The sequence below is a fragment of the Strix aluco genome, chromosome 9, assembly GCF_031877795.1.
Source record: "Strix aluco isolate bStrAlu1 chromosome 9, bStrAlu1.hap1, whole genome shotgun sequence".
NCBI classification, from domain to species: domain Eukaryota; kingdom Metazoa; phylum Chordata; class Aves; order Strigiformes; family Strigidae; genus Strix; species Strix aluco.
The window spans coordinates 29029805-29316474 of NC_133939.1; the positions used below are offsets into that span (position 1 = coordinate 29029805).

The 286670-nt window shown below is 43.0% G+C and overlaps 7 protein-coding genes, 3 long non-coding RNA genes and 1 other non-coding gene across 23 annotated transcripts; 6 read left to right on the forward strand and 5 right to left on the reverse strand.

Moving 5' to 3' along the window:
- Positions 1-7090: 7090 nt before the first annotated feature.
- On the forward strand, positions 7091-36014 carry KPNA4 (karyopherin subunit alpha 4). The gene is made up of 17 exons (XM_074834339.1): positions 7091-7444; positions 16981-17025; positions 17889-17978; positions 18063-18092; positions 18177-18229; positions 20556-20651; positions 20778-20863; positions 24110-24196; positions 25269-25438; positions 25533-25577; positions 26887-27018; positions 27225-27353; positions 28964-29068; positions 30702-30773; positions 31523-31685; positions 32888-32982; positions 34089-36014. The coding sequence occupies exons 1-17, from the start codon at positions 7376-7378 to the stop codon at positions 34185-34187; spliced, it is 1566 nt and encodes a 521-aa protein (XP_074690440.1). The 5' UTR covers positions 7091-7375; the 3' UTR covers positions 34188-36014.
- LOC141927515 (small Cajal body-specific RNA 7) lies at positions 27693-28010 on the forward strand. The gene has a single exon (XR_012624473.1).
- Positions 36015-38703: 2689 nt separating the features above from the next.
- On the reverse strand, positions 38704-43646 carry LOC141927251 (uncharacterized). Of its 2 annotated transcripts, none has more exons than XR_012624345.1 (4): positions 43226-43646; positions 41560-42038; positions 40724-40816; positions 38704-40557 (listed from the first exon to the last, which is right to left on the reverse strand). It is a non-coding gene; the product is annotated as an uncharacterized LOC141927251 (long non-coding RNA). The 2 variants fall into 2 exon arrangements; XR_012624344.1 differs by lacking the exon at positions 43226-43646 and adding an exon at positions 42212-42287.
- Positions 43647-43894: 248 nt separating this feature from the next.
- On the forward strand, positions 43895-52234 carry TRIM59 (tripartite motif containing 59). 3 transcript variants are annotated; one of them, XM_074834349.1, is made up of 3 exons: positions 43895-44052; positions 45392-45522; positions 49015-52234. In XM_074834349.1, exon 3 carries the CDS (start codon positions 49018-49020, stop codon positions 50239-50241), a length of 1224 nt encoding a protein of 407 aa, XP_074690450.1. In that variant the 5' UTR covers positions 43895-44052; positions 45392-45522; positions 49015-49017; the 3' UTR covers positions 50242-52234. The 3 variants fall into 3 exon arrangements, with proteins under 3 accessions (XP_074690450.1, XP_074690451.1, XP_074690449.1); XM_074834350.1 differs by lacking the exon at positions 45392-45522 and having other exon boundaries at positions 49015-50264; positions 51207-52234; XM_074834348.1 differs by lacking the exon at positions 45392-45522.
- Positions 52235-53893: 1659 nt separating this feature from the next.
- Positions 53894-94739, reverse strand: SMC4 (structural maintenance of chromosomes 4). Of its 3 annotated transcripts, none has more exons than XM_074834343.1 (24): positions 94576-94739; positions 92285-92480; positions 90965-91140; positions 90172-90363; positions 88202-88378; positions 74474-74638; positions 73263-73390; positions 72522-72662; positions 71461-71611; positions 70449-70613; positions 69421-69654; positions 68639-68824; positions 67044-67205; positions 66261-66486; positions 66083-66162; positions 64251-64403; positions 63978-64104; positions 62334-62523; positions 61266-61410; positions 60024-60197; positions 58241-58423; positions 57155-57387; positions 56310-56493; positions 53894-54391 (listed from the first exon to the last, which is right to left on the reverse strand). In XM_074834343.1, the coding sequence occupies exons 2-24, from the start codon at positions 92439-92441 to the stop codon at positions 54203-54205; spliced, it is 3918 nt and encodes a 1305-aa protein (XP_074690444.1). In that variant the 5' UTR covers positions 92442-92480; positions 94576-94739; the 3' UTR covers positions 53894-54202. The 3 variants fall into 3 exon arrangements, with proteins under 3 accessions (XP_074690444.1, XP_074690441.1, XP_074690442.1); XM_074834340.1 differs by having other exon boundaries at positions 90965-91143; XM_074834341.1 differs by lacking the exon at positions 94576-94739 and adding an exon at positions 93074-93266 and having other exon boundaries at positions 90965-91143.
- A 516-nt stretch (positions 94740-95255) lies between these two features.
- IFT80 (intraflagellar transport 80) lies at positions 95256-150709 on the forward strand. Of its 4 annotated transcripts, none has more exons than XM_074834344.1 (22): positions 95256-95437; positions 96374-96501; positions 97784-97861; positions 98601-98826; positions 107344-107454; positions 109777-109845; positions 117004-117113; positions 117676-117765; positions 118778-118915; positions 129410-129589; positions 132157-132275; positions 133140-133214; positions 134769-134932; positions 139361-139425; positions 140229-140364; positions 141052-141199; positions 141966-142137; positions 142581-142598; positions 145052-145141; positions 145239-145411; positions 146505-146628; positions 149464-150709. In XM_074834344.1, exons 3-22 carry the CDS (start codon positions 97829-97831, stop codon positions 149575-149577), a joined length of 2355 nt encoding a protein of 784 aa, XP_074690445.1. In that variant the 5' UTR covers positions 95256-95437; positions 96374-96501; positions 97784-97828; the 3' UTR covers positions 149578-150709. The 4 variants fall into 4 exon arrangements, with proteins under 4 accessions (XP_074690445.1, XP_074690447.1, XP_074690446.1 ...); XM_074834345.1 differs by lacking the exon at positions 95256-95437 and adding an exon at positions 95450-95605; XM_074834346.1 differs by lacking the exon at positions 142581-142598 and having other exon boundaries at positions 95287-95437.
- Positions 150710-150907: 198 nt separating this feature from the next.
- Positions 150908-155971, forward strand: LOC141927421 (uncharacterized). Its single transcript, XR_012624387.1, has 3 exons — positions 150908-151596; positions 153418-153564; positions 155255-155971. It is a non-coding gene; the product is annotated as an uncharacterized LOC141927421 (long non-coding RNA).
- A 16863-nt stretch (positions 155972-172834) lies between these two features.
- On the forward strand, positions 172835-185927 carry LOC141927255 (caspase recruitment domain-containing protein 8-like). Of its 2 annotated transcripts, XM_074834351.1 has the most exons (16): positions 172835-172926; positions 176072-176103; positions 176385-176438; positions 177009-177059; positions 177542-177571; positions 178466-178513; positions 178608-178651; positions 178770-178819; positions 179575-179795; positions 179883-180133; positions 181375-181509; positions 181807-181945; positions 182414-182467; positions 182578-182661; positions 183766-184035; positions 184837-185927. In XM_074834351.1, the coding sequence occupies exons 1-16, from the start codon at positions 172898-172900 to the stop codon at positions 184854-184856; spliced, it is 1512 nt and encodes a 503-aa protein (XP_074690452.1). In that variant the 5' UTR covers positions 172835-172897; the 3' UTR covers positions 184857-185927. The 2 variants fall into 2 exon arrangements, with proteins under 2 accessions (XP_074690452.1, XP_074690453.1); XM_074834352.1 differs by lacking the exon at positions 177542-177571.
- A 1668-nt stretch (positions 185928-187595) lies between these two features.
- Positions 187596-190490, reverse strand: IL12A (interleukin 12A). Its single transcript, XM_074833274.1, has 5 exons — positions 190245-190490; positions 188972-189079; positions 188812-188853; positions 188604-188708; positions 187596-187763 (listed from the first exon to the last, which is right to left on the reverse strand). The coding sequence occupies exons 1-5, from the start codon at positions 190488-190490 to the stop codon at positions 187596-187598; spliced, it is 669 nt and encodes a 222-aa protein (XP_074689375.1).
- A 15456-nt stretch (positions 190491-205946) lies between these two features.
- SCHIP1 (schwannomin interacting protein 1) lies at positions 205947-246142 on the reverse strand. Of its 4 annotated transcripts, none has more exons than XM_074834353.1 (7): positions 245596-246142; positions 213935-214053; positions 210853-210970; positions 210014-210211; positions 209288-209411; positions 207983-208076; positions 205947-206578 (listed from the first exon to the last, which is right to left on the reverse strand). In XM_074834353.1, exons 1-7 carry the CDS (start codon positions 246103-246105, stop codon positions 206527-206529), a joined length of 1215 nt encoding a protein of 404 aa, XP_074690454.1. In that variant the 5' UTR covers positions 246106-246142; the 3' UTR covers positions 205947-206526. The 4 variants fall into 4 exon arrangements, with proteins under 4 accessions (XP_074690454.1, XP_074690456.1, XP_074690458.1 ...); XM_074834355.1 differs by lacking the exon at positions 245596-246142 and adding an exon at positions 224455-224635; XM_074834357.1 differs by lacking the exon at positions 245596-246142 and adding an exon at positions 224039-224198.
- Positions 242039-245404, reverse strand: LOC141927422 (uncharacterized). The gene is made up of 2 exons (XR_012624388.1): positions 244172-245404; positions 242039-244081 (listed from the first exon to the last, which is right to left on the reverse strand). It is a non-coding gene; the product is annotated as an uncharacterized LOC141927422 (long non-coding RNA).
- Positions 246143-286670: the final 40528 nt, after the last annotated feature.

Below are 286670 nucleotides of genomic sequence, written 5' to 3' on the forward strand. Positions count from 1 at the left end.
CTTGGAGACGCTCTGTGTAAAATGAAAACAAATACCTGTGTTTGCATACCAGATGAAAGATTATCATAAAATATCCCACCAGCAGTCCAGTGGTCTACTTTTTGTTAATACTAGCTATTCCATTTTTATAAATTCCAGGATTAATGAGAATTTTTCTATGTGCAACACAAATCTTCCCAGCTTTACATAATGTTTTGTTTCTGATACTAGGGAGATAGGTTTACATGCTGTGAAAAGCCATTTACAGTAACTCATTTTACCTAAATGTATGTTTAGGGCAAAATATATTAGCAAAAGATTTCAGATCAATTTACATTATTACTTGAAGGAGATTTTCAAGTGTCCAAGTTTCAGCTGGGATAAAGTTAATTTTCTTCCTAGTAGCTGGTACAGCGCTGGGTTTTGGATTTAGTGGGAGAATAATGTTGATAACATGCTGATGGTTTAGTTGTAGTGTTTATCCTAAGTCAAGGATTTTCCAGTTTCCGTGCTCTGCCAGTGAGCAGGTGCACAAGGAGCTGGGAGGAGCATGGCCAGGAGAGCTGACCCCAAGTAGCCAAAGGGCTATTCCATACCATAGGATGTCATGCCCAGTATAGAAACTGGGGACAGTTGGCTGGGGGGCGGATGGCTGCTGGGGCATCGCTCAGTAGGTGGTAAGCAATTGCACTGGGCATCACTTGTCTTCCTCAGGTTTTAATTCTCTGTCTCTTTTTTATTATATTCCTTTTCATTACAATTATTAATATTATATTTTACTATTATTATTATATTTTATTTTCATTATTAAACCATTCTTATCTCAACCTCCAAGCTTTACTTTTTTGTCGATTCTCCTCCCCATCCTCTGGTGGGGGAGGAATGAGCACGCAGCTGTGTGGTACTTAGATGCTGGCTGGGGTTAGACCACGACATCAAAATAACTTGATAATTACACATTTCTAATTGCATAATCAAGCGCAAAGTTCACAAATTATAAACATGTTACCTGTTTGAAAACTATTTGCAAGACAAATCTATCTAGCTGTGTATACATATATGGAAGGGCCAACAGTGGCTAAAAGCCATTTCAAACATACATATTTTGCCCTTTTTCTTTTTTTTTTCTTCTTCAGACGTCCAAGTGATCTCTGAAATCAGAGTGGCCTCCCTCTGATGTAGCTGCTTGGCAAGCCAGAATTTTTGTATCACTGAGTACAATGTCCATGCAGCATACCCTCTGTGTCAGAAACTTTGAAAAGTGACAAAATTGACTCCTTGCATCAACTGGAAACTTGTATTGTGGAGAAAAATTCCTCCTTGCCAAATGATATCTCCTTTCTAGCACCTATACATTGCCAGACAGCTCAAATCCTACACAAATTATAACCACCTCCAGCTACTCTATGTTCAGGTGCCAGGAGCCAATAATTTAGAACCACTCTTTAATGAGAGGTTAAGGCAGCACTCAGTATCTTTCCTGTTATTGCTTGAAGGATCAGAAGGTGAGCAGAACCAATTCACATCTTTGTATTTGCTTTACTATTATTTTCCAATCTGAGAAATATGGAAAAATATCAAAAGCTACAGAGCTTTGTATGGTAATATCATGTGAAGTTTGAACATTATCATACCAAGAGAATTTGTATTATATGCATAATTTATTATGTTGTAGGCACCAACATCTAGCCAAACATATCCTTCTAGGAGAAACTAATTTAAAATCAAAATATCTGGTTGGTTTGTGGTTTTTTTTTTAAAGACAGCCCAATGCCACAAGATCAAGAATTCAGAAGGGAACTGGTCTATTCTTCAAAATTGGCCTTCTGACTGTTGGGAGATTTGCACTGCAGATCTGAGGTAAAATCGAACCAATACAAGAACAGCATGGTAATTGTTCCTCTGAGAGCTAAACAGATTAATTAGACTACAGTTAAACAAAATGCACTTGATTAATCTCTGATTATGTCTTCACTGAAGTCACACTATAAATTATTCCTCAGATGATACCAGATCAAAACTACAGATCAAAGACCACTGAAGGATAGTCTTCCTCCGAACATACATAATTTAGTAAGAGCGAAACATGGTCTTGTATTTCATACGAAGGTACAGAGTAAGAAAACGATGGACACCAGAAGGGTATGTTAGATCTGATGATGCAGCAATGTGATTTTAAGACAGGTCTGGATTTGAAGGAAGATTCTCCAAGGTGATTCTCAGTTATTTTGAAATGGTTACTCATAAAATAACATGATTATTGCTCAGACCCTTGTCTCTGTCAATCTTTTTCCAAGAACACAGAGGGAAGGTCAACAGAGAGATGACTTCGTTAAAAGGTCATTGTTACTCGTTAGGGCATTGAGTCAGTTCTGGTCGCTGGGGAATGTGCTGGCTTTCTGATTCCATCTTTCCCAAACCTCGTGCTACGTCATCAGTCAGCGGTAAGCGTGGCGGCCGTGGGAAGTGGTAGAGGTGGGATGAGTGTGTTGTTACCGTACATTATATTAATAAAAAAAATTAATAAAAAAAATACCATCTCAAAAGAACCCCCCTAAGACTTAGTTTGATGTTTTAGAAGGCAGGCATTCTTTACTGCAGCGCTGGATGCACGGGGGATCATTCCACCTAACGTGCGTGCCGAAAGACAAAAGCACGCTTATTACATACAATAAAAGAAATGAGCATTCATGTAATTTCCAAGAAGTACACACCTAGTTCCAGAGGATCTAATGCATATGTTAATACATCGCGCAAGCATACTAAAATCTGGGGAAGGGTCTCTGAGGGGCTTCCATGGGGGTTTTCGGTGGTCTGTGGTGGTCCCTAGTGGTTGTTGAAGAGGTGTCTCTTAGTGTCCTTCCCATGAACTCCGAGTTGTGTTTTTTCTTTTCCTATAAGGCCTTGTCTTGGCTCATTGCTCTATCTGTAGTTTCCCAGCTTTCTTATTTTTGATTACCACAGGTGTCTGCTGGTGTCTCTGCCCTCCTCAGCCCATCATAGTTGCAAAAATTATGTCCTTGGGTGCATTCTTGTCTGAGGCCCCTTACAGCAATTAGAACCAACTGCTTGCAGGCATCAGTGTGTACGTTTGGGTTAGCAAAGACATGGAAGACGTAGCTATGAGAAGAGCAGTGGTGGGACAAAATGGTTTTTCTTTCATTTCGTAAACTTCTGGGTTGAGTCTTAGATGCCATTTAGTTTTTTACCTTCATACCCTGACTAGTTACAATCACGAGACACAGTCAGGAATGTAACATGCTAGTACCAGTGTACTAGAGCCCAATTTCATTATTAATAACCATTTTCTGCTGAGACAGAGCCTCAGTTGTGCTTTAGGAGGTTGATTCACAAAAAAACCCTTTTTGGGGCCGCAAAATTTTAAAACTCATTTGGCAAAACTATTTCTCAGGGAGACCACAATTATTCCTCAAAGGAATAAGTGACACTACAACTAACAGTCAAATTACAGATAGATCTGTAAAACACCTTTTAATTTTGAGACCAATGACTTATGCTATTATGTAATAGTAATTTTTCAATACTTTTATTTATATTTTTGTTAAAATCTCACATTTCCTTCCATCAGTGCATAACTTCCTCAGAAGGAGCTGAAGTTTAAATGTACAACTAGATGAGCCAGTCAGAATAATAGATTCATAGTGCTGCATCCTGAATTTTCACATCATTTGTAATAGTTATTTTTAGGTATCTCTTTCTGGATTTCATACCCTTATTACATAAAAAGCTGTGGTTCGGCAAAAAGTATTAGAGCCAGTGTAATACTATTTCCATCACATCAGCTGTGTGATTACAATAGGTATGTGCAGCTAGGGCGATTTCAAAGATGACAGAGAATAAAAAATACGAAGGATTTTGCACGTCCCCATGAAACATACAACACAAGCTTTAATCACAAAAGGAAGCAGTGTTAAAATATGCCTGAAAATCAAATCAAAAGTAGGGAGTTTTCCTTCAGTTCATTCAAACCATTCAGATGTAAATACAGGGTTATAAAATAAACTCAACGTAACAAAAGCCATAGCAAATAGAAGAGATTTCCAATTTGGTAACGCAAAATATTTTACCTACTGATCATTTCCTTAAACAATGAGTGCAGAAGCTAAAAGCAATGAGAAATGACCTGCCAGTTCTGTTCAACTGATTTAAAATTCAACATGCTGATAGAATTTCTTGTTTCTAAGACTTCACACATTTCTACTTGTTAACTATTTTAATATTTTTCTTGTTTCTTTACTAAAGGCTTCCTTCTGAAATGACAGCATTGATTTGAAATACATTAATTTTGAAACAGTGAGGTATGATATTGGGGTGGTTGTACTTTTATAATATCCTGTTTTCTAAAGGCAGCTGTGTTGTGATACCAACCAAAATGAGTAAAAGCACTAGCTAAAGAGATGCTCTTTTTCTCTAAGTACTCTTTTAAAATATTGTCAAATGGACAAACTGCATTACTTTTTAAAAAGTAAATAGCTGTGCCAAGAAAATGTGTTTTTTGTATATCCAGACTGCAATGTGAAGGGGTTGCTGTACCTACACTGGCTTTGAACAAAACGGTTTACATATTGGTAGACAAGTAGCTATGCCTACATGGAACACCATCAGGACCAATTAACCCTGACTAATTTACCCTTCTCATATTGCTGTGACATTGCTGCTACATTTATGCAATAGATGTGGCTGTGGTGACTCAGACTTCTGTCACTTTTAGCCTTCATGAGAACTCTATCTAGAAAGGAGCCTCATGCTCTGCGAAATCTCCTGGAGATGAAACACACAGCAGCTCGTAAAGATCTGAAAGATCATCATGGTTGTGTTTTCACAAAGAACTAAGTCAAGTTTTGTAAGTCTCTGAGCGGCTTACACTTGGGAGACTGCATCTCCCATCGTAGCTTTGACTTTTCTCAGTAAGTATCACGGAAAATCATAAAGCTGTTGATGAAGCAAGAGCACTATCAACATGCAGGACTTAACAGAGAGGAATCCTCACAACCCCTGACTTAACTTTTCCAATCGTTAAGCGTGAGTACAAACTCCATGCTGGATCAGGGCAGTGTACATTCCCGTGAGTGCTTCTAGGTATGCGCAGAGGTACTATTTTCTGGAAAAAATTTACCATCCCCTCTACTCTGCAAGTGTATCTATCTCTTTCAATACTCCTTACTTTGTTTCAATAAATACTAACTAGGGTAGCTTAAACAGTCTGGATAGCAGCTTTTTTTCCTCATATTGTGGAAGACCGGAAGGATCAAGTATTACTCTGAGCGTATTTTCCTCACAATTTAAATTTGAGTCCCAAATGTCACAGACATTACCAAGTGAGCTTTGAGAAAACAAACAAACAAACAAACTGGATATTTTGTAAGTAAACCACTTTGTTTTTCTGGCAATTGTTGCTCTCTACCTTTTCAGAAACTTTCTGTAGTCTAATCACCTGCATCACAGAAAAGCAATAGAAGTGTGAGATTTCTTTTGTATTTCTGAAGAGTCACTGTCAAGAGGCAATAGTTTATCAGGTGTGAATTCCTGATATGTAATTTTTTATAGTTAGGATATACCTGGATAAAGGCAGTGACATTCTCTGATTGCCACGGTATTTGGCGTAAATAAAATCTCGACCTATGTTCAAACAAAGCACATCTATGGAATTTTCATGGCATCAATTCCCTTTGCTGGTATGTTCAATGCAAATTCAGGGATGACATTTTGCAACTCACCACAGTTTGCATAACACGCAGGTAATGTTGCTTGTTATAAAGCACCCTGGAAGGAAGCTTTAAGTCCCAGAAGGGAGTTTACAAACACTGATATAACACTGATGACTATACTCAAACGTGAGAAGCCAATCTGGTGAAAGCTCATAATTAGTTTGGAAACAGCGTCCACCTACATCACCTGACAATGAGTTACAGCAATTACTTGCCAAAACCCACTGCCACTAAACCTGTCATAATCAGACATTGGCCTGTAAAAAATTCTGAGATAGCAGAGTCCAAATGATGACAGCAACGTATTTTGGACCCAAATAAGCCATTTTGGCCTCTTTTTATCATGCTAAGAAACTAGAAAGATCCCCAAAATCTGATCTTCCTAAAAAAATACTTTTGCACCCAATGCTGATCCCTATCAGAAATATTCCCACTATTTCTTGCTTGTGAACTTGGTCCACAGTTGCTGTGCAGCATAAATGAGAATATTGCCCAATACAGCAGAATCCTGCAGAATCTGCGTACACATGGTGTTAATTCTTGGGGAGCGCTTACCCGTGTCTCCAAAGAGGCTGTCAAAATACCTGCTGCTGTATCCTGTGCCCTACTTAATTTTCTTTCCAAAATCGGTTGTGCTTAGGGCCAAAGTCGAGTAAAGAAAAGTGGTTTGGATTAAAATCTGGACCGTGCCAAACTTGACAGCTGCAGCGACTCCTTTTACTCAGTCTTTACCAAGTACTTTTCTGAAACTTCACCGGCGTGACAGCGGCAAGGTGCCGGGCCGCCGCCTCTCTCCTCTCCCCTCAGGTGGCGCGGGGGCCGGGCACGTCCTTTCCGCGCCGCCCCGGAGCAGCCCGGGCACCTGCCGCCCTGCGGCCGCAGGTAGAACAGATTTAAAAAAACAAAAAAACAAAAAACCCGAAAAAAAAACCCGTTATTTTATTTTTTTTAACTGGCAGTCAAGCGGCGCGGGGCGAGGCGATGCCTCCGGTCCCCTGAGGGGAGCGAACGCAAAGTGGAGTGTGATGCGAAGCATAACCCGTTGTTGACTTTCGGCTGAGAAAACAGCGGGCACAAGTACCCCGGAGGGCGGGGAGGACACGGCCGCCCGCCGCTCCTCCTCCTCCCGGCCCGGAAAAAACCGCCACCCAAAATGGCGGCGGCGGCTGAGGGGACCGGCCGAAACACCTCGAAGGGGCCGCTCCCCTCCCCCGCCCGGCCCCGCGCGCCGTCACCGCGCGCGTCACAGCCCCGCGCAGCTCCCTCCCTCTGCCTCCCCTCTCCTATTGGCCGCCGGGCTCGGGCCCCGCAGCCAATCGGCGGGCTCGGCCGGCCGGCCCAGAGCGAGGCTGCCCCTCTTTCCCCTCCCCTCCCCCGCTCGCGCCGTTCCTCGTTACCGGCACGTTCGGCCGCCGGCAGCCGGGGGCAGCGCCGGCCCCAGCAGCACCGGCGCCTCCTCGCCTCGCTTCTCGCCGCCTTCCTCCTCGCCTCGCCGACGCGGGCCGCGGCCCACCCGGCGTCGAGGCGTGAGTGGGCTCGGCGGCCGCAGCGGCGCCGGGAAGGGGGGGGCCCCGGCGGGCTCGGGCAGGGGCACGGGCCCGGGAGGAGGCGGAGGAGCCGCGCTCCCTCCCACCTTCCCCCCGCACCCCGCTCCCCTCGCCCCCGCCATGGCCGACAACGAGAAACTGGACAACCAGCGGCTGAAGAACTTCAAGAACAAAGGCCGCGACCTGGAGGTAACCGCCGCGGCGCCTCGCGGGAGGGGCCGGCCGGCCATGGCGGCGGGAGGGGGCCGCCGCCGCCGTGTGGCGTCTTTCCTAATCCGCCGGCGAGGGGCCCACGGCGGGGCCGCGGCCTGCGCTGCCCGCCCCGCCGAGAGGCGGGAGCGCCGCTCCCCGCCGCCCAGTGAGGGAAGGAAGGGAAGGGAGGAGGAGGAGGAAGAAGAAGAAGGAGAAGAAGAAGAAGGGGGAGGCCGCGCGGTGGGGCCGGGCGCGGCCGGGCCTTTGGGCGCCGCGCGGAGGCGGGAGCGCCGCGCCTGAGGGGGGGCAACGGCCGCCGCCGCCTGCCCGGCCCCGGGGGCTCCCGCCGCCTCCCGGCCGCAGCAGTTGAGGGGTGGGGAGGGGGGGCGGTTGCCCCGCGGGGCAGGCCGGCCCCGGCCTCGCGTTGAGGGCGGTTATTTGGGGTAGTTCAGTACAGCCGGTTGCTTGATTTGAGGGGGGGGGCGCCTCGGTATTTTGCCGCCTACGACAGCAGTCGTCTTTTCCGATGCCTCTGCTGTAATTTCTCGTACTTAATAATCACTCTTCGCGCTGAGTAGCCCCTAAAAGCCTGAGTCAGGGATTACGGCCCAGCTGGGTGTTATGCTGTGTGCCTCTGTAAGATTCTCGAGTGAATAAATGAATTAATTATTGCCTACGCTTTATAGTAAAGATTATTATTTAAAAAACCAAACCCACTTTTTTTTTTTTAACAGGGCGATTGTTACTATTTTACTGTTCAGTTAGTTGAGTGTGGGAACAGCTGTGGCTTGTAGAATGGAGCCTCTAAACTTTTTGGTGTCTGGATTGCTACATATATTATTTGAGCTGTGAAGGTGTTTCCTCAACACAGCAGAGGAGAAAATTTAACTTAGGGTTTCCTTAGTAAATATTCAAATTTTAAAATTAGGTATCAATCCTCACCCATAAACACTTGGCCAGCAGTGCTCACTGGGTAAACCTGAGCATCGTAATGCTGTCAGTATAGGATTTTGATCAAGAACTGGGCTTTGGCAGTCTCATTTCTGTCTTTCACTAGCCTCAATATACGTCCTTATGATTAGCATAATACTCTAATCTTTCATGTAAAGACAATTATACAGGACTTCTTTTTCAAAAGTAAAAGATGCAATTTATGTTGCTGTCGTTCATTAAAACATCTGCCAAGTTTCCCGTTTGGGTAATCTGGAAGTCAATAACACCTTGATTTTTTAAGTTGTCCAAGTATATCAATAAAACGGTTTATTATTCAGTTATGTATAAAGTTTGATGCCAAAAATGTTGGATGTGGGAATAATTACTGCTGTGATTGCTCTGTTTACTAATAGGGTTGTTAGCTTTTTAGTAACTACTTGCCTTAGATGTTAATTTGTTTTTTGTATAAATTGTTCTGTTATCAGTCAATAGACAACTGTACAAGAAAGCCATCTTTAGGAAGGCGCACAGTAAAGCATATGCTATCATAACAAAAAATGAAATTAATGGGAAAATACAGGTTGGAATTCATCTGCGTTTTCTCTCCTTTGGTGCCTACGTACTGAGTTTTAAGGTAAGTTGGCTAAAGCAGGGAAGGTTCAAGATGAACACATGCAAGCAAAAAGAACACGTGTGTGTGTATCAGGAAGCAGGTAATCTCTTCAGTATTTTTTTGAATTTGCTGATGCACTTAAATGGCCTTTGCACAGTGAAAAAAACCCACTGCTCGGCCATGTTAAATTTTAGATATTGACATCTATCCAACAAATCCTGGAACATATGCTTGGTACCTAAAATAACTACCGTGGATGGCTATTTTTCATACAATAGCTCAGGCTTATGGCTATCATTCTTGCTCATTAACTGCTTACACATCACATTTTTCATTAGTGTGAGAGATGTTGGTAATGTCCACTTATAGCCAAGTATCCTATGGTAGCAACAGTTGCTAATGAGTATTCAGTTAGGTCATAACACCTGTATTCCTGTGTTGCTTTTAGCAGAAAGCTGTTGATTTACTTCACATAGGAAGCCACCGTTTGATCTTTATCTCTTTCCCTCCTCCTACCACCTTCACTCCTCTCCTTTTTTATCTCTGCTGAAACTGTGTTTAGCCATTGGTTTCTTTTACAAAATGGTGATCTTTTTTTTTTCCTTTTCCATGACAGTTTACATCCATTTGCCATCAGCAGACAAAGAATAAATCACTCTAGTTTTGGTGAATCCCAAATTAATAGATACTTCTAGAGCTTGTGAAGAGTTGCCATGTTGCAAATTACAAACTTTTTAAAAGTGGTACATAGATGATGCCATGTTGCTCAAATCAGTCCACTGACAGTTATATAGGTAGCGGTTGCTGTCATGTTGTACTCAGCTTCCAGGTCTTACATCATCACAGAAGGTTATTGTATATTTTACAAAAGACAGGGAATTCCCTGCATTTTGTCATCTCCTAAAGTGCTAAGCGTATGTTTAGCTTCTTGGATACTTAATGAGTTAAAGTTGGACTTTGATTTTTCCAGTCCATATCAATGTGTTTCTAAATATGCAAATTCTGGCCTTGAAGGGGGGGGGGTGGGGGAAGAAAAACCAAAACACACACACTTGTTTTACATAAGATGCTTAGTAAAATTCCTTCATATGCTTAAGTATTGGGTAAACATGCATGCCTGGACATGTTATGTTGTAAACAATTGCTGCCATGTGTGTTAAGATGACAGATTGGTGGCAACACTGGGAATAGAGGGATTCATTGTGACCAGAAATATAAAATACTTCCTTGTCTTTTTTTTTTGTTATTTATAGTGCTCAGTATAATAGACTTTTTAATATTGGAAGAGTTTGTGCTGCGAGAGCAGCAATTTGTAGCTAATCTAAGGCAGTATCTCTCATGTTGAAGATTTCTAGCCTCGTATGTGCAGCATTCTGTTAAGGTCTTCCAAGATTTAAGTGTTAGCATTGGGGGGTGGGGGGGGGGAAATTAGTATTGTTACAGCACAAAAAAAGCTAGCCTTACAGAACTGCAGAAGTGGTCACACTTTTAACATCCAGAACCAAAATCTTAAACAGGTGCTTATCTAGACTCTTACACAAAATTATGCCAATGTGTATCTACTAGGAAAGCTACTTAAGGTAACTTTTTTTTTCATCTTGTGTCTTCAGTGAGAAATAGGTTTTACTTGGGCTTTTTTTTCTTGAATAAGAAAGGATGAGCTGTTTTTTCTGTTTATTGTGGGTATGGCTGTGATGATACCCAATTTTCTTTCCAACATTTATTTTTCATTGTAGTACCATAGACCTTGGAATCAAATACTTGACCTTTACTATACAAAGGCCAAGATAAGTGCAAATTGTTCTTTGTGTCTGCAATAGATGTAGTTTTATCAACAGTTTGCGTTTGAGTAACTGCTGTTCAGGACTGCATGTCAGAGGTCTTGAGTATAGCCTTGCTTTCTGGGAAGGTTTGAAGAGAAGGTTTGGGTGGGTTTTTTTTGTTTGCTTCATTTTGTTTTACCAGGCGATTCAACATTTCGTTTTCTGTTGGTGACTGTTGCCTGCTGCAGCATTCAAATTTGACTGACATTTAGGTTTTCTGAAATGAAATAAAAAATACTTCATGCATATTATTTCTCTGGAAATACTGGAAGAAGCTGATGAGTTTCTGCTGGCCTTTTCTTCCCCGACTTGCCTGTGTTGCTGGGCGAGAGATTAAGAATTGCTTTAATAGTGCCAGCACAGGAGAAGTGTCAAATAGATACTTCTGCTCTGTAATTGAGAGACGCATGATGTGAAATGGTGATAATATTGTAATGCAGAGTACTTCAAAACTAATTTTGGAGCAGCCATTGAATCTAGATGTTTTAAGATCAGCAATGTCAAGATTTTAAGAGTTGCCAGTAGTGTTCATTGGCCTTGTAATGTTAGCAGTATATCTGAGAACACCAAGGAAGCTGCAGGGGATTGAAGGAAAGGTAATGTTATGAGATGTACTGGATATCACGGGTAGTTAGAAGCTTTTCAACCTTTTCTATATCTCACACAAAGTAGTTTGCTTGGGATTCAAATATGGAGGAGAGCAGGAATTTCATTGAGTTAGTTAAAAATAGGTTCCTTTAAGCTGACTTGTAGTTCTGCAGTGAAGCTGATACATTTTGTCATTTAAAAACTGTGCTTAGATATTTATTTGTATAAGCCATTTTATTTGGCATGCCCAACTTCTCCAGGAAAAACTAGAATGACAGCATGTGCAATGTCATATTGATTTTTATTTATTTGTAACCGAGTCCCGTTATAATTCTGAAGGGGGAATAGTTGCAGAGATGTGTGTTCTGGTGGTATCTTGTAGAGATTGTCTTGGCTTTAAAATCCCATAGCATTTTTATCAGTGATCTTGGGAGTAGACTTTATTGCTCCAGTTTGCTAATGAGCTAGGATTAGTATAGGGGGGAAATGAGGGGTAAGAGGAAGGCCTAAATCACTTGATTAAACACCATGTGAAGAGTATGGATTTTTACCATATTCAAATGTGAGCTTGCATATATTTCTGAAGGGTTCTTGCCTTGTTTTGTAGTCCAGTACCTTTTATACCTGTGAAGGACAAGACAGTTTCTTAGTCATTGCTGTGGTCACTGCACTGAATGTTCTGGGTTGTAAACTAGTCTTCTGCAACTGTGGTCTGCAGCCTGGGTACTTTGAGTCTAGTGAGTAAGCAGGCTGTGCACAGGGCCATAGTAAGTGGTGTTTTAAAAAGAAAAGAATTGAAAATTTTGGAGGTAAATAGTAGTCTGTTTCTGCACATACATGTACCCCCTTTGGGGTTTTTTTGTTTGTGTTTTGGGGGTTGTTTGGTTTGGTTTGGTTTTGGTTGTGTTTTGAACCATAGACCAGACTAGTGTTAGCATGGAGTAGCAACTTTCTAGGAAGGAAAGATGGCTCAAGGAGCTCTGCTTTAAAGAAACTGTTGCCTTTTCAGTTCCACAACAGAAACAATGTGCCTTCAAGAACCATTCACTAGACGAGAGGAATAGGTGAAGTTCTACCATTATTTGTATGCTGTCTGACCTTCCTGTTGTAGGTGCATAAACAGAGCTACTGGAGTGAAATATTTCATATTAGCAAAAAAAAACCCAACCCCAAACCACTCCATGATCAGTAAAGACAGGCTATGTGTGTGATAGGGTCTGAGTTTCTTGAGAAGCAGTGATTCAGAGAAAGAAGTGGAAGAGGGGTCAGGATACATCAGCTGAGCACAAGCTCCACGTATATGCTGGCGTACTTGGAAAGGGCCAATAGATCTGAGCTGTTCCGGAGTGTAGAACATTTCTTGTTTCTGGTGTTGTTTTGAAAAACCCTAGAATGTATCAGGATCCTGCAGGCATCAGCTAACACAAGATTTTAATGGTAAGCTGAAGGGCTCAGTAATGACTAATGGTCAGAAAATAGCCCTTAGATAAAACTTAAGCTAAATATAATTGAAAAAAGGAGGATGGAGGGGTAGCAATCATAGGCTGACAGAAATAGATTTGATCATTTGATTTTTGATGTAGCGAATGAAAAACAGGATCCAATGACTGAAAGAGCCACATGAATTCATACTGAAGCGTTGCATGCTTTTAAACTGGAATGCTTTCCAAGGACCGGTCTGAATTCTGTTTCTAGAAACTTTTAAGTTGAGATGGGTTTCCTATTCACATCTGTGTTAGTGCAGGCTGAGAACTGATTTGGAGAAGTCTTAATCGAGTCATATCTTACACAAAACAGAAGGGAGAATCTAGTTTTACAATGCCACTTGCCAAGAAACTGTTATACCCAGGTTTCTGCCATTGGAGCTGTTTTCCAGAAGACAACACAAGCTGATCTTGAGTCTGTGTGTCATTTTAGCTTCTCTAAACTATCTATTCCATTTCTAGGCTGAGGTGATGATGAACCCCTTGACAGAGCTAACTTCAGTTCTTATTTGTTGTGCATTTTCTCTTCCTAGGAGGAAGAGCCGTGACAGGTTGACCTGTAATCACTAGTTTGTCAACCAACTACTGTTTACACAGAAAATTATTTTAGTGGAGCCCTATTTTGGTAAATTGTTCTTAGGAGTGACTTCATTGGTTGCTTGTCTTTCATGTGAAGGCTTTTGTGAGTCCAACGTACGCAGGTCCTCTTCAGAAGCAGGCAGGAATTAAAACCAAGGGCCTGTCACCTTATGTCTGGAGGAAGAACAGTTGTCTTGCTCCAGCAGAGTGTTGATGGAGTTTGAGGATTTTTTAAAGTCTGATCAACCGCATATATGATTTTTTTCAAGTAAAAAAACTTCTGAATGACACATCTTTTTTTCTTGGAGGATTTGTTTTGGTCTTGCTCAATTCTCCCTGTATCTGTCACACACATGCACACATATGTGCTTGTCCTGAAGGTGTGTTACTGCCTGAGTTGGAATACATCTTCTGGGCTCACTAGTAATTGTAACTATCACTTTTTAATATTCATTACAGCTTAATGTCCCTTTATAGTTGGTGTTCTAGCAACTCAGGTCTTTTCCTCCTTGAAAATGTACATTGGGTCTTGCTCAGCAATGGATTTTCTGTGACCAGTAACATCATTATTGAAGTCTGGCAAGAAGAATCCTTTTTGCAGTACAGCTTTTTGATAGGTATGTTTATTTTGTTAGGTTGCAGTAAAAGTTGTGGATGGGGAAGATGTTTAATTAACAGTCTAGTGAGATCACTGGGGGCTTGGTACAATTCTGGAGTCTTCTTATCGGAGATTTTCCTCGTTTTATTTTCTTTGTGAATATGCCAGGTTAGTAGACTTTGGAGGAACTACACTGAGCACTACGTTACAGGCTGAGAGCAAGAGCATGTAGTGATAAGTCAGTTGTAAAGTTGCAGCATCTTTCCAAAGCCTCTAAATGGTGGGTGGTATCCAGTAGTGCCTCAACTTCTCCAGGAAGACAGTGGCACTTTGAGCACAGATAAATGACTATTGAGAGCTTCTTGCCTTCAACTCTGTTCTTCAGAGTTGCTGTTCATCAATCAGGTGGGATATGTGTCTTTGCTGGTGAATCCTAGGCTGCACTTTATTGGGCTCGAGTTACCCAACGCCAACCTGTGGTCTGTGCGGCTGCGGGGGGGGGGGGGGGGCTCGGCTCCCCAGCATTGGTGTGATGCACGCTGATGATGCCAGGAGTCTGTATTCGTGTGTTTAACAAATGCAGGTTTAGGAAGATAGCTGCTGGAGAAACTTTTCTCCTTGCAACTTAGACACTTGAGTTGGAGCTACTACAGAACAATTAAAACTTCATTTATATATCTAAGACGGGTATTACATTAATTCAGAGCGTAGCTATTGGGCCAGAAAAGTGTTAATAAAGATTTATTATTAGAATATATGTTTTTCCAGTCTTCAGAGGTTGCACCTTTGAGATTCTCACTATCAGTTGAAGAATTCTAAGAAATATTTGAAAAGTTTATCTACCTATGGAGAGTAAGTCCATAGCACTGGAATAAAAGTTTATCTGTGTACTGGTAGTGTTCAGTAGTAACTGTTGACCTCATGTAGCAGACATGACTTTTTATAGGTTGAAAACTGAAAAAGCCATGAATCTAAGCTGCATTAGACTCAGCTGTTCTAATTTTGATTGACCAATTGAATTAACATTCTTGAAAGATGCACATATTTCCTGGAAACTTGCTTTGGTGCTTTTTAGTGTGGGACAGTTTGTACTTGCTTATTATGGCTCTTATCTCATCGTTCCAGGTGCTGCAGCTGCATTAGGTGTGCTTGTATTCTTGGCCTTTTATATAGGGGGAAGCTATCGTTTTGTTGGGTATGTTGGGGTTTTTTTTCCCCTCACCTGCCTGTTTTTTTTTCTCATGATGAAGCTGCATTTGGGTCCTCAGGTGATAAAAGTTCTTCCTCCAAAGCAGTGGGGAACCATCTCTTCTTTTCCACTTGCATCTTTTCCTGTCCTTTTTCTTGTAACTCCCTCCTCTGAGAAGGTAAACTGTCTTGGTTGGAGCTGGAAATTTGATTTTGATGAAATGCACATTTCTTTCGATAAAAATAATTATGCTCCTGGAAGTCAAGCTTTTCATCCTTATCTTCAGAGCTGCTTCTTACTGCTGTTCAGAAGCTCTCTTAGCTGTTCCTTTTCCTGTATTCTGTGTTAATGCAGTCCCTTATGGTCCAGGATTTCAAGCTTTGGGCTTGTGAATGGTTAAGTCACAATAAAAATGCAGTTGTTTTCAACTTTGCTATTCTCATTCATTGCAAAGTTCAAAATGTAGAATAAAATCACTATAGACTGATTTTTGTTCTATTTTCACTTTCTATTTGCACTGTAGTAACACAAGCAATAGTAAACCAATTTTAGTGTATTTATAGTTGCTTTTTTTCTCAGTACTCTCAATGGCAGCTGTGGAGAAAATGACAGAAAAAAATTGCTCTTACAGTGCCAAGGGTTTTATGTGGTTTTCATTTATGAATAATATTTTTGTAACTCAGCTTTGCTTACTAGGTCTCTTAATTTGAACTTGTTTATAAAGCTATTCCACAGGCACAAAGCTAGTACAGTAATAGAAATGTGTGAAATATGTAAATTTACTTTGCTACGTGTTTCTCCCGGATACCTTTGTGGAGGTTTGGGGTGAGTGAGAGCTCCTGTAGAACTGTTCCCACCTTTTGTGTCTGGAAGGGCACACTTAACGGTGCTGCCCTTGTTTGAGAAGCCTGGCAGGCATCATTCAAAAAAGGGGCTGGTGTTGTCCAGATCTGTGTATTCTGAAGAATTATATTATTGACATTCTTCTTGCTTGAGCAGTTGTACTTTGGTTAGGTGAAGCGCTACCTGCACAGTCTGAATGTCAGCCTCTGTTTTTTCAGTGTAGCTGGATGGTGACGTTTACCTGTTAGTAATGGACTGTTCTCCCCACCGGTTTCTGGCTGATGGGCTCATGGTCGTGTAGCCCAGGCAGCCAAGTGTCTCTGCCTGGGGAATTTTTCAGTTCCCCCACTACTCTGAGGAAGCAAGAGTTGAGGGTTATTACTTAGGAGTTGTGCTTGATTTTTGTCATTACAGTTTTCAAGTTTGCCAAAATGCCTTTTCATAAAAGTGATGGTTTTGGCTCATACTCTCTCTACGTGTGTATGTTAAAGCCTTGAATAGAGAAAAGGTTATAAATGTTGGACAAACTTAGTATGCTTTCTGTTAGTTCACCACGGTGTTTACCATGCTTTTGGTGCTACTGTTTTATGCGCAACTCCTTTAAACATGCCCTTTCTTAAAGATGCTTGTTTATTCCCTTACTCCATAAACCCATTTTTCAACATGCAGACCTAGTAGAGACTGTTTTACTATGAAATATTACAGGCAGAAATAATATAGTTACCACCATTCCCTGTTGGATTTCTACTTTTATAATGAAAACTAAATCCTGTGTGTACAAGTACTGTGTAAAGTGCATGAACTTAAGTAGTTGTGAAAGAATTTTTTAGATTACTTGGTCTAGATTCACAATATAATGTCCTTTGATCTTGATTCTTTTCAGACTATGAGAAGACAAAGAAATGAAGTTGTTGTGGAGTTGAGAAAGGTGAGATGCCCTAGCATTGTTCTTACCAAATGGGATTTGACTATGTTGGTATTTCAGTAAAATTCAAGAGTTTTTGTTAAAGGATTAAAAAAAAAAATAGTTACTGCTGTGTGTTTTTTCTGTAGTCCACCAAGAACATGATTGTTAAGCTATCTATTTGTCTTTACTAATTCTGTCAAGGTATTTTGGTTTAGAAGTAAGTTCTGAAGTTACCATACCTGGTACTAGAAGTTCCATAATTTTTGTCCTGAAAAACAGAATTTTATTTGTAATCTATTGAAGGGAATAATTCTTGCTTCTCCAGCTAGGTTTTTAATCTTAGAAATTTATAAAGAGCCTATTTTTTTTTCCCTGTGAAAATCAGGTGTTCCCGCTACTCTTTAGACAGAAAGCCATTTTCTTTCCCAAAACAGTAATTCAAAACACAAGAGTGGAAGAGTATATGTGTGAGGATAACACTATTTAGAATTGTTGGAAAACTAGCTCTTGAGGAAAATAATCCTATTTGAACTATTTTACTTCTGGGATGAACAAAAAACTAGCCTCTGGGGATTGCCTTGTCCTGTTATAAATAATGACAGATTGTAATGTCAGTGCTGATAGCTGTGTGCACATGAAACTTCCAGCAAAAGTAGTTCCTGCTGTAGATAAAGTTGGATGGAGGATTTTTCTAGGAAGAAGTCATTTCCAAAATGTGCTTCTCTGTGCAGCCCTTTCCAACTTCTTGAATGTTGGAAATTTTTACAGTATGAATGAAAGCATGTTTATGATGCTTGTTTAAAACAGAAGCTTCTATTCCCTTAACACCCCCTATACCCCTTAAATCAACATTTTAAAGGTATTAAATAATTTTTCTCTTTAAGAATAAAAGAGATGAACATCTTCTAAAGAGGAGAAATGTTCCACATGAAGATATCTGTGAAGATTCTGATATAGATGGTGACTTTAGAGTGGTAAGAATTAACTTAACTCAAGCATGTCTTTTTATGTACTTAAAATGTTTGTAGTTTCTAACTACTTTTTTCTCTGTTTTCTAGCAAAATGCTTCTCTGGAGGCAATAGTACAGGTAAAAAAAAACTTTAATTGTTTGAACATTCTTCATGTCATGGTGACAAATATGTGAAAAGTCTAAGTTCTCTTTTATTTTTAGAATGCTTCAAGTGACAACCAGGGTATACAGTTAAGTGCTGTGCAGGCTGCAAGGTAAGAATATACTATGTGTATATAAAAACATACTATACTATTTTTATTCTTAGTTTATCATGCTCTTAAATTCAGAAAATGTGTTCTGGCTTAACTAGAAAAAGGATGTAATTTACTGATTTTAAAAAATGAAACTTTGATAAATAGAACTTCACAAAAAGGATCAAAATACCAAGGTCTTTGAAGTAGTCAGGATTTTCATTATGTATAAATACATACCAGGATTTGTCTTAGTGCAATAATTGATGCTTCTCACGAGTAGAGTGAAATATATAATTAGCAGGGCTATAAAGTTTTAGCTTTAAACAGAGAAAGAACTGATGTAATCCTTTTTCTAGTTTTGTCATGGATTAGGCCACTAAAACCACTTTGCGCTTTAAGAGGAATTCTGTGTAGCTGTATGTATTTAAGAAGTGATCCTAAAACACTATTGTGAACTTTGCTTGCATAAATCTAGTATTTGACTCCTGTTTCATGAACTACTGGGTGTTTTTTTTGTTGTTGTACCAGAAAGCTACAACTCTGTATTTGTTTACCCTCTGTGATCGAGGGGCTTGTTTCCCGTGGAAGGGAAGACTTCCAGATCAAAGAGAAGTCAGGTGAATTGGAAGTCACTTTGACTTTTGGGAGTTAATGTGTTTGAAACTGATAGTGAAAAGAACAACTTTTGGGCAACTTGTCTTCATTAAAAAGTTTCATTAACTCAGGGTAGCATCATGTAGAACGCCCTGTTTACTACAGCTGATCTAAACCTGGTTAGACTAAAGTACACTGAATTAAGCCTGACTGAAAATAAAATGGGGATTTCTTACCATTGTAACTACTTTTTAAAATTGGAAATATAAATTAAAGCAGTGCAGTTTACATTATTGGAAGGGCATTAAAGTATATTTTAAAGATGAAAACAAATGCTTTTCAGTCTTGATTGAATCTGCACCATCCTTTGAGCTGAAGCTGGCACAGGAAGGGAGAAATCTTGCCCAAACCAAACCCCCAAAACATATGACTGGAATATGAGGAATAGAAAAATGATCAGAAGTGCTTAAGAAAAAGCAAAACCCAAACCAAACAAAAAACACCGAACCCCCTCAAAACCCGGAGTTTTATTTGATTCTTGTAGAGTTCTCTACCTGTTTGAGCAGGTGGCTTGCGAATAGACTGCCCTATGATTTTGTCACTGAACAAAAATCAGTATTAAGATTCTGTAAGTACACTTTTGTTCCTTAATTTTTATAAGCTTGTAGGTGTAAATTGTCTCCACTTCTAAAAGGAATCTGCTTTACTTGGTTGGAAGCTGAAAATGCACATCTGATTATTACAAGAGTCTTCATAATCTGTTCAGATCCTCCCTATTGCAATCGCTTAGTTTTCTGAGGTATTTTGTTTTGCCGTTATGGCTTTTCTTCATCTCCTCTTTCCCCATGTTGGCCCCTTTAACACACCACTGATACCTTTCAGGGTAAAACAGCAGTGGAAAGTTGAGTTACTGTGTTCTGTCAAGTCTTTCATGTATTTATGAATAGGCTAGTATGTGAAGAGGTGACTATATATATAATCTCTCTTCCCACTGCTAATAAAACGTTGGCGTGGAGGCCCAAGTTGTCCTCTCCAAGGAGCTTCCTTCATTCTCCTTAATTCCTTTGCAGGAAAGTGAAATGAAAGGGATTAAAAATTGTAACAAATTTGTACACTTCTGTTCTTTGCAGTAGTACTTTGTGAATCCTTGCTCTCTAATATTATATCCTTAGTAAGAAACAAGTTTCTGCCTTTCCTGTCAAAGCAGCCGGGATCTGTTTCTCTCTCTTGTTGGGTGGAGGAGGAAGAAGCTGCAGGAGGGTGTAACTGAGTAACTGTGGTGATCCTTATTTTACTGACTGGTAATAAACTTCAAAAGTAGTCAGATAAAACATGGCAACTGAGACGGGCAGTGAAAGTAATGGCTTGAGGTTTTCAGTACTTTGGTTTTTCAGTAGTTCAATAATTTCAATTTTGAGGATTATTTTCACTTAGTGGAGAAAACAAATCCAGCATGGTCTTTCAGAGTATGACACATACACACACACACACATACCCTGGGGAAAAACTTCCCAGCCCAGAAGGTAATGCAGCACTGGGACAGTTTGTCAGGGAGGTGGTTGGATCTCTGTGCTTGGAGGTTTCTGAAACTCGACTACAGGAAGCCATTACTGACCTGATCTAGTGTCAGCAATAATCCTGCTTTGAGCAGAAGGTTGGACTAAGCAGCCTCCAGAGATTCTTTCCAGTCATGAGTTCTCATTCAGTGAGTTGTTTATTAAGTCTTGTATTTTCTCCTTTTCCTAAACAGAAAGCTGCTTTCCAGTGATCGCAATCCACCAATTGACGATCTAATAAAATCAGGAATATTACCTATTTTAGTGCACTGTCTTGAAAGAGATGACAAGTGAGTATTTCTAAAACTCAAAATGTTTAATTGTTGCAAGTGTTCTTGGTATTTAGCTAACGTGCCTATGGTGTCTGTTTTGAAAACTCACGTTACAATCATTTATTGGTTTTTCTTTCTTTGCAGTCCTTCTTTACAGTTTGAAGCTGCATGGGCTTTGACAAACATTGCCTCTGGAACCTCTGAACAAACACAGGCTGTAGTTCAATCTAGTAAGTCCAACAATATTTAATCATTGATAAAGCACGCATGGTAGTTTCCACAAAAACAAGATTATCTGAATGATGCTGTAAAGAGCACCCACACTCCTGTTCCTCTCTCTCTCTCACATGTTCACCAATCAACATGTTAGGGTTGGTCCTTTCATGCGATAGCCAGGATGGTTGAAATTGAGTTGTCAGTCGCAGGCATGTCACTGAAGGACCTGCCCATGAAGTCTCCTACCAGATGTTCTACCTCTTCTCTGGCAAGCAGCATCAGTTGAAGTGCACACCTGCTTTTGTTCTTCATTTTCTCAGATTTTAAATTCAGTTGGGTTTCCTAATGGTGAATAATCTCTCCTGGAAACTCACGCTATTCTAGCAGAGTTGATATCTGCTGGTTTCCAGTTTTCCAACTTAAAAAAAATCCCAACAAGTAACTTGAAACAAAACCAAACAAAAGAAACTCTAAAAAAACTCCCATGGAGGGATTTCCTGTCTTATTGTGAAGAGGGAGGAAAAGATGCGGACCCAGTCCAGAGGGTGCCTGACATCGAACTCTTCCAAAATCAAGTTGAAGAAAACAGGCTGTCCTTCATATTTTGAGGAATCTGAAGCATGGAGAGGAATTGTTGTTGGACTTGGAATCTGAGTTGCCAAGCAAAGCAGACTTTCTTGTGTACTCTAAACATGTCCTACTTCTGTTGGTAAAGCAGAACTAAGTAGAGGTGTCTGCAGCTTTTTGAACTGAGTAAATGAAACAGCAGAGCTTCTTGAGACCCGTGGAAGAATCAAACATACAGTAAAACAAGTTTTTGCCTAAAATTTAAGGGAAAAATCCACAAAATTTACATTATGTGAGATACCAGTAGCTTTAATGGTTGGTATCAGTGTCGTATTGCAGTGCATGCTGCTGATACCATTAAACATGATGTGCTTTCAACACTGAAAAGATACAGAATTATGCTTCGTCTTTTTGCGTGTGTTTTTCCCATCACAACCATCGTATACTGACTTCTAGAACTACTTAGAACTTTTATTGAATATAGTAAGTACAGTGTCTTAAGATGTGTGGTGGTGATTCGGTGTTGAAATGTCAATGTTGGTTGCATGTATTCCATGACTGACTTCACTTCAGTGATCAAAGAATCTTTTTTGCTGTTAGTGCTAAGCAGTTACAGGCTTCTCACAAACTGTATGTTACTGGCTTTACATTTTGGGGGGGAAAAAAAAGAAACAACATAAAGTTCTTAACACCATCTTCTCTGTTCAGTGGCTGGGTGTGTTTCAAAAATCTTTAAGTGGAAAAATACATTAATTCTCCTCAGCAGATGTGAAGGAATTTAAGGCAGGTGACTTCAGCTTAAATGATTTTATTTTTTTAATCGAATGTGTGCTTTGAGATTGCATTGGTTGCAAGATCACTTGCCCTTTGCTTTTACAGACTGTGTTAAGAGCCTGTTAACTTGGATATAGCTTGGATTTGACTGTTATAGTACGTATCTTTGCTAATACTTTTAACTTTCCTTTTTCCTCATCCTCATTTTCCTTGCGCAGTTGCATCCTCAGTTTTCTTTTGGAAATCTAATTCATATATAATCTGTCCCACACCTCTGATCTAGCACACTTTATTTAAACCTAGCTTATCGATGGATTGAAGATGAGTGCCAAATACAGTAATTAATTCTCTTGGTGGTAATCTCTGATTTAGCTAGGTCTGCATGTATGCACTATATTAGCCAATTTAATAGCTATAACATGAAAATATGGTTTACTTCTTGTAATGATTTATTTCAGTGAAAAAGATGATCTGTTGTAAGCTTTCCAAAAGTACTTATTAATATACTTGCTGGGGATGTTTTTTCTCCTTGCATACTGGCATTGTAAAATACCTTTACTTTGTAGGAAATAAGAAATTTGTTGTGGTTTGTTATTTCTCTAGCAAAAAATATTTTACATGGAGAAAGAGTCTTAACTAAAAGCACCAGCCTCTCTTAAAATACGTGTTCTAAAGTAAATGAGTGTTTCTTACAGACTAAACTGTCATTAGCAAATTATGTAAGCAAGCACCTTGGTGCTGGGGATGAAATAAGGATCAGTTACCTGAATGGGTTTGAAACCTTGACTTAGCTTTAGTTCTAAATATTGGGAGGATTTTCCTGTCTGATACCAGCATAGGGTAGAAAACTAGCTGCCTTGATAACAACTGTGGAGTTGTGTGCTGCCTTTTGAATCCATTTCTTACCGCTCAGTTTTACTTTTATTTTTTTGTCACATAGTGGCAGCATTTGAAACGATCTCGTCTGCAGTGTTCAGTTAGGGTCTCAAATTGAGTAGAATCAAATTTAGTGATATAAAAGGAGACTTCACCTTGAGAAATGCACCTGTATGAGCTTTCGGGAGACCAAGATGACTAAAGCTGCAGAAACAGCTACACACATACCTTCATAATGGTCATCAAAAGATGGGGAACGGAGAATTGGAAGTCTTAGGGAGCAGCAGAGAGCCTTGGCGATTGGTAGCACATCTGTATCAGCAGCAGGGGTTCTTCTGGTGCAGTTTACCTCTGTGTCTGCTTGTGTGTGCTCCATCAACCAGGCTTCCTCTTGGTGGAGCCCCAGGGGAAGTTGGGCACTAAAGCCTTGTCTGGAGCTCCGCACTGGCAGCGCCTACAGAAAGAAGATCCCTTGGTTAAGGCTCTGCCTGTGCTAGGGCCAGCCACTGGCACTACTCCTAAAGATGTGATGGGGCGTGTAGGGTACTGTGAATCAGTAAGACTGAAACAAATTAAACCCCTCTTAAACATCTACCCTACTGACTGGTAACGTAGTATCTACTGACTCTTAAGTTGGCCAATTTGAATGGCTCAGGTTGGGCTTAATTACTAATTTGCAGTTGGGTCTGATAGATATCTTAGCACGGAATTTCTAAATGTGTAAATATAACTAAATCTGGAGTCCTGACAAGCTTCAGTAAACTTGTGAGACTTACAAACAAATTAAATGTCAGGTTATTTTAAGAGTTGTTCTCATAATATTCTGAAGTGCAGGCTCTATAAGAAAGTGCAACAAAGGAAGAATTGTTACAGTGTGTGTTATTTCATCATCCTCTGGGAAGTTTGTAAAGTTTTGACTGATACTTAACCAGGAGAAAAATTTCTCGTGCAGTACTGAAATTTTATTTAAGAGCTAATTATGTGGACTGTTTTTTGAGATGTATTTCTTAACAACTGTGTGGGGTTTTGTCCGTATCTTTCAGATGCTGTGCCACTTTTTCTGAGACTGCTGCATTCGCCTCATCAAAATGTTTGTGAGCAAGCTGTGTGGGCTTTAGGAAATATCATAGGTTTGTGTTACTCCTGCTGCTAAATACTTCTAAGTTCCTTTTGGTTTTGAATGAATAGACTAGGTAGGATTTTTTTGTATTAGAACTTGGAGATGCTCAACTATGAGACAAAAGGCAGCTGTTAGACTGGCAATTACCCTGTTCTTATTCATGTTTTCTCCATTGTGTATCGGTGGTGTGCACCCAAAACCACATGGCTACACACTTTTATTCCCAGTACAGGAAAAAGAATTACTGGCAGACAGACTTGCAGATTATTAAAATAAAAACTGTTTTGCATTGAGTTCTGAAATTTTGCCTGAGCTTACGTACACCATGTTGAATTCTAGATAAGTCACGATCATTCGAGCTTTCATTTGGTTTTGAACTTGTCTTGTGCAAGCGTTGGCTTTGCACTTTACAGCCCTGACTGTGTGTGTGTACTGCTTGAGGACTAATACTGGTTCTGACATACTGAGATTTCTGCAATATGATATTTTAGAAATGCCTGGTCCTTCTTAAGAAGCAAACCAACAAAATGCACAATGTTGTAGCTGCCTGGAGCTTAGTGATGTGTGCGCAGTACAAGTCAGATACTGCTTTTGAGGCAGCTGGGCAGTGATGAAGACTGAGTGTTTCTCTGGTACAAAGATGACAATATCTGTTTTCAGGCAGTTTTGAACTACTCTTGGAATTTTTTAGTATTGATTATAAACTTTGTGAAGGGATCTTCAGAAATTTGTTGGGCTATCAACTATTCCTGGTGGTTTTGCATTGCCTCCACCCCTTTTGCTCTTGCCCACTGCCACCCCAGCCTGTACATCTGTTATAAATTGTGCAACACTTTTCTGTGAAGAATGTAGCTGTTTTTTTAAGTAGTTCAAAGTAAAGCAATTAGGCAGCCACAGGTCCTATTAAGGCTTTATGTATGATAGATGTATCTATATAGATATGTGTATATATTCATCTTTCCAAGGCACATATTCTTAACTTTGTGCGCATTTTAAATAACTAAAGTTTTAAACGTGCAGAAGTTAGACTTTTTGTGAATGGCATGGGATGATCTTTGTCTTCATAACTCTGTCTCAAACAGGTGATGGACCCCAGTGTAGAGATTATGTTATTAGTCTTGGAGTAGTGAAACCACTGCTGTCCTTCATCAGCCCATCTATTCCCATAACTTTCTTAAGAAATGTTACTTGGGTCATGGTCAACTTGTGCCGTCACAAAGATCCTCCTCCACCGATGGAAACCATTCAGGAGGTGACTGAATTACTCACTGTTCAGTGTAACTAAACTGCAGTTGGGTATCTGTCTGCCTTAAAAATAACTGTCAGCTGCCTCTTTTCCTCCTTAGATCCTTCCAGCGCTCTGTGTTTTAATTCACCACACAGATGTAAATGTAAGTAACACCACTTAGAGCCAGTTTTATGTTCTGGTAATAGCTTTTTAGCTGAAGTATCAAGCTTGTAATAACTCTTTTCTTTAAAAAAAAAAAAAGTGTGATGTTCTCTTTCATTATGGAAAACTTCTTTTGATATCTTTAACTGCTTATTTTTAAGTATTAGTTACGATTTTTGCCTGGTATTTCTCTGTATCTTTGCAAGTGCTTATTTGCATGTGCTTTCCTTACGCTTAAAAATAAAACGCAGTTGTATTTCTGTGAACATTTACAGATAAATACAGGATTTTCTTGACTAGCACTTGAGGCTGTAATGAAAATCAGTGTAAACGAAAGAAAAAATTATTGTCTGTTGCATATGTAAAACGTTAGCTTTAGATGTAACTTCTGAGGTGTTAAGTATGAACATCAGGTTATTTTAATAGTGAAGTAAATGAGTGAGAATTCACTGAAATTATGAAAGGTCAGCTTTTTGCCTAAACATATGTTAGAATTCTTTAATTCTTTGCTTCCTAGTGAAGTTGCAGCTCAGTTGTCTGGCAACAGTGCTTTACCAAAATATGTTTATGTATTAACTAAAGTTTGCGTAGTAATTATACCAGTGAATTTCCCATATATAAGTAAGTGAAATTAAGCTTATTTGAATTTCTTGAAATGGCTATATTTGTGAATCAGTCAAGAGTTGTCAGCTGAAACAATGCTCTTTTTTACTAAGTGGTCACTTGAAATGTTCAGATTTACTGCTATTTAAATTGGCTTTTCTGTGTGTGAACACACGTGTGTACACACACAGAGGAAATTCAGTCTTAAGTGCTGTCGCACCAGATGTTAAAAAAATTCAGAGTTTTTCTTAAATTTTATGGTGGAATGCCAAGAAGAAAGTAATTTGATGCCATGTGATGTAGAGTTCATTGGTTTGAGAGTGCCAAATGCCCGTAGTTTAATATTTGCTAGGGCTTGATCTTCCTTCGGGAGGGGTGTGTGTGTGTGTGTGTTTCATATCTCGCATTGTCTACCACGAAAAGAGCAGATAGAATTGAGTTGCTTTTATTATATCCTTCAGAATTTAAGCTGTAGTTAGCAGTTTAGCTGTTTTTTAATTTCTGTGTATTCTTTGGAGCTAGAACAGGTTGAACAGCGTTTGTATTTTAGACTTCTGTAGAGTGGAATGTATGAAGCTTGTAAAACAAAGTGGGTTTTTGCTGTATTAGATCAATTCTGGCTTCACAATGAGAATTGGTTTATGTTGGTTTTTAATAAGCTTTGTGGTAATTCTGTGCTAATTACAAATAAATGTTTTTACTGTCAGATATTGGTAGATACAGTCTGGGCACTCTCATATCTAACGGATGCTGGCAATGAACAGATCCAGATGGTGATAGACTCTGGAATAGTCCCTCATTTGGTTCCTCTCCTCAGTCATCAAGAAGTTAAAGTGCAAGTAAGTTTGGATAACTTGAAGGAAGTGTTGCTTAAAATGTAACATTAGAGAAAAATCACTGTTATAGTTCATGTTGAGGTTTAAAGACTACCTTTTTCTGTATGGTACAGCATTTGCATAAAACCTTTTGCTTTTTTAACTATTTGAAAGTATGTGCTCAACGAGAAAAATTAAAAGAACTCTTTAAAGAAAGTGTTTTGTTTCAGACTGCTGCACTGAGAGCTGTAGGAAACATTGTCACTGGTACCGATGAACAGACACAGGTAGTTCTGAATTGTGAAGCTCTTTCACATTTTCCAGCACTTCTGACACATCCCAAAGAAAAAATTAATAAGGTGAGTAACTGCAGAGATTGCACCTGATTTATAACCTTTTTCATATTTGTCTTAGCTGTTCCGGATTCCACATAATGTAATGTGTTAGAGGTTTGAGTAATTGAGTACTTAACACCAGTTTATGGTAAGAGCAGGTAGGATGCTGAAATTTTTCTTGAAGTTAACATCCGTAGAAAAATCTCTAAGGAGCTGCAAACTTGTACTTGATAAGAATGTTGTTTCCTGATTCTTCTAATTGAATTTTTATGAAATTAAAGCTTTATCTTGTAATTCAGGCTGTTGACTTAAAAGTTACAGTTCTTGATATGCCAAATGTCACTTTAATTAAACTGACTCTCTTGGAAGTGATGAAATAGAGATAATTGGATGTCTTTTTGAATGGAGTATGTGTGATAAATGGAATTTAAACTGAGTCAAGATGGGGGGGGGGGGTGGGGAATGTGTGTGTGCGCGCATGTATAGAAAAGGCTTTGAACGGGGGCACTGATAATGCAGTGCTGATTCCGGAGTGCATCTGAGGCATGTTGTTAACTTCCAGGGTGCCACTTTACAACATTGCCGATGATTAAAGCCCAAAACAAGCCCACCAAGACAAGCCTAAGCATCCTTAATCTCTAACAGGTTCATGAATGAAAGTGATCCTGTGATCTGATCCAAGAGACTCAGCTGAATGAAATGTGAGGATTCCTCACCAAAAAGTTGTCATGCCAGATAAATAGAGAGGAGAGGGGAATTGGGGAGGAGTGATTGAGGGTTTTTAGAAAGGGAGAAATTAGTCAACTGTAGGATTAAAACAAGGTGATACTCTGAATATGCTAAAAATTTTATGTTAAACTGTTCATTATTTCTTGACTAATTCCTCCTTAAAAAGGGGGTGGAGGGTTCTTGATCCTTTTTAATCAGATAATCCAGATACGGTCTTTGGCTTAGTTCAATATTTCAGCTGTTTAGGACTGGGAGGGTCTACTGGGGAAAAGATCTTGCACGCTTCCCTCAGCACCTGCTGTTGGTTATTGCTGGAAGGAGAGTCCTGGACTTACAGATCATAATGGGTCATGTAACTTTACAGTATTCTTGAAAAGCAAGTATTTAAGTAATAGGTGTTGCATTTTCTTGATGATTGATGCTAAGAGGAGAAACACGAAGCAGGTAAAGAACATACTGTCTTCTGCTGCTCTTGTGGCTGGAAAATATGATGCTGTGGAGCTCATCTGCCATCAGCTGAAAACTGCTTTTGCATTCATTCTCAGTAATGGTATCAGTTAGGAGTGCTCATTTGTAGCCTTGTAACTTTTTTGTCACAAATAATTTTTCCTTTTAATCTGTGGATCTGGAGTGTTTGGATGTAACTTGGTAACAATGAAAGACTGAAGAGTCTTGTGGAGTCTCTTAAGGCGAGATGATCCGCTGTGTTGCCTGTACCTGTAGCCCACTTCCTAGGAATTCAGCTACATACAATCAAACTGATACAATACTTGATTGTGTGTAAGATTGGCTAGTGTATAAATTGCGGATCTGAAAATGTGCCTGTGTAAAATCTTGCTGGAGTGAAAATAAAATATGATATAGAAGACTGAATTAATAATTTCTCATCTCCTTTTATTTTGCAGGAAGCAGTGTGGTTCCTGTCTAACATCACTGCAGGAAATCAGCAGCAAGTTCAGGCAGTAATAGATGCAAACCTTGTTCCAATGATAATACATCTTCTAGATAAGGTTAGAAAACAAAAAGGATTTAACAGTTTGTTTCCTGAATTGGGGAAAGTGACAATTCCTTGCTTCATATTTTACATCATACTGTAAACGTGGGGGGCAGGGGTGAACTTATGCCCTTGAGCATTTTTTGTACGTTGCAAGATAAAATACATTACTGTTGATATTCTTTTGTGAAGTGCTGTGAGATGATGAGTGCCAGATGTATTGGGGAAAGGAAGCAGATCAGGGGATCTTGGGTCCTTCGAAATCTCATTTAAATTGTTTTTCTCACTTTGTAAACAATGGGGATAGAATTCTTTATTCTCACATGTGGCCTGAAGAGGTCTGGATGGGAACAGCATTGAGTTAGTTCCCAGCATTTTGCCAAAGCTTAAGGACTTCATCCTTTTTTTTCCCACATTATCTGGAAACATAAGGAAGTGCTCAGCAGTGGCATTTATTAACCTGTTTGTGTCACTGCATTTATCTAGTCTGAGAGTAATCCAAGTACTGATCCTGCAATACTGGATAATGGACTGGGGTTGTCCCTTTTTTTTTTAAACAAGTAAAACTGCATCAACAAAAAATAGGTGGCCATGAAAAATAATCGTAGCTTTTGTGTGGCCAGTTGTTCCCAAGAAAAACAACATGCTGTACGCATGTATGGATGTGTGCTTCTTTTCAGGAATAGATGAAGCTTGTTGAGATGAGAGCTTTTCCTACCTTTTTTATTAAAGTCAAGTAGTTGCTCACAAACACTTCTGAATGCTTTTCCCATGCTTTTCCACACAGTCTCTCATTGCTTGTTGAATACTAGAGGTCAAATGCTAATGGGTCATCATTTGGGACTTCAAATACCTGCATTCCTTTTCAGTTGTTGGGTGCTAGTGTCTTGTAAAACATTAATTTCCAAACCATATTGTCCTCCCAAGGTTCTGCCTTGCGAGAAGGATGGATAGCTAAAAGCATGATTTTAGACAGGAACAGTACAATGGGTCTGTGTTTCAAGCACTTTCTACTTTTTGCTTTATTCACTCCTTGTTTGTTCTTCCCTGAAGCGTGGAAGGAAGCCAGAAATACCAACCTTACGATGTGTTCAGCCACGACAAAGATGCAATATCTTGCTTCAGTGTAGAGGCTGGGGTTGAGACTGAGGGAATACTTGTCTCTTTTCCTAAGTAACACACATAGCTGTTCACAGATAGTTCTGTTAACTGCCAATTTGTTGATTGCTGAGAAAAGAGTTGGAGATGGTTCACTTTAAATTTAGTGAGCAGACTTGAGCTGACTAACTTCAGAGGCAGACACAGTTACAGTACGTACAGTGGTTTATCAAAATTGACACTTCCTCCTTATCTCTTGCTGTAATGTGACAGCTGTTGATAAGGAATGTGAGTGTGGAGTACTACAGTTTTTATTTGATGCAAACAAATTTCCCTTCCTCTGGAAGATTGATTTAAAAACATAGTTGCAGGGAAGGGAAGAACACTGAACAGACTCTGACATCTACAGGATTTGTTAGTCACCTTCCCTGCTTACCAAAAACTGATATGGTGGTGCCATGCAGAATAGACTGTAACAAATGCAGGCTTTTACTAGAATACTACAGAACAAAAACTGGAATGATTATTTCTATTTATTGGTTGTATTTTAGGGTGACTTTGGTACTCAGAAAGAAGCTGCTTGGGCAATAAGCAACTTAACGATCAGCGGAAGAAAAGACCAGGTGAGTCAGAGCTAAGAAAAGATTACATGATCTTTCTCGGGTGCATTTGAGAGAGTACATCAGCTGAGTGGTTTAGACTAATGTGCCAGGATTAGGAATGTTTGGATTCCTCCCCTGCTCAGGAAGTCTCTTCCCTTTTTCCACGAGGGATTTAAGAGGGAACTTAAATTCAGTTGTTGTTTGCGGAATGACCTGAGATCAGGAGGATCAGTGGGGCTGTGGATGGAGGCTCTTCTCTTAGGATGGCCCAGTAGCTATGAATGCCTGCAGGCTCTCACCAGATTCTTGGTCATTCAGCATCTTTCTCTCTACTTTTTCCCTCCCCCCCCATGGATAAGAGTGTGATAATTACAATGACAGTAGCCATTGAGTACTGGTGCAGTGGTGTCTTGTAAGCCCAGAATATTAAATTTGTGTCAGGGTTAAGGGTGGGGGTGTCATTCCTCAAATACGAGGTGCAAACTCCGTGTCTAATGCTGAAAAACTCACAGTATCTGCTGCTTGTCTGTTATAGGCTTGAAATATTTGTAACATAATTCAGAAACATTACCTTTTTATTCTCTAAAACATAAGAATTCTCTAAAGACTCTAAAACAAGAACTTCTGAAAGTGATTGCTACAGAATACTCTTACCTTGCTGGGTAACTGAGTATTTTGACTTCATTAAACTTGTTTGCATTTGTGCTTGTGGTGCAGTGTTTGCTTCTGTCACACTCCTGATTTAACTGTTTGCTTTTCTCCCCCCTCAGGTGGCATACTTAATTCAACAAAATGTAATTCCTCCCTTTTGCAATTTGCTGACAGTAAAAGATGCGCAAGTTGTGCAAGTGGTTCTGGATGGACTAAGTAATATATTAAAAATGGCTGAAGATGAAGCAGAAACCATAGCCAATCTTATAGAAGAGTGTGGAGGTACGATGGTTCATATTTTGATGCTCTTTTTTCAGAATTTAATGGTTTGGCTTCCTACCACGTGTATATGCTGTTGGCTTTATTGTATTGCACAGATGTTTTAAGCAAGCCTTTTTTAAAAGTGACCTTTTCATGCCCATCAGGTGAATAGACTTAGTTTTTTCTGAACTGATTAAGTTCATGATCAAGTATTTGTGGAGGAGCTGGATACTGGTCATAAAGTTTATTAGGTGCCAATTTTGTAAGAGTCTGATGCACTTGGCAAATTAGTTTCTGTTGATGTAGGGATGATATCCTTACCTTAATGATGCACAAGTCATGTCTAGGTGAATCTGGGTAAAAAAAAGAAAATCCAATAGAACAATTGCAGAAATATGATAGCTTTAATTTCCTAATGGCTTTCAGACTTTGTTAGTTGCAATTTAAGTTGACTGAAACTCTTCAAGGATGAAAGAACAGTGATACTAAATTTGGGCACTGAGATAAAACTGGGATTTTGTTAACACGGAGTTAAATAGTCTTTAAAATACAAAATCTTGAGGGGGGTGGGGAAGCTTAATGGATTGTTGTTGGCTGTGAGGGAGAAGAGTTGTTAGGGCCTAAAGGTTTGCTTGTCAGAACTTCAAAAATATTTGTGTGTATGCTCTACTCATGTCTGCCAGTAATGTATACTGTACTGGAGCTACTTGATAGATATATATTAAAAAAATGGAAGATAGATAAGATAGATAGATAGATATAAAAAATAAAATGAAGCTCCAGGTCAGTAACTGATGGCATGTGTGCCACCAGCAGTATGTGGATTTGGAGTGTCGCAGCTTGGGGCTGTCACACCATGTGCTGAAAAGATGTTTCTGTGAAAAGGGACTATGTCCTGGTGCCTGGCCACCATGTTTCCACAGATCAGCTTAACCACTTGTAGCAAGAAGAGGAGGGAAGTATCATTGCTGGAATTGCCCTTTTATACCTTTTTTTTAGTCATGGTTATGTATTCCTCAATCTCTTAATGTATTTCCTCAAATCTCTAAGAAGCTTTTATGCTTTAAGCATGTCAAATGAGTTTAACAGTGTCTTATTCATAGTAACTGTATTTCTAGATTTGTTTTTAATTCCTTTGTGTGATGAGGCCTTAAGGAGAGGGAGGTTGTTCTGCCTGAACTTAGTATTCTAACTCTATTACACTTCCTGTGTATTTATTGTAGGCCTGGAGAAAATTGAACAGCTACAAAATCATGAAAATGAAGACATCTACAAACTGGCTTATGAGATCATTGATCAGTTCTTCTCTTCAGATGATGTAAGTCTGTAATAGCTCTGCAATCTGCTTTTGTAATTGGTTGTTTATAAATATGGTTCAAGAGAAAGGCAGCCACTCTAAAGCCTGCTCTGTGACATTTGTTAGGTTTTTCAGTGAAGAATGAGCCTTTACTCAAGCCTGTTGCCATATCTTGCCATTCTTCATGATGAAATATCTACAGATCTGATGCCTAATTTAAGCCTTATATCTAGGGATTAAAATACTGGGCTTTGAATAGTTTCTCTAAACCATCAGCCTCTGACTAAACTTGACATTTCACATTTGATAAGCTCCCTGGTGACCTGATTACTGAATTTGAGATTCTGCTTCTTAAGAAACAAGCAATCTTGATTATTTTAGTAATTTTGGAGGTGCTGATCAAGAATGTTGTTTTCAGTTTTAACATGTAATGTAAATCAAATGAAGGTTTTAGGTTTGTATGTCCTTTAAATTATAAAAGTTAATTGCATATCAAGGAAATGCAATCATGTCAGTCTGTTGTGAAGTGAGAGGCTTTTCTACTTGGTTGAATAACTTTTGGGAGCAGATCACTGCAAAACTGGTAGAGCTCAGTTGCCTTCATGCCTGCTGTCAGCAGTGAAGTTTATTTTATGCTAGAGTTTCGCTTTTATATGAACAGTAAGACAGAAGTCTTGTTTAGCAACTCAAATTTTGCACAGACAGCCGGATTTGGAATTTAATCTGGTGTCAGTTTGGTAACTTGTATACTACCTGTTTGAATTGAAACTGCAGTTTTGGCTTAATCCTTATTAATTTAATGGTATTGGTCTTAAGAACTGTGACAGTTTATAAGATGGCAATAAGGATGATGCATGACTGACAGAATACTTTCAAGGAGCAAAAACTGCATAAACAATTGAGACTGAGTGCCGTGTAGCCTACCTGGTAAATACAAACTAAAACATTTTGGCCTAAATTACTTTGTTATTATAGTGCTTATGCTAATCTGGGGGAGAAGCACGGCAAGACTTGATGCAAGAAGTATATTAGGTGAAGAGATAGATGCTCTTCAGGATTGTCCAGCTCCTCTTTAGTGAGGCTTTTGTCTTTCTTTCCCTACTCATGATGTTCTTGTTCTGTTACAGATTGATGAAGATCCTAGCCTTGTTCCAGAAGCAATACAAGGCGGAACATTTGGTTTCAATTCATCTGCCAATGTACCAGCAGAAGGGTTCCAGTTTTAGAGTGGTATTTTGGAAGTTAGGTACAATGCAGCACTGAATAAAAAAAAAAGGTTTGATCCATCAATCTTGGCTCATGGGATCCGCTGCTGCATTAAATCGGGAAAGAAAATGTGAAGATTTCATTTGGAATCACAGAAAAGCCCAAATGAAGTCAAGATGGCGAGTGGGTGCGAGTGAGAATGAGTGGCAAAATGTATTGAAAAACTTCACACTGAATGCTTATTTAGATTGTTCAAAGAAAAAAAAGGGCTACAGGTCAAAGATCTTCAGTGCCTGAGAAGGAACAATGACTTACTAGAGCAATTGGGGGGAAATGCAGTACTATCATCATCAAGCCTCGTAAGCATAAGAGAATAGGATGCCCACATAAGTCCAAGGAGAATGAGCCCAGGCCTTGCTATGAAGCACCGTGTGAATGGACACCACTGAGTGAATGTCTGGACTCGATGCTGTGGAGCCAGGCTGGCGTTTCAAATCCGGGGCTCTTCGCTCCTGAAGCAGGCTCCTAGTCCTGGAGTGGCGTGTGTACGAGAGTATGGTTGTGATGCTGTATGTGAACGCATGCAAGCTTGATTCGCCTTCAGGGGGCTGATAATAAACCTAGTAAATCATCAAAATGAGTTCATAAGTGTTAACTTACACTGGACACAAAAACAAAGACCGGTTTAGCAGCAGACTCTGGTTTACTCCTGCAGCCTGTGTTTCTTTTTTTGTTTTGTTTTTGTTTTTTTCTCCCTTTTATTTTTCTTTTAGTTATTTCTAATTTCTTTCCTGTATGGCTTATTAGTTGTTTGTAAAGTCAGAATTTCAGGAAGGCTTCCCTGTGCATTTGCACCAGATGAATGTTTGATGTTATTGAAAAGCTTTCCATATCATCAAAACTAATTTGTAGATTTTTGCATGAAAAAACCATACATTTCCCTTCAAATAGACTGTGTTGCAGTACACAAGTTGCCATAATAGTAGAAAGCAGTAAAATGTGGTAATAAAATCTCATCCTTTTCATTTTCAAAGATAACATGAAGACCTTTGCATGTGGTAATCTACAGCATAGTTCATTTTTAGATTTTGTTGAGTCCTGTAACCAAATGTTTCTGTTGTGGTAGAATACCGTGCTGTGTTTCAATGTTACTTGTTTTCAAACTTTGTTTTCTATGAAAATGATATGGAAACTTCTAAAAATGAAATTTGGTGCATATGTACTGCCGAATAAAGACCGAAAAAAGAGGTGTGAATAGATGTACAAATCAAGTCATGGTTTGAACACCTTTAATATGCCTAATCCAATTGTTTTAGACTCTTTTTATCTTAGATGTAGGCAGCCATGAACAATCTATTTTGAGCCACTTTAGAGAGAAAACTTTGTATTTTAAACTTGCACAAAAAGGATGCAAGTGTTTTTATAATTGGAGTAATGCCTCAGTTTTGAGGTTCTGCACACTAAATTAAAGGTGACATTACAAATTTGTACAAAATGAACTCTTTATAAGGTGGCTCATTGTAGGAAATGCTGTGCCTTCCCCTTTGAGCACAAGTGTTGCATGAACAACAGTTTGCTATAATAAAACATACCAGATTAGCCACCATTAGCATCTATATCTACCTTGTGTTTTAAAATCAACTGGTAATTCTGAAACACTGTAGAATGGATAAAGATTATTTTGTGATCATAACTCTTTGTTGGACTAGAGTATTTTTGCAGCATTCCTTGTCATCAGAAACATGGTTAAAGTTTAAAACTAGAAGCAGCGGAAACTAGCTTGTGAAATTTATCCAAGTAGAGTGCAGGCTAGGCTGTCTTGGGGAAATAAACATTAAAACTTGCAACAGTTGTATTTGGTGTGTCTTTGTCTATATGCTCCAGTTCCATCAAAAGGTGCAGAAGATCATTTGAAGGTGACATTTCTGAATCTCTTTTTTTTTTTTTACCTGCCAAATGCCAGTGTGTTGTGTGGTATGTAGGCTCAAGGTAAATAACTATTTTGGTATAAATATTAAGAAATAACTAATTTACTTAATTACATAGCATGTAGTCACTAAATAAATTGGGGCTGTTTTCATGTAAATTGTAGGGAACCCTTAGAGGAGGTAAAAATGCTTAAACTGGTGTTTTTAAGGAAGTTGCAATGCCCTGAGTAAAATTACCTTTGTGAGGGATGTGTTTTATTGTTAGAATCCTTCCTCATTAGGGGTAAGAGGAGAACAGATGTTTGTAGCAACTCTTATATTTCCAAAACAACAAAAAAACCCAAACACTAGGACAAGGTCTGTGTTTCCCAACAGTAAATTCCTCCTTTTGGCACTTGCCTGATGTGATACACTTCGAGAATTACCTTCAGCTGCTGCTGTGCTCGCTGCAGCCTGTATTTATGTGGTCAGTGGTGGTTTGTTGTTTCTGGTGTTTGGTGTTTTAAGTGGAAAATTCGTCTGCTCCACAGCTGATCCTGTTGCTATTCTGTTAGTTTACCAAAATATGGAAAGGTTAAACATTTCAGCATCCACAGGGTGGCAGTGCTCGGAGTTCTTCAGGAGCAAAACTGAACCCAGTTTGGCCAATGCCCTTTTTTTTCCCCCAACAGTCACAGTTTGAGGTAAGGTAGTTAATTACATTGTTGGGGAGTTGTTTGGGATATAAATGAGATTAACTTAAAAGACTTTAGGAATACTGATCAGATTATTAAGACTTCAAAAAGTAAGAAAGTACAAGTTACAGGTACAACCTTTTCTTGCCTATATGTGAAGATTAATAAATTTTAGCCTCTGACTTTACTGAGCGGTGGAATTAGGTCATCAACAGAAGCAACTGGGATGTTTCTCTTGTGACATTAAAGCTGTGACACCGAGTGTATTTCTCAAGCTGTTTGGTAGCAGAACGCTGCTCTGTGATATTTCGATCGTAACCACGCAGATGGTAACTCTTTGGTCACTGTTCTTCAATTCTAATAAAAATAACCAGAGATGCGGAGGTGAGGTGGTATGTTAATCTACTCTTTCAGGACTTTGAAGTAGAAAATGAAGCTTTTTGGTGAACTTAAGGTAGGAGATAACCAGAAAAAGACCTTTGCGATATTAAAAGGACAAAAGTTAATCCATAGTATAGGCTGTTCCAGGTAGGATTTTTATTCTGAGGAGCAGCATTGTTGGACCAAATTGGAATTCTAGGATCTTGGGGTTGTAGTAGTTGATTTCGCTAGGAGGGAAGAATGGGAAAGCTGAATTGAAAGGGATAGCTTGAGAGAAGTTGACCCTGTTTCTTTCTCTCCCACTACTGGAAGTGGAATTAGCCGGCGGTTGTGAGAGGCCTTTCAGCACAGGAGAGCTGTTTGCTGGAGGCACAGAGCCTTGAACCAGACCTTCTCATCTTTCCTCGCAGAACTTCTGTGGATCCCAGGCATTCCCAGTAAGTTGTCTACTTCTGTTCTGGTACTGGAACAGGCTAGTCTAACTCTTAAGAATAATTTCTGGATAGCGTGTTAAGATACCAAGCAACTTGAAAGGGTTTCATGTGAAATGAAATTCTGGTTAAGGCAACGTAGCCAGCCCTGAGCAAGAGAACCTGGTGACTTCTGTGTAACCAGGGCTCTGCTCTTACACTATTTCAAAAGCCTGAAGGAAAACTGGATGTGCCAGGAAGGAAGGGGGTGTGACTATTTCTGCTTAAGAGTGAAGAAATCTCTATGTTTCTTAACAACTCCTATCACACAGTATGTTGCATAAATTACCAAATGACTTTTGCTTCTTTATAACTAAGAATGTCTTCGTGTTACTACTTGTAGACTCCTTGCCACTTTTAACTATAAATGTTTCCTCAACTCTGCATGTCACCAAATTACTGGCAGGAAGGCTGGTCACAAGGCTGGAAACAATTACAGAAGTCCTGCATCTGGATCAAATCGACTTTATGAAAGGAAACTTAGTAGCAGAAAATGTGTAAAGTTTACAAACTCTTCCTAATAGTAAGTTTTAGCTACTGCCAGAGTGAAACTCAGAAGGCACACAAAATTAATTGAAAAAGTTAATATTGCTCTATACCTATGGAAAAGTCACTGGAAACCTAATTTCTGTAAAGCAATTCCCATTTTTGCTTGTAAATCCCTTGAAATAGGGGTCCTATATTATTCTGCTGGTTTGGTGTTCTCCAAAGCTGAGGAAAACGGTTTTCTTCAAGCTGTCATTAAAACTGTTATATGTAAATACCTTTGATATACTTTTAAATTTCAATAAAACACCACTGAAAGCTGCTATTACTAGAAAAATGACAAATGTGGGAAACTTTAAACGCCAGCTATTGGTAAATGTGTTAAGAAGTTCTGTAACTTGAGGGAAAGGCAGATGGTCAGTAGTCAGACCTCGCATCAGCAACACCAGATCATGGTATGAAGTATGTCATTCCTAGGACGGCAGTTTTTCAGATTAAATGTTGCTTCACCTTGAATTCTTAATTCTTTTAAGTACATAAAAACACACTGAGTATAAAACAACTTATGTTCCTACTCTGAACATGAGTTAAAGGAGATTTTGACAATAATTCACAATGTTTGGTCTGTAGCTCTTTCCTTCAGACCCTCCTGGTGTGTTGAGGGGGGTAGTAGAGAGGAAAGGATTATAATGATTCTTTTATCTGGTATTATGTAGTACACATAGCCCAGAAACAAAACTACTCCCAGGTTGAGCGCCTGTGCCATTCAGACTTTGGGGCACTGCAGTTTACAAGGAGTTGTTCTTCTGTGTTGTTGCAGTGTACTTAGTGTAGATCCTGGAGTAAAGTATCAGTAGATGTTCCCATCCACCACCACAAAAATTAAAGTATTAATTAAAATTAAAAATTAAAGTATTGATGAGCTGGAGAAGCATCTTTCAAAAAACCACGAACCAGATTTAGACCTTCATGAGCTTGAGGAGGGAGGGGAGTACTGCAATACCATGGACAGCTACAGACTTGGAGTCTGAAAAATACTGTTACCTCAAATATGTTAAAATAAGAGGAACTGGTAACTATAGTTGGTTCAGCAATGAAATACAGGCAAAAATCTGAGTGTTTTGTGAGCCTCAGAGTATTATTTTTATAGCTGTCTGTGCTGCCAGTGAAGTTTTGTGCACGGCTATCATGTGTAAAACCCTTGCCTGAGCAATACTGCGACAGTAAAATCTTACTCTGTCTTACTGTGTTACTTCCCTTCTTACAAGCTTTCAATTATTTTTTTTTTTTTTTCCTTAACTATATGCCCAACTTACTCTTTCTCATTGAAGCTGTTTGGAAGCAGTCACAGATTCACACTCCTTCACTCAGTTCATACTCATTTTTCCACTTCTTTTGACGAGGTTTCTGTAATCAACCAGAAGTGTGCAGTCCGCAATTCCACTTTGATGGTGGAACCAAAGCCTTAGTTTGCAGCTTGGTTGTATTGTGGATCTGGAGGTTTTCCTCACCCAAAATGTTGTATTTGCTCAAACTGTATCACTTGTTTTAATAGTATGTGCAGCTGCAAGCCTTGATTTGCTTTCACATTTATCTCGGCTATATGACACTTTCATTTCTTAGCTGCTGTGAGTTTCTGTGTGTTGCCACATGATAGCTTTCTAGAATCGTATATATAAGAAATGCAGATTTTTTTTTTTTAGTGGGGTGAACCTTGGAAGTGTGTTGATTTGTACTGAGACACAAATGACACCTTTGTTGCTACGTCTGGTTTACGTTCATTGACTTGGTGGGATGTGTATTTTGCACTAGTTGTGCATCTTCAAAACGTAGCGATTGTTAGGATTTTTGTATTTCACCTGACTTTAAAATTGCAGAAACAGCTTTTTAGGGAGGTTATTGCTGCACCAGACCCTACGAATGCAGTTAGAAGGGGGCTGCCTCTTAAGCTAACGTTTTCAGAATGGCTCTGGCATTAGTCTGTGGCAGACTGTCAGCTGTGCAGATTGAACACTGCCTCATTGTCTTGTCTGTTGAAATTTCTGCCAGATGCAGAATTCTGTTAGAAGATAACTTTGGGAATAAGTTTCATCTGGAAAGATTTGCCACTGCGATGCAGTTAATGTCATGCTAACAATGGAACATCCATGGGGTTGCAGCCTCTTCTACAAATTGGGCACAAGGGCAGAATAAACTGGATGTGAAGACTTGTGTATCTGGCTTAATACTACTTTTTTTTGTTCAAATAGTAAATAAAACGTTTGAGATGACATCTCTGTAATAGAAAGTGGATTACTGCTGTCGGTGAACGCCCACATTCTGTTCATCTGTGACTTTTTATGAAATGTGCTCTCATCATCTTGACATACCCACAGCAGGTGGTTTAGTCATGACCCATCTGGTAGAATGACCCGTTCTGTGCCATCATCCTCCAGCCAACGGATCCATTCTCTGAAAAACAAGTTATTTTCTGGGTTAGTTTTCAGCTAGTTCTTTGAGCCCCTGTGGCTGCTTGAGCACAAGGGCGATGGATGAGGCCACCTTGGTGGCAGATGCAGAACTGCGAGCTGGGTTAGAAGTGGAGGCAGGGGATGAGGGAGATAATTAATTCACAAACCAAACAATCTGCAGAAACAAGGGCATGTAGGACTCTGGTCTCTGGAACCGTCAGCAGGCAGGATGGGGGCACAGTTGGCAGGGATCTGTCCACCTGTAATTAAGGGGAAGGGCATGATTTAAAGAATGGTTTTGACAGAGCAAGCAACTTTTAAAACCTGGTGCCTTCAACTGAGATAGTCTTCTGGCTTGAAAGTATGAAACTGTAAGGTGGTGGAAAGAAAAGGAAGAATTTCTGCTGTTTACCCCAAACTCCTATAAAACTAAATGTAAGATGCACTAATTATTTACATAGTGCTAGTTCTTTTCCTACTTTACTAGCTCTGGATTGCTCATTTTATCTCATTCCAAGCATAACAGGAAAAAAAAATAATTGCATCTTGCACCTGCAGTCTTGTTCTGTCCTCTTTGATCTATTCCTGGGCATAGTTTGGGCATATGAATAAACCAAACAAATGCTGTTAGCAAAGATTCTACTGGGGGACATCTGGAATAGTCAAATGGAGCATAGAATGAAGTGACAGCCTGAGAAATACACCATGTTTGGACTATGTATTTGCAAAAAAAATACACAAAATACTCTCTCAATCCTACTGTAGGGTTACCAACATGCAGAATTGCCCCAGCATGGAAATAAATTCTGAAATAAGAAGTCTATGCTGGTTTAGTCTTTATTACTTGTTTTCGGTTCAGTAAAACTAAGACTAAGCTGAAATTGGTTATTTAAAGAACCTTATCTATTTGGCATTTCTTTTAAATTATCCTTAATGTTAGAATTCAGTATTTGGACATACACTTTATTCCTCATTACTGCATCTCTTATTGAAAGGACATTACCTTCTTTTGGAAGATCACTTTTAAGACATCTTCAGTCCCTTTCTCAAGTCAGGAAGGACGTAGTGTTTCTCCAAACCATGGGGGTTTTTTTAAGGAAGGATCTGTTTTTCAACATCTTAAGTCCCTTTCATGGCAAAATAAAAATTTTACTGAAACTTTCTAATTCGTAAGTTTTTCTAGATAAATCTTTGTGGTGTCTGGATAGTAGCCTGAGCAGGCCTCGCGTTGGACTTGTGAGTGGAGTTGGTATCTCCAGGAAGAGAAGAGCTCTTCCTTATGTCAGCCTTTTCCTTCATCTGTGGGAAACTTCTTTTTCATGCTGGCTTCCCTGTTCTGAAGGAATATTCCACTTCCATTTTGGAGGCAGCTCTCTTCTGTAGGATAAGGAGACTCTGACATTGGAGCTTGTGTCTTGTTTGGGAGAAAGACCTTCATCTGTCTGGAGATCATTTTTCTTAATGGATGACATTGACACTTTCCTGTTAAAAATCATGCAAACAGGTGAGTGTCACTAAAATATTTTTCAAAGAGGTTTTTTTTCCTTAACCCTTTCTGTCAGAGAGGAAAAAAAAAATCAAGTATGTTTTTAATTCCCCCTCCTTCTCCCCTGCCCATTTTGGTAGCAAAAATAAGAATAGTTTTATTGACCTACTCTTCATGGGGACTGTGTTGAAATCCAGTGTACGCAGAGGCATGATCATAAGGAACGTGTATTAGAAACTGTAATTAGATTTGGGTAGAAAAATTAGTCAACAGCCAACAGACTTTTTTTTTTTTACAAAAAAATCAGAAACAGTGGGAGTTGAAAAAAGTGGTTTTTTTCGAAAACACTTGTTTGTTCTGAGCAAGTTGCACTTAGATTGCGGCACCTGTACTGCTGCAAGTGGAACTACAGTAATAGAAAACACTATTTCAACTTGCTAAGGTTGAAAAGTTGAAAATCTTCAACTTGATAGCATACAAAAAATTCCAAATAAAGTTCTTAAATATTCAAGACTAACGTGGCAGTAACTACCATCAAAAGATAGAAATGTAAGGCTAGTATTGTCATAAGAGCTTCACACAAAAAAGACCAATTACAGCTCAATTTAGTGTTATAAACTGTGCCTATCAGCTAAACTGTGATGGTTAATTTGTTAGAGCATGAGGTTTTTCTATTATTGAAACATAATTCCAGGTGTTTCTCAGATATTTGTATAAGGTCCTCTAAATACCAGTTTTAAGACATGTTCAACTTTTGAATGAGGATGTATTATGATTTGCATTACAACATTAAAACTGTAAAGTTATTCTCAGATGTTACATTTACAGTGAATTTCTTTGAAAGAGAAGTGAAATTCAGTTAGTTTGATGAACTGTAAATAAATACAGAATAATCTGGAGTATGAGGAGAGTTTATGCTATGTTGGGTACTTTGATCAAATCTTGAGATTTACTAGTGTCACAGATGTCACTAAAATTGTCAGTAACCATAGGCCTAATCCATTCACTTCCTACTGCAATCTTGGTTTTGCTCAGCGAGAAGATAAGCTCTATATTATTCATTACACTAGTCCGATTTTAATGTATGGCAGTAGCAGTTTTGCTTCACTTAAAATACCTCACCTGTCTTAAGTAGCCAGCATAGGTAAGCATGCTTCAATTGAAAGTGAGCATTACCACTTACATTTATTTATTTTTGTTTCTGTGATTAGTAGTTGGCAGAAGGTCGGTTCCTGCTTCCCCTGAAGTAGATGTCAGAAGTTTTTATGTCTCTTAGCTTCCAGCTCCAGGGTGAATTTCTCCTCAAATTACGAAGAAGAATCAAGTTTGGCAAGATGTCGATTACAGTAATTACACAAAAGAGCAGAAGAGAAAACACAGCTGTATCCCAGGGTGTTTCCACTTTTAATTATTTAATTTCATGATGGTGGAATCGTACCCTTCCCGAATCGCAATTTTCCTCTCTTTTGCCATCTTGCTCTCTACCTTAAAAATTTAGCCAAGCGTATGACACAAACCCCCCTTCGCTTTAAACTCCGGCCGGATTTAAGCGCTGAGGGGACGTGAGGCGGGAAGTCGCGGCTCCCTCCCGCCGCTGAGCTCGGTTTAATGGCGCCCGCCGGGGTGGGTTCCCCCACCCAGCGCCCCCCCTCCCGCTCCCTTTAATGGCGCCCGCCCGGGTGGGTCCCCTCACCCTGAGGGGCCGCGCCCGCCGGCCCCTCCCCGCCCCAGCGCGGTGTACCGGCGCCCTGAGGGCCCGTCCCGCCGTTAACGGCCGCCCGGTTTGAACGCCCCTCCCCGCCGCCCGTTTATTTTCGAACGGCGCGGCCGTTGCTCCCCCTTCCCGCGCATGCGCAGTCCGGCGGCGCTGAGGCGAGCCGCGGGCCCGGCGGTTTGAAGGTGGCGGCGGCCTCGCCGTGCGGAGCCCGCCCGCTCCTCGGGAGGAGGGCGGGGTAGCGGCTCTTTGCCGGTGCGGCTGAGCTGGTAGCGGCGGCGGAGGGGAGCTCCCAGGTAGGTTCCGCGGTGGGTGGGTGCCCCGCGTCCACCCGCGCCGGGAGGTGTTGGGTGAGGGCTTGACCTGGCGCCGGAGGTTTTCTGCGCTCGCGCGGTTTTCTGAGGTAAAATCGCGGCGCCGGCGGGGCCGTGGCCGCAGGGACCCGCCGCCACCCCTGGAGACATCGCGAGCGCCAACCCACCGCCTCTTCAAGCGCTTTTCTCATTTTGTTACCGTAACAAGTTTCTGATGTTAAGTGTCGATCCCTTTTTCTAGTTACTAACACAGGCACGGATCCTGTCGTTATGAGGTATAGGAGCTGGCAGAGGGTCTGCAGGTGAGGGGGAAAGGTGTCCTCTTCCTCCACTGCCAAATCCTGAGGCAAATGATAAATGAACGCTCAAGGCCAGAAGCTTTGACAGTTCAAGAGATACGGGCTGGAGAGCGAGTCTTGGCAACAAAACACGAGTATGGAAAGGATCGGGTGCTTTGAATGTGGTAACTTTTTGTTGTAGTAGCAGGCAAGGAGCCGGTGGAGGGGTCACAGGAGGGAACTGCCAGGACAGCTCGGTGGGGAAACTTAGACAAGGCTCCTCAGCTGTGTTCATCTCCTTTCGGGTCATAAACAGCGTAAAAATCTGAGATAGTGGTGTAGGAGCTGTGGTAGGAACAGGGACTGGGGGCAGAACATCCCTGGTTGAGAGTTGCCATGACTTGGGCATGGGATAAAGCAGTACAGCTGAAATGGGCTGGAATAGGAAGGTTTAAGGTCTAGCTGTTGTTTCTGATTTCTGGTGCCTGGCCTGTTGTTACAACAGGGAACCTCACAGCTGTGTAGCAGGCTCCATCCCTTTTGATCCACCAACAAACACTGCAGCTGCGCCTTGACCTTCTGTTGTTTTTTAAAGTTCTGTCACCCTTTATCACGAAGGTGACCTATAAATGGAAAACTATAATATCACTTAATCTCTTACTTTTGCACAGCATAAACTTGAGTTTCTGTGCTAGTGCTCCAGGAGGACTTCACAGACCACTGTGGGATGGGGAGGCAGCATTTCTGAGGTGGATTTAGTTGAAGCGCAGTACGGTGTTGAGAGCGGAGTTGAGTGTTACTGGGTCCTTCAGGAGAGAGCAGCTGTTTCCTTCCCTGACCGCGGCGGGAAGGAGACTCCTGGGGAGGCTCTGCCTTCTCCCTCGCAACTCTTGGGACAGGCTGTCACAACTGTTACCCAACGTCAAATTCACCTTTGAAAATCCTCCAGAGTGGAATGGGGTGTAGCGGCTTGTTACAGCGGGCTTTTGCTGTAAGGCAGTCAGTTGTTTATCTACCTGAAACCTGAGCATGCTGTATTCCAGGTGTAATTGTTTCTAAAGAACATTTGACATAATTAGCTGGATGAGCAGTGGCCTGATGGCTTGGTGAGGAACGCAGCTACATGACTTTGATCTGTTTAACTGAAAGCTTCGGCAGATGAACTATAATACAGGTATGCTGTCTTACATGTTTGCACCTCGTCTACAGCATCGTTAATTAGAAGAGGATAAAATCACAGTCACTTAGTAGGCCTCCACTGCTGGAAGGTTTCTGAAACTCACTGAGCTACTGGCACAATTACACTTTTGCATTTTTAAAATACCTTCTAGTTTGTTATTGCTTATACTGGGTGACTCTTGCGATAAATATGCATATACACACACGTATTTGCTCCCACAGTTGTTTGGAACATTTAAGGAAAAGTATCTATCTGCTCCAGGCAGGAAAGCATTCACCAGCTTCCTGCTACTTTCTTTTTTTTTTTTCCTGGAAAACTTTTTTTCTTTGCTTAACTCTGTGACGTTGGGTCTTCTCTGCCTTTTTTCCCTGGTATTCTCAGTCTCTCTGTTTCTGATAGCCAGCTACTGATTTATTTCCACTGTTCATGTGCAGGTTATTTTCTCTGCACTGCTGCTAGTGCAGGATGAAATTGAATTTTGGGATTTCTACCTTTTCCTTCCCTGGTGCAACTCTGGACCACTTGTCTAGAAGAAATTAAAAAAACCACAGGGTGCTTATAGCAAACATGGACGTTAACATTCCAAATAATGTTTTGAAATGGATGAATAATAACTGAAAAATCAAGTGCCATTTCTTCTGGAGGTGCCTGGGGGGCTGGAGCAGGGTGCCCCATGCACCCTTGGGCCTTGCTGGCCTGGCTTTCCAGAGCTGCTCCCTACAAGCAACTGCTGTCAGTCCTTAAATTTCTCAGTTGCCTGGGAAACAGAGCGGTATGTTTCTGTGGAAATGGGAATTTCAGTCCCTCTGGCTAGCGGCTGCGAGGGTTATGAAACGGCCCTGATGGGAGCGCAAGCCTCCAGGCTGGCTGGCTGGCTGGTCGCAGGCTTGTGGCAAGGGGCCTGGCTTTGCTGGGGGCGGGGGGGGACACACTCCTGCAGAGTTTAAGGTGATTTGCAATAGGGCTACGAAAAATTTTGTAAAGTTGCTCCTTTGTTTTTAGGGTAGCAAGAAACTATGTTGCAGTTAAAACACTTTTTTGATTAGTTCTATCTTGCCCTTTACGTAGCTCAAATAAGCTAGCCATGTGTTCTTCATAAAGAATATTTCCCTCCTTTAAAAGCTCCTTTGAAGAGAACTGCTGCCCTAGATTTAGCGAAAAATAGCAATTTTAAACATAGAGATTTTTTTAAACTATATTAGTTCCATGTATATAAAATAATGAATGAGAGCACCTACAAAGGATTCTTTCTTTTCTAATCATGAGCTAAAGCTTAACTGATTTTTTTCTTTTAAGTAGAAGTGACATTCCCAAGATTCATAATAACTTTATATTTAAAAAAATAAAACCTTTAAATGTATTTCCTATGGGAATTAATTCTCAAAAAATAATTTATCTAGACAGTGGTGTAGATTTGTTGTCAGCTTCCCTTCATTATTGACACATTTCTTTAGTCTCAGTGTCTGGAACATCACTTAAAAATGTGAAATTATGAACATACAGACCTAAAGAACCCAGTGTTGCCACAGAGGCTGATTGGAAAAGCTGGAAAATAAAGGTCTGTGGCTCCCCAGTAAAAAGAGAAATACTTCATGGGCTGTAGTAAGAGCAGTGCAGGACAGAAGTAGATGTAGTGTCGAAGTGTTGTGAGTGTCTTTTGCTAAATGTCTGTAGTACGTGATATTAATTCTCTTTACACGTTAGTTATAATTGCTAACACTCTATTGTTCTTCTTTTAAAGGGTGGTACTCATGAATTATGTCTCTCTTCAGTAAATTTTCTTCCAACTGTTGTCAAGGTCTCTTTAAAAGTTCAAATAAGTGAACCAACATTTTTTATTAATTAGCTGAAAAATGTCCTGAAGTGTGTTGGATAGATTTTTTTCATTTTTTAAAAGCTGAATTAATCAAAATGTGTTTTCAATATAAAGTTGACTTATCCAACAACATACAAATAACTCCTTGAACTGAACTGGATGCTTTGGGTGACGATGGCGGTTAGATTTTTTTTTTTTTTTAATTATTATTATTCAGTTTGGTTTTACAAGGCCAGAGAGTCTGATCAGACTTGCAGAGTTGAACACTTTCACTTTGGGGTGTACCAGCCTATCTCAATAAAGCTAGATAAGCCAGGCTTATTTCTGTACAAGGTTTCTCTGCTCAGAGCTGATTTAACTCTCGAAGAACCTGAGTATTCAGCTTCTGGCTTCCATCACCTGAGCTCTGTGCCTTTTTCAGGAACAACGCTGCTTAATTTATTTATGGTACATTGTTTATTAGTTAGTGACGAATTTAATCCTTAGTGGTTTTCATTTTTTGAAGAGCACAATTAACAATTCAGTTCCTTTTAAGTAGCTTCATTTAAAATCAAACTTTGTTAATCTTGGTGTCAGTGAAAACTGCTGATCAATTGATACAAAAATACGTTACTGTGTTAAAAAGATCAAGAGGGCACAGCTAAATAAAATAACATCCTTAAATACTTCTCTTAGGTAGTTATTTTCCTGACTGAACCAGACAAAGGCCCAGGAACCCCTTGGTGCGGCTGCAGTAGCCCAGCTGCGTGTTACTGTTTTCAGATTTAGAGTTAAACACTAAATTGAGAATCTTTGATACTAAATGTCTGGACAATTTCTTTTTGCAGTGTAGCAAAGTCTACAGTAGCACTGATGAAGGGGACAGGAAAATATGACACACAGATAAGGACAGTCCGTACAAATTTCCCCATTATTTTTAGCAGAATGAAAAACAGAATTATGAGTTATTATGAAAACTGACATTAGAATTATTGTTATTTGTGACTTTACAGTGTGATTTCGCTAAAAGCTGACAAAGAAAAACACAGCAATGTTACCAAGGGTGGAAAACGAAAGTTAGGTTTTTAGTTATGTGCTTAAAGTAACCCAGGACTAGCACCACGAGTCTAATTACTGCTATTTAAGGGCCACTGAGTGAGACTCTCCTTTGTGCCAGAACCTAGAGGTAGCTTTTAGTTAATCTGACTGCTTAATACTCTAGTGACTGTTTATATTACAAAAGTAACAGTTTTAAAAAGGGGAGAAAAAAAGTTTCTGTACTTATTGTTCCATTCTTATGTTGAAAATGTTACTGATAGTGTGAGAAAATGTTCATAATTCTTATTTAGAAACATTAGTTCTAACTTTTATCACTTTCTCCTACTGTTTCCCACTGTAAAAAATATCTAGTAGCAGATTGCTCCTTTTCCTAGCTTTTTAAGGCAGAAGTTGGATATGGGTGAACACTATCTAGTCACTTAGATCATAATTTGCTGAAATCTTTGAACCATTGCTCAATTCCATCTTTTTTTTTGGTCTTTTTTTTAATCCCCTTAGCAACAAACTGCCAGTGGAGGTTGGGTTAGTGGTCATTAAAACATCCTGTTGAGGTGCTTAGATTAATAAAATTATTTTAAATGGATTGGTTCCAAAAAAGAGATTAAACTGTTTTATCTTTTTTTTCTTTTTAGGACATGCATCACTTTGAGGAGGAATTAACGTGTTCCATTTGCTACAGCATATTTGAAGATCCACGGGTCCTGCCCTGTTCCCATACGTTCTGTAGGAATTGTCTGGAAGGTGTTATTCAGCTGTCCAGCAACTTTTCCATTTGGAGACCCCTGAGAGTTCCTCTGAAATGTCCCAACTGTCGGACTGTTGTTGAAATTCCTGCTGCTGGGACGGAATCCTTGCCTATCAACTTTGCATTGAAAGCGATTATTGAAAAATACCAACAGGAAGATCACTCAGATGTCGCAACCTGCAGCGAACACTACAGGCAACCGCTGAACGTTTACTGTCTTTTGGATAGAAAATTGGTGTGTGGGCACTGCCTCACGATAGGAAAACACAACGGTCATCCGATAGACGACCTTCAGAGTGCCTACTTAAAAGAAAAGGAGACTTCTGGAAAACTTCTCGAGCAACTAACCGATAAACACTGGACTGATGTGTGCTTGCTTATTGAAAAGCTGAAAGAACAGAAGTCCCAGTGTGAAGGCGTTGTTCAGGATGATAAAAAAGTAGTACTCCAGTATTTTAAGAAACTTAGTGATACCTTGGAGCGGAAAAAACAAGCTCTGCTGACTGCCCTGGATGAAATTAACACCCGCATTTCAGAGGAGTATGAGCCTCAGATTGAGAAGTTGAAAAAAATACGGGAAGAACAGCTTGAATTAATGTCACTGAACACATCTATTCAGAAAGAAGAGTCCCCACTTATTTTTCTTGAGAAGGTGGATGATATGCATCAACGTATAAAAGCTTTGAAGCAGAAACAGCTACCGGATGTTAAACCTGTGGAGATTTATCCGAGGATTGGGCACCTGCTGAAAGATGTGTGGTCTAAAACTGAAATCAGTCAGATCAACAAGGTCCTCATTCCAAAAATAAAACTGATTCCGAAAAGGAAGTTATGCAGCCAGGGCAGTGGAAAGGGAGGAAGAGAATCTGCAGAACTCCTCCAGGCTGTAAATCCTGCAGCCATCCTGCTGCTGCTTACAGTCACAGCAGTAGCTCTGCTTTCATTTCACAAGCCATTATCATCAGCTGTAATCGAAGCTACTCCTGCTTGTATTTCGGAATCCTTGCTGCTGTTTTATCAAGATTTCCACACCCATTTGCAGAATTTAGCGGATGTGCTGTGCCATACATTTAACTTACTGACAGAGTTTTTAGGCAGAATTGTTTCTCTTTGACTATTTTAATAATCAGATTAAAGGTTAGTGTAGCAATCCACAGGATTTTTTTTTTTAATTTCTACTTAAAAGCTGCATTGTTAAAGCTCTGCACTATTCCTATTTCCAAATCCTTCCTTTTTCTGTATTGTTTAGATTTCCTCTTAGCTAACTCTTAGTTAACCGAGAAGATTTGCAGCAGAAAAGGCTCCCACAGTACAGTAGGTTGGTGTTTGCTTAAAGTGGAAGATGGTCAGAAACACTGTCTGCCCCAGACAGCTGTAATCAGCTCGCAGACTGTAATCTGGAGTCCCCTTTGTAAAAACTCCTTCAACATCTACTATTTTTTTAATTTTGGTAACAGAATTTTAAATTGTTTATTTAATAAAAGCACTACAACATCAGAACACCTCAGCCTGCAGAGCAGCTGGTCCCGGATGGGTTGGTCACTAGCTTTGCTGTATGAAACCTCCTATTTTGGGTTTTACTGGCCTCTCTGAATGTATTTTAATTGATACACCCATGCTCTTTAAAGCCTGTAATCATGGGCCTGTTTCATTTGCTTTGTTCCTGGTTATTAGTGGATGACAGAATTTTTTTATTTTTTTTTTTTTAACCTCTGTATAACAACTTTGTGTCTTTCACATGGTTCTGCCCCCTTCTTGGAGCAGTATCTGCAGGGCTCCTGGGGAAATACTACATACAGTTTTTTTAGTGCCAGCTGCACACAGATCAGGTGTTTGTTTAGTCTGGCAAGGAGATCTCCTTGCTTACTAAAACCAGCCCCAACTTCCCTAAATCATTTCATACACAGTGAAAATAGACAGAACTGTAGGCAGTAGCAAAACTCTCACTGAAGTCAGCAGTGTGAGGATTTCAGGTGTTGTCAAGAGCTCTTAAAATAACTTGGCAACAAATGTGAATTTCTCTTTTCAATTTATTTTAATCTATTTCAATTTTCAATCTTGTAAATTCTAACTTTTCAGGAGTGAACCCCCTGTGAAAGCTGGTTTTGGCCTTTGGTTATTAACAGGCTGATTCCGCAAGCTGTGGGGTGTTGTGGCTACGACAGCAGAATGCAGGTGAGCCTACAAGTCACCAAGAAGCCAAAAAGGAGTGTTCACCATGTCTAATTAGATTTGACTTGATAAAAATAATGAGTCTGTTCTAGCACGGCAGCACTGCTTGGCTGTTGTGTGTTTTTAAATAATATAAGTTTAAATAGTGATTGAATTTTGAGTAGTTAAGGCAGTCTTTAACTGCTTGGTATTTTAAACCCTTTGCAAAGCCAGACTTGCCCGTTGCTACCAGCAGAGGCTACTGGGGTCCTGCAAGCTAGTGGCCACCAGGCTTCAGGGGAGCCGAGCACAAGGCCAGCGCTCAGAGGCGACGCAGCTCCGGTCCTCAAGCCTAAAGAAAGGCCCTGATAACAATTTTGGTATCAAATATTACTCTGTTGATAAAACGCTTAAGAGCAGCTTCCTCAAATGAATCAATTCATTACCAAACGGGTACAAATGGCTCATTCCTGGACTGTGCAGGCCCCTCCCTGATGCTCAGAGCCTTTGGCCTCCGTGGCAAGAGCACTTCTGGAACTTGTACAGATATTTTCTGTGAATTTTTAGAGTTGCAAAGGCAAATCCCACAAATGCAGCTGGTCAGGGTTTGAAATGGCGTTTAAGCGCATCCTGGGACTGCGTAAATGCTGTCTTATTAATTTCCTGATAAAGTTGGGAGTTTTTGTCTTAAGCCCTGCTCAAAGGTGGTCACTTGGCACCTAAGTCTCAAAACCTGGTGCTAAGTGTCCGCTACCCTGCGAGGCTTCTTTTTTGACTTTCCTGTCTTTTGTTTTCCTGACTTTTAACTTAAGAGTTTATAATGCAATTTTATTTTTCAAGACTACAGGAATTTATAAAATGCCTTTACCACCAATTGAAACCTTTAGTACTCGTACTTCTAATTGCATTATATATTTTAATAAACTTGCATACGAATAAAATATATTCTTACAGTAGGCTTGGCTGACACCTTGGTGTTCGTGCTCTGCTGAGGCGGCGAGAGGCGGGAGCCCCAGGCCTGGGGCTGTTCAGTGCTCTGGCTCGCTGCTGCAGCCCCATTTTTTTTGCAGCGTGACCTGTAGGAAGATCCTCCGCTGTGGCCTGTCGGGAGGTGGGTTGGCAGGAGTTTCGGGAGCTTCCTCATTTTCCTCTTAGCCTGGCACTGGCTGCTCCAACCTTGCTCTTGCCTGTCTCTGCTGGGTGCAAGTTGTGCAAGAGATGGAAAATTCATGTAATAGAGATGGAAGCTTTTTCCAGAAAATAAAATCTTTTACTGCATTTTAATTGAGGTGTGGAGAGGGGTTTGTACCCTGTCAAACCTAGGGTGGTGGTTTTTCTCATCTTTTTAACTATCCTCTTCTGAAACCTCATTTTAGAAGTGTAATTCTTTTTTTTTTTTTTTTTTTTAATAGGGGAATTCTGGTTGAAAAACAAGTGTTAAGCCCCCCTGGGGTGGAGATTTAAGTTCCCCAGTGTTGAGGCAGCCCCCTGGGAGCACAGGGTGTGGAGGCACTGGGGTGGCCTCTGATGCATAATCAGACTAATTATCAGAGTAACCTTGCACTGTCAGGAGTGTCTCTTGCAGGTGACAACACCTTGTCCCCAGCTCATTGTCCAGGGGCTCATCCTGCCCTGCAGCTCCTCTTGTGCTTCTGCCAAAACATCTAAGGCCTGGCTTAGCACAAGCTTGCAGTTACAGCCAGGACCTGTGCGCCTGCGGCCGTTCCGCTGTAGTGTAAGATCCACTCCCAGTGCTCCAGTGGGGCAGAGAGGGGTGGGGTTTGCAGTTCAGTTTTTCTCATTTCATGACCATTCCCAAAACCTGCCCCGATGGAACACTGTGAGCTGCTCCTGACATTCATCACTCTATTCCACGTAGATTCATTTTCACCCATCCAGATTCGATACAATCTGAATGTTCAACTTTACAGCCGAAGCATCTCGCTCCACTTTGTAGCACCTTCTGAGTTTCCGGCTCCACTCCCTGTGGTGATTGTCCCTCTCGGGGGCTGAGCCACAACCACAGGACAAGCCACAGCCGGGCACAGCAACAGGCCCAGGGCTGTTCCCCAACAGCTCTTGGACCCCCAGGCGCCTGACAGAACAATGGCACAGCACTGACACTGGGTCCAGGAAACATCACCAAGAGACAGGCGCTTCTAGTTCCAGGATCAGGCCTACTGCTGGGAGTAAAACACGCAATTTTAGTTAAGTACCAAAAAAAAAAAAAAAGTCAGATTCCAAACAAGACCTGTACACTAAAGCCTTGACAAGGTGCTGATGGAATCAAAGTGTAACAGCCAGGTGAGTAACAGGCACAGGGCACAGCCCGACCCAACCCCACCTCTTCAGCAGGAAGGAGATGGCTGGTTGTGAATTATGTAGAATCCAGCAGACAGGTAGTGCGTTAATGAACATGGAGCAGGAGGGAGGGAGGAGTTGTCCCTGCAGGAGGGGAGAGAAGAACCTACCAACTCATGACAAAATGGCTACAACCGGCCGATTCCCAGACCCTGCAGCATTACATACGACAGCCTCAGAATATACATGTCAAATATTTTGTATACTGGCTTTGCTAACTGAAACTTGTAGAATAAAATGTTGCAGAACACACGTTTAAAAGTAATTTGCTTACTTTAATACATACAGTAAAAAACAGACATTTAAAACCAAATGCAGAACCCAAGCATTGACATAAAACCGACCCCTGGAATATTAAAATTCAGCGAGATACACAATTTGAAAAATAGCTTTTTTGCTCAGTTTTTATTTTTCTCTAGACTGTATAATTAAAAAAATGGAATTTACTGAGGCTGGTTTTATTAACAAGCTCAAACAAATGCAAAACTAAAAGAAAAAAAAATCTCAAATACAAAAGTATCTTAGATAAAACAGCAGCAATGAGAACGGACGTTTCCTCCACTCTATTTTTCACCTATCTGACACCCAAGAGCGTTGAGTTCAGCCAGTCCTTTAGAAGCAATAACTTTGGGGTTGGTTGCCACACTTTTTGTGGTATTGTGAGTCTTATAAATCCCAATTAATCTGTCTGCAATCTCAAACATGTTGTTTCGCAGGGAGATGATGATAAACTGTGCGTTTTTCGTTTGCTCCTGCAACAGAAGTTACTCGTGTTAGCCCGCAGCATTGCCAAACGCTCTCTTCTTGCCCGACCTCTATACTCAGGTTTTAGGAATAAACTAAGGAATAAATCAGGGTTCGTTCTGACATCGCCCACCCATGCAGCACTGTGTTCCCCTAAGCAACAATCCCCTCCTCCTTTTACCTTTCACACCACCTCCAAAGTCAATCCAATGAACCCTACGTCATTTCTTTCCAGAGGTGCAATTCACCAGTTTTAAGTGAATTCTGCAAGGCTTCCCCAAGGAGGGTGTTATTAAGTTCCCCAAGCTGTTACAGCAAGAGTTGCTCTAACACTGAAATGCAAAGCAAAGCTCTTCCCATTCCCTGCCAACAGGGAATGGAAGCCCTTTGCTAATGAGGAGGAGCCTTGATGAACTCAAGTTCTGGGCCCCTGAGGCAGAAGGCCAGTCGCTCCCAGTGCAGCCAAAGGCACTGCTGCTGCTTTAGAGAGCAACCGGACTCTTGGCCAAGAACCCAGACCCAGCAGTAGGGTGAGAGTATACCAGGGCCCTGAGCTGGGAACTGGTAGTGGGCTGGGTCAGGATACGGTGAGGGAGGGTAGTGCAGGGGGAAGAGGGAGGGAGGGGAAGGCAGGAGGGACAGGAGGAGGGAGGAAGGGGAGAAGGGGGGAGGGAGGGCAAAAGGAGGGAGCAGTTTCTTAACTACCCAAAAAGCAGAACTTCTCCAGGGAGTGGGCAGAGCCCTGAGAGGGGGGAACAGGAGGGCAGGACCATGCACCGAGGTGGGGGGTTGCACAGGCAGGCCAGGGGCCGGCCTCATGTTAAGGGAATGGCTGTCATCCCTTGGAGGGAACACAGAGCACACGCAGCGCGGACACGCCTTGTACCCTCACACACAGTTTCTGAGGTTAGAAAGCTTCAGGCTAGATGCAATAAAAATGGCCCAAATATCAATTAGAAACTTTTCTCCTGGGATACTAATTCAGAAGCTGTACACAAAATATGAGCTACAGCTACAATTTGCATTTAAGAGCTAAACTACACGAAGTTTTACATTTAAGCGTGTCTCCACTGCAGTTGAAATTAAACTCTTTGCTCCAAAACACCCCTGGGTGATGGACCCTCCTTTGTGAAAACAGACTGTGTGGAAGCAAAGTTTAAAACTACAGTTGCAGGCAGGTATCTTCAAAGTGTTTCCCTAATTTTAAAGCAGCTAATCATAATCTTTGGTGCTTCTAGGGTGTTCTCAAAACTGGTGGTTACATTTTGGATAATTCTGAAAACTCTAAATTAGCAACCAGAACTGTAGCAATGTAAATGTTTGCTTGACTTACATATGGTGACGACAGAATTTTTAAAGGTGTGAAAGAAAAAACCCACTAATAAAGACACAGACCAAAGAAGCGGATGGGAAACAGCTCATGTTGATGAAATGGAAGTATAAAACCAAGGAACCTTGGCTGCTCCCGAGAATGAAATCATGAGCTTGGATACACAAACACGAGCCCTATTACTAAGGTCTAAGTTACTGTCTTCTCAGCTGACTACAGCTGATTATTTTGGGGAAAGTATTTATATTTTAAAGAGGAAGCAGAGGCAGCAAGGATACGTGGAAATGTGGCACCTTTGGCAAACTCTAGCACTCCTGAGGCAGCTTTTGAAACAGGATTTGGAGGGGAAAAAACTTGTAAATCCTCTCTTAGTTGCCTCATTTCAGGAAAGCTGAAGCAGCTTAGAAAAAAAAAAACACCCCACACAAAAAGCAATGTTCTAAGCACCTTTCTGGAAATCTGCTTAGTACATAGTTTCCATTTTATCATGCAGATTTTAAAATCTGTCCATAACTGTGTTACCACTTTGCCTTTTCTGGCAGAGAAGAAAATATCTTAGAAAAATTATACTATAGTAGTTACCATTAAATACTTACATATATGTAAAAGGCTACAATAGATACATTTTTGAAGTCAAGCGCTGCATCGATCTCATCCATAAAATAAAGTGGCGTTGGCTTGTAATGATGAAGAGCAAAAACGAGAGCCAGCGAACTAAGAGTCTTCTCTCCTCCTGATAAGTTATATATCTTCTTCCAACTTTTCTTCGGAGGCCGAACGCTGAAACGAATTAAGAGTTTGTAACTTCTTTCTGTTCGCTATTTAAATATGTTGTGGTGAAAAGCAAGTCACAAGACAGGAAGGAAATTCTTAGAAGACACAGACACAAAGAAACTTGACTAAAACCATGGATGAGCCACCGGATACTTTCAGCCCTCCACATCTGCGAGACAGTGAGATGGATTATTTCTGGTCACCGAGGAGGAATTCCCTGGGTGACACACAGCTCCGTGGCCAGCTGATGTCTGAACTCAAACTACAGGAACACTCATCTGTTCTCTGTAGGAACTGTAACACTTAAGAACCACTGTTTAATTATCTATTCCACTCTTAAGTAATGAATATCCTCTCAGGAGCTTTTATGACAGAACAATCTCCAGTTAGCAGTCTGACATGATTCCCTAGGCAGAATGAAATGAAACCCTGAGAAATTACTTCAAAGTCAAAGCTTTCTAACTGCTGTTAGTTACTTCTTTCTCCAGGAGAAATGAATCTCAGTGCTAAAAAGTTGTGGCTTCTGTCAGTATCTTGCCAATACTTGCCAAGAGGGAGGAGTGTCTTGGTTAGCTGCTGAAGCATTAACATTTATTTAAAAAGCAGGCTGAAAAAAGAAACACAACAATTAACAATTACAGCAGTAACACAAAGTAGTGTGACAAACCTAAACATGACTCCCTCAGAGAAGGGATCCAGACTGTCCACGAGTTCCAGTTCAGCATCCCCTCCCAAAGTAAGCATCTGGTAGTTTTCCTTCAGTTTATTTGTTATTACATTAAATCCTGCCATAAATTCATTTAGCCTTTGTTTTCTAAGATCTTCCAAAGCTTGTCTGAATTTGTCTCTCTCATTGGTAATGTCATCCAATTCAGCCACACGTTTTAAGTACAGCTCTTCCTGTAGAAAAAAACAAAAGTACACTTAAACATGCTGTATCTTTTATTTAGATTTTAAACCATCTTTCCTACCATTTGAAAAATCATTTTTCCCAGAACGGCTAACAGCCTTGAAACCAAACCAAACCATCTTTTTTCTCATCTCTGTACTCTATGCTGCTGATCAATCTATATTGGAAAACCCATGTTAAAATTAAAAAAAAAAAAAAAAAAAAATCAATCTGTTGAATAGTCCAATATTACTGAAATGTGTATTGTGAGGAAAAACATCCTAGTATTGTTTAGTACTGGTGTGTGTCTGTCTAGACTGTCAAGACTAGTTGACTCTAAATAAAGAAACTTTCATAGGAGAAAGTGGTCTTCACCCGACATCGATGGTATCCAATACAAAAGGTGCATGTGAGCTCCTAGATACAACTTTCACACTCGGCTAAGGACGAGCTAACAAGTATTCAGGACACTTGCCACAGCCCAGCCTGCAGAGGAGGAAGGGAAAACTCAAGGGCTCCATTTCAGTTTCCCTTAACTGGAGAAAAAACAGGAACTGCCTTTCCCTGGTATGCCCACAGAGGAGGTATTTCCTTGTGTCACCTAGATAAAGAGTGCTTTTTTGCATGGATTTTAAGCACAGGATCCATTTGAGGAGTCACCTAAAGAAAAAAGTGCAACTGAAGGTCACCTCCATACTTCAGAAGCACTGACATGAATCCTGTACAGATTCAAATCCTGGAAAACAACAAAGCTGTACCCACAGGACTTGCCTTAGATGAGGGCTGTACCATATTACCACACCAACGGGCAATACAGCATCAAAAAGATGAATCCTACTACCACACAAGAGTAATTAAGCTTACCTTCTTCCTATATTCTGCAATAGCACCAAGGTTGGGTTTCATTTCATGACACTGGGCTTCTAGGAGAGCTATCTGATTAGTGATAACATTAGGATCCTTGATAGCCTCAAGCTCTTCTTGGCTAAGGACTGGAAGTTCTTCAGCTGGTTTATCTTCTATGGGATGCAGGGACAATTTTGATATCTAAAATTCAAAACCAGTTACTAAAAATCTTTAACAATCACGTTAGTTATCCCGTGTTTCCAAAATAAACATTTTTCTGTATTAGTAGATTCTGAAGTTTCCAATCTCAAAACATTCAAAGACTGCTCACGACTCCCTTTAAAAACAACATGCAAAAAAGACAACAAATATCCTTTTATCCTATTATTCTCTTCCTGAAAATTATATACATCATTCTTACAAAGATCCTTCTCTGTAATAGGAGCAGTAGCAGATAACGAGGAAGTCATCTCTACTGATGCCACAGAACTCTAACATCTATATAATTAATACTTTTTGTGTTCAAGATTGAAAAGTTTCTGACAGCGGCTCTGCTTGCTGGTTTTGCCCCCATTATCCTCCTGTTAACGAGGGTATAAAGGGCACCATGCTGGTCTACATCCATACCTCCATTAAAGATTTAAATATGAAGTAGAAAGGACATGTAATAAAAAGATAATGTAATTTTATGAGCTCCAGGCACCTAACTGGCCCTTCCTGAGTGTGCCAGCCTGGGCACATGCCTGATTTTTGCTGTTTCCATAAACTGGGAAAACCAAAGCAAGACCCCAGCACTACCTCTTGTCAACTCTGCTCTCAACTAAGCTCTGGGCCAGAAAAAGTCAGGATTCCGTGCAGAATTGGTTCCAGAAGAACTAAAAGTCCTTCCTGGAAGCCGATCAGAGATGCTTTTAAAATTAACACATCAAATGTCAGCGCTCAGAAGTGGCTCGTTCAACAGAACTAGTGCAGTTAGAAAGGACGGGAGGGCAAGAAATCAGGTCTGTGGAAAGCTATCGGTGTGTTTGCCCGTGTGAAGGCTGCTGCTCACACACAACTCTAAGTCGGAGAAGCTCAGTGTTGTAGCACCTAGAGTTAGCAACGCCTTGCTCCAATTTATTCAATGAGCTGGTTCAAGCAGCAATTTCTGAGGAGCTGAGTTTCCTCCTGGCCCTGCAGAATTCCTACTGGCCCAATTATCTATAACTGGGGAATGGCAATGTGAGGTACCAAATGGACTACAAGTTCTAGGGGAAAGGCTTTCGAGGAAAAGGTCTTGTTGCCAGTTTATAAACAGCAGCTCAGTGGACACAGCAGCGGATACAATTACACAGAACTTGTGTTTTGGTTATCAACATCTTACTCCTCTTTGCTTCTCTCACCTCTGAGGGTGCCTACCCTTTGAAAACAATTTTTAGTATGCACAGAGAGGATACGCAGGCACAAAAAGTCTCCTGGTTGCCCTTTATGGGCGATGCATTTTTCCCCTCATTGCTCTTAATTACTCATAGATAGTGTTATGTCAATTATAGTTATCCTACCATTCTTTCATAAATTAAAAAACCTTGAAAAGCTAGAAGCTGAGCCATTTATTGCATGGCTCATCCATAACCCTGTATGTAAAGCAGAGAAAGTAAAAGACTGAAAGGTCATCTTTTTTAGTTTTGACAGCATGAACACCAATAAACTGTGAACTGAATATTACTTTTCTCCCAAATTATCTGTTTTCTAACTACATGTTAAAGTATTAATCTTTTGAGATCTTATCGTTCAAATTTCAGGAACTAAACAATTTCCTTACCTCTTTTTGCCAGTATTTAATCTTTGACTGGTGTGTAGAAATATGACTATCAATCTGTTCAATTTTCAGCTTAATATTAAGAGCTTCTTTCTGAAGTGCATGTTCATCATCCTGAATAGTTTTAATCTCCTGGAGTAAACCACGATGCTCCTCCTGAACTGCTGGCAGTGCTTCCTAAACAGAAATGACATAAAAAGTGCATTAATCAGTTGCCTACAAAAATGTTACCACTTTCTCAGTTTATAGATTTGTTTTCACTACATTATTCACAGAACTTACTCTCCACAATCCTAAGTATTGATGTAAATAAGCACATATGCTTGTATTGAGATTAACTTGGTCCCTGAATTCTGAAATGACTGAAAATATGCTGCAGTTTCTATTTTCATTCCAGATTTGGATCAGACAAGTCCTACACTTGGATGGTTTTAGCTAAAAGGCAGTTTTAGAGAAAGACAGTCTCAAAGAAACAGCTTTATCTGAAAGAATTTCAGTCATCCTGGTTGTTTTCACTCTCATACATAAATCTAGATGGGAAACTGAAGTCCCATGTAACTGGAAAAAAAATCTGGTTTTAAGCAAGTCTTAAACCAAATTATTTCCTTGGGGAAACTCAGGTTTAAGTTTTCTCTTAGCTTCAGAAAATTGGGTCAAGGTCTATTTCCATGTAAGTAGAAAAAAAATTACACCATTCCCTGACCATTGTGGAACACCACTCTGCAGCTGTACAACAAAATTTGCACATAGGAATAGAATAGCAGGATATAACTAGGATGTAACTCATCATCCTGATTTTACCTGAACACCAGATCACTTACTAGGACCGCTTTAGCTTATTTTTTTTCCCCCAACATCTGTATCTAAAGGTCAACTTTGATTAATGATTAAACATAATTATCAATTTTGTATGAATACACACAGTATATTGCAGGATACAGAAAAGAACATCCTTTGCCATTTTATCCCTGTGGGAATTTTTGGAGGATGTAACTGAGAAAAAAAGATACTTTTGACCAGCATTGTCAAGTCTGAAGCTTAAATAGCAAGGTAGCTTTTTTTTTTAATAAATGAAGGTACTATCAACTAATGCAACCCCTTGCTGGGCCTGCCTGGAATGTCTAAGGATGAAGGTTAACAGGCATCAGCCATTAGAACAACCCCAGCACAACAACTGTCATCTCAAATGTATTTTACCAACTGCATCCTCTATGAAGACATACACTAAATTAACGTGACACTTACTTCAGCTTGCTTGCCATTGTTTATAACCTCCGCAGCTTTGTCTTCTAGTGTAGTCAGCTCTTCTGTTAAGTTTTTAATTTCTTTCTCATTATTTTCGATTTCCTTCTGTGTTTGAAGAACAGACTCCTCAGATTTTTTCAGGTTTCTGCATGGGTACAGAGATGTTTGTATACCTCACATGAGTGCAAACATGATGTAAGATAATCTAGAAACACAATTTTACTTACAAAGATTGTTCAGTCGCTACTGACAACCAAAGAGGAAGTGCTGATTTATGCATGAACTCACACCCCTGAGATATCCAAGTAAAACAAAGTTGTCTTCTTTACACATATAGCAGACAGACCTCATTAAATGACTTAATTTGTTCTTTCAGAGGCAGTTTTGACATTTGTTGTGAGTACTCACTGTGTATTGTTAAGCTAACATAAAAAAATATCACATTTTAGTCCCTTCAGAGTTGAACTGCTCCACTGCATGGCAGTTAAGTGCTATTTTGAACGTTTATCCTGAAATACTGCATTTTAGTGATATGCAAATATTAGTAGGAAAATTAAATGTGACTTCTAAACTGCCTATTAGAAACCAAAAAAATATTCTTTCCCTTTACCTCCTCGACACAAGCAACATTTAAGATTAGACATGCAACTGAAAATTAAGATTTTAAGATCACAGGATTTTTAGCTATGAAAACTACTTAAAACAAGCCAGTGTCCTGCAGGCACTGATGCCAATAGATACAGCTATTTGAAGGCTGATGTGACTCTCCTTGCTCAGGTGTCACTCAGCTTTCTAGGTTTCTGATCTTTTGCCCATATAAAGCACACTAATTAACAAAAATTATGGTTCTTAATTAAGAACCAGTCTCATTTTGAGGTCAATCAGTTTAGAGAAAAAGGTTATGACCTTCTCCCCCCAGTTTTCTTCTAGTCATAAAGGGGTGAAAACCATCTCTTCTAGCCTGACAAATCCCCCCCGGAAAGGTCCAGCTGTGACCAGACACGAGTCACAGCAACATGCAGTTACAGCCCAGAGCTTTACAACTGAGCACGTGGACGTTTACTGTACCTGTCCGCAGTCTTGACTGCCACCTGGGCTTTGGTAACAGCTGAAGTACATTGATCTATTTCTTTGCTGATTGTATCAAGTTTGTCTTGTTGTGCTCTGAGTTTATTGTTATTGATATCAATTATGAGGTTATGCAATCGTTTAACTTCACTTTCTATTTTACCAGCTTTCTCAGCAGCGCTGTCATAATCTGTTGATAAACAAGATCAGGTTATGGTCATTATGCTGACCCTAGGAACACTGGACTGCTGCAATACATCAAGATTTAGATGATAAAAAGTTCTGCTGTATTAATACATTGAAGAAGTGTACATATTTCTTTATACTGTGAAAAATTTCACCTTTATACTGTGAAAAATTAAGAATAACACCCACATCTTTCTGACAGTTATACTACCAAAGCTTTTTTGGTGTAAGCCACCAAAAATTTTTATATACATTAAGTAATCCAACTGAGTACTTAAATACATGAGATAGCTTCTTAATGTACCATTCCAAGGTCATTCTTTGCATTTTATTTAAAATGCTCAAAGGTTAAACTGTAAGAACTGGCCACTAACCGTTGCTCAGTGGCTGGTATTACTGTGTAGTTACTACACATGCTGAGTAAGAAGGCAGCCTACTCTACCTTCAAAAGCTAGATAAGTTTCCTTATTTAGCTTATACTTAAAACTCAACAAAACCACCTTAAGTTGAACAGCTTTCAAAAATTAAACAATGTATCACGTTAGTATTCTAAGGGCAAAACAAAATCTCACACTAGGTTTGCTAGAGATTTAGAATCTCCTTTTGGGGACAGAAGGGGTAAAGCAGACTTTGAAAGGTGGAAGGCAGTCATCTCTCCAGAGAACACAGGTTTGTGTCTCTCCATTATTTGGTAGAAATGTTAGAGAAGATACTTATTAACATCAAACCTTAGTGTGACTGAGGAAGTAAAGCATTCATACTCTCTTGGTGCTATACTGTTCAAAAGAGGTGTAGAGGGAACCCATAGCAGTACATATTCTCTTTGCTAAAATGCTATGACAGCAGAATTGCAGGGGAAGGGAATGATGGTTTACTGTGCTCCTATTATTCCCCAAGCCAGAAATACAAAGAAGCCGTTAAGGTTTACTTTACTAAGCTACTAATTTCTTCAGAGAAACTGTTATTCAAGTTCTCAGAGTAAACATCTTTCACAAAAAGAACGGGGGTACACTGTGTCCACAACAGAACACAGGGTATTCATTTTAAGAGTCGTGTAACAGTCCGGTTAGAGCACAACAAAAACCTTTACTTGATTGTAATATCATTACCCCCACATTAACAGTTCTTACCCCTAATTAAACTAAGTTTCCCTATGAATCTGTATGTAATACAGCCGTAAAAATCTAACAAATAAACAAAAAAATACTGAAAGTAATGCTTACTTTATCTTGACTGAAAGATGAACTTCAGCAATTGCAAAAGAAGGGTTTTTACTCTCTGATCTCTAGAAGAACCTTTTATCCCCACCCCCCCCCTTAGGAAAAAAAAGAGGTTCCAAACCAACATCCAATACCACACTGTTAGTGTGAAAGAACACAGCCATAACCATTCATTTCTGTATTAGTAAAAGAACGGGACCACAATTTTTATCTATAATCCCTTCTCCATAAAATATACCTTTTTTATAACTATTAAGGATTTTTTCCAACTCCTCCTGTTTGATTTTGTCCGGAGCAACAGCAATTACGTTAGCTTCAAGTTCCTTAACTTGGGTCTTTAGATGAATTTCTTGTTCAGATAAACTCTACAGAAAACACAACTTTGTTAGAATCCTGTACTTTAAAAAGATCCTCGACACTAACAAGGACTCTGTTAAGCTGAAGCTGAGAAGTTATCCCCCTGCACATTCATGGAGAAGCCAGATATTGCCTCAATAATAAACTTACTCACCTGGATACTTGCTGTATACTTTTCTAAAGTATTTCTCATTTCCCGAATATCTTGGCGCAGTTTTCTTATGGCTTCTTCAAGTTGTAATTTCTCTTCTTCATACTGTATTGCTCTTTTAGAATCCTTCTGCAGTTGAGATTCCATTTTATTGACCTACACAAAAATGAGGTATGATCATTGCCTAGCATCGCCACTACAAAACAAAGCAAGGTCTTATTCATGTGCTTGACAGTCTATGATTTCTTAAAAAATAAGAAGAAAGTGGAGTAAAAACTTGAAAATTTGCTATAGCTGGACAGAATATGGAGGCTGACTGCTGAGATCAATTATAATAGTGAAATACAAGAGGAGCAAGCATAAGAAAAATTAGCTGAAGAGTCTCTTGTCAAAACTAGAGCATAATGGAGAATGGTTTTAAGGAACTAACAGGTGCGCGGACAAGAATATACGTGTTCTACCTGGAGTTGCCCACTATGCTAGACAGGTACAGAGCCAAAACTCAAAATGGAGAAATTAAGTTATGGCTACTGATCTTTACTGAGTGCCACAGTATCTCCCAAGAGCCAAACAGAAAACAGCACACAAGTCTGTCTCTTGGAGAGAACAATGAATAAATATAAAGTGTGAAGACAGAAAATAAGAAAGTCCCTTAATTAGTAAGATCTAATTATGAGCTGCCTTATATATTTATGGACTCTGTACAAGGCTAGGGCAGTAACACTTTGTCCACAACGTTAGTTTGTTAGTCCTCTACAAGTACAGCATTATCTGAATAGCCTTGACAAAAAAAAAAATGTATGTCAAACTCTCCAGGGTTTGCAGAATTTTCTCTTTTCTTGGCCAATGCAATCCTATTTTCCAAGCCAAGTGAAGGTGAAAATACAGAAGACAGATGAGAGAAGAATAGATATTTACTTTAACCTCTGTGACAAAACCAGAAAGTGCTGAAACATCAGCAATGATAGCAAAGGTGGTGACATGGTTATCTCCTCCAGCAGAGAAATCAGAGAGAACCTTAATGTTTAGTTCATTTTGAAGTTCTCTGATTTAAAAGTATTTTCACCTAAAAAAATATTAACTACTGTTTCTGTGTCCTTAGTGGTAAGCAAATATTTAACCCTTGCGTTGGCTTATAGCTCTCATTCCTAAAGAGCAAAAGCTCATTCTCCTGTTGGGAGAGGACTGATGTGAGGAGCTGTGGTTTCCTTGACAGTTACACAGGGGAGTTTGTCTTCTTGAAGAGGTATTAATACTTTGATGTTTGCTTTCAGTTAAGTTGATCAGCAGATACTAGAAAAAAGGACACAGGCTACATCTGCACTAAACAAAACTATAGACTAAAACTTAAAAGAATTCAGAAGAAAAAGCAAGCTGTATCTTGATATTCCAAAACAGTCGTGAGATACAAATTAGAAGGAAAGCTCTGCCACTCCCTGACAAATCTTACAAGGACATAAAATGAAGGACCAAACCCGTCTTTTCTTGCTGCTGAGAGGTTTGTGTGTACTGCCCTGCAGCTCAACAGTCCCTTATGATCAGCATCTCCCATGTTCTCACCCCTACCTTCCATCAGTTTCCAAGCTATCAAAGATATACCATGAGACTAAAAATTAAGTAATAAGCATATGATGGCTGGGCTGTGAACAAATGCGCTTAAGAGCAGTATAACCTATGCTAACCTTGTCAACTACAAATCCCTGTTAATGTATCTTGCATCAGATTGTTAACTACTCATGCTGATTCAAAAGGACACAGCACGTGTGTGTGTATGAACTGCCAAAACATAAGGAACTTTGATGAAATTCCACTTTCAATTAACATTATGTACTAACCTCTTCTTCTGAAACATCCATGACAACTGAGGAACCCATTCTGCCCTTCATTATTTTACCTCCACCACCAGTCATTGTTCCTGAAGTAAAAGAGATGAACAGAAGTTAGTAAGCTAACCGCGCTTCAATATCGTCTATACAGTGCTGAAAATATAATTGTAAATTTGCACTTAAATACCTGACTGTTCAATGATTTGTCCTTGCAGGGTTACCACCCTCCACCTTTTATCATTTTGGAATGCTACTCTGGTGGCTTCTTCCAAGTTGTTAGCTACTAGAGTATCACGTAACGCAAAGTAAAAAGCCAGGCGAACCTTCTCATCTTCTACTTTCACCAGATCAAACAACCGAGGAATATTTTCAGGAGTTGGGATTTTCTGACATTTTGTTTCCCATACAGCCATCTACATCAGAAAAGTAAATAAATGAATGAGAAACTCCTTTGGATAAGTTACAAGGTCATTTCATTATTCTAAGGTATGTTAAGGTTTTAAAGCAAATGCAGTCATACTGCAATTAACAGCAAAGCTTCCTTCCTTGGGGAGCTCTACTTACTTCCAGTGTAATTAAAAACTGACTGATAGCTCGTTGTTCTCTTTCATCATTTTTGTCGTTTACAGTTACTAGATTACCTGGATTATGAAATTTGCTAATTTGTTTTAAAAAATCTGAATCTAAAAATATAAAAGTCACGCCAAATATCTGTCGTACAGATACCTAAAAAGCCTTGTAAATGTAAGTAAATGTTATCATTTGCTAGTAGAATATTCTAAGGTACCAACAGCCTATTAAAACGTTTTATATTTTAGCTTTACCTGTAGTAATACGTGTACAGTGTAATATATTAATATACAATACATATTTATACACATGCATATGAATACCTTACACATATACAGTGTTAGTACTGTGCACATGAGGGTAAATCAACAATTTGTTTTGCCAAAGTTCCAGTACTTACTTTGTCCAGGGCTATAAATGTGGCAACTCCAACTCCTGTTCCCTTTAGGAAAGTCACACATTCCTGTGCAGTATCAATGGTATCAACAACAATGTTGTCTAAGGCACCGCAAGATGATGAAATAGCAACATCGTACTTTTCATCAATAGCTCCCAAGTCTCCCTGATAATTGAGGGGTGAGGCGGGGGGGAGGCAGAAGTACACCGATTAGTTTGGCAACAATGTTTTGTCTTGGTATTAAGAAATAAATGACAAAAACTACACAAGTGAAACAAGATGAAAACAAATTACAAGATAATTTTCTGTGGAGGAACTTAAACTTTAATTAGAATTCGTAAAATACTACCACACCTGTCTTCTCCTGCACACTGCTATCTATGTATTTCAAGGTACTTGTTCCCATAGTAGAAATTCATATACTCAGAGCTTCAGAAGTGCTGCTTCTGGTAGAGCAACGAGGTAGCATTAATTTATTTTCTGTAGACAAACATTAAATTTTATATGCCAGCAGTCTGGCCTAACAAAATCATTTAACGTGTTCTGTGTATGGTTCTACCATTGGTCAGCTGAGTAGGATGCAACATGTCATGTACTTCTGTGTGCTGTCCTGTACTGATCTGAAGAATAGGTACAGGGGTACCCATCATCTCTGAAAAATTCTTGTGTACCTGCAGATAAAACCAGCATGCACAGCCAACTGTGAGTTATCCAAGAACAGATTAACCTCACGCTCCTCTCTGTGGCAAGTGGTAACAGAGCACAAGACAAAATACATGTCAGCTGTACTAGACAGTGGTCTGCTGCTATTTGAACATCATCCTTTTTTAATAAATCTAATCAGACATTTTAAAAATATGCCTACACTGAATAAACTGATTTTTCTGAAGCAGAGATACTTCTCTTTGGATGAGCAGATGGGGAAAAAAGAGAAAATTGCAGAACACAAAACCAGCACTTTTATATTTACATGGATATGCATGTATTGTTCAGTGCTAGTAAAAAAAAAGGAATGAAGAACTCTACCTCAGCTTCAAATTTGCCAAACTTTAAAGCAACACCGCTTGGAAAGAACTGATAACACTCAATGCTTTGCTATGACGTAGCTTGCCTTGGTCTTCTGAAACAACAACATTGCTCTTTTTGATTTGACATGTATGCAAGTAAAACGAGAGGAAATAAACAGCAGAGAGATCACCAAATTTTATAAATCTTGAAGCAAAAAAAATATCAATGTGTACAGTTCCACTTTAAGTTACATACCAGTTGTAAGATGTTTTTTATGGGCAGGTTTACAAGACACTGTTAGTATTCTTGGCTTGAGCACACTCCCACAGAGACTGCAGCTAAGTGATTTACCTTAAAGATCAGCCTACCAAAAATATAAAGCTTTCTCACAGCCATTGCCTTTGCTTAGTGCTGAACCTCAACAATCTTCTTTTCTTTAATTTATAGCAAGTCCACAGGATTTGCAACTCTGCTATCCAAATTCATAGCACCAGAGAAGTGAGGAATTCTACCTTGCGCTCAATTACAGAAACACCACCCTGTCCCTATAAAGGTTAAGACTAAAAGTATAATAGCCTTTTAAAATTTACCAGTCTTCCATATAGTCCATGAATCTTTCCAGATTTCTTCTGCTGAAGCAGAGCCTCAAGCACTTTTCCTCGATTGCGACTTAGTGATAAAGAACTTTTGGCTTCTTCTACTTTTTGACGCAGACTTCGAACGAGATTCTTGGCACCTGATTCTTCTCTTTCCAGCTTCTCAAGTGCTTTCTCTTTCTAATGGTTAAAAGAAAGACATTCTCTTAGCCTCATGAAAACGGATGTATTCAGGGAGTCTTAGATTCATGGTTGTGTAGGCAATGAAACCAGTCACTGACAAGCAGAAGTCGCAAACATTTATCAGAAGAATGGCTGATACTTGGATATACTTCGGTTAGTATTCAGTACACTTTGATACAAGTATGACAGCTTATGAATTTACGAATCATGAATCTCACAAGGTAGTGGGATTTTTTTTTTCTTTAGGAAATGAGAGAGGAGCAACAACTGAAATTCAAAGAAGGCTCAGAAACATAGTCTTTCATTTATTTTAACATGTCTCATTATGGTATTTAAACTGATTCCCTTGCAGGGCTATGTAGGATTTAATTTCAGTGCTTAATGTTAACGTTTGCTTAACGCAAAATAAGCTTGAAATCAAATATTTACTTCACCAGTTAACTATTAGAATAGTTTTTAAATGTTATTTTATTGGAGATAGCTTTTTCTTTTCACCACAATTATTGCTAAAAAGAAGAGTGGAACTTTGGTTTGTGTGTTGCAACATTCTGTTGTAACTCAAAGAAATTTATATTATGAAAATCAAGTCTCACCTCCTTCAATTCCTGTTCAGCTTGGGGTAATTTTGCTTTTATATCTTTGATGGCAGCTTTCCTTTCCTTCAGGGTTTCTGAAGAAGTCGTCAAAGCCTCCTTTGCCTCATTTAACTGAGACACAGCGGTGTTATGACGACTGAGATAGATATCAAGCTCTGACTGGGCTACATCCATCTTTGAACGTGCTTCATTCACTGTTTTACTAAACTCCATAAGCTCTTTCTCTTTCCTCTGCAAAAATGGACAATGTTACAACTAAAGCCAGACAACTGTGGGATTTATTACATCACACTGTATCTGAAAGAACATGAGGAAAGGAGCGTGTTCTCCTGTCAGCAGAAAACAGTTACACTATCTAGAAGAACAAGTATTTCTTAATTAACATATTCTGAATGGAAATAAAACCAGGCATTTTTCATAATTAGAAAGAACATCCAGGAATTATCATAGAACAATTCTGTACAATTCTGTACAATTAGTATGATTTTCTCAACCTAAAGTTGGGAGAAGCCCTACATATTGTGCTAATTTACAGATCAAACGGAGAAACCATGTTTTCAAGTACAAGAAAATAATCCCCTAAATTTACAGGATAAATTTGCAGCCTCCAGGTGTTTAGTGATTGAACAGCTAATACCAACAACAATGACCAAGTGTTGCAATAGTTGTCTATTACTTCAAAGACAATCTATTTAGGCAACATATTGGCTTAAAAATTTTGATGGGAGAAAATTAAAGTGTGTTCAAATAATGGAAGTGTAGAATTATTTAATATACATATATGAATGCTACACTTGATGACACACGATCACTATAAAAAGCAGACAACTTAATGAGAATGATTTAGGTCTGAATAAAAATTCAAAACTGATTTCCCAGTTAGGCTCCATTGAACTAACACGTGAAACAGCACATTTGTCATGTAAAATAACATTTTACAACTATTATGTGATCGTTTCATTCATGAGCGTGAAAGTTATACATCTGTTAATATAGTAAGTGCACTCAGTGAAGACAGTTCAAACCTCTTTTTCTTCCTGAAGTTCTTGTGTTTCTTCCTTAAGGCTATCCAAAACCTGATTGAGTTTTTCTTCTTCTTTCTCTTTTGCCTTTTCAAGAAGCTCTTTCTTAGATGTTGCCTCGCTGATAACTTTTTCACTACTGCAAGGTACCTTTTTCAATTCTTCTACCTACGCAAGGAAAAGACTTTTAACTACTTCTCCCACTGAAACAAAACAGTTTTGCCTTATCTTTAAACCCTGCCTTTCAAGTGCTCTGTGGAAGTCAAAGGAAGAGTAAGCCCTAATGAAGCTCACGTTTTCGTAGGGTAAGATACACTGTGGCTCTAGCAGGAGGACTGGATTTTTATGTGCAAGGCTCGTTCAGTTCTAGAGCCTAGTCAGAGAGAAGCAAGCCGTAACAGTAAAACATAGCTCTACGCATAAAAACAAGTCTTTGAATCACAATAAGGCTTAAATACCTTCTTTTAGAAGGCCACTCTTGATCCAAAGAGTGATTTAAGATCTGTAACAGCTGGCAACAACCAAGTAAGTAAAATATATCCACTAAATTAACTAAATGAACTAGGGAAACAGGAAAAAAAAAAGTTTTGAAAAGGCAGTAACTGTGAGAACACACAACATTCCTGTAATCTCAACAGCATGATAACAAGATGCTTTGCAAGCCACGAGACCTCCCAACAGAGCTGAGAAGCAGCAGGAAAGCTTCTGACTTTGCTGTAGGCACTGCTGGCCACAGCCTCCCATAGCGAGATGTGCAATGAGCAATGGTTTAAGGGAGAGTAACGCTTTACTTCAGTAAGTGATTTGCAAACAAAATCCCTAGCTGATTTAAATGCTGTAAAATAGCTGATTTAAAAAAAAAAAAATAAAAAATCAAACCATATATTTCCATCTTCTTTGTTGCACAAAGTACAACTGGTGTCCTTTGCTGTTTTATCCCAGCTGCACAAAGATACTCTCATCTAGAGCAACCCATTACCTTTCCTTAACTAAATCCAGGAGCAGTTCACAGTACCTTTTCTTTGTCCTTTTGAAGTTGCTTCTCCAGTTTTTTAGCCCTGCTTTTGGCATGTTTTAGTTTTTCCCTGACTTTAATATCCTGCAAATCCAACTGAGTAAATTTTTTTTTATTTTCCTCTATGAACTCTGCAATTTTATTGAGTTTCCTAAAGGGAAAAAAAGAGAATAATCTATTCCACATCCTATTAAAAATTATGTCAGTAGAGCTTATCTTAATAAATAAGTATATAGAATTTAAACCAATACTACACAAGTTTTTGTGAAAAACAACATCCAGTACTTACTATATTCACAGTATTTTCCCCAGGGAAGTTATGTTTCATCAGAAAAAGATCAACTAACAAAGCAATACTAAACACATCATCAGAATTAGTATTTTTTGATATAATTTATAATTCCCATCTCTCACAAATAACTTGCTATGATCTCAGAGGATGAGAAGGTTAATACTGCAGTTGGACTGGAGATTAGCACCCAGACAAATCAATTTTAGGGAAACACAATTTATGCAGAAGAGATTCATAAGGAAACAAGAGAAAAACACCTAACATCCATGTACCTAAGCACTATGGTTGTGTATCTAAAACCCTGAAACAATTCCCCCATTATTTTTTGTAGTCAATATAAAAACATACTTAAAAATCCATCAAAAATCAAACCTTTCCTTACACCAATTTTGAATATTACCCAGATTTCTCCAAGAGAAGCAACCTGCAGAACCAAATCAAATCAAACCAATGAGAATTTTTTAAGATTTATTTTTGTGCAAAAGATCATTTAATCCATGCCAAGGAATGTTTAGATATACCATAAGTGACTCTGCTCATCGGATAATTCTTTGGTTTTGGTGGAAGAGCTACTGAAATACCCAGCTGTGTTCTCTGTGTTTGATCATCTTCGCATGCAACTATTGTATACTTCTGCTTCCTCGGGTGTTTCTCCCCACTTGCCACATACAACTAAACACAGCTTTTTCTGAAAATCCTGATAATTCCAACACCACACACGCAGAGCACAGTACTCTTAAGCTTACGAATCTATAACTAAAGTACTTACTTTTCAAGTTGTTTCAAAGCATTATTCTTGGTTTTCATTTCATCTGCAAGTTTACTACTCTTGTCATTAACAACTTTGGTTTCTTCATTAATTTTTCCTTTTTGCATTTCCAGATCATTTATTCGTTTCTTTAGGTCATGGCTAGGAAGAAAAACCCATAAAATTCCACTTTTTTCCATAAAGTTAACATTTATAATGAATATGTATTTCCAATCTTAAGCATAACAAAGTGATTATATAAAGTATTAAACCCCAATATTCATTATTGAGTAACCTTGCCAATTTAATACAAAACAGCAAGGAAATCTAACAATTTAGACACTTCAGATGAAAGAAAGTCTTTAAGTGATCTACTTTCTCAATTTAAGTATGAAGCTGTAAGAGATTAATTTGCCAGACTACTTTACTTTGTAAAAAGCTGGCAAGCAGGTTTTTGGGTTGGTTTTTTTGGTGGTGGTGGTTGGGGGTGTGTGCGGGTGCGTGTGTGTGGGGGGGTTTGTTGGTTTGTTTGTTGAGGGTTTGGTTGGGTAGTTTTTTGGTGAAAATGGTCTCTTTATTTTGAAATTTTTAATTTCATAATTTGTAACAAAAATCACTAGCCACATGTTATACAACTAATTTTGAAGGACTGACACAGCTGCTAAGAAATGCAAAATAATTCTAATTAAGAGATATGGAAACAGAGTTTAACATCACCACTACCACATTAAAGGCAAATCAAAACTTCAGAGAATTACTTACATATAGTATTGACAGATATGATTCTTTTCTTTAAACACTTTGTTTTCCAAACAAAGAAATTCAATGGCTTTATTCTTGTCTGCTTCCAAGGCATTCTTTTCTTTTTCCACCATTTTAACTCTGTTTAACTAGACAAGACAGAGAGTCAGCGCTGACTTTACTGCTAGTACTACAGAAGAACAAACCATGAAGAGAAAAACCCCAGACCCTTCGTAGCACACATGTCTTCTGGGGTTATGATCTTCACCAATTACTTCTGCAAGGCAATTTAGATCTACAAGCTTTCTGAAATAACAGATCACCATTTCTGCAAAGACTGTCCTTCTAAGGCAATTCAAACTAATTTAAAACTGAAAAGGGATCCTACAGATGCTAGGAACAGCTCAGGCAGATCAAGGAAAATGTAGGTGAGAAATGAAGAGGAGTTACATATGGACAGTCTGTATATGTTATTTTCTAGATTTCAACCTTTTGACTAGCCCCTTTTAGGTTAATTCCTCCAACTATGTCTTTTGTTTTCCTTCCCAGCCTTTAAAACAAAGTCTGCAACATAACAGGATTTACCTAGGACACATCCAGTAAAAAGAACTTGGATGTTATTTAGTACTTTTAGAACTCAATGCATAAATAAAACGTTACGAAAGCAGGTTTTGCAATAGATCAACATAACTCAAGTCACAACTAATTTTTTTGTATTTTCAAGCATCCTCCTACAGCTGTGTGCGCATCACCTCGCCTCCCTCTTTTTCTCTCCGTTTTCTTAGCATATGAAAGGTTTCCCTGATACTTCTACTATCTGTGATTTAGCAATAGGAGTCAGGCAGATAAAAAACCCTACCTGGATATATTTAGATACAAGTAATCTGTTTCTCTATTCAGTCTGAGCAGCATTTAATGCATGCAGATATGATCAAAGAGTGTTCAGCAGGTAAAATCCCGTGTTCCAATGCAAGCATTCAAACCTTTGGGAATCGAAAGCCAACAGCATTCTTAAGTGTTTAAAAAAGGGCAACTGACCTTGACTGCCCATTTCTTTTAGAATTGAGAAACAGCAGATGCAATAAAGGTTACTCAAAATTTCTCTGTACTTCTCTTGTAGAGGAGTGCCAAATTTTAACCGAGTGTTTAAGTTTTTCTAAAAAATTCAATAGTGAAACACTGCAAGCTTGTACTTCTTATTTATAATTCAAACAAAACTTTCTGAGGCTCACCTTTTCTCCTCTCATTTCATTTAAAATCTCTACTCTGCGACACAGAGTTTTGATAGGATCTTTTAGTCGTGCAGATCCTATTAAGTCTTCTAAATATTCCAGCATGCCTTCATCATGTTCAGTCTGGCCTTTCGGTTTCATCATTGCAATTTGTTCAACTTCCCCCTTGGAAAAGAAAAGTTTGATGTTTTCTTTTCTTTGTGGTTTTTTTCCTGGGGAAAAGAGTTAGCATTCTGAAAAAATACAAACGTTTTTGGAATGCAGGTATGTGACCATATTGTAGCATGATAAAAAAAAGAACAAGATAACGCAGCAATCAAAAATGACTATTCAGAGTAGCAACAGATTTGGGAAAACAAAAGATCAAAATGAACAGAAATTTCCTCCAAGGAGTGCACGGTGGTGATGTGCACAAAAAGCAGTGTCTCTTCTGAAGCCAACGTTCGGGTCTAAACATTGCTTCATTTCTCTAATGATTCAAAATGTATTTCCCCAACCTAAAAAAAGAAGAGAATAAAGCATGCCCTCTAGGTCATGTAGCACACAATAGTCTTTAGGCAGCTTAATCAGGATTGAAGTCCCTGATGGGTTCTCTCTTTAGAAGACAGAAGGTCCATAAAATCACGTCTGATGGATGAACTGGACTTGTAATTCACATAAGTGAGACCTCCTTGTTGGAAAAAGAAAAACATTCTTTAATTATTAGGCTTCCTTCATTTAATTTTTGTTTATGTACAGCATTAACTTTAAATTATTAAGCTGAATAGTAACAATAATTTTATTTTTTAAAAAATAAGAATTATGAAAGATTAAACTGAGGTAATGACGAGGACTGTTCATTTTACTGATGCCATCATTAGCCAACAAAAAAAATCTACTATCAACATTTTATGCTTAGGAGAGAGTAGAAGAAAACGTTTCAAAATACAGATGATATTTTGTAAATTACATGGTCGTATATCAGTAGGTGAAGACACGAAATTGAATATACATGTATTAACATAGTATCTGGAGCGAGAATAAATGTGATAGATGCTGCAAAAAATAAGAGCACTTAAAAACTATTCAGCCTTCAAAAACCTGGATAGTTAGGTACATGACGAGACAATTTATTTGTAAAATCAATAGCCAACAGTGCAGAATACTGGTATTGGCCTTTGTGACTGGTTTTTAAACACATGAAATAACATGTTGGATTAAAGTCTTTAATTTAGTTTTGGACTTGACAAGATTTAAAAACAAAACAAAATTTATATTCCAGTATCCAAGCTATGTATGTAAAAAAAGCCTAAGCCTATACACACAGAGTGAAAACAGTGAAGAATTCAGTTGTCATTGTTGGCTGGTTGTTGAGCTTGAGCTGACAGCTAAGTCTCTACAAAAGCGTGGGTGAGGAAGAACCTCTCAAGAACATACAGAAGGAGGGGTGATTAAGGAGACTGCTGGAGAACCAGAAAGGACGGTCACAGGAGGCAACGAAGGGCAGGATTTCTAGGCAAGCACTGTAAATCAGACCTGTAACCAGCTATGAAACTCGAGGATAAGGTACTCCTGAACGCTAGCTAAGGAAACGATCAGAATTTTTGGCCAAAGTGATTTTACCCCCGTACTCAGTATGCAATGACACCTAGTGGCCCTCTGCTTCTCTTCCCATTAGTAAATACCGTCTGGCTGAGTAGAAAGGGAAAAAGCAAAAGTCTGCAAATTTTGCAAAATAAGACCTAGTATTTATTAAGATAAATCTTTCTTGCACGTAATTCCTTTGTCAGAGTAAAACAGAGGTGGTTTTTTTTTAATTTAAAATTCTAGAAGTTAAATACATCTAAGCTTTTATTTTCTAGTAATTACTGCTCCTAAAGTGTCAGCAGGCTCGAGGAGACAAAAAAATATCCCCCAACAACCGCATTCTTATGCATCTCGAAAAGCCAAACAACTAGTTTTCTAATAATTGCAGCTGTATTATATACAATTCCAATCACACATTTGCTCCTTTGCCACTAAAGTATGATTTCTCTATCAAAAGCCACTTGTCAGCAAGACACTGCTCCTGTGTAGGAAACTGTGTAACCTGAATTTCTGTGGAATTATCATAAATCTCTACTTCGTTTGTTCTTGCATTAAAGTACTTCCTCTGTTTACATCCAAGAAAAAAAACAATCACAGAAAAGATATTTAATTCAGGTGCTGAGCATCAAGCCTAAGAATTTTCTACACTCCATGTATATCCCTCAAGTGAGGTGCTGCTGTTAACCACAGAACTGCCCTGGATTTAACATGAGCACTGGAATTATGGACAAGCAAGGAATGTAAATCAACTGTTTTTATAATGAACTGGCTAAGTATAATTAACCATCTTTAAGTCACAACCATCTAAGGAAAGACAATAATGTACTTGTGAGGGTTCTCCATAGCTTACTAGTGTAATGGAATATAACTACAATATGTTTAATGATATAGTAAATAACTAATGAAATGTAATCCAATTGTATCTAATTCTATAACCTCATAAATTAAGAAATCAGGGATTTGGTTGTCTACATGGTAGATAAATACATCACCAGATGACCAGGAATTACTGGTGACTTCAGGTTAGGCCATATATACAATAACATTTTGAAAAGTTTAAGTGAATTGAGTACAGTTGAGAAGATAATGCACATGAACTTGTCAAGCTGGCTACTGCCAATTTTATATGCAATTCCTCTACTTCAGAGGCAAGCAGTATTAGAATTACATATTATTCATCTTACGTGAAGAGATGTAGATGGACTACCTACTTAAATTCTTGGATTCTTATCAAGGGTAAAAATTAAAATATTTAGAAACTATAAATAATAACAGAGTAATAAGAGTATTTAATATCATATAATATTTATATTATTTAGCAAGTTAATATATAAATCTGTTTAGTCCAGCCCTATCGTTAATGTTAAGAAGCTAAAAGGTTTCCAACTATTTTAATTGATAAAAGAGACTGAAAAAGTTGTACCTGCTCTTCTTGCAAGTAGTCATGACAACGTTTAACAGGGGAAAGACACATTTTACAACTGCATTCTGTTAAAACCTGACAGTCAATTTAACTGTTTCCTAACCATTTAACTGTGCTTATCACTTAACCCATTATTTGAATTATGTGGAAAAAAAAAAATACAACCTTGCTGATTTCTCTAGTAAAAGATCTTTCAAAATACGGACAGCATTTTTGAAAGTGAAACTAAGGCGGCAGCAGGCAGACATTTGTTGAAAAGAAAACATGCTTGGGCATGCTTAACATAGCTGTCACACCTAAACTTCAAAACTCTCAGAACAGACCACCAGGAAATCTCTTTAATTATTTGCCTCAGTTCTCCTAGTTCACAGGCATGAATTCATGAGAGGAGAGGGAGCACCGTGCAAAACAAAAGAGAAGTAAATCCTCTATTTAGTTGAGAAGACAATCAAAATGGATGTCAACACCAAGGTATCGGTGACACTGGCAGCCAGCTAACAACGAATGAAACATCCACAAAAGTTAAGTAATCATGGTATGAAAAAGCATCAAATATCCATGGAGCGTTTTGGGAAGGCTCTACATTCAGTGCAAGAACTCTAAATAGAATTACAAACCCAATTTCAGTTTCTGCATTGTTTGTGAAGTTGTCAACATCAGACTGAAGTTATCACTGGGATGCTGGCACATCTCTAGTAACAGCGTAGTCAACTCAAACACTGTACGATGAATGAACATCCATCTAAATAAGTTTCTACAGAATGCCTCAGCTTACCAGAAAATAACTGGTATACTCTACTAGAGAACACAAATTTATCTGTGGAGAAATTTCTATGCAGTAAAGTTAACTGACTGCTGTGGCAAATAATGAGAAACCTTGCTTGACAGCAGGCTACAAAGTTATAAAAAAAGGGCAAGAGCCATTCTCATATGAAGGCCATTTCCTCTAGTGAGAAGTATGAGGAGTAACTTCAAGGAAGTTGGAAGCTGGAGATTGTACCTTGCTTTGCACAGCAGAACTCTTGAGGAGGTGAATTATTTCACTGCCATGATATTTAAGATACTTTATCTAAATTTAAATTTCTATTATGCATAAGAGCAAAAACTTTAATGCAAGTAAATTGTAAAAGCCTTCAAAAACCAGTGTAAGAATTGCTCACCATAGAATTAACCATTTGAAATCAACGACTCAATAGAGGCAACTAGGAGAGGGTCAGCACAAGCCCAGGGTGAAGCAGCAGTGCAAACCACGCTAGCCAGGAGTGCCTGGACTTGTCCTGTGTGCTGCGTTCCAGCCCGTCAGGATGCCGTGGGTGGATGCCCAGAAAGATGTCTGATGAACTGACACAAGTGGCAACATCATCAGCATGTTCTACCACTATTTTAATGCTACCGGGCTGCCAAGTCAAAGGTCTATTTTGAGTTCTCTGCATTTCAGTAGAAGTTACACTTGCATCCTAGGGGTATTTTAAGAACGCTGTGCATTTAATGTAAGACATCTATTATAGGCAGAATTCATCAAATTTCAGACTGCGTTGCACACACTCTTCTGTAATTCGTGTTCGACTGCAGTTCTCATTAGGACCAGCACATCTCTAACAACGCAGGCTGCGTACTTCAATATAGCCACACTCCACTGCTGCATGTAACTTCTTAGAGCAGGTTTGTGAAGTGCAAGAATTTCACCTCCCATATAGCCCTCAAAAGGTGGGGCAATAAAAATTTTAAAAAACCCCATTACCTTATTTCTTAGCACTACTACTATTTACTCTAAAATTACACGTTCATTTCTGAAAACAGCTGATCCTCTTGGAACAAAAAGCTTTTCATGAGTTTATCCAATGTTTTCTGGCATATGAAGATTTGAATTTTAAACAAGGTTATCAAACTGCTTGATAAAGAAGAGTTTTGACCTACTCATTAAGCTGCCTTTTTGCAGCTCTTGCCACTAGTCTTGAAACAGGATTCTTACTACTCTTCGCTTCTGCAGGCAACTCCTGTTTGTTGCTCTTGGCAGACGGTAGCATTATGTTCCAGCAACCTTCTTTCACATCAAGAGTAGGGTCTGTGGACTGAAGCACTAATTCCAAAGCTAAGAAGTCTGAATGGCAAAATGCGCAAATCCCAAACCCAACATTATCCAGCCTCAAATGGTGACAAACTGTAGTCATCGGTCATCTGTGCTGGGCACAACAGTAGTTCAGGCTGTAATAATGCTGGAACTGGAATTACAGCGTTTCAGACTACAGCTGTCAGATTCCATTTTAAAATTCTGGTATGAAATGAGACAGGGCTAGCAAAAAGCCTTTGACATTAAAAGATTAACAACAGCAACCTTAAAACTCTTCATGACGAAACATTTCTTTGGTTGTGGAAACTTGCCTGCATTATGACTAGTTGTTTCTGGAGAACTTACAGAGAAAGATGTTTGCTTACCAATTACCACCTCCTCTTGTCATGCCTGAAAATTTGGGAAAAGATAACTTCTGAAGACAGTGTCTTGCAACACAATGAGTTTTGCCAACTAAACTTAATACAACACTTGCAGATCTACTTCATTAACGTTCCACAAAATCACTACGACAGCAAGTAGGTAAAAACAATTTTCCAGGATTTTGGGTTGTCATTTCATTTTTGGTGCCCTGATCTGAAGCTTTAAAATAGGAGTCCTGAAAACCTTGGGATAGGTTAGCATGATCCTATACAACCTAACAAATTGGACTAGCTTTTGAGTGTTAAACCCCACACGTTAAAAACACTTTTGAAGCACAGCAAAGCATGGGCACATTAAAACATATAACAAGAGAATTTTGTAGCTTGGAATCCAGTAGATGGACACATACTGCACTCTGTGGGGGAGTACTGGGTCGTCTGGGTGGTTTTTTGAGGGAAATTCTCTGTTGCAGTTGTGTTTTAGTTTTTAGAGGGGTTTTTGGTAGGTGAGCTCTTCCAACACCAGTCAAATTCAAAAGTGGAGTAACATAACATCTAGCTGGATTGAAATTTACATTCAGTTTTGCTCACGAGGAATAGTTTTAGAGTTCAGCCTAGAAGATGCAGTACTATTAGAAAAACCTGCAGTGTTTTTACACACAACTGAGAAACTTAGTGAGGCATTACCTTAGAGAGCAGGACATCCTACTTGTCTTAGTTTCCCACTTCAACTGTTGCAAGTAGAACACAAGAAATCTTCTGAACCCTTTGTGGAACTTCAGTGTGTTTTATCAATTGAATCCAGGCTTAAAAATCACACATTTTGTCAATACTGGTAAATTAGACAAATCCTTTATACAAGCTTTTCTTTTTATTTTCTCCATCTTTGAGGTGCTGGGCAGGAGGAAAGCCTTCTTACTTCAAGTTGTACAAAGGCAGCCTAATGCAAATAGGGAGGATGTCCTGTAATAGCCTGGGTATTTTCCTCTCAGAAGTCTCCTGAAGTTTCAACATTTGGATTTACCCCCTCACACCTAGATGTCAGATCTACCTAGCTGTGGTTCTGCATCGATACAAGATGATAGCCTCATCTCAGAACTCTTTTGTTACCAGCATTTGGAGTAATGGAAAGTAAAATAAGCCCAGCTAGTACAAGCTGTCCAATTTCTAATTCCTGCCTTGTAACAGAAGCGTTATGGCACTTGGAGGAAAAGCTGTCAGTGGGGTTATGGTCAAAATAGATAATATCGTTTCAGGATTACACAAAACTATTGTAAAATTTTAGATATGATGACTGTGACTGTAATATTTGGTATTTTTAAGGCAATCACAGCCTTTTTTAAAATTCAGAACAATATTTTATTAGTTTCACTGTAACGGTAGTATACTTTTGATAACATACTAGCTTTTAAGGCTTTTTAAACACCCATAAAAATAAGTTTTGTTAATGAGTCCAAAATCTCTGAGTGATGGTTGGGTATGAGTAGGCTATACTGTAATCCCAAGCGTAACACCTGTTACAGCACAATTACAGTCATCTTGTAACTTCTTAATACTGTCAATATGTATATTCAATTTGCTTACTAAATTAAGTTATTAAACAAATTACAGATTGCAACTTTACAGTATTATTACATAATTCTGTTGCATTTAAGTGATATGCAAATGTAGGCAGTGGTCAGAACATTGTTTCATTTAACTTTGTTAAGCATCACAAGCTTAACGGTCTTGTGATGTTTGTGACACAGTATTATTATATATGCACGCATAAAAAAAGTTTTCTTTTAAACATGTTGAATTTTAGATTAAAATGGCTTAAGTATGAGCCCTTTTTTGGGAACAAGTGTTATTTGAGTTACTCTGAAAATTCATACCACACTGAACTTCAGAACAATAGGGGTTTCTTTACATGCAGCAGGTGATCAATGGAACTTGTCCTTCAAGCACTGAACTGAAGCAAACAGCTGAGTTGCAGTCAGCATATCCAGACTGCTTCAAAAACAGTTGTAACAGCCACCTCTAACTCCAAGTTTTGTGGAGCGGTAGGCAAAATCTGTTATTGTTTGTCCTGTTGAAGAAGAATCCAATCTTGATCAATCCAAATTATAACTCAATTTCAATTTGTTTCTTAACTTTTTAATATGGAAGGCTAGACAGAACTGACCTGGCATAAGGCAAACTTCTCTTAATAATAGTAAAGTTTAGAAATTTTGATCTTATTTTATAGAACACAGCTGTATTTCAATTTCTTTCAAACGGTGAAGCATTTCTCCTAGAGCATGGGGGATACGGACAATAGATTTCACAAGTATTTCACCAGCCAGTTAGAGGAGTTGAAAATACTGCGCACACACCTCCTTGGCGTCACCAGCAAAAGGAAGAGCAATGGCTTATGCTGCCAGTAGAATGACACCAGTGGCACCATGGATTTGCTCGAAGGAGAAACCACATTAAAACATTTAGAATGTTTACTATAAATCTGTTTTTCTACAGAGATTTAAAAGATAGAATATCCAAGACTAATTGTGGGAAACTCCAATTATTGTTTTTCCTTCTTTGGTCCTCTAGCCTAACCCGCTTCTGAACACTGACATTAGAACTAGCACTAATACTAAATTACTACTACTAAGGTTTAGGCTCTTTTGTAATGCAGCTCTAATTCTACATGTTTGACAGAACTTGTAACTGCTGCAGAAGTCACTGGGGAGTAAAATTAGAGGAAAAGTAGTAATGAATATCAACCTGTCATATCACTTGATAAGTGCTAGCTTGGAAGTTGTATAATTCTTAGTTTCTGCATCTCACACTAGTTGCCTCAACGTTGTTTTTTTTTTTTTTTCCTGGGTATTTTGTGTAACCAGTTTCTTGAGAATTTAAAAAGGCACCCGAAATGCATTTTTATTTTATGTAAGCCACTAGGCAGCTATGTGGGACGAGTCTTTCCATTTCCCTGTATGCTACTTGCACTGGTTTTAACCCCTCTCCCATTTTTTATTTTTCTTATATTGAACTAGCATGACAGTGCTCACACTTCACATTTTAGTTTTTACTTTATCAAAATGATAGCTCTCACTTTTTAAGCAGAAGTACAGTAAGGAATGGCAAAAATAAGTACTGAATTTGTGTATCTTCATTTTCCAGAATGATAATTTCTTTATTTTGAGAGTGAGCCCATACTCCCCTTCTTCATGTAAAGTTTTGACTATGAATTCCAATTCTACACACATGGGCACTGGAAGCTATGTACAAAGATAACCAATATTCCTGTAACCTTATTCTCCTTCTCCTGGAAACGCAGCTGTAATACAGCTCTTGTTGTAAGCCACAAGAGGTTTTGGGGTTTTTTTTCCAATTCCCTGTTATTGCTGCTTTACTTAATGCCTGCAGTTATATCTCATTTCTACGCTTCAGTTTTACCAGATGGCAAACATACAGGAGGGGAGAAAGTATCAAATACTCAACTTCATGCTCTGCCTTCCAAGAAAAGTGTTACAAGTTAGGTGGGAAATCAAGAAAGTCAAATAAGTAATAAATGCACATACACAAATCTACAAGGCCACTACTGTCCAAAGATGAGGAAAAACTTAAGAGTTAGCCTGTTATACAACATTCAGTTGTTTGCACAAAACTACTATTCTGCATTCTGGAAATAATTTAAAAGTAGCCTTTGTCAAGCTGTTTGCACATCTGTCTAATTTTAGAAGCTTTCTTGAGGACATTCTTGTATTTAATACAAGAATACAAATTGAGTGCAAATCTAGAGTCACTTTGGAATTTAAGTGGGTTATTGTCAAACTCAACCTACAATGTTTGACTTAAGATTATTGGTATGTTCTAATTAAACTATTTAGCCAATCACTTTAAATTACACACTGCCCGTAAAAAAGTGCTTTTCTCCACTTTCTGTATTTCCCTATTTTTCTGAAGAAAGCTTAAACAACCATTGGTTACAATGTTATGTTGCAATTTGCAAAATAAAAGTCACGCGAATTGCCAACGTAAGTTTCCTGATAATGTAAGAGAATTCATTTTGAAACTGCACATAGACATATTAGCATATCTTATGCTGCTCTGTATTCACTTCGGCATAAAGCGTAATATTTGAACAGTGAAAACGATTCTGCACTCTACGAATCAGTGTGAGGCTTCTATGTTTACATAATATTTTTTTCAGAGAATATGGTTTTACTTAATTATATTATCACACTTGTTTTAATTCTTCCTACCACTTCAGCTCAGCTGTCCTTGACCTTTCTCGAACAAACCTCTCTTCAACCCTGATGTTGGCAGCATAGATCTCCATTTATAATCCCAGTAGAGCTTTTCAGCTTGAGCTCCACTCAGTGCTTTAGCTCAAATGTTGGTGTGCCTCATTAGGAAAGCAGACCTCAACAATTGGGAACTTCTGGCTTATCTCAAAGTGAGAAGAAAATCTGCTCTCCCTCATTTCCTCTCCAATACACTGAAAGAGTGACTCCTACATTATTTCCACAAAGCAGCAGGTGAAAAACTTGACTAAACTTCCTTTCTGGCAACATAATATTGCCATAGGATAGAATTTGGTACATTACAAAATGACATCCCAATCAGTTACAAAAATATATACACATAAAATCACTGTAGTTGTTTATACTTGCTTAAGTTTATACAAGAATATTTTAAAGTCTACCAAACACATTTAAGTGAAATACTACTGTAATTAGTACAATAATCTACTTTTCAATTTGTTTGAAAGTAGATTCTAAAGTAAACTGAAATCAACTGATAGAAGTCTGCTCCCATGATATCATCCTTTAGTACAAAATTAATTCCAAGTCTTGTGCCATTTATTACTATTTCTACAATATTCATTTGCAAAGACCCTGAATGGGAGTTACCAGCAAAACTCCACTTTCTTTTTAAAAAGTTTGTATTAACTATACTTCTCTTACCTTGAAAGACTGCAAAAGCCAATTTCAGCGGCGTTACTGGTTGCTGGCCGGTTTGCTTTGCTCCCCAGACCTGCCCACCACCCTGCAATGTCCAAAAGCGACACCCCTTCAAGTGCTCCCCATTTATTTAGTAATTCCTTAGAGGCAAACCAACCAGGATAAAGAGGCTGAGATTTTTCCTGGCCTCAAGGTTAACCTGGTCAGAGGAGTCACTACTGAGCAGCAGCAGACATACTTACCTCTGAGTTTTGTCCAGCCAGGTCAGCACACCAAACCCACCCAAGTTCTCTGTGTATGCACACTGATGTTCCAAGTAAGTCTTTTGAGAAAAGCTAAGTTATTTTATTTGTTGTTTTTTACAGATATACAAGTTACTGAACCTGGGGCATTAGGTGTGGAAGACAGAAAAACAGCAGCAAGATGCTAGATTTTACCAGAATGCTTAGCATACTTTTTTTTAAGTGACAAGATGAGTTTTTTCCTGTTGCAGTTTCAGGCTGTGGCAAGCTCATTAAAAATGCACTGAACAGTTGTCTATTCTTAAAGTACTAAAAGCATATAGCAATTTATTACAAACATGAAATATGTAGTGTTAGAACTTAAGGATCACAAAAGTGACAAACTCCTCCTGTTAAATGCTGGCAATATCCCATTGTAACCAGAACCATTTTTAAACAAGATTTTTTTCAATTAACTAGCTGAAGCACAGAATTTGTAATTCTTCTGTAACTACCCCATTAGTATTACATATTCTGTTTCTCCACAGGTGTTTTTTGTAGTGTCACTCACAAAAGTCCTCAGTAGTTTGATTTTAATATTTTCAGTGTGGCATCAGCAGAAATACCTGTATCATGCCCTACCCAACTTTTACAAAATTCAGTCTGGCCTAAGCTTTCAAATTTTATCCTAAAAGGCACCAAAATCCGCTAGGTCAGAAAAAGACTGCAAAATAGGGGGTGAAGTGGGGAGAAGAAACCAAAAAAATAAGACAGTGCTCTAAAAAGCAAATATTTTCCACTGAGTAATGCTAAATATGCTAGCAAGATATAATCAAGTATCTAAAGGTTTTGTCACTACATGTAGGACATGTTTTCTTACAACTTTTTCTTTAGTACCAACTAGTGACTATTCCGTCACACACCAAAACCTGAATTTCCTAACGCTCAATTAACTTTTTTGCCCAAAATCTATAGTATAAGTGAAATATTTTAATCACACCCTATTGACATAGTCAAAAATCAAGGAGATTTAGAACTTATTTTAAATGAGAAATTATTTTGTATCAGATTAAACTCAGGGTAGCCTATTTTAGTTTTAGCTATAACAAGAGATGAGTAAAAGCTAAGCCACAGGTTTATTTATCCCAACAATTTTAAATAACTTGATTTGAAAAGCATTAGGGGAAAAAAAGACAATCATGACAGTAGTTCACAGCCTTAGACTTCTGACATGGTCTCATTTACTTCTAACTATAGTTTTTAGTATTTGGGTTTTGAAGTTCTGCTGTCATTATGTGGAAAATATTGCTGTATTTCACAACTGGAAAGTACTCAGCTTTGAATTGCTACATCAGTAGATTTCACTTTAAAAAGGTGCAAAACCTGATGTGAAAAGAGAAAGGGCCTTGCCTCAGTCAGAAAGACTAAAGAAACAGAAATCTCAGTGCAGTTTCCTCTGCTGTTCATTATAATACATTACCCACAAAGAGTCTTGTGGAATGAAAGAAAAAAAAAATAATGGTGGCAACCATTGTTTTATGCCTTGATATTGGTTATACCTCCCCCTTATTTCCCATTGTACAGGTGGAAAGCATGAAACTCGAGCTTTTAGGAAAAAGTATGTTCTCCTCATTGATAACTTCCTAGGAAACAATTAATGGGAGAAGAAAACAAATCGCATTTGGGGGAAAAAAAATAAAATAAATTTAAAAAGCTTAGCAATACTCCCTCCCAAATGTTCCCTTCCCCTCATCCCAGTGGTAAAAAGGCATGCTCCCTAACACTGAGCTCAGATATCTCTGCACCATAATTTCTACCTGGCTTAATCTTTGACTCTGCATTCTCTCCCTTTTAGAAATTTTGCTAAAATGGTATTTCAGAACAACTGTATAGAAAAAAAAGAGTGTATTTACTATAGTTGTTTTGTCAGAGGTACTTTTCAGTCCATCTTGAAACAGAAAATACAGGAATCAAGTGTTGGAGGGAATAATTAATTGGCATGGAGACTTCAAAACATATATATCCTCTTTTTGTGGGTGTAACTGTAAAAAAGGACTGCATGAAAAGGCTTGAGGAAGTGAAGCAAGCACAGCGACCTATCTAGAACGGGGTTTTTTTTTTTTAGAGGGGAACTGGAAGCTCCTTTGACAGAAACAGGTCTAAAATAAACTCTATTGAAAATTTCAGACTTTGGGAGGCTCCCACTGTTCACTAATTTTCTAGGCCATGATCCTTCAGAGTAAATTTGGGACCTGTTAGTAATAGTAGTGAAATGGCAGATACAGTTACTCAATTGAATTAATATTTAAATACTTCCATCATGTAACTTTAACTCATTTTAAATAATTGTTTGACACCTGGCAAAATTCTCCATTATTATTTAAAAACTAGAAAAAAATTAGTGTGATTCCCTTCAGCCTGTCTTTTAAACAGCAAACAGATGCCATCAAGCCTTAAAATTTTAAGGTCAAATGTGAATATAAATATGATATTATATTGACAAATTCTATTATTATTTTTACAGTATGGGTTGTAAACTGTAGCTTTTAAAAACATAGCTTGAATTGGCTATAAACCTGCCATTCTTTGAGTCCTCTACAGTTGTTAAACAAGTATAAACAAAAAGTACACTTCATGTGTTTTTTCTTGCACTCCATTTTTATGCACAGTTAATTTTTATATATATACTTCTCCAGTAAAACCATGTCTATATATGAGAGCCACAGATAACACAGCAGTAGAATCATTAAGATTTAAGGTAATATTGATGCACTTTTATCCAAAGTGTAAACAAGGTGCTGAATCTCTGCCACGCTTAAGCAGCACAATAATATTGGGGTTTAAGGTTTATTTTACTACACCAATATTTACGTGCTGCTAGGGCGGAACAAGTATGACAATTCTTCTATTCATCCACGTGTCAGGAACACAGATTTGTTAATAAAAAAATGTATATTAGTATCTTCAACTGTTTCTCTTCCTTAAATTTCTAAAGCAGCAAATAATGATTCGCATCTTTATTAGAGCATGCAAACCATGATGTGCTGCTAGAGTACTTTAAGGCCTCAAATACAAGACTTAAAACCTAGACAGTATTTTTTATAACTGTAACTGGAAATATAGCTTTACTTAAAATTGGTTTTATTCATACACCAACCTGTAAAATTAAGAACCTGTTATGGTCCAGATCAATTCCATGGCTTCGGAGAAGAATACCAACATCTTTGAATGTCTTTTTCTTTCCATTGATGTTGTAGACAGAAGAATTATCTCTATAAGCAGTTCTAGATACACAAAAATTGCTGTTGGGAATGACTTCGTAATCATCTCCTTCCTGTTTTGAGGAAAAACAAAGCCAGAAAAACAATCACTATATCACAGGTTTACCTCATTTCACAATTAAGCACAGAAGTTTTATCATGTTCAGGTTTTAAGTCAACTGCACTCTGGGGTCTAGCAAAAGTGGGAACTGTCTTAAAGCTGCATATATAAAAAAAAAAAAAAAAAAAAGAAAAAAATCCCCAAAAAACCTAGAGAACTGGACAAAGAACAGCCCAAATTGTTTAAACCGAATGGCCTTCATATTATGCCTTTTCTACCTCTAATACAAGCTATTGCTTTGAAAATACTTAATTTATTCTCTTTCCCACTGCTTCAAATCACAAAGGAAAAGGCCTACTTCAAATTTAAAGTGGCTGTGCTATTCCACCCTTTAAATTTTAGCTTAGGAAATCTTGAATGACTTAACTACTGTTTGCATTTTAAACTCCTCTTTTATAGTACTAGGAAAAGGAGTTACTTTTAGCTGACTAGTTCTAAAGAGAAACTGTAGAAGATAAAAAAGCAAAACATTAAAGATGTGACAAATATGACATCATCAGCTTCAAAAGAGATCTCAGACTCACCTACAAAGCAGTAACTAAAATAAAGCTGGTACTGTACTTTAAAAAGTTAAAATTGATGCATGCTTCTTGTAAAGACTTAAACTGGCCTACCACTTTCCTAGACTAACCCCCAAGAGCATAATCAAATTGGTATCTAGTATATGCACAAGTTTTTTAGATCATAAAGTTAGCTCCTAGATGTTAATACAAAGTGAAAAATAAAAACTAGTAAATTTAATAATTTTTGAATCTGGTTATTATAAATACAAGCACAAGGCATGTGTGTATGTACATCAAGTCAAAGAAAAAAAAATCTGTCTTTAGAACAGTTCCTTCAAAGACTATACATATTGTCACTTTATTAACACAATTTTTTGAAATTTCAATGTACATTTCCCACTATTTTGACTGACCCCAAACTCAACAGTTAATACTTCAGCTAGGATGTGTGCACAAAAATTAAATTTAAATGAAGAGAAATAAATTCCTTGCACTGTAATTGCAATAAATCGACAAAAATGTCCAGTTTTTATCAGTGCATTAAGTGGCAAGCAAAATAAATATTTTTTTAATTTGCCAACAATTTTTATTTCATTCAAACAAAATATCAAATTCAAAAAACATTTAGTGGTAGGATGTGAGGTCTGGAATTTTTGATGCAAAATCTGTTTTAAAATTGCAGGCATGTTTACAGTATATAAAGTGTACATAAGAAAGTTTCAGATTCATTATATATTTTTCTAAATTTAGATAACCTAAAACAATTTCTAATTGGTTTGAAAAGTTTTGCTTAAGTAGATTTTATTTCTTAATATATATGCTCATATTATAAATTTAAGAATATATAACATGTCCAAACATAAAACTTAAAAATTTTTAGGGGTCCTATGAATTTCAGAAATAAGTTTTATTTACTTGATGTAAATGAGATGACAACTATAAAACAGCTTCTTCTTAAAATGACTATTACATATTTCTAAATAGTTTTAAAACAGACATGTAGCAGATATTAGTCTCGCAGAAAATAAAAAAAGAATCCCTACTAATATTTTAAGAACTGCACTATTCAATAGAGGATTTTTTTATAGCTAATTAACTCTGAATTGATGTTTTACATCCTGAAGGTAAACTAATCATGCTATGAAGTTTTCCTCAGCTCAAACTAAAAATAACAAAATATTAAAAGTTTTCAAATCCTTAAAGAAAAAAAAGTCTCCACTGTTCTGAATAGAAGCATACATACCTTGTCAATGATCTTTTGGAAGTGGACTTCCACAGTACAACTCTGGATGTCCCTATGTTCATCAGAACTATGGATCAGCACAGAGAGTTTTTTGGATCTGATTTTTTGTGCTCGATACCCAAACACAAAAAGCATTGAATCAATGACATTGGATTTTCCACTGCCATTTGGCCCGATAATACATGAAAAACGCTGCATAATAGAAGGAAAAAAAGTGATATTCAAAGGGAAATAGATCCTGGCCAGTGTACATCACCCATTTCATCTGTGAACATTTTAAAACACAATTATTCCTAGTGCATGAAACTGCAGACTATTTGATAGCTTAGTTTTTACTGCCAAAGGTAAAGCAGTACAACTTATTTAATAAAAAAACCACACCTCAACTCAGCTCAGCTTTCTAAATTTTAACTTGTTAACTCAGAGCGATACTGCATTTAGCAAGCATGTTCGCAAGGAAAGTTTCATGATTAGCCACGTAAGTCTCTTGTGGGCACTAAAAAATATTCTTCAAACACACCCCTAAAAGTTCTCCAGTAAACGAAATAAAGAGAAAAGTGTGCTTTTTTAAGGTTTACTGACGAATCAAAACTGTACAGTATCAGAAATTTGCACCTAACTCTTTACTGTCCAATAATGAAAATTAAAATTATCATTATATAAGTAATTCTAAAACTTAAAATATTTTTCAGTTATTTTGAGGTAAGCTTACATGAAAACACAGGAAGGAATACTAACACACAGCAAAGTCTTACCTTCACTTAAAAAAATGCTTAAGGTAAAACAAAGATACCTTATGAAAAGGTCCCAAAGTTTGCTCCCCTGCATAAGATTTGAAGTTCTGGTTTACAATATGAGTTATCATGAGACGAGGAGCACCAGCTTCATTGGTCATTGCTGGAGGTGGGGGAGGAGAGATGCTACCCAAAATCTCTTCTAAACTTCGATTATCAAGCACCTCATCTGAGACTGCTAAAAGCCATCCAAAATAAACAGAAAGAAAAAAAAGACTATAAGCTCTCAATGACTAGACACCTTTTAAAAATGTTCAACTGGAAAAACAAACATCCTTTCTATACGAACCAAACCTATACTTTTGCCTGTAATTATTAAAATGAGCTAAGTGGAATTAAAATTCTTCTTTCCATGAACTGAATCTTTAAAAAGAGATACTTAAGATGTCCCATCGATTCACTAGTGGGTTTGTTCTTTCATTATGTAATTCTTATTCTAACACACTTTAATAGGCACTCTGCAATTACAATAGCTACAACCGTCACAATAAGCCTACAAATCTGAAACAGGCAAAGTCTTTCTAATTAATAAGTGCAAAGCCACATTTCAAGCGTGCTCACAAGTCACTCTGCAAGATTTGGGGATCGCTGCACAATGCTCTGAAAGCTGTAATGACAGCACAACTACTCTGCAAAGACAGGAAGTTTGTTACGAAAACAAACTGGCCCCCTGGATATCAGCTAGTTGTAAGCAAAGCAGCTTTTCAACAGTCACCAGCAACTTTTTCTTCAAATACACAGTAGTTTTTGCCACCAATTTCAACATATTAATCCATTTGTCAAATACCTTGCTTTAATAATTGCATATCTGGCTACCTAGAAAGACACACACTGCTGTTTTTCCAGACATTTTCAGCAAAAATTCAACTCCAGAAACTCAAGAAAATACACTGCTTCATGAAAAAGAAAGTCAAATCATTTTAAGAGTTAAGTAAATAAACTTGACATTTATTCCATTCCAAGAAATCCCATACCATTGGCTGCATATAAATTTGAAAAATCCTGCTGTTGTACCACAATCTTAAGTACAATGTTATAGATCAGGAATATGAAATAGGCTTCATTAGGAGAAAGTCTACAAATTGCTTTTGCACTTGTACTAAATCGCTGGTCCAAACACTTTAACTCTTTGCAAGCCCTCTTTACCATTTTAAAAACAGTTTAAACTTGCCAGGAGTCGAGGCTTTCAATATTCCTTTCTAGAAGAGAAAAGAGCAAATCCTTTCTGGAACAGTTGGTAAATTCAACTGAACATTGTTGCTAAACCAGGCACTATCATCAAGTTTACACACCATCAGAACCACAATACTCAGACCTACCTTGCGAAGGTTCTTTGCCAAGCTGTCTGTTGCCTTCGTTTTGCACTTCCATGTCACTGGTGGACTCCTCTAAGGGCTCTCTGCCTTTCCGATGGGCTGCTGTCAAGGTTTTGGTGCTCTTGCTTGGCATGATCTCTGTTGGCTGTTCCCCTTCCATTCCAAGCAATCAAACTACTGAAGGGATCTATCTCCTTTGCTAACATAAACAAGAAAACCCCGTGATCTAAGCATTGAACTGCAATCCCCTAAGGAATATACCTACATGTTCGCCCAGATGTTTGACTAATTTAGAAACTAAAGGCTAGAGGTATTTTGAAGACAAAAATCCAAGTTTGAAACAAAACCTAAAGCTTAAGCCTCATAATGATATATTTTAAAATACATCACCCCCCAAAACAATGGGCTGACCCTAATCTGGAGAAACTGCAAGAATCTACCTATTGAAAACTCACACAGCTATGTTCAATGCAGTTGCTATGCTCAGAGAAAGCAAGCGTGATGCTGGGGGCAAAAGAGTTAAAAGACACATTCACAATAACAAACTGAGTAGCCATATGTCTATACTCTTCTGGAAGCACTCTTTACATACACATCTCAGACCTGACACACGTTTTACTTCCAACAGTCCATGCTGACTTTTTTCTATAGATAGATAAACAAAAAGACCTGCATAATTATAGCAAAGGCTTGACTCTGAAGCAGTTTAAATCAACACACTCATTTCGCAAAATAGACCACAACCACTACTGCCAGCATTCAACATTTAACAGAGAAAGCAAAACAAAATACCTTAATCTGGTTGTGATGTTAAAGTTAACTGATCAAGAGCGAAACATTACAAAAGTCCATCAGCTGGCACTGAAGCACAGCTCCCAAAAAGTATAAATAGAAAGCAACCGATGAGAAGAAAGACGACTGCAGGAGCGAAACTCTCTCCAAAGAGTTTAAATTGCAGCAAGTGGCGAAGTTAGTTCGCAGAAAAACAGACATGAGAAAGTTTACTTCTCACAAGATAAAAAACTGACGTGGTTAGAAAGTCATCTTACAATTGGTGCCAATCATTTGACGTTTTCAGACCTACCCCCAACCCACACTCTCATGAGAGTCCTTCATTTGGGACAATGGGGGAGGGGGGGAAATGAGAGAAAGAACTCATTTTAAGGCAATTTGAGTCTATGTCCCTGTTAAGAAGTGTTCCGCAATGGCTGTCTCGGACAATTACAGCCTCTCAAAGTACCAGATTTATTTTTTTTTCTCCAAACTGCTCCACTCCAACAGAATTGTGCAATATAGACCTACTTACCTTACCAACCCTTCCCCCCCCCCCAGATACTTCACCAGAACGAACAAGCATAACTACTTGACCTCAGCTTTTAAATCGCGATAAATCAGCTGCCACATACTCTCTAACAAATTTAACAAATTCGTGCTCAGCCCCTCCCCCGAGGCAGCTCAAAGGTGTTTGTTAAAAGCATCTCTCGACGATCTCCTGCCAAGTGCCGTTTTTGTTACGGGGATGGCGAAAGAGTCAGAGGCGGACAGAAAAGCTTCCTTATTAACAGCCGATTAAATCTGATCGCGACAACCCGTGTCAGTGAAAAATTTTGGGTTGTTTTTTTTTTAATCCGCCCGTTAATCTAAGGAGCCCAACTGCACCCTTGTCACGGTCTTTCCAAATCGTTATGGACTTCCTTAGGATTTCTCTCTCATATTCCAAGCATAAAAAGGAGCAGGCAGAGCTAGTTACAGAAGGGTCCCTGCTTTGTAAGCAGATTAAAATCGGGCCTCCGTGCTACCCAAAGGTATTCCCCGTCCTCGGTGGGTCTCCGACTCACGGTCCCCAGAGGTCCCTAAGGGCACAGCGGGAAACCTGGGCCTTTCTCCCGTAGGTTGCAGAGGACCCTCTCTCATCCCCCCTCCTCAAGCCCCTCTGCCGACACCAGCCAGGACGGACACCCCGGGCGCCGTGTTCCGCCGCCGCGGGGACCGAGCGGCCGCCGCGCAGCCGGGGCCCCTCAGAAGAGCCCTCGGCGGGGCAGCCCCCGCCCGACCGCCCGGGCCCGCAGAGAGGGGCTGCCGCCGCCTTTCCCTCCCTCAGGGCGAGGAGAAAAAAGGGAAAACAAAGCGCGGGGCACAGCCCGCCGCCCCCCCCTCAGCACCCGCCGCTGAGGGAAGCGCCCCGAGGACGTCGCTCACAGCGGGGGCAGCCCCCCAACTCCACCTGCCCTCAGGCGAACCGCCGGCGCCTCTGCCCGAGCCCTGCCCGCCCAGCCACCCCGCGGAGCCGGTACCTTCGAGGACCGGCGGTTCCCGGCCCCAGCGAGGCTGCGGGTTGCGGTAGCGCGGGCGGCTCCGGCTCCCGCCGCGGACTCGGCGGCTTCCACACTCGAAAATGGCGCCCAAACGGCGAACTCGAACCGAAATTCGTTAGAAAAGCGCGGGGCATGCTGGGAAGGGAGGGGGCCGGCCTCCCGCGGGTTTGAAAGGAGGGAAAAAAAAAAAAATAAAAAAAAAAGCCCCGCTCCCGCGCCATCTTGTTTTCCGTTACTGCGCGGACGGGCTGGGCGGGATAAAAAAAAAAAAAAAAAAAAAAAGTAAAATAAAACCCCTCGCAGCAGAGAGCGGCTTTTTTGGGGGGGAAAAAAGAGGGGGAGAGACGCGCGGTGGAGGGTGACAACGGCCCCACGGCCGTGCCCGCCCGCCCGCGTGGAAAAGATTTATTTTAATTTTAGAAGTAGGTCAGTGGGCGGCGCTTGGTTGCTCGGCAACGGGTGGCGAGGTGGTGGGGGCCGGAGCGGCGGCGTGAACGGGCGCTGTTATTTAAAAAAAAAAAAAATAAAAAAAATAAAACTTGTGGGGACACGACGGTTTTAAAGCGGTATTAATTAACGGGCGGCGCGGTGACGCCACCGGGCCGTGTCACCTGGTCGGGGAGGGCCCGTGAGGTGGCGGTGGGATGAGGAAGAGGAGGAAGAGGAGGAAGTCTCGCGGGAAGTAGCCATAGAGACGGAGCCGCTTGGCCGCGGGGGGAGCGGGTAGCCGCCGCTCCTGGGACGCCGCGGGGACGGGGAGGAAGGCGGGCGGGATTAGCGCGGAAGCCGCCGGGGCCGCGGTTCCCGCCGCTCTCCGCTCTTCCTCCCGCTGCCGGCGCAGGTAAAGGCGGACGGGGGTAGGCGGGGGCCATCCCCCTCCCCTCGCCGTCGGGGGAAGGCTGCGGGCGGCGGGTCTGACTCACCGCCGCGGTGGGCGAGAGGGGTCGGGAGCCGTGACCCCCCGGCTCGGCGTGGGAGGAGGGGAGGGAGAGCTCCGGGAGACAGCGAGGTAAGGGCGGGGGAGCCCCGACCCCCGGCTCCGGGCGGCCCTGAGGGGAACGGGCCCTGGCGCTCGCCTGGAGAAAGGGCGGCGGAGGGAGGGCGCTTTTTCGCGGGGTGGGCGGATAATCTGCCGCTTGGGAAGCTGGAAACTGAGGGGACAGGGGGTGCTGGGGCGGTCGGAGAGCGGGTTTGCCGTCTGTGCGGTGCCTGAGGCTGTCCCTCGGGTTCGGGGAGGGGACGCAGACGGGGCGGGAAGAGCTGCGGTTCCCTCACAGCGAGGAGCGAAAGTGCTGCCGAGGAGCGAGCTCCTGCCCCGCCACCGCCATCTACGCCCTTCCTTTCCATCCTGCCGTCTGGCTTTTCCCTTCTCTTTCCCCCCTCCAACCAAGCTCTTGCTCAATCTCCCGCCGCCGTCTCTGCTCCTCAGCAGCGGGTCCGGAGGGAAAAGGCTGAGGGGAGGAGAGGGCGGGAAGACACGGGGCTGCGGGACCAAGCGGGAGTGCCAGGCTGGGAGAAGCCGAGCCAAACGCACCGTGCCAGAATAACTCCTCGTTATTACCCCATCTTTTTTAAAAACTCCTAGTAAATGCCTTCCGCTAACCTGCGGGGTTGTGTGTAGTGTGTGTGCTAGGATAGGTTAACGATGGATGTGCCTGTTGATGGCAGTAGGTGAGCTGTGCGTCGTGAGGGTGAGCGTTCTGCCTTTTAGACACACATAAAAGCGTTTAAGCCGTTTTCAAAATTTATAATAAACTTCTGATTCTGTCTTTGAAAGGAAAATAACAGAACCCCGTGTAGTGGGAGCAGGGAGGGAGTGCAAGCTGAAAGCTGACAATAGCGACGTGCCTGCTGAAACTAAGTGAGAAATAAAGAATCTGAAAATACGAAACAGCAACTGAAAAGGTGGGTTTAGCAAGCTGTGGTGTACACAGCAGATAGATACATCCAAATAAATACGAGGTATTCTTTTAAGGGGGATAGATGCTTACACTAAACTGGAGAAGAAATCCCTAATGCTGTTTTGTTCCATGTTATTTTTTTTGCTGTGTACAAATTGTAAGGTTTACGTTTGGGGATTTAGTTTCAGAATTTGTGGCACAGAGACTAGCCCTGCAGCTGATCAGCAGAAAATGTGGCGGCGTGTGCTGGACGGGTATATGCAGGTGCTGAACAAAGGCATTGCCACCATACAGAAGTCAAAGATGTGATTAAAAGGCTACTTTGAAAGTTTAGTACGAACTTAGGCCCCTTTTATACGCCTTGATGGTGAGATTCCCTATGCGGTTTTTGGTTAAGGGTAGGAGAAGGAAATTAGACATTCAAGTATGAGGGATATAATTATTTAAAAATAAAAATAACTATCATATGTGTTTATCAATTGATATAAAGTAGAGTTGAAAACAATTCTTTGGGCACAGAAAATTACATTTTTAGGACTGCTATCCTTTTGATGCTTCTTAAATTCTGCATAGGAACTATTTGACACACAGTAATTTTTATGGTGAAAAAATTTCAGAAGGCGGCCACATGGTACATCATTGTGCTCTCCTCAGAGAATACCTTCTGCTCTCACCCTCCTGCTCTCACTTCTTCCCATCCTGAAAGACAGAAGAGTTTTAACCTGGATCAGTGCCTCTACACTGTCCAGGCACTGACAGACAAAGGCTTTTGCTGGTACAAGAGGGAAGGGGAAGAGAGGGTGGGACCCCACTGAATGCTCATGGAATTACTGTGTTGCAGTAAAGTATCATCGACATTACACACAGAGGTGGATGAAAGTCAGCAGGATTATTTTCATAGTGTGACTTTTTCCTCTGAATTTTCTCACAGTGCTCTCGCTAACCACGAAGTTCCTTGAAAAGCTTGCGATTCCAGGTTTTCCCTTGCTTCCTTCATGGCTATATATCACAAGAGAACGTCAATGTTTCAACTTAATGCTTCAGCAATATGTTCCTAGCATCGCTTGTTCTTTATATTGTCCAGTGTGTTTATGCTAAGCGATCAGATAAATGTGGAGTTGGGTACTGTACAAACAGAATTCCCTTAAAACGCAGGTCTGTTTTGGTGCTTATTGTGCCACAGTGCTAATGTAATATTACTTATTTCAGAACTTTTTATTTTGGTGTTAGTGTCTTCCTTTTTAATTTTGACTACTGACATATGTATTTGTTTTGTTTTATTACAGTTATACCTACATCTTTTTTTTTAATGCACCATCTGAATAACTGAAATGAGGCTGAAGACTTCGCTTTTAAAGGAACCAAAACATATCCTTTGTCTCAGAATAAACTGTAGAAAAGCTTGCTAATTCTGAATAGCCTCTTCTCCAGAAAGAATTTCTTTATCACAAATGTCATAGTAAAATATCTGTAAATTGGAGGTGACTTTTTTTTTTTCTTCATGTTGCCATTCAGTGCAGCCTTTAAGGGCAATATTTTAAGAGATGTTGAACAATCTTAGAGTAATACCTTTCCTTCAGAAGCTATCAATGTTTTCCCAGAAAGTTTTGAGGTTTTTTTCCTTTCTTATTTGTAGTTCTAAGTTAAAAGCTTTCCCAGACAGTAAATAGGAGTAGTGATATATCTACTTACTTGTAATAAGACATGCATGTAGGAGATGAAAACAAAATCGAAATTTTCCTACTGATAAATTGCATATGTCAACAATTTATGTATGATGTGGTGTTAATAAACGAATGCATTTGAATGATTGTGCACTAAGACCCACCCCAACATTTCTGCTGTTTCAATAAGTATGCATCATAATAAGAATTATTTTTTTTACATGATAGTTTGCTTTATTTTTTGCTGAGTTTCTACCAGCTCTTTTCTTGACACAAGAGGAAAAAATGAATGAAGAATTTTTTTTTAATATAAAACATTCCATGTAATCCTTTCAAAATAATCATCTTGTACTGTTCCTTCAGTTTTGTGTAGCCTAGATGGGATATTTTGTAAGCTTATTTTTAATAATTAAGATTTTCAGGCTTCCTTAATTTAATTAAACATAAAGAATTAGTTAGCTGTGTGGGATGGACCACAGCTGATGAGCTATATTCCTGCAGTGATGATCACCAAATTATGAAATGGAACCTTTTAACTAGTGAGACCACTCGAGTAGTGAAACTTCCAGATGACATTTATCCCATAGATCTTCACTGGTTTCCCAGAAGTGTAGGTGGGAAGAAGCAGTCCCATGCTGAGAGCTTTGTTCTAACAAGTTCTGATGGTAAGTCAATTTAAAATATTTGTAATTTCATACCACTTTTGTGCTTATGTCACTCAAATACATGAGAAATTATTTGCAGTTAAATAGTCTGTAATAAAGCAACTTCAAATACCTATACATCGGTTGCACTTGTGTAAAACTAATAATTGCTTCAAATTTAATACATTGTATTACTGTAATTTTCCCTAATAACAATATCAAATGTACCTCTGACAGCAGATAGGTAAGTTTTTATGCAAGGTCAATTTCTATCATCTTTTTTTCAGTTTCGTAAACCAGTAGCTGTAAATATGTCTATACTGCATGCCTACATGGATACCAGATCGCTTGTAGTTATGAAAACTGATGACCAAGTTACTGAAATTGCTTAACTGGGACGTTTAGTATCAGTGTAGTCCATTTCTTGGACACGTTACAAGAGCATGTCTTGTATCTGGCTTCTAGGGAGTCTTGAATATCCCTCTGCAGCATCTAGTTCTGGCTGTTGTCAGAGGTGTAAGCCTAGTATATATGGCCACTCTACTGGCACATGTATATATACATAAGTATTTGCAGTATGATGCTATCTGTCCAGTATCCTAGTGTACTGATACTAGGCTATATGATCCAGTAAAGTAGCTGCTGTATCCCAGTTTATAGATTTTGTTTTGTGGAAGGAAGGTGGGACACAAGAAGATTTGATGAAGGTTTTTATCCTCCTCCCCAAAGAGACTAGGAATTGACTTTGCCTGACTTGCACACAGTCAGATTTTTCTTCCTGCATGAAGTCAGATATACTCATATCCCCAGTTCAGTGAAGAAATCTTAGGTAACTGGTTTCACTATTATTATTTTACATCTATTATGAAGGAGTCCGTACTGTTTAGGTCAGAGTTTGTCTCCTCAGTACTGTAATGAGGATTATGTTCCACGCCATCGGCAATTTTCTGTGCAAGTTTTCCCCTTTGTTTTTCCCCTCATCCCTTTTCTTTAAGGAAAAACATCTGGAGTCTTTTCTTCTTGATCAAATTCTTTATTTGAACAAAATATGAAAAATAATGGTAAAAATAAATTTTCATAACACCCCCACCCTTTTATTTCTGTTAAAAAGAACCGACTGTGTGGAAACACTGTAGTTCAGATGAGAGTGTTTCTTCCTGAACCTACGAATTCTAAAAAAGGGTTGATCCTTTATGAAATTTGCTGGTTTACATTGACCTTGTGACAAAAACTGTGTTCAAATAAAAGCTCTGCTAAGAAACAAATCCTTGATGTAGCCTGGGATTGCATAACTGTCAGTCCACTGACAAGAACTTGCTGATGGGGTTGGTGTTAGTTTGTGAATGATTTCTGATACTTTCATAGGTTAATCCAAGAGCTGGGCATACAGGTGTCTTGGAAGATCTGTATGAGTTGCTTGCAGAAGTCAGACAGTCTTTACACCGATCTTAATGTTTTATACCTTTGTGTTTTACTGGGTTGATAATGCTGTTGAAGGTTTCAGAGTCAGTCGAAGTAGCCCGCTGGAACTAATAATCATGTGCTGCAAAGAAGCAGATCGCATCAACGTACTAAACTTAGTTTATATTCTTTTGTCAGCAATCGAAGATCTTGGTGGTAAAGCTGTATTTCTACAGAAATGGTAGTGGTGGGAGCTTCTCAACACTGAACTCAAAGCAATATGCTGCTCTAAACCTCTGCTGGCTTTTTCAGGCAGAACAGATCACGGTCAATTGTTGTAGAGTGTTTCCATCAGGATAATAATGGCCATCTGCCCATGACCCTGTTGATAGCTTTCACAGGGACCTATTGATAGTTTTAATAGGACTGATGGATAATTTCCAGCTAACTTCTGCCCATATTTTGGCCAGAACCTGGAATTTGTGGGTCTAGTATGTTTTCTTTGTTGAGGGGAACTTATTGCAGGCTTTTGGCGAGCTTCACAGCGAGCTTGATTGGGAACAGAAGGTTTGTTACTGGGCATTAGCAATCTGGAGCTGATGCATCCAGCATGGCTTTCAGTACGGATGGAGAGAAGTAATATGTATTTGAAGAAGGCAGAGGAAATTCATTCCTTGCATGAAATTTTGGTGATTTCTCTGACTTTTGGCAATAGTTGCACTTAAAAATTAGGAGGGCTGAGAGTTCAGTTCACAGAGTGGAGGCCAAGATTTCTTCAAGATATTCAGTACTTCCTACAGAATAAATGCACTGAACTTATGGAATAAAATCAGGACATCTTCTGGGCAGTGTCTGAAGGTTGGCTCCCTAGAGCTTCCTAGATATACATGGGGAGGGAAGATAGGAGAGAAGTTTGACCAAGTAGCGTTGTAATTTTTGCAGTACTAGGTGCTGAACTTTGCTATGAATTCTAGGTAGCTGAATCTAATGAAGTATTGCGTCTAGAGCTCATAGCGTGGAAATGGAAGCTTTTGTGAAAGCTGGAAGGAAGATTAATTTGTATCAATTAATATTTTCATGCATTATAGTATTATGCTTGGGAGGGGCAGAGTTTACCTAAACAAAGATGTTCTTCAGAAAGTTCATCAATATTAACTGAGCAGATTTCGAGAGGATTTGCATTCTTTTCCTTTCAATGATGAACATGGGATGGAGGGATTTCACTAGGTCAGCTGGGGCTCTTAATTCCTTGCTTTTTCACAGTTTTCACATTTGTATTTCTAATGTCCTGTTTCTGTAAAGTTCTAAATTGTAGGTGTAAATAGTGAGCAAACAAGCAACTGTAGCATGTCAGATCTTCTGTTAATTTATTCAGTCAGTTTTCCAGTGTTGTTAAAAGAGTATGGTAGCATTTCATATTCTGCTTGAATAATGCTTTGACAGCTGATTGAAGAAATACATAAGGGCTACTACTACCTTCATGAAAAAGATGACTCTTAAAACTCTGCTATGCAAATTTTCTTTCTCATTTTTCTCTGTTTTTTAATATCGCTCAGATATGTAAGGAAAAATAAATCGTAGTCATAGATGTGTTTAGAGACGCTGAAAGTTGATTTTTTTTTTTTTTCAGAAGTGTTCAAAAATTAGCATGTCGCAAGAGCTGTACATTCAGAAGTACTTTAAGTCTATATGTGAACTCAGTGCAAATTTAGGAAAGATACCAGTTCTGAAGTGTAATGGCTAGTAGGTATGAATGCTTGTCCTTCTCCTGTAAGTGCATTAAGTGAAACTGCAACAGAGAGCTACAGTTTAGGAATAAAGATTCATGAATAGCACCATGTACAGGTAGGCCCCAGAACCCTTTCCAGGATGCTTTGCAATTAACTACTAGAAGTTGGATTACTTTAAGCGACATAAGTCAATGGCAGAGGTTTAAAGTGAGGGGTTCTTGCAGTTTAGCAGATGATTTCTCTTGCTGCTCAAGGTTTTAGTTGTGTGTGACCAGCAATCTAAACCAGTTGATCTGCATTTTCTTTGATAAGAGTTTTGTGTTCATTTGCTTATAACTTTTACCAAACTTTTTTTGTCTAACCTGAAGTTGGCACCCTAGGATTCTAGCTAATGTTGAAGTAATTCATAAAGATTTCGGCTACAAGACATAGTGAGAGGAAGGTCAGGAAAAACGCCGTCTCCTCCGTAACAGTAAAAAAAATTTAAAGATTACTGAATGTGAAAAAAATTCTGTGAAACATGTAAATGATCATGTAGTAATATCTCTGCTAGAATTCATATGCACTTGAGAGTCAATTCTGTCATTGTCCAGCTTTTGGAGATCAGCTTGATTAACTTTCACTTTCTTTTAATGCAGCTGTTTCTTGCTTGCATGCAGCATAAATTGTTTTGACTATCTTTGCCAACTTTATTGCAGTGGGGTGGGTTTTTTTTACGTGTTTGGTTTTTTTTTTTCCTTCCTTTTTTACAAATGTGTAGGCCGTACAGATTGTCCAGTTCTCAGCACATCCCTTAGGCTTATCATCTTAATCGTGTTGTAGCTGGGATGGGTATTGTCTGATCAAAGTCTGCAATCCGCTAACCTCCCCCGTTTCCCAAGATGAGACATCCTTTAGTTCTCCAAGCTGGTCCAGTGATCAGTCGTTAGATAATTTTATATTGTTCAGAGAGTGGAGTTTGTGTTCAGCCCTTGCATTCCTTCTGGACATCTGGGGCCTTTATTGCAAGTCCTGTCATTGATTTGAATGCTACTGTTCTGCTAGCGTAGCACAGTGCAAAGCAGAACTGAGCTTTGCTGGATGAATTGCTATTAAAACAAAATGTTTTATGGTTGTTACAGAGCAGTGGATACTCTGCAGTAGGAAGGTAACGTAATATCGTGGAAGGAAGATAAGATGCAATTTCTGTTTAAGTGAACAGAGTAAATCCCAATTTGTTTAGATATTTATAGAGTGCTAAATGTAAACCAACTGGATGAAAAAACTGACCTAGAAACTTTTTTTTTCCCCTTAAAGTTCTGTTCCTTAAAAAAAAAAAAAAGACTTCCATGACTGGTGTTGTAGGGAGACTGTCTGGCAGATAATCAGTAACTTTGGAGCTCCTTGGTGATTTTTGTGGAAAGAGGCAGCTCTGTGGTGGAAAAATGCTGAATTAGTGGACACCCTCACTGAGGGTGCAGCTGCAACACGGGCTATAGACAGTCCAGGCAGCAGGGAGTCTAGCAACAGAAGCTGATTTGGTTTGCTGTTACTTATGGAAGGAGTTATTTTTGCCATAATTAGTTCACAGATCACAGTACTTTATCTTCTTTCTTGTAGGGATTTTTTTACCTAGTTAACTGTTATTAGGACTAAGGGATGAGATCTCTTCTTGAGATATATTTGCCAAAAATCATGGTTTGGTTTGTTTTTTTCAGTGAAATGGAAATACAAACCAGTGCTAACCTAATTTGTGAAAGAATAAATTGAGATAAAATCTTAATGTAGAAAATTTCCAAGTTTTTATCTCCTAGTGTAACTTAGCACTTTCAATAGAGATAACTTATCTTGTGAAGATTTTGGTTTTGCATATGCAAGTGAATTATTGCATTGTAAAAGTGCATGAACAAGTTTTGTTGCTTAATTGCTATTTTTTAAAAACTTTACATTTAAAATTCTGTTTAACTGTTACTTACATAGCATGCCTTACGTGTCAAGCCTGCAGTTTTCCTGCAACAGCTAATTCATCTCTGATAAGGATTCCTGGAAATTTGCTGAATCCGATGGAAAAGGAGTATAATGTCTTTACAGGGTTGCATTAATTCCTGGTTGAACTCCAGATGTTTGTGAAATTAGAGCAAATGTAAATTTAATCCTCCTGGGTTTTCTTCTGAGTTGCATCTCTTGTGGGATATTGTTCTTTTACTTCCTACTTACATTGATCTTGTTGCTGCTTTTTTACAAAAATAAAGAATATATTCAATTTTAAACTGCTTATTAAGCAGAAAATCATAAGTGAATAGACCTATTTTTTTCAATTTTTTATGTTATCAATAATTTTACATTAAGTCAGCATTTAAGAGTCTATGAAAAGTAATGAACAAAACATACATGGTTTATATTCTGTATTTGAATAGACTGCTAATCTCCCACTTGAAATTCCTCCAAAACTGGAGAGTCACTTTAAGATTGAGGACAGCTTCTGGCTTCAGTATGTAATAAAAATAAAGGAACAATATTTTACAGATCTGACATGTAAAGTAAGATTAAGTTGAATCACTTCTATCTACTCCAAGCATGCAGCTAAAATTTTCCCTTTCTTGATTGTGTATAAGGCAGTAAGTTCTATTTTGAAAGCCTCTTCTACCTCAATGTTAAGTTGAAGAACAGAAGGCAAAGAAATCCATCGAAACGTTGCTTTTGGAGCAACCTCTATGTGTGAATGCAGTGAAAAAAGCAGTGTCTAGTGAGTCACATCATTCAACTGTCAGTTGTAAATTCACATGTTGGAAAAGTAAAGAAGTTGCAGAAGTAAAGGTGATACCCATGAAAACTTGATTTGGCCCTGTTCTGCATAAGTATTATGAGACAGGTTTTAAATGCATGATCACATTTTTTCCAGATGAATTCTATCTTAGTGCCTAAGGTGGACCTGCTTTTATGTGAAACTGTATTCTTTCTGGCTAGGCTACAGTTTGCTATGTTTCACTATTTGAAAGATGCCTTGTGAAAGAAGTAAGAGTTTATGGAGTGGGAAAGGATGCAAAAGATTGGTAAACGAGTTGAATGTTTCCCTGTATAGCAGGATTTTATCGTGTACTCTGTGACATGGCCCATTGTTTTCCTGATAATGTGACCTAACCGAAGTATTCAGTTGCTTGCCAACTGTCCTTTCATTTTAATTTATTTTTTCTCCTATGTGTTGAGGGGTTTGCTTACAGAAGTGTTGAGGTCTCACGGATTCTACCTGGGTCAGTAGAAACTATTGTTTCAATATATAAAATGCCATGGAATTTTCTGTATCCTTAAAAAAGTAATTCTGAATGTTTCAGGTTGCATACTGAAAGTTGGTGGATGCCTCTGTGTTAGATCTCTGTGTATGTTAGCTCCTGATCTGCAAAGCGCTTTTTTTTTGTTTTTAAGGGAAATTAGTGAAATATGTTCCTAATGGCTGTGAATCCCTCAGCCACTTTGTGATCAGAATAGTTTTAAGTATTCTTCAGTGAAAAAGGTCTTGGCTACTGATTGAACACGTACACTATGCATCCAATAAGACAGGTGATCAGAAAATAAAACATGTTTTTAGTGTATTCTTTTAAATCCAGGAAAGGCCATTTTGACAATTTAATCAGAGAAAATAGCATTTAGCCATGGAATTCCTGTGAATCCAGTTATTGTTTATACACAAAAAATTAGAATCTCAGACCTGAGAGATGTTCTATAAATAAATGATGTATTATAAAAAATTATTTAAAATATATTTTATAATTATAACATAATGCATTAAATGTGGAATACTGGTCCTGAAAGTTTTAGGAAATTAAAAATTAACTGAATGATCTCAGTAATAATACTAATTCTGTGAATTCAGAAAAAAAATGAGATTAGCTGTTCAGAGTACTCTGGTAGGTGTGAATATAAGTGATAAAGAAAAACAAAAATGTATAGTTGTGTATGATATTTTAAACGGTCTATTCAAATAAACTGATTTATGCAAACAATCCTTCTTCAGTATTAAAAATCTTTTTCTTGGAAATCTTGCATTGGCAGAGATTTGACTACATGATTGTGCCTTTTTGTTTATACGCTTAAAAGTAAAATAAAGATGAATTGGAATTGTATTCATTTGTATAATATTATGGAGAGCCCTGATGTCTGTTTCATGGTTATTTACTGACCCAATCTACCAAAATTCTTTGTTTTTAATCTGGCTTTGTTTTCAAGATTATTTTTATTGGGCGTTTTTTTGGTGTTTGGTCTTTCTTTTTTAAATTGAAGTGCAAAATAAAACATGGGAAACCAGAACACAATAAAAGCTTTTTCAAGGTTCTGGCAGTGCAGGCCACTTAAATTTTGCCATCTTGGCTACTGCGCTTTGAATGCGCATTTAGTGTGGTGATGTCATGTGTTTTTACCTTGTTCACAGTTGACTCTTACCACCTGAATACACATACTGGTCTTGATAATGTGGTCCTTTACTGAAATAGCCAGGTATTTAGTTTTTGTTTCTGGCTCATCAGGTATGGCCTACTTTATAATTCATATTCCCAAGCAGGATGTTATTAATGGAAAAATTATCCCATCTTAAGTGATGGAGCATTTGCAGATGCTTAGTGTGAGATATCTGTGTACTGTTGAGCTCAAAGAGTTCTGGTCACTCTGGAAATTGCTTGTAGTGGCTCACTGGCAGGTTAGATAAAATAATTTGGGGTTTAAAGTAGTTAATTTGAATCGCTGAACAGCCATGCATTTGTTCTGCCACATGTTTCCAAGTCCTCCTTTGTCTGCTCTTTGGTCCAGTTTAAATTTGATCTTCCTGGATTTAAGCAACATCCCTCATTTGGAAAGAAAGACTTCCTCATGCTTCTGTTGAAATCATTAATAGCTTTGTTTTTGGCTTCTGTGAATTTCCATAACAGCTCCATAATGCAAGCAGTTATACTTCCTCAGAGCAACACACTCAGCGATGGTCAGATTGTTCTAGCTTTTCCATTATCCTTTTGGTGTTGAGTGATTTTTCAGATCTTAAAAAGAAACCAACACAAGGGCTCTCCTGGGCTGCAGTGTATATAACCTCTGTTTGCTAGGTTTCAGATAATGAAATAACAACAGGCAGTTGTGTCTCCAGAGAAACCTGCAAACCTTAGAGAGACATAAGAAAAATGAACAGTCAAAACAAAGATTATACATACCAAAAGAAAAAAAAAAATGAACCCACCATTGTAACTAGTTACAAGTTCTGCAAGAACTCATTTGTTTGGGCTAATCATAGTTGTGAACAACATAATTGCATGTTTTGTTCTTTTTTGTTGTTAGTTTCTTCATCATGTTTTGTGTGTGTATTTTTAACAGAAGACAATACAGTTACAGTCGTAAATACCGATTCACAAAATTAGATACGCTATTTCTATCTTGAACTTTTGTTTAGGGAAGTTCCACTTGATTTCAAAGTTAGGAAGAGTAGAGAAAAGCATAGAAGCACACTGTGGAGCTGTACTTGCAGGAAGGTGGAATTACGAAGGAACAGCACTGGTTACAGGTAAGCATTCTTAAGGTTGAAGTGTTTTGAAACCTAAAATAACGAAGAGCTCTTTCAAAAGAAAGCCTTCTGGTTTTTTAATATACAAAGTTAACATGCCATGGATAAATGTAGGGGTACAAAAATACAGTATTAAACAAAATTTATGAAAAGTGCTGTCAATAAAACGTGTAGAGTGTAAGTACTTTATGGGATAAATACACTAGAATGTTTTGGAAAAATAATTTAATCCTTGACATATATTTAAAAGATGTGATCCCAAATTTCGTAGTTTATCTTGTAGTTACATTGAATTTGAATGAATAAAACCGAGTCTATTAAGTGTTCACACACTGGTCTAGCTTGAAATTCTTATGAGAAAGCGGAGAAATGGAGACAGAAAATCAACAATATAAATGAAGTTAGCTATAATAAGATACTTTTTTTATGTCTTCATTATCACTGGGGTTATTATCACCATGTTTAAATAGAAGTTAATTTTGCACTATTTGATTAATGCTGTTTTAGAAGAATACCTATTTTAATAGAAGATCTAGTAAAAACATTTAGCTTTTTTAGTCATCCTATTTATTAGATGCTACCCTATTTACTTGAAAATAAGTGTTTTTAATATCAGAGGGCTTAACATGGTTTTGCAGATGTTCTGTACTTCATAAAGGAGAATATTTGATTTTTTTTTTTTTCCTTATCTGTTACCAAAAAAGATTGCTAAGTTGGTACATTTACATTCCTGCAGATGACATTTTGGGGTTTTAGCTGGGGAAGCTTACTTGAGGCCTCATGAGCATCTTGAATATTCCTGTGCTTCTCTTTCTCAATTATTAGGAGTGGTGTAGATCCAGCTGCAGGCTAACCCTCTCCTCTATCGAGAGTGATCTCCCAGTGTCTGCGTCTCTGCATGTCTTTTTGTCCTAAATCTTTTAGTAATTAGTTGCTTTTGGCATTTTTGTCAAAAACTTCTATCTTGATGTTAAGGGGAAGCTAATTAAATTTCCTGTGATGGCCTTCTCCTTTATGGGATTTCTGTTGGTGTCAGAATTTTCTGCAGCCTCCTGTTGATCTAGCACAGCTGATTTCTTTGGACAAATTCCAACTCAGTCCAGAAGTACTGAAGATAATTTTGGATCTGCTTGTTTCCAGACTCAGTCTGACTCTAAAATGCTGCTTCAAGGAACCCTGGCATGTTCCTCTGAAATCCCAGAGGGATAGAAATACTGTTCTTTTTTAAAGAGAGATTTGCTTCAGGAACATCTCCAAAGAAAAAGTCAAAATTGCCAATTGCCTCTTCAATCTTTTTTTTTGTTTGGTTTTTTGGGTTGTTTTTTTTTTTTTTTTTTTTTTTGGAAAGACTGCATGACACTTACGGGGAGTATGGGAATTCATCGCCATGTCCAGACAGTGTACTCTGAGAAGATCAACTACCCTTATACCACAGCTATACTGTGAGGAAGAGTTGAATCATTGATGATACTGTATCAGTTAAAATTTTCTCTATGGCTCTGCTTTAACAGGATCAAATGTGCACAAATAATATTTCTAAATTTTATGTTTTACACTTTTTAAACACTTAAAAGCTATATTGGCCAGATGTAAAAACCTGAAATCTGGTAAGTAAATTACCTTTGAGCGGAAGAATGGTGTTAAGCATCTAGGTGCATTTTTTCCTCATTAATTGAATCTGGGAGGCCTAAATGAAGGCCCAGAACTGTATATTTTAAATATGATAGCATGCTAGGAAATCTGTGTTCTTAATGTATATATAACTATGCTGTATAGTGTATAAGAACTTAATCTTTAATAAGTAAACTGAGTTTCTTGGTAACACACAGTTATGTTATAAAATTTAAGCCTCCAAATGGAGCCTTCAGTTATCTTCAGTTTCACCGTTTATCAACTGTGAAGCCTCCAGTTTAATACATAAAATCTGCTCCTACTCTTTTTGGGCTCCTCAGAGACTCATTTAATCAGCCTCGGGGCCATTGAACTGTAAATAGACGAAAAGCACTAGCAAAGCTGAATAGAAAATACAAAACTTAGGATACTTAAATAGTGGTGGACTTTCTCTTCCCAGGAGCAGCTTCAGATAAGAAGACTATAGGGATTTTCAGGAAGAGACTTGTTGATAATAGCAGAACAACAGCCTTAAATATTTTTCCTTAATATACTATCTATTTGCATGTTAGGAAGACTACATAAACAATATTTACCTGTAAGAAGACCTGGACTTATTCTAACTCTAGTGTTTCCTAGGTAAATACAAGTGCCATATTTGTTAGACTTATTATTGCATTTAAGTTGACGATTTCTGTGATAACTTTACAGTTGGTGAAGATGGCCAAGTGAAAATCTGGTCTAAAAGTGGAATGCTGAGATCCACTTTAGCTCAGCAAGGTAAGTTAATTTTCTTAGAGTTCCATTAGACCTTTTTAATTTGGGTTATTATGAAATATATTTAAATAACAGGCCCTAAATCTGGCAGTAATGGTTTGTCTAAGGATCTTAAGGCCTGGATAAACTTAACTAAAACTAAATGTAAATCATAGTTGAATACAGGGGGAACTGGATTTTTAATAAGGTGATTATCTTTAAAAAAAATTCTTTAAATGAAAAGTATTTTTAGGCAGTAGTTTCAGTTTCATCTTAAGGATTCTGGAGGGGCTAAAGACCTAAAAATAAAAAAATCCAGTTTTTAATACCAAGCCACAGACTGTTATGGTGAAACTGAAAAAAAAAAAAAAAAAATCTCTAAAAGCATTGCAAGAAAGCTTGAAAGATGCAAAGTGTGTGTAGGTTAGTTCCTCTGAACTTTAAAACTCTCAACAGTCCTTGGTTCATTTATCTGTTTAACACAGTAACTAATTTAGTATATGCAAACAGCCCTGCTGAAGTGAAACAATCCCTGTGCTTGAGTTCTTTGTTGAACTGGGGCCATGGAGACCAAACCTTGATCTTGGCTTTGTAACTACAGTTTTATACATCCTATAGTACTCCAGTTATTGAAGTCAATTTAACATCACATTATTGTAAAGTGCAACAGTATAAGCAGTAAATACATATTTATACAAACAATGTTTGATAGTTTTTATAATCATAATTTCTAACATTTTTGTAATATTTCAGTGAAGATACTGAGCTAGATTTTGTTTTTTAGACTTCATACATTGAGATCATGTGACCTTTTGACATTTTTTAAGAAACCACATGCACCTGGGGTTGGGTTAAATGTCAGACCCTTATCTCTTTCTAAAACAAATTATCTAAATTCTTTCAACCTGTTGAAGGCATTTTAACCACAGGAGTGAATGTAAAATGTATTTCAATTCTGTTAAGGAAGTTCATATTCAGATGTAATGTTTTTTCATGCTTACAATGTAGAAAGATAAGCCAACTGAACTATAATTTTTTTGAAAAAAAAAAAAAAAAGGTTGAAGCACACACTCTTCAGTATTTCTCAGTTGATATGTTTCAAGGTTTTTTATGCTTAATTGTGCTTATTTAAGGTTTGATGAAGCTTATAAAGTAAGAGACATGTTCCAGTTTGAAATATGCAAGCTAAATTTTCATTGATTTCTTAGAGTTTCTGGTACAATATAAAAGTACAGTTGAGTCCCCATGGAATAATTGTCATCTTTTATTTGTGTTTTAAGAGAAGAGCCTGTGAGGCTCAGAAAGACTTTAAATTTACAGGATCAGATTCCCACAGACCCCTCTGTAATCTACTAACATACCTGGGATTAGGATAGGATTCTGCAGAAATTGTTATGTTGTTTGAGAGGTATATCATGTTTGAGCTAATTTTTCATTTCCTTTATTATCTCCTTGAGAAATGAAAGGCTTCCCATTGCTAACATTCTTTCTACTCATTCCACTCTTTGTATTAGAAATAAATTTTCAGGCTCTTATCTTTGGATGATGGTCCACATGCCTATTCTATCTTTGGATTGTTGTTCACTACAAAAACATGAACATACATTTTTCCCTTTTTTAGCTTTTTCAGTACTTATATGGAGTGCTCTGGCCGCATGTCCTGCCATCATGCCAATGCATGGAATAAAGACAGTGTGACCTCATAACCTCTACTACATTCAGCCTCTAGCTGTAGTATTGCTGTTACGGCTGCGTTGTTCTTTGAGCCTGATCTCACTTCTTCGTCCTTGGATTATCTTAATATTCATCCTTTTGTTCCCTCTTTTCCTTAAACTGAAAGCTTCTTTCAAAAATGCTGTATTTGCAATCCTTTGGGCTTCCAGCTGACACGATGCACTGATATGTTTTGATTATTTTTCATGGATCTCTGGTATATGTTGGTAACCCACAGGTTTATGGTTAAAGCAAGATTTCTCTGTGTATTCAGTGGTGTACACACTGCAGTGTGACACTGTGCTCAAAGTGTCTGTGTTCAAGAGAGCCACAGAATTATGAAGAGTAGGATGTATAAAGGTCCACATGTGAAAGAAAAGATGTCTCTATCAGCACAAATTTTTACAGTGGTTTGTAGACTCTGACACTAAGATTGTTTGAGGTGATGTCTGTAGTGTCAGCGGTGCCACCTGCACTAACCGAATCCTTCACAGGCCAAACATCTGGTTAGGAGGAGCAGTGCTGAGTCCACAGTTGCATAGCCTCTCTTGAAATAAATGTCTGTCTAGAACTGCTACTCCTGAGGTTCATAAACCACTGGCTCTCTAACCCTCGAAGTCCTCTACAGAGTCAAAGGTCAAGCTGAAAATTAAGTCGAATGCAGGTTTGCCTTCCTCACAACAGTCCAGATTATTCTGCAGCACCATTTCTTTAGTCTGTCCCACCAGTGAAGCTGACAGCTTTGCTGGTAACTTTACTCTTACTCCAAGATCTGAGAATCTTCAGGGCAAGTTAGGAAGTCTCATGGATCCACCCTGAGTATTCCATTGCTAGAGCACCTGCTTCGATCCTGGTAATTGTTCTGGTGTCCCTAATTCCAGTCAAGACTGGAGTAATTCCTTGTGGGAAAGTCATGTTTTAAATCCACGGGATGACTTTATTTCTTGTGCTATGAAAACTTACTTTCTTTCAAAGCATTTGATAAAGGACATCACCGTAACCTTTATGAAAACACACGTACATTGTGCCAACCAAGTCAGTGCTCTCCATGTGCTTTTGGATTCTTGTTGAAGCCATGACTTCCCATTATAAAAGAATATGACACAATTATCATTTAAACATCATTACCCACAGACCTATTGTGCCTCTGCCAGTTTACCTCAGATGGATTTCTAATGCTTCAGGTGATTTGTGACACCTTTCTTTCAAATTGAATTTGTCATCTAGTACTCTTAAGACTGTATGTTTCTTGAGTACTTTGTCTTTTGGCCCAGCTGACTTTCTGATGGGCTTCCAGTGACTAGTATGCTGAGTAAGCACCAAGGAGCAATATGAATAATTGGTGTGTAGGTTCCCTTTTTGGTTAATGGAAGCAAAATCACAGCAGTTGCAATGCAGTTTAATTACAACATGTTTATTGAGAAGTGCAACTTCCTTTTTAAGGGACAACTGTATTCCAACTGCAGCTCCTATTTTTTGTGCTGCCATAGAGAGACATAAAATCTTCTGAATTAACGTTTCTACTCCCGTGAAAGTAAAAAGTCTCACACGGACTTGCTGTTCTAATTACCGAAGTATCTGCTGTGGCTGTGTCAGTGACTGCTCTATCGCTCCTGCACTCAGCCCTGGCTCTTTATCTGCTGTATGCATTGGCCACGGGAATGCTTTATTTGGGATTAACGTCTGCTAGTAGAGCACCGAGATGTGGAAAGCCCACCCTGGGTGCTTAATGCTGATGTTCCTCCCTCAGATCTTCTCTCAGCCCACCTTTTCCGCTTTTCTCACTTCTTTACTCAGAGAGTATTTTTTCCTGAAGCTGTTGATCACCAATGCAATTCACTGCAGTTTGTCTGTTCTGCTGAATTTTTCTTTCCACAGCAATGCAATGTGTTGGCAGTCTTTTCCCAACCAAGTTCTTGTTAAGTGCAGAAGGAAATGAGTTAACTTAGCTCCTGCTGTTAAGCCCTGGAAATTGTGGTTAAGTAGTCAGCCATCATAAAAAAGTTAAACATTTGGTTTAAATATAAAAGTCTTCTGATTGTTAAATCAGCATTAGAGCAGGACAAAAATTAGTTTATTTAGAATTTCTGTACAGCTGGTGACAGAATTTATGTCATTTTCAACATAAATTGCTGCCAGTAGGAAAATAGCTAGTGCCAGATTTACTTAATACATGTTGCATGTTTCTGTGAGTTGTCTCCTGTAATGGTTGATGAGTTTAAAAAAAAAAAAAAATCACATCATTCTGTATTTCTGAGTAACATAAAATAAATGCCTTCAGAGAAGAAAATATACAAAGTACAAAAATATTCAGAAGCTATAAACCAGGTCTCAGTTTAGAGTTTGAATATTTGGAAACTCAAATTGAGTTGAGTGTGCTGAATTGATGTTTCAGTTTTTTGTTCAGAGAGAGAATTTGAAGGCTTAAGTGGTAAGATATTAGATGATTTTAGGACAGTTGATGTAGCGGTTCAGTTGCTTAAGTATCTAAATCTCATCAAAATATTCCCAGAAAAAGATACTCCTGAGTCATTTTTTGAAATGGAACTTAATATGCCAAAAGTGTCTGAAAATTTTACCCTGTAAGAGCGTATTTTAAGCCTTCTGGGGTTTTTTATTACCATAAGTGATAGATGTACAAAAAATGGTTTATTTGCTCGATTTTAATTCATTTGATCAATACTTGGTTATCAGCTGAAATATGCATGACTCCCTAAGAAGTAAATTCTCTGAGAATTTAGGAGAATTTTTTTCCATTTTCCTCTTCTAAAATGATGAAATTGTCAAATACCAACATTTAGGTTGTAACAGTTGCTCTTTCTGAGGTGTTTTTGATTTCTCAAACAGAACTTTTGGGGTACAATTCAGTTGTGTTAATGTAAGTGTGCCATTTGAAGTTCATTGGGCTATTCTGCCTCACCTCTAACCTGTTCTGGAAGGAGACAGATCTCCCTCAGGTCCTGTGTCGGGTCTGTAAGCTCCACCTGCCTATCTTAGAGTACCCGAGGTACATCACATTGCTTAGGTGCTCGTGTTTAGACAATTGAATTGTGTCTACAGAGGCCTCATTTCTGCCAGTGACAATATTCAGCCTGTTGGAGAAAACCAGATGCCTGAAATAAGCCTTTTCTTTCCCATTTCAGAAGGTGTGGAAGCAAGTTTTACACAAAGTAAAGAGAATGGTCTGAAAGGGTCTTATTACACAGTCTCCCTCCTTGCAGTTTTATATGCACTGTAATGTTGAGGCCGTGCTGAAACTTGCTGTCCATTGCTACAGGGCTTTTGCTGTGATAGAAATAAATGTTTGGACATGCTCTTTACTTAACTTCCTTAGTTTTATTTGCAAGGAATCAATGATTATTCTTCTTCAGGGGAGACTAATCCTGTCAAGTACTATGGAAAATATTTGCATAGTTGGCAAGTCTGATTTTGATTTTTTTTTTTTTTTTTTTTTCCTGGATGCTTTTCCCATGTAATTTTTTACTTTCTTCTGTTTTCAAAAAAGGTCATTTGAAAACTGCAACATAACATGGTTTTAAAACGAAACAGTCAGCCTTATTCTAGATACATCATTCTGGAGTTTTCAATCTGGAAAAAAAAAATGTTTTCAATTAATTGGGGAAAATCTGTGAAGTCTACAGACCACTCTTTTTAGTTTTATTTGTTCTCATGTGTTTTGTAAGTTGCTTGTGTGGGGGATGTTTGGGTTTTTATATGTATAGCAAAGCAAAAAATATGTGTTTTGTTAGAGGCTTAATTATGGAGCCTAAACATTTCACAAAGAATAATTTAGGTGCAATACAAAGCTTTTCCTAGCCACATTTGTGTTCAGTCTCACCTTTGTAGGTGAAAAGAGCTATTTTCTGAGGTCTGTTGATGAGTATTAGGATGACTGTTGTCATGTTGATTTTCTGTATCTCTTAAGTGACAACTGTGAATAAAATTGCATCAGTATAAAAGATTAAATATAAAATGCAGCTATTACTGTTTGTTTTCTGGAGTTGTGTAAAACTGTTCACTTACAAAGAAGTTTTACAAATTAATAGCATGGTAAATGGCAATAGTTAATGAGGTTTGAGAAAGGTGCAATATTAAAAACACAGTATTAAAGTGATAGGTGGTGACATGATGGACCATCTACCTGACTTGCTGGGCTTACTTTTGATACAAATATTTGTTGGTTTTAAATTGGGTATTGGTCAGCATCACAGTTAGTGGCCTCAGCATTAGATTTAATCATACTGTAGGTATTCTGGCGAACAAGTTTGCAGGGATTTCAAGGTAAACATGAAATGGTTTTGTAGGTATTTGTAGAAAGTGTCTACAAACTAAACATATAACAAGAAGTAAAATCTGAAGATTCGACAGCTGGGCATCAAAGGCTGACTTTGTGAACTGATCAGTTGGGAAGAGATAACATTTTAATACTGAATGAAAGATGCCACAATGTAGATAGACCTTAAAAGTGAACTAGCCATGAAGAACTTTGATATAATGGAGAAAATTGTACAAATAGAAAGGAGAACACAAATCTTTGCGGTGTCCTGGTTAACCATGGGCCAGGGGATCAGCACATCAAGGTGTGAGAGAAGCACCTTAAACGTGAAAGGTGACCCAGAAATGAGAAGGACAGTGTCATCTTGTTTTGCTCAACTATATCTTGGAATAAATTGGTCAGATTTTTATTTTAAGAGTGGGGAAACAAAAACAATTGGGAGTATATACGTGAGTTTCAGTGAAGCTGAAGAAACAAAGTTGTCTAGTTATGAAGATGATTTGACTAAAGAAGAAATCTTACAATAGAAGAATAAATTTGGTGGTCTGAATTCTTCCAGAGGGGGTTTTATAGAGAGCATGAAGAAGAAAGTGGTAAATGTAGTTGGAGTCTGCTGGGACAGACCTTGCAATAAAATTGGTAGGTCTTAAGTGATGCATTGAAAAAATGGATAGGTACTCTATGAGAAAAGGAGATACCTATAGCAGTAGTAGTCACACGCATTTTCAGTAGCCCAGATGTACTATTGGACAAGCCATCACTTCATTATTTGTTTTGCACAGAGTTGAGTTGTTCAGAGTTAAGTTTAGAGTGGCCCCATTGAAAGTGGTAGGTGTTTGACGGTTTACTTGAGTGAATTTGCCAGGACTTCACCCTGTGTATTTTTATTTCCTTGAGGAGTGTTGGAAGGGTATGCAGCATCAGCTAAAGTCTTCAGAGTTGTCCTTCTGGGTTGCATCTGCCTCTTACTGGTGTTTCTGTGGCTAAAACGTGAAGTGAACCAGTAAGCATGGCCACAAGTGCAGTCAGACAAGCGTGGAGGACAAATGGTTGCCCCTAGTTTGGCTTTCTCCCGCTCCTGAATTTTTGATGTGTGATTTTTAAGTAACCAGTTTGAAGCAGCTATATCAGTTTCTGCATAATTTGATCAGATAATCATAAGGAATGTTCTCTTTCTTTCTTACTGTCTACAGGAACACCAGTGTACTCAGTAGCCTGGGGACCTGATTCTGAAAAAGTTCTCTATACTTCAGGGAAGCAGCTGATTATTAAACCTCTTCAGCCAAATGCTAAAGTTTTGCAGGTATCATTACATACGTTAAGATTATCTCACACTTCCACGTGAAAACTTTTTGCAGTTAATTAGAGTTTTGCCAAACATAAAATGTTTGTGCTAAATTTTTCCATGCAACATACATATGGCTCATTTCTACCTCCCTGCTCCCGCCAGTTTTTCATTTTTTTGAGAATAAGGAGATTGTTCATTTCTCTAAACTAAAAAAATTTTGATAGTTTCTGCTGTGAATATTCTTCAGGCACATGACTAAGCATTTCCCTTTTCATAAATAAAAAGCAAAAAGATACAGAAGCCTTTCCCTTTTCCTTTGTTCCAAAAAGGCAGAAGGATACAGAAGCAATCGTTCAGAACGTGCTTTTAGTGCAGATTGTTATGCTTTCATTCGCCTTGTTCAAGCTGTATTTAATTTATTTTTCTGCAGAAGAGATGATGTCTGTGCAATTGTACTGTTGGAAACCTTGATCTACATTGAGTGTATGAATGCTAGTAAATGATGAATGATAAATATTAAAACCAGAAGTTGTCAGACTTGTTGCATCTATGTTTAATTTATTTTTTTCTATTTCAGTGGAAAGCCCACGATGGACTTATTTTAAAAACTGACTGGAACTCAGTTAACGATCTTATTCTTTCTGCAGGTGAAGATTGTAAATATAAGGTGAGTACTGGTTAACTTTTTAGGGAAAACTAAGTGTCCAAAAAAGATAATAGGCATTCTGATGTTTTCTAATTTTAATAATACTTGGACGCTCAAAATTAAATGAGAAGTCTTTCAGTTTTCAAGAAAAACGTGTAACCATAAGTTGTATTATTTGTAAATACATCTTGCTCTGTCTAGTATTAGAATTTTTTTTTTAAATATGGCAGAATAAAATAGGTAACATGCAAGTGAAAAAAACTCCAAAAGGAAAATCTGTAGAAATATAGAAATGATTACTTGAAATAGTATAAGCTATGTCATATACTGAAAAAGGTAATGGCATATAAAATTAGAGGAGATAAAGCTGCTGTTTTCTATTACAGGAGCATTAGTGAATCCCTTAAGAAATTTTTTGGTTAGTATATACTATATCCAAAATAGAGAACGCATATTGTGCTTCTTCCCTTAAGTGGGAACTTATTTTTAATTGTATCATATTTGGTTCTATCATTCTCTTAAGTGTATAATGCCATAATGTACATAAAAATGTACACAATTAAGAAATTAAAAAAAAAAAAAATCCAAGTGTTAAAATCAAATTACTTCACACTGTGAACTGGCTTCCTGGTATTCTGTTGGCTTCAATCGGTGAGAAAATCTCTTTGGTCTGGAAATTTGCAGAGGTGCCTTGCATTGTTGGGAAACGAGCGCAAATGGAATAAACCTTGTGGTTATTTTACAGACTCACAGTAATATGCAGGGAACAAAAATCATTCGTTCAAAATATTTTATACAGAATAATGTAACATTTGCCATAGCAGCAAAGCAAAGTCTATAAACCAATATTGATTAGGAACAACCTTTAATGGAAAATGAAATATATGTGATTTTTCTAGTTGCACAAAAAGCACTGAAAAAACTTAGTATATTTCTGCAACTTCCATGATCATGAGGGAAGATGATAGCTCTAGAATTAGTAAAGGTATGCCTCAACTATGTTCACATAGATATATATTTAATTTTTTTAAAGGTTTGGGACAGTTATGGACGTCTACTCTACAGCTCACAGCCCCATGAATATCCTATAACATCTGTTGCCTGGGCTGTGGATGGAGAATTATTTGCTGTGGGGTCTTTTCATACTTTGCGTCTATGCGATAAAACTGGGGTAAGTAACAATTCTTGGGAAATAGCAGATGTGGAATTGTACAAACTTATTGATAATACAGTAAATATTCCTGAGGATATACATGTACCGGCAGGTATTTTTATTAGCAAAAACTAGTCATGACTTCCAGCACCTTTCTACTGGGTGTATCTGACTAAAATACTGCCTTCTTGCTCTGCTTAGCTGCACTTCTAGATATGTTTCGGGTTGGATAAAATTTTTTTGTAGTATTTTGCCTTTCAGGACATACAATTTTTCTGTGCATTTTTTAGCTTTTTTCCTTAAAAACACAAAGAATTTACAAGAGTCTCTTGTAAGGCAACCGTAAAATGCAGTTATGAACCATAAAAAGCATGGAGTGTATAACAATAACCTATTTTAAAGAGGAGGTAGAAGATCAATGTCTTGTGCTTTTATTATTTAGCTTTTTTTCTGAAAAAATACTAAGAGTTGACAAGCACATCTCACAAGGAGATCACAAAATTCAATCATCAGGCATTAGAAATGGTAAGGATAAAGCAGTAGTAGTAGAGAAGCTAAGAAAACATTCATGCTTCTACTTCTGATGGCTAGACAGGACACAGCTTTTCCAGATAAAGGCATACTTTAATCCTCTCATCTGAGCATCTCTATTACTTCTTAACTGTTGTGAGAGGAGAAAGGTTCCTAAAGGAGATAACTTTGGTTTTGGTTTGGGGTTTTTTTTTCCTTACTTGAAGCTTTACTCCCGGTTTGTTGTTGTTGACTTAGGGTTTTTTTCAACTTGGTCTCCAATGAAAATTAATTTAATGCAGTTTCATCTGCCTTCATGGTATTCTAAGTAAGTTAGCCCAGAGCACAGATTGACCTGATCGTCTCTGGATTTCCTGTGCTTCTGCAAGTTTTTGTTCAGACTTGTGTTGCGTCAAACCTTGCTGGTTTGGGACTTTTATTGTCCCATTCTCTACATTTTTTCTTGTTGTGTTTGTTGCTCTCTTGCTCAGATTGAGAAGACAGCGTTTGCTGTGGTGTTTCAGGCATCTTCGGTAGAGCATGGTTCTCCTTACCATGAACTTGAACTATGTGTTTCGAGTATTTTTAGATTCGTGAAGAAGAGCCCTTAAAAATTATGTGACAAGAGGCATGCAGGATAAGATCTCTGAGTCTTCATATTTCACTTTCTGTACTGATTTTGGTTTCGCTGATCTTCTTTGACAGAAGTAAGTGTGAGCTAGGCATTAAATCTGAAGTAGGGATTGTTTCTATTTTCTGTGCCTTTTCCTCTTACTTGCTTTGAAAACTTCCTATTGCTACTTAACCTGTATAAGTACAATTTGATGATAATTATCTTAAAGGGAAACAAAAGTACTCACATGCAACTTCTTTTGGAAAATATTCATTTTCTGATTTTAAAAAAAGTTGTTTTGATATCTACATTTTTAAGATTTTTATGTGAAGGAGATTTTTATTACCTGTACATTAGAAACATACTAAAAAGTTAGAAGAGTGAAGGTAGTGAGTAGAGTTGGAGCCTGAGGTATGAACTTGTGCAAAAGATAGGGGTACACTACTCACATAGGTAACAAAGGTATTGAAGTAGGTGTAAAAGATAATGAGGTAAAGAAGGTATTTTCTCTCTCTTTGGTATAAGGCTGGAGAGCAGATAGCAATTTCCATCATCTGATGTTTTTCACTGTTGAAATTATTCTTTTAAAAGAAGATACATCTTCCTGTTAGATTTGTCTGCCTTTGTTTTGTTCAAAATTGGATACTCTTTCTCTTTGCAGAAGAAAATGGACAACTTGTCTCTACACACACAGTCAAAGATTGTGCAGTCATGCCTCAGCTGGTAGGGGGTGGGACACTCGGATGGGTGTTAAGTGGCTACACCACCAGTGGGGAGGGACATCTTTTCCTCTTTCTGGCATTCTTCTGGCTGGGTTAATTTTAGGCATTGAGTGTGGGATTTTGTCATTATCTTTACCAGCTTGGTGCGCGTATCTGCCCATAGACTTGCTGCTTCCCTCAGAAGGGTCCTTTAGGATTGCCTCAGGGCTTTTGTTCCTAGGCAAGGTGGATAGGAAGATTTTTCTCCATTTTAATACACCGCTCAACTCCACTTAAAATGTAATTAAAGCAGTAATCTACCCTGACTGTTGCCTTTCCATCTCCCTATATAAATATGCTGTTGTAGAAGTGTTTATATACCTATACCATATTTCAGTTGATGAAGCCAACTAAGATATATTTGTATAAAGCAATTTATATAATTACATGTGTGTTGGACTATATATATAACATCTATTGGTTTAAACCATCAGACTAGCCATTAGTATTTTCTTCTCAAAACAGCACTTTAAACCACGCCCTCTTCTTCCACAACCACTTTCCATCTGCTTTCTGAGCGCTGGGATCACTGAGCTATACCAGCAAGAGGTAAACTGAAATAAATATGCCCTTGTGTGGGTGAGACCAGCAGTCTGAATTGTATTTTGCACTCAATATAGATTTATGCTTAAATGTGGCAAAGACTGGCTCAGCAAAAGAGGAAGAAAACTACTAGATTTCTTTTTCTGCTGTCATGTGTGCTGTTTTGTTGCATATAGCTTTTGTTTCCGATCCCCAGGGCCTGACTGTTTTTCTTGCTAGTTATTATGTAATATAATTTACTGTAAGTATGGTTCCAACTCCTGCTAGCTGAAAACCAGTAATTTTTTAATCAGTGTTTAATATTAAACAGGCTTGTGGACTTTGTTTGAAATTTTAATGCAGGTAGGTTTATTTTTTCATAAAATTAAGGGTTCCTTTACCTAGTTTATGACTCAACTCTTAAAGAAACAAAGGCATGTACAGTAGCTAGTGCCAGATGCCTTTGTCTGTTTAGCAGCTAACAATGATAATTTATTATCTTAAAAGTCATGATTTTTCATGAAACTTTCTTTCCTGACATTGAATGTAAATAGTTACTAAAGAAGTAGCTTTGCTAGTACTGAGGGAAAAGGAAGAATGATTCACATACCACCAGAGTGATGGAGTTTGAAGAGAACCAGACCTGGCTTTTACTGGTCAACATAGACATTTTTATTATGTCTGATGTAATGGAGCTGTATTGGCAAATTGCTCCTCAGGGAGCCATCAGGCGATATATATATCTCATTAACTCTTCTCTAGCATATGTGTTCAGTTTGGGGACATAATTAAATTAAATTCTGTTAGTGTATGTTCTTTTCTCCTATTCTTTTCTTTCTACCTGGATACTTTGTTCTAGCAGCTTCATGTTGAAAAAGAAAACTACAATTCTAATAGTAACTTCTAGAAGTTTTATTTCTTCATTTAAAAATCACTTTTGTTCCAATAACAATATGTATAGAAAAGAAATTATTATGGCTATCCTACAGAATACCAAACAAAATATATTTAATGTTGAAATTTGCTGCCTGCTTTAATACCCACGATCATTAATCCTGCAGAGAAGGCTAAGATAAATTTTAAAGTATATATATTGAAATGTAAAACTGGATGTATTGATGGATAGTCTTTAGCCTTCCTGGTGTTCACAGTTTTTCAGAATCTAATCACTTGGATGGAGGGCAGTGCTTAAAAAGTTCATTTATGTAAGCTATTTCCTGTGGCTCTGCATGCTTCCCTTGACATTACTGATCAGGTCAAAATATTTACACAGTAAGAGATGGTAAGAATGACTGAAATTCACTGATTTCCTCCTTCCCCACTCCACTCCCACATAAGTATCTTAGAAAATGGACCATACCCATCTGCTCTAAAGACAGGTTGCTTTCCCAGTGCCTTGGAGAGTGTAGAAGGATAACTGATAAAAAACTTTAAAGTGAAACACTGTGGTCAAATTAATCCTTTTAAAATTGCCAACAAAAGGTCACAAAGATGGACATCAACTTTATATTTTAATAACACTAAATATATTTATGCCTTTGTTTTGGGGAGGCCTTTTAGATTTTTCTTCCATGAATGATTTATTTACCCTTAATGGGGACTGATCAGTTTGATTTGATTTTGGTTGTTATTTTCCAGATTAATTGTGCTCTTGTTGAACATTTTTTTGGTGATGTTTATCTACAGTCTGTTTTCATAAATAAGTTGATGTTTGACTGCTAAATACTGCCCTTTGATTTACTTTTATCTTGATTTCATCACCATGCTTAGCAAATGCTCTGTAATGAAAGCAGTTCTCTGCATAGATCTGTAAGTTCATGTTTTTAAATGATTATGTACATTCTACAAACTTTCTCCTTTATTACAGAATGAATTGTGGCCGTTTGACTAGACGGGTAGGTTGCATATTTGACTGATTCTGTTATATGTGGCTTTTTATATTCCATGGCTTGCTCCATGGAATGTCTAATCTTGCTACAAGTTCTATAAAAAATATTTGGAAAACTTAATAAAAATCAGGGAATAATGCCTAATATCTATAGAAAATAAAGGAAAACTTTCTGCAAGTGTAACGACTACTTCTCACCTGCCACCCTGTTTAAAACAAGTGTGTGTATGGTGCTATGGCTAAAAAATACGGAGCTCTGTGATGACGTGTTTCTATTCAGCTTTGTCTCAAAAGTACAGACTTGAGCTTAATCAAAGTTAATTACATTAATTTGATGTCCAGTGTTAGTCATATGTTAAATAGTTGTCAGTGTTTGTCCTTTTTTCCTAGTTTTTTTAAACTAACGGAAAAAAAGCATCTAAGAATTTTAAAACTACAATATAGCAGGCATCTACAGAGAAGAAGCTTTGAAGATAATTTGTTTAGCATTAAAGCCATGATTTTCATACATGACAGTAAATTATATGACCATTATAAAATTAACATAATTATGCTTTAAATTAACATTATATATTAGACAAATATAAAAGAGAGCGCAAGATTTTGGAGATTAATGTACATAGTGCATATGTGTTTGTAGTATTCTGGTCATGCTGAATTGTCCTAAACTAGAGCACTATGAAAAACCAAGCAAATCTGTTTTCTATAGAGTTACAATGAGCTTTGATCCCATTACATTTAGTTTTAGTCTTGTTTCACAGAGATATGCATTTGGCAGTGTAACAAAAATAAATTTTTTTTCCTGCGCTGTCTCTATTTCATCTACCTTTATTAACAGTCATGATCCTGAATTCTTTGTAGCTCAATAAAAGAAAAAATGTTACAGATAGATAGGTTTTCCATGGAGTTATGTTGTTGACCAGTTCTTTCCAAGTTGGCATATTTTAATTTATTAGAATTGGCTAATGTAACTTCTGGAAGAAAATGAAAACATATGGATCATCTATGGAAGTAATAATCTATTTAAAGAAGTACATCAATGTTTCATTTTCTAAGATTAAGAATTTATATGGGACAGTTTGTCATCCTGGTTTTAGTTCTTGGGTCTAATAATTGTGAGAATGTGCTTGAATTTAAGGAGAATTTTAGATATCCTTTGTTTGTTTTTGTTCTTCTAATACACAGCTTAATACCTGACCTGGAGGTCATGGCTTAGTTCTTGATAATTCACGTTAATTACTGGGGTCAAGTCCAACAAATGTTTAAGAAGGCAACAGGAACCTGTCATAGTTTTATACTTCACTAGTTGTGTCAAGGATGGTTTCTCCTCTTCGGGTAAATTGCCCTATATTCACACGTAGCACTGGATTTCCTTGTCTCCAGTTATGCATGTTGTCTCTGGTTTGTAGAATCTTCTGTGGATTCCTGTGTGATAGGAATTGAAAGCCCAGTAAGTCTTATATCGTAAAATATCGTTATATTTTATACTCAGTAAAATATCGGGAGGGTGGGTGTATGTGTGTGTATATAGACATATATACATATATATTTCCCACGAATTAATTCCATATATGTGTGCATATTCAGGTGTTTCTAATGCACCTAAGTATGAATTTGCTTTGGATAATTGATTTTTCTGATCTTGTAAGATCCAATTTGCCTTCCATTACATCAGAAAATTAATAGTAATTTTCTGATGAGAAGCTTCTGGGCAGTTTGCACTAAAGTGTTGGTTCATCACTCAGAAGTAGCGAGAGCTGATTGCCAGCTTTTAATGGACTTTCAGACTATAATATGTTTTCAGCTGTCGGCTGCCTCTGCACTAATGTGAAATGCCCTATGGGGCACAAGGGAAACAGAGCCTTCACTTAAAGAAAGAAAGAAAGAAAGAAATAGAGGTCCTCAGTTTCAGAGGACCTGAAACTTTCTTTGTCAGACTTGGATGGAAGTCTGGTTCTAGCACACTTGTCTTGGTTTATATCAGTTGGGGCATAAAAGGACAAGAGCAGGTATTTGTTGTTAAGTCCGTTCTGCGCTCTGATTCCTGGAATGGATTGTGGGGGAGAGTGCACATTCTCTTTTCATAGACAAAGGCAAAATAATGGGCAAAGACTGTTATTAAAGTCAGTGGATTAGGTATGCTGTGTATGTGTAGATTCTGACATCATGGGGAGGGTCAGCAGTATCAGTTTTAGTTCAGCTTATGTCAGCATTCCCTGTTCAAAGTTCCACATGCTGGTAAACAGCCGAAACAGAGAGCAGCCAGGAACAACCAAGTGTCCTCTGCACAGCTGTCATCAGTATTACTCTTATCATTTAAAATATAAGAAAATACTTTTTCCCCTCTATGGTTTTTTCAGGACGTTTATGCTGTGGTGTTATGGGGATAACCATTCTTAATGTATTGTGTTCATTCCAGAAATAGTAACTAACTAGATCCTTCATATCGAGTCTTGGAGCATCAATATAATACATGTGAAAGACTGTCCTTGTTCCTGGGACACAGAGTTCCCTGAATCTGCTCATTGAAATAATTTCACCGATGTCTCAAGAGCCTCCTCAGTTTCCATTTATGGAAGTCAGGCAGTGTTCAATGACTATAATACTTCATCTTTTTTACTACACTGTGCAATCAGAAAAGGGGAGCTTAAATTATTGCTTTTATGTATTTATTTAATATAATGAAACTTTTATAACTACTGTTCTTGTTCTTGAGAGTGTTTGTTGAATTCAATGAAAAATTAACTATGACACAGGAAAAGTATAAGCCACACAGTAATACCAAAGTATAATATTGCAACTAATGTTAAAACAACATTCATACGGTCATTCATATAGGCGTATTCATAACTTTTTTTTAAAAAAAAACCACCTCAGTGTATCTAGGAAATACATAACAGCTATTTTGGTTTTTAAAAGTTGTTCCTATCTTGCAAATGGAGAGCTAAATTATTTTTATTATAACATGTTGTGTACATGATAAATGTACCAGACATCTGCAGGGAGTATGAATCACTGGAGTGGTCTGAATTATACTGAGAGCTTTCAAAAATAACTGGAAAATAAAACTTTGTAACTGCTTTTTTTTTATTTATTTATTAATTTAGGTTGTAATCTGGAAATATTTTACTGAGCATTTCAACTACCTGAAAAAAAAAGACTTCTAGTTTAAAAGAAAAAAAAAAAAAGTAGTTTTGGAAATGTACCCTCTCCAAGCTGCAGTGTATCTGCTGTGCACAAAAAAGTAGCACCAAAGCCACATTCTTCAACCTCCTTAAACTGGTTCTTAGTTGACGGCTTGATGCCCCTTTATTATGCATTCTGACTGATGGGTAGATTCTTGATCTAAGGGAAATGACCTTAGAAACAGCCTTGTCTGTTTGGGAGGATCCCAATATTCAGTTTTGAAATAGTGCTTCTTCAAACTGTTCTCAGATAGATCACATCTGGCCAGCTGTGAAAAATATGTCTCAGATGTAGGACATTTAGAGCGTTCTCTGAGTGTGCTTGTTACAATCATTTGTCCTACAACCTCAAGAGCTTACTCATTTGCCATATAAGGATGTGAGACATAGTTAAATATTATGCTCTTAATTACTAGAGAGTGTTTCATACAGAATTCATCCCGTTGAGACAAAAGAGTAGGTTATGGACTTTTCTCCAAAAATTGTAATTACCCTCCCCAACTGCAGATCATATAGGCAGTGAATGGCGTGTCTGTCAGCCAAGAGGGATGGAAGCTGAAGCCTTAAAATTGAGTGCTTGAAATTGGAAATTCAGTCAGTGCTGACATTGTCTTTCGCTCACCCTTATGCGCATAGGCAGTAAAAGAGCCTTAACTCAGTAGGTCATCTTACATATATTCTGCAAATCATTAGCACAACTGGGGGGTTGAATTTCATCCCATTGTGTTTCCCTGCTATTGAACATTTAAGTCTGACACCTTTATTTCACTGTAAAATTTGTGATTTCATTTTGTATAAATCATATGAAGACTTTGTGTGAAGGGCTTAGTATTTCTTGGGTTTTATGTGTACTGCAAAAGAAATCAGAATACGAAATGTGTTAGAAACATTAGGTGAGTATTTTCTTCCAACTGTCTCCCCTTTGGTATAGTATCATGTATCCAAAAGTCATGAGAATCCAATGTCTACATTTAACTTCAATCACATGGGTTTTTTCTTACTGATTTTGTTCTTAAGATTTCAAATGTATTTGAATATTTGGGTAGTTCTTCAATTGCTAAATGATTTTTGCAATATTCCATTACACAGTTCTGAAGAGGCAATAGTTGAGATTTGCTTCTTGTTTTAAAGCCTGGTTTAATGTCTTCCTAAAAGTCCATAAAAGAGTTATTTCCTTTTTTTGTAATCTGCTTTCAGGGAAATACTTGTTTGGAGATTTGGGATGATTTGTATGAAGTGTATTTCTGAGATGCAAGAAATAGCAGTGTCTTGGTCTGAAAATCCTTCTAGTTTTTGACAAGAATGTATTGATAAGGATCCAGCTAAACCTTAGAGGAATCTTGTACATAAGGCTGAGGGAATTTAAGAGTAAAATTCTTCACTGGAGGAAATTTAATTGAAAAGGAAGATTTAGTACTAAATGTAACGCCTCTCTTGTAACTACATTCATGCTATGGATCAGAAGGAAAAAAGCAAATGCTAGTTTTAATAACTCTTCCTTGTTCTTTGGGTTAGGGGGAATTATAATTTATTCTTTGCAATGCTAACAGAGAGACTGAAAATATGGTGGGGCATCAAAGGGTAAGAAATCATGTGCTGTTTCGTTGAAGAGCCTTGAAGTGCATCCCTGTTGCACTGGAACAGGCAATTCTGTGGGGCCGCGTGGGCAGGATGGGGGGCAATGTGCCCTGTGCTGAGGCAGGAAAGGAATTAAAACGTTAAATGCAGCTTATGTCCTGTTGCTAGAGAGTATAAAGCTCATTTATTTTTTTATTAAAAGCCTCTTTTAACAGCCAGCCCGCAGTTTGCGAGCTTCTGTGTAAGCTCTGGTGCTGTTTGCCTGAGGCTGGCGAGCTGCTTGGGCAGTGCAGCGTGTCTCCAGGTCCACTGCTGCTTTCACCGCTTCCTGGCATCCCAATAATTTGGGGCTTCTATTTAAAAATCAACAAACCAAACTGATAACTATAATTTAATAGACCGGTATGTAGACCAGTAGTAGCAGATGAAGGAAAATGTTAGCTGCAGTACCACAAACATGTATCCTCTAGGTCCAAGTGAGCCTTTCCACCTTGCAAAACCCAGTTAGCAGGAACATGTACAATGACCCTGTTTTGCCTACTATTTGAATTTCTAGCTGCATAGGAAAGCAGGTACACTACTTATTTTGACAATAAGATTCTGCAATAGAGTTATTTGACCTGTGCTTCATTAAACTGTGTTACTCCTCTGTGAGCACCTCTTAATTAGTCTAAAATAAATGCAACACACAGCTATTGTTTGTGGTTCTCTCCAAAGCTAGACCAGATGTCACTGCTTTGATTGCAGTAATGTTTTGATTTTTTTGTTGTTATTGCAAGCATAGCCATTGGAAATTTTTAAGACATCCTTCCATGTACAGTAGCAACAGAGACTAGAGAAAAAGGTAGGCGAGGCATCAAGCTTCTTTTTTGTGTTAGGAGGAGAACAGGCATCACTTTCAGAGCTGTTCGTAATCCACCAGTGTACCATATGTACAGAGAGCAGCAAGACAAGAGCTTTGCAATTCTCTGTCTGCTGGGACGGGAGTGCTCTGTTTATCCTGACTGATTTTGCCCAGGCCTTGCTGTTTCTATACTCAGGAACTGCTGTTGCTGCAGCATCAACTGAACGCACCACCCTTAAGACCATTGCCCGTTGCACCCATGCGACCGGTATAGTTGTTTTTAAGTACGTTGATTTAATTTTTATGCAGTGATTGTCTAGATTTATGAATGACTAAGTACACTTTAAATGTATTGTGACTAGATAACCTTCACCTAATGAACTTCAGGCATTGTGATATCTTTAATTTCTGCTATACCTGATGGTTTTCCTTTTGTATCTCTGTTTTTCAAGGGTCTGACTTAAGACATCTAATTCTTTTTCAAGCTGTAATAAAAAGTTAGTTCATTGATATTTCTTAAAAAATTATAACCCTGCAAATCTATTTATTACAATAAATCATTTCCCCAAAGTACAAAAAAATTTAAGAATCCTTTTCTCTTTTTCTTCAAGTGGTCTTACGCTTTAGAGAAGCCAAACACTGGCAGCATATTTAATATTGCTTGGTCTATTGATGGCACTCAACTAGCCGGAGCGTGTGGAAATGGACATGTCATTTTTGCCCATGTCGTGGAGCAACGCTGGGAGTGGAAGAACTTCGAAGTAACGTTAATTAAGAGGAGAACTATGGAGGTAATCTTCACAGTCCAGAGCTGTGCATTGTGATTACTAGATTCCTAAGACTTTGTTAAATATAAAATGGGAATTTTTAATCCTTGACAAAACAGTATCCTTTTTTTTTCTGTGTATATATGACTGAAAACGTTTAAGATCGTAAAATGACCAGAGTTAGCAAATGGTGTAAATAATTATCAGTTGTACAGAAGACCAGGCCCATGTTAACCAAACCATACCACCAGATGGACCAGAATCATATAACTCAGAATACTTTATCTGCCAGAAAAATGCAAAGCTCATTTGAAGAGAAGGTGAAATTAACTGAGAGGCCACTTACAAGAGAGAGATGTATATGGTGTAGTTGGGAGCTGTCAGTGTGAGGTTAATGGTTGGGCTAGATGATCTTCAGGGTCTTTTCCAACCTTGATGATTCTGTGATTCTGATAATTTCAAGTATAATGAAAATGTTTATGCAGAAAACAATACAAGTACATTGGCCAAAACCAAAGCTTCGTATTAAATATTACTGCATTTTTGCATTATTTGCAGTATTACAGCAAATTATGCGTTATTAAGTATTACAGTACCTGTCAGCAAAGATGAAGCTGCATAACTAAGTGTAGATAATATAAAGGAGCTTTCTATACCTAATCTGCATGTGTCAGTTGTTGGAGGCACTGATGCACTTTTTAATGGCTAACTTTAGTAAGGTTCACTGTATCCCTGTTGTTAATGAATCTATGATGAATGTTGCTGTCTTAGGGCATTTCCAGATAAATTTGGTTGCCGACTATAACTGTAAAGAGTTGTAATGTGCTTTTCTGCACCACATATTGTATTACAGCCTAGATTCAGATCTTCTAAAGCTGCAGAAATTTGTCATATATCATATAACATACATCAGGTACCTGCATGGTGCTTCCAGCAGAGTACGGAGCCATAGGCATTGACCTCAGTGGGACCTGCCAAGTCTCAGCACTGCTGGAAATGAAACAGGCCCCTACATGTGGTTTCTGGAGCTTAAGTTTAGGATCCTTCTTTTGAAAAATCTTGGCGTGAATCCACATTTAGGTTACCAAATATCTGGGAATTAATACAAAAATATGAATTTTTACCTTCTAATTTGTCCTCTGTGTTCCCAGACACTGACTCACAACATTCACTCTCTGAACACTGGGATAATATAAGATTTCCATTCTTACAAATTTTCCAAATTACACATTTGGTATTGGACACCAGGCCAATATTTTCAATATCGAAGTCAAGTTCCTAAATTCCTAATTAGGCCCTTAAATGTTTCTTGGTCTTGATTCTTTTAATGTTGAATATGTAATTGGGAAAAGTTGTAACAACAGAAATGCTGTATTATTACAATTTGGTCCGGTGGGTGGGATAACATGAGTCAGTGTCTGGGAACACAGAAGACAAATTAGCAGGTAAAAATTCATATTTCTTCTTTCATTCCCAGACATCGACTCGTAACAGATGGGCTCTCTGAATAATCTCCAGGGTGTTTGAATATGCAAACAACTGAGGAAGTATAGCTAACCCCAATTCAGGACTCATTTTTTATTTTATAGTGATTTTATTTTATTCCTATATATTTATGTAGGAAAATATTGCCTGCAGAAAAGTTCTAGATGCATTCTTTTTTTCTGAGTACTACAATAGCTAAGTTAATTATGAACATATCACTGTGGTGGACATAGCAATTAATATGTCTTCGGAAATAGTGTCTAGGCTTTCATAATAATTGAGTTCAGTCCTTGTTTTGCAATTGGTTGCATAATGGTGAAAATCAAAAAGAAGTTACCACCCTCAGAATGGTGACATCTTAAAAAAACAACAACAAAACCCCAACACAACAAAAGAACCCCAAACAAGCAAACAAAAACCTGTCATAAGATATCTCCTTAGATTTTAGCTGACTAAAATCTTTGAGCCCAAAAATCCATGTTGATTACAGGCAAACTGTGATTTTCTTGAAACATTGTCATTTGAGCAAATTTTCACGGAAATGACAAAGGCGCATCCTGCTCACCAAGGCTATCTCCTAAATTTCCCTTACTTCAGTGTGTGGTAGCATTAAAATATATGCTAGAGTTATTCAACATCTAGACAACATATCTTTATCCAAATCTTGGATATTGTTGAATTGTTTTGATTGGATCATGCTGGGATCGCTGAAGTATTATATTTCAAATGTTTAAATAATGAGTATCTGAACACTGAATCTTAAAATGGGAACTTTCAGTCATTCTTGATTTCAGATGATTTTTCTCAACCTCATGTATAATACTGCACTTATACCTTATGTATTCCAAGTGCACACTAATTACTCCTTTCTTTTAAAGAACTCCATCCAGCTCTTCAGTAATTATTCATTGTTTATTCAGAGTTTATAGAACCTTGGAGTTTAAGTTTTCACCAGTGCTGTGAGAGTGCCTGTTCCCACATAGATATGTTCTGCTAATGGCATAATAATATCAGCATGTACTTATTATAAGAAAGAATATGGTATTTCACTAGTTAGTTTTCATTTCAGTTATTGTTTTATTCAACAAAAATTTTCTTTTGCTTAGGTGCACAATGTTATTAATGATGCAGTAGATTTGTTGGAATTCCGTGACAGGGTTATTAAGGCCTCTTTGAACTATGGGCATTTGGTTGTTTCAACTTCTCTTCAGTGTTATGTGTTTTCGTAAGTAATACAAATTTCATGAAGTTTTCTCAAGTTTATCTAGCAGTTGTAAGAGAGTAGCAAAAACTTTATTTGACGTACAGTAGTTAATATTTTAAATTTTTTTTAACTAGTTGAAAGATTATATGGAACCATCATCTACAACAAAACATATTGGAGTATAGTTGCCCTCTCCCTATCATTCTTTCTTGCAGCTTCTTGCTGGTGCCATGACTGCCTGTTCATTTTGCTCCAAAAATTTGGCAGGCTTTCTTTTCATGTAGAGGCAGCAGGAATGGTGGCTGGATGCAAGTATATTTGTGCCTCCATCTAGGGACTCCTTTTTTTGGATACTGCTTCTGGCATGCCAGTATTTTGGAATAGAATAGGAATGATTCAATCCTGCATCATGTTTTAAGAACATGATATTCTGTTTCATACGCTGAAATTTAAAAGTTTACTCCTAAAGGCACTTATCTGTTCAGTGAGATGACTAATGCTGAACAATAATGCAGTCTGTAATAGGGCACACAAGAGAGGGACTCTATCCTACCTCAGGATCACTGTAAAAGAGTTGAACCACAATTCAGAAATATTTTAAAACTATGTTTGTTTCATATAAATATGATTTTGCTGTTTACTAAGACTCCTAGGTCAGCTGCTGCTAGTGTGAAGGGATGCAAAAATGAAGACAGAAGTGTTACTGGATTATACTGTGTGGTTATCAGTGTTACTTGGCTTCCTAAATGCTGTTTTCGTTTTGAAAACCTCCCTTTTTAGGAATGTTAGATGATTAAAATGTGTATGCTGTACTTAGTGAATTCAACTTCATATTTGCAATGATATGTGAAGATTAGCGGCTTTAACCTTTTTTTTTCTTTTCAGTACAAAGAACTGGAATACACCACTGATCTTTGACCTGAAGGAAGGAACAGTTAGTTTGATTCTACAAGCAGAAAGGTAACTAACATCCTGTAATGCTCAATATTTGATATGAACGTGCATTTCCTAAAACTTTGTTGTATAATGTAAGCAGATATTGAAATATTAGAAATGGACAGAAACTATACAGTATTGTTAAGTAGCACGTAAAGACTTAGGTGGTATATTTGCCGTAGGTCAGTGGTGGTGGTGATGAATCTTTTCATACATTATGTATGCTTATACTCATTTATGGAAGAAATCTTCTGACTTTATGCTAATATCTGGGGGTTTTGATGTTTTATATTGCTTTTTTGAACTGGAATATATTTTATATACATTTTCTTTGGACTCTGATTTTTATTAAAAACGTTGCCAGGTATGCCAAATAAAAAACAGTTTTATTTTTCTTACATATTTGTATTTATATTTGCAAGAAATTACTGGTTTTTATTCTCAGTTTGAAAAAAACTTTAATCTCTATTTCCTGAAAATGATTTGTCAAAGAGATCTTTACATATGCTTTTGTAGAAAGTCTTGCAAAGGACTAAGAATAGGAGCAGAGGTCAAAAATCTTGAGTTTTGATTATAGTCTCAGTTCTCATGGAGAAATATTGTTGGACAACTATTTCAGCAAAGTGCAGCACAGCTCTCACTGCATTTTTGAGTGGCCCAGATTAAACACACATGTCCTAGTCTACAAAGATACTGCAGTAGAGAACGGGTAAGCAAGTGGGCAGGATTTTGAAGATCAGTTTCTAGATTTGGAGTTTTGTGCTGCCGATTAAAAGTAAATTTTGAAAACGTGGCCCAGATTCTTTGGCAGTGTAGGTGAACCACAGAAATGAACCTAAGGTTTTGGTAAAACCAGCCTGCTTTGACAGGTACATGTGCAAACAGGCAGCAATTCATTTGGTGCCAGTGATTGGTAACATTTACAATAGCTGAGGGTTTAACAACTGGCTTTTTGTTTATGGATGTGTCCATAAACTATAGATACTATACTTACCAAACAGTTATTGTTACATAGAACTATTTATGTTCTGTATAAAAGTTTGCAATGTGTTCCTGCAAAGAAGTTATTTTTCACTAAAGCCCTGCATCATAATAGATGGTGATCAGTTCATTAGAAGCATCTTCTGTTTGCTTTGCGTTATAATCTAGTCGTACTGAAGGAAATGATACAGGTAATACTATTTCAAAGCTAGCTGTAAACATTAAAGCTGCTTCTCACATACATAGACACAGCACTGTCTCATGGGGTCATGTGGGGGGAATACCGTCTGCAGCTGTATGCTTTGTCACCAGGAGTTACAAAATTTAAATCTTATAATACCTGTAACAGATATAATAGTGATTCCAGATAATAAATATTTCTCATGGAAAAAGATAACATTCACATTAGAACTGCAATCTTCCATATAGAACTTTCAGAATATCAACTTTGAAATGTAAGGCTTCAAAATAATGTAGTTTTACTGAAAACAGTTGCAGGATATTAGACAATTACCTTCAAATTTTTGAAACTGTCATCATGTTTTTCTGTGTTATTTAGTGATTTACTTTTTGGGCGGGTTTGGGGTTTTTTTGTAGGCATTTTCTTCTTGTGGATGGTGGAGGACTTTATTTATATTCATATGAAGGAAGATTAATTTCCTCTCCAAAATTTCCAGGAATGAGAACAGACGTTTTAAATGCCCAGACAGTATCTCTGAGCAATGATACTCTAGCAGTAAGAGACAAAGCTGATGAAAAGAGTAAGTTCTCCGTTCTCCTAGTTCCATGTTTGCTAATAATTCGTTATGAGGTTTTTAACATCTTTGCATTTGACTTTACTTAGCATAGTTATGGTAAAGCATGAAACATAAACAATTTATGATATAAATTAAAGATACTATTTATTATAAAAATTAATTTAAATGATGGGTCTTGCTTAGCTTTGATGAAGAAACATCATGAGAATGATATATGTCTCTGGACTTCCAGTTGTGTCTAATGCAGCAGCGAGCCATGGAATATTTGCAGGAAATACTTGAACGGTAGGTTTTCACTCTCTGACATGATTTTCTGAAGAAGTAACCTCATCAACTTCTTCTGCTTGATTGCTGCTCTTAGAAGCTACCAGTACATTAGCTGTGATTAATTTTAGTTCTCAGATGTTCTTTACTTTAATTTTGGGGGGGGAGGGTTGTATCTTTACAGCATCTAAGTTTTATATGCAGCTGATATGACCATAGTTACGAGGCTGTGATGTTCTGTCCCAGTGCTGTGTTCTTGAAGATGTGTATGCTCTTAAACTTTGTGTTTTGGCATCAAAAGCACTATAATTCTAAAAACACAACATGACCAAAAGAGCTACAGGTAAATTTTTGCATTAATGAGTGGTGCAGGAATATCTTTTTGTCCGTCAGCTTTTTTCCTTTGTTCTATCTTTTGATGCAAACGTGTAAGTTTGCCTTGTGCAACAATTTAAATTTTAAGTGTCTGCTGGAGACAGACAGTTCCGTTGCTGGAAAACCCATGGCACTATGACTTTGACTTCATAACTGTGCCATTTACAGGCCATACAGATTTTACAGTGCAGGGCTGCAGTGCTGTCTGTAGCTGTATTTCTCCTGCGCTACGGCCAGTAAGGGGATTACCAGTGGGAACAACTATGCGCAGGAGGTGCTGTTATTGCAGAGTGAAACAGCGAAAACTTCCTGCCCGTGGTTCCAACTGACACTAACTCAATCTATTATCTATAACTCTGTTATCCTAGACTTAATGATTAGATTTTACACAGTTTCAGAATTTTGGAATTCTTTGTCTTGCAGCAAGGAACCACCGTATTTATCTTCTTTTTGTCATATTAAAAAACCTTTCAGTGGGAAGTACAAAAGAAGATCCTGGCAGGGAGTTAGCTCTTTAGTACTGATTGCATGGTAGTTTTCTCAGCATATAACCTGCAACTTAAATGACTTGGTGAATGAAGAAAATCTTTGTAATGATCCTTTAAAATATCCCTCCCCAAGCAAAAGAAAAATTCGGTGAGGTTTTTGTCACTTCCTTGTTACGAAGCATTTTTGCTACTCTGTACAGCTTATGTATTTTTTTTCTTGTACATCCTTTTGTGTGAGAACAAATACTTTCTTTCATTCTGAATCATTATTTTTAAGAGTAGTAATATAACTGTAATGTGTATTTCATTTTTAAGGGAAAATTACTTCAGAAAATATTATCCTCAAGCACCAAGACATTAAAGATATCTAAAATAGCTGTGTAATAATTAAATTGGATTTTAATCAGCAAAAATATATTTGTGTGAATTATTTGGAAGAAAGCAATAGTTTGCAAAATTATTATAAATGGATAAGTGAAAAGTATTTTATTTCTGATCTTTTCTCTTTTACTCTGTGTGTTTCTGTATATTACACAAGTGTATGTATGTTTGTGTATTATTTAATATAGAGATTTTACTGCCATATTGGCACCTTGATGCTATTAGAATAAAACTAATACAGATATTTAATGAAATGGAAGTTATATAGAAAATTCATCCATAAATATTAACTGCTGTCTATATGCATGCGTATAGACATATCTCATATAGGCATACCTCTTGCCCTGTTCCCCTGCCCATCTTCCTGAGCAGACTGAAGAGCATCTCAACCCCCAACCATTCCTATTAGCATTCTGACGGTCTTGACAGACAGTTCTCCATGCAGACTAATCTTCATCAAAACTGTAATTTACAGAGGCTGGGTTTCTGGCTATGTTTTCAAGATAAGCTCTCCAAATTATTCTGTTGATAGGAGTTTCCATCAGCTCAATGAGTAGGGGTGGGTTTTTTTTCTTTTTTAGATACGAGCCCCACTAGTAGTGGTAAAAAGCCTCATAATATGCCAGCACATGGGAAAACAGATTCTTGGCACAGGAAACCGTGGCTTATCTAGGCCTGTTTATTCTTTTCAACTCACCCCAGCAGAAGCGGTTTTTTTTCTTTGCCCTATTTTGAGGGCAGGTCTGTTTTTCATAATGCACTGCATTATAGAAATATCTAAGATAGCTCAGTTTGATACAGGAAGCAGTTTACACATCGTAGCATGGAGCTCTCTACTAGCTAATTTACTCTGAAACAGAGAGCTGTGACTTGCTGTGCTTCAGTGTTATTACTTGGATATTCTTCCTCTTTCAGTAATCTAGAAAAATGGTTGGTACCTCTGTGCTTACAGTCCTTCCTCAATCTCTAACGAAGCTGGAAGAGGGAGGTGAGTCTGTTCTCAGAAGGGGGCTGCTGACCCTAGGAGCAGTTACTCTGTAATAATAGAACAGGTGTGTTAAAAGACACACAGTAGCTGTTCTCTTTCTCTGGATGCTCAAAGTGAGAGAACACTCTTTGGTTATATTTTTAATTTATACATATAAAAAAGATATCTTTTAGGTTCTAAATAATTGTAAAGTGATGTGGAGTTTTTCCAGATGGGGGGGGGGAAAAAAAGCAAACATCCAAAGTTATTTTCTGAAATACCTTAATAAGCATTGTAGATTAATGAAAAATTAACCAATTTTACTTCTCAATTAGGTACAGTGGTTTTCTTTAAAACTCTCTTAATACCACTTCCTATAGCTAGTACAGTAGCAGTAAAATTGCCTTGTATAGCTAGATCAAAATAAATTTCATGCAGGGAGCCATGCATAAAAGTGAGAAAAATAACACTTCTCAGGAACAACTAGTTTTCTTTTGTATATGTAGCCAGCTGCCAAGAGCAACACTTGCGCAAAACCCTTTCTTTTCCTCCTCTGCAAACTCAACCAATGCTTTCTGAACACCTGCTTTTACAGTTTTGGGGTTTTTTTTAATTCTGCCTGTATAACCATTGACCTCAAACCAACACCCTGCGTGCTAGTGAAAGAAATGCACAGCAGGATGAACATGTTAACATCGCCATCCTTTGGAACGAGCGCGTATGTTCATCTGACGGTGTATACTTACAGGTAGCGCGTTGAAACCGCAGGTGGGATGTGTTACTGAACATCTGAAATGTTGCTGTCACATCTGTGTTTTCCATGAACTAATGCAGAATCATGTGCTTTAAATTACAGCCGGTGTTTCTTATAACTTTACTATTTTCTCTAGGTTTGAATACACCTCTGAATTTTTGTGTGTGTTCACAGACTATACAGAAAGTGTGTATGAATAGTTTGTGAGCACACATGGATCTGTGTGCGTCACACACACGTACATAGAGAGAAAGAGACAGAAACAAGAAGAAACTTTATTTTTAGGCAAGTTGCAAATTTGAGTCTTCACTAGATATCTCAGAAATACAGATGATGTAGGTGGGGTTTTTTGGGGGGGTTTTTTGCTTGTTTTTTTAAGGGTGAGGCAAGAAGAGAGTGGAACAGGTGGACTTTTGGTAAAGACTGCAAGAATTATATATAAAATTCAAGTATATCTGGATAAAGCAGATAATTTTTGAGGAAGCCAGTTATTAATGTATTGTCATTGATTGTAACATCATGACAAGCAGAAACCTTAAACTGGAAGAAAATATGCCTAGGGACTGCTGTATTAAGACTCCAAAATAGAGCAGATTATTAATAAAATAGAGAAAACTTCTGACAAATGTTTTACCCAGTAGTTCAAAGGACAGCTTTCTATACGTTTGACACTAATTCCTTTAGGAAAATACATCAGTCAATGGTATCACTTCCTAAACTTTCATATTCATCAAAATTGTGGATTAGGATTGACTAAATCTGTCAGATAGCCTTGGTAACATGAATTTATTCAGAATACAGGGTACAAACTTGCATCAGATAGAACTCAGTGTCATTTCTGTAAATAACCATTTGAGCTGTGATAGGAAGTAAAACATTAGTTTTCTCAATTCTGTATCAGTCCATAATACCATGTTTCAGTATCTATCATTGCTCTGAAAATAATGATATTTGAGAATTTTCACAGATCACTCCAACTGCCAAATGAGACTATTCCTAAGCTCAGCACACTCTGACAGTTACATTTTCCCAACTGTGAGATTCTTTTTTCACTGGAGTGTGAAAGTCACTGGTAAATCTAGCATGCAGTAATAAGTATCCACTTGCAGTAAATTATACTCTGAAAATGAATGGAACTGCTTGAAAAGTCAATGAAGAACTGTTGCTTTTAACTAATAAACCGTTTTTTTTTTTTTCTTCAGTTATCTACATATTTGAAGCTTTATCTGGAAAGCCATTGGGTGACGGAAAGCCTCTAACCCATAAGGTAAGGTGAAGGATATAACGTCTCTTTTTTTATTATACTTTGAAATTAAGAATCAGTAATGGGTTTCCTCAATAGTGGGTCTAATAACCTATTAAAGATTTGCAATCTTAATAGAAAGGAGCTTGACAACTCTAGCTGACTCTTACAAAGTAACAAAAAATCAGATTCTTTATGCAGTGTCGATGTGCAAAGGGATATACTGTAATTGAACACAACCTACAGGCACGTGTTTCCCATGCACACAAGTGTTTGAAATGACAGGTAAATCATTTTGTTACGCAGTAGAACTGAACAGCTGAGTTCCCTTTGTACTCCAAAGCAACTTTTATTAGTGCCAACCTGTTGTTAACACTGAAGAAAAGAACATCAGTGAAAAGTTGTCTTCAGACTGAGCTTTGACTGTTTTTACTTCAAAAGCGATCACCTGAACTGCATTTTACTTTCCTTCGCTCTTCTGGTATACAACAAAAGCAAAATTAGGCAGCTTCTTTGGAGAGAGGAATAAGCATTCATCTTTTAGGCAGCTTTTGCTTTGGGACTGCCACTTGTATTTCTGTCGTTTTGTGGTAAATTCCTAAACTGCTAACTCTTCTCTGTTGCAGTTCTGGTTTAATCTGCATGAAATTCAATTTATATAACGCTTCATTCAACAGAGAAGACATACACAAAGTGTCTTCACAGTCCAGTTTTTCAGGAGTTTTGTGCCTTGTTTTTAGTAAAGCATTCATTTGTTTGAATGTCACATGCTTTCTGTGATACGAATCTCCAAAATAAAAGTCAGATATTTTCTTTTTCCTTTTCAGACGGAAATTGTGGAGATTGCTTTGGACCAGAAAGGACTTACAAGTGAAAGAAAAATAGCTTTTATTGATAAGAACAGAGATCTTTACATTACTTCAGTTAAACGGTTTGGAAAAGAACAGAAAATTGTCAAAATAGGTAAGAAAAACTCAAAATAACATTTACCTACGTGCTAGCAGGCAAGTACTTTTATCTAGTACAAGAGACAGAATTTTCCTTTTTAATTAATAGTGAAATTGGACTTGAAAAACCATTAGATATAGCCCTGTGGCTTTTATAAGATAGTGGTAGAAACCATTTTAGTACATTTTATCTAAATACTGATAATTTTTATATCAGTTACATGTAAAGCAGTTGTTAACATCTAAGCACATGTTATTGCATTCCAGAACAAGCAGCTAAGAGGATATTGCAGAAGGATGTATTCCTTGGAATTATTCAATACAGAATCTTCCAGACATTTGTCTTGCAAATGCAAACACTTTAAGTTCATAATATTTTAAAATAAAGTTTAAATGCTGTAGACAGGTGCATGATCCAGTAAGTACTAAGGTGCAGTCTGACTGTTGTGTTAATTTTGATCTCTAGTCTCAAAACTAAGTCCAAAAAACATTATTCTGAAAAGAACTGTCTTTCAGAAAGAGAGAACTGAATTTGGCTAAAAGTTTGTAAGATGTCACTTTACAAACTAGGGAGTTAAAAGCAGTCCTTGTAAAAGCAACTAAGAATGACTAACAATTGCCTTTTACTACAGTTTTGAGAAGTGTAAATTTGTTTCAAAATTGCTTGTAGAAACGCATATTATTCTCTTATCTTTAAATTAAGGGACAATGGTTCAAACTCTGGCTTGGAATGACACATCTAACATTCTTTGTGGGATTCAAGATACCCGTTTTACAGTCTGGTACTACCCCAACACAGTCTATGTAGATAAAGATCTTTTGCCAAAAACTCTGCATGAAAAAGATGCAAGGTAATGTATCCTTTTTGATCAAAATAGTAGTATTATGTATTTTAACTAGTTTAGCCATTCCTTAAAGAATTACATTAATTTTGTCAGTTTCTACTTTGTCAAGTAGAAGCCAAGGTTGCAACTGTTTAAATTCTTTCCGTGTTACTACTTCTTGATTAGGAAATGATGGTGAAGTGTTTTATAAGGTGTATCATAAAGTTCAGAGTGACGATGTGCAAAGTAGAATAGCATCTTGATGCAAAAGCAAAATTGTAATCATGTCTCTTGAAATAGTCTTAGTTGTTTGTAAAAAACAAACAAACAAAAGATCCCTGAAGTATCTGTTGGAAATTGAAAGTATCAGTATATTAGGTCACAGGTGGTTATATTTCTAGCTCGGCACGTTTACTTTACCTGTTTACTTCAGCCTGTATACTTTGTGATACGAAATTCTTTATAAAGAATTTCTGAATTCATTAGTTCATTCTAAGAGTTATGGGAGCCTAAATATTTTTTACTGAAAAAGATATTTGAAAATCTTTGCACAAATACCCAGTTTGTGTTTGCCTTACAGCCAGTGAATGTGCATAACTATAATTTTATTTTTAGAGAACATTACAACTACCTTTCAGATATAACTTGCATAACTATGTGCTTAGATTTTTATGTGCTCTGAAAATGAAGTATAATCATGTTGTAGTTTTGAAACAAAGATTTCTTTAAATTACTGATGTTCTTTTCAGTAAAAAAGAAATGAATACTAACTTACCTTTCTTTCTCTACCCAGTGAATTTAGCAAAAATCCCCAGATTGTACATTTTGTAGGAAATCAAATAACAATTAGAAGAGCAGATGGTTCACTTATTCACCTTAATATTTCACCTTATCCTGCGATTCTTCATGAATATGTTAGTAGTTCTAAATGGGAAGATGCTGTCAGATTGTGTCGCTTTGTCAAGGTAAATGCTAATTATTTGGAACGTTCAGATACAATTTCACTGCAATATTTATGTTCTCAGATATTACTTTAATAATGATAATTGCATATCAGATGTTGCATCTCATTTCCATTCTTCTGCTTTGTTGCTGATTATTTTTTGGGCTGGTCATGAAGAATTAGACATTTTTCATAATTACATAATATACCTATACATAATTTAATAATTTTCATTATACATAATAAAAATTCGTGGTTTTATTTACACCAAAGTCCAGATGGATTGAACACAGGTACTCACAGAAGTTAGTAATAAGCTTAAGTTTTTAGGACTAAGCCTTAATATAACCAATTAAAAATGATCTGCATCTCCCCATACAGTTGCCTAGTGTTTCTTCATATTTTATTTCACTTGTTTTTTGTTTGTTTTTTTTTCTTTCTTTGCTTTCTTTTGTATGTATTTAGGCAACAGCAACAGATGAGGTGAGTCTGGCAGTCTTTAAAACAGACAAACAAAAATCCCCCCAAACCCTGCTTCCTTTCCCCCATTTACTCCTAGAAAAGAGTTTAGCACTTTCATATGAGTATCATGACCTTAAACATGTATTTCAAATATTTTTGTATTTGCATCATTAAATCAATGCACATCCAGATAACTTTGGTTATATAATGAGTTTTATTTTGAGTGTTACCCCTTTAATAGTAGGCTTTTATTCCAATATTTGGCAGTGGGAACTGGGATTTCAAATTTCAAATAGTTATTATATTAGCTTTTTTGAGTAATCTAAATGCATCATCTTTAAAAATAAAACATCTGCATCGGGTGGTAACATTATAATTTTGTTTCTTTTTAATTAACACGAAGGTTTTCTAATTCAAGGATTTTTTTGGTCAGACTTCTCATGCATCCTCTTCATTCTTATGGGTAGAGTCATCCAATGAGTTTAATCATACTTTAAAGGAAAAATGTTTAAAATTCTCGGTGCTTTTTTAAAGAAATCCCATTCTCATGTTTTTCACTGTCCTTTTTTCATGAGCTTTTCCTCATTTGTCTGTATCTGTCATCAAGTGAGAAAGGCCTTCTTTCTCTCAAGAAAAACTGTAACAGGATCTTTATTTTCAGTATGAAGAGTATTCACATCATCTGGTTTTAAGCATCTAAGTTAGGTACCTAGGTCTCAGTCTTTGAAGAATTCTCTTTCCATTGGTTCACAAAAGAAAGTTTTTGTCTTTGATAGAAAGTAATCTAAACCAGCCTAAACTAGACGGTGTGAATATCCTTTCTTTTTCACAATTTCTGTTGGGTTTGGGCTGAGGGGTGACCTGGAATGCCCTTACACCAAGGTAGACAGAGAGCCATCACAGCTGGTCTTGCCTTGAGTACTTTGTTTATCTTTCATGATTTCTAAACTCTTCGTGGAGATTTGGGGCTATTTTGTTGATTTTGGCAAGCCAGGTAGACAGTTCAAAGTATTTCCAATACAGTAATAAGAAAATGGACCATCTTTCTGAGGAAAGAGAGAACAGCAACACCCATTGGTGAAAAACTCCTAGAAACTTGGTCTCTTGAATAATCTCAGGCTAAACTTTCAGCATTTTATCACCTAATTTTCTAAATAATAGAGAAGTGGGAAGAGAATATGACAAAGATTTTATGTGCATTTGATTCTCTGAACAAATTTAATTCTCCCAAATGACGGGCTACCAGCAGGAAGGTTTATCTTGTCCTGAATTATGGTAAAAAGTAGGAACACTGCAGAGATGGTGATAATGAAACCACAGCCTTAGGCTAAATTACTGAGTTTCGGTGGCTTTGGTGAGTCTTACTGCTTTTGTTTCATACAAAATTGATTGTGAGTAAGGGCATGGGAATATGTTTAGAGTATACTCAGTGTAGCTGTTTATTCTGATTTAACTCAATAGTAATCTACTGCTGCTTCTAAAAACCTATTCATATTGCAAAGTGGTTTTTTTCAAATTCGTTATTGAACTTACTTAACAAAAATATTAAAACACGCTTAATTTCTAGAGTGCACATGGACTAACAACTGCATTCAAAATTATACTTTTCCTGCTTGAACTAGAGTTTTCAGATGTGATAGCCTAAACTATATTAACTAATATGTTCCAGTAGTATATCTTTGTTATAATGTTTTCAGACTTGAAAAGGGAAGATATCAAAACATCAGGATCTTTCTAAATGTTTTTCTGAGTTAGTGGGGTTTCCTTAAGGTTGTGTAATAAAGGGAAAAAAAAAAAGGGGGGGGGGGGAGCAAAAGTCATGAAAATAGAAAATAAGGGTGTAATATAGTTATTACCACTAAGTTTTTCTAATTCTTAATTCTAAACATAAAATTCACTGAAAATATCACAAAGGAGACAGAACTTTTGAAGCTATTATTTATTTTTCAGGAGGTTCATAGTCTGTTCTACAGTCAAGTAATTTTTTTTTCATCTGTAGTACACTTATGATAAACATACAATTATTGTTTTTGTCAGCATCATGGTTCCAGTACAGTTATTTGTGAAGCCAGGTTGAGATGAGCCAGGTTAAAATATTTTTTTTTTTAACCACAACCAGTGCTTTGGTTTCCAGCATAGTTCCACAAGTAGTGACAGGGACACTGACGAGGTTGTAAAGTGATCCTATGGCAAGAGTTCGTTACTGGCTGAGATGCTGAAAACTAATGATACATTCAGGCACATTGTTAGTCTCGGCTGATCACAACATCAACAGGTTTCTAATGAAGGAGTTCTGAGAAATATTTAAGTAGTGACCTTCTAATAAGAGACTTAGACCACCGTGCCATACTGAGAAATGTATTGTTATATATTATTTTCAGGACTTCTGTACTTCCTTTGAGAAGTCATTTTTAGCATCATAATAAATATTTGAAGCTTTAAGAGTTGCTTTTTTTTTTTTTTTTAAATTTCAGGATCAAACTATGTGGGCATGTTTAGCTGCTATGGCAGTTGCCAACAAAGACATGGCTACAGCAGAAATCGCCTATGCATCAATTGGAGAGGTAAGAAGATGGTGTTATTTATTTCCAGTTAAATTGTTGCAAAACTGATTTTATTAATTAATTTCCCTTATTAAACTATTGTACCTCTTGTTAACAGATTGACAAGGTTCAGTATATCAATTCCATCAAAGATCTTCCATCAAAAGAGTCAAGGATGGCTCATATACTGCTGTTCAGTGGAAACACCCAAGAAGCTGAAACCCTGCTTCTTCAAACAGGCCTTATTTATCAAGCTATTCAAGTCAACATTAATCTTTACAATTGGGATAGGTAGTATTTCTTCAAACACAATATGTTTATAGGCAGCCTTACTGAGGTAACTGTAAATTATTTAGATCAGTTGTTTTACTGCAGATAGACTGACTAATTTCCTATCTGTAACTGCCCAGAGCTATAAAAAGATGAAGTAAAACATATCCTGACAGTAATTTTTTTCTCTGTCATATTTAGAAGATACAAGTATTCTGTGATGAAAGTCCAAAACATGCTTGGAAGCATTTTTAAATAACATTTTGCTTTTTCATTATTGTTAACAGAGAAAAGTCCTTAGTGATACCTCAAACAGTATGTGACTCTCAAAGAATTAAGGCTGTTTTGAAATGTCTTGTTGCTAAAAATAGATATGTGGCTATTCAGACTCCCAGCACTGTGTAGGTGGATGAAATATGAATTAGGCCTGAGAAAACAAAGTAGGAATTTCTCCTTTAAACAAAACCCCACGTTTTCTAACAGAATCTTCTGAGGCTGTTTACTACTAATTTTTCTGCTATTATATTCATATCACCGTGGACAAAAAGTTGTTTTCCCCCCACATAACCATGTTGTTTATTATGTGGTCTGATATCATCTAAAAACTGTGTATATCAAACATAAGTATTCCTTATGCCATTGAGAAGAAAACAGATGTGAGAGGAATCAATTACACTAATCCAATGACTAATCTTTCTGCCTATAGAATAGTTGCTATAATGTTCTGAACTGTTCAGAATCGCACTGTTCAGAAGCAATTCCTGACTGTAATAAAGTTATTAAAACATTATTACTTTTGCCTCTTTACATTGAGAGTGCTAAACTCTAAAATAAAGACTCCTGTTGCCAAACTCCAATGATGTGATGAGGTTGTCAACAGAAATAGTTGTTGGATATTTTTCATAGCATGCATCATAAAGTAGAGCGTCTCCTTCCCTGGCTACTTTTAACCTCCTGTGACTGATACGAATGTAAAACTGCTTGGCACTATAGATTAGGAATCTTTGCCTGCAGCCCAAACGCTTTTTAGAGTATCGTTTTGCAAAACCATGGTGATTGTAGTTGTGCCAGAGCATTTATATAGCCTGACAAGCCCATTTCTGTTTTATTCCAGGGCCCTAGAACTAGCAGTAAAGCACAAGACACATGTTGACACAGTCCTGGCTTATCGACAAAAGTTCCTAGAGGACTTCGGTAAAAAAGAAACGAACAAAAGATTTTTGCAATATGCAGAAGGTGTAAGTATTCCTCAAAATTATTCCTACAGCTTTAGGTCAGCCTGCTCTTTGTAGCCAGTTTGGGAGGGTGGAGGGGAATTGCCTTTACATTTTCCTCCTTTGGTTCAAATGTGAACACAAATGTTAAGATTTTACATCTGAGTACAAGTTTGTAGCTTGATGTGTGGCTACTTGGCTAGTAATAGTTGTGCATGTGTTTTATTTGAAGGCACAGATACAGAATCTATCTATTTAGTATCTGGCAGGGATTATACAAACGAAGGCACAGTTGTTTTCTATAAACAGGGAGCTAGACCTTAGTATGGTTGAATTCGTACCTCTTAAATATCTTCAACGTTTTAATGTAACTTTATGGATAGCAACAATAACAAACTTTGAAGGTATCCAGATATATATTAAGAGCGAACTACAGAGTGTTCTGCCAAATATGAAAAATAGCTAAATATACAATTTCATCAAACCTCTGTAAACCCTCTCCCATCATCAGCTAAGTCATTTCAATTTATTAGCATTTCACAGACCTTAAACACTGAGGACAGATGTAACAGGTCGTAAGCTAGAAGTATCTTAGATTCTGCTGGAGTACTTTTGCATGTTTCCTTTCTGAGAGGCACCCACATGTGCACCTTAGACAGCAATTTCATGGAGCAGCTCTTACATCCTTCCTGCTATTCCTCTCGCTGTTCCTGCGCATTCTGAGGTGAAACTATGAAAAAGAGACGTGTACTTTGACTGTGTTGGATCCTTTCATCCACTGTAGCTGATGGATTGGGAAATACATCCGAGCTGTTAGCTCAGACCCTTTAATTGCACAGTGCCCATTACACTTTCAATAAAGCTTGATTTCTAATGTAAGTCATTAGCTTTTAGGGCTTCTAAGGATTTTTCATTTCCTAAACAAGAATAAAAGGTTGCACAATATCTATCCCCCAATGAACCATTCTGCAGTACTTTACCTAGAAAATACAGAAAAATAATAGACCAGATTCCAAGCACTCTTATCATGCAGCAATTTCAGCTGCTTTGCTGAAGATACGTCTTCTACATACTTTAAATCCATTATTGAGCAAAAATCATGTTAATCCCTGGATGCTTCTGAAAGAGACTTTTTAGATGTAATACTGACTGGTCTTTAAATCATCAAGAAAGCCATCTGGAAGGGTTCCTAAGCAATAACGCCTTGTCAGTGACAAATTTCAGTGACAAGGTGTGAGCAGAGCGATGCAAGTGGAACCTGTTTCACCCTACACTCAGTCTTGAAACTCATGTCTCAGACTCCAGAAGGTTCATGGAGTAAAGAAGTCCTTTTCCACATCCATGTTCTTAAGGTCTTGTCCGCTGCATCTGAAAGGAGGAGGGAACCTAATTAATGAAGTGGGTTTTAAGCTTGGCTATGGTGGTAACTAAATTCTTAACGCAGCCTGTCAGACTCGTATAGCAAAGTTAGAAGGAAGTATTAAGAGCATTGAAGAAAAAAGCATGATTTTGTGCTGCTATTCCTTCTCAGGAGAAAAAAAATAGGGTCTCACTTTCCCTCTCACCACCTAAAACTCCTTCAGGCTTAAGTAGGGAGTTCTTAAGTCTTTTCTATACTGCAGCTGAGACCACGGATCTGCAATCAGATACGGAATCTAAACAATGTGCTTGGTTGTTATATCTCACGTCTTTATATATAAGGTATTACAAACCTAATATGTATACTGAGAATCCATATCTTGGCAGTTACTAGGTGTCACTGGCAAGGGTTGTTGGCTTCACTGGCAAGTAGCTCTCCGGGCTAGATGGCAGAATTAGCCCTCGCCGTGGTATGTTTAGCATCTGTGTGACATCTGTTAAAGCAAACACATTCTTTCTTAGAGCTCCATAAAGATTTCAGTCATCAGATCCAAAGCACCTGGACCCAGTAAATGCATCCTGAATTGAGGGATTAACCTTTTCACATGAGTATGTGGGTATTGCAGTTACGTCTTCCCTCACAGAGAATCTTCCTTGTTATTTCATGACTTGGTTAACAGAGTAACAGCTACTCTGAAAATTCCCTGTGCAGCAGTTGAGATTTTTTTTTTCCCATCCCATCTTTGACAATCTTAATTCTCCAGCAATGAAACTGAACTTTGCAATTGCGTTTTTGCCCAGTTTTTGGACATGTTTTTATAGCCATCAAATGCACCGTGATCTGTTCTTTCTTGCAAAGCATTTTTGGAAAGAAAGACAACTGTTGTACCCTACTGTACTATGGTTATTGTACTATATCTATTGTCTGAAGTTTCACTGAAATAGAATACAGCCAGAAGATGATGATTCTCTGCAGCTGGAGGAATGCCAAGATAAAGCTAAAACATTTATTGATGTAGAAGACAAATTTCAAGCAGAAATCTGATTTCTGTTATATTGGATAACTAGTGTAACATGCTGTCAGTTTACTTGGTGGACTTTAGGTGCAGGCAAAAGACATCACTGCATGTAGTATTGATAAAGGGCTGTATTCTCAGTAATAGGACACAGATGTCATTACATTTAAATTAGATGCAAGTTGATCCAAGTTATTTTTGTGTTTTAACGTTTTTTTTTTCCCAGACACTATGAGATGTCTTAGTATTTGTTCAAATATATCAAGCTTGGTTTATTTTAAAGGTGGAAAGCTCAGTGTTAGAACTTAGCTGTGCCTTTGTACGTTCCATTAGTATAAGTTGTCGCTTACACATGAAGAACTACATAATGATTGATATGTTCACTTTGTAATTGTAACTGCAAATTGTCCTGTTAGTGAATAGCTATCTGTTTGTCCTCTCTATGTTAGCTGACCTCTGCATACTCGCTTTTCTGTTCTTACAGCTGGAAGTTGATTGGAATAAAATCAAAGCCAAAATAGAGATGGAAATTGCTAAAGAAAGAGAACGAGCAGCAGCCAGTCCTGCAGCGAGAGCTAGTGTAACTGTACAGCAATAATTGTCCTTTTGGTCACCTTAACAAGTGCTTCTTGGATATTTTGTACCAGCATATTTTGACAAACATAAATTAATAAAAAAACACAACGCACATTTTGTGGGCAACAGGAGTGAGGATTGGTGTAGTCCTTGTTAACTGTTGGATGGCAGGCAGAATTATTTATTTACTGCAGTCTCATTTGGAGCTGTGTTTATGTTCTGATGCCCTAGCTCCAGTGGGTAGCTACATTGTAGTCCATAATACAGGTATGAGAAAAAAGGGAAATTAGCTTTTGTCTTTCCATTAGTGGCTTTTAAATTTTCATTGCCATTAAAATTATTTAACCTTGCTTGCCTCTAAGTACCAATTTCCCTGTTTAAACACCCAGTTAAGTAGTTTGATTATTTCTGCAACCTCAGGGATCTCTGAAAAGACTTGTTTAAATTGCCCTAAACCAAATTTAGCAAACTTTAAGTGTTGAAAATTAAAAAAGGAGCTTGCACTTACAAAGTGCAAAGAAATATTGCACTCCCAGTTACAGTAATACATATACCTGCCAGTACATATGTCCTAGCAAGTTCTTCAACAGACGATTTCAGATTACTTCAGCAACTCAGGTTTGTCACTGTAGCAAACTATTTAGCAATAAAGGGTATTTTCTGAGATAATGAAAATTGTTTAAAATACTGTGGATGTACTTTGAATGTTGTTTGAAGTGACAAAAGGCGTTGTTGGTTGGGTTTGTAGCATCTAACATGTATAATTAACATTGATATTCAGAGCTTCCTTAAGGTTAAAATATCATATTAATTTAAAATAAGAGCTTTCCACATATTTTTTTCTGCCCAAAGCACTTGATTTGAAAATATCATTCTTACAGTTGTGTTATTTCATCGAGATAAATTCTTTGTTTTACATATGGAAGTGGCTGCATGTGTTAGATGTGCTTTGCAGAAGCCCTTCACATTATAAATACGTGAGCAGGTTCTTCATAACTCACGTTGTATAATATGTATCTTTCAAATGTTACCATCAAAATGTTAACTATCTGTATATCTGGCAAATTTCTTCTGTTTTGTAAATCATTATATGGCACTTTTTTGCACAGTTCATAAATTTCTTAATAAAAACAAAGGGGTGTTTTTAAATGTATCCAGTAGACGATGCATTAGGTCATCTCCATTGATTAACACGACTGCTAAATAAAACATTTTTTGATGTAGCTCACTCAAAAGTTCCGCACTATTCTGGTATACTGACATGTGGCAAAGTGAACACCTTCACCTTCCATTGACTTGCAGAAAGCACTTATTAGTTCCAGAATTGAGTCCAAAATATCACTAATGGCAAGTGTTTAATGTTAAATTTATGAAGCCTGGCTCAGATTTGTAATGCAAGTTTGGAAGTTCAGGGTCTCGGCTTTATCTTGCTCTTTTATTCTTGGGCCACTTGGAAGTACAGCAGAAGCAGCAAATTAAAAATGCCTGGTGCAACAATTAACAGTTGCAAAGGCTGAGATAAAACAGGGGAAGGATGCCACGCCTGCGAGGGTACGTCCTTGACTGACTGCCCTTCAGCTTGGTGTCGATGTCGTTCACTTCAAGCTGGATCTCCACGTCTCAATATTAATGAGAAGTGTTGCATTTGTAGGCGAGGGGAAAGGCTGATTAATTCCTAGGACAAAGCACAATAAAGACCTTAAGGTGTTGATCACTGATCAGCTCTATTTTTTTCCACGCACATCCAGTCCTGAACTACATGCTGTGCTGAGCATATTTGTGTTAAATAGAAAAACAACAGAAAACAAAGCAAAAGAAATATTTTGGAAAAGCACTGTTATTCTTTATTTTCACCAGGTTCTAATATGCAGGTAACCTAGTACAATTCTGACCTTGGGTATGAAATTTAAATTTCAGAATGCTCTCAGAAGAAAATATCCTTATACGGCTTACCTGAGATTGTTGCAGGGTTTTTACATATCACAACTGGAATTCCAAGAAAAGTGTAAAAAGAAGCACCAGGAAGATATTGATGTTTCAGGTACGTTCATAAACATCAACAAACCTTGCGTATCTGTTTCAGTGGGCCACTGCTGGTGTATTCCGATAAGATTGGTGTTTTAGCAAGTGCAGAGAAAGATCAAAAGTACTTTTACCCAACTTGTTGTGTTTGTGTCCTATTACCTCCTTGTCCAAACCCTGATTTAAAACCTTCTAGAGCTGTAAATGAAATCACTAATCAATTACCGGGCACATTATTGTCCAGTGCAAGAAGCCCGATTCCTCAATAACTTAAGAATACTTATTTTAAAAATAGGTAACACCCTATTTAATTATTGACTATTATCCTGGTTTCAGCTGGGATAGAGTTAATTTTTTTCCCAAACATCATAAATCTAAGAAGTAGGCATTAACAGAATTAAAATATAATTGTTTTAGTTGCTGTTGTGAGGGATCAGTTACTCAAATCCTGCCATAGCAGGCTGGGTGTTGTAGTTCATGTGCTTCATTTGACCTTGGCTGCAGTAGATTCTCTCTGGTTGTAAGAAGGGAGGTTCAAATGGGAATGTGAAAAATGTATCTTGAAGTGAGGTAAAAGTAAAAGCTAAGATGAGTGTTTGAAAGCAAAATACTGAAAAATTTTGTGTGCATTAGGTAGCACTTCTGTCTTCTAAACTTTCAAACATTGCTCTTAGCTCTCCTTGCACGTGGACTTGGAAATGACATTAAAACATGCAGAATTTTTTTCCCATTCTAGCAGTGTAAAATGGGACAAACCTGAATAATCTGTTACTGTACATCAGGACCCTGCCCTGCATTAGAGGACACCCATTTTTACAGCCCAGCCTTCCTGCTCTGTCCATCATCTGTGGGGCGAGTGGTGATTGCAAGGAGGAGCAGTGAAAAGGGCATTTTAGGCACATCCTCCCGGATTTGACAAAAAAAAATTGGAAGTACTGCTTTAATCTGGCTTTATACCATGTTTTAACTATCCTTTTGGCTCCAATTATTCCAGGTAATGCAAATGGTTAAAGAAACATTAATTTTTACCTCTAGCTTAATTTTTTTACGGTTTGCATGTTTTTAATAGTTCGGAGGAAAAAGGAAAAATATTTTTTGTGCTCTGATACCTAAGACAGCGAGACTTTGAGGGCTATCTTTGTCAGATTTTATCCTTTGGAACTGGAACAGGGTGAAGCTTTTGCATCATCTGACATGAAAACTGAATTTCACAGTTTATGTAGAACCATTTCCTACTGCGGGCAAACAAATGTTCATCTCTAATGAGTGTATGAGGTAACTCTGGGTATATCCCGTTTGTACCAGAGACCAGAAGCATCTCTGAGGGAGATGAGGGGTAACAGCAGTCAGAGGTGGTGCTCGGGTGTGTCTGGGAGTTTCAGTTCTTGTTGTGGCCTCTCTCTGCCTCATTTTTTCCATCCGCAGAGGGGAGGAATGTATTTAGCGACGTTGCAGAGCTGGGTTTTGAGTTGTAAGAAGTTAATGTACACAACACACTCAACAGAAAGGCTGGCGAATTCAAACTTTAAAGGTTCTCAAACCCCAAACCAATAAACATTAATAATGTCATGGTGCTTGGTGAAGATGCCCAGTGTTATTCCCTTATTGACAGATGAAGTCACTTGCCCATGGGCATCCCGCAGGCCCATGCAGGCTGGCAATAGGACCAAGCCATCCCGTAGCCCAGCCCTACCTGCTGATCGGAGAGCTGTAAGGGAACTGCCCGCAGCCCGGCTAGAAACTGGGATAATTAGTGAAGGCTGTTGAATTGCCACGGAATCGCTCAGTCTGCAAAGCAGGCTACAAGATTTAGCTGTGCCGCTCTCCTTGAATTTAACAGAAACTGCCCAGATAGAATTTGATGGAGGTTTCACAGCCAGGAGTTCAGTGAGAGCCATGAGCACAGCTGGGGAGGAAGCATCACGGGGCCTGCCTTGAGCTGCGGTGGGATTTCATCCAAACCTATCAACCCACGTTCCGTTAAAAGGTAAAATTCGCTGTTGTAGATAACACAAAAATGCCCTGCAATCCTCTGAGACTTAGTCTTTGCTATTTCTTCAGAAAAGTCGTAGATTCTATTGAATAGTGAATGGAAATACTGATGGTAAAAGGGGAAAAAAAGAAGTGCTATCCACTGAATTATGATGTGTCGGTCCTTCTGATTCCAAAAGAAGCAAAATGGGAACCAAAACGTTGGTGTTACACTGACAGAGTGAGTCTTAGGAATGGCAAATGCCTCAAAGCTGTGAAATACACTGCTTTTCAAGCAGTAAAGCAGTTTGAGAGCTGTATCATACTGGCCTGGTGCCAGCCTTGACATGATTTTTTGGGCATATCTGGTAAATCTGCCTGAAAAGTAATGTAAGCCCAGTGTGTTTGGTTTGGGCCCCTTGGCTGAAATGATAAATTCCTTTACAGTTTAACTTTTAAGAAAAAGTTAACTGGGAATTTTCATCATTTATAAAATAGAAGGCATCATTTTGGCAAGATATTAATCTCCTACTTTGCCAGAATGATGCCCTTCCTGCAGCCACAAGTTTTGAAGCCTACAGGATTAATTGGGTTGGCTTAACCATGAAACAAGCAACTCACAAATACGCCGTTAAAGATTCGCTCACATAATCTGTGCTGTCCTCAGGGCTAAAAAGAGCTATAGAAGAGCTAATGCTCATTTTCAAGGGACTGGTATCTGCTGCTCCTTTCCCTACTTTAAACCTTTAATTGAGGTGTGGAGAAATAGCAAAAGTGCTTGTAAATGGGAGTATCTGCCTGATGAAGGAGCTGCCCTTGGCCTCGTAAGAAGAAAATCATGCGCATGGTGATGGAGAGCCCTGACACTGATACTTAAAAATGTAAATTAACTAGGAGTCATCTTCTCTTTGAGCTTTCACTAAGTGATTGGAGCATGCAAGCCTCAGACAAATAAACCATAGCAAATGAGTACTCTTTCAGGAAAGATACGCTGTCCCCTGCAGCGTATAAGAAAGGCCTAATCTCAGTTCCAGTAAAAATAGGATAGCTGCTTCAACTAGATACGAGGATTTGATGAAGCATCTGGGAACATCTTTGTGTCTTTAGCATTTTTAGCTGCAATATAGAAACTTTTAGAAGCCACAGCAAGAAATATTTCAAAATTCAGATGCCCATATCAATACCTACATCCACACCTGTATTTGACAAACACGCAAAGCCTTTGTTTTGCAGTGTGAGGAACAGCTCTCTTGTGCCTAAAATGATCTACCAACCTTGCCTGTGAGGGGAGGAGGAGTATCTTGCTCTCATTGGGAGCCCTTTAGCTGGGACCCCACAGCGAGGTAACTGGTGTTTCAGAGGGTTTGAGGGCAGGAGACCTGGCAGTGCTCAGTACCGAGGTCTGGTGTGGCCTGTGCTGGATTGGGCCATTCAGTTCCCCCTTAGAGTGGAAGTGATCCCAAGTTGCCTCAGTGAAATAAAAAGCACGATACCAGAAGGCACTAATATTTTATTAGCAAGCTTTGGAGGTGGTTCTCCTCCCAGGCTGCGTGCTGCCACTGCATGACGCCGAGGGGGAAAGCCTGATCCTGCTTCTCCTGCCCGCCACCCGTGGGGGTGGGAGGCATGAGGATCACCCCATCAGGCCCACTTCGTGCAGTCGTGTCTGTGCAAACCCTGTGGACCATCTCCTGCTGCTTCCACAGACCCTCGAGGAAACCCGGCCTAGGTGAGGGGAGCCGGGGGTGCCACACCGAGCTGCAGCCATCTCCTTCCGTCACCCTGCGGAGAGCGTGTCATCGTACCGGAGGGGATGTCATTGTACCAGAGGTGATGTCATCGTACTGGAGGTGATGCCATTGTATCAGAGGTGATGTCATCGTACCAGAGGCGATGTCCCCAAGTCAACTTCTTTCTGGACGACTTATCCCGCCTCTTAACCAGCCCCCGCTGGGGTTGAGCAGTGACCTGTGGCCCCCACGCTCCCGGGGAGGTGAGCAGGAGTTCCCCGGGTCTCTCCCAGCCTGTGGCGTGTCCCTCTGGGGAGCCCTGGTGTCCTGCAGACTGTGTCCCCCCCCCGGAGCACCAGCATCTGCTCCCCAGGGCACAGTGGCACATCCCTCCGTGGGCCCTGGCTGTTCCCTGTGCTGTGTCCAGCCAGTCCCCCATGGACCCTCGTGGACAAACTTCCCAGGGGACAGCGTCACGCCGGGGGGTCTGCAATGTCCCCCCCCCCCCGGCCCCAGGAAGGCTGCTGGGTCCATCACAGCTCCGCCCCGCTGTGTCCCTCCGTGACATCCCGGACCGCTGTGTCCCTCTGTCCGGCCCCCATCCGTGGGTCCGCAGGGTGGGTGGGGTGGGGGTCTCAGCTGCAAACCCCCCCATCCCCATCCTCGTCCCCGGGGGGCCGGTGGGCGCAGCGCTGAGCCTCCTCGTAGCTGGGCAGATGCTTCACCTCCTCGTAGCGGGGCAGCGGCGGCAGCTCCAGCCCCGGGCCCGGGGGGGCGGCGGGACCCCCGGGGAGGGGGAGGCGGCGGCGGCGGTGGGGGTCGGGGTGGGGCGCGGAGCAGGCGCGGTGGCGGAGGACACAGCCGGCGGCCACCAGCGCCAGGAGGACGAGCAGAGCCGCCAGCCTCCGCGCCAGCCACCGCGCCCGCGGAAGCCAAGCGCGCTCCGCCGCCGCCCCCCCGGCCCCGGCCCCGGCCCCGGTCCCACCGCAGGCAGCGCGGCCGCACGGCGCCGGCCCCCGCCCGCCCGCCATCCCTCCGCGCCCCGCGTAACCCTTCTCCGCTCCCGGCGCGCACCTTCCGCGGAGCCGGCGGCGCTCTCCGCGCCCCTCCCGGCGGCAGCGCTGGGTTTTATCCGCGCCGGGCCGGGTTTTATCGCTGATGGAAAATCGATGGGGCCATTTGGCGGCGGTGCGCGGGCTAATGGAGGTATTCAGTTCAAGACTTTGTCTTGTGTCCCTAGACTAGATGCCAACATAGCAGTTAAATGAAACTTCCAGGATTGCTTTTAAGTTTCTTTGTGGTTGAGATGTGAGGAGTTTACATGGAGGTCAAATACTGACGATTTCTTGGTCTTTTTTGTTACTAGCTTTCTCCATCCTGTTCCAACATTTCTGAAAATTTGGGGAAAAAATAAAAATATATGCTTCTCACCTAGGAGAAGGCCCCACAATATCAGAATGAAATGCCTGAATGTTAATTATGATCAAAAGGAGGGGGGAGCATTAGTAGTAGAGTTACTATGGGATTGGAGATCCATCAGAATAGCTGGAGCAAACTATGTAGACATAAGAATGTAAACAGGCTCAGTCTCTGCGCCCCGGCCCCGCAGCTCAACCCCAGCCTCTCCCAGCAGGGTCACCAACAGGGTGTCCCTGCCTCAGTGTGCCCCAAAACCTACCGCTGAGCTGAAATGTGTCTTCCACGGGTGGGGGCAGAATCACTGATGAGGGGTAATCTGTACTCAAGGACATGGGGGTGGGTGGTACCTGAGGATGTGCGGATGAGCGGTACCCAAGGATGCAGGGATGAACCCAAGGATACAGGGATGAGCAGTACCCAAGGATGCAGGGATGAAATGGTACCTGAGGATACAGAGATGAGTGGTACCCAAGGGCATGAGCATAAATGATACCTGAGCCCTGAGCGACCCACGGGAGGGGAAAGGCAGGATGCAGAGCCTACCACTGATTCTGCCACTTCAAAAGGACACTGCAGCGTCAGAGCGGGCAGGCAGGCTGGCTCCCTGGCACCTGTGCCAGGCACAGATCAGAGTGAGCTCTTCATTCTTCCTTTCTGTTGGTTTTTATTCCTACCATTAAGATTTCACAACTTTTCACCTGTTGGCAAGGCCAGGGGGTCTCCATGTCACCCAGCAGTGACCATTGCCCACACTTCTGGGATGACTTTATTTAGCCCCCGTAATTGCAGCCCCTCCTGCGTTGTTTGCTGATTACCCTCAGCTCAATTGCAAAACTCCTCAGGCAACCGGGAGAGGAGAGGGAGGTCTAATCTAGTCATGGAAAAACTTACTAATATGAAACATGGCAAAAAATGACTATGACTTTTCTGCTTGGTTTCTTTTTAGGTGATTATGCCAAATCTGATATGCAGCAGCTAATCCACCTACATGACCATCACGTGTAATGTGTTCATTTCCTTTGTCTTGTTTACTCGACCTGTGATGGTTTTGTTGCTGGTATCTGTAAGCAATGCTCCTGCTGTCATCCTTACATTGGGGTAATTCATGCCTATCGTATCTGTTACAGATTTGGTGGTGCTCAGGAACAAAGATGTATCTCAGCAGCGATACAGCATTGAGCAGAGTTTACATAAAAATAATCTGAAATGAAGGAGGGGGTCGATGGTGCCGGGCTTCTGGCAAACAATGAGAAACCACGGTTGCTTTCTGTATCTTCAGGGGTTTATTCTTCATACGTTTCCTCACTTGTGGACATTTCTCCCTGCAGAAGGCTGCTGGGAGCTGTGGGAAATGTGGGCTTCAGGCATGGAGCTGAGGCAGGAGGGTGGCAGCAGGGGGGCACAGCCCCAGCCCTAGCTGCTTTAGGACTGACCTGCCTGGGCCATGCTAGCTCTGCCACCCCACATGAGGGGGTGGTCATGGGGACCCTGGCCCTTTGCCTTGGGGACGTGTCCCGGCCAGCGGCCGGCAAGATCAGGGATGCTGAGCACCAGCAGCAGCTCCCTGCAGTGCCTGGGGCTGCATTTACTTCAGACTCTTGATAATAACCAGTGTGGGTTTTTTAAGGCAAATACAATGGCAAGTAAACAGCAGGGTGCCTGGTGCAGCCTCCCTACCCATTAATAAAGCACTGCATTTTAACAACATTTCTGATAAGCTGTAACTCCGCAATCAGAGCGCTATGAAATATTAAAGCCTGTTGATAGCTCATTAAAGCTAACATTCTGGCTGGCCCTCCAGTGCGCGCCGCGGGCCAGGCTTCGGTGCTCGGCCTGCAGAAGTGGCCGAGGATGGGCTCTGCACCCTGTCAGATGAGGAGAACTGCAGCTGGAGGGAACAGGGCGCTGCAATAGCAAGAAAAAATAAGAATTAAAATTCTGGTATGCAGCTACACTCACTCCAGCAGCCCCAGCTCCTACAACCCCACACCTGGCTTGGAAAAATGCAGAAATATCGGCTCCTGGGGGGGGAGTCAGGGCCAGGGGACTGGTCCCCCCTGGTTTGGTGGCTTCGTGGGGATGCCTGCAGCCATCCTGGGGCAGCTACGGGTGTAGATGCTGTGGGTTTTGGGGGATTTGGGGTGGTGCATCATTGGAGCTGGGTGAGCACCAGGAAATGTATGGAGAGGGTCTTCTGCCCAGCTGTGGGTTCCCATGTGGGTGTGGGGGGTGGTCAGGGGTGATTGGTTCCATCAGGAGTAATTGGTGTCACCGATGTGAGTAATGAAGCTGTAAGCAGCTGCAGCTGCTACTGGAGCTGAGGGATGGGTGATTTTTAGAAGTGTAGCCCCTCTACTGAGGGCCAGCAGGGTGTAGGGACTGTTTGCCAGCTCCCTGGGATGGTAACTGGTGAGAGAGGGGACAGGGGGGCTGCAGCCACCCCTAGGACCTCGAGTGGCCCTGTCACTGTGCAGGGAGCTGGACCACTGAGCTGGCCTGGCTGGGGAGGCGGTAGCACCAGGGCAGTGAAAACTGGGGTGGAGCAGCCCTTCGCCTCTCCTCCTCCACACACAGGACTTCAAACAAGGGTGATAAACAGCGGCCCCCAGCCCCCCCCCACCCCACCCCATCCCGGCTCACCCACAGGCGATGGTCCAGCTGGGGGGTGCGAAGTTTCCTGACTCACTCTAGGTGAGGATGGAGGCGGCAGAGGTGGTGATTCGCCACATTCCATCTATATTAAAGCTCAAATTCAACACTTTGAACTTTCATACTGATCCATCGCGCCAAAAGTTTCTGGCAAATCCATGCCACCAGCTCCTGAAGTGTGGTGAGTGTCCCTCGGCACCAGAGCAGTCCCAGGACTCTGAGGTTTTTTCTGGTTAGCTCAAAACTTAGTTGCCTTTTTTACCACGCAACTGATTCTTTGAATGCTGGGCTTGTGCATCACCCTGCAAGTGTTTTTTGACAGGGATGGGAGTGCAATAGTAAGGCAAAGCATTGTTTCTATTAGTAGCAGCATCACTCTTAGGCAGTTCAAGATGCTTTCCATGACCTTTCTCACTGATGGAAGAGAAATGAGATTTCAGATGAGGTGGCCCAGATGTTTGTCAGAAGTAGTCTTGAAAACCATCAGGATGATGTAATGTACATTCTTTTAATTGCATGTCCGCAAATGCCTCTATCACTTAACCATTGCAACTGTGGCCTCTTCAGATCTCAAAAAAACCAAGTAAGACCCTGGTAACTGTGCTTGGGAGCGAGACCTACAAACCAGGAGTGGGCACTGTGGCACAGCACCCCCGTGGCTTCTCCCCCCCCACCACATCATGGTCCTCCCATTCCCATCACTGTCCCCCTGCCACCGCCAGGACACGGCCACCAGCACTCGTCTGGAGCCGGGAAGGGTCATGGCCAGGGGAAAAACCCCACAGGCAATGAGGGAAGAAGAGAAAAAGCTTTCTGGGAAAATACCCAAAGGTGGGGAGCCGAAAAGCCAGGGCGTGTTGTCACAGGTATTCATTTCCCAGCAAAAAAGGATAGCATAAGGTTGGTTGTGAGAACTCCTGCATGAATTTTCTTTTATTTTTATATATATTTATATAGATCTATATAATATTTATTTATTTTCATTTTTAAATGCTAAAGCAGAATATGAGTAAAGGAGGTGTTTCTCCCCATGCAGCCAGCCCAAACACAAGTGGAGATGGGAATATCTTGCCCATCCAAACCGCTCTCCTGTTTCATGCTTCCTTCTCCTCCTCCTCTGGATGTGTGTCAGGACCTTCATGGCAGTCTGGGGTGGTGGGGGCCGATGGCCAGTGCTGTCCCCAGGCCTGTGAGGAGCTTTTTTCCACCCTCAAAGCATGACAGAGCACTGGGGCAGCACCGGGAGTTGCTGAGCATGAATAAATCATCATTAGCAGCCGCATTGTGCCTCCCCCATCCCAAAATCTCTTTACAAGCTGTGAGAAACCCACTTTGTGGCTGCCCGGAGTCTTGGGTAAACTCCGGGGCTGCTGAGCAGTTTCTGGGAAGGAGAAGTTGATTTTCTCCAGTTTTGCAGGGGATGCACAATTATTGATCCTGCAAATGACCCCTGCAGAAATACATCGATCCCTTTGGAGCAGCAGATCATAAATACTTGACTTCCAGATCTTTCATATAGTGCCAAAGAGCTGACCTGGCAAAATAATTATTTTATAGTGTGCATAATTGTCCCTGAGACCATTAGTATTTGTGTAACTCTGAACTCTCCTTCACGGGAGCCTGCTACCTAAAATGCTCTTTATACAATGATGTTTCACATCTGCATTTCCTTTTGTCGTCTGTTTTCCCCCAAATATGGGAAAACTAATTGGGAAAAAGTGTAATGAAGTTAAGCTTTGTCTTTTTGGGCAAGACTCTGAAAGCCTCACATGTGGTGAGCAGCATTTGGTAGCAGGAGTAATCACATGGATTGATGGAGAGAAGCACAGTTTTGGATGACGATCTGGATTATAGATAGAAACCAGTGCAGCCCTCACAGCTTCAATGATATTACAACATCTAGTAGACCCAAACCTTGAGATAATTGAGGCTTTTATAGGAATTATGGAGCAAATTGCTGCTGTGCTGGAGGATGTGCAGGCACTTCACATTGCATTTCGGTCTCTGTTACAGCCCTTCTGCAAGTGTTCCTCTCCCTGGACCCTGAATCAGTAAATGCGGTGCCATGAGGGCGGGTGAGGCTGTAGCTGGGGGGGTTTTGGGGTGCTGGGTGAGTGAGGCTGTAGCTGGGGGGGTGTTTGCTTTCAGTCTGAGTGGGGTAAAATCTCCCCTGGCATCAGCAGCTGGCAATGACTGAGGGCTTCCCCGGTCACGCCATCCATGCGGCCGTCTTCAGAACAGTCTGCCAAAATAAACAATACATAGTTTTTAGCATTTCTGTAAAAACTGATAAAGAAGCTCTTCAGAAAACCCCTCAGCAGTGAGCTTGGAGCACTGCTCAGGGAAAGCTCTACCTTGCTTCAATTAAACACACAAAGCTGAGATCTGTTTCTTCACGTTTTTCAAGAACATCTGTAACTGCAATAAGGCTTAAGAAACAAGAAGATGACTCTGCATATGTAAAAAAAATAAATGCCATTACCTCACAGCTCAGAAATCTCTCCTGCCAGCAAATATTTGCTGTTAGACTATTAAAAAACAGAGAAAGTGAGAGAGAGCGAGGCCAAAACACTCCTGCATGCCTCTGATTCCTTCCCAGGCTAGGTCAGTTCTCCTGTTAACAGTTTTGGATGCTCTCCAGAAACGAAATGGATTTTCTTCAAATAAATAAAAGGTGAAAATATCGCAGGGCAATGATATCGATATCAAGTATGTTGTCAGGCTTCCCAGACTCCTTGTCGCAGCTAACGTATTCGATTTTATTCCTTCTACTAAAAAGAAGCATTAGAAAGATTGGATTGTACTAGTTTTCCCCTTGCAATAGTTCCTTGCAATTAGGACTCAAAACCTTTGACTCCATGGAGAGGCTCCCGTTCATGCAGTGGGTTTTGGCTGAGGCTTTTAGTGTTACAAATAATGAACATCTCTTCATATAACGCTCATATAACAAGGATGATTTGCTCCAATGGCTGTTTTTCTTCTGAATGAAATTATGTTAATTTCTAAAAATGATTCCAGGGTTATAACCTTGATCCAACACCATCCTCAAGCACAGGTTTAATTTTAAGCCCCCAATGGCAGCGAAACCCCTGGGAGATGGGCTGGTGGCTGCAGGTGGGGAGGAGGCTGGATGGGCAGCACGCTGGGCATGGATCAACACAGAAATGCTGAAATGTATTAAAATGCAGCAACAACCAAAAAGCAATAAAGGACAATTTGTCACAGTTGGAAAGGATCGCTGCAGTGGTCTGGAATAACTAAAAAACTATTTTTTAGCTTTTTTTTTTTTTACAGGGGGCAACATTTTTCCAAGCCACGGTCCTCGTTAGTCATGCCATTTCTCAAGAGGCTGCCATGATCCAGTCATGAATTTCTGAGATGATTTCATCTCACTGTTATTTACAACTTAGCCCAAAAGCTCAGCCTCTTCCTATTATTTGTGGTTAAATATAGCAACGGATTCTTTCCCATTCCTCTTTCTCTCGGAGCGGTTTTTCTGCCACCCACACGAATCGCATGAGTCAGCCGGCACTCGGAGGAGCAGTTCCCAGCTGACCAGGCCCTCGGCTGCCTTCGCGCATCCCGAGCTCACCCCGAGCGAGCATCGGGAGGTGAAAGAACGTCTGTCTGCTCGCAACTGGGGTGCAGCCAGAGGTGCTCGCCCCACACCCAGGGGTCACCCTGCCTGCATCCGGGCTGCTCCTCTGCCATCCCACACAGGAATTTCAGGTGGCCCCAGTTTTCATGCAACCCACCACCACGGAGGACGTGGGGGTCACTAAGAGCAGGGCAATGCCCCAGGCATGGGGAGCAAGCACCATCCTGCTGAAAACCTTCTCCCATTCCCCTCTTGCTCTTCCCTTCTCTTATTAAAGTGAACATTAAAATGCTCTACTTTTATTAAACAGAACATTTCCCACCCCACTTTTGTCAGCACCAGCCTGAATTCCCCAGAGCCCCCATGCATGGGTGACATGCTGCAGACAAAGGGTTTTTGCTGGGGGTAAAGCCAACAGCCACCCCAACACCTGAGCAGCAGGTTGGTACCTTGTTAAATAAATTTTAAAAAGGGAGAAAAAACTGCCTGCTGTTTTGCTGGGAAGGGGGTGATAGCCGTGCCAGGGCAGACGAGGGGCAGGGTGCTCGGCAGGGAAGCATCCTGCCTGCACTGGCAGCACCAAGCGATGCAGCCCCGTGCGCATCTCTGAGGAAAAGTGTGAGGGGGAGGGATGAGGATGATGAGGTTGGGAGGGGGCAGCATGGAGGCTACAGCTGCGGGGGAAGGATGAAGGGGCAGGGGAGGATTGACCCTGCTATTTTTAACCGTGGTGTTTACACGCCATAAATAACCGTGCCGGCCTCGGAGGCAGCGCAGTAAATAGGAAAAGCTCAGGCACGGCTCCCCCCGGATCCACTCCTCTGGCCTGGGGGGTCCTGCAAGGCCACCACGCAGCTGGGCTTTGGTGGGTCCCTTTATGGAAGCCCACAGACTGGTGGGTCTGGATGTAAACCAGCAAATATTCCGTGTTGGGAAATGAGGTGCGTGGGTCCCATGGAGACAAAATAGCAAATTTGCTGTGTCCTCCTGCGGGAGCTGACATTTAAACTCTGAAAGTCAGGATAAAAATATGGAAAATGTATCATGGTTTTGCTGTTGAGAGGAGAAACCCCCGCCATGCCACGTACTGCAGCGGCTGCTGTGAAGCTCGGCCCCACCGAGGCTGGGGGGCAGGGGGAAGGGGACAGAGAGCTCGGACACAGATGCGGAGCAGGGCTGGGGGGGAGCAGGGGCTGCAGAGCTGGGCTGGGGATGGGTGATGGCCTCAGGCTCCTCCCCCAGCTCCACAGAAATCAACCAAACCCAAAAAAACACCAAAAAAATAAATATCTGACGTGACTCTTGGTGGAGCCCTGGCTCCTCCGGGAAGAGACACCGGAGCTAACTGATACCAGAGAGATCACATTGCTGGCTAATTCTCCGAGGACTGAATTAGTTAAATTACTTTTTCTTCTTTCATCACTTCCAGAATAATAAATCAGCACAAACGTATTAGTCCTGCCAGCAGTTGGGTTGCTCCAGATAAAGGTCTTGGGTGATTTTCAGCATCCCTGGTGCCAACCTACCCTCTACCTGCCTGGAGCCGCGGGTCCGAGTGCAGCTTCTCAGCCCCTACGTGATGGGATTTACTAGTCGTATCCTCTGCTCTTGGTGGGGTTCCACTGTCTATTTGCTATATAATTAACTCATTGCCTTTTTAGAGCCATTATTTAATGACCCTGCTATCATTTCACTGTCTCATCAGCACACTGCTAAATTCAATACCTTTTTCAGTGCTGTCTTGCCCAGTGATGCTACTGGGTGCCTCACCAGTTTGGACATGCTGAATGGCACTGGTGCCCCAGCTCCCATCTGCATAAACATTTCCACAGCAGCTCAAATTATTGGTGTGCCCAGCAGCCATCAAGCTGAAGCCCTGTTAGTGCAGGACCTGCTGGGGAAATCTCCAAGGGTTTCCTGGGCTGTTTTGGATTTGGGTTGTGGTTTAAGAAAATATGTGCAGGTAAAGTCTTTGTATCCCAGGTTTCCCTGCTTGAGGGTTTGGGGTGGAAAACTGGCCTGCAGCAAGGGTTCCCCCATACCACCTCATCCCCAGAGAGCATGGCAGATTTATTTTTTCATAAATGGACACAAATAGATGTAAGGAACAAGATTTTCAGTGAGTAATAGGAGTTTAGCCTAAAATGTGTTTGATGGTCTCAATGCAGGCTGGAATTTCCCTAATGATTTTGGTGTGGAGGAAGGGGTTTTTCTGGCCCTACTTTGCAGGTTTCGTCCTCGCTTGGCAAAGCCACCCGTTTTGGATTCCTTCTGAGACCTGAATTGTCATCTGCTCAGGTGATGGCGCATGGAAAGCTCCTAATTCTGGCCACGCTGGGTAACTTTCTAAAATACCAGTGGTCTAAAGCATTTTTGACAATTAAACAGCATTGATTTCCCTTTAACAAAACAAGCTGCAGGGTGCTGTGATGGTAGAGGAGAACAGAGTACTCAGGAGTGCTGGGGTATCATTGGGGATATGGAGATTATCATGCCCCACCCCCAAATAGTTTTTTTCTAAGCAGAAGGAAAGCTCAAAGCGCACAGTTCATGTGCAGTGTGTGTCTGTCCGTGAGGGGCTTTTTGCAAGTTAATATGATAAAAAAAAGAGATTAAAAATTTGAGACTGAGCCTGGAGCATCCTCCTCCCTCCCTGTGCCATGCACTGTGTCTCAGCAAGTGCTTCAGTGCAGATGTTATGAGGCCTCCTGCGATTCCTGTCATCTCTTGGGGATCTGGGATGAGGACACAACATGGAGCAGAACGGAGTAAATACAGCGAATATCCAGTAAATACAGGTGGCACAATCACAAGACACAGGTGTTCACCAATTTCTGCGTAGCAGGAACTCTAGCAACGTATTTCTGGCCTTTTCACCTCAAAGAAGATGGCTGTTTGTAATTAGCTCTCTAAGTGACGACACAACATCACAAGTGGTGATATATGTGTGATGCTTTCATTTACAGCTTCCAGACAAAAGCCTGTCTGCAGAGGAGTTAGTGGAAATTAAAACCAGCTAATGCCTGTATATTATACAAAGGCCTGTACGCAATTATGAAATCAGAAATAAAGCAGGATGCAGATGGGGGCATTGGGATCCATCCCCGGGTGATTATGGTTGTATTTTTTGAACTAAAGTCCAGGAATATTTGTTGTGACTGTGATGTGTCACCTCTCCTGGGGGTCCCTGGATGTCATTTTGAGGGGAAACATTGATTTTCTGACCGCTGCCTCCTCAAAAAGTAAAATATATATTTTACTGAACAGGCTAACGCGTGTCTGAAGGCTAAAACTCCAATTTTTCCTCTTTTCATTTCCCCTGTGTGCTCAGCTGACCTGCCTTTCCAGGGCGCTTCCCGTCTGCTGCCGGCCCCAGCCAGAGGTTTTGTCTGTCCTTTCCGCTGCATCCAGCAAATCCCTCTGGTTTCCTTCCTCTCCTTTCCTGGCTCAGAGTCCTCCTCTCTCCTTACTTGCTCTCATACAGCAAGGAGCAGCCAGTCTCTGCCTTTTATTTAAAAAAAACCCAAACCCTACACACCAAAAGAAGCAAAAAACCCTCATAATGCATCTGGATTTCTTTCCAAGTGGGAAGGACCAATTAGCATCTGCTTCCCTGGGAGACGGTGCGGAGACCCGAGCCCTCATCAGCAGTGCTGGAGTGACACAGCACCGCGGCGCTTTCAGAGCCTTGTCGCTTAAATATTTTTAATTTTTTTTTAAAAAATGAAGCTTTTCAAAGGTCCAGCTGTCAAAAAAGCAAGCGTGAGATTGATTTATCACATGCTAGGGCATATATGGGGCTGTGTCTGGAGGTTTTCTGCACAATGTGTAAGGCCTGGCCAGAGAATCTACTGTAATAGAAAAATTAAGTGTCGGGAATTGAATAAAAACTGTATCTGCAAACCCCACATATTTCTGCTTTACAACATGATGTGTTTGGAACTGCCTGAGCAGTGAAGTAGGAGTTCAAAGGGCTTTCCAACGAGCCCACTCGTGACTTTAGGATGTGATTAAAGAGTGTGTGCCCCCCCCCCCCCCCATTTAGAGGCAGCTGGGCACTGACATCTCCATAACGCTATATCACCCCTGCAATGAAATTAAATTTATTCTATTTTTTTATGTTTGGTTTTTTTTTAGGAAATGAGCCCTTTCCCCCAAGCAACGAGCTCTTACTCGTGCTGAGGGGCGGGCTTGACTCCTCAGTAGCCGAGGGCCGAGGCGGGCGCAGCGGCGCGGAGCTGCGCGGGTGCGGAGCTGCGCGGAGCCTCCGCGGAGCGGAGCGAGGCCGGGCCGGGCCGGGCTTGGCGAGGCCGGGGAGCTGTTGCCATCTGCAGGCGGCTTCGCCTTGGTGCCGGGAAGGAACTTTTTAACGGCAGCCGGAAAGATGCTGGTGGGGCTTAGGGGAAAATCCCTGGGAAAGGGGTTTGGGGGCCAGGGGCACCCAGCCCTGGGGGGCACCCAGCCCTGGGGGGCACCCATCTCAAACCAGCTGCCCGCCAGCCCAAAGCACCCCTGCTAATTAATCCTGTTACCCTAATGACCAGGCAAGGTGGGAGCTCCCTCCTCTTCCTCCCCTTCATCAGCTCCCCTTTCCCCAGTGCTGCTTTTCTCTCTGGCAGACAGTGGGGGCTGACCAGCCACTTCTGAGATGGAAAGAAGTCGGTGGAAGAGTCTGGGCTATGATAGTTTGGGGATCCTGCGAGCACAATTAATTTTATTTATTCTCCATCACAGACACGGTGCAGGACTCTTTGGGGCAGGGGCTGGCTCCAGCCACGTCAGGCTGGCAGAGTTGTCGCAGGGACCAGTGTTTCTCCAAACAGTGGGACCAACAACACCACAGCGTTTTGTCAAGGTGGGTCCAAAGCCTCCTACCCATCACCCGGGACCACTGGGCCTGATCCTGGCACTGGTGGGCTCCATCCCCCTTCCTCACCACCCCCCCCAGCTGCCAGCCATACAATAACCCGTGGGCCTATCGCCGATGGAAAGGTGACTGTAGCTGTTGGATAAAGAAATGTAATAGCAGCAAGCTATAGGAAAATATTTAGGGGGTGGTTTCACCTTGAATCAAGATGTGTTGCTGCGATACATAACAGTACCGAGGAGGAAGCCCGTAGCAACTGGAAACTTATTAAAATTGATCCCTTCCTTTAAGGAGGAGGATGTAATTCTGCTGCTGTCAATAAGTAATGGTCCTGCAGCTGCAGGAAGAGCTTGTTTAACTTGAGGATGGAGCAAGAGCTGGCGAGGAAAAATCTAATTTCATAATAATGAATAACGACCTGGCCCGTGCTCAGGCGAAGCTGGTGATGGGGGTTCCAAGGCGAACGCTTTAGCAGGGGCGTGAGGGACACGTATGGATCAGGAAAAGTGCCAGGCTTTGGAAGACTGACCAGATGCTGCCCCTGCAATTTGAACACGGCTAATTCCACGCTTAAGCTAATTGCAAAGGGATGGCATGCAAAGTATGTGACTCGCTTGTCATTTGAATGAACAGATCTCATTTTCCTGACAAAGGGGATTTAACTGTGCATATAATGTACTGTCCTAAACTAAGAATTACAGCCCACATTTTAAGTTTGGCACAGGGTACTCTCACAAATTCCTGTATGAATATATGAATAACTATTCTTTGAATACATTCAAACAAATTCTCTCGCTTTGCATACATTTTAATGGTCCTATACATGGCTGGAACACTTGCACTGTTGTACTGAGATGGTGCATGGCCAACGAAACAGGAAGTACAACTGGGCCCTGATCGAGCTTTTCTTAAAAAAATATGAGTCCACTGAAAAAATATGAGCACTGAAAATCATTCAGCCATGTGACAGTGTTGTCATGGCTGGCTTGGGCAGAAAAATATCCAGAACCACTAAGTGTAGTGTTCAGGAGCATTTACATCAGTTTTCTTTATGTCTTTTTCTTGTTTTCTGTAAGTATTCTGGTAAATACATTAGTTGCTCAAATAGTACCCCAAAAGTAAATGTATAGACTGTTCTAAATAGTAATAATAATAATAATAATAATGATGATGAAAATTGTCATTATGAACTTCTGAGCTGAAAAACCTGCTTCTGAAAACCCTGCTCAAATCTGCTGAGGGAGAAAGAAGAGATGGCTCTTCTCTCACTCAGACAAACTGCTATGCTCCACATATTTGGTACAGGTACTGTGTTTATATGATTTCTCCCCATTTGTAAAACTGGGTATTCTCTCGTGGAGATGGCATTGCTCATTCCCTGCCTGACGCCTGGGGCAGACATGGGGTTTGGGGGATCTATCTGCATTCAGGGAGGTGTCGTGGGAGGGTGAAAATACTCTGGATGGCTCTGGGTGGCTGTGTTCACCGTAACCCACCTGAACAGCTCAAGCAGAGCCTGATTTTTAGGTGACAAGTGTCTGGCACCCTCAGAAAAATCTGAAGGCATCTCAGGCTCTGCATCCTGGATGCTCCGTGGAGGCTTGGATGACTGCCCGTGGCTGCTTCCCCCAGCAGACCTCAGCAACGGGGGACTCACGTGTCTCCTTTCAAAGAGGAGAGGCAGGAAAACCCCATGGTGCTGCCTGTGAGGACTCGTCCCAGGGTGCAATTAACAGTTCAACTTTCTCTTTCTATGGGAATGACTAGCTTATCAAGTCCCATTAAAGCTACCTATAAATTGTTATCAGTTCTGGCCCTGTCTTTGAGAGAAGCTTCGGGAAACTGAATTCAAGCCTTGCTTCACCACAGCATGACTCCAGTTTAAACTGGTAAAGGGTTGCTGATGCAAAACTGGACCAGTCTGTGCTAGTGGTGAATCAGGCCCTCAAAGGAAAAGACTTAATATGAGTATTTTGGACCAAGCGATACAGCTGCTGTGGGACAAACAATGTGCGCTGGGCTGGGCCTGCCCTGGGATGATTTATGAACACTCTGTGTTGGCATAGTTATCAGGATGTTTATTGCATGATTATATTTCTTCACCTCAGTGTGAAGATGTCTGGAAAAAGTCAGGAAAATAATAGTTCAGGACAGCCACCCTTAGCAAACTCAGAGTGGCAGTCGAGGGATAGGGCTTGGACAAACAAAGGCACCAGCCCAAGCCCTCTGCATCACCTAGCCACCTTCCGTTTCTCATTTCTCTTCTGTCTTGCTTTTTTCTTCTTATTTACTCTTCACTATGTCCTATTGGGGGCACTTATTTTCACTTTCAAAGTCGTGTTGTTCCACAAACTTTTTCCGCCTCCTTTAGTTTGTTCCAGGCTGGACTAGCTGGTGCTCGGCCCCTTGCAAGGGGATTTCCTTGGGTGACTTCAACGGCCTTTTCATCTCTGCCTAAACTGACTCTTTCTGTCACTTTTCCAGTCTCTCACATTAAATGTCTTTTTATTTGTGCGGGTTTCAATCGCAGTTTCAAACACCCTTTGCAGCCCAAGCATTATTGCTTGTTCCCGCGAGCTCTGCGCACATATTTTGCCAGGGATATAGATTTTCTGGAATTGTTTGGCAGCAAGGGGCTGGCGGGATGTGGCAGCAGCTGGGGACTGTGGCTGGATGCACGGGGGAGAGGGGCAACACCGGGGGGGGGGGGAACCTGATGCCACATCCACCTCATTCACATCCAGCGCGGGAGGATGTGGGAGCTGAGCACTTCAAAGGCACCTGGAACAGCATTCTGAGACCATGTTTACTTACATACTTATGCTTGTTTATAGAGCTTATCATTTTTTCTGGTGTGTACACTAGGCAAACACACAAAGGGTGACCCCACCTGCACTGGTGCAAGGGGAGGACGGTGATGCTGAGATCTGCCCCCTCTTTCCAAAGGGCTTAGCTTGTCCAGGCACAAAGAGAGATGACTTTGAATGCTTCCGACCTGGTGTGCTTGGCTGGAGGGCAGCAGGGCAGGGGTGCGGAGCGAGGGTGTGCAAGGGCGTGCGAGGATGTGCAAGGGTTTCCTTGGCTGGAGCTCGCCTGGAGGCCTGGAAATCCCGGTCCTTGGGCAGGCTTGGCTCTCATCTGAGTTCAGCAGCTCTGGCAGGGATGTTTTACTGCCCTGCAGAGGTGAGTGCTGGCCGCTGGCACTCCCAGGCCAGGCGGGCCCACTGGCTCTGCGAGGTTTGCTGCGTTGCTTCGGGTGCCTTAGATGCTCTGGGAACACTTCACTACCAAAATGCTTCTGGTGGAGAAGTTTATATTCCCTTTTCCAAAAAAAAAAAAAAAAAAAAAAAATTATATGCTGCTGCAGGTTGAGGCTCGTTTTTTTCTTTCTTTTATTTGCCTTTCTTCTTTTTATAAGCAGCTCTGCCAGTATCTCAGAGGCAGATCCTGACATGCCAACTGCGATGGTGGCAGCCGGCATTTTCCCTTCCTGAATTTCTCAGCAGTGTGCGGAGCTGCCCATGGAGTCACCCACTGGCAGAGGATGGTGGGTGATGCCAGGGTGGCCCTGGGTGCTTTCAGTCCTTGCACCCTGCTGCCCACAGGGTCAGCAAAGGGGAAATGGCAGAGGCACAGGCTTTCCTGCCCTGTGTCCAGTGCCTGCGTTCCCTTGTGGAAACTGGTAGCAGTGCCAGCCTCTGTGCCCGAGTTGGGGCCCAACCTGCCATCCCCCAGCAACGTGGACCCTGTCCCTGCCACCTCTGGTGCCTGAGCTGGCAGCCCTCGTGTCCGGGTGGGCAGCTTGGTGTGAGGGCTGTACCCAGACACCGTGTGTGTGCAGAGGCAAGGGTTTTTACTGTATATAGTCACAGAATCCTAGAATGGTTTGGGCTGGAAGGGATCTTAAAGCCCATCCAGTCCCACCCCCCTGCCCTCGGCAGGGCCACCTTCCACTAGCCCAGGCTGCCCAAAGCCCCGTCCAACCTGGCCTTGAACCCTTCCAGGGAGGGGGCAGCCACAGCTTCTCTGGGCAACCTGTGCCAGGGCCTCACCACCCTCACAGGGGAGAATTTCTTCCTTAGATCTCATCTAAATCTGCCCTTTTTCAGTTTAAAATCCTTCCCCCTCATCCTATCCCCACACCCCCTGATCAAGAGTCCCTCCCCCCTTTCCTGTAGCCCCTTTCAGTCATGGGAGGCCGCTCTAAGGTCTCCCCGGAGCCTTCTCTTCTCCAGCTGAACCCCCCCAACTCTCTCAGCCTGTCCTCACAGGGGGGTGCTCCAGCCCCCCCCCCCGAGCATCTTCGTGGCCTCCTCTGGCCCCGCTTGAGCAAGTCCGTGTCCTTCTGCTGTTGGTGCCCCCAGAGCTGGACCCAGCACTGCAGGGGGGTCTCCTGAGAGCAGAGCAGAGGGGGAGAATCCCCCCCCTCGCCCTGCTGCCTACACTGCTCTGGGTGCAGCCCAGCACACGGGTGGCTTTCTGGGCTGCCAGTGCACATTGCTGGCTCACAGTCAGTTTTCCATCCCCCAAGTCCTCGGGCTCTGCTCTCAATCCTCTCCTCGCCCAGCCTGGATTTGTGCTTGAGATTGCCCCGACCCATGGGCAGGACCTTGCCCTTGGCCTTGTTGAACTCCATGAGGTTTGCACGGGTCAAGGTCCCTCTGGATGCCGTCCCTTCCCTCCAGCGTGTCGGCTGCACCGCACAGCTCCGTGTCATCGTTGAACGTGCTGAGGGTACTCTCGACCCCCCTGTCCGTGTCACCAACAAAGACGTTACATGGGTGACACCGACACTATCTATAGGCTGTACCTCGTGTGCCCACACCTACAGCAGTGGGTGCCGCACTCATCACCCCACCCGCGTTCACCCCCACACCCACACCTCTAGCGGGGGCTCTGCGGGTGTCGGTAAGACACGGAAGACACGGACATGCGTGGCCGCTCCTGCACCCCGACCGAGCTGGGTTCGGGGGGGGGAGAGGGGAGGGGCGGATCACGCACCAGGGGCGTGGCCTGGCCCGGACCCGCCTCCCGCGGCGCTTCCCCGCCGGTCCCGCCTTTCCCGCCCTTCCCGCCTCCCGCCGCGATGTCCCGCCGCGGGCAAGAGCCCGACAGGTGAGTGGGGGGGTCGGGGGGGTCCGGCTGCTCCCCCCCCCCCCGCCATGCGCTGCCCCGTCCCCGCACCCCCCGGGGCCCTCCCCAGCATCTCCCGACCCCCCGGCTTTATCCCACTCCCCTCGCCCTCTCGATGCCCCCCGTCACCCCCAGCCCCTCCCGATGTCCCCCAGCATCCTCCCCATCCCCCTCGCACCCTCCCCATCCCCCCCAGCATCCTTCCAGTACCGCCCCATCCCCCCCGCACCATCCCCATCCCCCCGCACTATCTGCGTCCCCCAGCATCCTCCTATTTCCTCCAGGCCCCCCCCCCCCCCGCCCCGGCCTTTCCACCCTCCCCCAGCATCCCCCCCGCCTTCCCCGTTGCCTCCCGTCCCCCCATCTCCCCCACCTTGCTGATCCCCGCCCCTCGCTGGCACAGAGCCCCACCCCCCGAAAAAAAACCAAACAAAACCAAACCTACAGCGGTTTTGGGGTTCAGGCCTTGCACCTGCAGCGGGGGCTCCTCGAGCCCACACCCACCCCCCAGCGCTGGGCCAGGACCCGGCCCCGCTCCGCATCCTCTTCCCCGGCAGAAGACAAAAGCGCTGGGCGAGCCAGCGGCGTTCCCGCTCCACCCCCGGGCCCCCACTTCTCCCCCCGGGGCCCCGCTCCCCCTCAGGTCCTCCCCTTTACCCAGGGCTCCCCCTCCCCCGGCCCCTCTCCCCCCCCCCCCCCCCCGGGCTACACCCCGGGTATTACAACAGCAAGCGGCCGTTTAGGAACGAGCCTGTTTATCTTTCCCCTCTAAATCTGTGAGGGAGGGTCATCCCGCTTTGGTTTTGCTTCAGCGGGGGCTGGGATCAACATCCCCCCCGGGCAGCTCTCGCAGGGCAGGGGCTGACGCTGGCAGTGCCTTTTTTCCTTACTGTAGTTAATTGTAGGAAATAATTCTATTGAAGAGGGCTGGGTTTGGGGTTTTTTTCTCCCCGCTTCTCTCCTCTGGAGCGTGTTTTTTAGCTTAGGAGGGGGGAAATGCAGCTGTGAGGGGTGTGAGCCTGCTGCAGACAAACCTTATTTAGCAAGCCTTGCACAAACAGCGCTTGGCTCAGGCACCATCTCTGGGGTATATCCAGGCTTTGTCCCAATATTGCAGATCCTATGTCAGGTTTGGTTTTTTTGTTTGTTTGTTTAGATACAGTTTGGAAGCACAAACCCCGTTGTGTAATTTCCCATTCACGCCCGCAGTGAAACTCTTGCCCAGTTTCTCCTCCGTGTCTAACTGGCTGCAGCACCGTTTTCCCTGCCCTTGACTGAGAAATTCTCACAGCTCCAGGCTGTGTGGGAGCATCCCCACCCTGCTTCGCTCAGGACCCCCCCTCCTTGCATCGCTTCACCTACTGCCTCAGCCACACATTAGGGGATTTATTTTCCTACCCCTACCATGACCACCTATTTATTTCTTATTTTTGAATTTTGTGTTTGAGCTGCCCCAGCGCAGCAGCAGCTCTGACCCCCGTGGTGATGCCCACTCACCCCAGCAGCACCCCCATGCTGCCAGGGCCTGGAGTGAATGGGCTGTGGCTACCCCACAACAGCCTGGGATGGTCAAAATCAGCCTCCTGAGCTGAGCTGCCGAAAAGCAACTGCTGTGGCTTGGCTTGGTCATCGCCAGCGTCCCTCGGCCTAGCTGGGGTGGCACTGAAATCCCTCACCTGCCTCCAAAGTGACTGGAGAGCTGCCAGTCAGAGAGGGACCTGGGGGGGTTGATTCCCAGCAGACTGAACAGGAGCCAGCAGTGTGCCCAGGTGGCCAAGAAGGCCAATGGCATCCTGGCTTGTACCAGCAATAGCGTGGCCAGCAGGGACAGGGAAGGGATCTTACCCCTGTGCTTGGCACTGGTGAGGCCGCACCTTGATCCCTGGGTTCAGTTTTGGGCCCCTCACTCCAAAAAGGCCATTGAATGACTCGAGCGTGTCCAGGGTCTGGAGCACAGGTCTGATGGGGAGCGGCTGAGGGAACTGGGGGGGTTTAGTCTGGAGAAGAAGAGGCTGAGGGGAGACCTCATCGCCCTCTACAACTGCCTGAAAGGAGGGTGCAGAGAGGGGGGATGAGTCTCTTGAACCAAGGAACAAGCGACACAAGAGGGAATGGCCTCAAGCTGCGCCAGGGCAGGGTCAGACTGGCTCTTAGGAAGTATTTCTTTGCAGAAGGGGTTGTTGGGCGTTGGAATGGGCTGCCCAGGGCAGGGGGGGAGTCCCCATCCCTGGAGGGGTTGAAGAGTCGGGTTGACCCAGCGCTGAGGGATCTGGTGGAGTTGAGAACGGTCAGTGTGAGGTTAATGGTTGGACTGGAGGAGCTTCAAGGGCTTTTCCAACCCAAATGATTCTGTGATTCTGTAAAGAGCGAGGGGATAGATTCTCTTTCCCTGCCTGTGTGGCACACAGCTGCTGTTCCAGGTGGCCATGGGCAGGGCGGAGAGGCTGAGATATTTCCTTGTGCCACTAAAGCGAAGGAGAGCTGGATGTCACCTGCGGGTGTGTGGGAACTGCGCCCAGGGCAATTCCCTTCCTCAGCAGCAGTTTTTATGGGGGTTATTCAGTGGGCCCGCAGGAAGGACGTTGTGGAGCTTTGTGGAGCTCCACGGAAAGGTTTCCAGACCTCAACTTCATCCGTCAATGACAAAACCAGCACATTGCCCCATTTCAAGAGCAAATGGAGACTAAAGGTTGGTCTGGATTTGTCACAGGTCACAAATGGGTGATGGGGTCTGTTGGAGTCCTTTGCCACATCTCAGCCACTGCCTTTATCTGAACTTTGTGCCTTGCTGAAGAAGATTGGTTGGATCACCACCAAAACTGATGGGACACAAAGGCCGGGCGCTTTGCAAAAGGGGCTGGGGCTGAGGGCTCGTGCTGGTGGGAAACACACGCAGCAGAACCAGGGGTCCGTGGCGGCAAGGGCGAGAGCCAGGGCCATGGGTGATGCTCAAGAAAATGAATTTTTGATCACCAATCCCATCCTAAATTACCTTACAACCTCCAGTTCCCTGGCCAAAGCCAGGGAGTAATGCCAGCGGGCAGGGAGGTGGGCAAAGGCCCAGTTGTGTGGTGGCGTGGGGAAGGACTGGTGCATCTGCTCATGTATTTCCCATTTTGTCTTCCAGCGGAGCCGAGTCTCTCTCTTCAGATGAAAAAGGTATGGTAATTTTGCGAAATACAACGCTTCGGATGGGTTTGTTATGAGAAATGCCCATCCTTTGGCATGGAAATGATAATTTTATTACTGCTGGCTCTAAAAAACGTGGTGTAATGCCTTAGTTTAATGGATAAGAGTTTTGATTTTTTTATACTGACTTTGAAAATTTATATTCCATTGCTATTTATTCCCTTCCTCTGACCTGCATAGTACAAAAACACCAAGAGAAGAGTTTAAATCTCTTTCAAGCTTATATTCCCCCAACTGCTTTTCTCTTGCAGAGGTGGTGGCTGGTGGTACGGAGGGAGAGGGCTCGGCCGAGGAGCACCCAGCGGGTGAGCACACACGGGGCCCAGGGCTTTCCCCTTGAGCCCTCCATTTCCCCACAACACGACAAAACCACAGTGTAGACGCTGCTGTGACTCCTCAAGTCACTTGCTTTGCAATACTGGTTTCTCTTCAGCTTATATCTATAAGAATAATTTGTTAAAGCCACGTACGGTGTGTCCACATGAGTCACATCACTGGTGGGACACACCAGCTCCCACCGATGCTTCTCCCGCCTCATGTGCATGCCACAGAAAACCATAATTTAACTGGGTGAACTGGGACATGCCATGGGGGAAGCTCCAAAATAGTCCCAGGTTGTGTAAAACATTAAAATTAGGCATCTTGAACATCACACGTACCCTGCAGGAGGGCTTGGGTGACCCCTAAGTCTCCTCTGATGCTGGGATTTGATGCTCTGATGCTCCTCTCTGCCTACATATTTTTTCTACTCTATTATATTATCTAACTTGCTGACCAACCCGGTGTATTTAAACTTCTAGATGTACACTTTTAGTTACCTGTGGCATTGCTTTATTTCGTTCTGCCTGTGACTAACGGGGTGTAATTTTGTTAAGGAGAGGAGAGTTCTGAAAACAGCTCCAGCAGTAGCTCGGAAGAGGAGTCAGGTGAGCATCGTGTTGCGATTTGTCTATTTTCTCCCATTTGTAAATGTATGTTCAGTTTAAACCAGCTGCCTTTCATGGGAATAGTCTCAGGGTTATTGTATAAGACTGTTAATTCAGTGATTGCGTGCTGAAAAGCAGAATGATATTTTTGTGAGCAAATGATTTCCTAGCCGCTCAGTTTCGAGCAGAGCAATAATAGAGGAGCAGCAGTTAACGTTACTTTAGCCTTGCAGACACAATACACACAAATATTTTTACACCACAATAGTTGTCCAAACACCAAGAGGCTATAAATCTGCTTAAAAGTTGGCAACAAAAGTGGCAAAACAGGATGGACAGGAAAAGAATTAAAGGAAGCGTTCGCTGTTGCTGAAAAGCCTGCGGGTTTGCGCTTACACGGGTTACACCACCAGCAGTTTATTCTGGTTTCCTGCAGGATTGATAGTCTTTAGCTAAATAAATACGACGCTTTTTCTCATCAGATGCGGAGGAGTCGTATGAAAGACGGGCGGGTGAGTGCGCTTTTATTTTGTTCCTCGCAAGGCGTGAGGAAGCCGACACCGCTAAGGGATGCACGAGCGTGGTGTTATGTGATGGCAGGAGGGTGATTTTGGGCTGGCCCAGCCGTCCCCTCCGTGTCTTTTGGAGAAACGACTTGCTCGAGAGCGTCCCCAGGAAGGGGGGTGTACAGGGTGCATGCGCGGTGCGCGCTTGCCGCCTCCGTTTGCAAATGGAGCCCGACACAGGGAGATGTGGAGCCGAGGGTGGCCTCGGGTCACTGCAACCCGGCCGCAGCTCGGGGACTGAAATAGCATCGCGACGGGAAGGGAGCCAACGTGCCGGGTGGTGTTTGCCTGATGTTTTCCAGGCTGGTGGCCACAGCAATACATTTTCTGCCTTTCCTACAGCTGCCTGCCCGGGAGGGTGTTGATGGCCCAGGGTGATTTTGGGACAGCCCGGCTGGGGCTGGGGGTTAGGAAGGAGGATTCAAGCACTTTTAAATCATTTTAGGGACAAATACACTGCAAATAGCGTGGTTGCCTGCTCACCAGGAAGCACTGTTGCTGGCTTCAGTGCTGGGCAGTTGAACTTTGTACTTGGCACGATGAGACTCATCCTGGGGATAAATCTTACTTTAACCCCTGTGAAAATTACCAGTAGTTTGGGCAAGTTATGAGCTTTTGACTGATGTTATGAGATTTTATCCTGACGTTCAGCTTCACCCCCACGCTGTGCGAAGCCTGCACTCACAGGTATGCCAGTGTGTGTGCAAGAACTTAGTCTTGAGAATATTCTCCTTAGGTTTTTATGAATATAAGCAAATTAAGTTGGTGGGTTGTCCTTGCTGAACGTGGCAGCAGAAACCTGCTGCAGGCTGAGGTATTTGCTTAACTTCTTTTTTGTAGATGAAGAACAGGAGGAGAAGGAATCGCTACCATGTTGCAATGAATCAGGTAGTAACAGATCTCTTGAGGGCTGAGTTGTTTTTTTTTTCCCCTGGGTGTTTTAATTACTTTGTTTTTAATGATCTTCCTGTTTTCTCACTAGGAGTGAACTGTCTGCCACCCTGCGAGCATTGCAGAAATGGAAATGTATGTTTATAAAAAAAAACAACCCACATATTATGCATGAGATAATTTGCAAATTGTAATTCTGCTCTCTCATCACCTTTTTAAGCATGTTTTTTTTTTTTTTTCAATCTATTTCTAGGACCAGAAGGAGCAAGTGACCCCTAGAAGACTTTCTGGAGAACAATATATGTATGTTTTTTTTTTTAATATAATGGATATACATTTACACTGTTCTCATCAAGATATTTCTCTCTTTGGTTTAAGTGGGAAAAAGACTAATTTGCTGCACAAATACATTTGGAGTTAAGCTGGAAGATGCCCCCAAATCCTTAAAAATAAACAGTTTTGAGCAGCTGCCCGTGCTGCCTCCAGATCCTGGTCCAAGAAAGCTCTTAGGACAGCTTCCTGCCTGCCTCGTCTTGCTGCAGTAATGAACATCTGGCACATTTTTATGTGCTTATTTTAATCTGGACATACATGAGGGGTCTTGCCCTGCTTCACAGGAATACTCGTCCTCCCCATTTGCACTGCATTTTTCTTTGGGTGCCAGCCTTGTTCTCCCTCTCTCTGGCTTGGAAGTTGTCATCAGTGTGTGGTGTTGATGTTGTCAATGTACAATGTTGGCTCCAACATTGATGGGAGCTGGGCTGAGCCCTTTGTGTAAAAGCAACGGCCTCCTTTGCAGGAAACGTTATGCAAAACATTCATTACAGTTATTTTGCATGCCCTGGCTGGGTCTTGCTGGCTGTTTTTTACCACTCTAGTGATGGTTTAAACAGAGAGACTGGAGAAAAAAAAATTGTTGTGGCTTCTGTGCTATTCAGATAAAGCGCTCTGCACTTGTTGGGAAGGGAGTTTCTCTGTTATCCCTCACAAACCACATTGTTATGGTTTTTACTAGGTGGTGGAAACTAAACTAACCAGGTCACTCTTGCCCATGGCAGGGTGCAGCTGGATGCGGAGGGGACTTACCAGTGCAGCATCACAGGCTTGATTTTTGAGGTAACGGGTGCTGTCAAAATCACATATTCTCTCTTATCCTGGACCAAATACGCCAACCTCGTGGAAAAGCCGTGGATCGTGGGCGGTCCCCTCTTCAACGTGCGCTGCGACTCGGCCCCGGCTCTCACCTCCATCCAGTTTCCCCACTCCCTCTGCCTCAGCGGTGAGTACCGGCCACTGGCCTGGCGGGTGCGGGAGGCCGCCAGCTCCCCGGCGCTGGGGGTGCTGAGATGGCCCCGTCTTCCCTCAGGTCATGGCGCTGGCATGGCCTTCAAGGTTTTGCACGTCAAAGGCAACGGCGCAGCCATCGAACCCTCGGCCGACTACTCGGCCTCGCACGTGAAGTGGCTGGTGAGCTCTCTCTCGCCGGTGGGACCGCTCATCCAGAGCCAGGAGCCGGTGCAGTACCACGGCGCTGTCATCCTCTACAAAGTCGTCGACGAGCATCCCTCCTTATCCTTTCGGGTCTACGTGGCTACAAACAACGACTCGTTTATAAAGGTATGGCTCGTGTTGGGGGTGCAGGGTAGCCATACCAGCGGGGCTGGATGTGGGGATGTTACTTGGAGGATGGGGATGCTCTTCTCTCACCTCAGTGTTTGCATGCAATAGTAATACATATATATATAATGAGATTTCCATACCAAAAAGGTCTGCCAAGTTAGGTTCTGGAAGAAAAGGATCTGGGGGTTCTAATTGACAAGCAGCTGGCCATGAGCCAGCAGTGTGCCCAGGTGGCCAAGAAAGCCAACGGCATCCTGGCTTGTATTAGAAATAGTGTGTCCTGCAGAAGTAAGGAGGTGATAGTCCCCCTGTGCTCTGCATTGATGAGGCCACACCTGGAGTGTTGCGTCCAGTTTTGGGCACCTCAATACGAGAGGGATCTCGAGGTGCTGGAGCGAGTGCAGAGGAGGGCAACGAAGCTGGGGAAGGGCCTGGAGAATAAATCCTGTGAGGAGCGATTGAAGGAGCTGGGACTGTTTAGTTTGGGGAGGAGAAGGCTGAGGGGAGACCTCGTGACTCTCTACAGCTCCCTGAAAGGACGTTGTAGAGAGGTTGGTGCTGGTCTCTTCTCACAGGTAATTAGTGACAGAACAAGAGGGACCGGCTTTAAACTGCAACAGGGGAGGTTCAGACTGGACATTAGGAAAAAAATTTTCCCAGAAAGAGTGGTCAGAGAGTGGAATAGGCTGCCCAGGGAGGTAGTGGAGTCACCATCCCTGGATGTGTTTAAGGGTCATTTGGATGAGCTGTTAGGGATGTGGTGTAGGGGAGAACTTTGTAGAGTAGGGCTGAGGGTTGGACTCGATGATCCCAAGGGTCTTTTCCAACCTGAATGATTCTGTGATTCTGTGAAATACATCAGAATTTGCCACCAAAATCCACAGAGCTCAGGATTTATACCTGAAAGGGTTTCTTGTCCTCGCACCCATTCCCCGCTACAATATGTAGGCAGATTCTGGGAGAGGACAGCAACAAATAACCTTCCTTGTATTCAGGCTGCAGACCTCTTCTATCTAATTTCACTCATGTAGCACAATAGCTGAAAAGGTTTATCTGATGTTTTTTGAGTGTGGTGTTTAGTGCACAGTTTTCTGTACAGTTTGCCCTGTGGAACAGGCTGTGACCGTTCTATAGAGCTGGGGCCAAAGAAAAGCCCAAGGAGCCACATTAACACAGGTTTTAAATGTTAATTCCTTTACTGAAGTGAGTAGCCTTTAAATCATATTTTTAAATTTTAGGATGTCACAAAAGACGTAAAACATTCCAAGAAGAAATGCATTAAAATTGACAAGCCCGCTGTATGCCAAAAATTACTACAGAAAGGAAAGAAGTATAGATTAATCTGTGAGCCAGAAGCTGAAGTAACTCCAGAGGTAAGTCCCTTACACAACTCTCATTTCGTGCGTTGCAGCTTCTTAGAAACATGCCACAAAATGACTTTTCCTGTACGTTCCTGCAGTGGCATTAAGGGTGTTTTTCACATTCATTTGCCACTGCTGCAGGAAGCATTTACCTCTCAGAGCCTTAAAATTTTGAGATGAAATCCTGATGCTAAAGCAAAACTCTGGGGAGATTGGAGTTGGGCTCAGATCTGTGCCTAAAGCCAAATACCTCCTCTTTAGTTTATGTTTTGGATAAATATTTATTTTTAACATGTTTACATTGTATAGGAAATTGAATTTGTTGATGGATCTCTCTTGAAACTAAAAAGTTACATTGAAGTCTATTTGGAGAAACCTGATGACTTCACCTTGTCTTTGATTGAGCTGGAATCTGAAGCGACTGTATGGAAAGCAAAACTAAGAGAGAGTGAGTCTTTGGTCTTCCCATGACTAGTTTGTTCCTGCTGAAAAGATGCAGGAGTTGGGGTATAAATCAGCCCTTAGATGCACCTAAATCCCTGCTGTTAAAATTGCAAGATTTGGAGCTGGAAGTGATAAAACACAAAGAGAAGAGCTCCGGCAGGTCGTGTAGTGGGTGTTGCAGTAACCTGCATAATCCCTCGTGAGCAGACAGGCGAAGGCTTCGGGGCTGCGGGATGTGTGGGAGGATGCTCCAAGTTAGTTTTACTTACTGGGAATAATATACAACCTTGCACGTTCAAGATGGCATGCTGCAGCGCGTTGGGGAAAAAAATCATCTCATTATATAAAATCTTAGCTCAGCAGCTGGAATCCACTCAACAGCTTGGTTTTGTGCCTGAGAACTGTTGGATGTAGGGCATAACAATGGCAATTCCTACCTCACCTCTTGTTTCCTCTGAAAACTGTTTACCAGGTGACTGGATATATTACGATCAGAACAAAAACGAGCAGAGAAGAAGTGAAGTCGGTAGGTCCATTTGCAGATAAGTCGGGGTTGCTTATTCTCTGTGTACCTCGCTTCTTGTTGTAGCTTGAGTGATACAAAAGAAGTAACCTCACCTCTCACTTGCTTCTTAGGTGCCCACAAACGGAAAACAGCCCTCAGCACTTCAGAAGAAGACAAGCTCTGTAGTAAAAAGCAAAAGACCAGCAGTACTGCAGGTAGAGCATTTCTGTCTCATGTGAAATAACATGATTGGTTTGGTTTTTTTTTTAATCCCATGAATTGAACCTGAGTTCATTTTTTTAAAGACTTCCACGAATCTGAGCATGAAATATAGGAAGGGAAAGCGCTGCTTTTGTAGATGCAGGATTTGTACCTACATTCGTATACTTCAGTACAATGTTTGTCATTCATTGGGTAAGTAAATGGGGAAAAACAGCTAGAAATTTTCTTTATAAGGGTCAGCTAAAATGGTATTGTCTTCTAAGACTGGGCAATAGTGGCTGTATTTGAAAGAGGTTTCCACTATGTGTCTCAGGTTTTGCCTTTGGGATATCTCCTGAGCTGTAACAGGCTGAGTTTTTATGAAAAAAATTCAGGTCCCCTTTATTGTTGATTTGTGATGTCCTGATGGTCAGAAATGCTTGGTGTCTGGGAGCTCCCACCCAGAAACTACTCATTTACTAATAGCTACTTGGAAAAAATGCAGAAGAAATAATGTTAGTTCAATAAGTAAATGAAAAAAATATCAGCCAAAGTAGCCGTGTAGGTGTTTGTTTATGGGTGCATGTAGCCACCAGAGGGAGAGCTTCCATCCCTCAAAACCTCGGGTTTATGTGTAAGTGGTGACACAGAGAAGGAAAGCGGCTCAGTCTGTGCAACAGCACAGGCTGAGACTTCTGAGCCATTTAATTAAAGGAAAACCAAACATCACCTTTCTGAGAACAGCAGGCATCTGAACTTGCCGGGACGCAGCGAGTGCTTAGCGTGACCTTAATGCTCTACATCACAAAATCTCTGGGTGCTCGGTAACCTAACATAGCAAGGGAGGTTCTGCTGGATGAATAGCTGCTTATAAATCAGGAAAAAACCCTTTACAGCAGCCACCATGTAGTCAGACATTGTCATCTTCATGAGCCAGGCTTCTTAGTCCTTCAGCTACTTTTCTGCAGCGCTTGGCTCTGACCTTGCTGGATAATCTGAATAAGAAGATCACCTTCATTGTATGTCCTTGGCCACGCACAGAACTAATAGTGTCATTTAGTTACAAGTCTAATGGGAAGAGCAATGTTAAATCTGATTTTTGTTCTCTGGCTTTTCAGATGGAATTGAAACAAAAAAATTAACCGATCAACAGCTGATGGTGATCGCAAAGTTGTTCGGTAGGCAGTGGAAAGAAATTGCCATTGAGTGTCTCCAGATGGAAATGAGAGACATTGACCAGATTCAGGCAACGGAGGAAGAAGTTAATATGCAAAAATTTCTGGTGCTAAGCAAGTGGAGAGACAGGGAGAAAAGCAATGGCACTGCAGAAGCTTTGTACAGAAGTCTTTGTGAAAAAGTGTCCTATGAGATACTGCAAGCCCTAGAAGGTAACGCCTTCCTATTATATTTATTTAATTACATCATTGTGTTTCAGATGTATTTTAAGAATTCGTATCAGAGAGTTTACCAAATACCTACTACGTATTTTACTACATAGATCAAAATTGTCTCACTTCTGATATTAGCAATGACTTTCTTTCTTGTGGCATTTTTATACTTCCCTTCAGAAACTGGTAACAAAATGAAAAATATTTTTGCACTGACTGTGTTGAGAGTGCTCTCAGCATGACCTTGCCATCATGGCCAAGCAAATCAGCATTATATACCCAAGCCAATTCTTGATCTTCTCTGGAAGTCCTAAGAAGAGATGTTTGGGTCTTTACTCTTATGTATTTTAGGAACGGTTAATTAACACCTTCCCCTGACGGATGGCTTAGCGGTTCGGTCCTGCAGACCCATGTTTGTGTATGTATTTCCTTACTGCCCATGGCTGCTCCCGCTCATTTCTGTGGGGCTCCTTACGTTCGGTTCACCTTCTACAAACTAAAATTGTTCAGTAAGCTGACAACTCAGCCAGCCCGGGGGAACCTTTCTCAAAAACTAAATATACTTTTTTCCTGGAACAGGCAAAACTTTGTTCTTTCTTCATTCTCCCTAAAAGCAACCTGGCTGCAAAGGGTGGAGAGCTGCTCGAGCTCCCTCGCTTCTCTGACGCTCACAGACCTGTCTGTGCCATAGCCTTGTGCTGTCTCATAGGTTTTTAATATATTTATTATTGAACTGGAATACTGCAGTAACTTTTAGAGATCAGATAGTCCATAAGTGTTTGTTCATGTCTTTTTCCTCAGGTTTCTCAGCTCAGTGCTGAGCTGGTGAAGCCACAGCTAGAAGGAGTGTGGTGGGAGCTTCCCCAGCCAGCCGTTAATGCTTCTCCAGCCTCTTCCCCGGCATCTTGCTGAGCTTTGGGAAGGAGGATGCAAGGCATCATCACTCAGCGGAATGTTTAGGCAGGATCTTCGCAAGAAATATGAATGAAATTTTGCGCGGATATCACCTAAGACTTTCAGGAGCAATTACTCATGTGGTGGATCCTGGCGTCGCGGCCGGGAGTGCCGGGCTTCACGTACGGGGAAACCCAACACCACCACCCAGCTTTGTCCTATTTGAGCCAGTTCTAAAAGACATGAACACTGGAAGAAACCAGTTCATCTTGTTCAGGTACATGATTGTTATCTGGAAACGCTTCTACTTACATCAGGGAAAGACAGGGAGAAAAGTTATGCAGAAACTTTCGTCCCCTTAAAAAAATATTGATCTGCCAAAATCATGAGGTGCATTGTATTTCTCACAGATGCTCAAGATCAGGGAAGAATAATCCTAAACTTGCAGATAAATTCCTTTGCGAAATCACTGCATATATACATAATTACTGTATATACTCATGTACATTCAATCTTTGATAAGCTGTGGTTCTGTTTTCTAAAAACCCGAAGACTGATTTCATGGGAGCACCACTATTAACTCCAGGCAGCTTTGAATTTTCTCTGGGAATTTCTTCTTCACTCTTTTCTGTATAGTCTGTCTCAATTTTTATGTGATAGTTTTTTATGTTGTATAATTTTTTTTGTATTATAAACTTTTTAATACTTTTTTTTACTTGATTAATTTTAACTTGAATAGAATTAGGTGCTTAGGCTGAAATGGAAAAAGCCAGAATCTCTGCAAAGGCTGTTGCTCAGTTGGCAATGATCGTACTACAGAATTATTGCAGAATTGGAAAGGATTTGGAAATAATGGTATTTGCAGAAGAGAGCAGCAGCCTGATATGGGTTTTTAAAGACACAGGATTCTTTTGATCATCTTCCCCTGAATATGTTTATGAAAGAAAAAACATACTTTTAAAAAATAAGGATTAAAAAGGACACATTTATACTATTTACATATGATTTTTGATTATTTTATTTTAGCTGTTGGATGAAATGTTGCATGATTGTTGTATGTTGTAGGCCATCTTTCCAACCCTTGATGCTCCACTGCTATGTACATCCCAGGAGTTGGCCAAGGAGAAGGGCTGTGTTGGTGCCCAGGACCTTCTGCTGATGGGGCACTTAGGGGAAAAAAGAGCTGGAAATAAGATGCTTATTTGTAATAATGAGGGCACCTGGCTAGTGTGGCAGATGGTGAAAAGAGATTATAAGGTCTTCAAACTTCAGGTTCTTTAAATGAAAATGAGGAACCTTTTTAAAAATAGTATATTGTATTTCTGTGGTCTTCAGTTTGGCTTTGTCCAGTTCCTGCAGGCACAAGGAATTAAAACATTACCGTTACATCAGGTCACCAGGGCACCGAGGCATGAGGTTGCTCTTACCTTACAACTCAGTGTACGTTGTGGGTGGTCTGTGGGAGTGGGGACCACGGCTCTAGTTCAAGCGGTGGGAGTTTATAGAGTACATGTTAAGGGCTGGTGTGGTGTGCAGGTAACGCCAACACTTGCGGAGGAGGGGAGAGGATGAGGATGGCATCTGGAAGAGCAGGGGGTCCCACCAGCCCCCAGCATCAAAGGGGGCTGCTTGGGGGCCCCCAAAGAGATGGGAGGGCAGAGCTTGGAGAAACCAAGCAAGGGGAGAAGAAGGTGCTGATGGGGTGACGGGCAGCAGAGGCAGCGTGGGAGCTGGCTGGGACACGGCCAGACTCGCTGCTCGGCCGAGGGCAGACCCGCCAAAGAGGGGGTGGACGGACACCTTCGTCTGGGCTGGCTTCTGTCCTGCGGGCAGGAATTGGGAAGATAATCACCCCGGCATCCCGCCTGGCCTTCAAAGCTACACATGAATCCTTGCTTCGCTGAGACAAACAATTCAGCCATTGATTTCAGTGGGACCAGGGTTTCACCGTGTAAATGATGTAACCGGCTGGAAAATCAGTGTAAATGTGGATGAAACCGAGTGGGTCGCTTTGAGTGCTCAGTCTGAGAGAAAAGCTGCAAGAAACACGTCTGATGTAAGTAACAAGATGGAAACAGGATTTTAAAATATGATACCAGTGCTAAATGTTGCTAGGGTATACCTTTACATGCCAGCAATATTCAAAGTATTTTAAAAATATGATCGATATGACGTTATCGTCTCGATTCATGTTGTATCTCAAGGAAGGAAAAAAAGTCACCACAAGAAAGGAAAAAAGTCACCACAAGAAAGAAAAAAAGTCACCACAATTTTTATGCAAACTTTAATTTTATTAGGCAATAAATAGAATAAATAAGGAATATCATAATAAATAAATTGATTATTATAAATATGTTTCAATTTCTGAAAATTCCAGCTGAATAAATAAAACAGTTAAGACAAATTACAGTTAAGTGTTTGGAAGTTTTGGACGTTTTGGTTCTACGATGTAGCTTATTTGGTAGAAACCTAGAAGTTTAACATGGTAGCCTGAAAGGCACTGAAAACAGCTTGCTAAAACATGATTTATAAGAAACTCTGTGAAATATTATGTGCTAGATTCCTTTAAAAGCCCCCAACCACCTCACAGACTATTGACCCTACTGTTTTTTCTCCAAATCATCCTTAGGTCAAGTTGATACCCAAAGTGCTGGAGGGCTGGGCGCTTACAGCGAGCTCTCTGGAGAGGTCAGGTAGTTCATCATCCTGTTGATGGTGACTGTGCGGATTCGGAAGGCGTGAAGGATGCTGCAGAGCCTCATCCTCTCCTTGAAGGAGGTCAGTCCTGCGCCGGCTGCCGGCTGAGGCATGCTCCTGCTGCCCGTCCCCAGGGCCTGGGAAGAGGTCAGGGTGTTAAAAACTATCACCGGAAAGTGGTGAAAACAAAAACCTCTTTAGGTATTTTCACGTCCTGAGTGATAAATGATAAGACTTAGAAATAAGAATGTATTCTCATAAATGAAATGTTTAATGATATAGTTAATAGACTTAGGATGCACAGCTGTACTTTCCTTAAGACAAAAATGTCCATTCATGCACAAAGGCTCTTTCTGACAGGAACAAAGATGCTTTTTTAATAATAAGCCTATGGGCGGCTTTGTCGAGCTACCCTTTAGACCGTGTTCATCTGCCTGTGGGCAGAAACTCCAGGCTATTGAGAGGTGTGTGTCAATACAAAGGCAATTAACTTTTTTTTTTTTCAATTAGCTTCTGTTAAACAAACAAACAAGCTTTTAACATCTATTCCCTCTACTCACTAATAATATTTATCAAAGTTCAGTACATCCTATTCAGTATACCAGGTGTATTATATTTCAGTATTTGGAAAAGAAATAGAGCTATGTCTCTTCTACTCTATCTTTTACTCTATTTTTGAGTTCTCTGAGGAACTGGCAGAAAATCCTGTACCCCATCTCCTCGTGAGAGTGGAGCAGTGTGAAAGAGGGAGGGCTGCTAAGGAGCTGTACATCTGAGTTCTGATGCATTGACCATATTGGCAAGGCATAATTATGAAGTGAGGCACATAATTCATAAGAATCAAGTATCTTCCTGGAAAAACAATTTTTTAAATTACCAGATTGAAGGTCATTAGACACTACAGAATGTAGCGCACTGGATTGAAAACTCAGTTTTAAGACAGAAATACTAGAAAGGAAGGAGACTGAAATACTTACTTTCATCATTTCATCAATAGATGCCAGCACCTTTGGATCATTGAAGTTCTTCAGCTCTGCCCTGTAGGCATTCAGATCCTCATAGATGCCCTGCAGGCATTTACTCTGCAAAAGTCAGAATTATCAGGAAATGTGGGAATCTGTTGTTAAATGCTTTAAAAATACAACAAGCAAAAGAAGGGGTTCTTTTGGGAAACTTGCAGTTTACCATATCAAAAGTAGATCTTTCCAGTGCTGGACAGTTTCCAGTCTGCAAATTAAAGAAGAAATGAGACATGGTGATTTTGTGGAAGTGTGACTTACACGGCCGTTCCATGAAAATATGATACTGACACTTGATATATATATATATATATATTTTTTTTTACCCCTGGATCTTCAGATGTGCAAGCTTTTATCGTGTTGATTTGATTCTTAGTGATATCTTCAAGATCAACCTCTTCAAGGGTACATTCAAATCCCAGAGTGCCGAGCTCCTGTGTTAAAAAGGGGAATGAAAAGGGTCATTGACTCAGCTTCAAGGTACTGTGTGTGTATATATATATATATATGTAAATATGCCCAATTATGATGCATCACAGCTGTCTGTGCTTAGCTGAAGCTGAGGAATGAGGCTGTGTGAGGACTATGATTAAATATGAAAGCTAGCAAATAGACTAAGAGACTGAAATGCATGTGGCAGTTGTGTTTAATGGGAATAAGCTCAGGCTTTGCACAGATTTGTTTTATATGTTGTTGTGAATTGCACTGCCTCCAATACTTTAAATTATTCTCTCAGACATCAAATCTACTGAGAACTTTATGTTGCTGTAGTTTTAAATATAAAGTATCTCTTAGAAAGTGAAAAATAATACCATCTGCATAGATATTTAACAGTGCCCCCTGACCCACCACAAGTGTGGAACAACACACCTATTTAGTGGTGGAGAGTTTTTGTGGTTGTCTGAGATGAAGCTTGCAACAATAGCAGGGAATTTTAGCAAAAAAAATCCCCTTGGCACTACTGCCAGGGGGCTTTAATGCAGAAAGATGTTACCACACTGAACTGACACCAGCAGCAACATGCAAACTTAATGACAAAGTCAGGAGTATTTCCTGAGGCAGCTCTGCAGGGGCCTTAGAGGAAGTCTTCAAAACTGAGAGCGCCCAAATCAGCTGTCGGAGCGTTGCTGGTGCCGGTAAGGGTGTGGGTGTCTCGGGGGCTGCGCTGACTGAGGGCTGAGAATGATACTTCAGCAAACCCCCAGCCTAAAGGGCTGGTCAGGGGAGGCGTGAAATCAAAGATCGGGTACAGAGGGTTAAAGGGAGGCTACAGGGAGCACCCACCCTCCTGGGTACCACCACCAACCCATCACTGCCTACCTGGGTACCATCACTGCCCCATCACCTCCTGCCTGGGTACCCTCACCAAACCATCACCACCCTCCTGGGTACCATCACTGCTCTCCTGGGTACCATCACCAACTCATCACCACCTTCCTGGGTACCACCACTGCCCCATCACTGCTCTCCTGGGTACCACCACCAACCCATCACCTCCTGCCTGGTTACCACCATCACCACCCCTCCTAGGCACCCTCACTGCCCCATCACCACCCTCCTGGGTACTCTCACACCCCCTGTCCCCGTCCCCCCGCAGACCTTCAACCGGTGGAGGGAGGCGTTGGCGGCTGCCAGCAGCTCCCAGGAGCGGCTCAGTCCCTCGGCGAGGCGGTGGCGGGTGGGGGGCGGCAGCGCCCTCCCGGGGGGCGGCAGGGCCAGCGCCAGGCAGAGTGCAGGCAGGAGCACCCAGAGCGCCCCCCGCTGCCTGCAAAGCCGGGCCGTGGCGCTACGCGGCGCTGCCTGCCCGCTGCTGCCCGCGCTGCCGGTACCGCCGCGCTGCTCCATCCCGCTGCTGCTGCTGCTGCTGTCGGCGGGACCGGGCCGGCTTTTAAAAGGGGGGGGACCGCGAGCGGGAGTTCCCCCTCTTCTCCTTTCCTGCCCAGCTCGGGGAGCGGCGGGGCCGGGCCGGAGGAGTCCTCACTCATCCCGAGAGCGGCGGGACCGGGAATCCCGGTGGGAGGGGGGGGCCCGGAGTTGCTGCCCCTGGGGTCGCCGGCAGAGCCTGAGCCTGGCCGAGGATGCTGGGGGGCAGATCGTGGCTGTAAGTCCTTCAGTCAGGGCTGTTCCCCTTGCACGCAGCGTGCGGCGAGCTTACAGAAAAAGGATTACTTAAAGGATTTGTATGATACAGAGACGAGCTTTTCCATTTCCATTCGGTGTCATTAAAAGCTGTAATAGTCACAGAATCCTAGAATGGTTTGGACTGGAAGGGACCTTAAAGCCCATCCAGTCCCAACCCCTGCCATGGTCAGGGACACCTTCCACTAGCCCAGGTTGCCCAAAGCCCCGTCCAACCTGGCCTTGAACCCTTCCAGGGAGGGGGCAGCCACAGCTTCTCTGGGCAACCTGTGCCAGGGCCTCACCACCCTCACAGGGGAGAATTTCTTCCTTGGATCTCATCTAAATCTCCCCTCTGTCAGTTTAAACCCGTTACCCCTCGTCCTACCCTTACACCTCTGATCCAGAGTCCCTCCCCCCTTTCCTGTAGCCCCTTTCAGTCCTGGGAGGCCGCTCTAAGGTCTCCCCGGAGCCTTCTCTTCTCCAGCTGAACCCCCCCAACTCTCTCAGCCTGTCCTCACAGGGGGGTGCTCCAGCCCCCCGAGCATCTTCGTGGCCTCCTCTGGCCCTGCTTGAGCAGGTCCGTGTCCTTCTGCTGTTGGTGCCCCCAGAGCTGGACCCAGCACTGCAGGGGGGTCTCACAGAGTGCAGCAGAGGGGGAGAATCCCCCCCCTCACCCTGCTGCCCGCACTGCTTTGGATGCAGCCCAACACACAAGTGGCTTTCTGGGCTGCGAGTGCACCTTGCTGGCTCACAGTCAGTTTTCCATCCCCCAACCCCCCCAAGTCCTTCTCTGCAGGGCTGCTCTCACCCCACTCCTTGCCCCGACCCACGTGTAAGGAGATTTGTGCTTGAGATTGCCCCGACCCATGGGCAGGACCTTGCCCTTGGCCTTGTTGAACTCCATGAGGTTTGCACAGGTCAAGGTCCCTCTGGATGCCGTCCCTTCCCTCCAGCGTGTCGGCCGCACCGCACAGCTCCGTGTCATCGTTGAACGTGCTGAGGGTACTCTCGACCCCCCCTGTCTGTATCACCAACAAAGATGTTAAACAGTGTCAATCCCAATACTGGTCCCAAATAGTGAGATGTCATTAATGAATGTTCATGAAAACCTGCCTGGAAATTTGCTTTTTGCTGATACACTTGGTATAATCGCCAAATATTTCAGTATTAGTTCATATTGCATGTGGCCATTCTTAGCCTGGCCAAAAGGCTGTAGAGAATTTTCTATCTCTTGGGTCTGCCATGAAGTCAATGGGAGTTTTGCTATGGACTTGGAAGGGAGCAGGATGAATCAAGAGTTTTATATTGCATTTTCAGATTCTTTTTATTTTATTTGACATCTTGTTTCCTATAAGAAGGTTGTGGTATGTCTAGAGACTTTCTTTGCTGCCTAATTTTCCAGTTTCACTGTGTGTTTTCCATTTTAGCACTCATCATTAGGTTGTGGGCTCTGGTTTTCATCTTGTGTAGGAGACTTTTTTTTTTCCTGACACAGAAGTGAAAGAGCCCTTTGGTATATGCTTGCATGTGTGTTCTTGAAAAGGCATCAGTTTGGCTTTCCAGGTTTCTTTGCCCAATTCTCAGTCATAGCGTTGCCCTCAGCAGCAGGGCATGAGGTTTCTCCTCAGGTGGGGCACTGGTGCACAATTTAGACAACAGCTTCTGGTTTATGGCTTTCCTGTGCTCCACTTAGGCATGTACTGGGATGTTAGTCAGGGTTCTTTGTCCAAAAGGAAGAATATTTAGCTCAAATACCTTCAGAGGTCTCTGAATGCAGCTGTGGCTGAGTGGGCATTGTGCACAGAACAATTATCTTGGGGGAAGCTGTGGTGGAGATGCCTCCTCTCAACAGTCTCATGGGCCAGGAGAGAGGAGTTTTCTTCCTGCTGCAGAGTCCCAGCTCCTGGAGGGATTTCTCTGTGACCTGAGGCAGTGAGGAGGGGTCAAAAACTGGGGCTAGAGGGTGTCCAATATGCACTGCTGAAAGCTGGCTGGGATGGCAAGAGCATCTTCCCAGAGGACTTCTCCTCCAAAGGGCTCCCCAGCAGCCCCCAGGCCACGGGGGACTGAAAAATACAGGCTACACAAGTAGGGCAGCCACACAAGTAGACAATTCTGATTCCCTTTTATGTAAAATTTTGAGCTATATTTTGCTTTCCTCATGTAATTTCTATCTCTTATGATAGATGGCTCACAGATAATTCACAAGGAATGTCCTGTAGTTGCACAGGTGTTTCCAAAGCTGAAATGCTTTCCTGGTCAGTGCTCCCTCAGCCCAAGGATTAGGGAGCGTATTACTGAGACACAGGGTGAGTTTAATTGGTTTAATTTGCAGATAAAATGGAATATAGCCTAGTAGTAGTGAGTGAATTTTTTTGTGGTAGAAGTAATAATTGAATGTTGCTACATTTGCTGTTTTAAATAGGAAGGCTTTTCTCAATTATCTATAAAACCCATGCCTGAATGATACCATTGTCACTACTCATTTATTTTCCTGATAGCATCTGAAACTGAAGTCCTTGCCATGCTGGGTTGCTGAAGATCCTCGTACACCTATTGCAGGATCAGAGCTGATAAACCCAGAGACCCGCCAGAGCTCCAGCACTTGTAATCACACCCAGCAGACCCAAATCCCCCTGGAGCAGCAATCCCACAGCTATTGTGGTGAGACACCCCAGAGCAGATGCTGAACACGATGGTAATGTGGTGGTTGTGCTGGTTTGGATGGGTGGTGAGTTGAGCCTGGCCAGTTTCTGCTTCTTTTGCCCGATTTGTACTATTTCTCTGTTCTCTGCCTGACTGCACTTGCGTTTTGGCCATGGACCGAAGGCGAGTGCACTCCTGTGTAAGACAATTTTTACTGAGATTTGTCTCAAAGTGATGCATAAGATATTAACTGCTGATTCCTAGCAATGAGGTAATAAAGTCTTAATGGTATGTTTATTTGAGGCAGACGTTAGATCTGTTTTTCATTCCTAGCCTCATCTGTCTGCCTCCTTCATCTCAAAACATCCTATATTGGACCAGTCTCAACTCTGAATGAAGCATCTTGATAATTATTGTGCATGGCCTGCTCTTGAGCAGCTCTGTGTCTGTCTGCTTCACTCAGGGCAAGCGGGGGCCTGTGCCCTGCCCAGAGGAGGAAGCAACACACCTCAGCATTGGGGCTGGTCTGGCCCCAGGCAGCCTTTCTGCTTTAACTGCAAAATGGGAATAATTGTAGATCTATGGGCTGGGCTTTGATGTTCCCTAGTGGTTATATACAACAGCTAATATTAATATTATTTGTGGGGGTTAGATGTAATAATATTTTCTATGTCAGCAGCATCCAAAAGTGAAAAGCAAGTTCTTCTGAAATTGAAAAATCCATGCCCTTTTTATTGCATATGGTGTCTTGATCTCAGGTACCCATCTCATCAGGCAGACGAAGGGTTATACAGCTGGAGCGATGTATTTGTTATTAAAGCAACAAAGATGGGAATCTATCATGTACACATTTAGAAATACGGTACAGTAATTGCTTGCCATAGTCTCTTAAAACTGTTGGAAGTTGTATGATTTTACATGAGAAAATGTAATTCCACTGGCTTTATTTCAACCATAAATTTCTCTTGCTGAAATTAACTTCCAGAGAAAAACAAGAAGAACCATTCTGGGTCTAGCTATAAAACTGTAACGTTATTGTGGTCAATACTGGGTGAAACTGTGTTTGTGGCTACGCTGCACTCAACCAAAACAATACATAAAAATCCGATTTAAAAAAGAAAGGAAAAACTATAATAATAAAGAAACCCAATTAGAAAAAACCAAAACCCCCAAACCCCTCAGTTCAGTTTAGTTTTGAGGATTGTATTTGTGAGTGATGAGAAATAGGATCTTCTCCAGCCACACTGTTCTAAAAAACTGGGAGATTCCTGGAAATGTCTGCTGACACGAGGCACTGCGGTGCTAAGCTTTTGTTTCAGTCTTGGCTTGCCTTCTCTCCCCTCTTACAAATAGCAATTTACTTTTTGGCTTCATGGTTGCTCTCAAAGTCCAAGCTAAATGAAGACCACCTCACTTTCAGAGTAAGCTACGTATGAAGAGCCGTGAACACCACACGCCGTCCTCACCGCCGTCAGCTGTGCGCTGTGGTGAGATGGTGGTTGGGGATATTTCCTAATCAGGTCTCCAGCTGTGTGATGTTACTTCTCCTGTAACCTGGCAAATTATATGAATTTTCTTTATTAGCAGGCCAGCTCCCAAACCCTTTGTGAAGTTCATGTAGCAACTTGTAACGTATCTTCAATGGGAAGAGATGGGTTATTTGTAGAGTCCTATCCCCTGTAATTATAATTGTATATAATTACACAATAATTTTTTATATATATATAATTATGCAATAATTATACACATATATAAATTAAAGCTGCAGTATGATTATATCACAACTAGGCTGACAGTTAATTGCAGATAGTTGCTATATAAAAAGAACCTCGAAACATTTTGTGGAATAAGATTTCTGAATGCTTCAGTAAATAAAACTAATTTTTATACTATTTATCACTCTCAGAACATATGGGGGATTGATCATGGATCATTTGTTTTGCTCCTGGATGATTTTTTCGGAAGATCCAGGGTCAGATATCTCACCAAAATAGCCTCACTGACAGAAGTGTTGCTTCTGATTTATGTTGGGAACTGATGGCTCCATAAAATGGGAAAGCAAAGACTTGAAACTTGCCTGGTGTTTTTTGGACTGTTGCTGCTTATTCATTGAGGAATCCCCTGAAATACGTAACCCTAAGGATGAGGTGAGGTTTTCATTGATTTGAAAGCTAAAGTCACGTAATTAAAAGTTATTTCTGAGTCAAAGTGACTTTCCTGAACCCGCAGTCAGGGCACTGAAACCCGTAAGACCCGGGGTGTTAAACACCTGCATCTCCTGGCTCGTCACTCTTCCAGCTGTCGCCGGAGCTTGTGTGTTTTTCCCTCGGGACCCTGCCCTGTACTGCAGCATCTCTGCTCTTCTCTGCTGGTTTCTGGCCATCGGCTTTCAGGTGACAGCCTGGCAGCTTTGTGTCCTTAGGTGGCCAGCCAGACTGGGGACCCCCACATTCAGTGGGTGCTATTTGCAGGCTCCACTCCAAAGCTCGAACCCACATGCCAGACTTTTCTGGGAAAGGGATGGAGCTGGTGGTGACCGCTGGATAGGTGCTGTGGCTCCCTAAAGAGCACACAGGTATTTTGAATAGTTATGTTTTGGGCAGGTAACTTCTCACACTGAAATGAGAGGATTGTTTGAAGAGCATCCTAGAACATGACAGGAAAGGAAGGTTTTTTTCTGATCTAAGCCAGAAACTTTTTTATCCCAAACTTTTTTCAACAGTTTTTTCAATTGGATCGAGGAGCTGATTTTTTCCCCCATCATCAACTGACTGGGTTTACTGCAAGGTTAACTGCAAAGCTCTCTGTTAAAAGGAACATTAGCACCAATCTCAGCATCGTTGCTCTAAGGGATTCCCATACTTTGCTCACTATGCTTTATAGAAAATAAAAGATGTGGGCAAGCTGCAGGAACCCTTACCCACAGAAACAGTGCTGGTGATGTGGGTAAATCTCTCCACCCACTCTGTGGGTTTTGTTTAGAAATAAAAAACCCTGTGGGTTTTGTTTAGAAATAAAAAACTCCTGTGAGGACCTTTGTGGGGCTGGATGGTGCTGCAGTGCAGATGGGCAGGGAGAGGTGGGTGCCAAGGGCCGGGGCATCGCCTCGGTCCCCTGGTCCCTCCGTCAGAATATGGAGCAGTGGTGCCTGTCCTACCCATCACCCTGGGACCTCAGGACTCCCGTGGGGTTCTCCTTTGTCTCCTTGTCTTCTCTACTCCCCCAGCCCTGAAAACACCCGGGTGAGTAATGCGACGGATGCTGGCGGTGTCTGTGGTTTCGTGTGCGGGGAGGGAGCGCTGGCTGAACGCAGCCCTGCCGGGCTGCCGCCACTTTCGACGGTTCCTCTTTTGCTCTCGCTTTCTGTTTCCATCCACTGCAGCGTTTCTCATCTCTGGGTGCTTTTTTTCCTGGTCTTTCAGCTGTCCCTTTTATCTCTGCGGTGTGCAAGAGCTTGCACAGGTTCAGATACTGGGGATCTGGCCTGATGGGCAGGCAGGTTTTGTGTTTGCCGTTTCACCTGGTCCTGGTCTTGCACCCAGGGAAAGAAAGGAGCATTGATATTGGTTGACCAGGAGATCATCAGCGCGATGGTTTTTTTGCATTTCTTTGACACAACATGTTTGTCTGAATCACATTAATGATGGATTCAACCCTTCGCCCCATCCTGATGAAGCAGGGTTGGGAAAGAGTTCACGCTTTCGGTGCTGAGCCAGCTGGTGACTCAATACCCGAGATTACTTACAGAGATGCACAGGTCAGAGTCTCGAGTGCGTGGGGATACCCGGCGAGCCGCTGGTGTGACTCATGGGTAGAGTATTCCCCAACAAGAGAGGGAACTGAGCTCCACTCCCAAGAACACATATTTGGTGGGAATTATGTGAGCACCCATCGCCCCGGGGAATGCTCTGCCCAGGATTTGGTGCTGGGGTGAAGCAGGCTGCCATGTGCTGCATGGGTTGGGGGCAGCGCATTGCTGGCTCCCCATGCCATTCCTCCTCCAGGTCGAGCACTCTTCTGGCAGAGAGTTTCTATACAGGGACACATTTAATTTTCTTTTTTTAATACCTTGGTGAGCATAAAAGAAAAAAAGCAATCTCAGTGAAATGAAGTCCTGACTGAAAGGAGATTATAGCCCCTAGGACTTTGTGGGAAAGGTGAGAAAGGGACTGGACCTTTCCACTAAAGCAATTATTAGGAGAAAATAATGTCCCTTCATGGGCGAAACCCAGCACTTTTGGCATCACAGGGTGGTATTTTGTTTGCCAGGAGGCAGAATGTGCTGGAGAGACAGGCAGGGATGGCCCTGACCCTGCAATGGTCACTAGGAGAGACCAGAGCAGCCAACATGCTTGCAGGAGTAAGGTTTACACATCTGAGTAGAGTGTGAGTAAAGTACAGATTGCATGTGTGAGCAGGTGCCAGTCAGCTTCCAATTTTCAGTACCACAAATACACTGAATATGTATTATCTTCATTAGACCAAAGATTATTCATATTTTAGCTGTTCCTGGAGATTAATTGCCAGCAGGTCAGCTAAGGGCAGGCCCAGCTGGTAACAGGTACTGGAAAATAGAGGCTTGAGGAAGAGAGAGCACCCAGCTCATGTATGCTTGTAGGTTCTCAGGATAAATGAGGCTCTGTTTGAGCAGTAATTCCTGAAGAAACATATGGAAGTACATGGACTAGCTTGCTTGCTCTGTTTAGTGAATCCGTGGGGCAGGTAACCACCTCACAAGCAAAGCAGCCATCAGCTCTTAAAATCATCCTGAAGGAGAATATTAAAGATATTTGCAGCAGCTGCTCTGATTTCAAATTATAGATTGCCTCATCCTCAGACATGAAAGGGGGAAGGAATGCAAAAGGGCCCGAATCAGGAGTTCAGGGCATGGGGTGACAGCTCTCCTGGTGCACAGGGAAGCAGGGCTTTGCCCATAAAAATGAGGAAGCATGAAACAGGTTTGAATCCTAACAAATGCCATGTGAAAGCTTTTAATGTCTGCATCAGTTATTGAACTGCACATCCAGCTGGGATGTGCATCTGTCCTGGCACAGCTTTAATCTGCTGTGGGTTGGGGGAGCCTGCCCGTGCCGGGGACACGGGTCTGTGCAGTCTGTGCTTGTGGCAGAGCCACCGTCACCGGGTTAGACTAAGCCACAAGAAAAACACCTTATTGAATGCTAAGAGTAACACACGGCACAGTCACAGCTTGTGTTTCAACTCCAGCTCTTCAAAAGAAAATTGTTTTTATTTAGTGTTCCAGGTTGTTCTGAATGAGAAGCGTTACAAATCCACATTAGCTCGGTTTTTCTCCTTGTGAAGTCACCTCTCCTGGGAGGGATCAGCCGGGCGAGGGCAAGGCTAGGCCAGCGCTGGGGTTTGCTTTCCCCTGGGGCATCAGCAGCTCTGGGGGGGGGCAAGCTCCTTACACGGCCTGGGGGAGTGAAGCCCTGCGTGGCCTGAGCGCTGGTTTTCTTTAGTTGGCTTCCATTAAATAGGAATGAGGGGCTTGGCAGGTGGGTTAACGACTCATTTAAACATCTGGCTGTGTGCTTCAGCAGCGGCAAAGGAAAGCTGACGGTCCTGAGCTCAGCATTTGCCTTTGCATGCTCAGACCCTCTCGCAGCATTTGGTTGGACTAGGTGATCTTCAAGGTCTTGTCCAACCTAGATGATTCTGCAGCATTGTGCCGTGTGTGAGGCTGGGCTGGGGCTGCAGCTCTGCTAACTGCAAGTAGTCAGTGGGAAGAAAAATACTGGTCACAGAAGGAAGATTTAACAGATTTAATTTTGAAATTATTTTTAATGTAGATGTGATGCGTTGTGTTTTAATTTTAAAATAATCAAAATAGAAATTTATGGATTTGGTTTGATTCAAGCACGAAAGAAACATCACATTTAAATTCTTGGAAGCTGTATAATTACATGTAAGCTATTTCCAGCTCTTTTTCCACAGCCTGTGTGATTGCTCAGAGGAGCAGAGTCCCCGTCGGGTCCCAGGAACCTGCACATGTTGGCCCACTCCTGTCAGCCAACATGGAGAGCTGCATTTTGCCTAGAGCAAAGAAAGCAAAAAAAAAAAAAAAAGCCCCAGTGAGATCTGTGGGGCAGGTTGAGCTGTGCTGTCCTGTGAGGCAGAATAATCCCTCATTTCCACAAGCTAGGGAGGGTGTGGTGGCTCTGACTCCACTGCAGAGCAGAGGGATGAGCATCCAGGGGTGATACGGGGACACTGGGTGCTGCGGTGGTTGTGCTGCAGTTGGTGCCTGTTGTCACAGGGCGTGTGGGAACCAGCTGTGGGTGACAGTGGGGATGGGGAGGGGGCAGCTGGCATCCTGACACGTCACCAGCAGCCCTTTGTGAGGATCTACTGCTTCACCGCAAGTCAAGCGAGAACCGCTGCCCCGGGAGGTTCCCCTGGTTGTGTTTGGCTTCACCTCGGCAGCGATGAGGCTTCGTTCATCATGGCCCCGTTAATGAGGGTGCTGAGGCAGGGTGGTACACTGAGCCCTCTCCTCCAAGCCCTGGGGGGAGCAGCAGCCATGGTACCCAACACCCAGGAGGACCAGCCCTCTGAAATTAGAAAGAGTGATTTGGAGAGCTGTGAGCTATGGCTGTACATGTTGGATTTTATTTTTTTTTCCTCAGGTGTGTCATGATTACTTCCCTCGAGGTCATCTCGTGGGTATTTGAACCTCTGTTGCCTCTCACTGTAGCCACCGTAGTCACCTCCTACACACACCTGGCTGGGCAATACAAGCTATGAAGCCCTAACTGTCAGGAAGCAAAGACTTAGCCTGAAGAAGCTGCTCTTCACATATTTGTGGAGCCATAAAGACATCGAGGGCAACACAGGGGTCAGTCACCCAGATGCAGCCAGGCTCGCCGCTCGCTGCACGTCGGCTGATATCTGGGTCTTCCTCTGCTGGAAGAGGAAGCTGCTGCTCGTAAAGAAACTTGCTGAGCACGTAAGTGTGGGGGCAGCCCTGCGTCCCACGATGGGCTGGGCTGGGACGTCACCCTAAAGATGTGCTGCAGAGGGGAATTGGGTGTGCTGGGGACAGGGTCCCAGCTGGGGTATGAAGTAGAGCAGCTCCTGGGGAGAAAGAGGCTTGGATGGGGAGGAGTGGTGGTGACTGGGTGCTGCAAGGCTGGGCAAGGAGCAGCAGAAGAGCTGGTGCTTTCACATTGGATATTTTTCTCCCAGGACAAGGCAGCATCGACTGCTCCGCACGTCCCAGCACCAGTGCAGCCCGTGCTCGTCAATTAGCTGATAACCCCTAGCACAGAGGAGACATAGGATGGAGAGGAGAAAACATAAATGAGTCTTCAGCTGACCCCAAGTCTCTGCTCATGATTTTGATTAAGAAAAAAAATCGCAATATTGGATTTTCTACAGAGTACAGAAAATTAAATGGGGTCACTTGAAAGCACGTGCATTGGGCACTCTGACGAAGTCAGTCTTGTTTCCCCAAGCTGGAGCTGGGTGTTCACTACAGGAAGCAAATTCAAACCTGGGGAAGAAGAAACCCCGCGTTTGCCATGTGGATGGAGCCTGCAGCACTTTCAGGTGCTGTCCTTCCCTTGGCGAAGCCACCGAGAGCCCAGAGGCTTCATTTTGCTCATGGCTACATCCAGCTGCTGACCCTGCAAGGGCTTTGCAGGAGACCTGGACCATTTCCAAGTGGGCTGTGCTAAGCTCCAGGCTGCTGGCATGTTGTTGAACTCAAGGGCAGCCCAAATATGACCACACAACATCACGTCTTTGAACCCAAAACATCTGCTGCAGACTCTTGATCTGTGCGGGGACGTAGGGGCTGGTGTCCCTTTTCTCCCCAGACCTCATGTTCCAAGGCAGTGGGAGGGTGCAGGATGAGTGGGCAGACAGTGGATCCCTTCCCCACTCCCAAAAAACAGCTCTCTGGGTGATTTTGGAGCTGCAGAGATCTGCAGAGCTCCTTGACAGCTTTTATGCTTGCTTTAGAGGGTCAGTCCCCTGCAGCCATGGGTGCCTGTTGCTCTGGCAAAACTCCCTAAGCAAAGCATCGGATGGGAATGCTCCTAACTAACGCCTTCCCCGGGGGTGTCAGCCCTATCTCCAGGCTGCGCTGAGGCCAACAACACCTGCGAAAATTCCTCCTCCCCCAGCTCTGCTGGCAGTTTCAGTGACCGGCAGTGGAGGAGTGCTGAGTCAGCTGCCTGGAAACGGCCGCTGCCCGCAGGCTGTCAGCTCAGGAGATCCATGCAAAACCCCGCAATTCCCTTTTTTCATATTGCCGTTGCTATTTCACTTTTCTTTTGAAGGCATGTTTCTTCCCCAAACGTGCTGTCATTAGGAGGCCGAGTGGAGGTGGGTACGGTGGTGTCCGGGCTCTGCTGCCAGTCTTTCATGGCAATCGCTCCATCGGCAGTAGAACCACCATCCCAATTTGGCATCAAATACTTAAAGTCATGAACTAGAAGAGTCTGTGATGGGTCTGGAGCCTTTTACACCACGGAGAACTGGGATCATTTATTTCACATAGATCCTTTCTTCCTCCTGCAGTCAAGAGACTTGAAAAATTTTAAATAACATTTTACCACTAAGGAGGAGCTGATGGTTGATGTAAATGAAGAGGGAAGGTCTCATCCTACCGAGTGACCAAGAAAAGCTGCTTTAACATAAGACTTGGTACTTGTTGGCAAAGCACCAGTGGCTTTGCTGTTGGTGGCCCTGCCCGGTGTGCAGGATGTCCCCAGTCACCCCTGGGACAGCGGGCGGAGGGCGAAGGGTCCCACACACACAGGTTTCACTTTGTTTTACAATAAGAAGGAAGAGAAACTCCCCGGGAGTGGGCGTAGGCTTCTGCAGGGAAACGAGTGCGGACTGTAAGACCCCCCCACCTCCGATGGCTTTTCCTTGGGGATGCCCTCTGCAAAGCTGAGCCTCCCTTGGTGCTGTGCAAGGATGGATTTGCTTTAAAGAGGTAAAAACCAGCTCATTTGTGCTAATTGCCTTCCTCAGCAGCAGTGCAAAGCAACGGGGGAGCATCCTCGAGCAGGCTGGGAGGAGGGACCTTACAGGACTTTGCAGTCCCACCACTCCAATCCTTCTCCTCTGGGTCCACACATGACTTAATTCTCCTAAGTTCATCAGTGATTCTCCTTTGAAGGATGAAATAAGAAAAGTAAAAGGCCTTGTGTATGCTCCGCCGTGGTTTTGCATGCCCACAGTCCCCGTGTGCCCAGCGAGACGATGCGCAGCACGCCCCGTGCACGGTGAGCACTGCCCTTCCATGGAGTGGAGCTTCACAAAAAGAGGGAGAACAAAATAAAAAAGGAACCCAGGCTGCAAGGTTTGTTTGAGAGGAAGCATCTGGCTCATAAAGCACATCTCTGTTCCCAAGGGCTGCTTTAGCATCAGTGGGACATTATCTCAGATATCAGAATGACCTTTTTTTTTTTTTTTAAATGCAACTTTTCATGCTTTTCACACACAGGTGAGTTTAGGACCAAGAGACAGACTTAAAAAATGTTTTGTTGTGAGACCAGCTGAAGGCAGGCAAGGAAAAGCAAGAATAATTGTCCCTGGCTGGCTGAGGAAAGGGGTGTTGGAGGGAGCATGAAGGGGACAGGACATGGCATGCAGAGGAGCAGGTCCCTGCCCAGCTATTCAGGCAGCATGCAAAAAAAAAAAAAAAAAAAGTTGCAGCGGCTGAAAAATAAGGTCCAAAATTGTTTCCAAGCTGCCCAAAGCTTCATGCCTGGACCTTGTGCCAGAGGCTGGTAAGGCACAGCAGTGCCCAGTGCTCCATTGGGCAAGGACCTGCCGTGGGCAATGTGAAGCTGCTGTGCCCCGTGGTTTCGGCACCCCCAGGGAGGGAGAAGGGGGTCATAACAGCCTTCACGCACATCCCCTGCTCCCTTGGCCCCATCTGGCTATGCCAGACAGAGGAGACAAGACACATTTGCAGCCATTTATCACAGGTCTGCAGCCTTTATTTTTTTTCCCTTCATGCTATGAATTAGCTGGTGGACATTTGTGTGCCCCAGCCTGTCCAACATACCCCTACACTTTCCTTTGGCTTTTAAGTCATTTGAATGTTTTCTCCAAATAAACACTTCCACACCCCACCCCCCCCAACAGAATTGTGGGTGAGGGGCACAGGGCATGGGGACTGCTTCAGGCACCCAATGGTGGGATGTTAAATCCTGGTCCCCGTGGTGGAGCAGTGGCTGCTGTCATAACAGAAGCTGCTTTTTACTGTTCCCTGCTGAGCTCACCCCACAAAAGCAACCTTCTGACTGGGAGCCCTCTGAGGCTCCGGGGAATTTGGCTCTGGGGTTACAGTACTGAGACTGGGAGTCCCAAGTGGAACCGCGTAAATGCCCCATTCATGGAAGACAAAACATAAAAAAAAGAAAGAAAAAGCAAGGCAGAACAAAACCCCCAAATTCTCCCCAAGACAGCTGTCCCCCGTGGCTATACAGAATTAGCTGCAGCTGGCGCACGGAGGGCAGCAGGCTGGGCAATGCGGGGAGCTTGTGGGACCCCCAGCCCCATCGCCCCGAGCGTATGCAGGGTGGGTAGGTGTTTTTGCTGACTGCATCAGGTATTTTTGGTGACTTCTAGTCTCGGGAGGTACTTTTTTAGGAGAACACTGCAAAGTTTGGCACCCTGTGCGAGATGGGTTATGTTTGCTGGCGGGGACCAGGGGAGGAGGAACCAAAAACCCACCCAGGAGGATACAAGAGACTCAAAAAGTGGGACCGATACCCAGAAATAGGTGACAAAATACATAATTGTCCACGACAAGGCGGCAGCAGCAGCAGCTCAGAAACCACGCAACACTTTTCTCTTTTAAAAATGTGATTTAATCCATTAATTCCACAGCATTGCCATCGTACATACCAGCACGACACCTCGGTACACGGGACACAGAGCCAAGGAGATGCAGTTACCCAGAAACACGCTTTTTCTTTAAAAAAGCCAACTCCCCCAAGGATGTCAAGGGGAAAACCAGTGGTAGGTGACCGGAATAACTAGTTCTCTTCAGCAAGTTAAAGGCACTTAGCAAGGGAACGAAACTCCAGCCTGACCAGGCTGCTTCACCCCGATGCCCCACAAGCTGGACCCTGGCGGGGATGATGCCAGGGATGATGTGGAGGGTGCGGGGTTCCCCCAGAGCACCTGGGGGCTTTCTTGCTTTTTTCTTTTTTTGTTATGAAAGCTGAGAGAAAACTTTTTGTATTTGGGGCTTTTGCTGTTCATGCTTTAAATCCAGTGGCAAGCACCTCCTCACCGATACCTGAACAGCCGCTTCTGGTGGAGGCACCAACAAACACGGCCCTGTACAGAGCAGAAATATAAAACCCAGCAGGTCTCCCCACGTGCAGGCAACATCATCAAGCCAACCAAGAGCTACAGAGAAACTAACACCCCCAATATATTTTTCTGCATAGATTCAAAAAAAAGCAAAATAAGAGTTTACATCATCCCTGGTCTGCAGACAAAGGCTCTCCAGCCTAACCTGTCCCAGTACGTTTCTGCAAAAGCTGGGGGCAGGCACAGCACCCTGCCTGGGGACACTACTCGGCAGGAACATGGGACATGGCCCCCCCATGGGGGCTGTGGGACAGGGACTGTCCACTAGAAAGTCCCGGAGCATCTGGGAAAGGAAAAACAACCCTAATTTAAACCAACCCCACCCTGCCCAGCCCCACCAAACCCCACTGAGGGCTGGCGCTTCCATAGCCTGCACTTTCTGCAAAAAAAAGAGGGGGGAAAAAAGTCATTTTATAAAATACATTCTTGGCGGGGGATGAAATTTTAACACAGCTCACGCTTTTCTGAAAACACCCTGAATAAGTCATTAGCCAGACCTGTCGCTAAGATGAATTTGCCCCCAAGGACAAAAGAATTAAAATGTAAAAATCTGGTGCGTGCGACATGCGTGTCTGCTGCTGGCTACGGCCGGGCAGCCTTAGGAAGGGGATGGCTGAGCTGTTTCAGCATTAAATCAAATAAATGAGGGATGGAGACAGACCTATTAGTCTCCCAGTGTCCCTCCTCCGGTACGCACAGAGGAGACACGTCCAGCGCTCAGCCACTAACGGGGAGCCCAGCCCAAAGGCAGAGAGGTGCGTAATTACCATATATAATACATTTAATATGCTGCTTAGATTTTTAACATATATTTTTTTTTATTTCTGACATTGGTGAGTCATTTAAATATTTAGCCCAGACAATAAAATATAAAAAAACATCTACGGTATGTGCCTGCTGATTCTAACAATAGTCACAATATTAGGGCCCAGTGAATGTTATTATAGAAGAATCTCTTAAGTCCATGTCATACATACATTATGAACTTACAAATAAATAACTCTACAAAAATCCTGTCTTTTCTCTATAATAATTTCATGTGATCGGCAGAAAAAAAAAAAAAAGGCTCTTTCTGGTGATGACAAATTAGGAATTGCACATTTAGTTTGAGGAATACATTACTGGTGCATCACCAAAGTCAACCACTAGGCAACAAAAAGACGTATCATATGAAACAATTTTTTTAATTTTTATTTTACATATTTATACATAAAACTTTCAAGGTAACTCTCTGAATCCAACCGAATGTTAATAGCACATCTAAAAATGAATGTCAGGTAGTCAACATTCACAAAATGTTGAAAACTGATTAAAATATACATATTACTGAAAGCTACAACTTCACTACGAGGCAGGCATGTATTTTTTTGACTTGTATAGCACCGTCAAGTACAGTTTCTTTATTTTAAAACTACAGTGAAGAATAAAAAAGTAGTCAATGGTAAAATATCGTTCAACTCAAAATCTCTAAACAAACAAAAATAAAGTTAAACTACCCTCTCTTCTCACCCATGATTTATAATGTTATAAGTACTGTACATTTTTTGTAATAATATTATTAAAATGCCTGATATTTAGTGGCACGAGTAAAAAAATTAAAATAAATTAAGAAGCAGAGGCCAATCACCGGACATAAAGCTTCAGACATGGTCAATGACTAACACTGGTTTTCTTGTGCGCCACCGTGGACATCAGCGCTTGGACACACACAGAAGCAAAATGAAGTGTCGCTCGAGCTCTGCTCCTGGGTTCATTTTGCCGGCATCTTCTCTGCCATGTGCTTCTGCTGACTTTCGGCGTGTCTGGGGGGAGGAGAGAAGCTGCGTTATTCGCTCTGCTGAGGGGAGGTGGAAACCCAAACCACACGCAGGGCTGTGCTCCAAGCCAGCATCCGCGCCACTCTGGCAGCGAACCAAAAATAACAGTTTACCAGGAAAGAAAAAAAAAAATCAAAGCACCGGGTGAGGGATGTGTGGTCTCTGCCCGGGTTCCTTCCCGGAGGGAGGTGACCAGGAGATGGGCAAAGGGGAGAGGAAACCCTTCTCCGGAGAGGTTTTGGGTCAGCTGGGATCGTTTCCTCCCTTCCTGCAGGGGTGTTCAGCACGTTCATCCCCCAGCGCCGGGATGGAGAGAGCCAGTGCCCGCCCAGACCACGCTGACCAGCTTCCAAATAAATTTCATTTACTAAACTGCCATTAATTGCATTTAGAAAGCAAAGAGTTTCCTGAAGCACAGCAGCAGAAACAGATGCGAGGTGGTGCTGGCATTTGCCTACTGACCCAGCTCCCCCCCCCCCCAAATCCCTCTGCCTTTCACCACTTGCTCTTCATTAAGGGAAGTAGCGATGGTGTCCCACAAGACTCAGAAGTGACAACCCGCCTGCTTGTCCCTTGGGCCACTGTCCTCTGGGCAGCATGAGAATCGCTCCCCAAATCCCTCACGGCCACCCCAGCTGGCGGTAACTTCTTCCAGGCAGAGCACCGTCAATTCTCAACCAGCTGCTACGCAGCACCACAATGTTTTAAAATAGAAACAAATTTAGGCTGTGTTTTTTTGCAAGCTTAATGCTTCAGTTCTGAAGCATTCTGTGCTGGCAACAACCAGTATCATCTTTTTCAGCCTTTTTTCCACCAAAGTTTTCAATACTTCTTAGCGTTTCTGCAACGCATCGCTAGTTATCTCAAAGGAAAATGCCTCTTGCTGCCTGGGAGATGGAGTCCTGATGGAAATCTGCCTATATTCTGCAAGGCTTTCTGTTTAATCAGATATTGAACGTTAATATTTAAAAGACTCAGAAATTCTCCTTTGGTCATGTCCTCCTGACAGCGGAGGCCGATGGGCTGCAGCTCACCCCAGTCAGAGGGGTGGGGTGACATGGGGACACACTTGGATTTCCCTTGGGGTGCACTGAGGGTTTGCAGCATCACTCCTGCTCAGGATCTTTTCAGGCTTTGGAAAGGGAAACACTAATTCAAGAGCATGCACCAACACCTGCGTTTGGGGAGCTCTTGAAACCTGCTGATGAACTCCAGCACCCAAGTGCCTTGATTTCTTGTTATGAAGGAGAGAGCAGCGTCCTGCTCAGCCCTTACCTTTTTGGCAAAAGCTTTAGTACTGAAATTCTGCTAAAACAAAACCCCTACACGCTGTCAATGGCAAACTGGAAGCTGCGAGGAGAGATAAATACCCCAAGGAGCCTCCTTCACCTGGTCAGATCCTCGATGTCCACCAGCATGGCGTCCTGCTCTGTGTGCAGCTCGTCCCGAATGAGCAGCAGCTGCACCAGCTCCTCGTTCAAGCCTGGCACCGGGGAGAAAGGAGGTGAGTTTGTGATGTTCCCAGGAACCCCAGTTTAGGACCTGCTATGTCATCCTTCCCACCATGTTACACATAAGCTGGTGTGGAGAACCAGGAGGGACCTCCCCGGAGGATGCACACGATGTTGGGGAGAGGCACAGAGATTTTTGTGTTTTCTAGGATAAACCATAACCCCCTTGCCACTGCATGCAAACAGTTCCTCTCTTAAAATAGCTCAGTGTAGCAGCAAAAATAAAGATGAATTTCTCAGTGCTTGTTCATGACATTGGAATCTTGCTCAGGGTTGTGTCAAAAAGCGAGGAAGAAGAAAACGAAGAGGATCATGTGAAAAATTAACCTGCTGGCATGGGCTCCACTGAAGGCTGTACCTGCCCATCACTCACTGCCAGAGCTGGTCTTTAGGCTGCTTAATTACAGCTACATTGGTTTAACACCTCTTCAGTTTGGGCAGCAAGCTCGGTGTTAATGACATTAACACTCATGCGCCCATACTTGGGTGCTTTCTAAAGTGAGGCTAATTAATAAGCGAGTAGGGAAGGAGCAGCACAGCAGGCCCCAACCAACCTTTTTGTTGGTCCTACAGGCACCGGAGAAGTCTACCCCAAAATGGTTGATTAATTAATTAATTGGAAGATGGAGATCCTTTGGGGAGAAAAAAAACCCTGGCTCGTTTGGAGAGAGCAAAGAGAGATGAGGTGGTGGGGCGCTGTCCGTGCGGGCAAACACAAGGACCTGTGAGACATGCTGAAGCACGGCAAGGGTGGATTTACCCTGGGATGTTTGCTAAACTGGAGAGTTTCTCCACTTATGGATGGTTTTGATGATGGCGTAGTGTCACATGGAGACACAGCCATAAAGCCACAAATGGCAGGTGCTTCCAGGACAGGCAGAATTCCCAAAACTACTTTTACCCGACCAGGTTTTGAGTTACAAGTGGGGTGTTAGGTGCTGGCACAACGCTACAACCCTCCTCTCTTATGGAGCCAAGCAAGTGCTTTAGGAGAAACTGAAAAAAGGAAAGAAAAAAGCCAAAGGAGCCAAATCTGGAGAGAACTCCACCTCTAACTACTGTGGTGTGCCTCTTCCATCTACTCGTGTTATCATACATTTACCAACATTTCTATGTGTATCCTGGAGAACGGTTCTTAATTAAATGTGATGTACCAAAGAATAATTAAACAAGCATCACTTACTTTCTATCTGTGAGTGGAGATCATTGACTATCACTTGTAGCTGCCCGATAGTCATGTCTCTTAGATCAGTGGGTTTTAAACTTCTCTTCATCAGGCATTCACTTATATGAGGCATATGTGGCAGCTGAAAAGAAATTGTCAATTTTTTACTGTTTTCTTTAAACTATTTGTATTTCTGAATGGAGGCAGTTTACATTGCTTGCATCCCCCTCACACACATGCATCAATGGCTCCACTGGTACTACCAAATTGAGCTGAAACATCTACACAACATTTGACCCAAGTCTTCAAATTTACCAGCTGATGTAAAGGGAGGCAAGGGCTACAGCGGTGGGACTGCTCTGGGATGGGATGGGATGGGATGGGATGGGATGGGATGGCATGGCATGGCATGGCATGGCATGGCATGGCATGGCATGGCATGGCATGGCATGGCATGGCATGGCATGGCATGAGCCAGCTACAACTCAGAGGATGAGCAGCATCATGCCAGCCTCAATAACCTTCACACTTCATCATCTCATTCCCTGCATCCATCCCGCTCCCGTAATGGCTTGATAAGATGACACATGTTGACCCTTCAACTCTTGCCAGCCGGTTCCTATCTCCACTGCTCCTCTGTGTGTCTACAAGCACCGCTGGCCGGTGTGCATGTCTCAAGAAGCAAAAGCAAACAGCAAAAGGGCTGGTGTTACCCCCCCGGGACATCCCACGGCCCCCACTTACAAGATCCGCTACCGGCGATTTCTTCCTGTTCTGCTTTTCCACCTCGACCTGCATTTTGGCCATGGGCTTTGCCATAGCCAAGGCCATTTTGGCTTCAGCTTGGAGTTTCTTTTGCCTGGTGAGGAAATCCATGTCATCAAGGGACTCTGACTCTTCCTCCGTCGTGTCTCTGTCGGAGTAGGATGAACTCTGCTTGCTCTAGGGAAGCAGACACACAGCTGTTACAGCCCCATCCCCCCAACCGTGCCACAGCAAAGACGTTTGCTGTTGGCTTAACATATTTTTGCACACTTAACAAGTGGTATCATTTCCACAGAAACAGTGAAGAGCACAGAGTTTTTTTATTTTAACACACAAGATAATCTTTAAAAATCAGAGTAATTTCCAGACAGACGCCCCCAGAGCACTTCAAGTGGAAAGAGGAGCCAACCAGATCAATAGGTGTTGAAGGGACAGACTGGTTAAGCTGGAAGAAAACATCTGGGGCCGTGGTGTTATATTCACAAAGGAAAAGAGAGGAGAGGAAGGCTGCTGGGAGCTGATACCACTTTGTATCCATTACTACCCTGATACTTATCAGAGCTGAAAAGAAAGGGAGGAAGGAAGGAAGAAGGAACACCTTCCCATGCAGGCATCTGCTCTACAGCATCTCTGTGTGAGCCAGGAGCGATTTGCTGTCTGCCCCTCCACATCTCACATTTCTTTTATTGATGGCTGAAGATGCTGCTCTGGGGTTTAGCATTGCTATTTTATAAGGATCAGCTGTTTATCAGCTTCCCTTATGGATGCCCTATGATTTCCACACCCAGAGCCTCTGTGGGATGGGTTCCTGGACCTACCATGGGCGACAACGGTGTGTCCAGGCTGGTTTCTGTCTTGCTGTCGTCGGCATCGCTGTCCTTGTCGCTGCCGCTGTCGTTCACAAAGCAAATCTGCAGGTTCATCCCACTTTGTAATCTGTGGGGGCACAGGCAGAGGTGACGCCGCAGCCCCCTCGCACCGGCGCTGCCGCCGGCACCCCGCGGCTCTCCCCACCGCGCCGACGGGTTATGCGGGCGAGACACCGCAGCGCCGTCGGCAGCGAGTCGCTTGTGTTTTGAAAGGATGCTGTTGCCCTGATGCTGTAGTGGCCTCAGGAAAATATAACCATTCTCACTTTTTTTCCAAGATGGTCGTCCCCCACCCAAAAGCAGAGCCAGGACCACCAGCTCGCGGTGGCAGGGCATGGGCAAGCTCCTGCTGCCTTTTCTGAGCGACAGCTCAACGTGGGACTGGAAATGCAGCAGCACGGTGACGACAAAGCTTCTACCACCATCTATTGATGAACTTCAGAATTACCAAGTCGCTGCAGAGCTTTTGTCACCACGGGTGGCTATATTATTGTATTAAATAAAATGTTATATATAAAGTATATAGAAAATATAGTAAATATATTAATAGAAAAGTATTTTCTATATAAATAATAAAAAATATGATTATATTATATAAAATAATGTGTTAACAATTGAAACTATTTATTCAGAAGGGCAATAAGCCTGTCTGTGGCCAAGAGGCACTACTGCATGGCAAGAGATTATTACTGTGCTTTCTGGACCCCTGCACCATCGCCCAATTTGGATTAAGAACACATTTCACTGGTGTGGGCTGATGTCCCCAGAAGAGCGTGGCCCACCAATTTCCAGGTGGACCCCACGGCTCCCTCTGCACAGATCAGCCTCACCGAGCAAGCAAAGGAACAGATTGTTTGAACGAGAGGGTGTCTGTGGAAGCCCCCACTGATGCTCACACTGCGGACCAGCTCTGCAGTCATCAGCTGAGCTCATGCACCCTGGGCTCTCCAGGACAATTCACCCAACTGACACCAGGCTCAGGCCTGTTTGCCTCCTACAAAATCTGATCAGGCTTTGCACATCTTCCAAATTAATTAAAAAATAACCCTGCAAACTAGAGATTTCTGGGGTCAACTCCATCAGTCTTCTTGGTGCATCATATTCCATCACCACCTGCTGAAGATGGGGCAAACCCTCTGACATCTTCTGCTGCCTGTTATTGCTCATTCTCAATGGGGGGCCTTATATCAGTACTTACAGACCACAAACTCTTATTTTCCATTTATTTTAGTGGAATTTCTTAGTTGCTATTACCATAAAATAGATCAAATTAATAACTGAAATTATTTAAGATGAGGATGGTGAATCACTGGCACAGGTTGTCCAGAGAGGTAGTGGATGCCCCATCCCTGGAAACATTCAAGGTCAAGTTGGACGGGGCTCTGAGCAACCTGATCTAGTTGAAGATGTCCCTGCTCACTGCAGGAAGGTTGGACTAGATGCCCTTTAAAGGTCTCTTCCAACCCAAACCGCTCCATGATTCTATTCTATAATTCTGCACAAACTTTCAAGCCATGGTGGACAGACATGGGTACCCAGTGCATCCTCGGCTTACAATTGCATCATGCAGAAAGGGCAGAACAAGAGCAAAACATGGGTGCGTGACTCACGTCCCTTTCAACAGCACGATCCCAACGCCTGACACCCAGCAATTATCCTCTTTTCTTTCAAACACAAGCACGAGAGCAACGGTCCTGCAAAGGTTCCTGTAGGTCCTGTAACGGGCAGCGTGCAATACTACTGCTTTGCCTGGACTATAAATATTAACGAAACACCAAAGTGCTCAGGTACAGCTGGTAATTTCTCGTGGCACAGCTGCCAAACCCTGCCGCGCAGCGTTAATTAGACCCGTGCTGTAATTACAAGATAGCAGCTCCTGGTTTAGCTGTAACTACACAGAGCAAAACTGTTTTCCCTTTCAAATGACTCGCAGTTCAATTTAATTTCACAATTGTACCTCTCCGGTGTAATAACAGTATTCCTCCTGGCTTTACGTCTCTCTAGGACTTTTTTCTCTCCCACACCATGGCAACAGGTAGATCTTCACTCCCAATGTGGGAGGTGTTCAATGCTTCCCAAGTGCCATGGGTTACTCCCTGGCAGCTGAATATAAACAAGCCTTTCTGGAGTATATTTGATGTGGAAATGTTAAAAATCAGACAAGTGAGGTATCCATGCTACCCAATGTGCCAGTCCCAGGGATGGAGCCATGTCTAGCAAGCAGAGCCTGGATGGAGCATGTGGACGTGGTGGGGTAGACAGGGAGCCACGTTAAAGCTCATTTTTTCCATTCTCTGGTGCTTTCTGTGCGTGAGATTAATTGCTCTCCACTGCCCTGCTGTCACCAGGGCTAGCTATCAGCATCAGATCTGTTTCTAATGGGATGCCACCTCCCGAGCCACCAAAGGAAGATGTGCTTTCCCAAAGTCATGGTTTTTCACCAACCATTACCACGCTGCCTGACCCAGGACTGGTGGGACCATGGGACCATCCTTAAGCCCTGCCCTGCTTCGAACATGTATATCTGGCATTAAACCAGGTATTCAGACATTAAAATCCTTATTATTTTGCAACTCAACATAAAGAATTCCCTGGAAAAAAAAAAAACCCTAATCCACTGTTTTCCTGACAGTAACTCCAGTTGTGCATCCACGATACTTCTGCCACCGTTTTGATCTGCCCAAGTTCAAAGGCAATGCCCAGTTCAGGGCAGAGATCCTCAATTAAAACCTGATGGAAACCTAACTCAGGAAACTTCAGCTCATTTGCTTTATCCCCTGAGCATCCAAATATCTCTTCTACACAGTTTTAAACTAATATTTTAGCACATTATTTACAATTATTTACGTAATGTACAACTATTGCATTTGGAGCATAAGACATTGTTCTAAAACAAGGAAAATTCAACAATATGGTTGCAAGCAAAAACTGAGGGATCCTCCAAAGGGCAGGTCTCAGGATGTCCTGCTGGAAGCATCTCACGCTCTTCATTTTCCAAGGAGGTTTTGGGCTGCGAGGCCGGCTGGCTTACCGGGAGGAGAGGCTCGGCTTGCCGCTCTTGCTGCAGCTGGTGTAAAGTCCCGGGCCATCGTCGAAGAAACTGCCCAGAGCCAACTTCTGCCTGATGGACTCCCGCTCATTCTTCTGGGCCTGGAAGGGCGACAAGAAAGGATGAAGCTGCTGGTCACACCAGCGCGCAGGAAGGAGAGTTGTCCCACCAGCCCCACCACCACGCTCAAGATGCCCAGCAGCCCCCAAGTTTTTTCCCACGCTTGGGCGGACCACACAGCCCATCCCAACAGAGAAGCCCACCTGCACGTCTCTCTCCACATACTGATCAATATTTATCTGTATATCTCATATATACGTAACATATATACTGATATCTGTACCTATATCCATATACAGACACTGAGGCCATGCTTGCACCATTACCATCTTGCACTTCCCTAAGCAGCCTCCAAAACCACACAATCCTTCTTCTGCCAACATGCTTAGATTTATTTTTAACCATTGCCATCAAATTATCCAGTTTTAAAAACATATTTTTATATATATATTTTTTTTTGAGTAAGAGAAAACTACAAAGTGATTTGAAATTAATGATTATGGAGATCACTGTGTAATCAATGTGCAATAAATGAAAATCACAGATCTAGATTCAAAATTAGTGCCCGTACTATCCCCGTGTCTGTCACTAATGGATTATGTGCCAACGCTGACAACAAATTCATACAAGGCGGCAAGTTATTGATAGAAGGAACATTTTGAAGCCCTCAAACATTTCATTTTAAAATAACACATAATACCCAATCAAGAATACATAACAAAAGAAAACATAGCAGGCAAGCACAGGCTGCTTTCATGGTATTAATTAATATAACTGTGCTTCCCATATTTCACCTAAGTAAAAATAAAGCACCTCTTTTGATACAAGGAAGTAAGATACAACAAAATGCAAATTATTAACGTAAAATAGCTAATACTTTAATTCCAACTCCAGTGCTGACTACATACATTACATTATCACACTGCCCATTATGTTGTTAATCCCTTACCAAAATACATATTTCATTTGTAACCCAACTCCTTTTATTTAAAGTATTTCAAATATTAAAAATAACCCCCATGGCATCAAGCAGTATCGAGTTTTTGGGTTCAGCTCCCAGTTTCCAAAGTTCTACCCAGACTGCCCAGCGATGTTTTTCTCCTTTTTTTTTTTTTTCAGGTTTCAATAATTGATGCCTCAATCTTAGAAGAAGAAATAGCCAGCCCTGTCGGTGAAGGGAGCACAGTGAAAAAAACTAAGTAAAAATGAGTGAGAAATATTTTTTTAGTGGACTGAAAGCAGAGAGAGGGTTGCCCGTGCTGGTTCCTCGTGCTGCCCATCTCATGACGCATGTGGGTGTCTCCCCTGTGCCAGCTGCATCCCTCAGCACATCAATATTTCATGAAGTCACGGATACTCAGCCTCCCCGTTTTTCCGACTCAGATGATACTCTCCCACATCTTCCCATCTCCTTCTGATTCTCCTTGTGTTCCAACAGAAATCAGGAGCTCAAAGCACATCTCCACCTCCTCCTGCCCAGCTGGGACAGCACATCCCAGCCTCCATGCCAGCTGGGACCGCTCCCTCCCCCAGCAGCACCTACTCTGTGTGTGCTGAAAACTACTCTTCTTTGCATTAAAATACACATAAATACAGACACGCTTTCACATATTTACCCCTTTCAGATGGGGCTGTCTCTCCAGATCTTTTTAAAAAAATTTTTCTCCATTTCCCACCGAGACACAACTGCTCCCACTTTGACATCTGTACGTTTAATCAATGTGCAATTTGTTTTCTCCAGCAGGTCATTACTGAGGATACTAATAACACTGCTCCCAGCACTGAGCTCAGAAGATCCCATTTTATAAACCAGACACAGGCTAATGACCATAAAGAAACCAGGAGTCCTATTTGTTATTATAAAATAGGGAACAGTTACTAAGAAATAGAATATACCTAAGGGAACTGGACTTTAGGCTTTAGATAAATTACCCAACAGCCGCAGTGTACATCCCGACTTGGGCATCGAAAACTATAAATTGAGAAGGAAAACTGCAAGTGGTTTTTTGACTATCAAATATACTTACTTGGTATATAAAAAATAGTGGATCAAATACACAAAATGCAAAGTTACTAGAGCAAGAAAAACATAACCCCATGTTATTTAAATGTGTATTTTGACACTGAATCAAAAACTGACTGTATTTCTGAAAGAGGGGTCTGGCGTGGAGCTGACTTCTGGTTCAGACAATTATTTTAAACAGAAGGCTGCTTTTTATTTTTAAGGCAAAACAGTTTTGGGCGGATGTTTTCCTTCTTACCATTGACCTTCCGATTCGAAAGGTCAGTAGCTACCTTTGTTTAAGCACATGAATAAAAACACAATGTCAGATTATGGCCGTGACTGCCTACATGTACAACACTTTACACAACCCTTCCAGTAAAGGCAAATTGCCAGGAGAGGTTCAGCCTTTCCCCACCATGGACTCAGCACGGACTCCCAGCCCCATCGCCTGCTGTAATTATTGCTGTTTATAAATCTACTGCAATCCCCTCTCTGGCATTTGCAGATTACACACAATCATTTGTGCTCTTCACCACCTGCCTCCAACACGTGCCAGCACCCAGTCCATCCCCCAAAAACCCCACATTTTTGGTTGAGAGCCTGAATTTATCCAATATATGCCTTCTGCCCGTATGACCCCATCCCTGGGGGCACACGGAGGTAGTGCTGATGTCAGGGGCTGTCCCTGACTGACCCGATGCGGGATGGAGAGCGGATGCCCACGAGATTTCTGCAGTTTTCTGGGAAACTGAGCAAAGTCCATACTGTGTTATTTATGTCATTGAAGACGCAGTAGCTGGACTGCTCTTTTCATACACTCCATACCATTTAGCATGCAGGCACCTGGGTACTAGCAGCCTTTACTCATCACAGACATCACCTGAAACAGCATGTAAAATTGCATGTGGAAGATTTCTTTGGTGTTGAGGTGTAGCAGTGCTTTGCCAGGCTCTTCGTCGTGCTCCAAGACCCCCCACCTTGGGTAGAGCAGCCAGCTCCTAATAACAACCGGTGACAGCATTTCTGCAGTTGCCCCATTGGTACCAAACCCCGATCAAATACCGGGCGTGCTTTGCTAAAGCGCTGCTTGTTTGGAGAGGGAAAAGTCTAATTACCCAGTCAATTACAGAATAACGGGTGCCAGGGTCATCCACCGGCACCAACCAGGGTGCACAGCCCAGGCCTGGCCCCAGCCGGGAGCGCGGGGACAAGGCCAGGCCACCCAGGCTATTTTTGCCAGGGTCTGTCATTACCAGCTATGGACAATTACTATATTTAAAGTTCCAGACCCACAGACAGCACCTCATTTTATCTCTGTGAAGCACAAGGGCTATTCTTGGATTTACAAACAGAAATTGTAACCGCAGAACATTTGTTTTTATCTCCTTTTTGTTCACAGGGGATTTGCTAGTAAACACAAAACCAAGTCAAACTTGCGAATCTCAAGCCACATGGCAAATTGCCTTAAAACCCAGGGGTCTCGAGGTACGGGAACGCATTTGGAAACATCTCTTTACATTTTCTTTATCATAAAGTGATATGGAAACACAGGGGGAGGAAGGTTTGCTGCCCTGCGCTGGCACGTTAAACACTGCTGAGCACTTCCCTGCTCCGCAACCCGAAACCCAGCACCCTGGGAGGGTGTTGGGCAGCGTTTTGGCGGGTGCCCCTCCTGCCAAGAGAGTAATTGTTGGCACACAAAGGCTCCTTTTTGTCCCTTACCTTTTTATAACTCCCCTCCCCGGCCGGCGCGGCTGCTTTCCTGATGACGTCACCCATGCCATCACCCTCCCGACTCATCTCCTTCGCTCCCGGGTCCTCACGTGGCCGGTGAAACGCTCCCGCCGGGGCATCTCAGTCCTTCCTCTGCTCTTCAATCAGCACCATGGGATCAAGCGCTCGCCCCCGGAGCCAAGACCTGTGACAGCCCTCCGTCCCACGACTGGGATGCTTCCCGGCCCCTCTCGCCTCCCGGCCGCTCTGGAGCACCTTGCTTTTCCCTAATAAAGTCAACGGCAGCGCCGGAGCCTCGGCCAGCTGATGAGAGGGAGGCGAGGGCTGTGCGGGCCAGGGAAGCCGCGTCCTCCTCCAGCCACTGCCAGCGCCGGATAAAAATAGCCCCGAGCCCTCGCTGGCTACACAAGGGCAGGAAAAAACCCGGTGTCTGATGTCAAAATCCAAGCCAGGCAGCGTAGTCACGGCAGGAGGAAGGGGCTTTCTCCCGGGGTTTTCACCGTGGAAGTTATCCTAATGAAATCCCAGCAGTCGGAGAAGCTGCCCACGGCCGGGGCAGTGAACCCAGGTAGAGCCAGAGTGGTCCTCAGCCCTCGCATGGGATGGGCAATGTCAACCACAAAATGAAGTCTTGTTTTCACTCTTTACACAAAAAAACACCAGGAAGGACCCCAGGGAGCTATTTCTTGGCTAAACCAGCTTTTTCAGGTGGAAAAAAAAAAGTTTCTAGGAATTAACCAACAGAGCTCTAAAAGGCATCCAGCCTTAACCTGCCATCCGTCCCGTGGGCTCACAGGGCCCAGGGACCTGCACACCGCCTGGTCCCTGCTCGGGGTGGTTGAGCACCCAGGCCCTGGCTCCCAGGGGGGCTCTGTAGCCCCCAAACCTTCACTGCTTACAGCTCCAGCAGTCCTGCCTGCAGATCCAGGCTTCACAACGCAGCTGCTGCCCCCCAACCCCGCACAAATCCTGCTCAGTCCTTGCCGAGATCCCATCAGCGTCACACCCATCACGGGGTGCAACGGTTTCTCCGGATCAGTTGCAGGTGGGCAGAGATGGCACACTCGAGGCAGGCATTGCTATACAGAATCCTTAAAAAGATGGAATTTATGCCACAGTTTCTTAGTGATCCTCAAAATGGGGCACACCAGCAACAGATTTCTGGCGCGACACAATTAGGCTGCATGCTAGATGAATAATTTTAATAGCCCTACAAAGTTTACATGTTTAAATGATGTATCCAAGTCATGTTGACATCATTTCACCCAAAATGCATATTCTAGCTCGATTACCAGCTCTAACAACATACAAATTATGCATCACGGCATTACTCTACTCTGAAGTTTCAGGAAAAAACAGGAATAATAAACAGGATTGTTTAATTCCATTCTTGTCCCAGGACACTTTGTAACTGTAATTCCCAAATGAAACAAAGTTGTTCTCTGGATACTTCATTATCTTTAGTTCCCCTCCACTGCTGACTCATTGTGTCCTTTCCTGCTGTCGCTAAATTAACTTCCTCTCCCAGCCCTGGGGATGGATCCTGACACAATTCAATCTGAAACAAAATATAATCCCATAGCCCGAGAGGAAGGATGTGGTGGCCAGACTGGGCTGAGGGCTGAGCCTGCAATTTGCCACGTGCTTCTCTCCCAGTTTGGGACAAATCCTTGCATCACCCTGCCCTTGCCCACCGGAGGGGGATGACCCCAATCTCCTCCCCGGCTGAGACAGGGAGCCCCAGCCCAGTCCTGCTGTGCCCATGGTACCCAACTCGTGGAGGGGGGGATGCTGTGTGAGGGATGCTGGCTACGTGCAAGCCACCCCTCTGCAAACTGACATCAAAGTCACCCCTAAGGGTAGGAAGCAACACAGCTTACTGGAAATATATTTAGCACTTTTCACCACATTTTATAAAAAATGTTTTATCCCCCATCCCAGCTTTCAGGCCAGCTCACCTCTGCCCTGCCCTCTGAGCCAGGATGCTCCAGACTGGCCTCCCCGGAGCTGGTCTCAGTCTCCAGTGAAAACTCCACTTCAAGGCAACAGGAGAAAAACAGAAGAGGCACAGCTGGGAGCCTCTGCACCCCTCTAACCATTGCTGGAGGCAAATTTGGTGGCCAGGACTAGACCCAACCCTGCACTCCTGGCAGGCGCATCTCCCCACTACAGAGAAAAGGCCCATTTAAACTCTGAATATCAAAACCACGAGACAAATGAATGTTGTGGTTGTCTCAGCGCAGGGACCAAACCCTTTGGTGTTCAGCCCCTTCCTCACCTGATGCAAAAGGCCACCACAGGCAGATGGGCAGCACCGGACTGCCTGACAAACACCCACAACTGTCCCTCTGGCAACCGGCCTCTGCTTCAAACATGCACATGCACCATTTATTGTACATAGAGGGTTTAAACATACAAACAAAAAAGCAATGGTGGGGGTTATGCTGTTGGGTATGCTCCATGTTGGCATTGCTAGCCAAGGACTCCTCACACGTCAGAAGGAAACTGGCCTCCATGGCTACAGCCACCGTGGCTCCTCCAGCAGCCCACGGCAACACTGGCACCGGGGAGAGGTAGCCACGGCCACCTCAGCCTGCTTTTCTTTTTATACATGAAAATAGGGCTCAGAACGGGTGTATCTGGAGCAGGTCAGCTGGGGTGGCCCTATGGAAGGAGCACATGGCCACAGGCCCAGCGCCACAGGGAGCACACGGGCTGGGGATGGCCCTTAAGTCGTCCTTAAGCAAGGCAGAGAAATAGGACACATCAAGTTTTATGTGCTTTAAACACACACCGATTGCTTATGGACAAGCAAGCAGCTAAATTTAACTCTACTGTGCACACATAACGCTTGCTTGAGTCAATGGAAATCCCCTCAACGCTATAGGGGCATACTCCATTGGGCGAGGAAAACACCACCCTGCTTTCTGTGGGGCTCCCACACATCGCCAGTTATAGAGTTAGTAGATAAAACCCCAAAATTCCCAGTGAAGTTCAACGAAAGCACCCCAAGCAGCTTCTCTGCCAAACCGGTGTTTGTGGCCACAGGGCGCTCAGACCAGGGTATCCAGGTGATCTCAAGTTGCCAGAACTATTTCACAAAACATTTATTTTATTGTAAAGGTCAGAATAAATCTGTTCTGAAGAGTCCCTTCAGAGCACAGCACCCTTCCAGCGCAGAGCAGCCAGTACAAGGCCCTTAGAAGAAATCTCTGCAAATTTAGGCTATGAGATGGACCATGCCCTCCTTCTGAGGATGCTTCCCTGAGCTTCAGCACACCAAATGCTTTCCACCTACTTCACAGAGCTTTTTTTTTTTATCCCTGTCTAAACAAGGAGGCCTTCAGCCTCAGCTCTCTATAACACAGGCTTTGTTTTATTTCATCCTAAATGGTTTGGGATGCAGGGTCAGTGCTCTGGGCCACACGAACGGAGGTTCCTCCGCTGTACCATGACGTGGCATCCCTCCAGCGCGGCAGCCACTGGTGAGAGGCCAGGCCAGCAGCTCTCCAACTCTGCCAGAGCTCCATGGTGGGTTTTGTGGCATTTAAGGGTTTCTCCAAGGCCCGTCTCTTGGGGTTATATTCTGCCATGAGAATTTGTATTCACTTTAATGAAAAAGATGATGACAGTCTGGTATTTCAACATGCCATGAAAGCCTACAAAATCATAAATAAAACCCTGACCCGCCTAAGAAATTATTTCGAAGTAAAATCTCATTTTTCACATCAGATTTTTTTCTTTTTATTTTTCTTTGCATGTGTAAAGCCTGGTAACATCTCCAGAGCGACCCTCCCGCCAGCAGATAGCTCAGACCGTGACTGATGCCAGCGCACGGAGCCAAACCCAGTTCCCACGGGCAACTGCCTGTTTGGAGGCTCCCGCCTTAGGCAGGGGCACGGTGGGGGGGGGGTTCTTAACTTTTAAAGGCGCATTAAAAATCAGCCCAAAGAGACAATGTAGATCTAGACATGTTACCCACTCATATAGTTGTGGCAAAGAAACACCAGTGAAGCTGGCAACAGCCTGAAGAGTCCTGTTCTGCTCCATGCTAAGGTGGACCTGTCGGGCAACGCTGAAAATATGCATTTACAAAGCAAATTCAAACACTGGCTAAGGCTGCAGGCCAGTAAAGCACTGCTAATACACACATTAGAATAAAACCTTTATTTCTGCATTAAGGCCTGGATTTGCACACTGGCCTTCTATTCTGTGCGAGCTCAGGACCTCACAAAACGTTACCCAATGTGCACGAGCTGACATTTTTCTTGTCAAACTGTAGGAGAAATATGGAGCCCTACACAAAGTGTTTGGCGTAGGAAAATAAGTCAGTAAAAAATAGGAAAATAGAAATAATGAGGAGAAAAATACACAGCACGAAGAGCGGCAGCCGCCTACATGACTCCAGGACGCGGCCACGGGAACGGTGTCAGATGCTGGGACCTCCTGACCATGCAGGACTTGGCCTAAATTCAAAGCAATGAACCTGACTTAGCCACATCCAAAACCCCAGGAGGCCTGAGAGCCACCTGCACTTCAGCGAGCAGCAGTGACAGCTCATTTATGGTACGAAACCAGACTTTCGAGGCAAACCACGGCGTACAACAGAAATACCCTCCTCTTCCTCGGCACCCGCCTGCATTGCGCCCTGTCCCCAGCACCCTCCCTGCTGCAGAGTTTATGTCCCAGCCATGACGTGGTCATGACAGAGTTTTTCTGCTGAATTTCTCCAAAACAAACATGCTTTCAAGTTTTCCCCATGCCTTGGCTTGTCCCTCTATTTGGTTTATTTTTAGTTTATTTAGCGGCTTCGAAAAAAGGGGTGTGAGGAGGGAGAAGGGCAGAGTTAGGCTGTCACCTTCCTGCCCCCAGGGCGCTCAGGGCAGCCACCAAAATCCTATCATTGCTGGCCTCCAGTCTGATCCAAAACCCGGGATTGCTGGCCACAAAAGGATTAAAACTTGGCCTTTAGGTTAATGGGTTTGGGAGGGGGCTGGGGTTGCTCCTAATCTCTGCAGCATCACAGGAAGGTTTTGAAACGGATTTCATTTGAAAACCCATTTCTCTGGAGTTTTTTTTTCCTACGATCTGCAGGCTTTCTGGCTGTTTTGACTCTAATATTTATGGGTTCGGAGGAGAGGAACCAATTCATAAACAAGCAAGTAGATTAAAGCAGATAAAAGGCGCTGCCGTCGCAGCAAGGCCGGCGCATTAACATGCAGGGCTGCTGGCCAGGCCTGCGTCGCAGCCGCAGCTCGGCATCCATCGCTCGCCATCGCTCGCCCACCGCCACGGACCAGCTTCCACCCGGGAAACAATGCGCAACCTTTAACCCTTGCGTTCCTACGAGTACGCTGGGAAAACATCCGCCGCGCAGAAACAATGGCACCATTTATTAAGGCGGTAGAGAGCAACAGGCTCAGAGCTGCAGAAAAATCAGATCCCCTAAAACGGAGGCTGGGAAAAAAAAAAAAATCCCAGGATTTTTTTTTTTTTTTTTTTTGCAAGATGGAAATTCATTTCCAGAAGCATTGGCTAGACTGAAAACATTCAGCAAAAAATCTTTCCAACTCTTCTCCCTCTCTGTACATACTTTGGTATCTTTTCCCTTCACGATATACTTCGCAGTATGAGATATTTTGTCTTAAAACACAGATTGAAGTTTGAATTAAACGCAATGGTGGGGGAAAACGAGGATGAGTTGCTGTCCTGGGCAAAGCCCCATCTCCTGAGGGTCCAGCTCGGCCACTGCGAACGCCTGTTGGGTATTTTACTATTTTACTGGGATTTCACTGTCCACCACACGTACGCAGACGCATTTCTCAGCACCACCGTAGAGGATGGACAAACGTTTGTGCATTTAATAATCCGCCCCCACCATCGAGCCCCCAAACACGCCATTTCCCGTGCAGGTGCATCCAGTGGCACCCACCCTCTCTTTAGAGGGAAATAAAGCCCCAATAACAGCCCTCCCTACACTCTCCTTCGCCCCACTGAAAGAAGCCTGATGATGCTCAGCAAACAGGGTTGTCAGTGCTGCCAGGCCCCAGGGCCCCCCCAGGGATGCTCCGAGGGGTAAACGCTGCCTCCCCAACCCACCACCGGGTCTTGGCGGATTATTTAGCAGAACAACACGGACCACGATGAGACCGCATCTGAAAATAATGACGCTGCGGGCCAGCTCTCACGCTTCGCTAAATCTGGGAAAGCGGAGAGAAACAGGCCATTTATTCTAGTCTAAAACTGGCACCTCCGGAAGGTGCAAAAACCGCCCCTCGCTCACTTACACGGAGCAGTTTCATCCAGGCGGGCGGGCAGCGAGCGGGGCGCAGGCAGCGGGGGCGCAGGCAGCGGGGGCGCAGGCAGCTGCCCGACAAACCCGCCCCCCGCCGCTCCTCCGGGCGAGCACAGCCCCGGCGCCGGCCGCGCCTGCGAGCATCACATGGCGAGCACAAAAGCCCCGCGGGCAAACGCCTCTCCCCCCCGCCCCCGTTCCCGTCCCCCCCCCCCGGCTGCCGTGGTCACCCCCGGGATGCCCCGGGGGCAGGAGCCCACGGTTTTAACGCGAACGGGAGGAGCCGGGCTACCCGCCCCCCCCCACCTCGGGGATTGGCGGGAGGGGGGCGACTCGGAGCGGGGAGCGGTGGCAGGGCGGGGGGGACGGTTCGGATGTGAGGGGGCCAGGCCGAGGTCGCCCCCTTACCTGGTAGGAGCAGTTTTCCTGGTGTACCATCTCCGTGCATCATCCGCCGCTGCCCCGCGGGGTCTCCGGCCCCGACGCGGGGGTGGGGGGGAGGGATGAGGAGGAGGATGGGAAGGAGGAGGAAGAGGAGGAGGAGGAGGAGGAGGATGGGAGCCCGGGCCAGCCGCCCGCCGGTAAGATGGATGCTGCAGCGCTGCTCCGCCTGCGCGGCGGAGCACGGACGGGGAGGGGGGGGGAGCCGGTCCCGCCCCCGCCGCCGGCGGCACAAAGAGCGGGGGGGCTCCCCCAGGGCTGGCTCCTCCGCGGGGAATGGGGAGAAAAACCAAAATACACACACACACACACCCCTACACACACCCTCCAAACTACAGCTGGGAACCGGCCCCACCCCCGGCTCCGGTGGGGTGATGGATCGCGGCTCCTCAAAACACTACGAGACACCAAGCCGTTGAGTAAGAGCTAACAGATAATGTTCTTTTACCCCCTGCCGCAGAAATGTAGCACAATCTCTTCTGGAAAAAGGCTCTGCCCTACATTTCCAGCTAATTATATCCTGCAGCGAGGGTGAAGGTGGATCCCAACGCCACAGCACCCACCTGGGCTGGGCTCCGACCCCAGATGCGACCTGGTTTTGGGCCCAGGGATGGAGGCAACACCGGCGCTTGCCCCAGCACCCTTCTCCCACCGCAACAGCCCCTTCTCTAAAGAAATTTCCCCAAAGAAAAGGCCTGTGAAGCTCAATCAAATACCCGCTTTCTTGGAGGATGACGGCTGAGCTGGCACTCACAGCCTAGGGACAATGAAGCCCCCCTGTCCCAGGGCTGGGAAGCCGCTCTGCAGCATCCCCCCCTCCCCGTCATTACACAACCCCCCAGGAATTTGCTGCCCTTTGCAGAACACTCCACTGCGACCCCAAAACAGCACTGTGAGATTATCAAACTTTCTTCCCCATTCGCAAGCTCAGGCTGGAGGCCGGACACATGGAGGGAACCGAACCCTAATTTTGCTTTCTAATTTAAAAGTCCTTAATAGAAGAGACTGGAAAGAATGGTGGGACAAGCGGATAGTTTCTAATTCTCTGCATTTCTGACCTGCTCAGAGCTGGGTTCTCAGCTCAGGTTAGCTCTGTTTGACTTCACCACTCATTTTCCAGGGGGTAACATATACCCTGATAGCCTCATTTGCAAGAGTTTGGGGCTACACTGGCCCTGGCCACAGCTGGGAGCGAGGGCACAGCAAGTCTCACGTTCAAGCCCTATTTTTGGCTGGACATGGCCTGTCTGAGGGGCATCAAAATGCCCAGAGAGCGACGGCGGTGCCATGGGCTGGGCTCACACCATGCACTGGGCACTCTTACCCGGGCAGGCGGTAGCTCTTTGCTTGCAGCTAACAGAAACTCCATGCCTCACCTTCCTTCATTAGGCAAACAGGGCTTTATTCTGCTCCTAGCCAACCTGTGCTGGGCTGCACCCAGAGCAGTGTGGGCAGCAGGTCGAGGGAGGAGATTCTCCCCCTCTGCTCCACTCTCAGGAGACCCCCCTGCAGTGCTGGGTCCAGCTCTGGGGGCACCAACAGCAGAAGGACACGGACCTGCTCGAGTGGGGCCAGAGGAGGCCACGAAGATGGTCGGGGGTGGGGGGCTGAAGCACCTCCCCTGTGAGGACAGGCTGAGAGAGTTGGGGGGGTTCAGCTGGAGAAGAGAAGGCTCCGGGGAGACCTTAGAGCGGCCTCCCAGGACTGAAAGGGGCTACAGGAATGGGGGGAGGGACTCTTGATCAGGGGGTGTGGGGATAGGACGAGGGGGAACTGACAGAGGGGAGATTTAGATGAGATCTAAGGAAGAAATTCTTCCCTGTGAGGGTGGTGAGGGCCTGGCACAGGTTGCCCAGAGAAGCTGTGGCTGCCCCCTCCCTGGAAGGGTTTAAGGCCAGGTTGGATGGGGCTTTGGGCAACCTGGGCTAGTGGAAGGTGTCCCTGCCCAGGGGAGGGGGGTGGGACTGGATGGGCTTTAAGGTCCCTTCCAGCCCAAACCATTCTAGGATTCTATTCTGTGATTCTAGTCGCAGCCAGCTGTGGCTAAGTTCAGAAATGCACATGACTCTGAAGCCCACTTGCTCACAGGGTGATTTGATTCCCCGCACCAGATGTGCCTCTAGAAAAAAAGGCCTTTGTGGGATCATCGCTCTGCCCCAGCTTTCCCAGCTTCTCGCCGGCACAAACAGGCCGGAGCAGCTGTGGGCGGATGGAGAGTCCCTCGAGTCCCTGTGCAGCTGGGCAGCACGGATGGAGAGAACCCCCCCACCCCGCCTCAGCTCCAACCCTCCTCCCCCATGCCCTCTCCCCTACAGCAGTAGAGCTTTAAAAAAAATAGAGCATTTGTTTAAAAAGAAAAAAAAAAATTCTGCAGTCATGCCTGTTTTTTACTGGCTCTACAAAGAATCCCATTCAACTAGGCAGCTATTTCCAAACATCAAAATAAATAATCCCCACTTTTCAATATACTGCATAAACCTTGAGGTTGCTTTGGAAAAGTTATCTGTGACAAGCTAAAAGCAGCTCCACGAATTACATAATCTCTAATGCCATTTGTTATGTGCATCACAAGGAAAACTCCTGAAATTACCCCGCCCCACTTCCCACGTGCAGGTCTATCTATAACGGCGGTGACTCAGAGCCGCTCCGTGCGCAGCAGATCCCCGCTGGGGACTGCACCAACCTCCCTGCACCCAGGTCTGGTGTGGGACGGGGAAACCCCCCCCCCCCCCCCCATTTCACAGCTTATTCCTTTTGCAAAATGACCCGAGAGTTCGGCTTAGCATATCACCTGCTGCAGAAAAGCCACCTGATTGCAGCAAGGTTCTTCCCTCCAGGGTAGGGAGCCCCGGACGAGCCTGCGATGCCAGCGGAAAGGGCCAGGCATCGTCCTCAACCTCTGGATTTGCTCCTGTTCTGTATCCATTTGCGATTACCCGTTCAGAAATGAGGCGGGCAGGCAGGTAATAATTAAAGCAATGAGTGATTAAATCGAGTGAAAGGCTTCTGGCAGGCATCCAGGTGGGTCAATGGGAACTGATGCTCCTGGATGGAGGCAGCGAACAAGTGCTGCTGCTCTCTGAGGAGGAAAAACCCTCCCGGGACCCCCAAATGTCCCTCTCAGCTGGGAAGAGAAACCTGGGGGGGTACCTGCACAGCCTCCTTTTGCCTATCTAATTGAGGCACCCTCTAATTTAGGGTGTCTTATACCACTTACGAGACACCCTAGACAAGTTTTCCTGAAGCCTTCCCCAAAACCAGCTCTGAACTAGAAACGTGTGGTTCAGAAAGCTCTGGAGAACATCTCCAGGGGGTCTGACACCAAGATGGGGACCACTAGCATGAAACTCTTCCCTTCAAAACCCCCACTCCACATCTCCTCTAAGGGTCTGGGAAGATGCTGCTCAGGGGCAGGCTCAGTTTTGGCTGAGCAGCCCCCCACCCCAGACCTGCGCTGCTGTTAAGGTGGGTCACCGGGAGCGGCCCAGTCCTGACACCCTGGGTGCTTGCAGGGCTACAGGGGTGAGGACATGAGAAATTCAAGCCCATGGCACAGGCAGCAGCATTCCTCTGCTTACTCCCCACAGACACACCACCAGGACAGCTGCTCTGCAGAGAAAGATGCAGTTTTTCCAGCCACACTCAAATTCGTGTCTGAAACAACAGGATTTCATTAATTATCCATCTACAGAAGGAGAAAACACCTGGTATCCCCAATTCTGGGGGAAAATATATAATTTCTGATTCTGTGCACATTATTTTTTTTTTTCTGTTTTAAACTTACAGCCCCTGGCCAGGTCCCACAGCACATCCCAAGCCCTGAGTTGGGAAATGCAGGCAGCGCAGTTCCTCCAGGCAGGCTGGCCCTGCCTGCCCCCATGGAAGCCTTGGGCTTTCCCTGGCTGTTGCGCCTCGGCCCCAGGACCAAGGAAATCATTAACAGGGGAGAGGGGGTACTACACGGAGGTTATCAAGTCTCCCATCATCATTCCTACTAAGGGAAAACACTCCTTAAAAAAAAATAAAGCTGTGCAGTCAAGGCAAACCCTCCCGTTCATGCTGCCTGGGAGCAGAGGGCAGCTGAGCAGGGCACGTTCTTGCCGCTGTGGGAGGGAAGGGAAGGAGGCCGGACATATTACTCACATGAAAGCCACAGACAGCCCTTTTCCTTACGTGTTTGTCATTTCTCACTGTCCCACACATTTATTTTTACACACACGTGTCCCGCGCTGTGTGCCTGAACCCCACCAGGGGCAAGGACTTACGGAGCCCTTCAGCCCAAAAGCGATGCAAGGGGAAAGCAAAGGGTAGGAGCAGTGTTCGCTCAACAAGGCAGGCTAGCGATGGGTTTCCTTATCTCTGATGAAAACACCAGGAACGTTTCCCTGCCCACAGTCATTTCTCAAGGGGCCTTATCAGGTCGAGTGCTGGGAAGTTTATTTTTCAGGCGGGTATTGGCCAACCCATTTGGTTGACACAAAAAGCTGGTCTAAATTCATAGGCTTTTTCTTCAGATCTCAAAATAAATACGTAGCTGGATGATGTAGCAGGTAAAAATGAGGGAGGAGTAGAACACTGCATCACTAGGAGAGGGAGAGGCAGGGAGTCCGCCCCGAGCGAGCCTCACTGGCCTCTCCGGGATGCTCCTGCTGACCCCGAGCCTAAGGCCAGCAAGCTTGCATAGAACCAGGAATTATATATGGCATCATGGGATTTCAACTTTATTTGCCAACGATTTACTGGGAGTGATGGATTTAGCTCCTCTCTAAGCCAAGCTAAAGCTTTCCCAGGGTTTAAATCTAGCAAGAAAAAAAAAATTATTTTTTAATCAGTTAATACTAGACATCTGCTTGGAAAGGGGAGTATTTGTTTGGATTACATTCATATATAATGCTTTAGATTATCACTTTTTTATTTAAGGAAGTTGATGCTGAGGCGTTTTCTATCATTTTGGATGTGTTACTCTTCTCTATGAGGGGATAAACCTCTGACGGTTTAAGAATCCAAACAGTGCCCTTCCCTCTTCCATGCCCCTCTTACTTCCACGGAGGTTTCTGGAGTCCTTTACAAGCAGCAGCTTTACAAACCCCTCCTGAAGCATGGGGGTACCAACTGATACATTTTTAGAATAAAAACTTTTTTCAGTTTTAAACTGAAAAAGGGCAGATTTAGATGAGATCTAAGGAAGAAAATCTCCCCTGTGAGGGTGGTGAGGCCCTGGCACAGGTTGCCCAGAGAAGCTGTGGCTGCCCCCTCCCTGGAAGGGTTCAAGGCCAGGTTGGACGGGGCTTTGGGCAACCTGGGCTAGTGGAAGGTGGCCCTGCCCAGGGCAGGGGGGTGGGACTGGATGGGCTTTAAGATCCCTTCCAGCCCAAACCACTCTAGGATTCTATGAATTTATAAGCTGGTTCACACATGCTTAATAGAGAATTTACAAGCAGCCTGGTGATGAGCAGGTATGATGGCCACCAAGTGTTTACTGCTAATGAATGGAGAACAATTTAATCTACCAGCTCCTAAGGAGCGTGGGGAGACAGCAACTAAAAAGCTACAGCTGCCTCCATGCAATTTTGTTTATATTCTTAAGCTGGCCTTTTGGAAATGCAATATTCATGGTATGCAAAGTGCTATGGAGAACATGAACTTTTCAGCAGGACAAAGTGCATCTCTAAGTTTTTGTATTAGCATCAATAAATTAAAACGTTACAATCCACCTCACTCTGCAGCATTTCCTGTCCCTTTTGCGAGAGGATTTGGAGCAAATCCCATCAGCTACAATTTTCAGCACTTTTAGCCTGTACATGCAGACAGTGCCGGGCAGGAGACCTGACGTTCCATGGAAGCAGAGAGGTTGGGTTAGCTGCCATAAACCGCGTGTCACTCAATCACAGCCTGCTCTAAAACCAGACCTCGCCCACCACTTCTCCCCACAGCCGACGTGTAAACCAGTCCCAGGGACAACTGACCCCCAGCAGCATCCCCCAGCTGGCCCATGGACCACGATGTGTCCCTGCCAGCGCTGCCCAGAGCAGCTGTGCCCGACCTCATCCTCCTGCCCTTGCCAGGAGCAGCCTGGCACCGGCAGCCGGAGCATCCGCACCCGGCACAGCCACCCCGCTGGCTGAAATTCAGGGGGGACCCGCCGACAGCCCACACCCCCCCCGACTTCAGCTCAAAAGCCCATTTTCTGCTCTGAGCTGCGCCTGGGTGAGGGGATGCTGGCACCCACGGGAGGCACCCAGCAGCTCCCAAAACCATCTGAGATCTTATAGAAAAGATTCCCAAAGCTGCAGCCATATAAATATTGATACAGAATAACTGAAAATCATTAAAGCTCCTTCTTCTGATGCATGAGCTCTGAGTAACATCTTCGTCAGATATCTTTGATAACAAATTTGGTAGAAGTTTTTAATGGAGCTAATAACCCAGTTATGCATTTTCAAATTCCCCTTGCTGCGTGGCACACTCAGGCTTGCTGCGTGCAGCTTGCAGGCAGGCTTTCCTATCCCCTCTGCCCCCATTTATTTTTTTCATTTTCATTCTTCAAATCGAAATTCTTTACATTTGAAAAAAATAAAGTTGCATTGGGCCCCCATTACACACCCTTTGCATTTTAACAGCAGGCGGGGAGAGGAATTAATGTATTTTCTGACAATGAACAGAGAAAAGGGAAAAAATGGCATGAGAAGAGGGAGAAGAGAGAGATTTTCCCCCAGAGGATGAAGGACAGGGTGGCCTTCAGCTTCCTCAGACCGGGGACTGCAGGAGTGACATGGAAATGTTGACGAGTTGGAAGCACTTACAGAAATCCCACGTCCCATGCTCAACACTTAGTAACTATTAAGCTACTGGTCTGGGGCCAAAAGCAATTTCTGGATGAAATATTAAGCCCTTTTAATTGCGGCAAAGTCCCCGAAACTCCAGTCTGGCCATGCAGGCAGGCAGACAACAGTATAACCTGCATTTAAATATGGGCCATTAATTAGTCTTCAGCATGGCGTGTACCAACAGGCTGCACCTATGTTCAGCCAATGACAAAAATTAAGCACTGAGTTATCAACTATAAATTAAGCCACCGACCCCACAAGAGTCAGAGGACAACATCTGTGGATGGGGATGGGATTATCCTGCCACCGGTCGTCTCGAGCCTGTCTATCCCTTTCCATTCCCCTTGTGCTTTCCAGCAGGGAACGGCTGAGAAGGCTTATTTATGGGCTGGCGCTATTTTGCAGCTCATTTTAATTGCAGAATGGATGGTAAAGGCACAGAATGGGGACTTGCAGGCTGAAGAAGTAAACAACTCACTCTGAGATTAAGTTTCTTATTCAAACAGAGCCAAATACCATAAATATGAATATACTAATGCAAACAGGTAACAGCAGTGTCCTTTACATGCTTCTGCAATAAAAGTGTGAGTTTATGGAGACAAACCTCCCTCTGAGTCATGGTTGGGATAAAAATAGACAGAAGGGGATTTTTCACACAGCTCTGAAGTCTGATGTCCATAACTCCAAGCTTACTGACACAGCCTGGCAGAAATCTACTCTTTTTTGGGGGGGTCTACTTATACTATGTACACAACTCTCCAAAAATCAGAGAGGTTCAGACCCCAAGATCAGGTGTTTTTTGGAAGGATGCGATTACTGTGTGGGAACAAACCCAGGTCCATGCGAGCAAAGCCTGGCTCTTGCTTTAGGTTTGTTTTACACTTTCAGTTTTTAAGAAAACAGATGTAAAGCTGATTTTCTGAGTTTGACTCCCAACCCCACTGTCACTTGAGAAAGAAAAAAATAATAATCCTCTTGTGCTGCAGCAGCCTGTAGGTCGGAAAGCTGCTTACACTGAATGGGCACGGCGCATTTTGCAATGGACATCAGTTACAAGCTCCCAAACCAATACCATCAGCGATAAGAAACCCCATCCCTGCCTGTTCCTGACACCACAGCCCTCCACAGGAGACTGCCAGGCTGCAAAACCAGTATTTAAAATACGAGGTGAAGTTATAACCCCTTGGTAGGGCAGGCACACTGAGCATGAGGTTGGAAAAAGCTAAAAATAACAGGATAAGCAAGGGTGGATCCCAGCTGAGCCTTATTAGTCATGGAGCGAGGGAGCCGCGCGGGGCTGCTGCCTGGTGGCAGAGCAGCACCATATAAGAGCAAAAGAATGACTCTTGTCTCTTAAATCAGATTTTTCCCCTCTCCTGTTCTGCCTCAGGCACTCTTTTCCTCTGAGCAGACTTGCTCTGGCAGCCTCCAGCTTCTACTAATAATACGGTGTATTGTTTTCTGCAAGTCTTTAAACAGAATAAAGATCATGGGTGATTCATTTTAGGGTGTCTGCTGGAATTGAACCAATATTGACAGACAGGCACGTGAGAGGTTTATTATATAGTGTTGGTTTTGGTTTTTTTTTTTTACTTACACCATCTTTGTGTCAAAATTGAGCCTTTGAGTCAAGTGATGATCGAGTCACTGACAGCAGGAGCACCCAGCAAAGGCAGCGCTTGCTCCTGGAGGATTAAGTTGGATGAGCAGAAAGGGTAAGGTCCAACGTGCAATGTTTTATCTTGGGATGAAGGCACAGGACAACAGAGGGATCAATAACCAAACACATCTTAGCCTGGAGGGAACCCCTTCCACAGCCACACCAGCCTCCCCAACCCCATCCTCCCCATCTTCCCCCCCACCTGTGTTAATTGTAATTACAGCATCCCACCAGTTCTGCCACGCTCCACCCAGCCAGCCCCAAAAGCAAGCAGGGCCATGGCCTTGCCGAGGGGACACCAGTGACACCGTCCAGCCCCTTGGAGCCCAGCAGACATGTAGCAGCCCTGTGCCCACACTGCCCAGGCTCTGCTGCAGGCTGGTGGGTGCTGGGTGAATGTCCCACGTCCAAAGTCACGCCTTTGCACGGCTCAGTCACCTGCTCACCCTGCAGCTTTCCAATGTGAAAATCCCTGGAAGAGCTCAAAATACCTGGGAGTAGTGAGCAGCCCGTCACCCCTGCACAACGGGGCCGCATTTGCACACAGTGGCTCCTTGTTCCCGAGGCCAAAATGCAGAGAATTACCATTTGTTCTCATGATAGGGGCTGTCTTCTGAGCTTCTCTAAGCATCACATTCATCCGAAACAGCATTTATCTCTCCAAGCCCCTTTTCCAGCAGAACTAATGCACACACAATGCGTTCGGGCTCTGCGCACTACTCCAATATAATTTTCAAGTTTAAATGGATAATGATAATTAAGCAGTGAAATAAGGCTTTGGTACTTCAACACTTGTGAAGACAAATGAGAAGTCGAATATAAAGAAGAAAAGAGAGCAGTGCTGCAGATAAAACCCCTGCCTTGGCCTGATTTCAGCCCTTGCAGCTGGCTGGGGGAATTAGAGTACTCACCCCATCCCGTGCCCCCCCACAGCCTCTGCATTTAATGGTATATTGGATTTCTGAGTTTAATGTCAGGGACATTAAATCCACCATTACACCTCTGCATCACCAGGGTAGGCTGAGGTGGCTCTCAGACTAAGCCCTGCCTTTTGCAAACAAGCCCAGGGATGTTTTTTGCAAAGCTTCAGGAACTCCCCAGCAATCAGGTATTGGCACAACCTCTCCATATGCCATTAAGCAGAAGCTGTTTCTGGGCCTCAGACTCCCTCTACAGAGAAATTACAGTTTATATTTTTGGATTTTACCAAACTATCAGTGCAAAAGGAGCTGGGGAAAAGCTGCTCACAGAAAGAAAACACTCAAAGAAGGTATTTGCTTTCTGCTGCACAGCTTCTCTCTCCATCACCTCCACCGGGAGCGGCAAGCCCAGAGCAGAAGGATAATAAATGGCATTTTAACAGGAAAGCAGAGCATGAAGCAACAGCCAGGCAGGAGCTCTGGTCTGTAAAGCAAGGAATCGTGGTCACCCTTTCACCGGCACCTCCACACTGAGGACCATCACTGCAGAAAACAGCCTGGACACCTGTACGGCCACCCCTGCAACTTCCCCTGGGCTGGCTGGGGGTCTCCTCTCAACCAGCTCTCTACCAAGCGTAGGGAAAATGCCTTTTGGCCCAAAGAGCTACTGCTGGAGGTCAGAGAAAGCTGCGTGGCCTGTCCTCGCTCTTCATGGTGGTCGGCTGCTCCAGAGAAGTTGGCTTTGGCACCTGACGGGTCACCGTTTGCTCCAAGCTACTGATGCACCAACCCGGAGAGAGCAAAGCAAAGCTCTTTATAATAAATGAAATTGTTTGACATTTTGTTTGTCCTCACTTGGGGCCATATTTCTGCATGTCTGGTCTGTGGGAAGCCGTACCCTGGCCAGCTGGGGTGGCAGGGGCTGTGCTGGAGCTTTCATCGACACCCCATCTAGGGAGCAGAGTCCAGGTCTGGCCTGAAGCCCATCATGGCACAGCTTGAAAGGAACGAGGGAGACCAAATACCTGAGCTGTGGGAGGAAAAAGAGAAGGCGACGAGAATGCTGGCTGCCACAGCAAAGCAATTACAGCTTAAAGTTACAAAATAAACTACTCTGGCTCTCAGGGTGCTGCTTTGGGGAGCTGAGGAGCACTTTGCTGCAGTGGTATTACTCCGAGGAATACTCATTGCCACGCTGGAAACAGCAGCAGCGCGTCCAAGGCACCGAGAAAAGTGCCTTGTGGAAAGTTTATTTTACCAGAAGCTGTTATTTCTCCTCCAGACATGTGCTATGTTACATGTTTACTAGTTTTCCTCCAAATACATTACTTTAAGGAGCAAAAAATTTTTAAACAAAGCTACAGTTACTACGTCAAGCAAGCTGGCTGTATCTCTGGGATGAAATACTGTCCCTTGGGAAACAGGGCAGGGACATCTGCAGGGTCAGATCCAGACATCAAACTACTCCAGCCTTGATCCTGGTTTTGTTTGGTCCAGTGCAAAACACAAATATGAATAATTACCAGGCATGCGTTAAGCAGCATGTTATATTCTACAGACAACGGCGGCTGCAAGCTCCAGCCTCGTTAGCGTGTGGCTCAGCCTGGCCGCTGAAGCCATCGGAAGAGTTTTTGGACGCTGCAGAAGCTCTCCAGCATGTATTATTAGTATCAGCAATTTCAATTATATTAACTTTCAGCTAATTCTATGTCTAAATCATTTCATGAGTCCAAAAGCGTGCAGATAACAAGGTAGGAGGGACTGCTAACGAAGTGCTGAAGCAGATGGGAATTCAGAGCCATCCCTAAGGATAACACAGCTTCCTGCTTCGTGTGGGACCGAGCCGTGCCGGGGGCTGGGATGGGGACCAGCACTGCAAAATCTCGCTTGCCTCTTTACATCGAGTGAAATATATACATGTATATGGCACTATGGCATATAGGGACTGACGGTACTATCTAAAACATGGGAGACCCTCATCCACACGTCTTAAGGACAGCCTGGACTGGTATTTCTTGGGAAACTGGCACAGTTCATCCAGTCTTTGTGCAGAGAGGAGGACTGGATAAGCTCCTGAGCAACCTTTGCGTGCAATTTAGATACTCTTAAGGTATGCAAATATTAGCCAGTTTGGTCATTTGAGGCTATGTTTTAAAAGATTTCCAAGAGAAGAGGGGGACAAGGCTGTACAGAGCTCTGGTTTGCAGGCATATGCCCTGATTTTCACCTACTTTGCCCTTTCCAGAATCAGACAACTGGAAAAGGTCCCGGAAATGTTTTTTTCAAGGTTACAGGATGTTTCCCTGCTGCTCCCGAGAGCTCCCAGGTCAGCCTACAGAAGTAACAAGCTGGGAGTCTTCCTCCTAAGGAAAGGCCTCTTTCATCTCTGCAAGGCACAGCTAGAAGCTGGCTTTACAATTTCCAACCTGAGAAATAATAGATGAGAAAGCAGAAGACGAAAGAAAAGGCCAGCTAGATCGCACCGGGATATATGCTAAGCTGCTGGATATTATGTATTAATGCAAATGCACAGTATAGAGAATTCAGTAAGGAAAAATGATTCACAGATTAATTCTTTTTTAAAACTACTAAGAAGAGTTTATCATCAAACTCCTACCAGGCAAAGGAGACAGAGAAGAGGATGGCCACACCTGACTCAGGTAACAGAATTCTGGTATTTCCCCAAGTCCCTCTTTAATAAATTCAATATAGGACTTACATTAAATAAAAAGTTTAGATTAAATTTTTAATAACTCACTAAAAGCATTTCAATTCCCTATGGACCGTACATACTAGCAGCTTTTGTATGCATAAAGAATTAAGCACTTTAATATAGTTCTCCTTTTTTAGTGTTGCCATCTACCAGCTAAGAGAGGATTAAATCTCAGCCCGGCACTTCCCTTTCCTCCCCAACCCCTCTGAATTGCAGCTATTTCCTCCAGCCCAGCCGAACACTTGGATTTCATTTTAACAAAGCACGGATGAGCTGAAATAAATGGCCTTGGCACGACTTTCTCGTTTAAAGGAGATCTATAGATCACTGAGCAGGAACCCAAATTGGTGATATAAATAAGATCTACCACTTCTGTGACACAAATGACTCCATAGGCATGACAGGGAAAGACAAAGCGCCCCAAAATGATACAAGCACTTGAAAAAGCTGGAAACCCTTGAAGAGAAGAGTGATTATGTAGCACCTCACATCTAAGGTAACAACCGCAGATAATTGCAAGGGGGAAACTCGTTTTCTACCGAAGCCATCAGCACTTTGCTTACAGAAGCAGGATCGATTTCAGATCCGGGTTAGCATGCGAGCTGGAAGAAACATTTTCAGGTCTTTTTAGTTATAGCTACTATAGAAACCTCTCATGCAAAAGAGGAATTATTTGCAGATTTAACAGTCAAAACAGAGCAAACCCCGCTGCTGGAGAAGCCGCAGCTGCTCCTCAGCGGCATTATTCTGCCCCGCAGATGTGATGCTGGGCTGGGGGACACCTCGCTGGGGGAGCAGCCACAGCAGCTCATGGTCCGAGGGAGTCAGCCTTGGAAAACACTAAACTGATCAGATGCTGTGATTATTTCAAACAGCTATTTGTTTTAGAAAATAAATACCTATACTGAGTCACTGGGAGAAACTGGGAGATCAGATTTCCTCCCAGTGGTGATTATGCTTAACTTTCGTAACTTAACACGGGAATTTGATACACCCTCACAACAGGCTTTCCCCTCAAAAAGCATCATAAAAGTCCATTTTTCCCACCAAATACAAAATGGCGCTCCCTGTAAACCTTTCAGCTGCACCACCACATCCTGGCCATGCTGTAGGCTCAGTAACTTGCACAGCTGAGTGCATGAGCTTATTTGTTAATGTAGTTACCAACCTGAAATCTCCTGACACAAGAAAGGAAACCTTTTATTTCAGTAGGGGAAGTTGTACCTGTCCAAACACAAACTGGTTTGGAGTTCAGAAAGTTTATTTTAGCTTCTCAAAGGCAGCTTAGCCCAAATATTGCTAAATGGTGTGTTTCACATATAAGCATTTACAAACTAGATCACACAGCACAGGGAAGCTCACTTTGGCTTTCTATTTATCCTTTGCTTTCTTAAGATGAGAGGGTAAATCTCAAGAATGCCTTGCAACCCCCTTTGGGTTTTGTGTGTTTGTGCACAAATAAATACTGAGCTGCCCACCCGTGCACCAGCACTGCAAATTGGTGCTCTATGCCACTGACATTAAATTTTACTGATTTTTTTTGCTGTTAGGAGTAGGAGAAATGTTGCCCTGAATGCAGCCAGAACCCAGTTCTTTCTCTCCAGTTTCTACACAAACTTTAAAAAATAAGCAAGTATCGCACTTGATTTTCCAACCAGCGGCCCGTTAATGCAAAATCCAGACAGAGAAAAGTAAGGAAATAAATCACAATTCTTCCTGTCCGTATCACTGCTAAGCGAATTCTGCTGTTAATATAAACACACTTGGTAAGGTTTTGGGGGTATTTGGCATATTATTTAAAACATTTAAGTAGGGAGTTTCAGCAGACATGCCTGCGGTCTTTGTGCAATAACTGTGATCATTAGCTTTGGAGTCCAGGACAGTCCTGCCCTATAGATGCAGGATCACAAAAAAGGCAGATTTGTCCATGCCAGACCCAGGACCACTTGCCAGCTTGTTTGCCTGCCTGCCTGCTGCGTGGGGGCCGATGCCGGTAGGGCAGGAGGGGCTGCTCCATGCTTAGCAAAATCACTGCTTTCAACCCAGGTCCTCCAGCAATCTCTGCCTGGTTAGACTTCAACCCTACCGCCTTCTGCTCGCTACATTTATTTTATTACCTTTTCTAAGTGCCTGCGAGAGTTTGAGGGCCTGGTGAGTTTAATACTTGTTCCTGAAAGGCTTTGTCAGCAGCAGCTCTGGCAGTTGCTGCTGGGATGGAGCTAGTCTGGCTTTCGAGGGCTCCTCAGTAGATCTGCAATGTGGTTTGACTTGCAGTTTCTTTTCACATGGTTTTTAAATACCCTCTGCCTATAATTTCTCTCTCCACATATACCATTATTTTCCACAGCGCCAGGTGTTACAGACACCCTGTCCTACTCCAGAGTGCAACCACAGTAAGTGCTGTCCTTCAGTAGTAAAAATAACAGGTTTTACACAGCACAGGTTGAGTCTGAGAATTAAAAAATCACTACCCTTGCATTTATCACACCCAATATGCAAGAAACAGATGCACAAGTACATAATTATTATCCTGTCAAATAAGCATTCCTGCTGCCCACTGCCATTTCAACCCAAGATACTCACTTAGGTTTAAGTGGGAATTTAAAAGTATTAGTGAAGGCGCAGCAGGGGAGGGGTACAGGGCTCCAGACTGCAGAATCCCTCAATTTCAGGATTACACCAACAAAATGATGCTCTGAGATGATAAAAATTTTGACTTTGACATAAAGGTTCACCTCTCTCTTTGGAAATCCTTAGCATTTGCTACTTACGATACCCAACACCATAAATACTCTTAAAATATAACTCATTGGCCTTACACAGCCAGCATCATGAATAGCACTTTTCAGTATCACATACAAGCGCATTAAAGGGAGATTTATTGTTGCCTGCAACACAGTTAGCATTAGAACAACCCAACTTTTTTCGGCGATTTCCACATCCCACACAAACCGTACACTTACCAATCGACTAGGAAGCACTGCCAGCTCGCTGGGCTCCATCACACCGAGGAATTCACGTAATAGCAATACTCGGATAAAGGAGACTCATTCATCAAAAAAGAATCCGTATGTTGTCACCCCATGTGTTTAGCACTTTCTTTAATGAAAGGCTCTGCCACAGCAATGGAGATAAAGTTTTTGCTCAAGATTATTAATCGCAGGCATTTTGCCTGGCCCAGTTTCAGAAGCAGCAAACATACATCTTCCCAACCTATGTAATTACCAACGCTCTTCAAGCAACAAGCACTTTAGAGTACCTATAGATGTTTTCTTAGCCTAATGACATTACACACTTTGGCAGAGTCATTAATATCTCGCCAGCCTCATCTAACCTTTGAGCTGGGTGGAAACTGGCCAAAGTACAGTACTTTGATTCCTCCACAGCAGAACGCGGCAGCGATGCATCACCCACTGCAATACATCCCCGCAGGTCCCACACACCCAGGGACACTGCGGGGACACTGGCACAAAGCAAACACAAACCCCTGGTTTGACTGAAATGACAGTATTTTCCACAGCTAAAAGGTTTGCTTTTCATGTCAGCTAAACCTTAAAACAAATGAACTGCCCTGAAGAACCTCTGTTATCATGACTTTGACTTTCTTGATGAAGAGTTAAATGGTCAAACTGAATAGGTAAAAGAGCTGTCAGGTGGAGAGAGAAGGTCTTGCTGGGCCTCTACACTGTAGCAATGACAGAAATGCAATTTCCTGCAAGCCAGAAGTTTGATTTTCAAAATCAGTGTGTCAGAATTTAATGCGCTGACAGTTCCTGTCTGAGGAAAATTGCTTTCAGGCACTAAACATCTGGCTGCTACTGCCCGCTTCCAACACTCGCAGCCAAGCCGACATCGAACATCATCTAGGGATGAAGAACCTAACAATTTAAGCAAGCGCAATCAAGCAATTATTACTTCAGTAAGAACAAATTCACTGCCGATCTTCGAACAAATATTTGCTCCCTAAATGCTAAGGACAACACACTGAGGTAGACCAAAGCTTTACAACACGTGACACCAAGGCTCTGTGCTTGATCCCCGCCTGCGTTCCCGACAGCCCTGCTGCACTGAAACCCTCATACGGCTTTAACAAGCACCTGTTGGAGGCAGAAGCATTGTTAGTTGCTCCATTCCTGAACTTCCTCTTGCCAACCTGGTCTATGCATTTCTCCTCACACACGGGTCAGGGCAATCCCAAACACAAATCTCCTTACACGTGGGTCGGGGCAAGGAGTGGGGTGAGAGCAGCCCTGCAGAGAAGGACTTGGGGGGAGTTGGGGGATGGAAAACTGTGAGCCAGCAAGGTGCACTGGCAGCCCAGAAAGCCACCCGTGTGCTGGGCTGCACCCAGAGCAGTGTAGGCAGCAGGGCGAGGGGGGGGGATTCTCCCTCTCTGCTCCGCTCTGTGAGACCCCCCTGCACTGCTGGGTCCAGCTCTGGGGGCACCAACAGCAGAAGGACACGGACCTGCTCGAGTGGGGCCAGAGGAGGCCACGAAGATGCTCGGGGGGCTGGAGCACTCCCCTGTGAGGACAGGCTGGGAGAGTTGGGGGGGTTCAGCTGGAGAAGAGAAGGCTCTGGGGAGACCTTAGAGCGGCCTCCCAGGACTGAAAGGGGCTACAGGAATGGGGGGAGGGACTCTTGATCACGGGGTGTGGGGATAGGACGAGGGGGAACAGTTTTAAACTGACAGAGGGCAGATTTAGATGAGATCTAAGGAAGAAATTCTTCCCTGAGAGGGTGGTGAGGCCCTGGCACAGGTTGCCCAGAGAAGCTGTGGCTGCCCCCTCCCTGGAAGGGTTCAAGGCCAGGTTGGACGGGGCTTTGGGCAACCTGGGCTAGTGGAAGGTGTCCCTGCCCAGGGGAGGGGGGTGGGATTGGATGGGCTTTAGAGTCCCTTCCAACCCAAACCAGTCTGTGATTCTATGAAACAAATTTAGCTTCCTAACACACTGTAAATGCACAAGCCCACACGCTTAAGGCGAAGTTTTGTGTCTGGGCAGAGAGTGCTGATGTGCGATCCGTTATATGTACTGCCAAAGGTACAGATAACAGGCATCTATCTGTCTCGACAGTGTATGCAGGAATATTTTAGTGATGAAAAGGGAAAATACAGACTCCAGCACACCCTTACCCATACAGAACGCTTCTGCAGAAGTCCTGGAGGCTGCAGGGATGAGCTTTTATCACCACTGCCTGCAATAAGCCTGCTTTGTGGACAGCAAAATTCATTCGGTAGTGCCATCCATCTACAGACTGTCACAAGCACCCAAGTGTCTTTGCGAGGGTGAGTCGGCTGGCTGAGCCATTTCCTCTCCTGCAAGTGTTTTTTTAATTGACTATGGAATTTGCAGATATTATTTTCAGAAAATACATCCTATTGATTGTAATTACCATCCTCGGAGATGCAATGGAAAGAATATTAAAACCATTAACGCTGATTTGGATTTTATTAGAGCCATTAGTGAAACAGCAAGCAGAGCGCTGTTGCTTCCCGGGCACCTCAACAGCTCCTAAGCACCATAAATCATCTCACGGCACATTTGTTACTGCTTTGGATACAGCCAGGAGTTGAGCAAAGGGAAAAAAATGGGAGGGGCAGGCTTTACACAGCTGGGTGATGAGATTGATCCAAGCATCTTCTTAATAAACCTTCTAAGCATCAACTGCCTTCAGAAAAAATGTCATTTCTTTTCTTAGGTAGATGTCCAGCAGACTCAAGAACCATCTAACACATCCCATTGGGCCTGTGCGTGCCAGAGTGGGCTTGCAGGCAGCTAATCTGCCCAGCTGCAGCTCCAGAAACAGTTATTTCACCCTCATTTGGGGAGAAAGAAGGAAACATCTTCCCTTTCTAGACATCATCTTCCCATGGGTACCCAGCCCATGTGAACCCTACCAGAGACACCAGACTGACGCAGCATTAGGGACCTGGCTGGCATTACAGCAAGCCCACATCTTGAGAACAACCTGCCCATGGACACGGAATGGCCAGGACAGACAGACCCACAGCCCAACTCCATCCAACCCAGCTGGACCTGTGGTTCTCTCACCAGAATCATTTAATGGGGCTGCTGACGCCAAGCAGAAGTCACCAGCCTCTTCCCAAATGCTCCTGGTAGGAGCTTCTCAGTCACCATTACTCTGTCTGCAACCTGAGAAACCAGCCTTGGCCCTCACATCTCGTTTGTTTTGTGTAATTGCATCTGGAAGCTAAACAAGTCATTCCCACATAATTAATATTCACTTTCTCCAACCTTCTCAGCAACTTGGGGCAGATCTCTGCATGTACAGATGCAACCAAAGGTCCCTCTTCAGCTTAAACTTTTATTTAGTCCAGCTGCAGCCCTCCCGATCTCTCACAGCATTTCAGCCCAGCTCTTCCTTGCCTAGAAAACCTCCTAAAATCATCTTTGCATTTTCTTAGAAATCAAATTTCCTTCTCCTGTGACTCCAGCCCGACCAACATCCCTCATCAAGGACTCAGCACAGGTCACTGCAGGCTTGTGGAGCACCAGAAACTCCTGAAACCAGCTTCAGGCGCTGCCAGGTGGGGACAGGAGGCAGGGATGGAGCAGGCAGGGCTCCTCTGCCAGCACCCAGCACCATGCCTGACCCGATGCTGAGGGGCACAGCACCAGTCCAGCAGCAAAGCTGAGGCCGGACGAAGCCGTGACGGGTCACTCCTATCCCAGTGTGGTGGCCTCTGTCCCACCTTCTCTTTTTTCACGAAAAAAAAGCAATTAAATATAAGCACCGACAGCAGAAGGAAGTCTCTATTCCTCTAATTTCATAGGAGTTGCACCAGATTTTATTTTCCTTAATAGAACATCTACGCTGGATTCCGGGTAACATAAACCAGCCCAAGAAAGGCTTCCACTCAAAGCAACAGCTGCTTTCACATCGCCTCCCTGGTGACGAGATCATTTAGACTACACCAGCCAAGGCCTAGAATACTGAATTTTCCCTTTTTCTAATATACTCTGCTAGCAGTTGGAGCAAGCTAGTCCATCTTCTCTGTAGTTGCTTCCTGGCTGTTTTCACTTCATGATTTTCATGTTTACAAACACTTGGGCTTCCAGCAGGGCAAGGCAAGGTTTTGTTATAAATAGCAAGATGCCGAACCACAGGAAAATGTCGAGGGCAGGAGACAAAAAATAAAAAGAGAGATTTTCTCTTCAATCTGGTTTTAGTTAGTCTTGAAGGCATTGAGTCCCCACAGCTCATGGGGTGCTACAGACACAGCCCAAACCACGCAGGAGGGGACAGTGGTTCCATGGGGGACATCAAGTATCTCCTCCGAGCTGGCCAGAAGGCAAAATGCCCCTTCCCAGCAGGGTGTGGGCTGCGGCCGACAGCTCCTTCCCTTTGCCCCAGGAGGGAAATGGAAGAAGCAGAGCTGGAATACCTCCTCCTCCTCCTCCCTGTGCGCCAGGGGAAGTGGAATCCCGGCATCACAGAAGAGAAGACAAGGCTGGGAAAGCAAACCAAAAACCTTGTTCAGGTGCCTCCAGGACCACTGGTTGGGTGGAGGGTTGAGGAAAGTCTCTCCAGGCCTACATACACTGAAAAACTCGGGTCTGCAGAGCGGAAAACTCCAGTTGCTTGTGAGTGTAAGAGGACTGGCAGCTCAGCCCTACTCCCAGGAGATGCTCTCAAGGTGTTGGGCTCCTCAATGCCCAAACCTGGGTGCTCGTCATGGTTCAAAGCGGCTCTGGGTGCTGCCCAGGAGCGCTCGGGCTGCACGGCACAAGCCACAAACCCCAACTCTCGGCAGGACAAGTCAGGGCGTGAGGCAGCCGTGAACGTGCTTGAAGGAGGGAACGGAAGGATGGAGGAGGAAAATCCTTACAGAGGTAAACAGGCAGAATTCCTTAGGTGACACCTCACCTGGTTAAGCACATACCCGGAGGCAAAGAGTTTCCAGCACCCAGATGCTGCCAGCAGCTCTCAGGCAGCAGGAGTTTATCAGATAACACTGTAGAATTAAGCTCCCAAACCACAAGTGAGCTTTTTTTTTTTTTCCCTCTGCTTTTTTTTTTTTTTAAGCTGAGTTTCTGCACAAGTGACTGTAATTAAGGATAGTACCTGTCAGTTCCTCAGGGCACTGGGACCATCACGTTCAGGCTTTAGAAAAAGCATCCTGCAACAGCAGCTGTCCCACTCCTCTACCAGCTTATTTATCATATCCAGCACCCACCCAGATTTCTCATCAATTAGTTGTAATTCAAGGATTTAGGGGGAAATCCCCACCTTCCTGAGCCAGATGACTTCACAGGAAGTAAGGGGATGGAATGCCTTAGGAAAAAAAAAAAAAAAAAAAAAAAAAAAGAGTCGTTAAAAAAAAAAAGCCCCGAGGCGCGCCAGCGGCGAGGCTGTAGGGCGTGGGTGAGGCACCCATCTCTCATCACGCGTGTCATCACATCCGAGGGCTCCTGCAGCGGTTTCAGGAGATTTTGTAGATTCCTTTTAATTCGTACGTGATAGAAGAGTCTCAACCGGCGCGGTGCCACCGGCGGGTGTTCATCCAACCGCCACTGCCCCTCAGAAGTTCCGTACAATTCATAAAACACTCTGTAGCTAACGCGATCGCGTAACGATTTAGGGGGGTTTCTGTCAAAACACGCTCGGGGGTTTCATCTTGGCTGACACCAGGTTCTCATCACCTCTTGGGGAAGGGGAATGGACACCAGTAGAAATGGTGGGAAAACCACCTCTCAAGCCATCCCGAAGATGCTCCGGGAAAGTTACCCCCCTCCAGCCTTCCCCTTCCCGGGAGACACCGCGGGAGGCGGGGGGGGGGGGAGCACTTACCCCCTTCACCCCCGTCCCGTGGGGAAGACACACACACACAGCCCCCCCCTCCGGTCCCCCAAGCCCGGTCCCCCGGCGGAGCCCCCCACGGACGGGCAGCGAGTCCCCGCCCCGGCTAGGGGTGGGGGGGGTGGGGAGCCGCGCCCGTTCCTCCGCCCTCCCGGCCCGACTCACCGAGGGGGGGTTGGCCCGTTGGCCCCGCTCCTGCTCCCGGCACTGCAGCCCGGCCAGGTGCCTCTCCAGGGCCGCCCAGTCCATGGCCGGCGGCTGCGGTTCCCGCGGGGGCTGCGCTCCGCCGCCCCGCCGCCCCCGCCGCCCGCCCGGTCCCGCCGCTCCCCCGCCGCCTCCTCCTCCTCCTCTTCCTCCTCCTCCGCGCCGCCGGTCCTGGGGGGGCAGCGGCGGCGGGCGGTGGTGCGGCCGCGGGCGGGGGGCGGCGGGGGGGCCGCTCCGGCGGCAACGGGCATCGCCGGCGGGGCAGCGCGGCGGCTCCCGGCGAGCCGGCGGGGAGGGCAGGTAGCCCCCATCCTCCTCCTCCTCCTCCTCTTCCTCCTCCGAGTCCTCCAGCGCCGCCAGGTCCAGGCTGCTGGGGGACGGCGAGGACTTGCCCTCCGAGCACGGCGTGGCTTTGCTGGAGTTGGACTCCGAGCTGGAGCGGCTGCTGCCGGCGTCGCTCCCTAAATCCATCCCATCCTCCCGGGAGTCCTGCCGGAGAGAAGCGAGAGAGGCCCCGCGTCAGACAAACCGGGACCGGCCCGGCCCGGCCCTGCCCCGGCGGGGCCCCCGCCCGCCTTTCCCAGGGCCGCCCCCCCCCTCACCGGAGCCGCCGCTGCCGCCGACGGGGCGGCCCCGGGCGGGAGGCGGCGGCGGCCCCGCGATCGCAGCGCCCTCGGCGGGCGGGAGCGGGGAGGAGAGAGGGAGGGAGGGAGGGAGGGAGGGAGGGAACGGGGGGGGGCGGTGCCGCCGCCGGGTGTGGGTGTGCGGGAGGGGGGGGGGAGCCTGGGGCCGCGCCTCCGCTGTGGGAAACGGTGTTTTGCCTTACAAAGAACAGGTTTCGGGGGGGAGGAATAAAAATAGGCGTTTTGGGAAGGGGGGTGGCGTGGGGCGCCTTTCGCCATCGCGTCTGCGTCAGTCTCAGGATGGCCGGGTTTGCGTAATTGTTAATTAAAACGCGAGTGGCATCCTCCGCCACGCGCCCCGAGGGACACGTGTTACAAATTACCGCTCCTCACACTCTCAATTTCCTTCCCCCTTATTTTTTATTTTTCAGCAATTTAAAGTAACTAGTTACGAGCAGCCTCTAAATAACTGCTAAAACCCCCCTGATCTAGTTTATATATTCCATGTCACCAAAGCCAAGTTTAACATGCAAATGTTCCCATGCCCAAATTCATTTAAAGAAGAGTTTTTTTAAGGCTGCGTGGCCGAAATGGGGAGCATTAATCAGACAGAAAAGCAGCTTCAGCGCGGTATTTGGGAGACACGGCAGCACCTGGCCGGCCTCTCATCTTTGGGTGGCTACAGCCCTACGGACCTGGCCCAGTGGATACAGCGGGGGAGAATATAGAGAATGGCAAAGTTCTTCCAGCCCTGAGGTCTGCCAGAAGAAAAGCCAGCAACTAGTCTTGATTATCATTAAATTCAAGCATCTAATTGGATTGAGAGTTTATTTTTTGGGGCAGAAATAGGGAAAGCTGTGTAAGAAGCATCCTTAAGGTGAGGGTGATGCCAAGCACCGACGCGCGCCAGAGCGCATAGAGGGGGCGGACACCTGGCGAGTGGGTACAGGCCTGGGGTGGCCGTGCTGGGGGGGACCTGTCCCCTGTGGCACCCTGCTCTGGCACTGCCTGTGCCCTGCCCACACACTGGCAGTCCAGCCTGGGGTTGTCAGTTCTTCCAAATGGGATACAGGGAAGAGGGGAAGGAGGGAAACATCTGCAGGAGGTTAACTCGTGGGATTTTTGAAGTCGTTGCTATGCAGCTGCTCATCCCGAGGAGATTACAGACCGGAGGAGCTGGGGGGGGGGGGGAGGCCGTGCCTACTCTACCCATTTACAAGTCTTATTCAACGTTCATCTCTTTGGCAGCAAAGGCCCAGGTCCACGGAGGGTTGTGATTTCAGTCCCAGGAACTCATGCTGGGTACCAAAACGCCGATGCCATGAGGCAGATGGAAAAGATCCTGTCTGCTGTTGGGAGCCAGGGCACAGATTTGGGCTGAAAGGTCTTGGGAGTTGTGGAGGCACCTGCTTTTCTCCCATCTAAGCGTGCCCTGTGGATTCCTGGCCCCTACTTACGGCTCGGGAGGGATAAAACAGGACTGTGGTACACGGCAAATAGTGATACAGTGCCAAGATGATATTAACCTCTCTGGTGAAGTGTCTCTACTAGGTGGTCTCCAGGTTACCAGCACGGATTAACCCAAATTACTCTCACGTTAACCAGGAGCAGCCGTGTTCAAGGCTGCAGCCCTCCTCCCCGCTCGGTCCCTGCTTGTCTCCCAGGCTGCTGGCACTTGTGGTTGGGACTCATAAAATTAGTAACTGTGCAAAATGCAGTTTTAAAAATAATTCCAGCAAATGCCAGGAGGGAGCAAGAGTTAAGCCTCGATCCTGGAAACGGATTATATTGGCAAAAGTTTTACCAGTTGCACACCTGTACGGTTAGGAGGGGGATGGCATCTGACATACTTTGCAGGGCATAATTCTTTATTTAAGTCTATTTTAATGTCACCACCACCCTAAGAAGTGAATATCTGCTGAGCAAAGCAGAGGAGCTGCCTCATTGGTTCCAGTCTGGCAGTGGCAGGCTGCGGAAAGCTTTATTTATAGGCTCTCACGGTGTGCCTGATTGATTAGGAAGATTTCTTTTCTTCAATGCAGGGAGTGCACTGATAACATCTCGTGGAAGATGAGAGCGCTTCCCTCCAGAGTAGCACGTTGAATTTCCCAGTGCAGCACCAGTCCGCGATGCCCAGAGGGGCATAATGCGGGTGGCAGCTGCCCCCCAGTGCACGTTTGCCTGTTTTGGGTGGAATAAGGCTGGTTTAGCCACTGTTAGACCATCGTTCAACCCACACAGTTGACTTGGTTGACTCCCTGGCACTGCTTTTCCATACTGCCAGACCTTGCAAACGCCTGCCTGCCGCCCTGGCTTCAAACGATGGTGTTCTCTCAGGAGGTTAACAAGAATACATGTGTTTGATGATTTTCTAAGTTTCTCTCTTTTTTTTTTTTTTTTTACTATTTTTTTCATTACAGACAGTCGCAATCATTTTTAATCTTGTAGTAAGCCCCCTACATCTCTAATTATACATGGAGAGTATATTTCCACTCGACCCTTCACAAGAAGAAACCAGAGATTGTTATTCAAAACACATATGTAATATCTCTCTTTTACAAGCCTACATCAAATAGGTTGCTTTTCCAACGCAATGAAAAACTTGAAATTCATATGAATTTTAAAGGGTGAAGAGTGTGAACACAAGCCCTTGTAGATGAAAGAACGTGCTTTACAGTTATTTTATTCAGTGCCAAGGAGGTTTTAATACAAACAAGGCATGTTGAGTTTATGCTGAAACAGAAATATATTGTAAAAATAAGATACTTACGACTTTCATTGAGTGAATGCAGGGCCATTTTAAAAGCCAGTTTGCATATTATCATAAGCTATTAAATTTATTTCATTTTACCATTTTGGCTCTACTCTAACCCCATTTTAAAATGCCTTTCATGTGCTTTCTCTCTCTCATGCTAAACTGCAGAAGCTTTTGGGTCAGGGAAGCAGGGACGTCACATCCACCCTTAAGCTGCCTCCTTCTCCTGGCCTTCACAGACAGCATCCAAATCCATAAGTACAAGAACATCTCCACTAGCTGAGTCTTCATCTCACCTCTCATTCAGCACCCTCCCCTCCACCCTGAGCTCCCAAACCCTAAGCAGCCCCACACAGGACATGCTGGCTGATGCCGGTGTTGAGATATGAGTAGAGGACCACGTAGACCATCTGCCCCACCAGAAAACTGATGAGTTCCTGGCATCCGTCCGTCCTCGGATAATTACTCAAGGCAGCAGCTAGTGGTGGATTGAAGTTGACATTTGATCTGATATTTTTTAACCAAATGCTTTTGGATTATGCCTTTTTAAAACGTTTGGATTTTTCCCAGCTTTGAAAGTCTGTCTTTCCTGCCAGGCACATTGATTTAGTCTCTTGTCTCCTAGAGGAGCCCCAGCCAGAGGATCTCCCGTTCAGTTTGGGCTGTGTTTTAAGGGAAGAGCACAAAACTGTGTCCTATGTGTACTTTCAGTTGAAACTGGATTGTGTTCCTCACAGCGAATGGGTTTGCTGCCTGTACCTGTACAGCCAGCAGCCCACTGAGAGCCCCAAATTATACCCATAATTGGTCCAAGGAAACTGTGTGTTTACTTTAAAAGTCTGGCTGGGCTTTGGGGGGGGGGGGAATTCTCTTTAATTGACTTCCACGCAGAGCTGACCAATGTCATTATGCAGGTGGGGATTTGCCAGGAAAATGATGCTGACCCACCTGCCCCGAGATAGTACAGGAATGCACAGCATCCTCCAAACACAAAGAATTTATGCTTCCCACCACCCCTAAAATGGAAAAGAGCTGCACTGAGATGAATGTGCATTTCCTTTTCCTGGTACGAGCCCTCTGTAAGTATTTCTAGTTTTTGTCATCCCATGGGCAGGAGAAAGTCTGTCAGTGTTTGCCTGGAGTCTGTGCTGGGCTCCAAGACACTCACAAGTGAGTGTAGGCCTCCAAAAATCAGATGGCCAATATATTCCCTGGCCCTTAAGCTGGCCCTTTTTAGTCAGGAGCATTTTTTTTTTTACCCATGTACCTTTTATAAAAGTTTTTTGCCACACATTTCATGGTCTTTTCTGAACTCGCCGTGGAGGTATTCTAATCTTTCATTACAAATAACACATCTGCCAGCTTTTGCACAAAGCATAAGCCAAGTGCAATAGCTGTGGTTTCTTCTTCCTAAGCCTGCAGGAGCCAGAAGGATCCTTGGCCTCATTCACGTCACCGCCTTCATTCTGAGGCATCTTTAAAACATCCACCCTGGTAAATATTCCCCGTCCCAGGAACCACAGCTGTCCCCAGCATGCCATGGCCCTGCTCCGGCACCGCCCAGGGAGGAGGAGGAGGGAGAAGAGCCCACGAGTTGCCTCCACCCGGGATGTCTCTCGGCAGCACCATCCCACACACCCCCCCCAGCTTCTCCCCACAGCTCAGGATGGGCGTTACACCATTGCCAAGGAAAAAAAAAAAAAACCAAACCTGCTTCTTTTGGTGTGGAGAAGAGCCTGGTTTTGTCCTGCTTGCAGCACGCAGATACCATGGTGACAGACACCTTCCAACATTACGAAAGCAAACAGGAACTCATGAATTTGTGTTTTAAGGCCAAATTATATATAGGAGCAACACACGCTTGACATCTGTTGCTGTTTCCTATTAGTACCCTTTGCTTGATTAATCCCCCGCAGCCAGCCTAGCCCCCAGCTAGCGCTGGGAGGAACCGCTCACGCTTTCTAGGCAATATTGGAGAGATTTAACAAACTCCTGTGCAAGGCAGCCCTGGCCTGCTGCCTGCCCAAGCCGTGCCGAGCCGTGCCAGCCTCCCCCACACGTCTTGCAGCACGCGGGAGAGAGCAGGACAAGCCACACCAAGATCCTGCCACCAGCTACCGGAGGGGCTGGGGGTGACTGCGAGAGGATGGAGCCACAGCTTGGGGATGTTGGAGTATTCTCCTCGTCGTGTTTGTTGGGGTTATCTGGGCAGAGTGTCCCAGATACAACCGAGATGGCATATTGGTGCCCCTGAAATAATTTCTGCAGACATCAGAGTAGGCAGGGGAATGAAAAAAGGTCAAATTTAAGCTCGAATGCTGCTGGGGAAAGGAATGTATCACTCATACAGAAGTGATGACTATAATGCATTTATAAATACACCCATGTGAGAGGTGCTATTCCCTCCCTCAGCTGTCCTCGGTGCCGCCTGCCGCAGGCAGTACCCCCACCTCTGCCATCTCCTGCACACCCGTGCAGCTGGGCACTGATGCTTTGGTTTAATTTTTACCTGCCTGAACTTTTCTTATACTGACCACAAGGTCTCACCTGTAAGATTTTCCCACCTCATGGGATTTCTGCTGTTCTGGGAGCAGCTGTGATCAAACCGAACCGGGGGCTTCTTGCATTGTCTTGTCCCAAGTGAAGGAGAAAAGGCTGCAGCGTTCTCCCCGCCCCGGGATGCTGTGGTGGGATTTTACTCAGCACTTTGGTTACGGGGAGCGTTTGAGCCCTGTTTAAATGCTGCGGGAGCCCTGGGACTGGCAGTGTACACCCCCACCCAGTAAATAAAACCAGAAAAGGAAGAAAATGAGATTGCTTTGCCTTGAGAGTAGCAGGGGCAGAGCCTTCTGGTAAAAATGCTTGAAAATGGTCCACAGATCAGAACAGAAATTCTGTGCTTGCTTCAGAGGGATAAATATTTTGAAAGAGCAGGTGCACATCCAAACCGTTGCTGCAGCTCCGGCTCCAGCCCTGTGCAGTGTGGTTCTCAACACCTTCACAAACTTTTAAAAGCTCTAGCAGCCAAACGCCCTTGCGTGCTGCTGACTCGCCGCATTCAGTATAAACTTGCATTGCATCTGGTATTTAAAAATTTTTTTACTGATTTACTACTGCTTATTCATACACAAAAGGTTGTCTCCTCTTTAAAAAAATCACAAATAACATCTTGCAGCCCCTGCACACTCAGATCATCCCTATCATGGCCACAACCCCGATGGTTTGGCTTTGGGAGTTCGAAGCATGAGGATGCTGCATTGCTCCGTGTTTCCCAGCCAGCCCTGTGCATCCCTACAACCGAGACTCCAACAACAAACCAAACACTCTGCCCCTGAAACGCACAAAATAATGCCATTTCATTGCAAAATGAACAGGGTGGGGTACTCACCTGTGGCCTGGTGGGGCACAGACACGGGCTCTGGCCGGCTGCATCCCTCCCAGGGCAGCTGCGATCTCCCTTGGCATCGCTGGAGGGCATGGCACGGGGCAGCTTACGTGGCTGCAAGCAAAACCTTTGTGGGAATTGGTTTTGTACGTTGCCATTTGGATTTGCAGGTTTAACTCTTTAAATTTAGCAAATTAATCCTTTGCTTAATTTAGAGGGGGGATAAGGAGGGGAAGGAAACTGCATGAGGCAGCAAGAGTCTGAGTGATTACGCTCTCATTAAAGCTCTTCTGCCGGCAGAGGAGGTAACAGAGGTGGAGAGGGATAATGGCAGCGTCTCAAAGCTAATCCCCTCCTAGGCCACGTTCATCTTTTTTGGCTCTGTCAGGTCCCAGTTCCTCATACTAGGATTCCATTTTTACAGCAAGAAAAGCTGCTGGGACAGCTTATCCCCTGCCAGGGCTTCCTGAGTTCCCTCGCCGAGGCTCGGAGGAGCTCAGACCTCCCGCAGGGTCTTCCCCACGCCAGCGGGGTCACAGCACAGGGACTGCTGGTGCTGCTGTCATCACAGAATGGAAGAGACCTTAAAGATCAACCAGTCCAACCCCCCTGCCATGGGCAGGGACACCTTCCATTAGCCCAGGTTGCCCAAAGCCCCGTCCAACCTGTCCTTGAACCCTTCCAGGGAGGGGGCAGCCACAGCCTATCTGGGCAACCTCTCAGTCTACGATGGCCATGCCAATACCACTGCAACAATATAAAGGCTGCAGAAATGGCCATTACTGGTGTCCTAACAGGCCTGTGAAGTCCACTTTGTCTCCTCTCCTTTGTACAAATTAGAGAATAAAAAAGGTGGTCCTGCCCAAACTGGTTTTCCTCTAAATAATTTGCTAAAGGATGGAGGATGAACGAACCAAGTGGATGAAAAGGGACAAGCTTTTTAAACAACCTCTCTTACATATCTTGTTTAACTATTTTATATGCATCTCCGACCAATCCCAATGACAAATTCACATTCTGACACCTGGGGAATACTCAAAAAGATAACCGTGGGGAAGGAAGAAGGGCACACCTCTCTCTTCAGAAGCACTCACCATTCCTTTCTGCTTCTCAGTAGATTATGACGGAGGAAACAAGGAAGGAAAAAATCACCTTAAATTAAAATTATTTCTTGACCATTTTAATACGGTAGAACAGAAAAGGGCTGAAATCTCTTGAGATCTGTCATTCAGGAGACCAAAGCGGCCAGCCAGGATAACTAATTTTATTCCCAAACACTGTGAAATGTGCTGATACACACACCAGAGGGTTTATCACTGCTTCGGCAAGGCAAGGATTACCACCTGAATATATTTAAACTGAAATTATGCTGAAATCAGTAGGAAGGGAATACTGCCTCATTGCTTTAACAAAGGTGCGTTAAAGGCAATTACCAAAAAATACCCTTCAAGGAGTAAATGGGTTGCAATTAAGTTACTACCAGCCCAGTGCTGGCATTCCCCAAGGACTGCTTGGGTAATGGTTATCTCCGGATGAAGAGTTCTGCTTATCCCTTCTCCTTCAACTCCTCCTGGTGTGGATGTCCACCTCCTCCACCCCGCCCTGGCCACGTCCATCACCTTCACCATGACAACACCCAACACACCCAACCCTCCTGCTGTCCTCGGGGGTGACACGTGGCACCTTGGGGACTGGAAAGCTGAGATGGGTTGATGCAGATGTGCTTGGTGCCTTAGAAAACCTGATCATCATCCCTCCCCCTCCCAGCCAAGCAAGGAATATGTCTTCTATCCCATATTTTTCCAACAAGGACACATTGGTGGGGTTGATCGACACTCGTTGAGGTTGTGAATTCCTCTTTCCTTCTGCTCTCCATCCTGCTGGAGCTTTCCCCAGGGCTGGTTCCTGTCGGGCAGGCACAGGAGGGCCAGTAAAACACTTAGGGCAAACAAAAAGCAAGGTCATTAGGGATCCTCCTTATCTGTCAAAAGGCCTCTGGAATTTGGTGTAATCATCAAGGCTGTGGAAGAAAAAAATGCCCTTTTATAAACTGGTTTTGCAGGCACGTGGGTAAGGAATGCAAGTAGGGAAATAGCTGAAATATTTCAAATGCAGGAGTCTACAACAGTGCTGCTGCATCTTAATATTTATGTCGGTTACTCTAAACGCATTAACTCACAAATTTCAACATGTGCAGAGGAGGTTACACAGCGTTTCTGCACAGAAACCCCTCCTGCCCACGATCCTTTGGGCATAACCGTGCTGCCCTACAGAGGTGTGGGGCGAGAGCTGCAGGTCCCGGCATGGGACGGGCACAGTAGGAGCAGGGGAGGAATCAGGCCCTTAATTAACCTTCAACGAGGAGACTGATATCTGCTTCAGAGGCCTCTGGTTATCATAGCTGGGGTTTGAAGGTAGCTGTTAACCAGGGAGGACGGTGCTCAACTCCATCAGTACCCCAGCAGATTTCATCCTGGCTGGCTGAGCTGAAGCTGGTAACATTTAGACCAAGAACCAACATTCAGGAATTTCTCCTAACTTTCTGTTACACCTCAGGCAATCCAGCCCACTGCCTGATTTAAGACTGAGAACTTTTTCCTGGGACCATAAATATCTTACAGTGAATCATTTCTTGCCCAGACCTATTAAACGAGACTCACAGAAAATGGTTTAGAAAATTAAAGTTAAGATATTCCTTACACAGTCATGCAATCCCTTCCCAAGCGTAATATTTACCAAGAAGTTTTACCGTCCTTTCACCACTCGTTCAGTTCAGCTTAGGGGTGGATTCAGGGTGGATTCATAAATAGGCCCAGCCTAAAGCAGCCAGAGCCTGTGATGCAGAAGGAACCTATGCACTGGGAGAGGGGAAGGTGCAATTCATGCTGAAAGAGATAATTCTGCAGGTGCCCTTCAAAGGGTGGGCTCAGGTTCCATCAATCTGCTCAATTACCATTTAATTTTGAGTCTACAACCGTTGCTGATTCCCAGTTTCCAGTCAAGGGCAATTATCTTTTGTTATTTCTTTGTCTCTGCATCTTTACGAGCCCATATACATTTAGATGCAGTTCAGGTTTACAGGAGTACGTACTGCTGCTTTGCTTTCCTTTCCTCTAATGATTTATGATGTGCTTAATACAGCCGTTCGCAGCAATGCAATATTAACATAACAGCTCAATAAACAGACTAAGAATGAACTGTTCTTAGTTTGTTGGATTTATTTTTTTTCCTTCTGAATTTCAGGGACAAGATGGAACCCCCTGCACTGCCTTCTCCTCCACAGTTTTGCCTATCTTTTATTTTTCTAGAAGCAGCACAGTGCTGGGTGGTGTGGGGATGCCCCCTCTTTGCTCTCCTTTTTACTTTGGCTGACAAGAGCTGTGTTATGTATATTATTTTATATATATTATATATTAAATACAAAGGTATTGCTGAGACCACTGACCCATTTCTTGTGTCCAGGGGCAGAGCCAGCAGCCCCCTGAAGCACCTCCCTGCAGTTATCCCCAAAACCTGGCTCAGAGTGCTGCACCCCTGGGGCAGCCCCATAGCAGCAAGGGCAATGTGGGAGCCCAAAGAGGCAGCAAAGGGTGTCAGGGCCTGCAGCTGCATGGTCACAGATTCCTTTCAAGCTCCAAAGCAGAATTGCTTTCCAAAATAGATGTGCATGTGTAACAGCTGCCTGTTAGAGGGCAAGTTTCAGTTAGGAAGATTTCCCTCTGTCATCCCTTGGGTTGCAGGAGACTAAACAGATTGCAAATACAGAAAGGCCAGGAAAACCTTATCTGCTATCACACCTAACAGCTCTGCACTCATTCAAAAGCTGGTTGCTGGCTTTTTACCCACTTGGTTCTGCAAAACCTACCGAAGAGCTGATGGCCATAGATTTCTCATGTACCACATTAGAAATCTGGTCACCCATCACTGGGAAGTATTTCGGTAGTCATCTGTATTCAAAGTAAGAAATGTAACTTCAAAAAACCTCCAAACCCCCACATGACACGCAAAACCAGGGAAAATAAAATATGTAACTACAGCAAATGTAGCTGTGAGGAAACAAGCCCTCTTCCCTGATGATGAATTATACTTCGCTTGCAACAGATGCAGCTCTTTATATTTGTTTTCTGCATAAATCTACATATTAGCCTGAAAGCAACTGTACGTGCTTTGTCTTGCCTTGGTTCCAACACTCACTGCTCTTTTCAGCTGATTATCTTCGAGTGTAGGGCTGGGGCCTCCCAGTGCAGCTTTGCTCTGGCAAAGGGCCCCGTTTTGTGCCTTTTCCAGCCCCAAAATCGCAACGATGGAGCAGGTGGACATTGACTACATAGTGACTTTGCTACACGTACAGCAGAGATTGTGACCTTTCTTCTGTCCTTGGCCATCGGTTCCTGCTGATGGGGATGGCATCTCCCCAGCCCTGAGCGATGGGGAGAGCCCTAGGGCTTACAACACCCAAGGAAACAGGGAGGACCAAGCCAGAATGGGTGCTGTGCCTCCGTGACCCAGCTGCTCTGAGAGCCACAGGTCTTGTTCTGCAATTTAATTTATATCGTCTATAATTTATTGCACGATGCCAACCAGACAGGCCTCCCTGGAGCTGGGATCGCCGGCGAGGATGGCTGTTGGCGTACTGCAGCATGGCTGGCAGCAAATCCCCAGCACGGATGGACAATGGATTTGCTGCAGGGTCTTTATTTGTCAAGAAATCGAGAACTGGGAGCATGCATGGGGTGCAGGTGGTGGGAGGAATACTCTGCAATCACAGGCAGAAAAGGTGAAAAGGATAGGTACTGAATATAATTATCTTATTAAATAGTGAGCCCATTTTTTCAGCTTTTCTTAATCTCGTTTAATGCTATTGGTGTCAAGTTAAATTATTTTTAACTGTTTTTACAAAATGCATGTGATGAATTTATGGTTTTCCCTATAGGATCTCCTGGAACGTAATTCTCTGAGAGAATTTCTTTTCCTCTCCTCTAAAGAGTCTTATTTAGTATCTGTGCACTGGAAATTGAAGCAACGAAGCAAGTAAACAATTACTGCAGCGTATCGTTAATGGGAGCAGCCTCGTCCTACAGCCATGGTGAGCATCCCTACCCTTGTAGGCAAGAGCCTTGCTTGTTTTACTCCTTTCCAGGATCCTGTCTGTGCTTGCCAGCCTAAGCTGTTCCTGCTGTCCCAGAGCCTGGGGAAGGCTCAGGGATAATGTCTTGTGCTGGTGGGAGGGAAGATGGCTCTGTCCTGCTGAGGGGTTGATGGGTGGGTACTTGGGTAGAAGCCAGGTACAGTGAGAGGTGGCTTTGAGGCCGAATTAAATGACTGGAACAAATCTCTGCCTGTTTTACAGGGTGAAAGCATTGCCTACAAGCAGCTATGGGGCACGGGAAAGCGTGCAGGGACGTCACTGGCACTGGTGACAGCAGAGAGGATGTGGGTACCAACAGTGCCCACTCCCTCTGAGCCTGTAAAGCCATTTCCCATCACACAGGATGGATAAAGATATTCTTGCCTGAAGGGGTTTAAATAAGGCTAAGCTCTCGCAGGCAGGGCTGAAAGCTGGGGGCATTTTGGAGGGTTCCAGGCACCTGTGGCTCTGCTGCCCTGCTCAGACAGGGCATCTTCCTGACCTCTCCCCTTGCATGTGGCATCAGGTCAAAGCCATTTCCATGGCAGAAAGGCCCCCACTGTTTGGCAGGGACAGAGAAACAGGTTTTGTTTTTTTTTTTTTAGCCCCATGGAAAACTGAAAATTGAAAAGCTCTGCTTCTGAAAGCTCTCATTATGGAGCAGCAGGTCAAAGGGACGCTGCTGAACTTGGTGCACAAATGCCAGGGTAGGACAGTGAAAAATAGAAAGCAAATTGGCATGACCTATTACTTCAGAGAAAAGATCTATTTCTGATACATGCACTGTTTAAACAGAGGTATTGCTAGCTAGTCTCAGGCTCTAACCCACTTAGGCAAAGCTTCAGGCATACAGCAATGTCACTGCCAGCTCCTGGCTGCTTATTCACCAGTGACACACTGGCATGATGCAGCAGGACACAGCAAGACTGATCTGTGTTGTCACAGAGGGAACAATATGGTAAATGTTAAAAGGCTGGATTATTGGGGTAATTTCCAGGTCTTTAGGCTATAGCTCTGGCAGGTCACAAGCCGTTAGGTGAGCTCTGAGCTCGCCTGTGCTGGGCTGGGAAGGCAGATCCCCTCTGGTCCTGGGGACAGGGAGCTGGCGCTGCCAGCAGATGTACAGGGGACACCGCCACGGCCAACACGTGCCGTGTACACTCAACAGCACCTGCCTTCTGCATAAGGTACGGCGACAGGCAATATAGTCCTTTAACTTCATCTGAGACCATGGGGCAAGAGAAGCCTCCTGCCCGCAGCCACAAAGAGGATTATCACTGACATAAGCACTCGGTATTCCCGATCTGAGCACTGTGCTGCAGCGAAGAGGAAAAGCTCTCATTATGGTGGAGAGAGATGTTGTTGCTGAAGGCATCTCCCCCTAGTCCTATTCCCAGCAAGGCTTCAAGGTGTAGACTGAAAACTGAGATCTGGGTGCTGGTATTTTGGCTCCGCAGTTGGCATTATGCTGTGTCTGATAGGAGAGGCTGGCTCCCAGACAGACGGCAGATTCAGTTCCCTACAGTCATTCCAGGATAATATCTTGAACAAACCAACTGTATCTATTTAAATACCTTAATAATCCACATACCAAGTGCAGAAGTTCAGAAGAAGTGGTAGATTTAATCCAGCTCTTGAGAGCTTTATCTGTTTATTTTACAGGACCCTTGCAAGGCAGAAACTCCATCTTCAGCTATTCCTAAACTGCAAAGTGGGCGGGTTGGGTGTTTCTGACAGTGCTGCAAGAAAGCGTGGGACCAACGTTTGCATTCCTCTGCAAGAAAGCTGGGTAAGGCACAAAAGTACCTTTCAGCAGTTGAAAGCCTGACCCTACATTATATAGAAGAAAAAACCTGAAGTTAACTCCCAAGACTGACCCAGACTATAAAAAGGGTAGGACAGTGTAGCACGTCACTGCCGTGGATGTTTATGTCCCCATGGCTTGTACTGCAGCCTGGGCTTTGGCAATGGCCTCGTGCTGCCGGCTTTCCCGCTGTAAATGGAAGTTGGTGAAACAGAAAGTGAATAATCCTCTTAGCGGGGCTGGCGCTGGCTGCCATCGCCCATGCTGCGCTCCAATTAACACCAGCGGCTAAGCCTCGTTGGAGGTTTTGTTATTAATTACGGGAGGGAGAGAATTGAGCATGCTTAGTGCATGGCTGCTTGGGCTGGGAGAAAGGAGATGTCCTAAAATAACTCACAGGGAGAAAAAAAATTAATGCCTTGAAAGTAGCATTGAATCAGCACCGTCCCCGAGATGGAGGACGGACCCCTCCGGCCACCCCAGTGTGCTGAGGACCAGTGCCTCTGCTCATGCTGGGGCTCACCACAGATACCCCCATAAACCAGGGCCTGGGACAGGCTCCTGAAAGTCCAAAGCTGCTTTTCCATGGGGCTGGCAGGTCTGGAAACAGCCCTGAGGTGTTGCCTCAGCCCTGAGAGCCGGTGATGTGACTGGAGTTTAGCTTTTGCTTTGTCCCCCAAACCGAATCCCTTTCCCATCTATAGTGTCAAACCCTCCACAAAATACAGCCCAAGCGTGGCTTCTATGTCAACGCGATTTTTAAATTGGAAGCTAACCCTTGTCACTTTTCCAAGTTGACATTTAATCTAGAGTTAGTCTTTCAAACAGAGAGTTGCAGAGTACCTTGGTTTGTGTCAGTGCGACTTCAGGGGTCTCAAAGTTACACTGCTCTCAAAGGAAAGCCTTGCTTGCTTGTTTTAAACACAGAATCCAGTAGTTTTCAATGTTCTTCCTTCTGGGAAAAAGCAAGAAGCCTCCCCAAACACATACATCCTCTGCTCCCTCCCTCCAGCCCGGCCAGGGAACTGGACCCATCGCATCCACCCCGGCTGCCACCCAGCTGGTCTCTGCACCCTGGGCACTTGTCATCATGCTTCCTGAATAACTCATTTATAAGTTTTAGCACACTTGATAGCTTTTCCATCTAACAGTGAAAACCCGTAAGTAATGAGAACGTACTTAAGATAAAAGAGGCTGGCTACGTTAAATGGGGAATTGCTTCGGTAGGCACAAACCAGCGCTTTCCACCAGACTGCCAGATAAAATTGCGTGCGTCTCTAAAGGGACACGATGCTTAAAAATAGCCTTCTTTGTCACAAATGCTTTTTAAGAGAGCTCAAGATTGTTCCACACCATAGGAGGAGATTTTTCCCTCTTCTGCTTTGAGTCTTTTGCAGCTTTTTGGGCAGAAGTAAAATATTGCTGGCACTGAGGAAAGTGCAATTCGGGCAGCCCACGGTTTGCTGTGGTGAAGAGGATCACTCCGGGTTGCCCAGCTCTGGCAACACGGATGCCCTGTGAGGGTGGCTGAAGAAAGCACTTCTTTCCAGAAATTTCCCATATTTCCCATGCCTGGAGGCTTTACGAGAAAAACTGGACCAAGGCAGGAGTGCGGGCAGGCATGTGTTCTCCGACCAGGTCTGCCTGCAGCTCCTCGCACAGGCAGCTTCCTCCCCTTATCACATTCGTCGAAACAAAAAGCGTGTAATTCTTACGTTGCAACACAATTGGAAAGAGATTAGCCTCAGAATGAGATTAGGGGAGCTATTAATTGAACGGGAATTAATAAGTGTGCAGCTCTTGGATGCTGGGGGCTAGAGAAAATTAAAATACCTCTTGTGGAGTTGGGAGGAAAAACCCCTTGAAGGTTGAGGCAGGACAGACAGACAGACAGTACATGACACCAGGCTCTTCCCATTTCAAGAGTATAAGCTTATTAGTGAGGTTGTGTGCTCTGTGCTCCTCGGGATCCCGTTTGAGGAGGTCAGAGGCAGAGGTGGACAGCCATAGCTGCCTGCAGTTCCAATTAGGAATGACTTCCACAGCCGGCTCCTTTTCATTTTTGCCGTGGTTATTAACGCCTCCAGACAGACCTGGTGAGCAGGGCAGGGGTGGACGGAGGAGCATTGCCCACCTCCTGCCCCAGACATGGCTCCCTCGGCGCTGGAGCCACACTGAGCCGGGGGACCCGCTCCCTCGGGGCTGGCTCCCTGTTCACGTGGAGGGAGTGTCGCATCTTCTCCCTCTCCACCCCACGCATGGTATCCTAGGCAGTGGCCTCGATGTTCTGCCCCAGGACCTCCCGCAGGCCCCCAAGGGGTGCTAATCACGGCTGAGGAGCAACAGCCAGCCCCTCCTGCAGCTCTCCTGCTCTAGAAAATGCTTGACAAACATCAGTTCCTCTCTGCCCTTATCTCTGGAAAAGGGGACAAAGCAGGAGCAGGGACAAGTCGTGCTGTCAGGAGCCCCAGAAATGCCATTTCCCCAGAGTATGCAGCAGGTTTGCAGAGACTCAGGACCAGAGCTTGCCTTTGCAGCCTCCACCCCTCAGGCTTTTGCCCAAATACTTCCCAGGAACCCCCCTGTTTCTGCAAGTTGTGTGTGTGCATCTTTCCGGGGATCACACACAGAGAGGAGTGACGTGCAGGCTGCTTTCGGAGGGTGCACATGATTTTTCCAGGCAGAAGGTAAGTACAGCATCACTTCCACTCTGTGCACAGCTCTGGTGTGGCTGGATGTGATGTTGGGGGATATGGTGTAGGGGAGAACTTTGCAGAGTAGGGCTGATGGTTGGACTCGATGATCCCAAGGGTCTTTTCCAACCTGAAGGATTCTGTGATTCTCCTCCATGCACAGGCTGCCAGGGCTCAGTCTTGAAGGCGTTTCCTTCCCTGCCTGCAAAAGTTTTGCTAGTTTTTCCTGGTTGTGGAGGGCTGGCCATGCCGGGGTTTCCCTCTGACTTCCCCACACTGAGCAGAGGCCACCAATGCATGGCACAGGCAGAACCATTTTCTCATGAGCAAGATTAGAGCCACGTTTTCCAATCACAAATTTAACTCAAAATGGTCCAGCTGTTACCGAGAGCGTGGCTATGTGAATGTGTCTTGTCATTAAAATGAGTTAAATATCACTCCTACAGCTCTTGGCAGAGTGGCCAGCAGTACCCTTACACCAGATTTCCCCACAGCACCTCAGCCACCCTGAAGCTGTGGCCCCTCTGAGACACTAAAGACCCAATTTCCTTATTTTTGTTTCTAAGAGCCCCGAGCATTAACAACCTGCTGAAAGAAGCCAAACACACACCTTGTCAAAACCTGTTTAAAACAAACCCAAAGGAGAGCAGGTGTGGGGGGCTGCCTGCCCAGCACACCAAGCCTGGGGTGGACACCCCCTCCTTGCTCTGCCCATCCCCGGGTGCTTTCTCTGCTGCCACCCCCTTGCCATCGATACAGGACATATCAATGAGACACAGCGTATGCACCCAACAGGTCCTTCCCTCCCTGGGGGGGGGAGCAAATGGGGGTTTCCCCTGATGCAGAGCAGCATCTGAAACCAGACACCCCCCCCCCAAGAGAACCAGGGAGGGACCCCCAGAGCCAGGGCTGAGCTGCAGAGGGGCTGCACACCCCAGCAGCCTTTGGTGAGCCCCACGGTCTCTTCTCTGCCCACCTACCGCTGGGGCAGCTGCTTCTTGCAAGATGCTGAGTCACAAACAGAGCCAAACACCAAAAATAACTGTAATATCTGCAGCCCCTCGCACTTGGGAATCGCCAGTAGATTTTTGCCTGTCTGAGCAGAATGTGTTGCAACGAGATATCCAAGTCTCAAAAGGCTCCCGCGAGGCAGTGAGATGCTTGCAGGGTCTCACTTACTCCCACAGCTTTAAAATGGTGCTAGAATAATTCTGTTTAAAATTTCCAGACAAACAAGCTATCTTAAGGTCACACCAAGAAACCTGTTAACTGCCCTTGATATACTCTTTAAGAAAATAACAGTTCACGTAAAATTCATCAAATAAATCAAGTTAAGGTTAAAACCATTGACTTAGGATGAACTAGAATCTCTCTCAAGGATCCAGTAGATTTGCTGTCATAGCTGGTGCTATTGCAGATTAATATAAGATGCACCCACAAACGTTTCAGGCTGCTGATCAGCAGACTGGGAGTTGCAATACATTTGATTATGCAAAGCACTAGCTAATACATTTTGCTGCGTCTCCCACAACATCTTTGCAAGCTGCTGAAAAGCAGCAAGAGATGGGCTCAGGCTGAGCTGGGGCTCTAAAACCAGAAACACTGACTTTTAGTTTTCTCCCCGGTGCCTATAGAAATCCTGCTGGGTCTGAGCTCGTTCAGACGAGGTACAGGATTTTTTTCACACGTACCCACGTTATATCAAAAGGGCTCAAGTCCCGATTTTCCTACTGCATTACAGTTTGCAACACTATCTGTAAGGTGGCAAGCCAGATGGGCAGTCACACTCGCAGGCATTCAGACTGGGTATTATTTAAAGGATCTGTCTCCCAAACTGAGTTTCTATGGAGGTGGTTAAAGGAAAAAAAAAAAAAAAGAGACCGACCAGCATGAAAGCAGAGTGCAGCCTGAACGCGTCCGATTTGCAGTGTACTCACATTCATCTTCCACTCCGGGCTCCTCTTTCAAGCCATTTTGTGAGAGATCCCAGCACCTGTCGGGCCAGGCAGAGCCCCACGCCGGCTGCCTACAGCTCTGTTCCCTCCTTCCCCTGCCTGCCGGTGGCCATTCCTCCGGGACTCGCCAGTTGAGTTCAAAAATAGACTTTTAATTCATTTGGCATCAAAGATTCCAGCTTAACTCTTCCCAGCAGCTGTCATGTCCCACCAAAGGAGCTGTGGTGCCAATCGCTTCCAATATAATCTCCTCTCCGAATGACTAGATGGTGCTTGAACTCGTCTTAACCCTCTGGATGGATGGAGATCTCTCCGCAACGCCGGGAGAATATGATGCTGCTCTTTCCAAAAGCCTTCCCTTTTACATGCCTCGACCTTGCAAGGGAAATCCTGTCTCATTTGAATTATTCATAATACTCTCTGTTCTGCCAGCTCCAGCGTACATTTTCAATCATTAATATGTCATGACTTTTTATCCTTTTGGACTTTTATCTTTTCTGCTACACGACTCGCTGTGTTCAAAATAACGCAATCGTGGCTATATTAATTAGCATTCAGCTGATTTACTAAATAAATAAATAAAAAAAAAAAGACTCCATCCTAATGCACGCCCTTCCTGGTGGGAAATACCACTTGAACAGCTCCGGGAACAGGGATAACGCCGGCTGGTTCTAGCTAAAGCAGTGCAAACCATGTTTGGAGCTCACACTTTTGGCAGTATTTCCCAGCTTGCAAGCCTGTCTGGTGACGGAAGGCAGGGTAGGCTTCCAGCAACATGAGAAAAAAAACCCGAGGAAGGTAACCATGCTGTGAACTCTATAAAAGAGCTTGTTTTCGTCCTTTTTAAGTAACGCTGATGGCAAATTGTGGTATTCTTGATGATGGTGGCCGGGCTGGGCTCTGGTCCCCACGATGCTGCCTTGGTGGGTGCATCCCCCCGGCTCCCACCAGGATCTGGCCCCGGAGCTTTGCCCAGTGATGCTGTTTGTGGTGATCTCAGACCTGTCCTGGAGTCTGGAAATGAATTAAATTTCCTGGAGGATCCTCATCCCTTCCACATGGAGCCCAGCCAGGACCCCGGGTGCCTGAAGCTTCACTGCAGCGGCCGAGCCCCCCGCTCCCCTCAGGTCCAGTCTCTCCCCTGGACAACACTTATTAATTGAAAGTCGGATGGAACAATTAGCTGGTCGCTGGGATGCTAATGCTTCTCTCAGCTCCTGCTGCTTGACTCAAGGTTGGAAGAGCTGAAATTTCTCTCCTGTTATCTGAAGAGCGAAATGACATTTCAGCAGCGGGGGACTCCTGCCAATAAAATCGCAGCCTGAACTCATTGCTTTCATTATGCCTTAAATTATTTTCTGTACTTGATACGGGCTTATTGCTAAATCTGGGATGTGTATATGAAAGGAGAAGGGTGAAGGGCACCTGGCTGCTGCCCTGACCCCAGCCCCAGGCACCCCCAGCCTGAGATGCACAGGCTGCTGCACCTCCAATCTAGCTGAAATAAGAAGAGATATAACCCACTAATTTCAACAAAATTCCCTTGTTTATGGATTTTACATAGGAACCCAAACTGGTTTTATAACAGAAATGCAGTGGGAACCTGAACCATTCCACATCATGGTGCCCAGGACAGATGGACACTTGCATCCCTGCAGACTCTTGCCCCACAAACAGCTTTGTGGAGTTTTTCTATGCTCCCAATTCATTGCAACCATGTTTTATTTTCTAGCTAATAACCAGCCAACAGCTGAGGGTGTACAGCCAGAGACAGCGGCGCGGTGGGAGCTGGGGGGTGGCCGGGTGAGCACCCATCCTCCCCGCGGCACCGTGCCTGACCTCTCGCCGTGACTTCTCTTCGTGCCGATACTGGCATTTTACATTTTATTTAAGCTACACAAGCACTGTCTGCCTGCTCCAGCCCGTAATTATATGGCAAATTACTGCACATTTCCCAACAGCTAAATTATTGGGGTTTTTTTTGCAAAGAAGTGAACATTGTAAATATTTACACTGACTTCTTCTAAGGCTGAAAGTGTGAAGCTGCACTTCAGGACAGACTGACCTTCGCTTGAGCAGGAGCTGACTCCAGGATCCGAAACTCCGGGAAACTATTTCTCAGAGTTTAGTGGGATTTTTGAAATCACTGGTTGTGAACCCCGAGGTAATTTCTAACCAGCATGGCTGGGAGCTGCGCCCTAAGTCTCCCGAAGTGATTAAAGGCTGGATGTGCATGTTGGGCACATACAAACAGCAAAGCTTGCTCCCCCTGCTGAAGTGTTTTAAACTTGAGTCCTCCATCTAAATTCGAGTGGCAGTTGTGCCAGCTTATTTCTCTCTCTCTGGCACTGGATCTACTAAGATATTACATATTTCAGTATTTTCTAGCATGCAATTAATACCTTTCACCAAATGCTCCCAACAAATTACAGTGACCTACACATAAAGTAGTAGCAAGGTCCTTCCTTGGACGGTGGTGGGGGAAGGCAGGATGGGGGTACAAACCAGAGACACCGTGCCTGGAGCTGCTGGGCAGAGCTGCTGGGTTGCTTAATCTCCCCTTTCCAATACAGGATTAGGACTTTCTCTAATAGGTTTCTGCTAATTCCTTAAGAGACTGGAGCGCAAACAAATACATCTCCGCAGCTCAGAAGTTTTTCTTGATGCTGTTGCTGTCATCCCATGCCCACCCTTTGAATACATCTCAGCAAGTGCTCAGGTTCCCCAAAATAATCACTCTGAAGCAGCTAAGAGCACATTGCCTTCCTTGCTGCCTGCACAGAACACGAAGCCCGTGCTGCCTGCCAGTACGTCTCAGTGCCTAAAGCAAGGAGGGAGGGATGGGCTGGGCATGGGTTGCAGGCAGCAGAGCTGTAGCTGGGGGAAGAGGCTGTACAAAAGTCCAGCCTGCCTCTGGTATGCTTCCACCCCAGGGTTAGGTGCCCCCCACCAGAGAAGATGAGCACCCTCCATCCCTCCCAGCCTGGTGCTGGCTGCAGCACTTCTTATTGGGTCCCAAATACTGCATCCTCCTCCCCTGGGATGCTGCGGGCTCCTGAGCTAATCTCATAATGCAAATAACATACAACTGCCTTGTATGAAATTATTTTCATAGCCTGAGTCCTGAAGAAACTATCAAGCACGGTCGGGGAACTGCCACGCTGGAGAACGGAGGCAGCATTTCCCTCCTGCAACTGTGCAGTTCTGTGGAGTGGAGCAGCTGGGGTTAAGAGGATGTCCTGTAGACTGGGGGCTCAAGGTAATGAATAAAAAAAAATAAAAACCCCAATCAAGTAATAATTGCATGGATTCAGCAGCGTAAAGCCCCCTGGACCCCTAGTTTCCTCCTTGGGTGCTGGGGGATCTCCCCTGTCTTCTGGGGTCCATGTAGCAGAGCCTGCAAACCCAAATGCTTCTGTGCTCAGGTTATAAGCCTATTTTGGCTTATAACTAAAAGAAAAAAAAGAAAAAGAAAAAAACAAGTACAAATTTCTACTCTTGTTAAGATTTCTAACAAAGCAAGGAAGACTGAGTTTCGGCTTCAGCGCACCTCTGAAATGCAGCTCCTCCATGGAGAGACTCTACATCTCCTTCCTCTGGCAGCTGCAGGGCTCTGCCTGTCCTTTGCCGGGGCTGCTCCTGCCTCTGCAGCCGTGGGACGAGGCACTCGAGGCAGGCGCAGGAGCCCGGCTCTTTATGTACCACTATTTCACCCTTGTGTTCTTGGATTTGCATTTGAAGCTGCTATTAACTACCAGGGTAATGAGGAGCCTGCGCAAAATTTGGAATAGTGAAAGAGGATGAAAGTAATCCAAAGAAAGGCTGTGAATGTGCTGATTACGCCTGGCTGGGAAACACTGCGTCTGGGGATGATGCTGCTTCCCGGGAGCGAGGCAGTGCTGTACTAACACAATTCCCCATCAGCAAAACGTTCAGGTGGGGAGATATTGTAGGGCTGGGAGAGCTGCAACTCGGGCAAGACGCATTGGGGATAAACCAACGGCATTCTTTGCCTGAGCACCAGCATGTGCCTGGGGCTGGAGAGGTGCAGGGACACGGGGAAGGGGGCATGGGAGAAGTGGAAATCTCTTCAGAGAGCTAGAGGCCAGCATGAGATAATGTATGGCCACTTCTGCGGCGTTGATGCAATCGTTTCACCCCAAGGCTCCTGTGTTAAAGCCAGCAGAGCGGGTTAGATGCTGGGATGCTGTGCCCCTCTCCCCACCGTGGTCCTCACCATCTCACCCAGAACATTCTCCTCCCTGGGCCCCAGACCAGCTGTTCTTATTTCTCTTCCTTCCTTGTGCCAGCTCAAACACAACTCCAGACTCCCCCATCTCCCCTCACCCTGTGGTCCCAGCACCTGATGCTATGATCCTGACTCTCACCCATTGTGAAGGCTTCAGAGAAAGGCAAAGGAAAAAAGCTCTGGTTGTCATCTAGAAGACACCTGGGCAATACGTTTGGCCTGTCCTCTGCAAGAAGCTGCTCATCTCTGCAACATAGCAGCTGGGTGGTTACTGCCTCTCACCATCTCTGTGCTTGCTGCTCTTTGCCAAAGAGGAGATGGGTTTCCTGAGGTTAGCTTGAAGGACACAGAGCCACATGCAGACCATTCGCTCCACAGAGCCTTTCCAGCTCCTGTGCCATCCATCCCTCCCCTTTCACGTGCAGAAGGGGAGAAGAAAGGATGGCAGGAGGCAGCAGAAAGGTGTGGGCTGCTGAGCCAACACCAGGATCAGGCACCACGGGTCTAGGACCATGTACCCCCACACCTACCACCGCGTGAGCATGGGCAACAGAAACCTAAACCCCATCATTGTCCAGGGGATGATTGCCGAAGGAAACCTGCATCATATTTCAGTTTTCTTTAATCAAAGGGCTGCACTAAGTCGACCTGGCATAAATTGATAGCTCAGAGGACTTGCCCTGAAGTAATCTGCATGTATATTTCATCGAGTCACCTTTAAAAATGCTGAGCTGGCGGTGCTGGCCTGGCCGAGGGGACGGCTGCAATGGGGCACCTGTGTTTTGGGCTCCTTTGCTGTGGGGACCAGTGCCCATGGCATCCCCTGAGCCACAGGAAAAAGGCAGCACGGCCCAGGTGTATCTCAGGGGACACTGCTCATGTGATAACTGCAAGGAAGTCCGGCTGCTGGGATTGCATTTCCCCCAGGGGCATTTTATGGTGTTATCCCCAGAGCTACAGAAACCTTCTGTTAGAGAATTACAATTTGGCCCAATTTGCAATACTAAGTCACTGAAAAATGTCACATTTTTTGCTAGAAACCATTTGAATCACTGTTGTCCCTACCCAAATGAGGGGACGCTGGCTGTTTTCCCCTTCCCACAGCACAACCAAGTTCAAGGCGGGTGGGTGAAGCCGCAGCACCCCCAGCAGCATCACCAGCTCCCATCCCAGCACCAAGGACCCGGGTACCAGCAGCTCTGTGTGGCAGCACCTGCCCCAGGGCTCCCACCAGCAGCCACCCCCACGGAGCCTCTCCGGGTCCCACTGGGCAGAGCAGACCCCGCTGTTCTATCACCAAGTGCTTCTCAGCCTTTAACGTCCCTCATGCTTAAGGGAAAGGGGGACAGAAGACAGACAAAAACCTCAACTCTTGCTGCCTTCCCAGCCTCTCTCTGTCACACGTGGTATTGGCAAGAACGAGCAGCTACTTAAAGTTCACAGGTTTCACACAGTTCCTTCTGTTTTAATTAAATCCCACTGTCATTTTTATTTACTTAGAATTTTGCCTTCTCAGTCTGCTCGCTCAGCTCATGTTGTAACTATATAATTAGCATCAGTCATTATGCAGCTCCCCAGAGTTTTCAAAGTTGGCAGATTTTTTTTTCATCCATTTTAGGCTTTTAGAATCCAGTAATAATAATTTTGTAATTAAAAATATATAATTTTCTCAGAATGTTTAGTTCAGCATGGCTATCTCCTAGCACAACCATGGGCTCAACCTTCTTAAACCTTTTCCAGGTTGTTGGTGGAGGGCATGTTCTTCCCACACCTCTGTCTCTCAGACATTCAGTGGTTAACTCTGCTGTATACTTTTATTGCCATGTTTTATTTCATTATTGCAAGTGTATTATGAAATTTAATTGGCAGGTAGGTAGTAGAGCAGATTAAAATGCATTAACATTTATTGCAAGCTCTGTTTATATGCTTCGATTTATTTCTGGTTGACTGTGGTTCACAGTAGCATGTTGTTTTTAGCACGGCAGCCTTTTAAATATGCCACTATAATGGCGCTTTGTTTATTCCCTTGATGTATATTTGAAAGACAGATTTACTTAACAGGTCTGATCTAAAATAAAACCTGCTGAATTCAAAGAAAGAGGGGTAGGTTTAGGGCCAGATCCCTTATGGACAGGTCTGTAGTTTTAAGACGAGGTTGCGTAAGCTGGTATCCGACACAGCCGTGACACTCTGGGGACTGCCCAGGTCTAACTAGCCCATTCCTGTAACTCTGGGTGGGAGCAGCTCCCATTCCTGGGAAATTCAAGGGCAACCTGGACTGCGACAAACTGAGGTGTTCGCAGAGAGGTCCATCCATTGTGCTCTGCAGCCTGCAGGCAGGAACCAGCAGAAGGAAGGAGGCGGGAGAGAAGCAACATATTTCCACCCAAAAGCCTGCCAGGAAGGAGGTAGGACCCCGGCTCCTGCCCTTTGAGAGGAGCCAGTGTCCACGCGGAACAACCAACAGCCTGCAACAGGGATAGCGGGCAACACGTGGTCTGCTCGAGCCCTGCACATCTGTATTTAAGCAGATGTGAAACTGCACAAACCAGACACCGCTCCCAGTAAGAACAGGCGTAAGCACCACCGCGGCGCTGGGCAGAGCCTTCATCCACACCCAGGGTACCCGTCACACACACCCAGGGGTACCCATCACTCACACTCTTCATCTGCCTCCTTTCCTTTGCCTGTTTTCATAGGATGGTTTTCCTGTGGCGACGGATCCTGTTTGAGGTTTCTAGCTTCAGTGTAACACCACATCCCAAGATGCTTGGTGAAAAGCTCCTCAAAAGACAGATCAATTATTTGCTCAAGTTATTAGCTGGCAATAATGGCTTGTTATGAAAACTAATATTAAGGCATTTTAAAAAAATGCTTTGACCTGATAGAGTAATGGCTCCTTTATAAATCCTCTCCGTGGTTCATTAACCTGATAGACGGTGCCAGTTGTTATGCATGCAGAATTTGTGTTGTTTGAAGCGGGCTGCTCAGCCTGCAAAGCTTCTTGTGCTGCGTCCTCCTCCTCTTCCTCCATTGGGGCTACCTTGGTTGGCCAGTGCTGGGCATGGCCCCCTGGTACCACCAAGTGCCTTTCGGTGCTTGTCCCATTCACCGACCCCCAGCCCATGAAACAATGGAGACTGGGATAAAGCAATTTCAGAAGAGTACAGCGTCAGCATAACTATTCAGGCCGTAACAGCTCAATCATTCATTTTAATTAAACTCCAGGATGTTGATAGACAGCAGTCACCTCTAAAAGATGGGTATCGCTTCATAACCCCTCTTTCAAATTGCCTTCCCCGAGGTTACACTCAAAGAGATCAGTCTAATTCCTCCAGCATAAAATATTTTAGGAATCTATTCAAACCTTGACATGCCAGGCTGAGGTTAATTGGAAATTTGATTTTAAATGTCCTCTCAGAAAGAAATACAATTGTATGAAACAGTGTTTCTTCTTCCAAGAAAGTGAAAAAGCCGAAGTGACTGTGTGGCAGAGCCCAGACCAGAGCTGAAGGCTGGATGTGCCCCTGGGCCACCCCTGGGCTGGGATGGGAGGACACTATCTAGGCTGGAGCATCAAAAACTCAGTATTTAAACCAGTCTATGCAGGATGTGGTGGAGTTTTTGTCTTTCTTCACCATGTCATATCAAGGAATCACACCAGAAAAGCCAGAGTAGCTCCCCTGCAGGGACTTGGGTGGAAAGTGCAGCTGGAATGAATGAAACCCATAAACCTCTCTACTTGGTGTTGATGAATTAACTAAACTACTCTTGAATCGGCTTAATTGCTAGCTTTAAAATTTGTGCCACAGCTTAGCACTACTCATCGGTAAGGCCAAGAAGTGAAGATATGTGCGTGAATATAGACATGGAAACACATTTTATAGGGTGTAATCTATAGTGAGGACACACCCTCACTGTGCCTTGCACCTCTGCACCCTGCCTGGCCGCCTGCAGCAAACGGGGAGGCTCTGAAAGCCTTGCTGGGCAACAATCAACATTTTAGGTCAAAACCTCTGCCTGTAAGGCACCTTTAGAGCAAGCATGAGGGGTGGCATGGAGTGGACCCAGCGTCAGAAGAAGCCAGGTCATGGTAGCAGGAGGAGGGGAAAACACAGGTCAGACAGCGGTGCCAGTGCTGTGGCGGGGAATCCAGGCCCTGAATTATACTCATCCTGTTTATTTTTGTGTTATCTCCATTTCAACCTCTGCCAGAGGGCAGGAGACTACGGCATGGCAACCGCACCTGACGTGCAGGGCAGCAGCATCACCTCCTGCGAGAGGAGGGATACTCCGAGCACTCAGACTAAAACACTGCTTCTGTTTACTGATAAAGATGAAGCCAGGCTTTCCCCTAAAACAGTAATAAAGAACAATCCCAACCTAATGTAAATCCTCTACTAGCAAAAACCCACCTGCCTATCTGATGTGCTGAAGTGAAGTGCTGACAGCATCCAGGGATGGTGAATATAAATGGGCTGGGGTTAAACGTTTCCAGGACTTGGGAGATTTAACTTACAAAGCCATGTTTTATTTCTCTGAGCTATTCTCAGGCTGGTTTCAAAATGTATGTGTCACTTCATTTTCATGTCTTTGTATTGCATTGGGCTTTGAAATATCGTCTTTGCTGGCTGAAGCTGAGCTTACAGTAAGCCATCAATATCAGCCATTCAGAATTAATGCCAAGAACTCCCAGCTAATATTTTCTTCATCAAAAGAGATCATTGGAGAAAGATCCTAATAAGTCTTTGTCCTTTGTAACAGTATTAGGATGTAAAAGTATTAAACAGCAATTATGTGTTATCTGGTATGTAAATGGCTATAATTTGAATTTATGAATAAAGTATACTTCTAATGGGGCTGAAGCTCACGGCCCACTCAATTGTGCAGGTATTACAGAGCGCCGGGGCTCGCGTGGGATTTATCACAGGCAGTTTAAATGTTTGCATTACAGCAAGGACTGCCTTTATGGGTTACATTTTTCAGGATCCCTGAGGGTTCCTGGGGGATGGACAGGGCTGGTGCTCCCCTATGAGACCTCCCAGTGGGTCCCTACCCATAGCTGCTGCTGCCAGCTATGCCCCAGCAGCCTTGTGGTGCATGAGCTATAAAAATAAATGGGAAAACTGGCTCTCAAATTGCCTTTTTAATACATTGCAGTCAAAATTTCTAAGGAGCTTTCCATGATCATGGCTTTCTCTTTTTCCATAGCCTGTGTGGGGTTTGATTTGTGCTCACACAGTGTTGACACCAAGGTACTTCTCCATTATGCTACAATCTGGCTGAGCAAAAAGAGGAAAAACTAAACCAACGAGAAACAACAAAAAAGCCCAAACCCACGTAGTTCAGTGATGGTCAGCAGCAGCCCAGGGCTGACTCACCCCTCTCCTGCACAACCCAAACCAGCCCAGGCATGGCACAGGTCATCCTCCGCACCACCCTGCTTCTGGCACTATAAATCATCTGAGAAAAAATGGGAAATATTTCTAGCAATAAGCAAATTGCAGAAAGTTCATAAATGGGGATTAAGTTAAAAGCACCAATACTGGGCTGAGTTTGTACATCAATCTCTCTCCCCATGTCTATAGGCTCCATAAATGGCAGATGTGGGGGGCAGGAAAGTGTCTCCCCTTTTCCAAGCCAATCCACTATTAAAGTGTTCACAGATTAATTCACTTCTAATCCCTAACACCCTGTTACCTGCTGCCTTTTTACATTTTGAGTTGTCATGATCTGCTTCTTCCTTAACAAAGCTTGGAAAGCTTACCCCCATCAGGGGGAAATAGTCTCTTAGATAATGGTAAGCCTATTTTGAATGCTAAAATCCTCTTTCTTAATGGACTAAAAGGAAGCTTTTAAAGTTTCAACCACAGATGTTAGAATATTCTGCTCCCTTACAGGAAATTCAGGCTGACACTTGGAGAGAGAGGATCCCAGGAGAGGTGTCCTCAGTGCCCTGCTTCAAGTCTTTCACGTAGGTCTATGTAAAATATGTTAGCTGAGCATCTGGGAACTGTGTACAAACCATTACCTGCAAGCCTCCTTCAGGAGAAAAAGGTTATATTAAAAGATAATTTACTCTGCATTATCTTTTGCTGTTGTTGAGGGATGTGCTAAAGCCTCAGGGGATTCCTTGCCGATACAAGGCAAGAAATTCCTTAAAGGTTTTAAAAAAGGTAGGGGAAATGTCATTCAAGAGAGGTTGAAAATTTTTCATTTTCAAGGATCAAAATACATCCCAATCAAACAAAAATAAGCTATACTGAAGAAAACAAAACCCAGAATTTGGCATTCTAGGTCCATCTGCTGTTGAAAATATGGAAATATCAGGAAAATATACTGGCTGTAAACTATCTCCAGCACAGCCAGCTAGCAGAAAGCATCACCGAGAAAAGCAAGAGTGAAAACCATACTGAAAGAGTACAATCAACAGTAAAAAATGGGGTGAAAGGGTCTTAAAAACCTAAAAAAGAAAAAAAAAAAAAAAAAGAGAAAATCAGTGTGGGGTGGCAACAGTACAGAAGATAAGCAGTAGGAGAGAGAAGCCCAAAAAATAAAATAAGAAAAGATAAAGGGAAGAAATTGGATCAGCAGAAAAAAGGACTGGGAAAGGTCCATGCAGTAGCAGAGTGAGCAGAAAACACACACCAAGAGGGTAAAAAAAAAAAAGTTATTTTACAGTTGGGCAGTTGAGGGTACAGGGGATGCCTGCACCAGGGGCAGGATCAGACCACGAGCTGCGGGATGTTGGGTTATTGCCTCACCCACTCTGCCTGTCTCTGAGGCCTCTCTCTAAGCCCTGTAACACCGCTTGGAGAAAGATATTAAAGAGGAAGTTAGTCCATTAATTATTAAATAGTGGGGGAGAATTAAAAATTGAAAGAAATGTTAGATAATTTAAAAAATAAAATAGAGCTGTGCTGCAGAGGGGGATGTTGGGTTCTGAAAAAGCAGTAAGAGACACTTCAGATTGGTAAATAATTAATATTGCATTTAATTTATTCATATTTCTTTACTTTACTAATGTTCCAGAGAGAAAAGAAGGGCTTAAAGAATGGGGCTGTGTAACTAGTCACGAGGAGAGGGGAGGGAAGGCGAGGAGTCAGGGGGAGCCCAGCAAAGCTCTGGCCACCAGTGGCACAGCTGCTTTTTCTCTCCTGCACTTCCAGCGTTACAAGAGACATGTTTCACCACAGTTTTTTTCACACCAAAAGTGTACTTTGATATTCATTTATATCAACAAGGTGTCTAGAAATCAACCCTGTTAAAAGCCATCGTTAATTCAGCTATTCCTTGCACGAAAGGGGACATGAGATGTGCCTCTCGCGGTGTCTCAGGCACGACCATGAGCCATTCCCACAAACCTGCTCTGTGCTTATGGGTCTGTACCATCACAGAGAAAATTATTATGAAGGTCTGAGGGCTCTTGCTGTTTTGGAGGAGGTACAGGAGCGCAGCAGGGTACAAGCAGGTCCCCAGCATGGCGATGGGGCACCCCCAGTGCTGCTGCTGACAGTGGGCACCATTACCCAGAGGACACTGGCCAGGTACTTGTTTTTTCAGTAATTAAAAGGGTGTCAATTAGCCTTGGGTATTACTTGCTGATGGTCTGGAGGAGCTCTGATGCCTGGCCCCCTCCATGCATGAGGTCTCAAGCAAGCTCTTTGTCAGCACCAAACCCCCTGCACCGAGGGACGAAATCCTGTGGGGTGGCACAGGTCCTGGCCTCCTGCTCCCACGCCCGAGGGGATGTGCTGGTGGCCACCCTACCCGTCAAAGGATTTATTTTCAGATAAAACCAAGGAAAGAGCTGCCACCAACCATCAATTTTTGATTTTCTCCCTGAACTTTGTCCAACTGTCTAAACTGAGTTTGGGGAGTAAAGGATTTTCCTCAGACACACATAATCAGCATAATCAGCAAAGCTCTGTCTTTCGGCCCCCTAATTTGCAATGTGATATGATGGCACTTTTTGGCAATAACTAAAGTGATCTATAGTCATGAGGATATAGTCCCCGAATAGAGGGGAGATTTATGGCTCTGGCTATAACAGATATTTTACTCCTCAGCAGCAATAAAGGCATGGCTGAAAGCTCTACAAAATCAAAATAAATGCGGAGAATGAGGAAGCTTGTCAGGTAATAAAGGAAGTTCTTTAAATCAACGGGGAATTTAAGGGAAAGGTGACTGGAGTTTTGGAGCAAGTGTTGCACGAGCCCAATAGTGCTGTGTAATTACTTCCAGCAATGCCAACTTTCACCCTGTCTGTGGTTAATGCTACGTCTATTTTAGAAGAGGTTTAAGCTTAATTAAAATGTTTTTATAGATTATATTATACAGTTTTGCAGATCCTTTATTTACTCCACAACAAACAAATACCAACTACTAGATTATGCATGTTGGGTGAACACCTGAGTATCAAAAGCATCTGGAGCAAAGGCTGCTTCTATAAAAAAAAAAATCCCACGATTTGGTTATAATCAAACAAGGCAGGGAATTGCAACTGTAAAAGCCTGGGTTGATGCCTTGGGAATGATGTTTCCTGTGCTGGCAGCCCATCCACGTGGAGCCTCTCCGGGCCAATGCACCAAGGGTTGGGAGCTCCTCATGGCCAATGGACACATCAGGGAAAACCATCAGTGGTGCCAGTTCATCGGCTCTGGCATTGGCAGCACCAGGAACCCTCATACTGGTTGGCTGCCACCCATGGATGCTATTTTCAACATTACACTGCCCGACATTTCTGGGAGAAGTGTAACTGGTGCAGCACTGGAAACGGCACTGGCAGCTGGTGAGTTGTCTCATCCCTTGGATGGTGTAAGTGGTTGAAAAGCAAACACAAGGCACGTGCTTGCATAGCCCTCACCATCCTACCCTTGGAGCGCCTTGGCATTGCCATCAGGACGCACACATATCTCTGGCTGACCAAATTAATGATATTAGGCATGTCTATGGTACAGCAATATCTGCCATTCTTTTTTAATTTGCATTTTCCTCTCCATCTTTGCCACAGCTACAACACGAAATAAGAACTAGGGAAGGCAACAAGTCTTCTCACCAGCTTCTGTACAGACTTAGGAGCCCTGACAAGCATTTGAAGGCCTGAGGTGACTTGGCAAGAAAAAGGCAAGAAACCCAATGTATTCAACAAAATGAGAGAAAACAACAGAGAAATAAAATACACTAAACTCCTAAACTAACCTTGCCTATCAGCTAGTAATGATGACGTCCTTACTATTATCCTTAATACAAACATTAATGACTAGTCTAAGCCAGTCACCTGGGTTCTTTGGGCGGTCAACCAGAGGCCAAAGAGCCCATTCTCACATGGCTAAACCTAAGGGAGAGAAATGCCAACCTTGGGGTCAAACCAGCCATTTCCCCTCTCCTAAAGGAAATGGTCCAGAATAGTCTTCTGTAATAGATTTCACAACAAAGTTTCTAACTTCACTTGATAACCTGAACTGTAGAAAAATATGTATGTATTAATATATTGGAAAGTGATGAAACTCAAACTATACTTATTATCATTTTTTCCTCTGAGTATAAATTTAAACCCTTTGCTCATTTGTTGAGCCTAAATCACAGACAAAATGCAAACTTTTACACTGCCCTCCAGTGACTTCTTAGTGTCCTTCCCTAGAAAAAGCAGGTGTTGGTATATGAGCTATACCTAAAACATACCATTATTATATATTAGAGTAGATATGATATATTCTTGTGTTTTGGGAAAGTGCAAATTGGTTATCACCCATGAAGTACCAAATCACTGGCATTAAATTCTTTGTCATAATATAGAAGAGACTGTTTGAACCTCTTATAATGATGTTTTGCACTGGCAGCATGTAAGAAAATGGTATAAATATGTCAGAGCTGGTTTCACAAAGCCTCTGGGTTGGGCAGCCAGCAGCACTGGGACTCAGTAGCCCCCCACTCCGCTCTCCATGACCCTGGGGTACCTCGGCCAGCTAAGTCAGTGCAGTGCAAAAGTTGCAACAAAAACCAGTGTGTATGACTCACGGCAGCTCAAGCAGCTCGTGATACTCTATCTTGTCAGGGATACACAAGCTAATTAATCCCTTAAGGGACCGTGACAAAAAGGTAATTTTTCCTACCTGTTAATTTAGCATCACCTGGCTGCTCGATGCCACCCTAAATAAATGGGTTGGAGCCTTCCTGTCAGCAGCGACTGGCATCAACCAGAGCTGAGCTCCCTAATATACCCTCCAAAAAAATTTCCTGTGTCAGCTTCCTGCAAGAGTTGAAGCCCTGCTTAGCTCTTGAGCCACATGGGCCAGCCCAAGGGGAAGGGGCAAACATTCTGCACCTGGTGTAAGGGAACCCCGGGAGGACCTGGGACCCACCAGCTCCCCATCAGCCCCTGGCACGGGGCTGTCACCCAGAATGGAGCTCCCAGGTTTGGCTGTGCCTCCCTGGTGCACCTTCCCGGCAGTGGGTGTTCCCTCACTCAGCAGTCACCCCCGGTGGAGGGGGCAGCCTGTCCTTTCCCCCAGCACACAGGCAGGTGCAAGCAGAGCGCCAGGGCACAGCCTTCCTTGTCTGGGCTTGGAGAGCAATGTGGAAAGAGAGGTTGCCAGTCCTACACCTGCCCACTTCGTTACAGGGTTTGTATGTGCAATGTATCAAGCAGATGTCGAAATAAAACCATGGGTTTGTGCTCTTCTACAAATGCAAAAGTATACCATAAAAACAGGCAATATTTTTTTTTAGCTTAAAAAAACCCAAACCAGCAGGAATGAACTTTCATGTGCCAGCAGAGCCTAGAGTCACCGAGCAGACCTCTTACAGAAATGGTCCTGAGGCCACCTTGGGGCCAACTACTCCAATCAAGGTCTGGGCTCCCACCCCAGGCAATGCTGGAGCCACATCTCCTCCCTCCAGCTGCCCCACGGTCCCTCCCAGCTCCTGAGTGATATCCCATGGGAGCACACCTGTATCTAGCACAGGTTTGATCAGGTTTGCTAAACAGTTTGTATAAAAAACATTCACCATAATTTAAAGTATTTGCTTTGGAGCTGGGATTCATAAAACATCCATAAACTTGTCATCAGAAATAACATCAACAATTCGATCCTGGGATTAACCTTCATTTCCGAATTGCTGTGTGTACCACTCAGGATGGGGCGTTCCTCTGCTCCCTCCGCACGCTCAGCTAATGAGTTCCTAGGCAGTATTTTATCAAAGAAACATGTCAGGGCCTTTCTGTTATTGCTTCTTGTTTTGCAGCTTTAGTGTTAGTTATTAAAGCAAAACGTGTATTTCTTTTTCCCCTTGACAGGAACCATTGAGGGCTGTCGGTAACAGGAGCCAGGGTAGGAACAGCTGGCACACCTTTAATGGTGCATTGTTGCGTTGTTAACACAAAGCTGTTACATGCCTTGATAAACACATAACAGGCCTCATGAAATTAAAAGAAAATTAAAATGCAAATATTTACACAAGATATATTCCCCCCCTCCCCCTTTTTATTTTTTAAACACTCATTCACCTGCATCACAGGTGTAAGACAGCGGCTCGTGTAATAAACCACAGCTTGCAGGGTTGCGATGGTCGTGCTACCAGCTCATGGTTGGGCATGGTGGATGGGAGATAAAGGGACACCCATATGGTCCCACTGAACCATTGCTTGATTATCAATTAAGCACCCAGATGTAACAAGGGAGTACTCCTTATGGCAAGGGTGCTGCTCGTCCCAGTGCTGTTATGGCCGGAGCTCGTGGCTCGGTGCTTGGGCAGAGCAGAGCAGAGAGGGCTGAAATGGGTTGCCCCCAATTAACAGGCAAGGCAAGAAAGGTGAAATTCATAATACAGATTCTTCCAAGTAAAGTAAATTACACTCCAGTTGTCTTTGTGCAGATGGCTCCTTCATTAAATCGACACTAATTGCATCAGCTTAAGCCCTGGTTGATGTACATGAGGCAGGAATAAATCTTGGGAAGGGCCCGTCCCAGACAGGCTAGTCCAAGGGTCTTGGGGAAAGATGGGGGTAATAATATTTGGGTGCAGGGGCACCCAGCTGGGTATGCCTTCAGTCCTACAGCACATGGTTTGTGGGGACGCTTAACCTGCAGGACTATTTAAGGAAAAAAACAGCACTCAGTCTATTTAACTCGGAGTTAAATAAGGGACAGGAACCTGGCTCCTGGAGATCCGCCTGGTTACTATAATTGTTGTCACCACCTTTGGAATATTACCTCAAATGGAGAGAGGAGAGGAGTTTTTTTTAGGAGCTGTTCCCACTTTCTGATGGGCACTTTCCAAACCATCAGAGCCCAGGGAATCACAAGAAACAGTTTCCACCAGCATTTGTTCAATTTAGCTCCAACTGTGTTTGCGTTTAACTGCTGATTTTTTTAAATTTTTGTTTTAGTTTTGATAGCACAGCTATAAAATAGGGCAAACAGGTCCAACTGGGCATGCGAGTGAGTCCCAGGACAGAGACTGTTTAGAGCCACCTCCCTTTTGGTAAGCAGAAAGCATCTCAAATGGATAACGCAAACACCTTAATTCTCTAACCAGGGTAAAATATCATGTTTTAAACTAATACTGGGAGACTGATTTGTCTAGACCAGAACTACATTGCTATCCAGGGACAGAGGTTGCCCCACTGGTATGTTCATACGACAAGACCCTGAGAGCACCCACAGGAAAGCAGCAGCAGACGGTGCCATACTCTATGTTCCCACAGTAATTCCTGATACAATCACGTGTGGAGTTGTTAAATGCACCATCGCTTCTTTGTCAATGCCATATATTCAGTGCAATAAATTGTGGCTTCCACAGTGTTACAGTAACTCCCAGGTACAGCTTCCAAACATGTCTATTTTCTACGCTACCAGCAAGAGCCAATAAAAGGAGACACTTAATGAGAGGTGGAACAAACCAAGAGCTGTGAGAAGCTGTGGTCGACACACACCCATCCACGGCAGCGCCAGGAGAGCCACCAGCAGCTCTGCCCATACCCGGCTGTGATCACCCATCTCAGGGATTACATACATAAAAAACCCCCCGATCTTTCATTCCTGACAAAACCTGGGCCTGACCTGAATGCATCTTGGTAAAGCAGTTGTTCTGATATGACAGATTTTCCCCTTTTCTAAAATCAAAGAGAGCTTTTAGTATTAATATTTCTGATTATATGTAAGTTATATGTTATGCCTCCATAGGTTTTCCTCTGAAGAGGAATCCCTAATTTGTCTGCACAGCAACATGGATAATCTCCCTTGATCCATGGCAGCATGCGGGTAGGTCACTAAAATGACAATGTTTAATAATTTGTCTCCAGAGGTAAATGATTTGGGTTTTGTATTCTGCATCACTTGAATGCAGAGTGAATTACTGTAATACCACACACAGTTTCCGTTATTAAGCTTTGATATTTAGAGCTGATAACTGCTAATTCCATCTAAATCTCCTCTGAATTCACCCTTTGATAAGGAGGAGAAGCTTCATTCTGGCTGCACCTCCCTCTCCCACTGCAGATGGGATTTGCCAGCTCCTCTTCCCAAATTTTCAGAGCATGGATGAGGCTCGGCAGCAGGAGGGCATCCAGCTGCCTCCTGTCCCCATCCTGTCTCATGGCCACTTCACCTCCAGCATCCCATGGCACTGATGTGTGCCGCTTTCTTTCACTCAAAAGCCTACCTAGCTTGTCCAAGAACTATTCCGTCACCAACATACCCTATTGCAGCTCCATACTAACAGAAAGCCCACTTGCACAGGGGTAAGGTTAGTATCGATCAGTAAGCGCCTACTCTAGCCACAGCATTCAAACATCCTTCTGCACACTTCAGAGTTATTTCCATGGGAATAGGGACAGGCAGAGACCCTGCCTGCAAAGGCAGCATCCCCCAGGACTGGGCTGCCCAGCCCAACCACAACCAGAGTACCGAAAGGCTCCTTCCACTGCAAGGGTGACCACGAGATGGATGCGGACTGAGGAAACCACCAGCTGGAGTTTTAATAAGCACAGTTCACTTTCTACCCTTAAACACAAATCGAGTCTGTTCTAACCTTCTTCCCTGGTGATCAAACTAAAATCCATTCAAAGCAGCAAGCAGACATGGACTTCTATTGCTGAACACACACAGAGATGAAAAAAAAGGATGAAAGCCCTTAGAAGATTCATCTTTTGCATTTGGAATGTGGACATGAGCCAGCATATTTTTTTCCTGCTCCACTCAGTAATGGGTGAAACAAGTCATCAGGCTTTTTGCTGGGGAGATGCCTGGGAATGCCCAGCAGCCTGCTGTGATGCCCCCCAGTCAGCACAGCTTACGGAGCACATGGAAATAAGCATTTTATCTTTACTTTTTCAAGACAGAGATTGGAAACGGTATCTGCTGAGGTGTCTATCTCTGTGGTCTTTGGGAAGCTGCAAAGCCCGTTTAAACTTGTTTGTCACAGTAGTACTTGACAGAGAATATTGCACGGTCTTTACTGTCAGTTGTAAGCAATAGAGTACCAGAAGCAACGTGGCAGTGAGGGATGCGACAGTAATCACTGACTTGGTTAAAACCCACCCAAAGCCCATGTCCTTCTCCTCTCTCTTCCCTACTAATGCCGAGGTGGATGCCTCGTCACTCAGCTTGTGTCTGTACAGAAGCCACTTCCATCGCACACAGCTTGCTCACACTTTCTCCATTTCAGCTTTTATCTTTATGAATGAAGGTGTTTTTTTCAAATTACAGTTCCCATCCTGCTTTATATTACGGTCAACAGATGGATCAAGACTGATGTAAAACAATTAGGTTTCAGCATAACTGTACAACTCCTATAGAACATTATCTGACCATGTTTCCAGGAGGGTCAAGAGGGAAACAGCAGTACAGTGGCCATTTGGTTTATAACTGCTTTGTTGTCTGAAATCACTGGAAGTACGAAATAAAATTTGAAAGACACAGACTTTTAAACTGGCTATTTATAATTCCATTTAAATATAATTGGTTATTTAAACTATATGTTCCTTTCCTTACCACATGAGTCAATAGAGATGTAAGGAGAGAACAGGGTGCCTTCCTGCCAAACTTCCTTAGTATCTATAATTTTTCCCTCTATATGAATTCCTAATGTGTATTTTAGGAAGCCACCTCAGTTCTAGAAAGCAGTGCACGTCCAGTTTCCTTTCAAAGCCCCACACCTGCAGCCACCAGGCAGAATCCCACCAAGATGCACAGGTATCTCCATATGCTAAATTCTTTCTTTCCTAATGGCTTTCACGCTATCCCTTCCATAGGCAAATTGCAAAGAAGATATATTGGGCTTAATTTTCTATTTGCCTTAAAAATATACATTACTAAGCATGCCTACTTGCAGCTTAATTAAAAAAAGAAAGGAAAAGCAAACAACCAAGAAACGCACCTCAGGTTTTTTTGAGTATAAGAGAAAGCCTCCTATATACAGTACTTAAAGGTTTTGTATGTAGATCACTATAAAGTATAGCATTAATCCCCTCATGTGAGGTGTATATCCTATTAACTAGGACTAGCAGAATGTTTTAATTAAAGTCTAACTTCAGTGAGCAGGAAATCATTTTTCTCATAAGATAATTAACAGGTATTAAAACCGCAGAGAAGGAGGGAATCCATTTTAAGCCATACCTACGAGGAAGACAAACTGAATTCACCTTCTTTATGACATTTATTCTTACTGCTGCTACGAGGTAGGTCAGTGCAATTAGGTCTGTTCGCAAGAAATTCTTAGAGTCATTTGTTTTTGCTGAAGTTTTGAAAAGAACTAACAGCTCTAGTCGTGTGGCTGTTGGAGACACCACAGATAGTTCTGCTAAGGCCAGAGCTCATTTTCTCAATTACATCTCCCATGGTGTCATTTTGCCCTTTCCTCAGACCGGTGCAACTCAAAATTAATGGATTCCTTTTGCCTGAACATGAAGGACATTGTCTTCCTCCCTTATTTGCAGCACCTACAGGATGAAGAAAGAAAAAAACCTGATTGCATTAGGCTTTCTGAAACTCTTGTTTTCCCTGCTAGCAAAACTCTCAGCAAGATGATGTTATCACGACATGATTTTATGTTGTAAGTAGCTAATTCAAGTCCTTGGGATCAATTTTTCAGGGCACCAGTGACCTGATTTGCACGCTGATTTTTGTCATAGCTCTGGGAGCTCAGAGCTTGGGAGTTCAGGCCATCCCCTGTTACACAGCAGTCATGGATGCTAGACGTGAATGTATGTGGAGGACAAAGCACCTCAGCAAGAGTACAGAACAAGGCACGGACCAAGGGATATTAAAAAAAAAAAAAAGGTGTTAAGTCTTCAGAGGAATGGGTAGATGAAGACTTTCTGCTGGTCTCCCCAGCCAGCCAAGAAGATTTTGAGTCCAATTTGCCATGAACTACAGTGACCAGCTTCAGAAAGGCAAAAGCTTTGTGCGGAGCTCTTTGGCTAGTCCTCCTGCTTCATGGCCATCCTTTAACCTGCTCAGCCACCTGCCTGGGGAGCAGGGATAAAAACCCAGCTGTGACAGAGCTAACTATCATCACCTTTCTGCAAGAGCTGCACTGAAGTGCTCCTGGAAGGGAAGAGAGTTACAAGCTGCATCTGCTCAGTCCTGCATGATCCTACATCACGCCTCCCATGGGCTGCTTGCCAGCAGCACCTCCACTTTTGGGGAAGTCACAGGTCCCAGGCAGCTGTGAGCCGTGGCTGTGAGCCGTGGCCAGTGCCAGGACAGCGGTGGCCAGCAGAGATGAGCCACCTCTATATGGTTTGGATGAGCTTTGAGTGGGATGAGCTTCGAGATGCCTGCCTGAGCAGTGCAATCGACCAATTTTGAAAGGAAGAACAACAAATCCATAAGACTGTCTTGGTTACATGTTAGTGGGGTGCAGGAGGAGTCTTTACTATACCACAGTTCTCACTTTCTCGTTGAGTGAGGGAGACAGTTGATGTTTCCTGTGGGAACCATCACCGCTGCTGCCTTCCACCCACATCCGGTCTCCTGGGCAAGCTCTGGGCAAGCGCCTGGAGAAGAACAGCATGCTGGCAAAGCAGGAGCCCCTGAGACTCATATTATTTCTAGCTTGCAGCTAATGAGTACATGAAAAACCATTCAAGTCATGAAAAGGCCATTTAGGCTGGTAATAACCTATATCCCTGTTGAGCAGGACCTGGCTACGGATGCTCAGGCAAGATCCATGCTGCAAAGGAAAATTCTTTATGGAGTTTCTAGGTTATTAACATAACAGAAAAACTCAGTTATCTAAGCAGCATATAGCTGTGCGATTTTTCTCCTAGTGATGCATGTCTTATTAAATCCTCTCACACAATTTTCTGAGCGCAGCTCTTTTTTTTTTTTCCAGCGATCAAAACAGAGCAACTGTAAAAAACGCTGCTTCACAATAATCAGTTAACAACGAAAATAATGTTTAAATGTATAGTGAGTGACTTCACACAGGAATAGACTTTGTACAGGCAAAATACGTTCAGCTTGAGCCTGGAGGAGTACTGAATATTTAGAGGCAGTAAAATTCTGATCCTAAAACTAATTTATTCTACAACCTATCTTGTATTTATCAGGATACTTAATCAGAAAGAAACAACTGTTTTTAGACGATGTAAGTCTAATCAAGGAGATTATAATCTAGTATAATAAAATTATCACATTGTAAGATACAAAGAAATACCTACTATAAATGCATATTCCCTTGTGTCCTAATGCTACAACAATCTATTCTTCGGTTTAGTCAAATAGATATATTTAGTTTGCTGGTGAACTCAGGTGATCAGTGAGCTCAATTCAACTATACAAAGCAGAGTCAGCAAATGCATTAATTTGCATTTTTAAGGTAACATCACTCAGCAGGACTGACAAAGCAAACCTACGGTTTTATTCATGAATTTTGGATGACTATTAATTGTAAGCTGTCATACTGTGCTCAGGTATGGATGGTGCTACCCATGCTTGCTGTCTTGTGTAGCTGCTGGAACGGACAGGGGTGGGGTGGGAATGATGGTGGGTCCTGCTGAAAAACACCCTGGGGATAAGGGAAAGCTTCAAGTCTACCCCAGCTGGGATTTCTCATGATGGTAGAAAGCAGAAGCAGCCGTAAGGCATCGCTCAGGGACGTAACCATGTGCCATCGAGCTGATTTCTAAGGCAGAAATCAGCTGTGCAAAATAAACATGTACCAAATCAACAGGCTGTCCCCAAACCTATGCCATGGGTCTGCCCCCCGCACTGCTGGCTCTGACAGGGGAGGTGAGGGACAGGGATGTCCCTCCTCATTTACCCAGGGAACAGAGGGATCCCGGGGGCACCCTGCCAGCCACCCCTAGTGCCAGAGGGGACAGGGCACCACGACACGGTCAGTGAACGGTCAGTGTGAGGTTAATGGTTGGACTAGATAATCTTCAAGGTCTTTTCCAACCTAGATGATTCTGTGACACCAGCCGTGGTGGGGAGA

Coding starts and splice junctions, on each gene's coding strand:
- KPNA4 (XM_074834339.1), top strand. CDS start 7,376: ATGGCCGACAACGAGAAACTGGACAACCAGCGGCTGAAGAACTTCAAG. Junction 18,230..20,555: donor AGTGCTGTGCAGGCTGCAAG/GTAAGAATATAC, acceptor TTTCCTAAACAG/AAAGCTGCTTTCCAGTGATC. Junction 32,983..34,088: donor AGTTCTTCTCTTCAGATGAT/GTAAGTCTGTAA, acceptor GTTCTGTTACAG/ATTGATGAAGATCCTAGCCT.
- TRIM59 (XM_074834349.1), top strand. CDS start 49,018: ATGCATCACTTTGAGGAGGAATTAACGTGTTCCATTTGCTACAGCATA.
- SMC4 (XM_074834340.1), bottom strand. CDS start 92,441: ATGGAAGGGGAACAGCCAACAGAGATCATGCCAAGCAAGAGCACCAAA. Junction 91,144..92,284: donor TGGCAAAGAACCTTCGCAAG/GTAGGTCTGAGT, acceptor GATGGCTTTTAG/CAGTCTCAGATGAGGTGCTT. Junction 62,524..63,977: donor CCTTAATAGTTATAAAAAAG/GTATATTTTATG, acceptor GTTTATCAACAG/ATTATGACAGCGCTGCTGAG.
- IFT80 (XM_074834344.1), top strand. CDS start 97,829: ATGAGGCTGAAGACTTCGCTTTTAAAGGAACCA. Junction 117,766..118,777: donor GTGAAGATTGTAAATATAAG/GTGAGTACTGGT, acceptor ATTTTTTTAAAG/GTTTGGGACAGTTATGGACG. Junction 134,933..139,360: donor AGACAAAGCTGATGAAAAGA/GTAAGTTCTCCG, acceptor TTTTTTCTTCAG/TTATCTACATATTTGAAGCT.
- LOC141927255 (XM_074834351.1), top strand. CDS start 172,898: ATGTCCCGCCGCGGGCAAGAGCCCGACAG. Junction 177,060..177,541: donor TAGCTCGGAAGAGGAGTCAG/GTGAGCATCGTG, acceptor TTTTCTCATCAG/ATGCGGAGGAGTCGTATGAA. Junction 179,796..179,882: donor CCACTCCCTCTGCCTCAGCG/GTGAGTACCGGC, acceptor GTCTTCCCTCAG/GTCATGGCGCTGGCATGGCC.
- IL12A (XM_074833274.1), bottom strand. CDS start 190,490: ATGGAGCAGCGCGGCGGTACCGGCAGCGCGGGCAGCAGCGGGCAGGCA. Junction 189,080..190,244: donor CCTCCCTCCACCGGTTGAAG/GTCTGCGGGGGG, acceptor TTTTTAACACAG/GAGCTCGGCACTCTGGGATT. Junction 188,709..188,811: donor AAAGATCTACTTTTGATATG/GTAAACTGCAAG, acceptor TGACTTTTGCAG/AGTAAATGCCTGCAGGGCAT.
- SCHIP1 (XM_074834353.1), bottom strand. CDS start 246,105: ATGGATTTAGGGAGCGACGCCGGCAGCAGCCGCTCCAGCTCGGAGTCC. Junction 210,212..210,852: donor ACACACCGTTGTCGCCCATG/GTAGGTCCAGGA, acceptor CTGCTTCCCTAG/AGCAAGCAGAGTTCATCCTA. Junction 209,412..210,013: donor AATCGCCGGTAGCGGATCTT/GTAAGTGGGGGC, acceptor ATTTCTTTTCAG/CTGCCACATATGCCTCATAT.